The 288,358-nt window shown below is 37.0% G+C and overlaps 3 protein-coding genes across 5 annotated transcripts in view; 2 read left to right on the top strand and 1 right to left on the bottom strand.

Annotated features, from left to right (window-relative positions):
• The window catches only part of GTF2A1 (general transcription factor IIA subunit 1), a 31,208-nt gene extending 9,075 nt beyond the window's left edge, over nucleotides 1-22,133 (top strand). The window contains exons 4-9 of the mRNA XM_074910058.1: nucleotides 5,854-5,918; nucleotides 8,086-8,161; nucleotides 9,928-10,061; nucleotides 10,902-11,222; nucleotides 13,299-13,388; nucleotides 17,540-22,133. Of these exons, the coding sequence (XP_074766159.1) occupies nucleotides 5,854-5,918; nucleotides 8,086-8,161; nucleotides 9,928-10,061; nucleotides 10,902-11,222; nucleotides 13,299-13,388; nucleotides 17,540-17,647 (794 nt within the window). The 3' untranslated portion in view covers nucleotides 17,648-22,133. The remainder of the gene's footprint in view (nucleotides 1-5,853; nucleotides 5,919-8,085; nucleotides 8,162-9,927; nucleotides 10,062-10,901; nucleotides 11,223-13,298; nucleotides 13,389-17,539) is intronic.
• A 10,446-nt stretch (nucleotides 22,134-32,579) lies between these two features.
• TSHR (thyroid stimulating hormone receptor) lies at nucleotides 32,580-101,331 on the bottom strand. Of its 3 annotated transcripts, XM_074909236.1 has the most exons (10): nucleotides 101,162-101,331; nucleotides 76,962-77,033; nucleotides 69,234-69,308; nucleotides 62,191-62,265; nucleotides 60,902-60,976; nucleotides 56,536-56,613; nucleotides 55,483-55,551; nucleotides 46,086-46,163; nucleotides 35,540-35,728; nucleotides 32,580-33,990 (listed from the first exon to the last, which is right to left on the bottom strand). In XM_074909236.1, exons 1-10 carry the CDS (start codon nucleotides 101,329-101,331, stop codon nucleotides 32,580-32,582), a joined length of 2,292 nt encoding a protein of 763 aa, XP_074765337.1. The 3 variants fall into 3 exon arrangements, with proteins under 3 accessions (XP_074765337.1, XP_074765338.1, XP_074765339.1); XM_074909237.1 differs by lacking the exon at nucleotides 69,234-69,308; XM_074909238.1 differs by lacking the exons at nucleotides 69,234-69,308; nucleotides 76,962-77,033.
• A 16,463-nt stretch (nucleotides 101,332-117,794) lies between these two features.
• CEP128 (centrosomal protein 128) lies at nucleotides 117,795-243,872 on the top strand. Its single transcript, XM_074909235.1, has 23 exons — nucleotides 117,795-117,941; nucleotides 119,364-119,450; nucleotides 122,886-123,012; nucleotides 123,961-124,082; nucleotides 126,527-126,618; nucleotides 127,360-127,432; nucleotides 133,759-133,875; nucleotides 144,893-144,979; nucleotides 146,455-146,529; nucleotides 147,705-147,837; nucleotides 149,608-149,768; nucleotides 160,319-160,669; nucleotides 163,006-163,656; nucleotides 167,724-167,888; nucleotides 172,174-172,350; nucleotides 175,042-175,101; nucleotides 176,649-176,841; nucleotides 210,696-210,745; nucleotides 218,045-218,068; nucleotides 232,707-232,784; nucleotides 234,790-234,903; nucleotides 238,540-238,648; nucleotides 243,456-243,872. Exons 1-23 carry the CDS (start codon nucleotides 117,795-117,797, stop codon nucleotides 243,548-243,550), a joined length of 3,288 nt encoding a protein of 1,095 aa, XP_074765336.1. The 3' UTR covers nucleotides 243,551-243,872.
• Nucleotides 243,873-288,358: the final 44,486 nt, after the last annotated feature.

The raw sequence follows: 288,358 nt of genomic DNA, 5'->3' as shown, positions 1-288,358 counted from the left end.
TTGTGTATTCTTCATTAATAATTTAAGGAAAATATTTTCACCAGTTACAATTTAATTTGAAAACTAAGATAAATACTACTGGATTTTACTGCATATATGTTGTGTAAACAAATCTGCCACCTGTGAAAAGCTTGAGTTATGTTTTCAGAGTGCTGTTAAAATTGCAGTGTAAAATGATTGTGGTAGTCAGTTTCAGACTGCGGTCTTTTAATCAGATTTCATGGATCAGAACCTATGTTGTTATAGGCACAAAGATAGCTGTGAGTTGATTTCCTCCCCCTCCCAAGCCCCCCCACCCCAAACCCAATCACAACATATTCAAAACAGAAGAGAACTAGAGTGACAAAAACCTGAAGTTGGGGTTTTTCTTCTTGGTGGTTTGGGGTTTTTTTTGTTTGTTTCTTTTGGGGGTGGGGTGGGTGTTTGGTCTGGGTTTTTTAAATTATTTTTTTATTCTTATAGTACTTAGGTGGCTTCAAGCAATCCAGGTGTCTCAGTTTAAGTTACAGTCAGCAGAGCCTGGAAAGTCTACTCACCAAGACCTCTAGTGGCTCCTTAGCTGAATAGCTGTAACTACTGACCAGGTTTCCCTCCACTAATATGGAGGTCACTGTTCTCCTGATTGTGTCTTAGGGTAGAATAAGATTGAAACTGATTTATTGTTGCACAGTGTTGTGGCTTATGACAAAATGACAGTGTGGAGTCTAAATGAAATTAGGCTATCAAAGCACTTTAATCACAGACGTAGTTTTATGAACTACTTGACTTCCATGTTTCATGGGGGAGATGGTGTAGTAGTTCATTGCATGACCTTGCACAAGTTCACACAGGCAGGACAAGTGGACAGGGCGCAACTCATCTCCTGGGTCTAGAACTTACCTGAGCTAGTTTCATCTTATCGTCCTCCACGAGTAGACTGAGCTATAGTCTCCACTCGGGTCAAAACCACCGCCAGAAAGAACGTGAAGACCCAGATGGAGCTGCCACTTAAACATGCAGCGGTCCAGGTCCCAGGCTGCAGGGAGTGCCTGAGCCTGTCAGTCCTAGCAGTGACAGCACCTGTGTGCACTGCAATCAGCTGGATGACCTGCTCTGGTGGCTGAGCTCAAAGAAGAGGTTGAAAGATTAAGAAGCATTAGGGAATGTGAAAGGGAAATTGATTGGTGGAGTAACACTTTAGCACCTCTGAAGCAACAGGAGCAAATGGAGGCTCCAGAAGAGGCAGGCAATCCCTCACCTTCTCCCTACTAGGCAGAAGGCGGGGATCTAAGAGTTGGGGGAGGCTGGAAATGGGTCCTGCTCAGGGAGGCAGGAAGATCCTCTCCCGACATCCCTCACCTTTCATGGTGCCCCTTTACAACAGATACGGGGCCCTGGAACTTTTGAATGAAGTAGAGAAGGACAAAGAAAATGAGTGAAACAAGGAGAAATACCAAGGTGCACCAAGGCCGGGTTGCTCTAGACCAGGTATTTAAACCAGTACTACAAAGAACCCCAGAAGAGTCATTGCAGTGGGTGACTCCATTCTGAGGGGTCTCAAAGGCTCAATATGCAGTGCAGACTCACTTCATAGGGAAGTCTGCTGCCTCTCTGGGGCCTGGGTGAAGGACCTCATGGCAAAACTCCCCACTATAGTGAGACCCAAGAACTACTACCCTCTCTTGGTTTCTCAGGTGATTAGCAACAATATTATCAGGAGAAGTCCTAAGTCAATGAAGAGAGATTTCAGGGCCTTGGGGAAACTGATTGAGGAGTCGAGGACACAAATCGTGTTCTCCTCCATCCCTTCAGTTGGGATGGATGAAGAAGAATACAGAAGTCAACAGATGAACTTGTGGCTCCAAGACTGGTGTTGCCATCAGGGTTTTGACTTTTTCAATCATGGGTTAGCATACAGGACGCCAGACCTTTTGGCATCAGATGGGATGTCCCAGAGGGCAAAAAGGATCTTGAGTCAGGAGTTAGCTGGGCTCATTGAGAGAACTTTAAAGTAGGTTTGAATGGGAAAGGGGACAAAACATCAGCCCATCTGAAGTGCATGTGTACCAGTGCACAGAGCATGGGTAACAAACGGGAGGAGCTTGAAGCCATGATGAAACAGAAGAATTATGTAGTGGCTCTCACAGAAATAGGGTGGGATGTCTCCCATGACTGGAGTGCACCAATTGGTGGCTACAAGATCTTTAGGAGGGATAGACAAGGAAGGAGAGGTGGTGGGGTGGTTCTGTATGTTACGGAATGTTATGATTGCTTTGAGTACAAGTGTAGTGAAGACAGGGTGGAGTGTCTTTGTGTTAGAATCAGGGGGAAGGCCAGCAGGGTAGATGTTGTAGTAGGAGTCTACTATAGGCCACCCAACCAGGACAGAGAGGTGGATGAAATATTCTATAGGCACTTAGGAGTAATCTCACAAATGCTTGCCCTTGTTCTTGTGGGAGACTTTAACTTCCCAGACATCTGCTGGAAATACAACACAGCAGAGCGGGACCAGTCCTGGAGATTCCTGAAATGTGTGGGAGACAACTTCCTGACACAGCTGTTGAGTGAAATGACAAGAGAAGGTGCCCTGCTGGAGCTCCCCTTTGTGAACAGAGAAGGACTGGTGGATGATGTGGCTGTTGGAGGCCAACTAGGGAACAGCGATCATAAAATAATAGTTTTATCTTCTTAGAGAGCCCAGGAGAAGGGGCAGCAGAACTGCCATCCTGGACTTCTAAAGGGCTGACTTTGACTTGTTGAGGCAACTGCTCGACAGAATCCCTTGGGAGATGGTCCCGATGGGTATAGGGGTTGAGGAAGGCTGAACACTCTAAGGAGGAAGTTTTAATGGCACAGGAGCAGGCAGTCCCCAGGTGTTGTAAGAGAAGCCAGCAGCAGAGAAGGCCACCTTGGCTGAACAGGGAGCTTTGGCTGCAACTCAGGGAGAAAAGGAGAGTTTACGGCCTTTGGAAGAAGGGGCTAGCCACTCACAGTGATTACAAAGATGCTGTGAGGCTATGCAGGGTGGAAATCAGGAGGTCTAAAGCTCAGCTGGAAATTAATCTGGCTTCAGCAATCAAGGACAACAAGAAATGTTTCTATAAGTACATCAACATCAAAAGCAAAAGCAGGGAAAGCCTCCATCCCCTGCTAGACGGAGGAGGAAACATGGCAACAAGTGATGAGGAAAAGGCTGAGGTGCTTAATGCCTTCTTTGCCTCAGTCTTTAATAACAAGACTAGTTGTATTGAGGGAATCCATCCTCCTCAGCCAGAGACAGAGACTGGGAGAACGACCCCCCACAATCCAGGAGGAGACAGTCAGTGACCTACTGCATCACATAGACACACACAAGTCTATGGGACCAGATGGGATACACCTGAGGGTGCTGAAGGAGCTGGCTGGGGTGCTTGCCAAGCTGCTTTCCATCATTTACCAGCAGTCCTGGCTGACTGGGGAGGTCGCAACAGATTGGAAATTGGCCAATGTGACACCCGTCTATAAGAAGGGTCAGAAGGATGATCTGGGAAATCACAGGCCTGTCAGCTTGACTTTGGTGCCCGGGAAGCTGATGGAGCAGCTCATCCTGAGTGCCATCACACAACACGTGTGGGACAACCAGATGCTCAGGCCCAGTCAGCATGGGTTTATGAAAGGCAGGTCCTGCTTGACAAACCTGATCTCCTTCTACGACAGGGTGACCTGCTTACTGGATGAGGGAAAGGCTGTGGATGTTGTCTACTTCGACTTTAGCAAGGCCTTTTTCACTGTTTCCCACAGCATTCTCCTGGTGAAACTGGCTGCTCAAGGCTTGGATGGGCACACGCTTCGCTGGGTAAAAAACTGGCTGAATGGCCAGACCCAAAGAGTTGTGGTGAATGGAGTTAAATCTGGTTGGCGGCAGGTCACGGTCACAAGTGGTGTCCCCCAGGGCTCGGTTTTGGGGCAACTCCTGTTTAACATCTTTACTGATGATCTAGACGAGGGGATTGAGTGCACCCTCAGTCAGTTTGCAGATGACACCAAGTTGGGTGGGAGTGGGAGTGTTGATCTGCTCGAGGGCAGGGAGGCTCTGCAGAGAGACCTGGACAGGCTGGAGCCATGGGCTGAGGCCAACTGGAGGAGTTTCAATAAGGTCAAATGCCGGGGGCTGCTCTTGGGCCACAACAACCCCCAGCAGCACTACAGGCTTGGGGAGGAGTGGCTGGAGAGCTGCCAGTCAGAGAGGGACCTGGGGGTGTTGATTGACAGCCGGCTGAACAGGAGCCAGCAGTGTGCCCAGGTGGCCAAGAAGGCCAATGGCATCCTGGCTTGTGTCAGCAATAGCGTGGCCAGCAGGGACAGGGAAGGGATCTGACCCCTGTACTCGGCACTGGTGAGGCCGCCCCTCGATTCCTGTGTTCAGTTTTGGGCCCCTCACTACAAAAAGGACATTGAATGACTCGAGCGTGTCCAGAGAAGGGCAACGAAGCTGGTGCAGGGTCTGGAGCACAGGTCGTAGGAGGAGCGGCTGAGGGAACTGGGGGTGTTTAGTCTGGAGAAGAGGAGGCTGAGGGGAGACCTCATCGTCCTCTACAGCTCCCTGAAAGGAGGCTGCAGAGAGCTGGGGATGAATCTATTTAACCAAGTAACAAGTGATAGGACAAGAGGGAATGGCCTCAAGTTGCGCCAGGGAAAGTTTAGACTGGATGTTAGGAAGCATTTCTTTACAGAACGGGTTGTTGGGCGTTGGAATGGGCTGCCCAGGGAGGTGGTGGTGGTGTCCCCATCCCTGGAGGTGTTTAACAGTCGGGTTGACATAGCGCTGAGGTATATGGTGTAGTTGAGAATGGTCAATATTAAGTTAATGGTTGGACTAGGTGATCTTCAAGGTCTTTTCCAATCTAGATGATTCTGTGACCTGGTGTAGTCACAGAGATCAGAATGATCGGCATGGTGATTCCTGCTTTCCTGTGTGTGGTCCTGGCGCAGGGTCATGAGATTTCCTTGGGCTTTTCTGACCTCCGTGGGTTCCCTGAAAATTGAAGAGATGACCTTAGATCTTGGTGCAAGGTTGTGGGACTTCCCTTCCTGGAAACTCTTCCAGAAACTCTCGGTTATCCCGAGTATTTTTAAGTGTCCTTGGTGATGGGATTGGATGGAGAATATTTGTCGATGATTAGTTTGTTCAGATTGCTCTGTCATTTTTCAGTTTACTGTCACTGATACTAGCACTGTCAACCTTCTTGTTCCATAGGCTTCGACACTTTTGCACTTCTAGACAATGAACAGGTTGTTTGCAGACCTTAGCTATCTATTTCGTTTAGCACACGAAAACTATTTTATTATTTGGAAGAGGTGGTTGATCATATTTCATCTGCTTCTGCTACATTAGAAAGACAATGAAAATCATGAGCTTATGCTAACAGCTGTGCTAACTAGACCTAACTCAAGCTAACTGCTGCATCCTGTTAATATACTCTTCATCTTGCAGCGCCCCTTGTTTAAGTCTGTTTTAAGAGTTTTAAGAGTAATCATCACTGTCAATTGATGATTTTGGAGAACTTTGATACTGGACAACAGCACGTTTATCAACATTTCACTAATACCTTTAATTTCAGAACTGTGTTTTAAATCTTGCCTTACCTAGGGTCAGAATAGGTAACTGAGGTGCTTGAAATAAGATCTGTAAAGCCAGAATAGCCATATTGCCTCTCAGAGCTGCTGTTGTGTATTGTCCTGAGGGTAAAAATATTATCGGAGACTGCTCAGTAGGTGGTTTTGTTATGAAGCTCAGCTGATATTTGGGTGGTGTTCTTTCTAAGTTATTTTGGCTTGGATGTTATTTTGGGCAGACTGCTTAGCTTTCATGAAATGTTGTTTTTCTGTTTGTAGCACCTCAGCAGCAAGTTATTGTGCCAGATTCCAAGCTGATACCGCACATGAATGCATCAGGCATGGTAAGAAAAGCAGAAGTTTATACATGCGTACACTGTCATTATGTAAGTTGTTTTAGTAAACACAATATCTTAAATATAGTAAACAGTAAATACAAATCTGGATTAGTCATCAGATGCTTAAAAGTAGTTTAGAGCACACTGCCATCTTTCCGAGTTTTGCTGCTTTACTGACAGTCTAGGAACAGTAATGCAGGACATTGGTTTTGATAACAAATCTAGGGTTTATTTTGATCCTCTGCCTTAAATGTGTTTAACCAAAACTTTTTTTTAATCAGAAATTGAAGTACTGTTGGTATGAATCTGCTTGATGATATGCTCGTCATACACCGACGGAACACTTAGAACACATCTGGCATAGTGTATTTGCTAGATGCACGAAAAAACGTTAACCTCTTGGAAACTTAAGCTTATATCAAATGAAAGATTTTTTTAGCCATTCGCATCAATTTTTTTCTGGTCACATTTGATTCACTAATTTTGTAATAGCACATAAAACTGAGTCTGGTCATTTACACGTTTCTTGCAGCTTTTACCTCTAGAGGTTAATTTTGGTTATCTTACCTTGCTTTAAGCTCACGCCCTAGTTTATTTAAAAAAAAAAAAATGCTTGCAAAGCGATGAAAACCAACAGCTAATACAAGTTAAATATGTGTATTAAGACCAGAATTCATTACATTCTTACTACTTCTATGGTAAAAGCACATGAAGCAGTTTCATAAGTCAAAGCTGCAGCAGCTTGCTTAGCCTTCACTTCCCCGTTACTTGCTGACCTTACTGTAGAAGAGAACCTGAACTTCCTTACTCAGATAGCATGATTTACCAAGAGGCCGAGAGCACGTTAACATCTAGCTTTTCCTTATGTGTTTTACAACCATTTCAGTGTGATTTGTAACTTCACGTCTAACTGTTAAAAACTTTTTTTTTTCTGTCATTCAATTAGATCTTGTTGATGGATATTGCAAAAATGAGTATGCCATGCTTTTAAAACTCTGCTGCAGTCAAAATGGGGATGAATTGTATACTGCAGAAGACTACTGTTCAGTAAATAGTTACAGAATCCATTTGGAATTAGTGTGTGTGTATTAGAAACATTTAAGTTGGTATTAAAGAGTGGATCTGACAGACCTCGAGTATCTTGGGAGGCAGAGCATAACGAGAGTTTATTCATCTGCCTTTTTCTGGGACATGAGGATGCAGACAAACACTTTTCAGTTTTGCTTGGAGATCTTTAATTTTTACCGTTGTAACTACTATATTGACAGGTCAATACGGAGAGATCATATTTCATATAAACAGGAAGTATGCACTCTATGTAGTAATAAAGTTTAAATCATTTCAGTAGCAAAGAGTAATTAGACATTGTTCCTTTATAGTGGGGAAAGGGAGGCTTTTCCATAGGCAGCTGAAGTTAGACCCTTGAAATGAAGAGGCCTCTGGAGAAGTCCGTATCTGTGAGTTGAGGACTTAATGCAGATTTTTGTGTTTGGAGCTTCCATAATTGTGTTGGAATTCAATTCCTTGTAAGTTCAAATCATTACCCACTGAGTGTCTTCAGCTTTATTTTCTAACCAGCTGTCTTGGGAGAAAAAAATAGTCATTCTGTGAACAGTCAGTACACTGTGTGCGTATACTCACTCAAAAGAGCTGTGTTATGTGGGACTTGAAATGCAAATCATTTACAGCATGAAGAAAAGTGCAAACCTGATTACTACTCCTTGTGAAAACAAGACAGAAGAACATGATCGTTGCTTCAATACCTTATGTTTCTTCTGATTTGTAGGCCTGTATCTTTAGCTGCTTTGAAAAAGTGTAAGTAAAATTGCCACATGTGCAATGCAGTGTTGTGCTGTAATAGTAGATTACAGAGAAGGCAGAGGAGAAAAAAATTACCTGCTGAGCTTACAGCTAAACCAAGAAGCCACATGGAGCTGGGTTAAGGTGATGCTTAGTGATTGTTGCTTCAGTCTTCTTCCTATTAAGGAAGAAGGAAAATACTTTTTATATGTAGTATAATGTACAGTTGATTAATGCCTTCATTTCAATAGCTGTAGAAACTTGTGCGCAAACACTATCAACAGCAGTAACAGTACGTATTTTCAGGCAGTATGTTGTGAGATGAAACACTGGCCATACCGTCTGTGGTTAAAAAGCTTTTCTTGTATTTCAGAGTGCGGCAGCCACTGCAGCTACATTGGCTCTCCCTGCTGGTGTTACTCCTGTTCAGCAGATACTTACAAATTCAGGTAACTGTCTTAACATTGAGATCAAACAGTGGTTCTGAGGGTGCTTGGGAAGGAGAGATTCTGGGTTTTACTCCCAGCTATATATTGCTATATATTGTTAAAAAGCGGAACCTTTACAAAGTAGTGCAATCTCTTCACTGGACTCCTGGACTCTTGCTCACTGACTTGCTAGTTTTATGAACTTTGTGGTTCTGACTTAACAGTGGTGTGGGTTAGATCCTGTGCAAATTTTCCCGACTTTTTATAGAAACACATGAATCAAGAAGACAGGTGTTGCTGTTCCCCCACTTTGCATATTTCTGAAGTTTGTGATACATGGTCTGAGCACAGATAATAGACTGGTTATAAAAAGGCAGGGTCCCTTCATCTGTGACTTCCGATAAGGAATGTCTTAAGGTTTCTTGTACCTGCTGTACTCTCGCAGTGGAATTTCTAATTTTGCTGGAAATGCTAATTTTATTTTAGATTTATCATTTTAAAATGCTGTCATGTTGTACATTTAAAATATAATTAAATGTTACTTTTATGAACATCATATCTGATGCTTCATGTACTTTTCTATTATGCTGATTTTATAAACTTGGTTCTAGATCTATTCAGCATGAAGAGTAAAGGAAGACCTGAGAAAGCTCATTTTCTAGAATCAGTTGCTGCTTTTGCCAGAGTAATCCATCCAGTCTGCTCAGAATCACCCGGGACTTAACTTTCCTGCTTTAAACATTTGAATGTTTAATGGTTATATAGTTGAAATAAAATTTTAATGTGTAGCTGTTCTAGAAATTAAAATCTTCCCAATTTTTAAGGAAGCATTTCTTCTGTTTGTCATAGTATAGAATAACCCATGGCTCACATTTTTTTACAGTCACAATTTTTTTTCTTAAACAAGGGGCTAGGGCAGTCCCTTCTTTCAGTTATACTTAGTTATTTTAGTAAATAGGGCTTTGCATTTTGCTGTGGAGGGAGAACAGGAAATAAAATCAGTCTGAGGGAAATGTATGAAGTTCAGGATTATCTAATTTAATTTCTCTTCATCTTTCTGATGAGAAATGTGAAAAACTAATGTTGGAATATATCTTAGGTCTTGCTTTTCAGAGTTGGAGGCCACCTCTCAAGGTCCGTGAGTCTTAGATGTATTTTGTGAAGAAAGGTATAACATGTTAAAGCTATAGGGATAATAAAAGAAGACTGGGTACAGGCATTACGGGAACAGAAAGGAGAGGTGGATAATAAGCATAAGGATAATTTTTTTTTTCCAAAAGACAACTGCACATTAATATTCCAAAGAAAGTTACACAAGGAGGAATTTCCTGTACTGTGGTAATCAGGGAAAGGAAAGGACATCATCTGAGAAGACCCTGGAAATAACACAGTGTTAGCAGTTGATAGAATTTTTGTGGTATCGTATACCTGTATTCTATTTTGGTACATGTTCATTTGTCTTTTTATCTGTAAAATTTATCTTTTGAAACATAGGTTATGTTCATAAGTGGGAGCTAATATTTAAAATACTGTCTTGTGTTAAAGGATTAGACTTTGGCTTGCATATGTAAAATTATTTTTGGATTGCATACCTCATGATAGTATTTAGATTAAACAACCCTATTAGTTCTTTGTTTCTGACACAGCTGCAATAGCCTAGTATTTTTTCACTGGTGAAACATAAATGCTCTCCTTTAATTGTTCTTCCAGAAAACAAGCTTCTAAACTAAGAAAATTTTAAAAGTTCATTTCTACATTGGATTAATTTGATGTTTGTTTTATTACAGGCCAGATCCTCCAAGTAGTTAGAACTGCAAATGGAGCTCAGTATATCATTCAACCACAGCAGTCAGTTGTTCTACAGCAGCAGGTCATACCACAAATGCAGCCTGGTGGAGTACAAGCACCTGTTATACAGCAGGTAAAGAAAAATTGAGTCCTCTTGAAAGAAAAAACATGATAGTAATTACTAAAGAGGCTTGCATTTCTGTGAGCAAATTGGAATAGAACACAAAGTCAGAAATTAGATATATATATATATTTAAAAAAAAAAATCTGTGTTTTTTTAAAAATGAACAATTTTGAAATGTAATTTTCAGTGTCACTTTTATTCTTGTCAAACTCTGACTGGCTGCAATTTAAAATTTCTTTTGTGCATCTCCTAATGGCAGTTACAATGTGCATAATCCTAGTCTCCATCCTTTAAAAAATATGTATATCAGTTAAATTGATTCTGTGTCACCTAACACATAGAGGAAAATACCTAAACCAAACACACCTCACACCTTGGTTATTCTGATAGTGAACACAGTATGTTTTATGAGGTTTTTTTGTTCAGCTGCAAGGTCAACTGTGTGTCCAGACTCTGAGCATTGAATTTAGCATTGTGTCACAGTTCTGCAGTTTAAGCAGGAATAAAAATTTGTAGAGAGTTTGAAGTTAAATGTTTTACGGAAAAGGTTTAAAAATAATCTTTTACTTGAATTTAAACATTCTGCTGCTGTGCTTGGAACTTGGGTGTGGTGGAAATGCTAAAGACAGTAGGTTTTCTTAGATTTAGCAATGCAAAATGCAGAAAATGAACAAGTAGTGAGGGAAGGTATGTTACTGGTGATTTATCTATCTGATGTAGGTGGAATATTTGTAACTCTTGTTCCTCTAATTGGTGTAAGTCAGATTGATACACTTTAATTGTTTTATGTAAGTGATGTGGTAGTGTATTGTGAAAGCAGCCACAGTACTTATAATGATATTCCATCAGGTTTTGGCTCCTATCCCTGGAGGGATTTCCCAGCAGACAGGAGTGATTATTCAGCCTCAGCAGATCCTGTTTACAGGAAATAAAACACAAGTCATACCTACAACAGTGGCTGCCCCTACACCAGCTCAAGCACAGATTCCTGCAGCTGGTCAGCAGCAACCACAACAACAACAGGCACAACCACAAGCACCACTTGTCCTCCAAGTTGATGGAGCAGGGGACACATCATCTGAAGAAGAAGAAGATGAGGAAGAAGACTATGATGATGATGAAGAGGAAGACAAAGAAAAAGATGGGGGTGAAGATGGCCAAGTTGAAGAGGTAATTATTTCAGAAGACTGGAGCATGCTTGTGTTTCATTTTAATTTTTTTGCAATGTTTGAAAGAAAACTGTATGGTTCAAATAATATTATATTCCAGTAACATTGAGAATATAACTTTTATTCTTGTACTCAAAGTTCTTTATTTCCCATATTGAAATTGAGGAAACTGTATTAGCAGAGTACCTTGAAATGCAGGTGGGGAAGGCAGGTGTCACAGCAAAAACTGTTTAATTGTTGTGAATGTCCTTTTAAAAACTTCAGCAGTAATATTTCTGATGTTATGGAGAGATCAACCATGAAATTATGAAACCTTCATCAGCAAACAGAAATAGTCAGCTCCACTTGGGACTGAGTGCATACAAAAGCAAGGTGTTAGGAAGATTGGCAAAGGAGAGCCTATGTTTAGTTCACTGAGCCAACCAATAGGTGTGGTCTGACCTGTATCTGACTGATGATTCCATTGCTTTCTGTTACACTAGAACACGCCTGAGAATTCAAATTTGATTATAAAGCACTTTCTAGAAACATCTGACCTTGATTTAATGAAATCAGGAGATAGGAGCAAGAGTGAATATTCTTTTTGACTTGTTGCGTTTTTAATTTAGACTCTTGAGTTGGCTTGGGTTTGGACTCGAGCCAGGGGTTCTTACTAAGTTTTTGTGTATTGCACCAAAAAGCCCCGTTTAACAAGAAATTGAAAGAAAAGAGGGTTAAAAGTACTGTTATTTCAGTCTCTGACAGGGAACTTGGAACTCCCTAAAATGCATTTTGAGCTGTGAGATTACTTCCACAGTTCTCTGCAGCCTTTCCAATTATTTTAAGATGGCATTTAAAATGCCACTATGAGGAGCATATATAGCGTTTCACAGTCAGTATCACTTATGCAGTATATGCAGGTAAAACTTTTAACTTTTGTAAATGTGTTAAATCAGGTTTTTCTGTTGTATATCTACAGTGGTGTCTAACAGTATTTATTTAGTTACAACTCACAGGTTGGGTTCATGTCACCTTTCCATTATATTGATTGGCACTGATGTCAGTTTGAATGTTTTAATAGTTACCTTAAGTATAGGTCATCATGCTTAAATATTAATTGTTCTTTAATAGTGCCTTAATGCTAGTATTCCTGTGGAAATTTTTTTATAAGCCAAGACTTTCTTATCAGCATGCCAGAGATCTACTGTTAATTTTGCTACCTTTGTGCATTAGCAGCTACATAATTAGTGGACCAGTTCCTTAAAGCTTTTGAAGTCACTTAAATATAGCATTACTTTGGAAGGAACTAGGACTTCTAGGACACCTTTTTCTTCTCTCACTAGCATCTCCTCTGTTTAACTTACACATTTGGGAATAGGTGGGAAGATGAGGGTTATACAGAAGACTTCAGAAAAGTTGTTTTGTGTTTATTAAAGGTTGTTTTATCTTTTGAAATGTTTGTTATTTAAATGAGATAAAAAAAAATAAATTTCTGCTGGAACAGAGTGTGAGCAGCAAGAGGAAAAAACGTAAGTAATTTTTAAGGGACATGAAAATACATTCTAGAAGGTCAGGATAAGTTATTTTGTATGTATCCATGCAAGATCATCTTAAAGCATCTTTTTTTTTCCCCTCCTGTAAAAAATTTTGCATGTTCTCTTTGTGGTACATCAAATGTGAATAAGTCATGGAGTTTCTATTTTTAATGGCACACAGGGAATGATGTGACTAACATTGCCTTTCCACTGCTTAGATGCTTTAGAAAAATTAAGATCTGCATAATGATAAATTTTTTTTTAAAGGCAAGTTGCAAGCACTAGAAAATTTACAGTAAAGGGGCAAGAATGGTTGTGGTGACAAAAGGCTGCAGTGCCTGGAATCTAGCCTGGACACTGAAGTTGCAGACTAAAATTGCTAAGGACAGGATGGAGGGCAGGAAGGAAGTGTATGTGCATCAGCTGTCTGCTGGAAAGCCTGATAGTCTCCACCTTAAATGCATTTTATGTCCTGTAGTTCATATGCAAGCCTCATGTGAGTAATCAAAGTAACAGCTTTGATCTTACTAAACAGCATAACTTTTTGCACATGTTTCTTTCAGGAGCCTCTTAACAGTGAAGATGATGTGAGTGATGAAGAAGGACAAGAACTGTTCGATACGGAAAATGTTGTTGTGTGCCAGTATGATAAGGTAATCTCTACAGAACAGAATCCAAGAATTCTACTTTTCTCTGTTCTTCCTATCAAGTCATAATTAAGGAACATCTTTGTAACTATTAAGAACAGGTAGATCTGTAAAGGTTATAATATGAATGGTAATATAAGAATTAGCTATAGTTTGTTCTCAAAACAGGTTTGTGTGACTTTTTTCTAAACTTGGCAATGAGAAAAATTCAGAAAAAATATGGTTGAGTTTTCTTTTTCTTCATCATGTCGTCTTGTGACATTTAACAAAAGGTCAGTCCTCTGGGCTCAGGAGAAGTGAACTATTGTAAGTCAGTTTGTACATTTGCTGTGTCCATGAGTGGAAGTAGTCATTATGATTTAGACTTGTGGAAAACTTCCTTGGTCACTAAAAATATCTCCTTGATAATAGAATAGATATCAGAAGAGAAGGTTCTTTTCTGTTACGCATCACTGAAATGGTGATGTGGAATGCTTTTGCTTATTTTGCTGTAAATTCTGCTGAACTGTTTTGCCTCCTCTATAATGACTAATTTCTTCTTGCATATTTGCCTGTGGATATGCAAAGATTCATCTATGTCTGGAATTGTTTTACATGTGTCTAAAAGATATCAGGCACCTTTTTACTGAAGTATTATGTAGAAAGATTATTCAGTGTGGATTTTCTTTCTTTTCCTTTGCTGAATTAATTGGACTATGATGAATAAGGATTATTTTTAAAGCAGAAAAAAAGTTGTAATCTTGTTGAATAAAAACTCGTACATTGCAAAGAATGGCTTGGTTAGAAAATAGTCAGTTATGCCCAGACTGCTTAGACTTGTCATCAGATTCAGCAGAATTTAAGATAGAGGAAAATGGTATCAGTATCTACATCCCAGCCATCTGTCTCCTCCAGACTGTAATACAAAACTGTTAGTTTCAAGTTTGTGAGGCTAGTGAGGGACCTCAGAATAGCAGTCAGAAAAGCTTGTTGGGAGCTGCTAAAGCTGAGCAACGGGAACTACTTTGAAATCCTCCCCCTCTTAAAAGTTAAGAATGTGAACTGACTTGGGAACAGTGTCCATCGTTAAGCTCTAGTATCACCTGCTTTGAAAGGACTTCATCACTTACCCAGCAATCGTTCTTCAGTTTGTCTGTATACAGGATCAGGTCAGCTGTTCTGAGCAGAGTTCCCTCTTGCACAGTGTCCTGCATCAGCTCATGGTGCATGCCTCTGAACAATGAGACAAGGGGCAGACAGGTAGTGATGCTCATGTAGAGCATTTTACCATCCTTCTCTGAATTGTCTCTTGGGGGAGAGATAGTGACTTCATAGCAAATGGCCAGCAGAGGTTTTTTTCTTAATTTGTCAGAATTTAATTTGATTATTTTTTGAATTCTTGTAAACTTTGCCTTATGATAAGAAGTTTCATAAATAAATTATGTGAGTGTGGAGAATTGCATAATTTTTAACCCATTATTTTCATATGATACCTCCTAGTTCTTTATTTAGAGGAGTGTTTCCCCTGCTTTCTTAATGCCTTTTATAGTACTGCACACCATCGTAATCCTCCTCGGTCACCTCTGAAATCAGAGCTAAACTTCGCTTGACTGTTATTTGTACAGCTGTCCAAACACTTGATTATTCTTACTTTCACTCTCCAGATCTGTTTTATTCTTCTGTATCTTATTTGGTACAGGTAGATAAGCTTGAGGGAGGATCAGAGCTGTTCATAACACAGGTGAACCTTCAGTTTATTGTGGTGTAGGAATGTTCTGCAATAGCTCATGTGTGCTTTTTGACCCCACTGAGCACAGAGCTGATGTTCTCACAGAAAAGTCTTAGAACGTTGAGTTCGCATTCCTGACTAGTAATTGTCAACTCAAACCCACCATTTTTTCTATCCATGTGTTGTGGTTTAACCCCAGCTGGCAACTAAGCATCACACAGCCTCTCGTTGTAAGTTGGAATTGTTTTTTCCATGTTACTACCTTCATATACTTGAATGCCACCATTGTTTTATTACACAATGAATTAGGGTAGTAACATCGTTCTGCAGCTCTTCAGTAACTGTTCCTTTGTGTTATCAGTGATGTTTTGTCATTTTCCAGATGATTAGTAAATTCTTAAACCATGCGGACTTCAGCCAGCATAGATCTCTTCTGGAATGATCTCATTTCACTGTAAAAACAGTCATCTTACCCTTGTTTTACCATCTTAATTCAGTTAATTTATTCTTCTGGGGACCTTCCTTCTTACCTCATGGCAGCTCAGATTTCTTCTGATGAGGGATTTTTGTTGAATGCCATTTGGAAAGGCAAATAGAGCATGTAAGCCAGACCTTTCCTCGTTCATTTATTTGCTGTTGTCGCTGACTTTTTAGCTTGAAGTGAGCACAGACCAAACAGTAGTTTCTGCAGCCCTAATAGTAGATGATGAGACTTCCTGTCCTTGATGGAAATTGAAAAATTGGAATGGCTTTCCTTGTTGCGCCTTTTGTAAAATTTTCTTAAATTTTCTTTAGATACCCTAATTACATTTTTATGTTTTATCTGCAAAAGTTCTAAATTAAACATCAGAACATAAATTTAATTAAACAGTCTTCTAGTGGATTTATTGACTACTTATTACTCCTGAGAAAATGTTTATCTCACATAGTTGCTGTTAGTTCTAGTGATATTTTCTAACTTAAGCCCTGTACGCTGTCTTGAAGCAAGAAAAGGATTGTGTTTTGGGTTCCTGGCTTAGTGTCTTCATGACTGTTCAGTGCTGCACGTTGATGTTTACTCAGTAGGCATAAGATAATTGAAGTCTTCTGATACTACAACTATTTGTGGCCCTTGTATCTTTTCTGATCTCCTTCACCACATTGGTCAACCTGCTTTCTGTAGCCAGGTAGTATTTGGTAGTGGGCCGGAAGAGAGAAGAGTTAGTTCTGTATAGAATATTTTTTTAGTTAGCTCTGTATAGAATATTTTTTTAGTTAGCTCTGTATAGAATATTTTTTTAGTTAGCTCTGTATAGAATATTTTTTTAGTTAGCTCTGTATAGAATATTTTTTTAGTTAGCTCTGTATAGAATATTTTTTTAAAGAGAATTATGAATAGAACTGTTGTTTTATTCTTCTCCTGTGTCAACAGGAATATCCATTATAACCTGAAGATCATTATGTCACAAGCTTCTGGAATATTGATGCCTTGGGGACCAAAACTGGAATGAATGTCCTTTTTTTTTTTTTTTTTTTTTTTTTTAAATTTCCTCTCCTAGTACTTCTTGGGTTGTTGCAAATAGCTGAACTTATCTTCCAGCTTCATCTTAAAAATTTCTTTTAAACAAAGTCTTAAAAGGGCCAATATTTTAACTGGGAAGCCTATAGATTAAAGTGGAACCTTCATGCCATCATTCCCAATACTAGAGATGTTACTTCTGTCATTTGACACTTTATAATGAGAATTGGAATGTAAATCGTATCCAATGACCCACCATTGAGAAGAAATTACAGAATATAAGATTAGAACATGTATCAGCTTGTGGATTTTGTACTGTAGAGGTTTTCAGACTGAAAATCTTGTAAATAATCCACTTGGCTTTTAATCTGATATTAATTTATGGAAACCCAGAGTCAAACTCTAATATTAGAAGTAGAAAGTTGAATAAGCCTGCTAACTGTCTATACATAACATAATCCAACTAGTTTTCATGCAGAATGGAGTTTAGACAAGAGGCACAAATAAAACTTAGTGTTTGAATCTTTCAGGGCTGGTTTAAAACAGTCTTTTCATTACAGTGGTTGAAATGGGGATTTCTGGTTTTCAAGTGGAGTTTCACATATTAAAGATAATTTAATCAGTTAAAGCAGCACAGGAGGATATATCTTTCTTTTTCCTTTTCAAACACTTCTAAAAATGCTTTGGATTTTGGAATGCCTCTGTACTTGCATGGTTTTATGACAGTTGCTGTCCTGGTTTAAAAAATGAAAACAGACAATACTTCTATGTATAGAAATAGTTTTTATTTTTCATAGCTAAATACAGAATCGACTTTCAAGGTATTTGTTGTAATTTAGTAATGTATGTCTAATAGTTATTTTCATTTTTTTCTTGCCCTTATAATTTACTTACGTATTATTACCTATTTCTGATGCAGAGTAATAGTTCAATTTTTTTCCCTGTTTTTAGATTCATAGAAGTAAAAATAAATGGAAATTTCATCTCAAAGATGGCATCATGAATCTTAACGGAAGAGATTATGTATTTTCCAAAGCCATTGGGGATGCAGAATGGTGAAGTTTTAAAAGACAAAACAAAAAACTCCCTGTAAAAGGAAAAAAAAAATCAAAAGCAGGAAAGGTTGAGACTTGGATGTATACTCCAGTCGAAATGTGTTATCTGCACATCAGAAATAATCAATAAGCAAAAGTATTGGAACAAAGGTAAAATGTGGCAACAAAGACACTACTTCAGATGAGCAAGCCATGGACTGTAGCAGCTATATCATTGTCTGGGAGCTGGTTTTGTGTGTTAGGAATACCTTAATTATCAATTCTACATACAGGTACCTACAGCTGGTATTTAGCATGTAAGGCTTTGTTGTCCCCGCCCCCCAACCCCACCCTCCCACCCCCCATCCCTTGATTAAAGATTTTAAAATACTTCTTCCACTGTTTGAAGGAATTCTTCCCTTTGATAGATTATTAATCTGAAAATGCTTATTGTGTGTACAAATCTTTGCTTTGAACACTTCCTTTTGGTAGTGAGGATGGTCAGAATGTTACTTAAACTGCGTGCAAGCTTTGTACAGAAGGGTAAGAATTAAGGTGTTAAATTTTAAATAACTTGTATAAGGAAAATATTTTTAATTCTGATATGCTCATTAATTATTATATCTATTTGTTGTTTTCAATTCATTTCCCCATAAACAGGTTGTTGTTCCTAGCAGTTACAAAGTGGTAAAATGATCATTTATACTTCAAAATTATTTTAATTTCATGTAAGTGATACCTTTTATTTAGGGATGTATTTTTTAAATACTAAGCACCTGTAGCTCGCCCCGCCCTAAAAGTCAGATTGCTTAACTTGTTAATTATATTCTTGCTGTTTGGTGATGGTTCAGCATCACTGAACTGAAACAAATAATACAGTTTGCATTGATTTTTAAAAAAGGCTTTGGAGACCTTTTGAGTCAAATGTGTTAGGTAATGGCATAATAGATGCATTCCTTCACCTGCTTACTACATATGTAGTCCAGACATCCACAAATAATTCAACAGACCATAAGAATGACTAAATTTTTAATATAGAAAATCACATGAAATTTCTAACATCCTGGCTGCAACTCTGTTAATCAAGGATCTGCTTTACTAAAAAGTATAGCCATAAATTACCTGCAACAGTTAATCTCTCTAAAGTTTCCAGGTGGCATGTAATTTCATGAAGAGAGCTGCACAGCTTTGAGAACACAAATTCTGTTAGAGTATCTTTAGACTGTCTTGGTAACAGAAATCAAGCAGTCGGATGCACTAAACCTTGTGTAGTCACTTTTTCACTGCCTTTTCCAGAGGTGTGGTTTTGTGGTGGGCTTTGGGGGTTTTTTTGTGAAAAGCAACAAGGTTGCTCCCCCCTCCTTCTCTTCCTCTCCTGAGAAGTGAACACCTCTTCTTCATGCATATACCTTGCAAACCCTGCATTTGGAAATGCAGTTACTTTTGAATGAGGAGAGGGAATGGGCATTATACTTCAGAAGCTGTTGAGGAAGGAATGTTCATGTCGCTCACCATTTCAGAAAAATTCTGTGTTTCATTGGGTGCTTGGAAAGATGATGAAAAAAGGACACAGCGAAGATAATTTTAACTAAATTGGAGAAGAATTTCAGAAGCAGACGTTTGAACCATGATTTCTGACCTTTTTTTGCCTGAGAATGAAACTTTAAACATTATTTAACAAAGTCACAAGTGTATTTTAGTGGTACAGAACAACTGCTCTATAATTTTCATTCTCTCTGATTTACTTGCCTCCAAGTGCATTCAGTCTCAGTAGTACATAGAAAACTCAAAACACGTTGTAAAGAGAGGTTTTTTTGCTGTGATTCTGTACACCTGTGCTCTCACTGATTGATACAGACTTAAACTGCCTGTAGACTATCTAGAGCCATATGGTTAGCCATCTACATACATAAGCTTTATGAAAAGTTAATTGATGTTTCTTCTAATTCATTCTTAAGTAATGGAGTCATCATTTAGGGTGCATTTTTGGCTTGGGGCTTCAAGGTATTGCAAACTGATTGGTGTTTGCTTTCTTCTGAACAAAGCAGATATTTTATTTTTATTTTTTTACCATTGTTGACACTTCTGTGTACAACTGCAATGAAATGAATTATGTACCAACTGATTCCTTCCCTCACTTTTTCCATATCTGTTACCAGTAAGTCTTAAGTGTTGGACTTCAGAAAAATACCCATAGTGCTGCACAACCAAACTAAATAAAGGAAAAAAAAAATCCCTTTAGCTATAGATTCCTGTTTATACTACTGGAACCCAGAGTATTTGTACAAGGCTTTGTTTTCGTACATCTTAGTGATTTTTTCACCCACACACATATACTAGAAGCTGCATAGCCTTTTTATTTATTTTTAAGGGATAGCAAAACTTTAAAGGTAACAAGCTTAGCCTGTTCTGAAGGATGATAGAAGCTTTCTGAACTTGCACAGTCTCTTGCAAGCTAATTGTATGGTATGCTTTTCAGATAAGAAACTTTGTCTTCAAATACAAATACCTGTGAAGTTTTCAGAAAGCCAGTCAAACATACCAAACTGTGCTCTTATTGCTACATCAAGTGTTCCTTTTTTTTAAATCAAAAAGCATGTTTAAATTTCATTTTATTGTAGCAGCTTGCTGTAAGAATGTAGTTTGCTTAATTTTATTACTGTACTTGAATTTTTAATAATGGTTTTAACAATGTAACTGAACACAGACCATTTCATTAGGTTCCAAAGAAACCATTCCTTTCAGAGGGCAAGGGATTCCCATGTTAGTAGTTCATAAATGATTTCTCTGCCCCCCAGCCCACACCTTGGAAATAGCTGTTTGTTTTTGTTTTTGTTTTTTTTCCCCCCATTTAAATAGTTCAGTATTATGGAAGCAATTAATGATTTCAAGAGGGCTTATGTTAAAATTTGCACAGATAATGGAGCACCTTTTTATGATGGAAGAAAATGGGAAAAGATAACTTCATAATTATAACCATGATGGCTGATGGAAACTTGTAGAACAGCTGGGCAAAATTCTGAATCTTGTGCCTTTTCAGTTTGCAGAACATCTGTTTTGCCAGTATGACAATACTTCTTTTTGATACCTGAGAGAGTAAATTTCCTGTAGTGCTTCAATCAGAAAATCAACTTTTTTGCTCTAATTCTGTTGGGTTTTAGTGTGTGCAATCATTTTAAGACATCTAAGTTTAAAACAAATTTTAATATGTTTTCTGTTGCGATAATAGAGAATTTAGTCACATAAGGAATTTTATGTTGGACTATTTAAATAAAATATGTTTTTATTCCCCCTCAGTTGCTGGTTAGTGACAAGATTTCTTTGAGGCTTCATACTCCTTATTACTGCATTGTACTCACAAGTTGCATTTGAACATCATTCAGTTTCCTAAACATGATTTAAAGTAATAATTGTGGTCTGAGTTTATTTCCAATAATATGATATGTGATTCTGAAGCACAGTTTCTAGAAAAGAACAAATAACATGTTGTGTCATGTAACAGATTTTTTTTTTATAAATGTTTTTTCTATTTCTGCTGCACAATTAGGCGTGTTAAAGTAAACTTCATTGAGTTTGTGAAAATAATTTCACTGCTTAACAGCAGTAATTGTGTCACCATGTAACACTACCAGAGTAAAATTTCTTAATTTCATGAAGGAGTTAGAGACCTTGTTAACTAAAGTTCATTTTGATTCAGTCTATTCAATTTGTAAAAGCTCCTTTAACAATAAAGCCCCCCAAATTTTTTCCCAAAGCAAAAGCTTCCTAATAGAATGCAGTAAGATGTCCAGGAAGTGAACGGTGGTTTTAGGATAATGCACACTGGATTGATACTGGGCTGCCTTACACAGCATTGTGGAGTTTAATGTGTGCCAACCCACCCACACACCCCCAACTGATATTAGAGTTCTTTTCAGATTTTGAAATTAGTGACTATACAAGATGAAGAAACTTCCATATTGTTTTGTATTGGTGTCTGGCATCTTAAGTCTCATTTTTCCATTGCTGTGATTGGTTGGGAAATGTGTAAAAACCAGTCCATTGGTTTCCCTGTTGTCTACTTTTTTCAGGCAGTTCATGCAGTGTGTCTTTTAATTATTATCTGGTGGATTAGATTGTGGAACAAAAGGAGCTTTTCTTAACAGGAAGAACTACGTTGGGTTAGCTATATGTACAGTCATCCAATGAGACATGTTCCAGAGTGCATAGGGTACCAATAGATTATGGAGTGGGGGAATATCCTTTTTTGCTGTTCTGAGCTACTATTGTCAACTGCTGTTGTACATATACTGTTATGTGTAAGGGGGTAAATATATTTATTATGTTTGTAAAATCATTCTGTACAATTGCAGATCAAGGTTGCTCCTCTGTGATATACAGGATATTATGTTTCAAAGGCCATGCTTGGAATACAATTAGAGAACTTAGTATTTTGATGTACTAAGACCTATTTTAAGTTTAATATTTTGCCTTTGCAAAAACTTTAATTAAAGATGTTATTTAAAAATGTCTGCCACTTCATTTACTATCTTGCATGTGCATTTGTTTAATACATGAAGTTTAATGACGATTACATAATAACATTGAAGATTATGAATTTATTTCCATCACACGCAGGTAACTTCACTGTCACCTAGTTATTGAATTCGCCTTGCTGACTTTCCCTTTGACATCATCACAGTGTTATAAAGCGGTTCACATTTTAATCTTAAGGCCAGACTTCCATATTTATTTAAGAATTTACTCCCTATGGTAACTTGAGACTTAGGTGTTGAGGCAGGATTAAGAACTTGGTGTGCCATCTGGATGTTAGTCCTGTAAATGGAAATGCAGGATAATATTGAGAAATAAAATCCAGTTCTTGGATGATAGCTCGTTGATTATAAAGGTTTCATCTTCATCAGTGAAACTGATTTGACAGAACTGCTTTCTAGTGTAAGCAGGTGACATCTTTTTAGTTCCTGGCTAAAAGCAGTATCTTAAGACATGACATGCTTTATTTTTAAACCTAAATTTTGAACGTGAAATTCTATATATCATTAGAAAGAATGTAGGCGGTACTGCATGTATGGAGGGTTGTATTTTGGAATGCAATGATTTTGAAGTAATCTTTTAACTATAGTGTTATAAAGGTATAGGAAACAAAGAATCCTAAGGAGTGGTATTTTTTTCCTAATTCTGAAGAGGTTTTTTTCCCTAATAGTTTTGTAGCCCTCCAGCCCTTGACACTTTGGCAAGTCTTAAAAAAACAGTACTGCTTTTCCCATAAAATTTGCCATACTTGTTATCTTGAAAAGGATTTGGAGATGAATCTGGGTAAGTAACTATGAGAAATTATGATGTTTTACCGAAAAAGATCATTGCTGTCAGAGCTTGCATACTGTGTAAGAAAAAAGTGGCTTGGAAAAATGGTCTCTTGTTCTGGCCAAAATATTTTCAAAAAGACCCTAAAAAAAGGAGGGAAAGCAGAATGCTGTAAGGAAGGATGAGAACATTATAATTGTGAATGTTAATTGCTCATGCACAGCTGGGAGATTACAAAGTATTTCGAAGATATTTTTTGGCCAAAATCTAGTATATGTTAAAATACCTTATTTTTTTCCTACTAGTTTAATTTCTTTATGGCTTTATTTTAGTTGCAGAGGTATGGGAGAATAAGAATCTTGGGATACTGCATAGCTTTTATTATATCCCCATCTAGTTTCAACTACACATCATTCCTTACAACTTGTCTTAAACTGTGTCAGCTTTGGAGTCCTGCTTTCTTTTGTTTTTTCTATCCTGGACTTCTGTTTTTGTAAAATAGACAGTGAAGACTGAAGGTCTTGCCACTTGTTTTCAGAGCAGGCTTCTATCACTCTTTTTTCAGACTTATTTTTTCACCACTAATGGGATTATGCCAAAACCACTCTTAATTCTTTCAGATGTAATGACATCAAAATTAACTGCAGTTCAGATACTTTTGACCTTTAGTGTGGATACATAACATTCAAAAAATTGGTTTTATGACAATTTTTTTTGTTTAAAGACTTTCCCAATTACTTTTGTGTGAAATGCCTGTGAATTTCAGTCTTTTTACATAGTATAAATGTGCATGTCCTTGTGTGACCTGAAAGAGGGTTATCTGAAATAACGAGGTAATATGGAGACATAAATAACTGCAAATAGCACTTGCATTACAAATGACACTGAATTGCCTATTCATGTCCATAAGTCAAAAGCCTCTCTCTTGATGATGGTTATAGGTGAGCTGGTATTTTAAGATGCCTAAGACACATAGCTGGATGTATTTGGTTTACACTTTGTAGTTTTTGTTTTCATTTTTAGTTCAGTTTTGTAAACAAAAAGTTACTGAAATTGAAAACAGCATTTAATTTTCGTAACTATATTTCAGTAATAAGTCCTAAACAAAGATTATCATTAAATTATACAAGAAAAAAAAATCTTTTTGTAATGCAAAAAATAAGTTCTGTGTGGATGTGTGATTCTGTCAAGGTCGAAATGCTTTTCCTTTGCTAGAGGTACCAAATGAAGCAGAAATGCACTGCAGCCAAGCCCTCTAGATGTGTGGAACAGAAGCTACGTTTGAATCCCAAGAGAGCTGGGATGCTGCTTTACAAGTGCTAGAGTTGGCAGGATTTAATGCCAAGGTAAAGAAAAACCCTCCCTAGCTGGTGATTGAGAAAATGGTTTCTACTAGCAAAACAAGGAAGGCAGTCTTTTCTGCCAAACCACCCAGCTTCCTGATTTTTCCAAAAGCGTATTCCCATTTCTCCTAGGAATCTTGCCGCAAGGTCCCTGCAGATAGGGCTCCTCCTGTATCCTGCTATACCAACAGCTGAGGATTTTGTACAGACCTTTGCCCTTGGAGAAACAACTGACTGACTTCAGGTGCGCTGTCCGGATTCAACAGGTAATGTATTCTGGATAACAGTGTTCTGGGGAGTACAACATTCCTAAAAAGGATGTATCACAGAATTTACCCTGTGGAAAATCTGCTTGTAGGTTTTGTTCTGTCTTTCCTTTTTTTTCAGAAAACCTGAATTTTTGCAGGATGGAAGCTCTTTCCTACTAAGTTTACCTTGTTTGAGCTTTTAACAAAGACAAAGCATTGATGCTGGGAATAATATTTCTAACATGTTATTTTTTGTGGACTAAATATGTCTGTCTTGATTTTAATAAGTAGCTTTAACCTTAAAACATTAAAGCAGCATCTAGGAAAATTCTGTGTATATGTAGAGAGTTGATAAATGGCTTGGTAAGTGTGATGATAATACCGATGTTAAAAATTCATTAGCTAAAGAAGAAATGTATTCACAGCACAGTCACTTCTGCACCTATCACTTAAGTTTGTTTTGGGAGGGAGAAGAGGGGAAGTGAAGTAGTTCTTAATTTTAGCAGATCAAGTTGCTGTTAATGTTTATTCAGAATATCTTTTGGCTTTCATTTTCTGTTCTAAATCATTGTCATATCCTTAAATAGTTTTGTAATTTATCCCTGAGATTGCTGTATATATGCTGCCATGTAGCTTAAATAACTTTAGATAATGGGTGGAAAATGTAAAGTACTTCATCAAATAGAGCATGGGGTTTCTTCCATAGGAGAGAAGGGAGATGTCAAGAGAATCTGGAAGGAGGAAACTGAGAGAGCACAGAGAATAAAGATAAGGTATCCAGCATTTAAAAAAACAAAACAAAACCAACAAGATAGAGTGCAGACATACTTAGTTGTCAGAAAAGAGGTGTATGTAAGGAATAAAACCTTTTTTTTTTTCTCGACCTTTCATGGCTAGGTGTATCTGTCGGTGTGTTGGCCAGCCTACCTAATTGCCTTTTACCAAAATACATGTCTTGCTACTTCATACTGACATACCATTGCTGGGTTTAATTGCAAATCTGTAGCTGACTAAGAGTCGATCTGTTGTTTCCACATCTCCCTCTAGGCAGCAGCAGTAATCCACGTATGACTTAGGGAATTCTTTCACTCCAGTCAAACTGAAAGTAGCATTGTACATGCAGCCCAAATACAGCCTTTATGCTGCTTGGTATTTTGGTGCTATTGTGCATATGCCAGTCAGCAGCAAGCTGTGGAGCAGACAGACATTCAGACAGTGTCTCAGAATTTGCAGTGAGAAGTTTGTTACAACCCGTGTTACTGCTTGGATTTGATTTGTTGCAGCTTTTCCTTCACAGAAGACAGGGAGTGCTGTTATTTTTCTTCACTTCTCAAAGAAAAGCCGCTGTCATTTCAGCTGAAACTGTTCAGCTGTAAGACAGCCAGCATGGGTTTGGCAGTCTAGCCAGTTAACAGTCTCAGTGTTTGCAACAGAGAGTCTCTTCTTGCTAGCAAAGTAAGTCTTATAGAAAGTATCACAGTGTATATGTAAGTAACAATCCAACAATTTCAATCACTTCATAGTGACTGAGCTCTTGGCTATGTGTTGTGAATGAAGCTTATGTTCACCACAGATTTAATTCCTTAAAAGAAGAAAAATAGAGAACTTAGAGGAGACTCCTCATCACAGCTATGTAGTGAATAGCTGAGAACCAAAATGAGTGGCTTCTCCTCTTCTAAATAATTAACAAAGCTTCATGAGCTTCAACTGAACTGCACAGATGTGCAACAGTAAAGACACAACCTCAGATAACCATACATACAAGGCTTGGCATTGTATGTAATCAGAACAGCACAGAAAGCTCCTACCCAAAACGGTAGGGTAAGACTCAAGTTGATTCCTATTAATCCTGCAGAAGTTAAGCTCTTGGAAGGAGTAAGTCCAGGATGGCCCAATGATGAGACTTTCCCATGTTTTAGAATAGTTACCCAAGATTTTCAGGGTGGAAAATAAGGACAGACAGTTACAAAAATCACAGATTTCCACAGGATTGGTATCCTGTCTGAGAACCTGATAATTTGAGGTAGTGTGGTAATTCATACCAGAGTGTGTGCATGAGGGGGGCAGATGTGGGATGGGTTAGGAAGTTAGAACTGACAGGTTCTGTTGATATACTCTCTGTGTATTGACCTCTTATAGACCCTCCCATTTGTTCACTTTCACATCATGGTTTCTAGTCACACAAAAATAAGTCAGGTCAGATGGAAGTGACTATTTCGGCTTTATGCAGGTCTGTTATTGAACCAGTGTGAATTCTAAGTTGATGATGCTTTCAGAATCTCTCTGTGTGCGTCACTAAGACCTCTTAACCATCTTCTGTTCCGGGACGTGATGATGGCCCTTCAACACCTTGTGCCTTAGTCCACAAAGCCTACATCAAAGTGCAGTGTAATGTCATGTGTTTTCAGAATCCCTACCAAGGAGAAGGGGAGTGCATAACAGAAAGGCATGATATCTAACTAATTTTGTGCCTGAACCTGTTCGGTTTTAACTGCAACACAGAAACCATTTGATTACTGAGTGGTTTTAGAGTGAGGATGCCTGGCATGTCTTAGAAAAACAATACAGATTATGCTGCTGTTACTCATAAACCTGCCCAAACAGCCTGGAAGGAAGGGATTGGTTAATTTTAACACAAACATAGGAGGTCTGCTGAACTCAAACTTCATTTTTTAGGGATTTTTTTTTGGTACAGATTTTCCAAAGGTTATACTGTGAGCATTAATATTTAAATTATGTAGCAAGAAAGGAAACAAAAGTACATTTATGTTAATAAACTAACATACTATGGTAGTGATTGGAAATTGACTTTTTATTACTCATGCTATTTTTAGATTCCAGGATACCATAGCAGTGTGTGCTTTATTTTGACTATAGCTAACCTATTGGAGATGTTGTCATCTAGAAGAGATGCCTACTCAGTCAAAAAAACCACATGTTTCTGTAGGCAGAGAGAGAGAGGACTAGCAGAGGTCATCTATAGCCAGTTTAAATTAAATTGCTCAGAAAAAGTCCCCAGTCCTCATAACTAAGGCTCCAGCTTGACTTTACAGCTTTTTTCTACAGTGTGCAAGAATGAAACAATCCTTTATAGCATATATATTGTCATCAGATTATGCAATAGAATCACAGAAGTTTATGTAGAGAAAATAATGGCATTCTCTGCTACCCTGAAACAGGATTTTCTATTCTCCAATCTGAAATCTCAGAGCTACCTGAAGCCCTGAAGAGTGGTTAATTGGCTCTTCCCGTTTCTGTGCAGGGTTTTGAGAGAAGGCAGCTAGCCTCTGCCCTTTACTTGAGCCATGAGGTCAAATACATTGAGGTATTGCTGTGAACAGGGGATATGCTCTTCTTCGCTCAGCTGAATTTTTTTATCTACATGGGCTCTGTGGTCAGCCCTACGGAAGGAAGATGCAGTTGAAGCTGTCTTTGCAGTCTGAACCAGAGGAACTGCTTGAACACAAGAAGAGTGGCTGCCATGGAACAGAGCAGAAATTGATCTGTGCCAGAATACTGACTGCGAGAGCTGCTAACAGTGTGTGCTGAGTGAAGCATAAAAGAATAGGCAAGCATGTATGATACACTTCCCCAAGTACTCCCTCCCATCTGCCATGAATTCACAACTCAGAAGCATCCTGAGACAGAAAGGTTTTGTGGGTTTTGTATCTTTCTGCAGATTTCCCTTCCATGGATTCTCAGTCTTTCCAGAAACCCATGTTAAGCTTTATTACCCACAGCAGCCTTTGACAAGAAGTTCAGTAACTCAGCTACTCCAGCCTGCTCATAACTTTGTCAAGCTTTGACATCTTCCTTCTGGTCTGATGGGTTCTACTCAGTGATTCCTTAGCTGTAACTCTAATCCTTTAATTCTCCTTGCTACCTTACTCAGGAACTTTACTAATTCTATTATATTGTCTTTCTGTTGCAGAGATGAGAGCTATGTTATTCAAGGTGCAGATTTATACAGGGATCTAATAATTACTGGTTTTATATTCTGATCCTTTCCCAGTAATATAATTTGATCTGCTTTTTTGATGTCCAGGAAGCATAAGCTAGTATATTCATGGACTTATCTACTGTAATCCTAAAATCTTGTTTGTGAATTGGGGTTGTCAGCTCAGAGCACATCATTTAAGATGTCGGTTGGTCTTTTCTACCACATGTATCACTTTATCTACACTGAATTCCTTTTGACAGTCATTCAGTCTTAAGAAGTCTTCCTGCATTTTTTCATAGCCTTCGTATTCATATGCTCTGAATATCTTAATATTATGGCATACGTCATTATCTTACTGTTCACTCATTTTTCTAGGTCCCTTGTGCACGTACTGAACAGCATAGGCCTCCTAGAAAGAACTGTTTATTCCTTGTCACTTGTTGGCCTGTTGGATTTTCTTCTTGCCTTTAAGCTTAATTGTCCTAGCTGATGCCAGTTAGCATCTACAACTGAGAAGACCTTTCCTTGCACCCTAAAGCTTCATGTGTGAGGGAAGCATAATTACAGGCAGTGGCAAGGTGCAGAGGTACTGAAGTCAGTTGAGTTTTCTGGGACAGGGACACTATGTCAAGAGTTAACTGATATTTGAGCACTTTGATAGTTTTCAGCAGTCGGAGTGTCCCTCGTGTTTTTTTCCAGGTAATGCAAAGATCCATATAGCAAAGATAACATTTTTTTCCACCACTGCTGAGAATTACTGAGCATGTAATTTGGCAGAATACATTTTGGCAAGTGCGGGATGAGGCATTTGGTCTGAGGAAGACCTAGTACGAGGGAGGGAGGGGTATTCTGTAAGGTTGCGTATGGGCAGATTAATTCTGAGAATTCCTGCAGCAGAGTCTCTCCACCGCACAAACTTCTTACTGTGCAAGTGTTTTTTTGTATTCAATCCTTAGTCACTGTGGCTGTCACATATGCGTTAGGTTTAGAGAGGAGAATGGAAAGGATCACATTTCAGGTTCAGTCTTTTGAAGAGGACCTGGCGTCTCTTAGGTGATTCTTCATATTATCTTGGATGTAATTAATGATGGTTTTGGAACCCCAGAGCTCAGCAGTACTATTATTGTTCCTTTCTATCCTTGCTGCACTATCTGAGATGGCTATTTAGGACATCCCTTTCTGAGGTAGTGGTGGGGAAAAACCCAAAACTTCTGTCAGTGTGTGGTGTGGTCAGACCTTTTGGCTGTGGGCCAGCCAAGGAGAACAGTGAAGCTGAGTGCAAGAGAAATAATAACTTCTTTTATAGGAAAAATATTTTAAAACATTCAGAAAAAACTTGTGGTGAGCCTCTTACAATTTCAAACAAAACCTTTTATTCCAATGTTCTGCATTATTTCTGAAGTATTCTAGAGAAAATATGTACTGGATGCCAGAAATAATACATTTTGCTGAGACATATTTAAAATAGCAAGTATTATGTAAGGGTATACACAAAACTAAAAATGGCTGAAGGGATTGATCAGAGCAGAAATGGAAGAGAGTATCTATAGAATACAAACATTTACAAGAAAAAGACTGGCAAATAATTATTTGAAGTCTTTTGTCTGGATCGTTCCAATAGCTTTTAAAATATTTTTTACAAAGTTAAACACAAGAAGGAATATGCAAGACATAAACCAGAAATACCAAGCTTTGTTCATGAAGACAGTATCATAGAATTCTTTTAAGAGACAAAAAAACCTATGCAGTGATGGGAGATAAAATTTTACTAATGTATAAATACATCTGTCATCCATTAGTGACAGCAAGCTGCTGTATTCAAGAGCGTACTGCAGTCAGTCCAACACACAGCATCTTTTCTATGTCCTACTGGTTTCCATGGAACAAAATTCTGGTTTGTTTTAAGGTAAAAAGAGGTCTGAAGTAAGTGACCCATGTTACTTTGAAAAGCACTTTTAAAATAAATGTTGATTTAGTCTTTCCTCTCTTTCTGAAAAAGAATGAGTCAAGCTTGGATTTTCTTTTCCATGGGTACACTAGTATCTATGAAGTCTGTAGCATAAATGTACAGTTTGTTCATTCGAACTTGATTGTCTTAGCTGCTACTGAGATACTAAATAAAGGCACTCAGGAAACTTTTTCTCCCTTTAATGATTATTCCAGTATCAGAAAGGTGACAGAACCTAGGGGCAGAGGTTGCATCCCAACATAACACATTTTGTGTGGAACTCTCAGACATGGCCAGAGCATTCCAAATGCAGCCATTTCAAGAATAGGAAATTGTGCTGATCTGCACACTTAAGAAGCTACCTTTATGTTTCTGATTAACACTGGGTGAATCTAGATCACAGAAGAAGAAGTCATAAATATTTATATGCATGTTTTTCAGCAGTTTTGGTTTCAAAGTTTGCTGAGAATCAATCAAAAATGGATGTATGCCCTTCCTCAATATAACCAGCTAAATTAATCTATAATGCAATATTGTAGATTTTTAATGGCATTAACAATGACAGAATCTTTTTTTTTTTTTTTTTTGAGACCATCTCATAGAGTTGGTGAATCTAGGCGGCTGTTCTGCTCACTGAAGCAGCCTTCATTTCTAATCAGGAATACGGAATCAAATTGAGTTTGAATTGGAGTATGTACATGGCATTTGCAATTATGCAATTTCCATCTGTAGTAGCTAGCAGAAGGGCTCTACAATTATTTTTTTTCTGTTCAATTCTTTGTGGTGTATGGATGAACTGAGTACAGCCAAACTTGATCTTGTTCTGGCCCCATCTAGCAGCAGGTGTGGCAGAAGAATGCTTTAGTGGTTCACTGGAGCAAAAGACTGTGAGTTGTTCCTTGTATCTGAGCTTGGATTTCCTTAAGCACAGTGTGGAGAGTCTGTGTCTAAACTACAGACAGGCTATGGCCAACCAGAAGGTAACTGTGTGGTTTATGTAGTTGTACTGCAGACATTACAAAAGTCAGATAACATACCTTACTACAAGATGGAGAGATGTTCTTAAGACATGTTGGAGGAGCTAGTGGTTAGCCTTCAATTCAGTAAGGGAAGGACATGCTCTAAACTGAAGTTACAGTCCACTCCCTTTGTTTTACGTGTAGATTTGAGGCAGCTCAACATAGCAGGTGCTGAAAGGAAAGTCATTCTAGCCCTGTAAGAGAGGGGTAAGTAGGAATAGCAGTAGTAGTGACAGGGTGTTCAAAGTAACAAACATGCTCAGATTAAACAATACTGGAGTCAGGTAAAGAATGGTTAACTGGGAGAAAATGTAGTAAAATATTAAGTTTCAGCTGTGAAAATATAAACATCATTAACTTGACGGCGTGGAATTGTCTTCAAAACACATTCAAACTAAACCATCTTATAAGTAGGGTTATCAAAAACTGAGAGTGTGATAGGGAAATTCTGCAGCACACAAAGACAAATGCCCTAATGTTTCTTACCTGTTACTTTATGAACAGCCACAAGATCAATGACATTTGCCTCTTACCTCTATAAAGGCAGTATGAAGAGGCTTCTTTTCCCACCTCACCCAACTAAACAAAGAACTGCAAATAAAAGACTTGCTTTGTTTTAGGTCAGGATGGCAGAAACAGAAGGAATCTGTTGTATTTTAGGCCCTGATGGATGTTTTAGAAATTTGCTATTAGAAAACCAGTTGAACCTTTTGACACCTAGGCAGTTGGCATTTGAGAACTTCAGCCTTTGATTTTTTTTTTAAACTTCGTTTTAATTATAAAACTTTATGTCCTTTTTTAGTCACACAAGTACCCCCAAGTTTTATGCTTAGTCTCCTGCTTACTTAGATTTTTTAGAGGAGAGTACATTTCATATTTGCTGAGTTTGTATGTATTAATTTTCCTATTTAGATAGAGCATTCACATCTACTTCCAGCATTACCATCAGAACAGTTTCTTTTGTCCTGCATTGACTGTGAGTGTGAGACAAGAGGTTCAAATGAGTGACTGGGCTAGAAGATGACCACCAAAGATACTTTCACTCATCACAAAGCCTAAGGGAAGAAGGATATGAAGAATAAGTTATCTTCTCACTCAATTCACTGTATGCACAATTGCCTCTTGTCCAGATCGTGGCTGTGATGCTTTGAGATATTATAGCTCAGTTTGCTTGTATTCTTCCACAGGAATTTGGTTCTGCATTGTCACAGCAGGAAGGTAATCATTGCCTGGGTCTTGAATGCTTGTGAGGATCTGACCTATCCCTCGGCTGATTCTCTGCCCATAAGAGCCACTGCTGTTTTTGGCTGAGATTGTCTGACCTCTGTAGACTTGAGCCTGATGCTCACATATACCAAACTTGCTTAGCAGGATAAACACATCTCTTCGGAAAGCTTTGGTGAAAATAGCGTAAAGAAAGGGGTTGGCACAAGAATTGAGTGGGTAGAAGAGTACCAGCAAAATCTTGGAATTGGTGACAGTTATCAATGGTTTGTTCATAATGGCAGATAAAGCATGAAAAGCAATGGGAGCCATGCACAGAAAGTCAGTGAATATCAACACAGCCATCCGCTTGGCAATTTTGGTGTCTTTGTCCCCTGACTTGTACTGAGGGTTTCGCACAGTTACGTAGATTTTTATGTAGCAGGCACAAATGATGACAAAAGCAATAATGTTACATATTAAAATGAAGACAACATAGGCTTCAGCCACTGGTGTTTCAGTGTCCATAGGCAAGCAGATGCTGACTTTGCTATAGCTGCTGATGCCAACCAGTGGCAAAAGGGCAAGAAGAAAGCATGAGAGCCACCCTCCCAGCATGATAACCAGGGCATGCCGGAGGCGAATCTTTCGATCTGGGCGCATGGCAAAAGTGATGGCATACCAGCGCTCCAGGGTGATCACAGTCAGTGTGTACACAGAAAGTTCACTAGCAAAGACTGTGAAAAAGCCAGCTGTGTTGCAGCCAGGTCCAGTCTGCCACTCTATAGCGTGGTTATAGTACTCTGACCTGGTGTAGAGATCCACTGAAGCAATCAGGAGGAGGTATAACCCCATGCAAAAATCAGCAAAGGCCAAGTTACACATCAGAAAGCGTGGTACAGTCAGTTTATAATGGCTGGTGAGAAGGATGAAAAGGACAAAAATGTTACCTAGGATGGCCAGCAGGTTCACAAACCACACCACAATCCTCAGAAATTGATATCCCATTATATCCTCACAAGGATTAAACTCATCAGGCTCTGGAGTGCATATTACATCTTCATTACCTCCACAGACAGGATAGTCATAATGACTATCAAAGGTCTGGATGTCTTCCATTTGAGGGTTCTTGAGCTCTTGGCCAAACCCAAGATTTCCTCCTCCGTGCTCTTCAAAAAAAATGTAATAATGGGAATTTTCATGAGAATTCATGAACTTGGTGTTTTTATCATACACAGTGTCTGTGTAGTCTGTGTATTCTTCTGCATAATCTTTGTACAGGGGACCTCTGAGAGCTTTGACCGATCTTCTCTTACGAAAGCTGTGACTGCCACTCTGGTTACACGTCAGGTACTCCAGGATTCTGAAAGAGTAGAGGGTGAAATCACTGCTGGCATTTACAGTCCAACCAGAGTGTAGCAAGTAAAGAGAACACTTCAAAAGCAAATCACTGTGAATGAAAATGTAGCTATAAAAAGGTAGGATGTATTTCTGTTAACAGAACATATAGTGAACAATAAGCTTGAGTATTTCTCAGCTTTTTTTAAAACTATATTTTCCCTTTCTCTGTTGCTATTAGCTATCCCAAGTAATAATTTGGCTTTTTCAACATCCTTAATCCCTTTTCCTTCTTGGGATCTACATTCCTAGTAGGTAACAAGACTTTTATCTACTGTTTATAATTTCTTAGACAATTAACACAGTATTACTTTCCTTTTCATTTTTCCTCACAAAACAGTTTCTCCCAGAACTTCCATCATTTCAATTTCTGTTCTGTATTTTCTGTAGGTGCTTTACAGCTAACTAGCAGTGTAGTGATTGGGAATCCTATACCTCATGGTGTGATGTATCTGTGTTTTTAGTTGAAAATTGTTCATGCTTTTTACTAGGAAAAATTGCAAATTAGCATCAAATTTTTTGATCACTGTGATCCACTGTTACATAACCTTTAGCATTTCTCATTTTCAGGTGTGTAGAATTAGAGATTGCTTACACTTTGAGATTGCATACAATTCAGTCTGAGAAATTTTAATCTCTACTAATAGAAATGCAAATACTTGTTTCTTTCAGTCATTAGATTGTGGTGGGTTCTTTATGCACATTCTTTCTGACCAGGTTTTGAATCTGTCCGCTCCTGTTATATTTCTGTCTTCGCTTTCCCAGTCTATTGTAATTGTGAATGTTACTGCTTTGTGAGTTTATTATTGAATAATTCATGTACTTATCATAGCGTATTTTTAATATGCTATGCATTCCAACCACAAGTACTGCCATACTGAAGACTGGGGTTGCCTTCCTTAATCAGGGACTGGCCTGGATAAGAATTCTCTAAACCTTGGAGAAATTTACAGTGGATTTGCACTCTCCAGTAAAATTTTGCTGCTTATAAAAGTAAGTCATCCTCCCTCTTTACCTCTCCCCAGCAGATGAGTCTCTGTGTCTATAAATGTATTTTTTTCCTTTCCAAAAGCTATCCACATCTGTTCTGATGGGAGGCTGGAAATGCTGCTGAAATGGATTTTGAAATAAATGGTCTACAAGGTTATTACAGAATCATTTATTCTGAGCTTTTCAGTTAGAAAACATATGATACGTGCTGCTGTAACCCCTCCAAAACTTCTTTTTCCAGGCCTTGCTACAGCACATTCTGTCTTACAGCACATTACCCTTTTCCTTTTTTTGCCCTTAATTCTGGGCTCAGCAAAAGGAGGAGCTGTTGCAAAAGGTCCTATAAATTGTTACGACAAAAATTCTTTTTTGTCAGTTTGAAATTGTAATCTCTAATTCAAAGAATGTCCTCTCTACCTAGAAGGAATGTCACAAAAGTGTCATTAGATGGAATTTTAGATTAATAGTAAAACATTGTTTTCACTTACATACTTTAAAATTGAATATAAGTTAGTGAAACTCACCCGCTCGTTTTTTTCCAGCTCTTGAAAGCACAGCAGTGACTTGGATATGATAGGTCAGCTCGCATTAGCTGAAGAAATATCTTTACAGCTGGTAATTTTTTTAAAGTCCATGTATTTTTGGCCATTAGTTCTTTAAGGCTTTCCAGTCCTTTGGCTGGAAGGTTAGCAACGGCTGTTCTGGAGACATCCCTAGGTAAAGGAAGAAAAAGACCAATGTCAGAATACCCAGCAACTGGATCAGATTTTTTTCAGATTCTTGCAGTAATTTAGGAGTTTCATATAATTCTACAGCAAAAATCAAATCTAGAGGAGGTGGGGGTTTCATATCACTTTGCTAGGTTCTGATATTCAAATTCAAGTAGGATATGAATTCCTCCTGTGATTTTCTCTGTTTTAAAGCTTTTTAATGTCTCATAGTTCAGAATATGAATGATTAAGAAACATCAGGACTTTTAAAATTACACCTTTAAAGCCAACCAGATACAAATGCATATGCATACACAGAGTTTTTAAAATTCTTTAAAGAAATCACATCTTCCACTGAAAGAACTATTTTTCTTTAGACTTCTTTAGACTTGTCTTAATCTATCGGCATACTTCAAAAGAAAGCACTGTAATTACTAAAACAATGTTCTTCATAAACTGAAATTAAAATCTTCTATCTCAGTCCATCCTGAAACTCTCGGAAAAATTTTGTATATGATTGCTGCTTTCTATTTCCCTGATACTGAGTCCACCTCAGTAGATATGTTGCACAGTTTGTGGAATAGGTGTATTTCCTTTAGAACTGCCAGGTGAATGTCATCTGGTCCTGCTAGTGTCTTCCACTCTTTTTTTTTTTTCTTTTTGTTTTTTTTTTGGCTTTGTCCCCGAACCTCTTCTATTGACATTTGAAGTCAAGCTGTTTTCTCAGAGTTATACTCTGTAAAGAAGTAAGCCTGTAAAAAAGGCTGTGTAGGAACATTGTTTAAGCAGTTTCATCTTGAACACACTAATAATAAATGATAGATAATAGATAATTAAACTTTTTTCTATGCGTTGTTTCCCAAGAGTGCGGTTGTTATCCCTCTACAGGTCTCACCCACTGGCTGGTTTCTTGCACCTCAAATAAAATTTTTACTAATTTAATGCTTTAAACAAATTGCTTCTAAAACACTTGGTTTTGCTCTGCTATCGTACATATTTGAATATGTCACAATTAGTTGATTTCAACCATAGAAACCTTTCTGTTCTTCTGGAGTCGTTTTTGATAGGTAGTATATGTTTCTACCAAGCCTCTGAATTGGCTCTTGAAAGAGACGGAATGCTGCCTGCTGTCATTTTATCTTTTAAAGAATCACAGCATAGTTGAGCTTCAAGATCATCCAGTTTGACCTCACAGGGTCACCTGGAGCAGGTTGATCAGGACTATGTCCTGTTGACTTCTCAGTATCTCCAGTTTTGGAGACTCCACAGCCTCTCTAGGCAACAAACATGTTTCAGCATTTGACCACCCTCACAGTAAAGTTTTTTCTTATGTTGAAACAGACTTCTCTGTATTTCAGTTTGTGCCTGTTGCCTCTTATCCTGTCACTGGACACCACTGAGGAGGCCCTGGCACCATCTTCCTAGTTTCTGCCCCCCCCCAATCCTTCAAGTATTTATACACATTGAAGAGATTTCCTTGACTCTTCTCCGGACTAAACACTCCCAACTCTTTCAGCCTATTCTGCTATGACAGATGCTCTAATCCCTTAATCAATTTAGTGGCCTGCTCCTTTTTTTTTTTTTCACTAATTTCCTCATTTTACAGAACTCTCCTTCTGAAGCAAAACATCTTGGTAAACTAGATCTTGGACTAGATCTTACCAAGACAAGGCTCGCCTTTCAGCAACCCCCATGGGTCTCCATCAAGTCCTCATGGTGGTGGCAGCTACCTGCAGGAAGGGAACATGGTTAAATGCTGTGTGATGGGAGCTGCTAAGACTTTCTGGAAGGGAAGAGGCACCTTACAAAGTCTTGGGAGTTCTTTGAAGATATTCTGGCACATGGAGAAAGATGATCCTGGCTGTATAGTGAACTGGGATTTCTGAAAAGCCTTGACAAAATCAGATATCAAAGGCTGTTGAGGTAACTATAATCTGTTATGTGACGAGGGAATGGCTCTCCTGGATTAATTAAAAAAGAGTGGGGAGAAAAGCCTGGGAATGGATGTTAAGTTTTCATGCCAGAGGAAGAATGGGAAATGAACTGGTATCTGAATATACACTTCATTGCAGCGGAGTCCCATGGAGGCTAGACTAGCACTGATAGTACTGAAATATTCATAAACCATCTGGAAAGAGGATGAGAGTAGCTGCAACAAAGCTTGTTTCTGACACAAAATAATACAAGGTAGTGAAAGCTAAAACTTGATTGTTTAAAGAAGCAGAAGGATCCTGCAGTACTGAGTGACAGTGGTAAAATAACTGACATGATTCAATACTGATGAATGTAAAGGGCATTTAGGAAAAAGCAATCTTAATGTACATGGATGACAGTGGGGTTTAATTTACCTAGCACTCTGGAAAGATCTTGGAGTCCTCTCTGCAAATGTCAGGTCAGTGCTATTTAGTAATGTTGAAGGGAAATAGAATGCTAAGAATGTCTAGGAAAGAAATAGAACAGAAAAACTTCACTTTATAAATCTGACTGCATCTTAAATACTACATACAGTTTTACAACTACTGTATGCAGTTTGTAATAAGAGCACAGAAAGCTACAGCAAGGATAATAAGAATTATCAATTTTTTATATATGAAGTAATAAGGAGTAGGTAAGGACTTTTCTCTTGGGAAAATCTAGGACTGGAAGAAGTCGTAGACTGTAAACACTATGCATATTGTAAAGAAGGTGATTGGGAATGATTATTCAATCTTGTGAGATGAGTTTTGGGGCAGCTAAGAACGCAAGTCAAGAGACTTAAAAGTGAGAAAAGGTATAATCTTCACAAAATTGCATCATTAAATTGTGAAAGTCAGTGCCATGGTTCATTGTGAAGGACAAATAACAACGTAACAAGGACAATACCCCTTTGTGTTTTGGTTTTATTCACAGTTGTGTCCCGTTCCCATCAGAAATGACTGGGTCAGGAGGAACATCATGGTGGACAAGGGCTTGTGCCTTGGAAACAGCCACAGAGAGGAGCCTCTCTGGGGCCCTGGGTGTGCAGGGGAGGGATCCTGGAGAGCTTCAAGCAGAAGGGAGCAGCCAGCCCAGGCCTCAGGTGGTGGAAATAATTTCTCACACAGCAGAGGGGATGTGCAAAGTCAGTGGCAACTCAGAGTGTTATCAAGTGTTGTTAAAAAGTCTGAAGGAAAGATCTGTTCAGTGAGAATGGGCTTGGAAGAGTTAGTTAAAAGACCACGTCATTTCTGTTCTATCTTACCAAATCTTTTGAAGTCTTTTATACGTGTGTATATGGATGTGTATTTAAGCAGTTAGGTATTGCAGTTTTTATTTTCAGAAACTCTGTTTTAAACTGGCAGGTTGGGGAGAAGGTAGAGGCACAGATGCTTTAAAGTTTTAGTTGATTTAGGATTATTCCTGTTGCAGGGCTAACAATAGGTGCTTGGTCCCATCCATGGGCATATTAAGCACAGTGGCTCAGAAGTTTGGAAGTTTCCAAAATCCCCTATTTGGGAAGTCCCTAAACTGCTGGTATGGTGTCTTTCACCAAGAGATCTTGTGACCTCTCTGTACTGCTGCTATTGTAAATGGAAAAGCCCCCCGGGAGTCTGGTGAATTTGTCTCTCAGCAGAAGATAATTCCTTAGTTACCCTGCCAAGGCCCACACTTTGTTAGCCAGAGGAAAGTGGGATTGACAGGAATTCTTTTTTACCTTACAAATCCAGTCTTGATGATTATCTGTTCAGATTCACAATCTACTTCAAGCAGCATAGCAGCTGTCTTCAAACTAGAAAGAATAGGATTGCAAATCTTTAAATAATAATTAATAATCTTCAGAGCAATGTGAATCCAAGTAGTTGGAGTTTGTCAAACTGTAGTATCTGTATTCATACAGAAGATGCATTTTCCTAAATGATTTCTTTGTCATTGAACAATCAGTCTTGATTTTGGGCTGCTCAAAAAAATGGGAACTGACTGCAGTTATGTCAGTCTCATTAATATCCAATAAATTGATAACTAAGAAGTTGTTTAATCACAGCAGTGTTCACACTGCACGGAAGATGTCTTGCTACTACTGCTAAGCTATGTAAACACGAGAGAATGGGCAAGTGGTCTGGTACACTTGTTAAGAGGATCTGTCTCGAAGTGACTATAAAAGAGGATAGGCAGGAAACTGATAAAATGAATGATAAAGAATCATAAGGACTGGATGGTTTTCACCAAAGAGTTCTAAAGCAGTTCAAGGAGGAAGTAGTTGAATTGGTAAAAGAGGTGTGTAACCTTCCACTTAGCCCCATGCAGGAAGGCAGCAAATCAGGCACCGACTAATATGATATACCTGGGGGAAGTCAGCATGTTAAAGGCCTTTTGTAAAAAAAATAAGTCCTGCCTCATAAACCTCTCTGAGTGTTGTGATTAAGATTTGCTCAGAGTCTCCTGGGACTTCCACAAGGCCTTTGACAAACCCCCACAAAGGCTGATATGGAAACCAGGCAGCCACACTCCTTGTGGAGACATCAAATGTTTGGGATTATGGTAAAATTATAGTAAAATTCATTTTTAGCCTAGATCCAGACTGGACTTTAGCATTTAAGCAGCCATGGTCTAGAGCTCACTCATGGACTGGAAGTGCTCTGTCTGCGGTAGTGTAGAGCTCTGTGCTGTGGAGCGTAACAGCAACCAAAGTGCACTCAACCAATTTTAACATTGTGGCTTGTTAGCCATTTTGTTTTTTCCTCACATGCTTTCTTATAAATCTTGTGACATTTCTTGTGACCTGTCTAGAGACATTGGAGAAGTTCAAATGATTGTAGAAGTAAAACATAGCTTATGATTTAAGAGATGTTGTTTTCTGAACCATCTGTATATATGATACAAGTGTTAAATGGGTATTTAGCTGCTCTGATTTTTTTTTTGTTCTGGGTTATTTTTGGTCTAATTCTTTGCTGGTTTTATGAAGTTAGAAGTCCAGAACTAGATATAAGGGATAATAGCCTTTGTTAGTAATCGTTTTTCACAGCTGGAAACACACAATTGTATGAAATCAAGCAATAATGAGAATTTAAAAGATAGTTGAGAAAATGAGATTGAGTGCATCATAGTACCATTGGTAATTTTTTACCTACGTATGTACAGATTACTGAGTAATGCAATACTACAATAGTTAAAAAAGCATAAAATGTGTAATAGATGGGCTTAGTCTACAGATATTATTTATATCTACTGAAAGATTATTTTAAATCTGAAAATTTGCATTGTTTGATTAGCAGAATGCAGAGTGCTCCTGTTGCTCAAAGACTTGCTTGTGCCCAGTGGCAGGAACAGAGTGGAACCTCCTAAGGTAGGACCCATTCTTAGATTGGGAAATGATGCTTTAAAGAGCACTTATGCTTTCTAAAGATAATTAATTACTCATATGTATCTTGTGTGACAGTAATGTTTTTAATTTGGACTGTATGTTTTGCAAAAGCTAATTGAATAATGAACCTAATTGTATTTTTGTAGCACTCTGTTGAACTTGTCCTCTAGGCAGCAGCTCTTGTTGCTGCATTTAGTAAATCAAGCCCACTGAGTTGCTGAATCCTAGCCAAGATTTCATTTTCAGGTGAAGAGCAATGTACTGTCACTATATTAAAATAGTTTTCTAAAGGGAACAGTATATGTATAAACCCACATACATCTGAATACACAGCAGTGACAAAGGAGTCAGAATTATTGGCATCTCTTCTCCTCTATTCAGTGATCACAACTCCCTGCTTCCTCTGCTATTGTTAACTGCAAATTAAAAAAAAACCCGAACAAACTAATTTTTTAATACCTACTTACATATACCATCTAATGGGGTGATCTGAGAGCGTGGCCAAACTCACACAACATACATATAGCCAGGCACAATTCTTTGTAGTTAAATCTTTCTCATTGCTTTCCTTTAAAAACAAAATGGAAGAAAATTACCCCGTTAGGGTAGATTCAAAGGTGGTATTTCAACCTTTAAGTTGCTGTTGCTGCTGAAATCCTGATGGGAAGAAATGCTTCATAAATGTTCCTTTCTTCTTTTTTTCTCTTCATACTGCTCCTACCGTAAGCAATGCCATTCATTGCCCAAGAAAGAGGCATATTTCTCTTCTGGCAATCGTTTTCCTTAGAGTTAATTTTCAAGAGGAAACAGTATTGTAAGTAGAACTTTCCTTTTGAGGAAGATCCAATGTCCACGAATTCCTATGCCAGCTAATGACAGCTAGATGCCTGAACCAAAAACGACTTAACAAATTATTTAGTAAAATAAGCCAAGATGTTTACACTACCCAAGGGAGATATGGAAAGGCTGTGTTGCTCAGACTTCTCAGCCTATTATGCAAGTTGAAAAATCTCTGGTCTCTCTATAACTTTAGTCTTGATGATACAGCAGTGGGTGTCTAATGAAGCACCAATCGCAAGCACATTTCTCTCTCCTGTGGGAGATGTTAATGGTCATTGACGTAACATAACAATAAATCGTAGGGTTCCACTCAATTTTCATTCATTTTGACTTCAGCTTTCTTAAGGTAGTGCATAGATGGGAGTTTCAGAAACTATTTTGTTCTTGTTAAAATAGTTCTAGCTCCTGAAGGTCAACTGAGATCTGTTCAGGTGGAAGGTTTCTGCTATGAATTGTTGCTGGAAGATAACCTTGCTTTATACCAAACCTCTCCTACATCACAAATGCAGGATAATTCCTTGTTATCCATGGGTAACAGAAGTCCCTAAAGCTGCTATTAAAATTACATGAACATTAAATTCAAAATTAATAATATGTTGCACCCTTCTGTACTGGTTTTGACTGACATAGAGTTAAATTTCTTCATAGTAGGTTGTATGGGGCTATGTTTTGGATTTGTGAATTAAAACAGTGCTGATGACACAGGGACATTTTATTTCCTGTTGAGCAGTGTTTACACAGGCCTTTTCTGCTTCTCACACCACCCCGCTGGCAAGTAGGTTGGGGATGCACAAGGAGTCGGGAGGGGACACAACCAGGACAGCTGACCCCAAGCAGACCATATCACATCATGCTCAGCAATAATAACTGGGTGGAAGTTTGCCAGGGCTGCCACTGCTCAGGGACTGGCTGGGCATCAGTAGGTTTGTTCCATCACTTGTTTTTTTTAGGTTTGTTTTGTGTGTGTGTGTGTCCCGTTGTGTTTTTTTTTTCACATCCTTTTTTAAATTATTGAATTGTCTTTATCTTAACGTGTGAGTGTTCTCACTTCTACCCTTCCAATTGTCTCCCCCATCCCACTGGGTGTGGGGTTGAGCAAGCAGCTTGCATGGAGCTGAGCTGCAGGCTAGGGTTAAACCAAAACACCTTTCTAAGATCTTTAGCTCAGGACTAGCAAGTCAAAGGATCATGATGTGAAATACGATGACCTTTTTAATCACTGTTGATTTACTGTTGCTTACATGCCGTTTTACACTTTCTGCCTTTGAGAAGCAATACCTCTCTCTGTAATGTCACTATAGTACCACATTTTTCTTTAATTATAAATACTGCTAGGGCTATTGTTAGCCATGGGTGTATATCATTCCAGTGGGAGAGGGATAACTGGCTGTTTAGACTGCAAATGTAAAGCACATCCTGAGACTGAGAATCAGTGGCATCTGGGCTAGCACAATGATTATAGAAGATTAGAAAAATTTCAGGTCATTTGAGAAATCTAACTTGAAAACACAGAATGAGAAGGAAGTTCTCTACAGTATACATATGCATGGCCTAGGAAGTCATCTCTAGCCCCTAAAGCAAGAGGTTTCGTGTAGCTCACACACGTTAAAGCTAGTCCTTGCAGAGTAATCTTACCTGGCAGAATATTATAGCATATCATTACCCCACAACACTTTGCAGCATGTTGTTACTTGTTCACCTGTCCAGCATAACAGCAACACTAATGCTTTAAATACCCACAGTAACTCCCAAGAGTCAAAACCTCTGCTGCTGCAAGCTCTCACCACCCTTACACTTAAGATTGCAAGTGTTTTGTCTTCTGCCATCCCTAGAAAGGAGCTTTTCAACCCATCATGCCACCCGTAGCCTCAGAGGGAAGATGTGCAGTGAGCTGTACAAGACCCCAAACATAACAGTAAAGTGCAGGTTGCTTTGAGACTGTGCACTTACTGAGACGAAGTAGTATTGTAATGGAAATGTGGTGTCCAGGTGAAGTTAGGTCAACTGAAAAATGTCTTTATGGCCAGGAACAAAATACGAAAGGGCTTCACTGGTGCCATGTGTAATATTAAGAAAAAGGCCTTATTAGCCAAATACTAATAAAAAAGGGTTATTCAGCACCAACACAGCCTCTGTTGCAGTTCTCCAACAGTGACCATCTTAGTTCAGGGATGGGTGGCCTGAGCCCTCCTGAAAGCAGAAGTGGTGAAAATGAAGGCAATCCAACTAGCAGGGTGGAAGAGGAGGAACAGCCACCACAAAGGGTCCCTGAGCAGGAGGTTTAACAGCCCCTTTGAGAGCTTTTTCAGGTTTCCCTCCAGAACACCCTCTTTTTCTCTGCCTAGATGGCCAATTCTCTTGGTGGTGGATCAGGGCCTTGACTGTGCTTTTCTTATCCAGAATGTAAAACTTCTTTGAGATGTGGTCAGAAAACACTGCTGTCTCAGGATCTGGCCACACATGACAACTGAGGTTTATCCTTCAGGTGAGTCAGTGATAAGAAGAAAAAAAACCCCAAGCATGTTAGCCCATGACAGTATCTTGAGGGACACAGTGCAGTGTATTGCTACCTTTACCTATTCTTCTCATACACACCTTCATCCCAAGGACTTTGCAACTTCAAATGAAGAGGCCTGAACTAATATCCTCCCTTTGCAGACCCTCTGGAGAGAAGCACTGGGTGGGATGACCCACCAGCTGGAAGCCATTGTGGCCATACTTGAGGTGAGAAGGTTGTGACATAACATCCCTTTTGACTGATGTAGTCCTGCAGTGAAGGGAGGGGAAGAGCTGGCCTGCATGTCCTTAGGAGGATGACATTGGTGCTTCCCAACTCCTTCTTTCTGAGCTTCTCTGACATGGGGTAGCTGCTGCATCAGGTGCCAATGGGAAAGTGAGGATGACTTTAGGAAACAGACAAAAGGTTACCCCAGTGTGGCAGGAGCATTTTAGCATGATTTGCTGTTGAAATGGCTGAGTATTATGGGCTCCTCCAGTTTAAGGTATCTGCTTCAGAAGTATGACTCCGTGAATGGTCTGTGCCTCTCCCCTCAAGCTGGTGAAAGGAAAATCTGATACTCCCCAGAGCTGATCTTGGACCCTGTTCCAAAGACTCTGTTAATAACTTCAGTAGACCTTGTGGTAGTGATGTGGAGGAATCATGTGACCTTGAAAGGTGGGGTCTCAGCCAGATCTTCCTCTTCACCCCACAAAACTAATTTAGATGACTGAAGCCGAAGACAAGCTACCATTCACACGCAGGCCTTGCAGTGCATGTAACTTGAGATGGCACGGGACAGAGACAACCAGGGATTTGATGATGACCTTGCCACCGAAGGTCTGTTGCAGCTTTGCACAGCAGGGACACAAATCTTTGCATAAAGTGGTTATGACCAATACAACTTCTACGGTAGACTGCTGTGTTGCTGGTAGCCAGCCTAATTTTCTGGAGTTGGAAAGATTCTGGGAGAAAGATAATGTCTTCTGCACCTTATTGTAGCTAGATACTAGGATTCCGTCTGGGAACAATACACCATTATTCTGATACGCTGTTTTTCTGAAGATCAGAAAATAAAACTGATTCTTACATGGAGTGAGCACTGTTGGCAGCATCTGGTTTTGCAGTGGAGGAAGGAACCCCACTTTAAACACTTCAGTTCTCCCTGTGATCAGACCTATGCACTGTTACATGCTAGATGATTTGAGTCAGGGTGTATTATTCTTCTTAAAGTTTTTTTGTTTCATTCCATATTGCTGTTCCTAATTTTAGTGAAGGTTCTTTGGAGAACTATAAAATCAGACTGGAAGCCACATTACATGACAAAGAAGAAAGGACAGCACCAGAAGGAACTTTATTCTGTCTAAAATTACTTTTTCATCCCTGTTTCAATTTCCTTTACGTGTGTGCCCCTAGTGTCCTTAGTTTTATTACAATTACACTACAATTGTACAGTCATAGGACAGATTGTAATACAGTGTCTTTCAGAAGAAAAATTGGTAGGAACAGTATTTATTTCTAATGTAAGATGCAAGCATTTCTTAAATCAGTTCCCTAAAACACAGCTTTTGTGACTGATATTCTTTTTGTAAACATGCCATTCCCATCCCTGCTGCTCTGCTGCTAATAATGGTTGGAAAGAAAGTGCACCCTAAAATAGTATTACTTTTAAAGCTTTCTCTACTTCATTTTCTCCTACTCACAGTAGAGTTGGCCCACTGTGCACTCCCAGAAATGCATCATCATTGATAACTTCCAGGTATTTGTTCTTGTGCAGATAGCTGCAGAAACAAAACACAGTGATTTGGAAATAGTTATCCATGGGTTAAAGAAGACGATCTTAAGTTTACTTGCCTGAAGAGATTTACAAAAACAATATAGATAAGGACCATCCTGTCCCAACAACATATTAAAGCAGAATCAGTTACTTCATTTTCTGTGTCCCAAGGAACAAAATAAGGGTTTGCTGTTTTGAAAATAAATTAAATTTCTCAATAAATAATAAGTTAGCAAAATAAATTCTTTGCTCTGAATTTTTTTTCTCTCTGTCATACGCATAAAGACACATGTATACACACTGTATCTTCAGGTAAATATGTGTGAGGATAAGGTGAAACAGATTGTTCTGTTTTCATCTGAATGGCATATGGGGAATTACATGATACTTACAGGAACACGTCATGAACAAATGTAAAAAAAATTCCCTCCTTGTTTTGAGTTCAATAATAAAAGTTCTAAATGTTTAAAATCTTCATAGCCAAGTAGAGGCTCCCACATACAGGTCAACAGTTAAGAACGAAGTTTTGTTATAAGAAAAGCAAGTGAGGGAGTGAGGACGATAAATCTGAAGGAAAAAATAATATAGAACTTACGTAAACAAAAAAAATTTAAAATTCTAAAGCCTTGTGAAAACCTTGAACAACTTCCTGAGTAGCCAACACTTTCCTGAAATATAAATTGTTGCAATTTTCTCCTGTCATTACATGATTGATGTGATCAAGGACCAACATTAATTCCCATCACTCTGGAAACTGATATATAAGAAAGCGTGAGTTGAGGAAGTAGGGAGTTTACAGAGTTGAGTTAAAGATGCATTATTAAAGACAGGCAGTGCAAGGCTACTGAACACTTAACATGACCCAAGTAGAACTATCAATGTTAAATTCAGTTCTAATTTTTTTGGTTTTAATTTTAAAATAAATGATCTAGAATGAATCTTGATATTTTAAAAAATTTTTTTTTTTTTTTTTAAATTTTAAAGCTGTATTCCTGTTTACTGTGGTCTGCAACTGTTGTTTGAGAAACAAATGCATGGATTTTTATTGCAGGTTGTTCAGTCAGGTTGCTTTAGAGAGACTATGCATTTCTGACCAAGGCTTTTGTTCTCAATGACCTAATAGAATTTATGGTTTTTATGGAAAGACTTTGGAGAAATAATCAGCTGCAGTAGTTCCACAATTGCAGATGTACAAAGAGAAAGCTAAAATTAAAAAACCTGCAGGAGCAGAAGAAGCACAAGTATCCTGCTTTTCTGCCAGTGTCCCAGTGGATGTATGGCACTGAGCATTCTGACATTCTGTGAGGAGCAGATACACACAGAATGTGATGAAATGGAAAAATAACCATTATTTTTATGCATGCAGTGCCAGTTTGTGTGTATTAGTTGGGTATATTTGACACAGAATTAGTTTAAAAATGTGGTTTTGAAACAATTGTCCAGCTAAAAAGTACTTAAACATAACAGGTATGTTAACTTCCTTGACGAGGTGGTTCCTCCTGGCTAGCCAGTAGGGAGAAGGACGAGAACTGTGGTTATAAGCAGCTACATCTCCTAAACACACAGACAGGAGTATGCTGAATTAGCTGAGCAATGAAAAGAGACTGAAGATTTGGTTGTGATATATACATATGTGCATATATATGTGTATGTATATGTATACAAGGATACTACTGTGATAATTCTTTCCCTAAGCCTGCAATTAAACCCTAGGTAGTGTTTTTACTTAGTTCAATCAACTTTTGTCACAATGTTTACAAGAGAAACAGCTTGTAGGTATCAAACCTAGTCATGCTTTTTAACCTAATTTAGATGGAAATTGAAATCTTGTGGTGAGATTGAGACTCATTTACCAAATATAGTAGTCCGAGGAGGAAGGAGGACCATCTATCTCTCTTGGCTGAGTGGGCACTACATAAACAAGGAGACAAAACTGCCCAATCATTTTGTTTCTGTACTATGATGAGAAGGATCCTCTGAGAGAAGTTTGAACCAAGGCAACAAAGGGGATGGGACAGCTGCAGGAGGACTGTGCTTCAGGACAGAAATGCAATGCAACCCATTAAGGAGGAGAACACAGAAAATTGCCGCGGAAAGTTGTCATGGTATGTTCCCCTTGATGAAATGATGGCAAAATGATCAATGCTGTAAAGGCCCTGAAGGACCATGGTGCCTAGGCAGAAGAGACTTGCAGCACCTGTGACTATCCTATTTATAAATGTTATCAATTTCTTTGTAGTGGAAAAGGTAAAGTCTAATGGCCCCAGTAGCAAACCACATAGTAAAGCATGAGGCTGCAGTCTAGGAACAACAACAGGGTCCACACACTGGAAGATTATAGGTAGCTCAGGTCCAGCAGAAGCAGGAAGAGGAACTCGTAGTGACGTAAGTACGACAACAGTGGGTGACCCAGGCCCAACAACTACAAGCATCAGGATTGCTTGACGTTTCACCGGTAAGTGTGCAGGGCTGGTGGAGGCCTTGTGATGCAAGAGGGAAAACAAGATGACTGCAGATGATGAGTGTATATCATTTCTCAAGAGAAGATGATGTAGTCCTCAGTTGAACTAAAGGACTGAAACTTTTCAAGGATTGCAGACAGACTAGACTACCTTATGGAGGTTGTGTTTCACAGGGTAGACAAAAGCACAGAAAATTCCTAATGATGAGGTCATCATCAGAAGAAATGGAAGAAAACCAACAATATTGCCTAAATGAAGCCAGGTCACATTGCTCAGAATTTAAACATAATTATCTTAAAAAGAGGAATTTCATAAAATTTCAGAGTGCAGCTGGCACAGAAATGATAAGATGCCCAGGCCAGACCTATTAAGGAAATTAAATTAAATGAAAGGAGAAAGAATTTGATACTACTGATGCAGACAGTAATACCTTAAGCAGAGAGGGATGTTTGGTACTATAACTATTATAAACACTTTAAAGCTAGCTTGTCATGTAGCTAGGAAGGCAAAAAATACAATAGAAAGGTTGTCACAACAGATTTCAGAGGGTGTCCATGAAGTTGCTGTGAGCTGTGCCCATTGTACCAGTTAGTGGCAAAGATACAAAGGTCAAACCTTTTGTAATTGTAAGTTCTGTAACAAAACCACTATTTGAGATGGTGGCTGTGAAGGTAGTTCAATTGACTCAGAAAAGTGTAAAAGGCCACTATTTAATCTTTGTGCTGGAAGAGTCTTTCAAATTCAGATCACTAAAGTGGGTCTTAGATGTAAAATTGTTTCTTGGTGTAGACAAAAATCAAGTAAAGATTTTAATCCTGTCCTGATTGAAGTCATTGGCAAATTTTCTGTAACATTCACTGGATATAAGCTTGTATTGATTGCCATAGTGAGAAATGAGAAATAAATGCACCTCAGCTGAGTTACACAACACAAAATCTTAGGGAGCCAAGCCAGAGTAACACTTCTGGCATGTTATTCATTGGACATTACCCATGCCTAAAGCCTTGTTTTTACAGAGGAAAATAGCTTACTGCATCTTCTCAGCTATTGTTCTTTGGAATAAGCTTTCCTTCTTTAGAAATAGATGGCATTCTAGTATCACCTCTCCTTTGTGTTAGAATTCTGAGAACTGATTTTCGTATTCTGTAAATGATAATCTAGTCACTTTTGTTGTGAGCTCTTGTTTCAGTTTGCAAATTTCCTCCTGATTTTGCCTACAAATGTAATACAAAAATTAAAACCAGAGCAAGAGCTAAAAATTAGTCCAAGATTTCAACATCTAGGTTGTAGTTTTGAAGGACACAAAAACCTGCCTGACCTAATAAAACCTGTCTGCTTTAGTACCTAGGCATTATTATACAGCCAGATAAGTGCTTGTCCAATTTTGAAATATTTTCCCCTGATACTTGAACACCATAGTGAGTGATAAACCTGAAATATAATAGTTTATATATGCAATAAAAATCTTCAAACTTACAAATAGAACAGCCAGCTAGGGACCCTGGGGAAGTTCATGACATCTGCTGCCAAGGAGGGGTTGTAGTTTTAGCTGGCAGTTTTCACATAGATGAGTCAGGCCCATCAAAATGTAGTTTCCTGATGCTAATTGATTTCATTTCTTTAAGCCCTTTTAATTTGATAAGTACCTCTTTTAAATTAAAAGAATAAGACTTTGGTAAATATATAATTTGACAAGGAAATTTTATGTGTAGCCAGTATAGCTCCTTTTGAGAGTGCTTTTAATTCTGTTGTTACTGACAGCTAAATGGTATAGAATGTAATTTAAAAACACTGCAGAAAAGAAAACCACAACAGTGGTATCCATGTGTCTAAACAAATGTTAGAAGTCTTAGAAATCACATGGGTGAAGTGGAATATCTATCATCAGTTGGGACACTAGAATAATAGTCATTTTGGAAAGCTGGTGGAAGGCAATCAGATAGACATGAATACCACAGTGCAAAGTATGCAGGAAACTAGAGTAGTAAATGCTGAATCTGCAGCAGGATATGCTGATGGTTTCACAGTGCTGTAAGTAAAAGAAAGCTTTTTTTTTTTTTTTTTTTTAAATCAGATCAGTAAGCTAACTATGCTAGTAACTAATACAGAGTATCTGTGGACTGAAGATCAAGGGGTATGTGGGAAAAATAGTGCATTGTGCCGCACCCACCAAAAAATAATATGACTGCAGTATGCTGAGCAGGATCTTCTGAGGACGTGAAACAGTAATAAGGCATTTCAACTGCTAGGTAAAACAGGACAATGTCATATCAGGGCATGACAGAGATACTGAGTATTCAGGCATCATTGATGCATGCTTCATAGAGCAACAGGTTAGAGAGGAAGAGCTTCAAAATGTTATAAAGTCTGTTTTATAAGAGCAACTACCAGGTACTGATATTCAGTAGCTCTGTCGGACCGAAAAAGCTGAAAAGTACACCACAGCTGTAGTCTCCAAAAAGGAGACTATATACATATATATGAGAGAAATTCCTTAAAAATAGACAGAAGTGTGAAAGGTAAATTATTGAGGGCATTCTTGGAGCTCTTTAGGGACACCATTTTGGATATACAGAGCAAATGTGAAAAGCATGAGATGGCAAAAGCAAAACAAAATCCTGATTATTCAAAATCTTCAACTGAGATGAAAAACTGAAAAATGCTGAAAGGTCTGAAGACGTTTTTACAAAATATTTTATTTTTACCAAAAGTGTATTTTCTTCTAGGTGTGAAGGATATGAATGAAAAATGCTGACTAGCTACTTCAACTAACATATAGTTCCACATACCTTTCTTTTTTTCAGTGTGGAATATTTCTATTTGTCTTCTTCCATAGTCCAAACTCATTCATGCCATCCCCCATGTTGTATAGTTGGACACACCTTTCTCAGTACTTTTTTTAAACTGGATTATTTCACTGATAAGGTTTTAGTGCAGTCCCACAACCAATTTTATTAGCACAGGGAGTGATGGAATAAGAATGAACAGCCAGATTAGGGAAAAAGGGAGGTTTTGCAAAATTTTCTTTCAAAGGATCACTTAGTTAAAAACAAAGTTGCCAGAGTTCCTAGTTGGAATGCATTCCTTGCTTATGGAATTTTGTATTATTTGATAGCTTTCAGCTTCTGATTTTAAAATAAGGCAGCAGAGTTTTAACAAACAAGGAGAAAAATAATATGTTGGCCACACATGTAAGTATCACCACTACAGTATTAAATGAGCCCCGGACATGTAACATGTTAAAGTATCTATGTTGTATTATGAAATTAAGGTTAAAGAGAGAGAGAACAGGCAAAAGAGATGCATTGATAAATGGGCAGTATTAAGGATTCATCATATGTTTTTTCTACAGCATTGTTTATCTTGACTCTGAGCTAACCCAGGCATTGTAAGTGATCTCTCAGAGTGTATACCAAAGTAAATATATTCTTTTGGAGTTTATTTCTGTAATTAGATTTTGAGATTGTACACTTTCCATTTCAGTAATTTAGACAGCTCTGTAAAAGCTCATCACAAATATATTTTGCCATTCACTGGAAATATGTTTAAAAAAAATCTTTCCTCAACAGTTTCCTTACAGAAATAAACTTTGGTTCAGGAACACCACTTTGCAGAAGTCTTCAGGAATGATGCAGTTCATGGACCTTAATGATGTGTTAGAATGAGGGATTCAAGTTTCAGATGAACACTGTTCAGTAAAAGTGTCATCCGACCCTTCATTCCTGGTTCTTTACTTTCCTGCCTTTATAAAACATATACAGCAATATGGTTGTTTGCTATAAAACACAGATCCTAGTTGGATGAGAAGAATTATTAGGTAGTGCCATTATTCAGGATGATAACAGACAACATTTATGTATGGTTCAACACCTAGATCTGCATTGATTGTTTTGACCTCCTTGAACTACATAGGTCCTTTAATACTGCGAGAGTGGTAGAAGGGCACACTGCATGGTAGAAGGTAGCCTCTGAGATTCCCAAAGTGTCTTCTGATTTGTGGATGGAACATGGAGTCTTTGAATGATTTGTCAAAAATTAATTACTGTTTTTGATTGGTTTCCTTTTTAATTTGTTTTCCTCCTTGAGGTCATCATTGAAAACCCATTAAGATGTCTTTCCTTCACTCTTTTTATCTTAGTTTCTTTTTGCTCCTTCCTAGTTTCATCATGTCCAAAGGACCTTGGATCAAACCCAGAGGAAAACAGGTACTTTCTTTGCTGTACAGTGGTAGATAAACAGGAGTTCAAATTAGAAATGTCAGAATACAGAACATGAAATGCTTGTCTTTTGCATTAACTTAATGCTGCTGCTAGAAACAACAAATCCCCAAGCTTGCAATTAGGAAAATTATACCTTATCTTGACATATGGTAACCAAACTACTTCAGAAAATTAGTTCAGAAATTTCAGTGCAGATTATCAAATAGATAAAGGCTTTACCACTGATGTTCGGGTCCTTAGTTTGCCTTGTAATTCTGGAGTGGTGCTTTGCTCCAAGTAAATGTAATATGATTTAATTAGGAGAAAACTTGTTTGTTGGAATATCTCATTTTTACTGCTGGTAGATAAAGCCCTGGGTTTAGTTATTTTGGTGTGGTGTTTTTTTGGGTGTTTTTTTGGTTTTTTTTTTTTAAATTTGCTTAACTACTGCAGCATAGCCAGTCTCTAGAAAGATTCACTTAGAATCATAGAGTCATGGAATATCAGGTTGGAAGGGACCTGTAAGGATCATCAAGTCCAACTCCCAGCTCCTCACAGGACTACCTGAAACTAAACCATGTGACTAAGAGCATCGTCCATATGCTCCTTGAACTCCGACAGGCTTGGTGCCATGACCGCTTCCCTGGGAAGCCTGTTTCAGTGACCAAACACCCTCTCAGTGAAGAACCTCCTAATGTCCAATCTGAACTTCATCCGATGCAGCTTCATTCCATTTCTTCATGTCCTATCACTGGTCACCAGAGAGAGGAGATCAGCACCTCCCCCTCCATTGTCCCACTTGAGGAAGCTGTAGACTGTGATGAGCCTTCTCCAAGCTGAACAAACCAAGTGTTTTCAGCTGCTCCTTGTAAGTCTTGCCTTTGAGGCCTTTCTCCATCTTGGTCACCCTCCTCTGAACACACTAATAGTTTGATGTCCTTCTTAAGTTGCACCCAAAGCTGCACACAGTACTTGAGGTGGGGCTGCACCAGTGCATTGTGGAGTGGGACAGTCACCTCCCTCGATGGGCTAGCTATGATGTGCTTGATGCACCTCAGGACACGGTTGGCCCTTTTGGCTGCCAGAGCACACTGGTGACTTGTATTCAATTTGCCATCAAGCCAAACCACCAGATCTCTTTCTGTGGGGCTGCTCTTCAGCCTCTCATCCCCTAGTTTGTGTGTATAACCAGGATTACCGTGTCCCAGGTGGAGAACCCAGCACTTGCTCTTGTTAAAACTTCATACAGTTGGTGATTGTCCAGCTCTTGAGTCTATCCAGATCTCTCTGTAAGGCCCTCCATCTTTGAGGCCTTAAAGAATACTGAAATACCCTTAAAGAACACTAATTACAAACTTCTTCTGAAAGTAAGTAAGCAGCATCTGCAGACCCTAGAATGTCTTTTCTGTTTCTCTGCGTCCACCCAGCCCAATAAAGAAAATGTTTAGGACCCCAGATCTTCTAAAACTACATTTTCACTTTATTCTTTAATAATAAGGAAAACTCTGATGAGGCCAAAAATCAATCGCACTGGCACACGATCAGAGAAGCAAAAAGAAAAATTCCTACAAAATCATCTCCAGTCTGTTTCATCAGACAGTAAGAAATGGAAAAGCCATCACAGTTCATGTATTGGCTAAGGCTTAGAAAGGTTTTAAGTATTGCATATACAGCTTAGAGGAATTCAGTCAAGACACTGGATTTATTTTGCCATATTTTACATCTTGCAATTTCTGTGGACACTAGTACAAACTCTGTGGCATCATGAAAAACTTCCTATCTCATACGAAAATTCAAAGTAACTGAACTCCAACCTTTCAAAATTTAAGAATTCTATCTATCTGTTAAGGAAAAAAAGGCAGTTTGGGAAGATTAAGACCATGTGAAGGATGCTCTTACAGAATTCAAGCCCAATTTAAAATAACGTACTGAGAAGAATCATATCTATCCTCATGCCTCTCTGGTTAATTTTAAGAACTCACGAAAAAATATCTTTACTCATGAGACTGACAGGCAGATTCTTCAGTCAGGCCTCTGTAGGACCAGAGTAAGCTCTTGCCAAAGTGGATGGAGCCTCTGGAATTGAGATTTGTTCTGTGTTAATGATTGAGGCAGATAATTTTGGGTATGGTATAAAAAGGATTAGTTTTCCGGAAACTACAATAAGCAGATGAAGGGAAAGCTAAAATAGGTGCTTCATTCCTTTGAGATGCCCATCCCTCATTTCTAGTGCAAGTGACTTGTTCTTCTGAATTGCTTCCAACACCTTATGCCACTCCTTTTTTGTAGATGAGAGATTTCTGTGAAAGGGCTGTTACCATTAGCAGTACTACACTTCCTAAAATAAACTCTCTTGTAAGTAAAACAGCATTATTATCTTCCAAATCGTCTTAGAAATGTTACTGATCAAAAGAAATTTTATTGTAGCTTCAAACCAGAACAACATTCATACTGGAATTACCTGCCATGATTTTATTTCTGAACGATAAATATACACTGCAAAAGACATTAAGTGCTGATATTTTTATTGCTGGCTGAAATTAATACCTTCTCTTTGCTCCTTAAAAATAATTACAGTAAGATATGTAATTGAGAGCCTCCAACAAGCATAGAGTATTTATGTAATTTTTTTCCTGAAAGAAGAGAATGATCTGGTACTTACATAGCATCAAGATTCGTCCCATTAAAAGCATGGCCTTGAATGCTAGTAAAACCATTATTGTAGAGTTTGCTGCAAGAAAAAAAAAAAAAAAAAAAGTAATGTAAGTAGTGTATTTTGGGTTGTTTCAATACCTGAATACCTAACATCTTATGTATCATTTTCATGGCAAGAGCAATTTATGGATGGGTTAATCTCTTGAAGCAGCAGTTACAGTGCAAGGTCAAACAGATGCCCAGCAGCATTCTTTAGTGGAGCTGAATCAAGAATACCATGTGGCAGGTGTGCCATATTTTACTTCTTTTTACAGCAAAGATAGAACCAGACTAAAACATTTTGCTATTACTTTCTCACCTTCAAACTAAAATCAAAGAAATAAAATTCTGCTAGGACTGATTAAGGAAGGCTAAAGGAACTAATACCTACCAAAATAGGTATGATTTCACTATCAGGCCTGCCTGAATTTTTAGAATTCATTCTTTTGCCATTTAATCTGCCTTAGAGGATTTTTTAAAAAGTATTTCTTTAGAATTCATTCTTTTGCATTCTAGTGCTCTTCCTCCTACTTCAGGTCATAACTCATTAGAGTAATTTTCACTCCTCTCAGCCCTTTCTTGTGGCTCACACTGATTATAACTTGCATAACTGAACTTTAATATTTTCCCTTCAAATATGACTCTTCTGATGTTTTTCACCCATTAGTTTTCATGGCTGCAAAAAATTTAGACACAGTTCTAACCATGCTGTTATTTTACAGAAGGAGACCTCTGCAAACTTTTCCCTTTAATTTTCTCCAGTATAACCATTCACTGACATTAGGGTTATACAAAAGCAAAACCACTTTGGTCAAACCAGTTTAAAGAAAATGCAGCAGACCTTATTCAAATCACTGACGAAGTAAATTTATGCAAACTAGATTATGGATACTACCTGTCTATATTTTTCTCTCTTACAAACTGCTAGAGTGTAGGACAGAGATTTTTTTATTTATTGTTTAACATTTTACCATATGCTTGAGAGAGGTAATTGCCTGTGACATAAATTCAAAGAACTTACAGAGTTAGAGATTCATTACAAAGCCCATGGAAAGCATTTGCAGGCACTGAAGTCATGAAAGGATTGTCTGCAATTTCGCTGAAAAAGGAGACAAAACATCACAATCAAACATATGCCCAACAGAGCTTCTCCAGAACAGTTTTATTATTAATTGTTCTCTGCCTTGGTAATAAATAAAAGTGTAGAATAACTTGTTTAGTTATAGCTAAGGCCAGAAGATACATGTGGGATGATTAAGAATGGAACATGTTCTAGAATCCAGGAAGTGAGTTGTGAGGTAGATGGGTTTTATAGTCCTGGTGAAGTCTGTCAGCCTGTGTGTTTACTGTAGTTAACAGCACAGACAGGTCCCTTGTCTCATAAACCAGAGAATTAGCAAAGTAATTAATGCTGCAGTACCAACTGACTTTAAAGCTGAGATCCTGCTCTCTAGCTAGGCTCAGAAAAGACATCAGATAATATATTATTCAGGACAGAGGCATTTCACTTCACAGAACTGCATCTAGCACAAGTGAAATAACTTAGGTGATCTAACCTAATGATTCTTCTCAAGGCTTGTCCAAATGAATGTTTTGCTATCTGTCATTTCTTAAATACTTTTTCACCCACTCTGCAGTCTTAATCAATGCTATATATCTTCAGAACAAAACTCTGTTGTGACAAAAGGGTCAAACTAAAGAGATTTACTGTGACTAAACTGGAGAAAAGAGAGGAAAAAGCAGGTAGAAACAAGGGGCAAAGTGTCTGATCGTCCTTTTTCTACTTTTCCCTGAATCATATTAGAGTCTGGAAACCGAAATAGTCTGCAAACTTTTTTTTCTTCAGTTTGTGGATTAGATGTGGTCCAGTAAGGCCACACTGTAACGTCCATGGCCTGAGAAGTCCTAACAATTGACAGTGTGACAGAACAATTTAATTCCTTTTCTGTGTTAGATATGTGCATATATATGTGCTAACACTGAACTGTACTGCAATCATTTTCAATCCAAGTAGTTTTCACTGATAAGTGGTTTCCTATTTTGTTATTTTGGTTAGACATTTTTCAGATTAATTCACTTTTCTAAACAAATTAATTGTAATTAATTAATTGTAAGTTGTTTGACTTCAAAGGCTAATAGTGATATAATGATTTTTTTCCCAGGTATACCTTATTCATCATTTAGAAACCTATTATTCTTCAAGAGCAGGGGTTTTTTTCTTGATGAAAGAAACAAAAAGTCTATCTTTCATCGAATAACAATGTTTAGAAATACCTCCCTTGAAAGTGCAGGTCTCCTCTTTAAAAAGTCTTTAACATAAAAGACCCATGTTTATTTTTTGTTAGTGATCTTTATAAAAAATTTTCAAGGTAAAACTAAAATAATTTTTTGCTCTCTGACACTTTGAAAGTCACTGAGTTGGTTGGAAGCAAGGATACAGATGGTTGTATAAACTGCTTTTTCATCTAGCCTATTTAATTCTTGGTTCTCTCTACTTAGTAAGTGTAGTGTTTAATTTACAATCTTGTAGAGCTTAATCTAAGCTAAAGCCCTTTTGGTCTTTGAGGAACTCCCTAATAGCTCTTAAGATGTAGGTGTATCTTGCTATGAGCTCTGACTGACTCAGTTTTCAATCTCAGAGGCCTACAGCCAAGGCAAGTGTAGCAGCTCCAGGTTATGGAGCATGAGTTAGCACAAGGCTTACCTCTAGTCTCAGAAGATCCTTGGGAGGGAAGATCTTATTGCTCACTACAGGTCTAGACTCTTTAGCAAAACAACCAGTATATTTCTACATTGCTCTGAGGTTTGTCTTGCAGACCATGATTGCAGTGGGGACTGACCATTCTTGACTATGAACACACCTTAGCAGCACTGACATGATGTCTGGGGTAGACCATCAATCATGTCTTTGCAAGTCGTCTTCTGGCATAATAGTTCTAATTTTTAATAGCCTTTTACCTAGCCCATCCAGCAGTCAAGCCTCTTCCAGCTGAACACTGCTACAATATGAAACTGTCAGTGCTAGGTTAACAGTTGGACTAGATGATCTTCAAGGTCCTTTCTAACCTAGTTGATTCTGTGATTCTGTGGATATAAGATTATTAATTCCTCTCTAGGACTAAATAGGGACCAAGATACTTTTACCTTGTGTCAGCCTGCAAGTCTTCATCTGAGCTGTTCTTCCTCCTTGGCTTGATCACAACCCAGAATTTGAAATTAAATTGCAGATTAGGGCACGAAGATGGATGTCATCTGCTTTCTGGATACTAAGAAACATCTGATTTTTTTACAGCAGAACTCTTTGTTTCTGAAACACTTTTAAGTATAATAATGGGAAACCTCCCTGCCCCCATTTGTGTTCCTACTCTCTTCAAGAAATTGCTCTGCAATTTGCTTCAAGCCATATTAAAGAAAAGGGGTGGGGTGTGTCTTTGAGTCAGTTAAATAAATGGGTTTTAAGGTGTGAGAAAGGAAGAAGGTCTTAGTGTTATGTAAGAAAATTTTATGTGAACAAACCCAACTAAATTAGCAAAACTTGCTAGTAGGACAATTCTTTCCAGCTGAGGACTTTAGTTAATGGCAGATGATTCCACCTAGAAGGTCTAGCTTAAAAGCAGGCAAGTGTCAGTCTTGGTGCTTTGGTCCTTCAGTGGGACTATAGACTTGTACTTGAAATGTGACATTACAAGTCAGGTTCTGCAAGGGCATTTAGGCCGAGTGTGTGTTCATAGAAGTTTATGCTGACAGTCTAAAAGAGCATGCAACTCATTCAAGTACTATGAAAAAAGGGTGAGTGACAGAAGGGAGATGGGTAGTCTTCCTTCTTAAAGACATGCTGTGCCAGTCAGAGCTGACGTCACCACTAAGACTCATGAAATGAAGGCGCTTCTGGTCTAGTGACTTAAGAGGTCTAATTTATTTCTCAGCTTTGGTGATTTGCTTTATAAGCTCCTTTTCTGTTTTGGGGGTTTTTTTGGTTGTTTTTTTTTTTTTTAATTAAAACATTAATAAATGAAAAAACATATTTTGGAGAAAATAAGACTCCATCAAAATCTTCCTAAAAATGTCACCTCAGCCAATGCTGAGTTTTTTAAAGGTGTAATGATAAATAGTTGTTCTCAAGATCACTGAATCACAGAATCGTCTAGGTTGGAAAGGACCCTGGAGATCATCGAGTCCAACCATTCGCCTAGCACAGTTCCCACCTACAGCATATCCTTAAGCTCTAAGTCGACCCTACTCTTGAACACCGCCAGGGATGGGGACTCCACCACCTCCCTGGGCAGCCCATTCCAATGCCCAACAACCCGTTCTGTAAAGAAATGCTTCCTAATATCTAGTCTGAATTTTCCCTGGCGTAACTTGAGGCCATTCCCTCTTGACCTATCGCTTGTTACTTGGTTAAAGAGACTCATCCCCAGCTCTCTGCACCCTCCTTTCAGGGAGCTGTAGAGGGCGATGAGGTCTCCCCTCAGCCTCCTCTTCTCCAGACTAAACACCCCCAGTTCCCTCAGCCGCTCCCCGTACGACCTGTGCTCCAGACCCTGCACCAGCTTCGTTGCCCTTCTCTGGACACGCTCGAGTCATTCAATGTCCTTTTTGTAGTGAGGGGCCCAAAACTGAACACAGGAATCGAGGTGTGGCCTCACCAGTGCCGAGTACAGGGGTCAGATCCCTTCCCTGTCCCTGCTGGCCACGCTATTGCTGACACAAGCCAGGATGCCATTGGCCTTCTTGGCCACCTGGGCACACTGCTGGCTCCTGTTCAGCCAGCTGTCAATCAACACCCCGGGTCCCTCTCTGACTCGCAGCTCTCCAACCACTCTTCCCCAAGATTTGCTTTTGAGCCTTCTGTGCTCAGGGTGGAGGTCAGAAGAAAGAAGGCAGATAGCCAACGGAGGCTATGAGTCAACAATATAGGATCTCAGTGAAGAGTAGTATCAGAAAATGTGCAATATAAGCTCACCCTGCCAGCACAAATTTGTTAGAAGACTGCTGATGGGATGACTTCGGATTAGCAGGCTCTGTGTCAGATCAGGTCTTGTGTGTCACACTATTCGGACTTCAGACTAATTCAGGTATTGCACTGCCATTACAAAACCAAAACCAAAATAAAAGCAAAAGGCCTGTAGAAGTTTATGTATTATGTGCTTTGGTTAATTCAATAGAAATGTGCTGCGTGTCCATGTCTCTCATACAGGTCATATGTATAGTGCGAGGGGACCTGGCATTTTCTAGATTTGATACTAATGATCACTGAAATACAGCTTGAGGAAAAGTGCTTTGTCAAACTTATTTGATATTTTTCTCCAAGCCAGAAATCTTCACTATAGGTTTTTTGGGGGTCTGAGGATGGCAGTTTTCTAACCAGCTGTGAGGACACTTACAGTAAAAAGTTCACATCAGAGGAGTTGATTTTGGTGAGGTCTGGAAATGCTTTGAGTCCAGTATTAAAAATACCACTGAAAGAGAGAAGAAACAGAAGGAATTACATGTACTGGATCACTAAACAACAAACAATGTATTTATATAATTCAACAGCACAGGACAGTTATTTTATCCTCTTTGTTGTCAATCAATTCATTTATAACCAACTGTCAAAAATATAAGGATGTAAGAACAAATAAAATAATCAAAGTACCAGATTCAGGATAAATTACAGAATCTAAAAAATGGGAACACAGAACAATAAGACAGCTAAGCAGATTTACAGAGGGAAGTAGCCTGTGAAGTGGATAGGGAGAAAAAAAATTGTAACTCTGGATTCACTTGAGAGATTAAGGCTGCTTCAGGCAAGTCTGGGCCCCGAGCTGTTCAAATAGTTCTAAAAAGGAAAACTGGCCTTTAAATGTGAATGCAGTTAATGCTCCTTATTTCTGAAATCCTAGTGGAAATAACTTAAGAAAATATAGTTCTCAATTTTTGAAACTGTTGTCCTGAAGTACATTTGTTGGACTACTTTCTTTTTATTGCTTTCAGATCTATAGGAAAAATCTGGAAAAATCTTCCCTCCTCACCACTACACCTCCACGACACACACACGCCTTTCTAGAGTCTTCCACACATTACTCAAAATCACAGAAGTTATTCTCTTTCTCATCTCTCTTTCCTATGATATAATTCTAGAATTTCATTGTTTGGTTACTCTGTGCTGCTCTTTAGAAACTTCATGGGAATACAGAGAATTCTTCAGGATTCTCTTTTTCCATAGAGGTCATGTGAAATCACATTTCTGTAGATGGGCTTGTCACAGTTAGCTGACAAGTATGCTTTAAAACCCTGCATAAGTATCTAGTAAACATGAAAGATGTGTGTATTTCTGTTTTGTCTCTTCTTCTTGCTATTCCCTACAAAAATATAGTAAGACAGCACTTAGAAGAAGAAGAAAACTAACTGTGGCATTTTGCCAAGGAAGCATTAGTGTTTTCCAGGGATTTAATGGATAAGAGGAATGGCAAAATTACTGATGAATTTGTGAACATGTTTTCCTTTCTTGCAGAAGTAGTCAAAGTTTCAACCCCTACTCTGGCTGGCTTTCTGACATTAAAATAAAGCAACAGGGAAAAACTTTGCAATCAGTTCCAAAATGAAATGCAAAGAAACAAACCTGCTATAGTGTGTAAAGAGAAATCTGAGAGGCTTAAGTGCCAACTTGTTACAGGTGCTAAATACTTACAGGTATTTCAGAAGGGGGAGGTTCTTAAAGGCATCTGGATCTATGTAATCCAAGTTCCTAAGATTTCGAATTTCACTGTAAAAAAAGGAGGAACATCACCACATTAATAATTAATATTTAATTATTTATCATAACAGAAATCGGCAATGTTAAAATGAAATTTTGGGGATCCAATTCCTGCAATGAGATTTTGTATTTAGCTAGCACTAGCCCAAGACTACTATGCATTCTGAGCAATCTTAAAATGATGAGTTATAATCTGGATAGATGCAGTCCTGGAGACTGGCTCATTTAAGCAATGGGGGAAGAAGCACCTGAGATTTTATTATGGATCCTTTGTCTGCATCTCCTTTTTTTTGATTACTTCCTGCATGTCTCTAATTTGTATTTTTTTTCCTGTCAGTTATACAGAACTCATCAGTAAATCCAAAAGATAGCTCAGGTCACTTAAATTATCTCCCTTCTGAGACGTTAAACGGAGACACCGTTCACTGTATAGCCATGTCCAGCAGCATAGAGGATAGTGTATGTCTTTGCTTTATACTGATGCAAAATATAACAGACTTCATTCCTTACATCTTCTGTCCACAGCTGTCTTTAAATACTTCTACCTGCGTGACAGCTTGGTCTGCAGGTGGCTTTTTAGGCTGCACATGTTGAAGAACCAGCCTGACACTGATCATGACAATGGCCACGCTGTGTGCTTTCTGAAGTAGGTGTGTTGGTGAGGCTGCTGCCCCTCCAGCCATCACGATCATTGCCTGGCATCCTGACTCTGCCTCATTTTTCTTAAGTTTGTCTCTACCCTTAATGCAGTTTTCCTCAATCTTTCTCATTCCTCTTTTTTTTCAGCAGATTTCTTTCTTTTTTAACAATAGTCAGCAGTCTGGCTGCACCAATCAGACTGTGCCAGAATTCCCTGTCTAGACTCAGTAGACCTACCAAATTTTAATCTCCTATGAAAGAACCCAGCCATACCCACCCCCATCACATGCCCACTTTCCCTTGCCTGGCCTCTTTACTGTTGCCATAAGGGGATAGCCCTTTTTGCATGTTTGCTTCTGTTTCTTTACCCTAAACCAGCTCCAGACACTGGTCTTACTACTCTGTGAGAACATTTCTCAGCCTTTCTTAATATAGAAACCATATAGAAAGAAAAGTGTTGGTCTTCCTCCTGAGACTAGCTGTGGAGCAGTGGGCTGGGGGAAGCACTTCTTGCTACTTAATATAGAGAAATTTGATGAAGATGACAGGTATAGATGGCATGGTGGTGCAGGTTTTGTGGGTGATGTTCTGGTCTGAAGTCAGTCCAGAAAGGTGCTAATGGGCAGAGACTCGATGGGAAGAAACCAGTAGTATTTAATTTACCATGCCATAACAGTGCCAAGTAGCCTACACAGTATAGGTATCAGGAAGTTCAGTTTTAAGGATACCTCTGCCACTGGAATAATTTTTACAGGGTAAAATAAACCCAGCCAAGTTGTCTGAGAAATAGAAGTGGGAAAAGAGACATGAGACAATAGATAAATCAGTATGTAGATACAGGTACCAAGACTTCAGCCTCTCTATTTACTGTTGTACTGACAACACAGTTCTGTTCCTACCTTTCAAGTCTTTGTTTTTTACTCTGTTTACTCCAGCATTGCAGGGAGACAAGGATTCACCTTTTACTTGTGTGTTAAACTGATGTAATTAATAGCTATACTACTGCTATCACAGTGCTGTATTCAAATATTCTTCATGTCTGTTAGCTAATTTGAACAGTATGGTTTCTGTATTTAAAAGAAATATCAGTGTCAGTCTCTTGCTTCTCTCAAATTATTTTGTTATGTAGCTATCACACTCCCAACAGTGGAATTTTGTCCATAAACTTTAACTGACATGGTTTCTTTCCATCACTGACTACCTTTTAAATGCTGGACTCATGAGTTTCCTGGCCAGATATTCCTTTGTTGTGGACGAAACATATTCCAGGGAAAGACAGTGTTCACATCAACCTTCAGCGTGGAAAATGGGTAGTGCATTGGAGTACCATAGAGTCATCAGGTTTGGGCTATTTGCTATTCATAGTATTCTGCGTAAATGATTTGGATGAGGGTACTGAAAGTAAGAATTCAAAATCTGCAGATGGTACTAAAATTGAAAGCACAAAATAATGCAATGAGATTCAATCATATTTTGATTTATTAAGTAACTGGGCCATGAGAGGACATGTGCTGTTTAACAGAGGCAAAAGAAAAACTAATTAATCTGGGAATAAAAGATTTAAAACTGCCAGATGAGACAGTTGGCACAGTAATCAGAGAAAAACTTAAATAATGTGAATGAGGAAATCAATATGATTCAGCTGAACATTGGGGAAAGGTTTATGTCCCTGCTGTTTGATTTCCTTGAATTGGTAATGCTGTGATTAGGAAAGACTTATGTTTTAATATATACTGTATTTATATTTGCATTTCATCCTATACTTTGTATTACAGAGGTTTCTTAAGCCAAAAAGGAAGAAGAGGGCCCATTGTGACAGGTACTACAGAAATTAACAGCAGACAGCCAGTTGCTTAGAAGTGTCGAGTCAAAAGAGATGAGAAAGAAGGTAAGAGTGATATAAAAAGCTAAAAGGTAATTTGTCCAAAGTGAATGCTATGCTTAAGAAAAAAATCAGGAGAAAAATCTAATTTTCCTTACTTCTAGTCCAGTCAAATGTGTCTCTTGCACTTGACTGGCTGAATATGTGACCTCCCATTTCATATGCATGAAAAAAAGAAAGATCTTCAAATTCAGTTCCATTCATGAACTGTGCTGCTGTCCTTGTTTTGCACACTCAAACATCATTATCTCAGAGTACTGGAAGGAATAATCCCCCCCTAAAATCATAGATTTAAAGAATATCAATAGCTCCATCAATATTGGAGCCCATGAGCCCCTAAGGAGAAAAGATACTTGAGTAGTTCTGATCTCATCAGTTAACAGGATAGTGATAAACAAACTGGATTAATCAGTCATGAGTAATATACTCAGAGTTACCTAAATGTTATATGATAATAATTTCCAAATTGTAATCAAGAGAGTGCTGTGGTGCAAGATTTACTACCAAAGGATCAAAAAACCTAAGCAAGTTGGTAGATTCCTTAGACAGGGTTTGCCCTTTTATCAGCAAGCTTTTCTGAATTAGTGAATTGAAAAGATTGAAACCCACTGGTTTAGAAAGTTAGTTTCCTTTGAAAAGCAGCTCTAGGAAAACTATTAGTTTTAGCTGCCTAAAATGCAGATAAAGCCAAAGAATATACTTTAAAATGTCTAGTAGTCTAGTTCCCAGGTATCTAAATGTCTGTGAGAGCTGATTTTAAGTCGCTTTTGAAATGGAACTTTGACAGACTCTATAAAAACAACTTAATCTCAGCATACAGTGCTTAAATTCTGCACCCAACAGCAATGTAACAATTCAGAGATCTGGGAATGAAGTTGCAGATATGCAGAGAAAGTCACTTACTGATATAAAGTCCTGTGTCAAGACTTACAAGTAACTATGAACTTAGTTCTGTTACAAAGATATAAATATTTAGTTCCAAATCCAAATTAATCTAAAGATGAAACTATTAATAAGAACTATTTGAATATTAGTCTAATGAATTAATCAAGACATAAATTAATGAGATAACTTCTAGAAAGGTTAATAAGCTACTTAATATCCTATATGAATTTAGTAACATTAAAAAAAAAAAGCACAAACATTTACATATTTAAGTGGCTTCTAAATTTCATTTGAAACGTCTTTCATAACTGCCTTGCAATATTGACACGACCTTGAGTTTGTTCAAGACCAGAATCCATAAATTGCAAATCTGGCCATAGAGTCTCAATATAATCATGTTATGCTGAGACACCTACAAAGACTCCACTGGATATCCAGATCAGCAGTTCTGAAACGATTAAAATCAGCCCTTTTTTTTCCTTGTAATAACTTGAGACCCCTCTCTACCTTCTTAGACTTACTTTGCCTATAGCTTCCTTGGCTTCTCTCACTTGTATATATACTTCAATGTTTTATAGTCCACCTACAGCCAAACTATCCATGTTATTTCATCTGTGTGCACTTGTCAAGCCTTTGCACTGCTTGCTTGAGCTCCCAACAGTCCATTCCCAACCTCCAGACTACAGCTTTTAACAAGACTTTTTTCTGCACAGGACTCATCCCAGTGCCCTGAAATTCACTGCAGGTATACAGCAGTCCCCCCAGATCTCTTCAGTCTCCCTCTCCAGTTGCTTCTCCGATATTTCCATCAAACCACCTCTCCTTTCTGCAGTGCCATATCCCATGACCTGGCTCCATGAGCTGTCCAGGAAAAGTGCAGCCCTGGCCCAGTGCTGGTGGAGCTGCCCTGGCCCTTGGCTTGAGCTCACCACAGCTCACTGCAGAGATGGAGAGCAGTCTCCCACCAGCTATCCAAATGGTGTCACATATAAGAGAACAAGCTACTTGAACCATAACCTTTGGCACTGTTCCCAAATGCTGAGAGGTCTTTTCATGTGGTTGTATAAGAGGAAAGAACTTTTGGAGTGAGGAGGAGAGATCAGAGGAGAGTGAGCAGAGACAGAGAGAAGGGGAAAAAAAAAGAGTGAATTTTTCTGGGGTTCCTTCTACAGGAATGTTTTCCTGAGAAACTAATTACAAAAGCTTTTTATTCAGTGTAATGCTACCAAGCTACAGCTCTACTAGTAAGACAACTACACAGAAACACTGACTGCTAATTAGACATTTTCACAATTATATCTAGAAAAAATAAACACTTATGCCATTGTATGGGAGAAACAGTTCTGAATTTGTAAACATGTTAAGTTTGTCTCACAGACATACTTAAAAAAAAGTAAAGACAAAAAGAAGGAACAAGAAACCACTGTGAGACCAATTTAACACAATTGGGGGGGGGGGGGAAGCACAAAGTCTTGGCCCTGGTTTTCATCTTCATAGAGTGGGAATTTTGCCATCAATTACAATGAAAATGAGATCTGGCTTAGTAAAATACAGCAGGTGATCAGTGTTCTTAGTTTGCAGAAGTTGCTCGGCACTTGACAGGCACAGGTTCATAAAAATATGGTTAAAGAGAACTGGAGACTGGAAAGTCAGGACAGAGGTACATGAACTGAATAAAGACCAAGAAAACGGAGTGCTGAAGATCAAATCTGAAGCACAGTAACAGGCTTGGCAGACAGAGATGATGAAGAGCACAGGATGCCTATTCACATAACACTTGATTCAAGCCAAGGCAATTAGTTCTTCCCTTCCACAAACACTAAATTTTCCCCTAAGAAGTTCTTATGTTATAAAACAAATGTTTTAAAAATGAAACTGTGAGTATAAGTTTAAATTAGGGTAAAAAGATTATTTACATAAAACTGTACTTTATGAGAAGTCCATGAAAAACAACCTGTGAATATGAAACTCTGAGAAATGACCATTAGAGTAACTTTAACCTCCTTTAAAATACCCTATGATAATCTTTACCAGTATTATTTTAGCAATAATACTTTGAAAATACTATGCAAGTGGAGAACTTTAAACAAATACATAGCACAACATATACATTTGTCTCTGAATAATCTTGCTCTTTGGAAAGTGAATCAAACCCAACAACAGTAAGTGTTAACAAATCAGAGGAGTTCTGGAAGTAATTCAGAAAAAAAAAGGTCAGATTTATAAATTGCTTTCTTTTACATCTTATATTCAGCTATCTAATTTGCCAGATGTCTGGATATTCCCTGATTAAATAATACATGTGCGTTACTTCCAAACAGATTTTAAAAACTTGGTAAGCAGTTTTGAGTGGTAGAGGTAGCCCTTCTTAGTGGGATATCTGCAAAGGTTTGGGGTTTGCCTATAGCTTTTGTGAGTAGAGTTCTAGTGTCTTGTCCTGAGTAGTATTTTTGGCTCTTGCACAGAAAAAAAAAGTATATCTTGTATATCTTTGTACAGTTTCTTTTTTGGTAGTGCCTTATGAGAAATATAAGGTATCCCACATTCCCACAACCCTTGTATGGCAGATCAGGAAACCACCTCCCCGCCCTGCCTTCCCTGCAGCCTGCACCATAGGTGATCCGAGGGTAGGTACCCGTGAACTCTGCTGATTCCTGCCCAGGCCTGCAGCTTTCCAGTCATGGACAGCACATCCAGACCTGGGATCCGGCATGGGTGTGATAATGCAGCGATTTTGGACCTTACTGGTGTGCTCTGGCCTGCCTTCAGGGGAGCCATGACAGGGACATACTTACGGCAAGGGGCACAGGCTGTCCTCCCAGGTGGGAATAGAAATGTGCTTTGGGGGTGGTTAGAGACTGGAAGAGGACAAGAGAAAAGGGTTCTACTCATAGTCCTCACCAACCCTTTAGATAGTAGAAAGTAACGCAAATTAGGCAGTGCCACAGAGCCCATCATGAGTGCCTTTTGTAACTGCCCTAGTGCATCATTTGGTGAGGACTGATCAGAACAAAAAGGTATAAAAACACTTCCCACGATTCTTTGTCCATAACATTCTGATTCCATTTAATAACGAGATAAACACTCTTTATTTTACTAGTGCATGTCCAGAATGATTACTTATTATTCTTCATGTCTGCTGCTAGTGAAATTTTACTCTGCTTTGGCCCTTCTGACTTTATTCTTGGTGCTTATATTACTGTTTCACACTTACCTTCAGTAATTTGACAGAAGTAATTCTTAGTTGCCAGTTTATTTCAACTTGCCATAGTTGCCAGTTTATTTCAACTTGCCATCAAGCTCAAAATATAGTCCCACATATTTTTCACTACAGTTTCTTACACTTCTATTGAAGGATACAGAAGAGCAAGGGAACCAAAAAGATGTAGGAAAAGAAAGCACAAGCCAAAAAAAGAGACTGAATCACATTAGAGAGAAAGGAAATAAGGAAAAGAACATTTAGCTACAAAAGAGACAAGAATGACAACTCAGACATCAACATGTATGTTATTTCCACACACCCCCAAGTTTATTTTATCACCATATTTATTTATTTAATTACAGTACTTACATATGAGTGACTTTACTTAAACTGTTGAAGGAATGGGCCTCCAGACTCTGAAGTGTTTCATCTATGGAGATGTAGCTAAACACGAGCAAACAGAAAAAGAAACATGTCTCAGACCTTGGCAAGTCATGGCTACTGTCCATCATGCCACTTTATTTTTCCTCTCATTTTTTTTCTCGTCCAACTGCCATGACACTGCCAGACACACAGGCAGTGTCTGAGGGAGGAACTTTTAACAGGATTTTGATTTTGATTGGTGCCTTAGATGCAAACTATAGTGCAGAATACAGTTAAATCAAAAAAACCACAATAGTGCTAATTAAGCAATGAAAGCAAACATCCATATTTCACATTTCAGAATCATATTTCTTCCCTTTTCCTCACTTAAGATCACCTTGGAGTTCTCTAAGAGGATCTAGTCTGCAGGTAAATTAGCATATTTCTCTATATTGAAGAATTAAAAAGGAAGGAAAGAAACAAAGATGGTCCTTGGGCCATCACTGCAACAACTGTTGCAATTTAGAGAGAGACAGATCATCAGGGCAACTGATGCTTTGATATTTCTGAGGAAAAAAATTTGGTCTAACATGAATTTAGAGGGAAACTCTAACCATACAGTGAATGTTGTAAAGGATGTAAGGAGCAATGTGAGTCAGAATCAAAACCAGACAGCAAGCTTAAGAAATATATGCACATGGTTTAGACTGAGTAGCATTTGTACTGCTAGTGATCTACTGAGCGTGATGAGAAAATAGCTCTGTAGAGTCTCTCCACCATCATTAGAGGATGATAATACTGGAACTACTGTTAAAGTGTGCATAAAGTTGCAATACAACTAACTAATGCTGATTTTCAAAGTAACTAACTGACTTACTGCTATTTGGGTTAAGTTACCTGCTTCTGTCTTTCAAAATATCTCTTAGTTTTAATAGTTATTAATGCTGGAATAGCATTTAAAAGATGTACTCCTATATTTTATTTACTTTTCTAATCACATTTTATATTATATTTCTAACCTATAGATCTTTTAATATAATTGGAATGCCTTGTATATTCTTTATTATTAATATTACAATATTTAAGTACTATCTTTAGATACTCTTGATCAAAGTTACTGACTCACTTTTTAATATTCTGCATGGTTACACATACCCTGAGCAACTTGATCATTGTTTTAAATTCACAGAATTAAATGGACAAGAAGGGTCTTAGACATCCATTTTAGATGTTAAAATCAAATAAAATGTAATAATAAGGAGACTGTATCATATGCCTTTCTTCTTTTTTAATCAGTAGACCTGCAAAGACCTAGAATCATGCTTAAGAAATATCCAGTTGGTATTTTACAACAATTCTAATTGGGTTCTGTTCCTTGAGCAAAACAGAGAAGATTTTTTAACATTCTTTCATTTTTTCCTATGACAGTGTTAAAAGTAATAATAGTAAATAACAAATTAAAATATGATCATTTAACCCAGGAGGGCCTTTTAATACAATCAATTATGGATCAGATTTTTATTTTTTGTGGAAATTTTAAAGAAGATAAATCTTTATATCTTTCAATGGATATTAAAAAATATTTAAAATGTTTTAGAAAATTGGAAAGAATACATTGTGAGCAGCGCATGCTCTAACAATCAGCAGATGACTAATACCACTAACTGTTCCAAGCAAATTTATGTCCTCTCCAGACTGGAGCTAAAAGCATATTACCTGAACTAATTTTAACTCTTCCAAGAGTTTTATGAAATTTACTTTTATTGGTCACCTTGGAGACAAATTCAACAGTGTTTGAAAACATACCAGAAAAGTAACTAGTAGAAGTTGTATGACTGACAGATCTTCTTCTACAGTAATATTGCTTTTACAAATCTATTTGCCTCTTCCAAAAGGAAGGTAGTAAAGGAGGAATACAATAAAGAATTTCCAGTCCGTACCTCTGTGACTGAGTATTGCAGAGTTAGATGTTTATGTGAGATGCTTTAATTTTGTTTTCCTGTAAGCAATAAATGTCTATTGCCCAGGAAATTGGAGTTTCAGTATTAAAAGAAAATTAATTATTCAATTTTAAGAGACCCTACATTTTAAAATACCAAAACATAGGTTATATCAGTGGCACATTAAAAAAACTCACCCTTATTCTATGTGGGAAGCAGCTATATATAAATCAGCTTGACAGAAGATTAAATTTAAAATGAACAAACATTGCATCCTCATGCTGGGACTAGGAATTAGGGAGTACTTTTAGTGTGTTCCATGATCAAAATGGGTCACCTCATATCAGGCAGGCAAGTACTTTTCTCTCACATATGAGAACTGGCAGAAGAGCAGCAACAGGGATTCCTCCTCCCCTCCCTCACCCCTACAGCCACCATGCCCCTTCCCACCATGCTGCATGTCACATACACTATACTGCATGTCTTGGAGCTGATTGAGTTACAGTTTTATATCTTTCCACTGTGGGACAGAAGTGGGAAGGAAACAATTTCTTTGGATGTTGACCTACACTTTTCTGCTTCATAAGTAGCTGTATTTATCTACATTAATTAAACCAGAGGGAAATTAATAGCTCTATTTGCTTTAGCGTCACCTAGATAAGCACACAAAACCCACACAAACACATTCAAAATCTCCTCTGACAGGAATGTCAACAGAAACATATATTAATGACGCATAAACGTTTGCTTCCAAGTGTTGAGAGTGCCTCCAAAAACCTTTGGGCTCTGGCTAATGAACACATACTACATGTTAAATGCAAGAAATAAATATCATAGCTATCAGAACTGGGAGAAGTTGCATCAGGAGAGGGAAAGCTCTTTAAATTCCTGTTTTGAAGGTGTGTTAACAATTTAGCACCTCCTCTCCCTACCAGCTGTGTTTGATCTGCAGGATTTCAAAATGCCTTCAACACCCATCGCGGGTACAATCATAGCTTAAACAACAAATGCACAGCTTCAGAGAAAGTCTGTTTGCAGATAACGTTTTAATAACCATTGCACATTCAGAAAGAGCCTGAGAACACAGGATTTAAAACAGATTGTCTCGTGGCAGTAGCCACAAGGCCCTTGCCCTGCCCTTATTTTCTTCCTCCTCCCTCTCTCCACCTTTCCTCACTTCTTTCCAGTGTTCTTCTCAACATCCCCTGTGTTGCTGTGCTGCTGCCCACTGCCTGCCTTTGTTCTCTGCTGCTGATGGAGGGCAGCTCGGTGACGTGTGGGGTATTTCACGAGAGGAAAACCAGGAGCAGCTAAGGCAATGGAAGCCCTGAGTTGGGCTGGCACAGGCGAGAGGGGAGGTGTGGGAGCACTGCAGTGCAGATGCATGCTAGGTGCAGGGAGCCGTGTGGTGGCACTGGCTGTGGGACAGCAGAGTGCCCCAGGTGTGAAAAGGCTCTGTGTTGCACAGAGGAAAACAGTGCACAGAGAGGCTGCTGTGCAATGCGGGGATGCCGCTTTGCGTGGAGAAGCTGGGGAGAAAACTGCTCAGGGAGCTACAGGTCAGGTGTGAGGTATTCATGAATGTGACCCCAAAGCATCATTCTGAGCCTGGGAAAAAGGTTCTTTATCCTTGACCTTAAAAATACTGAATGTTTAACTGTCTTAAGTCAGTAGGAAATACCAGGCGAAGACCTTCTATCAAGATTTAATGTATTTTCAACTTGAAGGATGTAAACCAGAAATTTCTCTTGCATCTGCATACCTTATAAAAACTTTTTTTTTTTTTTTTTTTTTCAGTGCACTGATGCATTTCTGACAGGAATTAGCTTTGGACTTGAGCATTTCATTGAATTGCTTTTTGTTTCATTCCTGTGACAAAGCAGCACAGGGTAACAATCTCTACTTCTGGCTATCAAGAGTACATAGGTATGCATTCATTTAAGAGAAACAGTAGCTCTAAAATGTTTGTTTAAACAAGGTTCATAAAGAGGACAACTAAATGTTCTATTCAGTACAGAGGAAAAAAAAAGGTTTATTTGTGGAAATTATATAGTAGAAACCACATAGCTAAACAAAGTGGAACAGTAAACACAGTCTCTATCACCCTATTGAAACTTCAGAACATTTTCTAGATGAATTTACAAAGCAAGGAATGATCTGGTAATTTTCATTACTGTTGGAAATTCTGGGATGGGAGAGGCAAATGAGACGTGGTACATCGGAGGCCAAGACATACACTAGAGCAGTAGTTAAAATACAGATACTGGTTCCTTTACCCAAAATTTGTATCAAGAAGGTGGGAGTTCATGATTTGTAGTAGTAGTAGTAGTAATGTTATAAGAAAAATCCAGAAGGGCATTGACTCTACTGAAAGTTAAATTACTGTCTAGTCTTCACAGGCTTTTTAAAATTAACAAGAGAAATGTGGTAATCCAGAAGCACAGCACAGGAGAGTGTAACACTACCATATCAGATCATGATTTTAAAGTAGGTTACAGCTATATTCAACTGTATTTATGCTATTTTTCTACACATAAATGTGGAGTAGGAGGAAAGTAACACACATTCAGATACTTTCTTGAAAGAATAATTTGGGGGAGATGTTGACATTTGTTTTTCCAGGTAGCCTTGAAATCACAAACCAGATAAACTGACAGGGATGCCAACATATTATCTTGAGGTGTGTCAAAAGCACCTATTCATCTCATTCAAGGCCATAAGTTCATTGTAATGTTGACCTTCCTCTTCAATTGAAATACGATCAAAGCATGCAACAGAGTAGTTATCTGTTACCACCCAACAGCATAGGCAAAAGATTGTTATTGATTCAGTAATGCCTATGGAGAGCAACTAGGTGGCTACGTGCCCTTAACCTACAAGGTAGCCAGGTGATCTACAGACAGGCAGTGTGAATACCCCTTCCTGACCTCTGCTGACATGGCAGTTAGGAAGATTTGGTGTAACAGCCTTCTGGCCACTGGAAGTTTTTGGAGGCTAGGCTTCTTTAGAGAAGGGTTCACTGAATTCCTTCAGATGAATACCTGTGGTTTTACAAATTCATCAATATTACAATGTGATAATTTTAAAATCTGCAAAGCATCTAAGCAATGGACTATGTGTCACAAAGCCAAAGAATAGTTGACATCCTTCTAAATGTAATAAAATATTAATAAAAATGTAATAATATTTGATAAATTTTATCAGGTTTATATATGATGCTATACATCATATAAGTGACATCCCACCACCACCACCACCCAACAATACACCATCTATCTGATTAAACTGAGATGGTAAATGAGGCTGCATGCAGATATTCAAGAAGAATTACTTATAAGAATTTTAGAAAGTCATTACTTCAATATACCTGGATGAAATTATATAATTAGACAGACCTCCATGTCCTCTCAAAATCCTGTTTCATGAATTCTTCAACAGTAGTCCATCTCAGCCATTCAGCCAAAGCTTAGCTGGAGTTGAAGTAAGATCTCCCGTTGCTACATTAGTAAGAAAAGGCTGAACAAGAAAAATGTGGGCCTCTTGCTGAATGAGGTGGTTTATTTAGTTAACAGTGGCCGCAGACAAAGCTGAACACCAGGCTGGATAAAGCCCTGAGCAGTCTGGTTGGACCTTATATTTGGCCCAGCTCTGAGCAGGTGATGGATTAAGGCCTCCTGAGTTTCTAAATTACATGACTCCCTGTGGTGGTTTAGGCCCTGCCGGGACCGGAGACCACGTTGCCATTGTCCCTCCCCCACCCTCAGCCAGTCAGGGTTGGAAGTTAGGCACAAACCCTGGGGTTGAAATAAGAAAAGATTTAATACAACAGTGTAATAAACAATCTGAACAACAACAATAGCAATAATAACAACAATAAACAGTAATAACAGTAAAGAAGACAAAAGATATACAGAGAAATACCGCAATGAACACAGCCAGCCCACCGCGTGTGCTTCCCGTGACCAAAGCCACAAAGGAAAGCTTCCCGCCCTGCCGTGCCGGACCTGACCTCAGCGTGGTATGAATAACCCGCCTGGAGACCCTTCCCCCTCTCTGCTGGGGAGAAACTTAACCCTATCCTAGCTGAACCAGGACACTCCCTCATTCTAGGGAATGAATTGGGAGATGGAAGAGAAGTTCCCTGCATCAAATAGCCATGCACAGGATGATAGATTATTGGTGTCATGGTTTAAGCCCAGAGGGAAACTGAGCACCATGCAGTCTCTCACTCACTCCTCCTTCAGGGATGTGGAGGAGAAAATACAACAAAAGGCTGGGGATTAAGACAAGTACAGGCAGGGATGTTTCACCCATTATACTCACAAGCAAAAGACAGACTCCATTGTGGAAGAAAGAACATCAATTTAATTTGAACACCACCACCACCACTAATTTACCAATCAGAGCAGGACAGTGAGAAGTACAACCACACCTTAAAAACACCTTCTCCCCATGCCTCCCTTCTTCCTGGGCTCAGTTTTGAGTTTGCTCCTGATTTCTCTACCTCCTCCCCTCCAGCAGCACAGGGGGGGCAGGGCACGGGAGCTGTGGTCAGTTCATCACCTGTTGTCTCTGCCGTTCCTTCCTTCTCAGGGGAGGACTCCTCACACTCTTCCCCTGCTCCAGTGTGGGGTTCCTCTCACAGGAGACAGTCCTCCACAGTCTTTCTTCAATGTGAGTCCTTCCCATGGGCTGCAGCTCTTCACAAACTGCTCCAGAGTGGGTCCTTCCCATGTGCTGCAGTCCTCCCAATGCCAAACTGCTCCAGCGCAAGCTTCCCTCAGAGTTCTGGCCTTCAGGTACAGCCATCTGCTCCAGCTGCAGGTGGGCATCTGCTCCACCACTGACCTCCATGGGCTGCAGAAGCACAGCCTGCCCTTACACCACAGGCTGCAGGGGAGTCTCTGCTCCAGCACACCTCTCCCCTCCTCCTCCTTTTCTTCAACTGACCTCAGTGTTTGATAGGTATTTCCCTCACAACTACTCTTCCTCTCAGGTTCCCCTTCTCAAACATGTTATCACAGAGGTTTGACCACCCTCACTAATTGGCTCAGAAGTGGGTCTGACTCGAAGCAGGGGAGTTTCTAGAAGCTTCTCACAGGAGCCGCCTCTGTAGCTCCCCTTGCCACACACAAACCCAACACAGTGAGCCAGCCACCAAGAAGGAGGAAAGCTGGGACAACTTTGTCTCAAGACTGCTGACATCAATGGGCAGTGCAGTGCAAGGGTAGCCACTTTCAATGGAACAAATGTTGATGTGAGGCAAATAGGTAGAGGTGGCTGGTTGTGCATTTACAGATTGTACCCATGCATCTGTTTACACAATGGAAGTCCCTCTCACATTACACAAATACTAATGCTTTGGTGCAAGTCCAGCCCTAGCCTAGAAATGCCACGGGGTCTCCAGTGAAATGAGTTGACAAATCATGTTGGGAGCTGGCAACAAATTTTAAGCCAAGACCAGCAATAGGATATATTCATTTGTTATGAATGAAACCATTTCTCCTATTTTGTGAACTGCAAAAATCCAAAAAAGTTTTATAGCCTTATTTATCACATCTACTTCACTAAAGTTGTGCTTTTATCCAAAAATGCCTAGTATGCCTTCTTATAGCTAGCTGAGGTTATATATAAACAATGGGATAATTACCTGTAGTTCTAAAATGTAACTGGTAAGGTAGCAAAGGTACAAGAATATTTTAATTTTGGAAGATTTTACACACAAAGACAGAATTTTGGAGAAGGAAAGTGATTTTTGAATAGCTAAAAGAATAATATCAGAAACAGAACTTACATCCTAGAGATGTTGGGGAGATTGGAAAAAGCATCACTTGGAATTGTTCTTAGATGAGTCTCCATAAACCTCCTATAGAAATAAAAGTTTGGCAGTTAATATCCTTTTGTAAATACCAGTTAACATTAAAAAGTCCTACACAGCTCCATCTCTGCTTCAGTATTCTTATTCTTATCTTCCCTTTTCCCAACATTTCCATCTTTACCTTATTTCTATTCCTGTTTCATTATGTGGCTTGGTTTGCTTGGTGTGCTCCCTCAATCTAAAATACAGCCTTCTGCATTGGCTCTCCTAGGAACTCAGCATTCAGTGGTGATGATGGGCCTTCTAAAACTCCAGAACATAACCAGCAAACATATTTGCCCACTGAAGTAAAAAAAGTATTAAGAGTATAAGCATTCTTTCAATCATTTTCAGGCTCCACAGAAATATGCCATGTCTTATTCCAAGCAAGAAATTCAAGTATGCCAGCCAAAACTGAATTAAAACAATTGCATACTACCTCAATAGAATTCTCCATATACATTTTAATAAATACAACATTCTTCCTCCCTAAACCTCTGATGTGGGGATGGCATGTACGTTGTTATTTTTTAGCTTCAGCCCAATTAAAGCTGTACTTCAGGAGAGAATATGATTACGTATCTTACCCATCGGCAGGAGGTCTCAGAAAAACAGTCAATATCTAAGGGAGATACTTATCAACAGTCAAGTTATTAACACAATGAATCTCTAGCAGGCTGACTCCTCCAAAAAAGGAGGAAATGCTTTGGAAAATTAGTCTATAATGTCTGTTAAACTTGCAGTTACATCCTGTAATTGCTGGATGAACTAGTCTTTAGTTTTCCAGTACACCTGGAATATACTTACATAATTTATAGTCAATAAATAGTCTGAAGAATAATCAAGAACAAATTATAAACTTTTCCCATAGCTGCTGTTTAAGAACAGTTCAATAGAAAAGAAATAAATTTAAATAATTTACTAATTCTGTTTTCTGTTTCGTAATGTGAAGTATGTGATCACAATAATCATATTTGATTTACACAGACAAAAATCACCTTAAGATTTATCAAGCTTCTAGAACTTGCATACAAGAAATAAAAGTATCTGTAGAAATTCTTAAAACTTCCATCCTCAGTAAAAATGTTAAAATTTTTTACGCCCCCAACCCACTGGGGGTGTGTGTGAGAGTGACTGTGTGGTTGCTTAGCTGATGGCTGGGGTTAAACCACGACACAAGGTAAAAGTAATAATAATAGAAGTAAAAAACAATTTCACAAAAATATTTCACTAATAAATCAAAATTAGAAAAATTGGAGAAAAGCTTTGCTCTTATATATGAAACACTACTAACTCTTCATACGGAGTATAGTTCTTGACTATCCATTTAACAGCCCTCTATTTTAATGTTAAGCAAAGCCATAATTACACCTCAGAAGCTAGGAGTTCCTCAATTCCACTTGTGCATTTAAGTCAGAATTCCAGCATAGCTGATTTTTTCATTTGAATGTTAAATACCGTTAGAGAAAGACTAGTACCAAGGAGTTACATCAAAATTTAAATAAAACTGTTCATAATTATTGTTCTCTTTGCACTGCACTTATGCACAAGAATAGAATCAGGCCTATAACTTTTAAAAGTCAGTCTTCAGCGTATAAGGAGGTTAAACTGAAATCTTTGATAGGCATTTCATTTCTTATATGTGCTTATGTGTACATTTTCAAACATTTAAAATTAGTGAATATCAGAAGTACCTAGCAACCAGGACAAGAGAAACATCAAGGGATTTTCCATTTGAGAGCTACAGGCAATCTGTGTGTACATGTAACTGCCACAGTCTCTGCCTACTTGCGTTTGACTGTTTCATTTCTATTACTGCCTTGTGTTAGAGAAAAAAAAAAAAATCCAGGGGAAAATGTAGGAGAGGTATACATCCATTTCAATCACACCTATTCATCTGATAACTAGCACTAAGAGTGTGCACTATGTAGCCAAAATACTATTAGAGTGAGAACTTACAGACATAGTTGTGACAGAGTACATGGAAATCTAAGGATAAAACATTTCTAGTGCTCTCTGGCTTACTGGGTGAATAACTTGGAAGCTTTATTTCTCATTGCTGATGAATCCTGACTCAGTGCTGATGTTCTTACAATAGCCTGAAGGCATATGTAATATATTATCTAATACCTTACAGTAAACACATTTATAAAAAGCACTGGCCTTTTAAAACTACATTTAGCTACAAGCCTGTCAAGAGTTTGGGGTCTGCTATGAGCTTTTGGGGGGTTTGTTTGTTTCTCAAGAATGGGACTGTTCATCAAGACAGGGCAGCAGCAGAAAGGTGACCTTCCTATCTGTCACTTGTGAGAGATTGGTGAGAGGGAGCATTCTGTCTCTGAACAACACTGACCATGACTACTTCTCCCTGTCATTCTCTGGTACCCTATACTAAGCCCAGATCAGGCTAAACAGCCATGTCTATCGCCTGAGTTCTCCGAGCAGAAGAAAAAAAACAGAACAGAGTGCTAAATGAAGAAGCTAAACACTTAGCTGCAGAGTAAGAGATGGGCACAACTCCATGAGGACTTTGATGGTAGATTTAACTGGCATAGTCAAACCTTGTTTATTTGCTAGATGTTGGCAGAAGTGGCTGGACACTTTGGGTGTTCACTTCTTAGGTCTTCTTCATGTACAGCCCAGTAGATTAATATGAAATTAAATCAACAGTGACATATTGGTAAACTGGTCAGGGTGATAGGAAAATGAAACACATTCCTGTCAGCCTTTTCTGACAGAACAGTACCAGAAGAAATGGGAAAAATACTAGATTCTAAAGTGACTGGACAGATTAATGGAATAAAAACACATCTGGGCATATAAAATACAGATTCTCACATTCAGAAAGTGCATGAACCACAAACTATTAATGGGAGAGTATTCCAGGACAGTGTCACTGCATGTTTGTCTTATTCATATGCTCTTCATGGGGCATACTTTACTGGTCACAGCTGCAGGCAGGAGACTGAGAGAGATGGAGCTTTGGCATGTTCCTGCACAGCCACTCCTCTGTACTTAAATATGCAAGAAACTGGGCACAGAGATCTCTGTAAGCATTGTATGGTTCAGTGTTAAAGAACTCTTATCCCAGGTCATTCTTAATTAATCCTATGAAATGTGCAGGTGATGGGTGTTAAACATTTCTAAACAGACACACTGTAATGATTACTTGTGGGAGTTTTCCTTTTTTCCCCTTTCTGGTTTTCCTCCATCTTAACAGCAGAAGTTTTGCACAGCTTTGACATCGACTCCAGTGAAGTGAGCCTTTTATTTGCTGTCTTCCTTCCCCTCTTCTAATTTCATCTATGCTTTCTTTTCATTAAGGTTCATACCATATATAAATATGACCTTCATATTATATGTAAATGTTGTGTTTCAGCAAAATCTAATATAACGTCAACTGTGACTATGCATACTAAGTATGTTATGAGGATTTAGTAAGAAGGTAGTACAGACTGCAGCGATCAGGCACATGGCTAGTCAAACATACTGACCAGCCCCATTTCATATGTAAATAACCCCTTTTCACCTGTTTCTATTTATTCTTCCTTTGTTCTCCGTGATTCCCTTCCCCTGCATATTGCCTCATCAGTATGCGTAATTCCACCAATCCCCCAACCTGATATCGAGGCCCCCAGGTCTGCATCTTTATCAGTTGCAAAGTCCAGGTGGACGTCTCTTTGAAGCGATGCCTGCAGTTTCTTGATAGCCCATCAGTTAGTGTGACTGACCAGGTTGGTTTCTTGTTATTTTGCCATTCTTGTCATTCTTGTTTCTCTCTGAGCTCTGTATCTCTGTATGCTTTATTTATTACCTCCCTTTTCCTTAGTATTCCATTTGACAAAGTTCTTGATCGGATAGGGGAGCAGACACACTCCTTCCATAAACTCTTACAGGTAGCTTGTGTGATTGCTCTACATAATATAACAACACAGAATGATTTTTAAAATACTTTTAAACTTTGCATGTCTGAATCCCTCAAACAAAAAAGAACCCCTGCTTTTCAAGCTCCTTCATTTCACCACGCAATTACCTCCCCCCCCCCAATACATATTGTAAAGCAAATGGAAACATTTGCCTATCTATAATATTAAACTGTTCACTTAAGCTATTTATTTCAATGTCTATTAGATTATTTCAACATTCATGCTGCATTAGATTTCCTAAATCTGCTTTGGGAAGAAAGCTGTATAAACTATGTAGTGCTTAGTTTAAAGTACCAATTATTATATACACTAGATTTTATCCGAGTCTTACAATATTTCTTTACACATGATGATTTCAACAGCCTACCAAAGAACTCCACCTCACATACAAATTCGGAAAACAAGTCTCTTCTTTTGGATGAGTTCAAGGCTTGATGGTTCTTCCCCTTTACTATCTCTTGGACTTTGAATCTACTCCTTGGATGTTGATGGTCGCACCATCCCTTCTCACAGACCACTGCTGTGTCCAGGCTCGCAGAAATCGTCTGTAACATGGGACCTGACCTCATGCTCCAGTAAACGGCAGAGAAGGAAACCCTTCTCGCTCAACTGTGGCCTGTCTGCAGCAATCCCTGCAGCCACTGCAAAGCCCTAAATAGGGAAGCAAAAAGCATCTAGTTGACCATGCCAGCACTGAGAGGGCATTATCTTTTAGCAGGAGTTGAAGGCAAATAGTCAGTGAAAAACCCAAGTGAAACCAACATTCTCCTCAAATATGAACAGTTTCACATTTTTTATATTAATATATAAATATATGTCTAACCATCTATGCATGACTTTAAATACATCCTCAGCAGTATCTGTGATATTGCTTCAGGAAGATATATTAGGGAAGTAAATATATATTTTACATACTTAGTATCTTCATTTTAAGACATTATTTAAATGTCTCTCTACAAAGCATAATAAATGAGGACCATCCAAAGAATTTCAGATTAAAATTACATTATTTATAATTTGAATCATGGCAACAATATCTACAAGTATTTAAATGAACTATTCTCCACAAAGACAGGAAAAAGAAATTGACCATATGTGAAACAAAGTAAGAAATTTTACATACTAATATAATCTTTCTGAGAAAGTTATAACAATGACCTTTCAGCTTTTATATAGGAGAATAACTATGACAGCTAAGATAATGACCAGGTAAACAACTATTAACTTCTAGTTTTCTATATTCAGCTAAACCCAACACAAACTAAACAAACTTAAAAATATTACTTTAAAAAAAATATTCTGAAATAAATACACCGTAGTCTTTCAGTGGTGCAGAAATAGCTATAAAAAGGCATTTCACATAACGAAATACATGCTGAGCTTACCAGAAGACGGTTACCACCTAGTGTCTAATGCTAGTATTACCAACGTGGTAGGAGCGAGGGAAAGACAAGCACAGCAAGCTAACTCTAAAATTAGAAATCACTTCTGAATTTTCTGGAAGACTACATAGCGACTTTCCCACAATTAACCAGCAGTCCAAAATAATAACACAAAGCATATGTCAAAACTTGCCTAGCCCTAAGAAATTAAAGAAATACTAGAGCGTTTCAAAATGAAAGCATGCAGGTCAGCTTTTGGACAATGCTGTATTGAAACTAAGTTCTTGGTGCTAACATATCCTCTTCCTGCGTCCTGAGGTGCATATGGACACTGTCAGACTGACAGGCAAGAATTCAGAGTTGTTACTTGCTAACATATCACAAACAGAAAACACCAATCCGTAATGCTGGAGCTTACTCTTGCTTAATTTGTGATCACCCACTGCTTCTTGCTGAATTTGAGTAAAAAATGAAGACTTTACAGGAGACACTGGCTCTGTTGAATGTTGCCTTCCATTTACCAGTAAAACAGCTAATTACCAGCAAACCAGCTAGTGACATTTAATAGGTTTCAGAACTGTTAGTGCTGAAGAAAGTACGCAATTTAAATACCTACAAGGCAGAGGTATTTAACCCTAAACAGTTGAGATACTGAGAACTGAAAAAAAATGGTAAGGAAGGATCCTGTGAGGAACATCACTAATACAGAGAACTGCTGAAAGACACCGGCTGAACAGGTAGAAACATAATCAGTACCACTAATATCTAAAGAAAAAACATATACGAAAATAGGTAGTGGCTTAATGTTTTGCTTAGCATACATTTCGATGCTAAAGAAAGGTGGCTGTACAAAATTCAAATAGCAAGAAGTATTTCTAGGGTGTCAGAATAAGATGATCACAGTGAAGGTTACACTTAAATATGCATTTGTAAATTTCTGTGGAAGATTTATTTAAAATAATACCCTTACAATCATACAGTTGTATAGCCCAAGAAATGGCAAGAGATAACTCCTAATTTTAAAGTTGCATTTTAAATATGTGACTCAGTATAATCCTGAACTGGATAGATCACTAAATCACTTGCCCTCTGTTTTCCAATTTTTTCTTTTAAATACAAAGTATTCTCTCAGAAAAAGCAGCAAAGGCCAATATAGTTTAAAGAATCCAAAGGAAAATATTGGGATTTAAATGGTGTCAAGTCACACTTCAACTTACAACAAATTAAAACTGTTTTTTCTAAATGGCATACACAGCTGCCCTGCATAGTGGTAAGGTCTTCGTAAAGCCTTTGTGTTTAACATTTGAAGGATACAAATTATTTCCTCCATTGATGTTTGCCTTGATGTATAAATATTAAGACTATTATAGGTCAGCTGTTTTAAACATTTTCTCCTTATTCAAGGCAAAGTTGAACAGACAATGAAGTGAAAAGACACCAAATTACTAAGTGAAATATTGAACTAAAAAAGCCCCACCTTTAAGAATAAGTAACTTCTTTGTTTTGGGAAATATATTTCCAAGCCCTACAGACATACCCACAAAATGAGTTCTGAACAAAACTGGGAACTACCTTGAAATTTTCTTTTCATTTCAGATATTGCTCACATTCCTCAAAGAAAATTGTTAATACACTTTGCGGTACACAGGGTACCTGTAAACCCAATGTATAAACTGCTGTTTCTCATCAAATAGAGAGAGTAGATGTCAAATTCATGATGAGACATCACATGCAAATATCAAACACAGACATGCAGCCTATTCATTGGCCACATTTCTCACAGCTGGAAGGTTGTTCCTTGACCAAGTATTTAACTATTTCTGAAGCCAAAACCAGATTTGAGCTTTCTTAAAATAATTAATTACTTTTCTACCAAACACCATTATACTTTCCAAATCCATTAAAATATGTTATCAGTTGTCTTTCAGGTAATAATTTAAATAATTTTAGGCACATGCTGCAACATAAAATGTTTCCAAAATACTGCATTTTACAAAAACCTGTACTTTTAAAATTTCCTTTTGTATCTCATGCATGTTATTATATTTACCTACATATTTTGCTTTAAAAAGCATGGTATTACTTCTGTAATCCTGCTGTTGACATACAAAAACCTGCATCTTGATATACACTCGGTCCTAGAAATTAGTATGTGTTATCCTCTCAGTTAAAGTGAAATATTAAAGTGAAATGATTTGTTCATAACCACAATGCTGAGTCATAGAAAAAACTGTCCTGTTCTTGAAGTTACTTACAAAATATGTACTGCTTTACTGTACACACACAAAACAACCCACTGAAGTGACCAGATGAAAAACAGGCAAGAGTGACAGTATGGGACCAGAGAGACAACTGAAGATCAAAATATTATTTTTTGAACACTGAATACAATTTTTTTAATTGCTTACCAGTCATTGTATCAGTAGCATTTCTCGTAAATTTGTAACATCTAAAATTCTTGTGTCATGTCACTGAAACCCAGACAGTACTTGGAACTGTACAAGCACAACCCAGAAAGCCATTCCCAGTAGAAGCAAGCCTTACTTCACTGTGCTTTAACTACACACATAGCTTGCCCAACAGAAAAGCAGAGGGACTGTGAATAGTTCTTTTGTAGATGCTAAGAAGAGGTTCGCTTAAATGAGAAAATCACACATTGTCACAAAAGACACTGGTGATACGACAGTAGAAACTAATTTGTATCTTTGCCTTGTCTGTGGACATGACTACTTATGATCAACTTAATAAAAAAAAGTGTTTTACACCAGAACTACAAACCTCTATTTTATAAAAGTATTTTGACAGTTGTTTAAAAGACTGATTCTGTAAGTGTTACAGCCCACTGAATCTTGAATTGCTACTGCAGCCAGTTTTCATTACATTGTGGGTTTTTTGTCATCAAATTTCCAACCCATTACACTTCAGAAGCACAAAACAGCCTTCACCTGAATCGAGAGAGCTTATTGATATAACTGTAAAAGGAAAGAAAAAGCTTAAATATTACAAAATACTGTAACTACTAAGCAATTTTTTACAGTGTATTTGCAAAAAGTATATTTTCTGTTGGTATCAGTTAAGAATGCTTTTTATGTATTTGCAAAATCAATAAATGTTTAATATTTTTCATAACAAGGGTTTACAGAATCTCAAAACAGTCTAAAAAGGGTGATAATATTTGGAAAATTGGACCATTTCAAGAAGTGGTTTTAAAAAATCTACCTTCATCATCAGCTGTGATGGAATAATTTCACATGTAGATAGACTATTGCCAAATGCTGATCTGCCAAAACAGGGATGGGTTGTATGCAGTACAATCTCAGTTCCTCAAAAATTTCAAACATGCTTTTGTATTCTGCTGGGCTTGGCCCTTGAACATTCTCATGTTCACAGGAAACATACTAAAGAGCCTGGAAAAAACTAGCAGATTTAGTTGTGAAGCTGCTAATAGTATAGCAGCTTGTTAGCCACACTTAGGTGTCTTCCAAACAGCAGTCAAAATTTTAGAGAATAGAAAAAGTATCTTGTTTTACTCACAGAATCACAGAATCAACTAGGTTGGAAAGGACCTTGAAGATCATCTAGTCCAACTGTTAATCTAGCACTGACAGTTCCCAACTACACCATATCCCTCAGCGCTATGTCGACCCGACTCTTAAACACCTCCAGGGATGGGGACTCCACCACCTCCCTGGGCAGCCCATTCCAACACCCAACAACCCGTTCTGTAAAGAAATGCTTCCTAATATCCAGTCTAAACTTTCCCTGGCGCAACTTGAGGCCATTCCCTCTTGTCCTATCGCTTGTTACTTGGTTAAACAGATTCATCCCCAGCTCTCTGTAACATCCTTTCAGGGAGCTGTAGAGGGCGATGAGGTCTCCCCTCAGCCTCCTCTTCTCCAGACTAAACACCCCCAGTTCCCTCAGCCGCTCCCCGTACGACCTGTGCTCCAGACCCTGCACCAGCTCCGTTGCCCTTCTCTGGACACGCTCGAGTCACTCAATGTCCTTTTTGTAGTGAGGGGCCCAAAACTGAACACAGGAATCGAGGTGTGGCCTCACCAGTGCCGAGTACAGGGGTCAGATCCCTTCCCTGTCCCTGCTGGCCACGCTATTGCTGACACAAGCCAGGATGCCATTGGCCTTCTTGGCCACCTGGGCACACTGCTGGCTCCTGTTCAGCCGGCTGTCAAGCAACACCCCAGGTCCCTCTCTGACTGGCAAGATTTAAAATGGTCCCATTTGTAAACAGTCCATTTAATGGCAAACAACTTATATTCTGTTCAAGATTCTGCAATACAGACAGTGCCCTAATACCTTACCTAAGTCAATAGGAAACAGTGATACCCAGAATTTTGCAAAATCCAATGCTACTGACCTAGGTAGAAGCAATGATAACACCTACAGTAAATTCATTACAGTTTAAACCTCAACATAGATAATGAGCTGCTGACCCATGCTGAAATAATACAGTTGTCTTTTGATCTCAAGAAAGTGAGTGTGATCTGTCTGGATCCAAAGAAAGCATTATAGAGCAATTCTACAGAATTTTACAGAAATATTTTCAACTTGTTTTGAAATAAAAACAAAGGTACCAAAGTGTACATCTATTACCTCTAGTATATCCCCATTTGACAAAACCCAATGATTTAAATGGCAGTCTTTAAAGGAAGTGTTGTTACACAACACAGAAAGTTTGAGCTATTTTCTCTCACAGATAAGGAGATAGAGATAAATACAGATTGGAGAGCCAGTAAAGGTAACTGAAATGAAACCTATCAGTATAACCTAACATGTTAACTGTATAATTATGTATCATTCAGGAAAGAGTTGAACTACCTCTATGGCACAATATGAAAACTCTTTTCATGCTGTCTTTCAGACACAGCTAGTAAGATAGACCATAAAGACATTGTCTCTGCTCTGATCTCTTCTGCCTCTTACTTCTTTTTTTCCTATCTTCTATACCTTTCAGTGGATTGCTAGATTTCCCTGCTTAATGTCTTTAGCATTGCAATCTTCTATTTTTCTGTAGAAACAGTCCAGATTTCTCTTCTGGTTTTGTCCCTTAGCCCTAGTATCTAGGAGAAAGTCCCATGGGTGAAAGAGTATTTATTTCATGGCTAGATTTTTTTCTGACAACTACTATTAAAAATAATACTTTCCTAAAAACACTGGCATACTTTCAGTATGATTGATTCTAAAGTTCTTATCAGTCTCAGCTCACACCTAAATGTTCTTGAAAGATCATAATGATTTATTCTGGTTAACTAATTCTGGGCAGATCTACCTGGCAGTATGTGGTCCCTTTGCTAGCCACCCTTCCAAACAGCTCAGTACCTGGCTCCATCTGCACTAGAGGAGAATGTATTCTGCATATGATAGAGAAGAGCTGTGTTTCTGAAATATCAAGCTAAGAGTCTATAAATGACTGCAAAGAAAGTTCCAACAGGATTGTGAAATTTCAGAAAACAGCAGTCTGAAGAGGTGCACTTCCTACAGAGAAAGAGAGTAAGAACAGGCTGTAATTGCTGGCCACTATTGTTTCTAATCAGAGGACCACTAAGTGCCTATAATTGCTGCCAGCTGCTCAGCAGAGGTCAAAAAGGCAAACGGAATGTTAGGAATTATTGAGAAAGAAATATAGGACAGAATAAAGAAAAATATTTTGCCACTGGTCATGTATATAGCACCTGCAAAAGTACGTTCAAAGATACAGAATGACTTGCCTACAAAAATAACTAACTAGTAGTCATCAGCCTGCATTTCCACAGATCCTCCTTTTTGCCTTAACGGAAGATGTGTGTGATGTTTGCCTTTTTCAGACATCAACCTCCCTTGGTCACCATGACCTTTCAAAGGTGATAGAGTGGCCTCACAGTGACATCGACCAGCTTCCTCACCACCCTTAGGTGCATCCCATCTGGTCCCATAGATTTCTGTAAGTCCAGTACACTTCAGTGTTTCTCAGGCTGTGCTACAAGGCAATGCTACCTGGGAGGCCTGGGAGCAGATGAAAAAAAAACAACCAGTGCACAGAAGGCACTGAGGCCTTTTTTATATCCTTTGTCACTAGGTCCCTTGCCTCCCTAGGCCCTCAGTTTCCTTGGTTTTCCTTTTGCTGATCATGAACTTTCAGAAGTCCCTTTTGTAACACTTCACATCCCTTGCTAGTTTCAGCTCCAGCCAGACTTTGGCTCTCCTAATTTGATACCCGTGTTTAAGACTATTCATACCCTGTGCCTGGGTATCTGCTTTTGGTCAATGTTCAGGACAGGATCTTGGGTGAGATGGAGCTTTCTTTATGACCCAGTACAATAATTATTAAGTTTTTATGCTCCAGGACATTCTAAAGAGTTAGCACACACACTTGTCCCCCAGGAACTAATGAAGTAAGCTGCTTTCAACTCAGACCCATTAGTCAGAAAGGAAATGCCCACCAAAATAGTTTAAAAGACTTCATGTTTAAAAATGCAGTCTTCTCTTTACTCACTTGAGAGTTTCCACAAATGGTAATATAAACTAGGACTATATGAAATATAATTTTCATGCAGAACCTCTCCAAGTGGTGAAATTCTTCTCCCTTCCTCCAAAAGGACTGATGCAAGTTGGGCAAAGGGGAAGCTTCTGTCACATCAAGAGAGTGAACAGAGGTTTAAAAAATGAAATTTTAACATAGCTATTTGAAATATAATTCTATTTCTTGGTAAGTAAATTCAGTTTAAAAAAAAAATATTCAAGGACTTCTTCAGAAGCTATCTGCATTACAGTGTCATACCTGAGCATGACTGCATGTATTCAACCGAGGCTGTGGCAGTCCTGATGGCAATTTTGAAATTCATGTAGCCCAGAAGAAAAGGTTTTCTTCTGATATAATTCTGAACACATATATCTATACTGATTGCAAAATCACAACTCTGAGCAACATTACATTTTTTCTGGTGGTCAGGAAGAAAATTTGTACCATAGATTCATAAGAGGAGAATCTTCACCCTTTCCAACAAAATTATGTCGTCGTTTTCTACCTAGCCTTTCTTTTTTGCCATATGCATATGATTACAGCATTTTTTCAGCTTTTTTTTGTTCATTTTCTTGATTTCTGAATGAGTCAGGCAAATGGATTAAAAAGTTGTTGCAGCACAGAGGCCATTCTCCCAGACTGTGAAAATCTTTCAATAGGTCCTATTTGCACAACAGACCACTTGAACCATGTCCCTTTAAATAAATCTTTGTATGTTTATTTGGAGTAAAGAGGGAATTTGATTGGAATCTGACTAGCTGAGCAGTGACTGTAGAACGCTTTAGTTAATAATTTTCTTTATATTTTGAATATAAATGAAGACATTTTCTGCTATTCCATTTGAGCAAAAAAGTGACATCTGGTTTTATTAGACAAAGAAAGTCTGAGATCATATGTGACAGAAAGGAAACAGGCTTTAAAAATCTCAGAGGTCTTATAAACAGCCAGAGATACTTCAAAACGATCTTTGAAACCTAGGTTTTTTGTACATATGACAAACATTAAAGAAACATTCATCATAATACATTAAGATTCACCAGAGGTCTTTAAGGAATAAAATTACACAGGACGTTACTTCAAAACTGCTTGGATTTCTACTGAAAACACACCGAAACAGTAATTTTGGTTTCAAATTTGATTAGCTTAAAAGTCTTTCATTTATAAATTATGATAATGGCAGAGCTCTACCTTAGGAAAAAAACACAACCTTGTTCCAGAAATGTGCATATATTATATATATTATATGCAGAGCTTTCTACTGTCCTACAGATACCCATGTTTGTCTATATCTATTTGCAGTCCTACATTACTTGTAGAGGCAAGAACAATCTATGTCCTGTCCTTGTACAATGACCACAGTTATAGGGGTTTGGTCCACAAATGACAGTAATACAGACAATGAATGAAATAATGAATGCAATTTGGTTGATTTTTCCTATTCGAGGAATGTAAGGAATGAGCTGGTGTTGACTTGTGATGATGACAATGAAGGTTAAACACAGGTAAGTATGAGAAGTGCAACTGGTATGCAAATGGATGTTCAAAACATAACCTCTTACAGAGGATCCAGAATAGTACTAAAAATCCAGTGGCAGCTTTTCAAAGACTTTTTTTCTGCCTGTTAGATTGTCTAAAATCATCAGTGAAGGATGAGAGAAACTAACAAAAGCTGGTATAGAAACCTGTTCAGTATCCATGATATTTTTATTAACAGTAACAAAAGCAATGGTGTACCAGCTGGTATTTCAGACTGTACAATACTTCAGGTCTAGAATCTTAGATAAACTGCCAAAGACAGTGAACATGGTACTGCAATACTGTGATAAAATTGATAATATACAAGTAAATAGATTTAAGTCTTTAGAACACATTCAGAAGTTTTTAAGGTAATATGTTTATTTGTATCTTTCCTTGGATCTTCCTTAAGAAATAGTTTACACTGTTACTTTCCAGCATGTATAAATGTTTATGTAAGGATTTTACATATTAAAATAAGTTTATGCAATTATCTCCTCCCAAGGGAGACATTTCAATTTAGTTCTTCCTTAGAGGGGGGGTAAAAAAAAAAAAAAAAGTCTAGTTCATTTCCAAGATTGTGACAGTTTGTATAAATACACCTCAAATAAATTATTGGTTAAAAATAGGAAACAAAAGAGAAGAGTAAATGAGGTTCCCCAGGGATCCGGGTAAGAACTTAGGCTGTTTAATATATATTCATAAATGACCTGGAAATAGGGGTGAACAGTAAGATAACAATGCTTACTCATGCTAGGAAGTTATTAAGGTAGTAAAGCTAAGAGCTGAATTTCAGAAGGTTCTTATAGGACTGGGTGGCTAGAAAATAAAATGGTAAATGGAATTTGGTGCCAATAGATGTAAATGATACACAGAGGGAAAACCTTACATAGATACATATATTAAAAATGACAGTTTCTGAGCTCTTCATTTTCACTCAGGAGTAGATTTTGGTGCTGTGTTAGATCTTGGCATTAGTTCCAGGAAAATATGGAGTGCTTGGGAACAGTCAAAAAAACCACCAAAGCCAAACAAATCAAATATTAGAAAATACTGGTAAAGGAATGCATTTTTGACACTGTATCAAATTTAGGGTTTGTCTGTACCTTGAATACTTTGTAGAGCACTGGTATTGTTACTTGGAGTAGAATATTTACTTAGAAATGTAAGAAATACAAAGAAAGCAATAAGGATGATCAAATGTATGGAATGGTTTCCACAGAAGATACTCGGTAGCCCAGAACCCTTCACTCTGAGAAATGGCTGAACTGAGACATAATAGAGATCTACACATCAGGAAAGGCAGAAGATGGGATTGACTGTTTAGTCCTTCTTCAAAAACAAGAACAAAATGACATATATAGGAAACTAGAGGGAGACAAGTTCAGAAAGTTAAAAAAAAAAACCACACAAAAAACAACACACAAACCCACCAAACCCAGAAGAGAAGTGCTTCTTCATGCAAGAGGAAGCGGACCTGTGAAATTCCTTGTCAAAAGACATTGTGGGTATAATCTCAAGGCAAAACTAGATGTGCAACTGAAAGAGAGATCCACTGAGAATTAAAAAATGGGCAAAAAAATATATTCATGAACAGTCCCAGGAAATTCCTTCAGCTGAAAATGGTGAGAAACTGGAAAAATATTAAGGGAGTATCACATGTCCTTGGCCTGTTCTTACCCTTCCAGTCTGTCTGTGGTCCCTCTCAGATATAAAGTACTTAGCAAAATGGGTTCTTCATGTCAGTCGGCACAACTATGTTCTTAATGTTACTGCACTGCTGTAGCCTAATAAAAGAATTGCTTTTTATTTAGATGAAGACTCACTTCACTTCTCTACCTCAATGAAATCTATTGAATTAAGTGGTGGAATTTTTGCTAATTCCATTCTTCAGCAGCTAGAAATAATTCAATGTTTTTTCAGGAAAAAAACTCCATCTCTTCCTGACCTCCCCACATGCATCATTTTACATCTAGGAACACCAATTCTATGTGTAGTACCTAGTCAGCACTGATAGTGATGCAATTTGGAACAGCACATGTCAGGAAAATTGTGGATTAGTTGGAAAGAATCCAAAGAAAAGCATCATGAAGAGAGTGAAGCAGTGGAAAAGACTGCTGAGGGGAACTTGTGAAGACTTCATCTCTGAAAGCTTTAAAAGACAAAGTATCTTTCAGAAACAACATGAAAATAGTTGATTCTGCATAGGGACAAGAAGAACATCTAGCTCATTAATTCCCTTATTGTTAAAGGTTAGGAGAATATTAGGTGAACGTATAATATTCACTTCTCTTACACTTTTCTCTCAGCAGCTGCTCATGGACTCTACCAGAAACAGGATAGTGGACTAGGTGGACCTTTGGTCTGACCAAGTACAATCATTCCTCTTCTCTTAACAGTATTCCCTTCTGTGGTACTTTTTGATAATATTTTTCCATAGGTTAATGATGTCATAGACTACTTCTAAAATAATACAGTTACAAGAGGAAGGTGAACCAGGAAATGAGAAAATCTAGGGAGAAAAAGGAAAAATGCAATCAACTCTTACATGAAAATGCCTTTCAGTGACAATGTCATTATAATGATCTCCTGTTTTTGCAGTGATGGGAACGGTTACTTTTGCAAGATGACAAAAGTACTCCAAAGTTGAAAGTTTCAGCAAACTTCATCCTGCATTGATTATTAGATCTTTATGTGAAAGGCTCTGTTTTAAAAGAAATATGAAATATTTTAAATTATAGATAATATAAGTAAATGACTGATGCTCAAGTTTAGAAATATTTCTTAAATAATGGCACCATCTTGTTTTTATTAAGGTGATAAGAGAAATCTTTCATCTGAAGAGCTGTTTGCACTACAACAGTCCAAGAGAGAAAGAAGGCAAGGGGAATAAATTGCTTATGATCCTTATATGAACAACAAACACTGCCAGATTCAACAAAAAAGGAAAGCAGACTTTCTGATGAGACTGATGAAGGTGCTGAATTACAAAATTCAAACAGAGAACAAATTCTGTGAGAACTGTAAATAATGAAGATGACGAGTCACAGATAAACAGAGAGCTGGAACATTTGGTAAATTGAGTAAAGCAGACAATGTGCATTGAAATAGATGGGCAGAAAAAAAATGTTTGTAAGAACAGTAAAATACAAATTTTTCTTACAGGTTGGGCAGGTTGGAATGACTTGAAGAGTTATGCTCAATGGATAGCTGATTTGAGCTCTATGACCAAAAATGTTTAATAAAGCATATGGGTAGTTCAATTCTAATGTTTATAGTTTAGGAAGGAGGTAGAAATGCTGGAGACAGTTCAGAAAGCAATTACAGGTTTAAATAAAGTATTGAAAAATATACCTTACAGTGAAAGACACCAGGATCATAACTTGATCAATTTATCAAAATAAAAAGAAGCAATTTGATCATGTTAACTGTGAGAATGTGGGGCTCTTCCATCTGACATGTAAGGACCCCACAAAATCTAGTGGAATAATGCTACAAGTCACCCTGATTTCACCTTGGGAGTGAAAGGATTATCCCAACCATTTACTCCAGGATAGTTATGGCACTTTTCTTAAGTGCAGTTCAGAGGATCAAAATTAGAGGCCTGAATTTGTTGAAGTCAATGCAGAGAGTGGCAATTCACTACAGAGTGGGAATTCAAAGTGCATTAATTCAATGCCTAAATGCACTTCCCTACTTTGTACTGCACAGCAGTAATCACAAACACAGACAAAAAAATAAGGATGATTGAGACTTGAACAAATTTTTAACAGTTGTGTGGGATTCTTTTTAATATTATTTTTAAAAATATTATTTTTAAACCAACAATATATGATTTGCTTATCCCCAAAAAATAAAAAAGGAGAAGGATCTCTACTTAACCGTTCCTATTGGGAAGTTTTATGCTTTTTATCATCCAGAATGTCAAACTAGATGTTCCCATCAGCCCTCTTGGCCTTAAAGTCTGTGCTTCTACAAGTTACTAAGAAGGGAAAACAAATGAAGTTCACAAAGAAGCACCTAGCATTTTGTTATAATGTATTTTACCATGTGACTGTTCAGATGGTGAGTTTTACTTAAGCACTTGTTAGAAAGCAAACACACTCTTTTTGCTACAGTTAAATGGCAGATCATAAGCCACTCACAATCCAGATGGTTTTTTTGCAATGTAATTAAGATTACATCTTACTGAAATCTTATGAGGCTGGTTTCTAAAAAATGTGGGAAAGGAGCTGTGTTATCAACCTTTATGAAGCTAAAACAGTGAACTCTAGATTTTAGTCTCCCTGCAATGGATCTGTGTGATTCCTGCTCACTCTAAGGGCAATTAGGCTCACTGAAAGGGAACAATAAGATTTTTGTCTTTTCAGCTACCAATAATAACTGGTGGCAGGCTATTGAGGAGAAATAGCAAGATATAAAAATGGCATATACTGGTGGCAGCTCACTCATCATGATCACAGCATATTTATGTGCAGTTTACTACAACACCCAAATTAAAAGAAACGGGGAACAGCCTAAACAAAGAGCAGCCTACACCCAAACTGTTTGATATCATGGTTCCAAGTAAAGGTCCTTTGATAAATTCCCTGTTCTGAAAATTAAGTTTATTACCACCTTTTTTTCTCCTTGCTTAAACCTGCTATCAATCCATGAACCAGCTTTCTTTCCTATCTCCAACAGCTAATTTGTCTCAAGCCTTTCCTAAGGTCCTTGCTGATTTTCTTTGAAAGTGCGAGTTCGAAAATCAATGCATTCACATGTTTCTGATTCCTTCACAGAATTAGCATATATGTGAGCTGAGCTTTCCCTTTATGAAAACCAGATTGATTCCTTCCTATTTTTCACAGTCTTCCAAAGAAGACAGACCTGCCAGCATTTAGTTCCCAAGGTATTCCCTAAAGTACATTTTTTAAAATTATGTTACACTTGTGACCTTCCATTCCTCTGTCACCATGGCTGATTTAAATGGTAAATTACATATAACAGCAGGTAATGCAACAATTAGTATTTTAATGTCTTTGGAACTCTTACACAAGTATTATCTGGCTCAGGGAATTTAATTCTATTTGATTTTTCAATTTGCTTCAAACAAGGTTCATACTGACACTTCAGTTTGATGTAAGTTGTTCAGACCTACCCTCTTTTGTGTTTAAAGACTCTACTGAGTTTTTATGATATTACAAGTTTCTCTTCAAACTATCTTTGTACTGTGTTACTTCAAGTTTCCAAAGATTTCCTCATTTAGACATGACTTCCATTTTCTGAAGGATGCCCTGATAGCTTCCTTCAGTTATCTGTTTAACGATGTCAGTGTTTTTCCTGTTCTTTTATACTCTGGGTACTTCATCATTAAAATAGGGATAATAATTATGTGCTTATGTTGCAAGGTTATTTATGAAGATGTATTTATGAGGCTCCATACTTAATTCTGAAGTAATGAAGTCTATAAAAAGATCCTGAAAGAATTACCTGAAGTCAGAATATCTCTCAATTTCAGATAATTCCTAAGATTAAGATTTGGAGGGAAATATTTTAAATCAGTTTAATTTATTTTCAATATAAAGTAGAGATATCCTCTTCAGTTTTACTTGTAGCTTCTGTGAACAAAAAATGCTCTAAAATACTTATTAAGCATATAAAAAATATAGTTACCAGTGATGTGGTTATTACAGGTAAAACTGTAAAGTCCTTATGTATTTTGTTCTCCAGTTCAAAAATATAATTTTATTAGTAAGTATTTATGAATATTCAACAGGACATTGCTAGTTCTAAATATCACATTGTAAATGCGTAAAATCTGTTACACTGTTTCCACATCTCTTTTATCAAAAGCTGACAACAGCATGGGGAACTAAACAGACCAACTGATTGATTACACCTTGTTATCCTGGTATCCATGTGCTCACCCTTACCAACATAGTAAACTTGACGTATGTCAGGGGTCCTTGCCCCTGAAGGGTGAGCTACCTTGCATTTATCAAAAAGCAATATCCAACCTACAGCTAATATCCTGGAGCAGATGCAGAATTGTAGCTTCATACCTCATATAAAGAGCATATTTGTGAAGACTGTACTGGTTTTGTGTCTATTTATCTGTCAGTTCTACTGTCTCCCCCCTTAATTCCCTCTTGTCCAATTTCAACCGAATTTGATTATGGTGATGTGAAAATAGCACCTGCGTATGGAATAGAAACATTATTAGGAAAAGAAAGAGGAGGAGAGGAGGAGAGGAGGAGAGGAGGAGAGGAGGAGAGGAGGAGAGGAGGAGAGGAGGAGAGGAGGAGAGGAGGAGAGGAGGAGAGGAGGAGAGGAGGAGAGGAGGAGAGGAGGAGAGGAGGAGAGGAGGGAGGGCTCAGCCCTTATCCCTTCTGTGAGGAACAACCACTCAGCACTCACACAGCTCTGAACTCAGGAGATGCTGCCTTTTGTCCAGTCATATATATATATATATATATATATATATATATATATATACACGGGTTTTAGCCAGCCAATGAGACTGCTTTGAGTAATATTTATGGGAGGGAACACAGGACACTACTGTGGGCTTGCTATAGAACGTATAGGAAGGAGAAGAGAATATTGTCAGCAGGCTTAAGGGGCATAGCATGGACCTGAAAATGTGTATGTAGCTGCTGATGGGAGGACAAGGTGGCATTTTCAGCAACAAGAAGCTCTTGCAATTTCTATTAAACTTCTGGAACTCATTACCAAAGGATATTATGTATGTTAAAATGGGCTCAAGAGACAACTGAATGAGGCACAAACACAAAACTAAGAGATAATAGAAGAGCAATAATTTGAGAGTTACTATGATGACAAAGCCACACTGAGTTTAGGAAATTCCTTCAGGTAAAAATAGTTGAAAGCTAAGACACTATTCATGGAGAGTAGCACATACGATTTCTATATGCAAGTACCTGAGGAAAATGAAGAGAAAGGAAATCCTGGAGGTGGAATACTGCATTAGATGACAGCCATTGGACTGATTTGATAGGGATGTTCTTAAGTGGTGGAAAACTTGAGAGGTCATTGAGGATATTGGGAATGGGAAGGGGAGCTGAAGTTATTTTAGTAAGCAAATATAAGTGATGTAGAACACAAATGAGTAAGAAGCCAAACATTGTTAGTTTTATTGCCAAAGGAAAAATAATTAAAAGCAACTAATAATAGATTCATAAAATGAAAAGCATTGGGTACTGTGCTGAGATGATGCTGGGATAGTGAGTATTTCTGAATATTTCATCATAATGATGCCAAGAAAGGTATTACAATAATTAGAACATTATGATGCAATTATATATTTGCGCAAAGGTTGGTTCAGTGAGGTTTTGGTGATCTGCAAGTGGAAGTAATTCTTTGTAGTCATTAACCCCCACTTTCTAGTTGATCTGCTTGCACTGAAAGGCCAGGATCTCCCCTGGCATATTCCACCAAACACAGAGGAGGTTATAGCACTAACCACTGCTCTGCTCCAGCACTCTGCTGGTGAAAAACAAAAGCACTGCCAGCCAAGTGGTTGCGAGAGGGATCTGCTCAGTACTGTACATGTACTGCCACTGTCAGAGCATGAAGGAGGAGTGGAGTCAAGGACAGGCAGAGACAGAAGCAAAGGAGGGCCAGGCAGGGGTAAAGTGGTGGCAGACCAGGACAGAGTGTCAACTGTGCAGAGAGCAGCATGAAAAATATTATAGATGCGGCAAAATTATTGATACCTAATAACATATTTTTAGTACTGTATTTCAATACCACTTAGAGCTGCTTTACTACCATAATAGAAAATGTATACTCACGGTATGTGTATATAAACCCTAACTTCAGGCAACAAGCTAAGATTTGCCTGTAATACACGCAACCTTATTCTTTCTACTTATTTTGTTTACTCCACAGAAGAAAAAAAAATTAAAATCTTGTACTGAAAAAAAATATCTCCAAGAACAACATCTGTACACTCAGTCATTCTGGATAAGCACCTGCATTAACTATATTTAGACAAATACATTAAAAATGATTTCAAACAAACACACTTTACTGACTGAAGGTCATGACACTTTTCCACTAAAAGGGTTTGGAAAGAAATATTTTTTGCAACTGCTTATAAGCATGGCTTGTTAAAAAAAAAAGGATTACACCACTCTCTTAAAGTAGGGTAGAGAAATGAGAACAGTCCCGACTGAATAATCAGAATGAAACTTTAATTGGAGTTTCAAGATCCTGTGCACTGAAAAGAGCTCATCATCTCCAAAAGTTGGCAAAGTGTTCCTAGACTTACCAGTCTCTTAGTTTTACAAAACCTACAAAACTGAATAGCCACATCAAAAAGTTTTAAAATCAGCAATCTCAAGGTTCACACATAACCACCAAGAAGCAAAGTTACTTCATCTAAAGTAACAAAGTTGCTGGATTTGGGAAAAATTGTAAAGGGTTTCAACATATAATGTGCAGATATGCACAGCTGCATCCTTCAAAGTAGTGTTCATTTGTTCTTACAGTTAACAGAACCTTCAACTATTTCAAAATTTTGGAATTGTCTTTAATTCAGATCTGTTGCCAGTTGTAAGGCAGAAGGATGCAAAACATGACAGAAGCAGGGGCACACACATTACAATCTCTCAGGAAAACCCTTTGTATTATTTTATCCTCCGTGTGCAACCAAGTCAGTCTGTCTGAAGCATCTGAAAGCACTCTGAATGAAAAACAGAATCAAGTTAACTCTTTAACATATGGAGGAAAAGATTAAGTAAGTCATTTGCTGAGAGCAAGGGACTACAGAATTAGATACAGTCCACCAGACTTCAGCAATTCATACAATAACACAGAAAGAAAACATATACACCTTATCCAGAGAGAAAACTGCAAACTGAAGTAAAAAATGCTGGGTTTGTTTGGGTTGGGGGTGTGTGTGTTGTGTTGTGTGTTTTGTTTTGGTTTTTTTTGGGGGGGGGGGGGGGGTGGCTTGGGGGTTTTTTTGGTTGGTTGGTTTTTTGTGGGTTTTTTTTTTTGTTTTGTTTTGTTTTTTTTTTTTTGTGAAGAGCTCTGTTTTCCTTACTTCCTTAGAGAATTTTCCCATTTATTTTCAATTCAAACAGACTATACAGCACATGTTCTACCTTTTCTACCACACACTATAAAATCACAATTGTCATTACTTGGAATTTTTTGGTATGGTATACTTCTTAAGAAGTTTGCAACGGTCACCCCAGTTGGTACAGATGATTAAAATACACTCAAAATAAACAGAAAAATATTTCTCAGTTGGTTGTGTTACTTACTTTTTCCATGGAAATAAGATTTTTGCTGGGTGTTTTTGTGTCTTAAAAACAGTGGCTTATGATCTTAGAGCCTCCATTACAACAGGTGTTTAGAACTCCAGCAGCCGATGTGCTTTATTTGTGAAACTGTATGTAGAGAGGTACTTCTCAGCCATCATACTAGCATTTTTCAAGGCAAGTATCCAATTCCATTATGTGATCTCATTGTTTCTATTAATTACATTAAATGCCTGTATGAAGGCGTATTTCTCCTATAAACTGAAACTGCTGTATTTTCTAGCTTGTCATGGTAGATTTCAAAGACTATGCTACATGTTACATACAGTAACATTACTGCAATTTCAAACTACATAAGCAGCATATACAAAAGTATAATAACCAAACCAAAACCTGTATAAATTAAAATCTTATAAATTAAAATACTTCAGTCTAATAATAAAAAAAGCCCTGCTTACATAATGGAAATAATTTTTTTCTCTGTTTTTTCAGGTAAGTGATCAATCTGCTGAAACTTTACTTTCAGGTGTTAAAAAATCTTGACAAGTCCATTCAAGTAAGTTCAAAAAACTTCATGGCTCATATTTTCAAATAAAATCCTGAGAATTATTGTCAAGACATAAACAAATCCACCTGTTATTTTTTCATCTTGCAGTTAAATCAGCTGAGTTTGAGTATGTTTATCAGAAAGTAATTACTTACAAATGAACCTCCCCTTAGACACTAGAAACATTTTTGTGCCTTATGAGACAAAGTAAAAGCCAGGAGTGATTCACCTGCTTAGTTACAGCTGACTGGTGTAACTTCAGTTTCCCTAGGGTATTTATCTGATATATCTCCATGGGGCTGACAGATACTACACAGGACTAGCAGCAGAAACCCAGACAAGATATCTGTGGTGCCTGTAATAGTACTAAACACTTAGGTTTAGGTACCTGAATTGCTCTAACGTTTTGTCAAGCTCCAAATTTGCTGCTGTATCCCATATTGTTTATCCAAAGTAATTTGTCTCCTGGATGGTATATTTGAATTCTCAGCTCCCATGGATTCTTTTTGTCGGGTTTTGGCAAAGAAGCTGAAAGTGCACAGAAACTTTTGTTGAACTGTTTGCAAGGTGGCACATCTAATTCCTATTCTTTTTAGTTACAAAACCGGGTTTGATCTATCCTTCTTTCCCCTCACCCCTAGACATGCCACACAGAATCCAGCCTTCTGCTCAGTTTTCCCACAAACAGCCCTGTGACTAATTTTCCCCTATCCTATCCAGAACTTTTAAGGCCCAACGGACAATCGTCTCTTCACATCTCTGTGAGGTTTGCGGGTCTCTTATGTCTCCCTAAGACGCACCAAGTCCGCCCGCTGCCGTTCCCGCTACGCTGTACTGCCCGGGTACATTGCAGCACTCTCCCCGGCACCAGTTCCTTCCCTCATCTCAGAGGGGACTAGCTCCGAGCATCTCCTGCTTGCAGAATACGAACGCTCGCAACCGGCTAGAGTGTGCCCTAAAACGTCCCGATGTACTCACAGCGTCTGGGTGTCCTCCGGCAGGCTGGGAATGAAGTGGATGTCCCTGCAGGTGATTTTGTAGTCATCCCAGTCGGAGCACTCGCAGAAGGCTGAAGGGCACCTCTCTGTGCCCTGGCTGCACAGCACCAGCACCAGCACCAACTGGAAGGCTGCCGGGAGGCACAGCATCTTCCGCCGCCCGCTGCCGCTCTGCCGCTCGCTTCGGCGGCGAAGGGAGGAGCTGCAGGGACGGCCGCCGCCGCCGCCGCGCCCGGAGAAGCCGCTCGGGAAAGGCGGCACTTGGCCGGACAACGCCGCCTCCTCCCTAAGCGGGGACAGGAGAGGGCTCAGCAAACCCTGCGCGCCCTCTCCTTCGGGCAGGCTCCGTCTCCTCGCCCCGGTCCCGCGCGGACCTGGCCCCCCGCTCCTCGGCACCCCTCCCGCGGCGTCCCCCGGGACTGTCCCCCTGCAGCGCCCGTGCCCCGGCGCTCACCGGGGCAGCGCCGCGCCCGGGACCCCGCCACCGCCGCTCCCCGCGCTTCCCTCCGCAGCCGGCGCGTCCCAGCGCAGCCGCGGGGCGCCGGGGCCACCTGCCGAGGGCGGCCGGGACAGCGCGGGGCCAGCGGGAGCGGAGCCCGGCCCGGCCCAGCCGCGGCGGGCGGCCCGGCGAGAGCTGCCGGGCGCGGAGCTGGGCTCCGGCTCCGTGCCAGCAGCGGGACGAGCCGCTGAGCCGCCTTCAAACGCGACGGCGCGACGTCCTCTCGCCAACATTTCTTCCTTTGCAGGAGAGGAGGGTGGGGGTTGCGTAAGCGCGGTACTAACTCACCTGTAAAGGCAGTGAAGGTACAACAGATATGTACACCGAGTAAAAACTCACTGACTGCAAAGCAGATGCGCGCTAAATGTAAAGGAATTTGAAAAAAGCGCAGAGAAATCAAGAGAGTGATTTTGACAATCCCATGATAAATGAGAGCAAAATGAAGAGGAACGAATAACATTTTCCATGTTATCAGAAAAGTTAAATCCTTTCGCCAAAGATAAAATGGAGAAAAATAATCTAACCTTGAGAGTAATAAGGTGGAATTATTGTCACTTGAAGTAGCAATCCACTCCGGTCACTGTTAGGAACATACGTTTACAATGGACATGGGTTCTCACACTGAAGCAGTCATATCTGTGTCTGACAGACATACTAAAAGCTGAAAAAATCTGGTTAGTGTTCATTTAATTCTAGGTTTCTTCATAAATAAGAGAGACTAATGCTAAAAACAAACATTTAAAAGGAGTGAAAGAAAAAAGGGATATATTAGTGTTTAATTCAATGAGGCAGTAAAGAATGTTCTTTAACACTTTGTCTCAATTCCTTTAGTTCTTCCCCCTGCCCCCCCCCCCCCCCCCCCCCATGTTTTCTCCTTCATGTAGATTTTGTGCAGGTGTAGTAGGTACGCAACAACAAAAAAAATGTCAACAAAATGTCAACAAAAATGTTTGTCACCTTGGGAGGAGGCAACTTGAAAAAGTAATCTCACAGTAAAAAACTGGACTAACACAGTAAAAAATCAGATACAGTTTTTCTCCAGCTAGATCAAAGTTATCCAAAAGTTATGAGTGCAACACATCAGATATTATTTTGATATAACTCTTTAAAAGTAACTTAAGTCCATTCATTAGTATGTGTTTCCTAAATATAATTAATGCCCTCAACATATCTTTTTAAGGTGAGCAAATAATTCTGTGCCTATAATTACAATACAAATCCTGATCTTGTAGACATTTGTTAGTGGTTAGGTCTTGTGTAAGTAAGTGAGGAATCCCATCAGATACATTTATCCTGTTTAGGATAGGGGTATCCTTAGGAGTGTCCCAATGAGGGGGCAAGCTGCAGCACCTACCACAGAATGCCCTAGGCAATGTCATACTGCATTGCATGGAATTCCCTTGGGAAGGGAATCCCATGGAATTCCCTTGGCTCTCCTGTGCCCCACTTAGTCATGTCCTTCTGGCACACCGCTCATATCTGTAAGCATCTGTGACAGCCCTAAGAGCCACCACCCACCACCACCTTCTGGTGTTCATACCAATCTGACTAAATAAAAATGAAGCTCTAGGCAGATCACTGAATTTCAAGGCCAATGTGCTCTACTTGTATTCCAACTTCAGCATTACTTTTTATGTATCACTGTGTGTGGACTAAGCAAAGGAATAATTGTTTTATTGATGGGCTGATAAGTAGTCCCAAGATTTGAGTCATTTCAGTGGGTTTTCATAAATCAAATCATATGTATTCTTGTGGTGTACTAAAGGTATCCTTACACTACTTTCCTAATAGTCTACCCTGCATTAGCTACTCCACAGTAATTGTGTTTCAGGCTCTTAAACTAGAGGAAGGGTAATCTGCTTCATTGTTTTTTTACTGAGGGCAAAGCATTTTGAATTACCTTCTTTTTGGTAGGAAAAAGAACATGCACGTAGATATTTGCATTAGCTTTGGCATGTCAACTGCTTTGTGGCAGCAGTGGTAGTCTAGAAAGTGTTGATGGACTGAATAAATATCTTCCCAGCTATTTCTAATGGATCAAAAATGGCAACTATAAAAGATTGAAGACTGAAGAAATGGCAAGGCTGATACTGAATTTGCAGATGTTCTGAGCTGTATTAAAAATAAATAAGAACAGGTTTCCGGGCTTGAACTCTGAATGAGAGAAGCAAGGGACTCCTCTCATTCAAGGTCTGATAGCTTTGCAGTAAACAGGACAGAATGTGTGACTTCAGCCTGGGAAGAGCTCCAGGCCTGGATACACTGCCTCCTGGGCTTCGAGACTTGGCCTACACATTCTGAGCAAGGAACATCAATGGTAAGAGTCTGGGGAGAAGGACTGTTGCTAACCCATGGGGGCACTAGCTTCACTCTGAAAAGTTATGCTTTAAGCAAGATGATGCTGTTTACATTGTAGTTTCTAGCACGATTAAGGATTTTGCTGGCTAGAAGTCTGCAATCACAGTTTAGTTGTTTCACTCTGTCCTGGCCGATCTGCCTACCCCAGCACCATGCATCCTCTGCCACAGCTCTGTTGCTCTGGGTCAGCTCAGGCCTGAGCACCCAAACCCATCCTGAGCTATTTAAAAGTTGAATCCATTCCCAGCCTGATTCCTGCAGCCCTGTCTTGCCAACTGGTTTTCCTGGGTAGACTCTGGACCTACATGGAAGATAGCAAGTCTCTGGTCTTTCCAGTCCTGCCTTCTTGATAGACCTTGGACCTACAGTGTAGTCTTGTCTCCATGTGTCTCTTGCTCTTCCTGTCTGGACCCTGGACCTGATTTGATACCTTGCCTTGTTGGGACTGTCAGTATCACCAACCCAACCCTGCTGCTATGCTACAGGCCTGTGCTGTTGGCAAGGTCACTGTCTGTGCTGTGGCCATGCTTGGCTCCCAGCTTGGTGTTGCTCCTAGAGCAGCCTGTCAGGGCTGAGGGCACTGCCTGGCCTCCTCTAGGACCTCTTCCACCCTGCCCACAGCCCAGGAGCCCAGGCCAGCCCCCAGGGCCATCAGTCCATGCCCCAGTGCTGCCACACTGGGGCTGGTCTCCAGCTCTCCACAGCCCTGCCCTGACTGGACATGGGCCCTGCTAAGCCAGGCCTGACATCCAGGCCAACATCCTGGCCCAGTCTTGGCTGGTCACAATCCCCTGGGAGGTGCTCTGGGGGTAGGATTGCCCCAGAGCCCCCTGCCTGCCTGGCTCCTGGCTGGGCTGACAGGATGGAATGGGCTGCCAGGCCCTGCCTGCTGCTCCAGAAAGATCCCCTGTGGCTCCATGTGCCTGGCTCTGAGGGAGCTTAGCCCTTGGTGCCACGCTCTGGCCTCTCCTAGACATCTTCTGGTCCTTCTGTTCAACATTTTCCTGAACAGGCAGGCGGATGGTGGAACAAAAAGTACGTTTGTAAAGCTGCAGATAACCCCAGGCTAGGGAGGTCTGTGAACTCTATATCAAAATTTAAATTCAGAAGAGAAAAATACAAGTACCTACATGCAAAAAGACACACCCTGCACAGCAGAAAAATGGGAATATTGTGCAATTATTCCACTTTACTTTGCATTTCTAGAGTTGTCTGGAATACTTTATCTGTCAAGAAAGTAGACAAACTGAGGATTAATTACAGAATAGTAAGGAAAACACTAGTTTTAGAAATATGACCCATATTGAAGGAACAATGGAACACAGTTGCTTAGCTTAGTCAAGACCACAAGTATTTTAGGCCGTAAAAAAAGAATAATCAGTAGTTCTGACTACATCAGTTCTGAAAAGTGATGGCATCTAGCAGCTTAGATGACTGGCAACTTTTTATCCCATGTAGAATATTAATAAATGTTCCTTTTTTATATACTAAAAAATGTTAATGCATTAAAAGTATCACCAACATGTACAACCACAATTATAAACATAATCCTAAGAACAGACATTCAAAATCCTGTATAACAAGGATAGAGAAATGAAGCAGTTTTAATCAATTAATATGGCTTATGCTCTGATTGTAATAAACAAATAGGAAAGAAAAATCACTCATAAATCTGCAGTATATTGCAGATTTTTTTTCCCTTGATGTTTTTTCAAAGACCCCTGCAGGTTCCTATTAATTTAAACACTGCAAAAATTGGCAAGCATATTTTTCCACTGTTATACAGACACTCCCTCTAGTGACAGACATGGTCACTCATTTAGTACCTATCATCTCAAGCACTGCAAGGCTCAGAATTTCATTGTTTTGGGGAGGATTTTTAAAAAGTAGCATTATTCTCATCTGCCAGATTTGATATGGTATCTCGGGTACCTTAGCACCGCTTGTATGGTTTATACACAAATCAGATAAACCACAACAGGTTCTAACAAAGAAGCAATTAGCTCTAATTGATGTTCCACATAAACTCCTCAAGGGATTACTAGATATCAACAGTTAAATCTTGTAATAGCTGTATGAGGAGGTGTTCAAACTGGGAAAACAATTCACTGAAGAGTAGAATAAATACTTGGGTTTTTTTCTGATTAATCAACATGTTTAGCCATCCTAGACACTGGTAAGATATGCCAGTCCCTATCTGTTTCTATTTCTGTATATGAAATAATCTCTGGTCTGTCAGAAAAAAAAATACATAAGACATGCTGTTTTGACACTCATCAGACCAAATGTTTTGAATAGTTACATGAAAGAACGTTATTCTCAGTTATTGAAGATTCATGTCTATATAACCAATATATCTTTGACTTCTAGAATAGGGAGTTGTGGAGTTTTATGGTTATGGGATCTTAAGGAACTCTTGTGCTTCTCCTTTTGCTTTATTTCATGAAAAAGCCATGATAAAGCTGTGAAAATTGAAATACTCAGTTGGCTGAAGACTAAGTAAATGGTACTGCTGTGTAAAGCCTTGTAAAGCCCGAGGCTGTCAGTTCTAGGAGTGCTCAGGGAGAACAGAAGATGAAAATATGCCTTGGACTTAAGCAATTAGTTAAGAACTATGAAAGCTGTTTTCAGGCAGGTATGTTTGTATCCAGAAAGGATTACAGAATCACAGAGTCACAGAATTGTTGAGAATGGAAGGGACCCCTGGAAGTCATCTGGCTCAAGATCTTTATCAAGCAGGGTCACCTAAAGCCAGTTGCCCAGGACTGTGTCCAGATGTCTTTTGATTGTTTCCAAGGATGGAGATTCCACAATACTTTTGTGCAACCTGTGCCAGTGCTTGGTCACCTTCACAACTAAAAAGTTATTCCTTATGTTCAGATCAAAGTCCCTGTTCAGCTTGTGCTTGCTGTCTCTTGTCCTGTCACTGGACACCATCTTCTTCATACCCTCCCTTCATGTTGATGAGATGCTCCAAGCCTTTTCTTCTCCAGGCTAGACAGCTCCAGCTGTCTCAGCTTTTCCTCATGGGAGAGATGCACCCGTCCCTTAATCATCTTAGAGGTCCTCAACATGTTAGTAGCTCCCTCAGCATGCACAGGTACATCCCACCAGGGCCCCCAGACTTATGCATGTTCAGTTTATTTAAGTATTCTCTAAACCAATCCTCTTTCACTAAGGGTGTCTTCCTTTCTTCAGACTTCCTCTGGGGTTTTCTTGCTCCAGACTCTCCCCTGGTCTGTGAGGCTTTGGGTTCCTAAAGGCCACTCTTGCAAGAAAAGACTGAGACACAGAAGGCATTCAGTACTTCAGACTTTTGCATGACCTCTGTCACCAGAGCCCCTGCTCCCATTTAAGCAGTGGGTCCACAGCTACGCCAGTCTTCCTTTTGCTATTTATGTATAAGTCCTTATACTTACATATAAGTCCCTATAGAAGTTCTTCTTATTGCCATTGACATCCCTTGCCAGATTGGAGCACGGAATAGAAGATAGCTCCTTTATTTGTAATTACAAGACCTTTTCTTCCTGTCTACATTTATCCTAAAAAAGCTCTCAGGTTTGGTTTGGTTGTTTTTTTGTTGTGTTTTGGGGTTTTTTTTCCCCTCAGGCCTGTGTCTCTTCATCTAAAGTCAGCTTTCTAGTTATCTTTGTATGATTACATTCTGCTCTGCCTGTACCTCTTGTGTAGGCATCTATGCTCAGCAATGACATCCAGCAAAAACTTATCTGCCCTCCTAATTCAGATTTCAGACAGATCTTGCACTTTTCTTTGACTTGAGTCATGGCACATACCTGCTTTATATGAAGACCAGTATGTTTAGTAGAGGAGCTTGACTGTTTATTACAACAATCATAAATCAAAAGTGGCTTTTAAGCTCACTGACTTAGGTAACAATTCATCTAGCCCACAGTGCTTCTCCTTCTTGTGCGTTTATGATATCTGTTCATAAAAGAACTCATTTTGATGAATCTTTAAGCCAGTTATTTATTTAGGGTTATCTTATCTTTTCTTTTTGATAGCCTTCTGAAAGAAATACCTAACAGATCTCCTGAAAGCCACAAGAATGATGACTTGCCATGGATGGCATGAAAAGATATCACTAGTGACAAATCCAAGAATTAAAAAAATTCAATTTAAACCTAAAGAAAAAGGAAATATTTAAAAAAAATGTTATAGTCTTTCTGGATTTTCCACCCTTAAGGTCTGTGTCCTCAGGCTCCCTGTACAATTATTTATATATATAGTAATGTAATGGCTCATAACAATATTTCCTATTTAAAAAAACCAATGATCTTCCTTAAGTGTATGAGTCAAGGGGTACAACAGCATTAATCAAGCCGCATTAGCCTTAAGTAGAAAGACCATGTTGGCCTCTCTAAATGCAAGAACTGTCAAGTGATTGTCTCAACACAGCACTTTAGATAACAGAATGCTGGGGTATATATTTTTGATTTCATATAATAACATGAAAGTGTTCTGTGCTTGTAAAGTTAAACTTCTTTAGAAGTATGTCTAGTATAGCAGTTTATCATGTATAGTTAAATCATTGATTTCTCATGCATACTCATTCCAAACTGAAGAGATGTTCTGTAGCAATCCTATGCACTTACATTTAATAACCTTATGACAAAAATAAACAAAAAGAATTCATCACAGTACTGTTCAGCTTCAAAAAAGAGAATTATAGAAATATGAAGATACTTGTTAAAAATGCTAAAAGAGGCAGACAAGGGAGTTACTTTGCATGCCTCATGGTGACTATGTAAGGACACCAAACTGCAAGTGCATACCTAGTAAACAAGGCTTCAGGAAGGGCATAAGAAAGAAAGACAGCATTCTTATGGTATGTAAGGTCAGTTATTAAAAGCAAGAAATCATCCTTCAAAAAGTTAATATCATGTTTTAGAGTGGAACACAAAGTTTTATTTCAAATGTTAGCAGGCTAAATGTAAAATACAGTAAAATGAGCTTAAAAGCAGTTGAGGGACAACTTGTGGAAAACAAAACCTAATAATCCCTTTTCAAATCAACAAAATAAGGAATGCTGATAGAGTCTGTAAAACTGGTAGATAAATTAACATATAAAAGGAGTATGAAGAGGAGATAAATCCATAACCCAAACTGGAACGATATTTTGTTTCTATACTGCAGAAGAGCTCAGAGAAATTCTCAGTCTGATATTTCTTTGTGGACTGTTAAATTCAGCTTCAGAAAAATAACCAGTCAAAATCTTATTTACTTGGATGTTGAAATAGCAGAACTAGTGACTGTGGTGTACTTCTCAACCAACACCCTTTTTGTACCAGAAGACTAATTAATATTATGATAATCTTTAACAGAGGTTCTAAGAAAAATAAAGCAATTTCAGATTCAGAGAATACAGATTACAGAATCCAGAACACAGAATGACAGAATACAGAATCAAAGAATACCATTTCAGCTCTGATAGCTGTAGTGGGTACATTAGTAGAAACTATAATAAAGAATAAAATTAATGGATGCATGTATAAATAAGATCTTTGGAGGAAGAGTCAAACCAGCTTTTTAGAAAGACAGATGTTCCTCATATATTTTGGAAGTCTTCTGAAGCCATCAACAGAACTTTAGATAGTTTACTTAGATTTTCAATCAGTGTTTAGCACAGCCTTCAGCAAAGGCCCCTACATTATGCAGCCATAGAGTAGAAAACAAGCAATTTTTCACACATCCAGAGTAAACTTCCAGAAATTATTGCCAGGAGGTTTGGGAGGCAGACTGAATTATACAAATTTAGGGCCTACAGGCCTGTAAACAGATATCAAAGGGAATAGTCCTCACACAAATGTCCTCTGACATGACAAATGTGGATGCTGGAGGAAACTACAGAGAGGGTTAGATCACAGAAAGTAGCCAGGTTCACGTGCTCTCTCTAAATATCATCTCCTGCTGTCACTGTTGAATAGAGTATGCCGTGCCAAATGGGCCAGCAGCACATTTTTTATGTTCCTCTCTAAACATAGTGACAAATATATGCATGCAAATCAGCCCTCTTCCTGCTCAAAATGAAAGGTGCAGCTAAAAAACCCAAATGCATCCATCTAGTCTGAAAATCAACATGCACAAGTACCAGGAACAGACTTTACTGAGGTGACAGTTTGTCACACTGGTAAATTAGCAACACACATCAACAACCCTATCACACTTACATGTTCCCTCTCTCATTCCTTGAATTTTGAAGGGAACAGAGGACCCCAGAAGTTTACACTAAGAATGTTGTGCAAAACCCAGTGAGCTTCAAGTAATCTGTTACCTTACATGAGTGTTCACTGAATCAACGGAGTTTGAAAACATCACTGGCCTGCTGCTTTGTTCTCTGTTGGAAGTGGTGGGATCTTGATGGTTTGGATCTTTTTCAACAAAGATACACACAGTCCAGGAGTCTTGGCATACATGCCTGTTTACATGTTTTCTGTAACAGTCTTCGGTATTTCACTTTTTATACCGAGCAAGCCTCAGCTTGATGAGGATGGGAAAACTATGTATCAGTCTGTGGCATAACCCTTATTTCATACGCATATGTGAACGTTACAATGTCTGTGGCAATGCTGCAGCTGATAATGCAGCTTTGTGCAAAAATTGCTGTATGAAGCTCTGGAAGCATCTGGTTCCTTCTGTTACAACATTAAGCCAATATATACTGTTTGCTGACTTTCACAATAGATATATGCATGGTTAGCATGGTCTTTAGGACCAGTGGTTGTGCCTGGTTTGGCAATTGCAGGCTTTGGTACCAGCTTCTACTGGAACACTGTGATGATATCAAGCCAGATGTGCTCACGATCAGCACAGATGCAAATACACTTCTCATATATGCACCAGCCACATCCAGGACACACTCGTTACTTTTCATTCCCTCTGTGATGGTTTGAGAGAAGCTGCTAGGGGAGGAAAAGAAATCTGCTCATGGATGAATTCTGGGAGTCTATGGAGGAGAGGAAATCCCGCAGAGAGTTCAGGAAGATTCAGGGCTTGTCTCCCAGAGATCACCATAAGCAGCCTTACGAGACTGCGCAGAAGCCCTGACTGTCACCCTGAATGCAGACCTGCCAGCACAACCTACCCGTGCTGCAGTTTGGAGGAAAGGCTGGGGCAATGGTCGTGCGTTGGAAGACAAGGAAGAATTATTTATTCGCTAATTATTCACTAATGCTTCAGCTCACAGTGAGGTAAATTATATCATTACATTCCTGCTCTGTGTCTCACCTGCCTTCAGCTCTGATGGGGACAACGCCTCTTGAGCATGACCACAAATCAAAGACAGCAGCAGGGGCTAGTAGCCATTGCCTGGGCTATTGCTGGATGCTGCCAGTAGGGGGGCCTGGCTCGCTCCTGAAGTGCGGAGCGGTCATATGCTGCGCTAGTGTGGGTGAGTACGTGAAACAGGCCTGCGGGTGCGGAACGAAGTAGGCAGTATGGATTGTCAGCCATGCTTTATTACTGCTTTATCACTCCCTGGAGGGGATCCCAGAGGGATCTGTATTAAAAAACCCAACCTGCTGTGTTAACCTTGGGCTCGAGTGCTCACGGACAGGTGATTGTCAAATACTCCAGTGATTTTAGGACTACTGCAGGTTCTGCCCAAGTTTCAGAGGCGCAGGTGACATTTCCTGCGCTTGCTCACGGGACTCTTCATCCCTTCCTCTCTTCAAGGCCAGTCAGTGTAGCAGGCTGGAATATTTGGACGTTTTTACTGCGCACAAGGGCAACAGAAACATTTGTGAACAGGGAGATGCCTGCCTTAAAGCAACAAGTCAAGAAACAGGAACGGAGATGTCTCCCTTGTAAGAAACAACTGTTTGAGGCGCCTCACACGCTCCTTTTCCCAGCGGATCCGCCAGGTGCCCCGCCTCCTCAGAACACACGCTTTGCCAGGCAACCGCTTTTGTTTGTGCTCCTCACGTTTACTTAGCTGGAGCGTTTATTAACCCCAACGTGTATTTCGTGAGGGTTTACCTTTCATAAGCTTTTCTAAAGAGCACCGTAAGGAGGCAGCTCGCCGCAGCGCCACGGCCGCGCCCCCCGCCAGACCAACGGCTGCGGGGCGGGGCGGCCGTTCCCGTTCCCGCTCCTGCGGGCGCGCGCGCGCGCGGGGCTCGGCTCGGCCTCGCTGCCGCAAGGTCTCTTGGGAGTTGGAGTCCTCCCGCGTGCCCTCCCGCCTTCGCCCGCCGCCGGCGGACTCCCCGTCCCGCGGGGCCTTGCGGGCGAGGGGGGAGCCTGGCGCCCGGAAGGCGCCGGCGCGGCTGGTGGCAGGGCGGCTAGTTCAAGTTGCCATAGCGGCGGGGCGAGGAGGTGTGTGGGGCTGCGGGGCGTGCCCGGGGAGGGGGTCGGCTTCGCCCCGGGGAGGTGGGGCGTCCTCCCGCGGCTGCTCTGCGGGGAGGGCTGGCGGCTGCGGCCGGAGCGGCGTGCGGAAGGGGGCTGCGCTGCCGGTCGGAGCTGGCTGGGTGCGGAGCGCCGCGGGAGGGCGGGCGCTGGGGTAAGCGGCGCCGTGCGGCGCGGGCTGCGGCGGCCGCGGGGCTCCTCACGAACCGCGGCGGCGGCCGGGGCGGCCCGCGGGCCTGGCGGAGGCCCGGCCCACTTCGGGGGTTGTCCCGCTGCCCCCGGGGCTTTCAGGGTCCCGTCCCGGGCAAAAGATCCTGGAGGCCCTGAGAGGTGAGGCCGGGTGTTAGTAAGCGTCGATACGTGCGCGGCGGGAGGAGGATTCGCAGAGGGCGTGAGTTGAGCTAACTTGTTGTGAGCAGTATGAAGGATCGTTTTCTGTGTCGTGGTGCTGAAGAGAGCTGGGAACACGGTGTCACAAGTCGACAATAAAATGTAGTACTGGCGCCTGAAAGCGTGATGGTTAAACGTCACCGTGTTGCACCACCTGCCTCGCTTTTTGAAAATTAGAAGCACTGAAGGAAAGGGCCTTTCAGGTGTCATGTTGTTCCTTTCTGGAATGACTATAGAATTTTTTTATCATGCTCAGCTTTAACTAAAAGGCTCCAAACATACCTTTAGCACTGTTATTTAGTGATATTAGTCTGCATGGAGCTAAACAAATAAAAATACTTGCGAAGTAACTAGCTTGTGTATACTGAATTCATCTATTGCTTTCTTGAGTTGGAGAACTTGCTGTTGACACTGTCAGCTGTGCTTTACGTTTGCTTTACTCTGATCTCTTAACGGGATAGTCATCAGCGAAACTGGAATGCCCTATTTTCTGCAGGGAAGGAAAATACTGAGCATTAATGTCTTTCCTCAGCGCAAGAAAGGCTATAAACTGTTTAGGTAGACTAAAAAGCAGTAAAAGACAAATGATTATCACTTTCAATAGGTTCTGTGATCATGTGCAGAAATCAGACTTAAGTTTTTTGAAAAAGTGATAATGGGTTTTATTTTTGTTTAAATTAATAGGCAACTGCGCATACAGAATATTTGTACAAATTTGTCCTTTGTGTTTGGTTTTTTTTTAAATCTAAAGTGAAACTTCTGTAATTCCTTTAAAGATGAGGATGTTGCTTTATATGAAACAAAGCTTCAACAAAAGTGCTTATGGTTTCTCTTAGGCGGCTCATGAGAACAAAGAGGAACTACTTAGCCATAAATAGAAGGGTTTCTTCAGTCAAAATGCCCTCCTTTTGTCTAGTATTTTCTTTTATGCTTACCTTGTTATGAGCTTTTCTTCAGTGCTTTGGCCAATATGTATCTTAACGAGCCTGGTTTGGGACAGCTAAAAACAAACCCATTAATCTTTTCTGCTGAAGATCTTAATTTCCCTTTTGTTTTCTCCAGTGTCATAGCTTTTCAGTAGTTTGGACTGACACTTCTCAAGATGTTTTCAGCAGATAAGTCAAGTGCTGGTTTTCATTAATTTCTATCAGTGCCTATCTCTTTTCTGACATTACAAGTTGCCGTACTTGTCTAACTAGAGGTATGTGTAGGGCCGTCTTCAGGGGCCCACTCTCAAAAGGATTTGAGAATTTTAAGAATTTAGTTCCCAGCAGCTTAGATGCAATAACTAACCGTTGGAATTCTGCTGGTTTATGCCATTTCGTCTGGAAATGAGTTAAAATCCTTTCTGTTTGAATGTTCTTATATATCTCATTGTTCTTAATTTCTCTGTCTACTCATGTGTCCTCAGAAAGCCCTCTTTCATTAATGTGAAACTGATAATGTCGTGATATTATTTTTAGACTTTCAACTTCTTTCTAGAAGTATGTTAAGAATTAAGAGCTAATACTAATCTTTTACTTGGAGCTGTTTGACTCTCAGACAAGCTGTGTGAATTGCATAATGTAAGATTAGTTTTCTAGCTCTCATTTGGTATAGAGTAAATCTAATGTATATTTTTCTGCCCAGTTTGGGAGAACGAGATAATTAGCTTCCTGTGAAACTGTGAATGGCGTTCTGAAGAATCTGAAGTTGTCAAAACAACATTTACTATGAGTTGTGACTGTACTGTGCATTGTGACTGTAAGAATGACAACAAACAAAATATGCTTGTCCATGATTAAATGAGGACTAGATTCATGTGGATTATCATCTCAGGGCTGAGTTTCTGATCCCTAATAAGGCTGTTCTTGTGCTTAATTCTTAGTATGGTCATTAATAGGGTGTCCTCTTTACTTGGTGTCTTAAAGGTATTTTCACAAAATGCTTTGAAACTGAAAATGAAAACCCTTGTTAAGCTTGGAGGAAATTGATCACAGAATCAGTTTTGTATTGGGTTTTGAGTGATTGTGCTTCTTGTCCTGCTTGGTAAGATCAGAAATGTCTTAGCTCAGAGAACTGACACTGCAGTTATAGAAGGAATTCAAAATTACTCTAGAACAGGTGGTGCCAAAATTGTTTGAGGTGTCTCATTTCATGCTTATCAGTGATACTTGTAATCTGTGTGCTGGAATATTGATCTTGCTGATGTCCATATGAGGTTAGTAAAGATCAAGGGGAAAAGACAACTTGATGTAGTGTCCTGGGTTGCAGCGTATTCTATTACCATCCTCATGAGCTGTTGAAATCAGGTGGGGCAGTGTTTCCTTGCCTCCCCACCTGCAGACTATCTTTCTGCTAATGGCCCATCAATGCCATGCAGCATGACTCATTATCCCATTGTGAGATGCTCCACCCAGAGGGAGAAAACCAGCATTTCATCCTGGATATAACCTGAGATTTTGAATACCAGAGACGCTCTCTTTTCCACTGGATTTCCAGAGGACAAGAGCTACTTAGCCACCACTGGACTTTTCTGAGGAAGAGCAGATCTTTTTTCTACAGGATCACTGCTTCGGGGGGACTGCAGCCACCATTCTACCAGACTGCTACCACCACCCTGATTAACAGGGTGTCAGGTTGTATCCTGACTCTGTTAGTTTAACCCAGTGTTATCTGCCTTTATAATTTTAAAAAAATTATTTTATTTTCTTTTTTATTTATTTCCCTATTAAATTGTTATTCTGACTTGGTGTCTCCCACTAGTTTGTTTTCAAACTAGCACATGTAGTAATGTGCAGGACAGAGTAAGTTGGTTGTTTTTGTGGTTTTTTTTTAATGAATTACGGTAAAAATGAATATTATTCCATGTTGCTGTTTCTACCAGTGTTTTATTTATTTTATTTTTCTATATCTTTGAAAATGTCCTGTATTTCCTGTTTCCCAGTGCTCAGTGTTTATGCTTTCTCAATCTCATTTAGACTTCATTTCAGCTGACTAGAGTGAGGGGCACAAGAATTGTGAATTCTGGTCCTGGCAGTAAAAATGTGTGTTAGTGAGATAAGGGGAGGGAAGATGAGAAATTCATCACTTCAGAAAATGTAAGGAATATTGGTGCACTTGAGCACAAATTGGGTATGTTGATTTGTTCTTCTTTCATGTTTGAAAGGTTTCTATCCAAGTCTGAGGGATGCAAATTTACAACCTTTTAAAAATTAAATGTAAGGTTCTGGAAAAACATCAAGTTTCCTCTTTATAAAATACAATATAAGAATTGAACCTCATCCATGGTTTCTTTGGGAAGCTTCAGCTCTAATGGCTAGAAGAATGACAGCTTTGCTGTGGCTTTTTTTGTGTTGACTACAGGACCAAAGGGAGTTCAAGAGTTTGCCAACCTATTTCCTCTTCCCCACAGCAGGCTCAGACTGTCTCTCCCAACAAGTGCTGTTAACACAGATCTTAATGTGGTGATTCTGTGACTGTTACGCAAACTGCCTCAGTGTGTAATAGTTTAAGAAAAAGTTTCTATCTAAGCTAACTTTAGAGGGTTGTAATTTTAATCAGTTACTATGTGACTTTACTATACTGGTCATAGCTGTCTGTAGCTTTTAATAATTTCTTTTCCCATGCCTGATAATTGTTATCCTATTTTTCCCTCATCTACCTTGCCATTCTTGAGACTCAGCAATCCCTGTTTTTTTTCCTTGCAAGCCCTATTTCTTCTGCCTCAAGTAACTTTTGAAATCTAGTCAAGTGAATTGCCCCAGCATTGACATAGTCATCTGGATTATGTTGAATTAACATTGGATAAAATAAATAATATTTCACAATTTACAATATTACCCTTATTTTTACACCTTGTATGGTATTATTTTTTTCTTTCTAGAACATGACATTGCTGATGCATATTCAACTTGAAATACTAAATCTTTAAAATAACCTTTTTTTTCCTCTTTCTCCAAACAAGTTCTATTTTCCCTTCTTTATTTGTCCAGTTGTCAGTGCCAACAGTGTCAGCTGCGAGCTTAAAAAACATATTGTATTACATTATCAGGTCATTTAATGAGAATACACAGTGGATTCACTCTAGGTTCTCACTTGATACCTCTCTCCAATTTGACACAGTTTCTGTTAACTGCTCTGTGAGTTCTGATACTCACCCAGTTTTGCTTCCATTTTAGGAAAGTTTAATTTAGTTAATGTTCCTTTAGATTACTTTTGTGGATGTTGTGTGTGCAAGGTTTAAAGAAAAAGTGATATTTACTGCTTCTGTGGACAAATTTAACTGTCTAAAAAGTTTAGTTGCTCATTACCAGGTCAATTGATTTGATATCAATGAATACATTGCTTGCTTTTTTTTTTGAGAACAGATCTTTTGTTGGAAACCTGGAATAGTCTATTTCATTTTTTTTCCCCCGTATTTAAATTGATTAGTCTATAATGTCTTGGCCACAGCTTGCTTTCGTTTCTCTTCTTTTAAAGATACCGTATTTACCATCTTCCATAATATCTTCAATTCTTCTTGAATCATTAAGATACTGGTTCTTAGACTTGCTTCAGACAGTTATTTATTTTGGGTTATTTGTCATAGTTGGCCCTGGCCAATCTGAATACAGTTTAGCAACTGGTGTGAGGCAAAGGGAAATAGTTTGCAGACCAGAACACTTGATAAAGCTCTGATGTCCCTGCTGTTTTGGGGGGGAGACTTTGCTCTGGGCTATGGTCTTATCCTGGGTGCTGAACACTTAGAAGTAGTGAGAGTGCATCTTTTGATTAGTTTTCTCATAATAGGCTCTGTCTCTTGTGTCTTGGCACTGCTTCATGTGAACATAGTAACTGAGGAGCACCTGGAAAATCTGCTTCAAAAGTAGATCCTGCTGACCTGAACCCGGAAGGCTAATGTAAACCTAGTCTGAGTCCATGAAGTTGCTTTGGGAATGTGGTGGAAGTCAGAGACTGTTCAGTGCAATCAGGATTTAACATTCATTACTTTTTCTGGTCTTCCTGCCTAGGTTTCAAGATACTAATGGCAGATACATCCAGTGATTCAGACAACTTTCCTAGGGGTCAAACAGGAAGGCGGCCACCTTTGAGAGCATCTCACAACAGAGCTTGGAACTATGGTGCTGAAGAAGTTACAGAGAAGATCCATACTTTAGCAAGCACTTTACAGGTTGTTTACAAAATGCGGTTTTAAAGTATTTATAGAGTCTGCATTTCTGTAACGTGGGGTCAAATTTTCATTTCTGAAGTTGTGGAAAATACTATACTGATGGGAAACATTGCTTTCTGAGCAAACCAAAAAGATTTTGTGAAATTGGTCATATTGTATTTGTTCTGAAAGTATGTGGCTTGTTACACTTTTATACAGCCATTACTTCAGACAGTAATATAATGTTGTTATAAACAGTATTACCAAACAAATAACTGTTACTAAAGTTAGCAAACTGAATAATGACAAATAAACATTGTCAAATTCTCACAAGAGGTATTACATTTTGTAGCACAAAGTTCCAGCCCCATCTTTGTTGTTTTGTACAGTGTAAAATTTCCTAATTCCTGATAAAGTAAATATGTAGGCAGTCAGTTCCCTCATGATAGAATTTACAATTCAGATATTTTCTAGGTGTGAAACAGCACCGTGAGAAGCATTATTTGTAAACTTGTAAGAGATCCATACCCAAGCAGGAAGAAGCGTTCATCTAATTCCTACTGCCTCAGTGGAGGCAGCGGAGGAAATCTCTGAATCTGTTTTGCAAGTGGGAGGAGACATTTAGTTGTCTTGACACCATTTATTCCTTGAGATGTCATTCCCATTCTTCTCTATCTGACAGTTCTGAATACCTAGAGTGGGTAGGTTTACGCATTATCATTTGTGTTGGAGTATTGTTTGGCCAGCAGTATTATTTTTTTCTTTTTAATATGTGAGAAGAGAAAAATCTATATAGAAAGCTGAATTTAAACTTCAGATCTTCTCAGCTGGAAAATAGTCATCAAGTTAGAAAAGAGGTGAACTAAGTATGTAATCTGATTATTTTTTAAAAGGGATTCCTTGGTATTGTCCTGTTTCTGTCTAACCTTTTTCTATTCTTCTGAAATTCTGATTTTAAACTAATTGCATCTTGCGGACTGCTTTTGAGCAGCTCTACCATCTGATCCAGCTCTTCATCTGGTCAGAGTGCTTGTGCAGAGAACTTACCTGATGTATTGATCTTCAAAAATTTGTTGTTCCTGAGTTAACTTAATTCTGTTTAACAGGAAGGTAATGATAAGATTTTTAGATTAAAAACATTTTTCTACAGATTGGCAGAAACTTCTAAAACGTTTTATTTGAAGCTGAGGCCTTACTGTTGTACTGTAAATGATAGCATGTGTTTTTGTGTTTGCCTTTTTTTTGTTTTTTTTTCTTCCCGTTAGTTGTGCTATACCTCTTCAGATTCTGGCTACTTGAATATGATTTTGAATACTTAGACCCTTTAAAAGCACTTGTGTTATCAATTTGCTCTTACAAACCAAGGATAATGAAGAAAAGAGTAACATTTGATTACGGGAGGTTTCTGGTTTGATTTTTCTTCTTCTCAAAATTTTTTTTAAGGATACCAACAGAAATCTAAGGCATGTTGACCACTTGCTAGGACAATACAGAGAGTACAACAAGGAACAAACCGAAGCGATAGCAACTGTGAGCAACTTTCAGTTTATCTTAACTTCTTAAATCTTTTCTGCTAATAGCATTCATACCTGAAAACTTGGTAGTAATGGACTGAATATATCAAGAGTTAACTAGATGTAAACGGAAACTTTTCATATTTATTTGAGCAATCTAAGTCAAACTATAGTAGTATGTCATATAATGAAACTCAAGTTTTGTAACTTCATTACCTTTCTGGTTTATAAGCATCAAATAGATTGTTGTGTTATGATACTATGCCAAGTACAAGGTGCATAGCTGAAACAGAGTATTGGGGAACATGTTCCTTTTGCATGAATAAGTGATAAGACAAAAGCTGGATTACAGCAGGGAATGAGACTGATCATACTGGTGTAGGGTTTTTTCCTGTCATTCTACAACAGTTTCTGAATCTGTTGACCAGCTTTCTCTAAATTGCAGAAAGGGTGAAATTCTCATAAATATCAAGCTTCTACAAGTTTGAAAACAGGTCTCTAGACAGAGAAAGTAAACCAAATTTGTGCTGATAGGACAAGAGAGGTTTATAACTTGGTAACAAAAAAACTGTAGTCGGTGCTGCGTTGAAACAGATGCATTTGAGATGTAGGAATATTGCATGTGAGGCTAGAGAGAAAGAGGTCAAACAAATAGGTAGAAGGTTTGTTTTCTTCAGGCAGCTTGCTTTCTAAAACAGTAAGCACAGGATCTCCATGGAAGTAATTGGGAATGTTATATGCCGTTTTTTCATGTTTGAATGCTGTTTCTGTCTTTATAAGCTCTACTTAGGTATTGAATTAGTGGAACCATTTAAGGTTGTCTGTTTTTAACAAATGCTGATAGTTCAACATCGTTGTTCTGGAAAGTTTCTATTAGGAAACATCAAGGTGAGCGAGACATTACTCAAATTTAGTTTTGACTTAATGTCTGTTTTTTAGTCATGCCAGGGGGCTTTTGATTATGGTTCAAGTGGAGGAGAAATCTAGAGACTAACCATCCCCTGCTTGAGCTTTAATTAGTAAAGTCCATCTTATTAGTAAAAATAGCATGTTTTTCTGAGTTCCTGTTCCCTTTCTGAAGCAGAAGTTTATACTTGCATAGAATACATGTTGTATGTATTTGGTATGTGGGAAGAAGCAGCTGGGATCAGGAAGCAGTGAATCTGTTTTTCTTCTATAACATTTAAGAAAAACTTGAATAAATTTCTCACTCGGAAGGTGATGTGTTGGTTTTTTTTCACAATGATAGTCAATTGTTTCTACCATACTAAATAAGACTATTTATCTAAAAATATTTTGCTCCAAATGGGGTATGTGTTTAGGTTCTGTCAGTTATGCTGAATATTGTAACATCCAACCTGAATTCTTTGTGATCTTTTCCTTCAGACCATTGTATAGCATATTTGCATTTATAAGTTGGTGACTGCTGGGCTGCTGAGGAGCTGTTTTCCACTCTAATTTATAAATTAGTCTCACTACCCCACTTTGAGGTGCCGGGTGTCTGCTTGAGAATTAGTGCAAAACTTGCTACATAGCTTACAGGGTGAGGAAGTTTTTCTACTCAGAACTTTTTCACTGTTGCGAGTGTTGGGAACGTTGTACTCTTTGTGTTCCAGACCAAGGTTATTCTGTTCTCCTGCTGGCCTGCTGACTTCATGATTGTGCTGTGGGTTTTTTTATTTTTTATTTTTTCTCCTGGAGGACAAGAATAGTAGAGAAAAAGTTCCATTCTGCATTTTGGGGTGGGGAGAAGGGAGAGAGAGGGAGGCGAGGATGTTTTGGTGTGGGTTTTTTTTGCTCATGTGAGCCTTTGGAGAGGTTTAAAAGTAATTAGCCCTTGAGAGAGGGTTTTTTAATTTACTTTTTTCTGATGACACTGATATTTGTCTTTAAATAAATTAAATAATAAAAAACAAAAGAAAGAAGAAATGGAAAAGCACCAAAACACTGCTCAATTGTTCTGATGGGATTTTAACAGTTTATAGATGAGATATTGAGGAGTGGAATTCACATTGGTGAATATTAAGGATATTCTAATCAAAATTGTGTTTTTAATATCTCTGTCCTACTGTTACTAGCCTTTCTTCATTCTTCTAATAATTATATTTTTAAGAGAACACAAATACCTTAAAAATATAAAAATGTTGATAATGTACATTATAACTCAAAATTTTTAAAAAACATTTTGGCCATTGTTCTGGTCTAAAGAAACAGACTGTAGAGTAGGGTTGTTAATTCTGGACACTGTCATGGTTCTTTGTTTAAAAAAAACCCAAACCCCACCTGTCTGATTTTATATAGAAAATATGAAAATGTGTGCTGTGAAGCTAAAGCATGCAAACTGAGCAACTGTAGCTTGGTTTGGCTTTTATTGCCCTGTTAAAGATGTAAGATAAGTCTTTGACAGAGCCAAGTTAAATTTGAAAATTGAGTTATTGCTCTTCTTTCTTTGATCCTCTGGCATTTTCATTATTTTTTTTAAGTCTTACCTTTATTAATACAAAAGTGATATTTTGTTACGTATGTGCATTATTGTATCTTTTTCCTTCAAGTAGCCTCTGTTTTTTTGAGAAAGCATTAAGAAATCCTTAAGGTTTGATTTGAGAGTTTCTTAGTGATAATGAAGTTGTTTTAATAATACCACATAATGGAAACATAATACTTTAAAAAGAAACTAAACAAGCATTGAAAGATTCGTAAAAGATTTGAAGTAGTATTTTCTGCTTTGAGAAGAAAATGTGGCCCAAAGATCCAATACAGTGTGTATAGTTCTGCAAGAATAAAGCAGCAATTTAATCATTGTGTACAAACTTCTGTTAAGGAGAAGAAAGGTGAACCTTTAGAAACTGATGTTTTGTGCATTGTCAAATAAAGATTTGAGAAAAGCAAGTGACTAAGAACCAAAGTTAGCAAATGCAATCTTAGAAAATAAGGTGCAAGTTTGAGAAATTAGATATTTCTGTAGGAATATAGTTAGTTCTGAACTCTTAGGTTCTGGAAGTATAGCTACTAAACACAGGGCTTGATGTAAAGCTGCTTAGTGAAATTTGATAGCTGTATGTCAAATTGAGTCCAGGTAGGGCTGGTAGAGAAATTCCAATAAAAAAATTATTTCAAGTTGTTTTCTGGATTTTGCAGAGCTGTTATTGACCATTGCTGGCAAATAGGACTTATTTTGGTTGTGGGAGATACTTTTCTTTTGAGTTTTCCTGCTTTGTTGCATCACAGTTTCAAGAGACTTGGTATTTGAAGCTGCCAATGTTGGAAACATGTTTTACCATAGTTAAGGGAATATGACATACAAGTTATTGAGTAAAAACTGTTATTAATTCATAGCTATACTTGGCTTAAAAATAGTTTTGATTTTCTTAATGAATTAAAAAATTTTACGTGCATGTATTTTTTTAATCAGTCTGTGTTCATATTTCAGTAAACTGTAATTTTTCTGCAGTTAAAAGAAACACTGGAACAATCTATAAGTCAATTAAGGAGCCAACGGTTAACCCGAAACTCTGGAATAAGAAGTGCTTCTCTCTCCAGCTTATACCCTAGTGATCTGGATGGTGAAGGAGTGTCAGGTAAAATACTTAAGGTACCTGAGTATACTTAAATTATGTGATAGAGCTGTTGTACAGAAAAAGGAAATTAAGAAGAAAAATGTATAAAGAGAGTGGTGTGAAAAGTAGTCATTGATTATTTCAAATAAGTTGTTTAGAAATTTGGGAGACCCGCATTAAGTTATGCAGTTGTTTATTTGGTAAATTCTTATAGCCTTCTGTTATGTAGTCTTTTCTGCTGATATACTGAAACATCTAAAGAAACATTGATTCTTTCAGTGAAGTCCTTGTCCACTACATGAGTTGTAGGTACATACAAGTTAAAGCTAAATCCAAAAGATATTGTAGCTTCTGTAACTTGCTTTACAGCAAAAAGCAAAGTTAAATTTTAAATGCATAAGATTATGGGTGTGTGGATGAAATTATGTAAGTCTTAGTGGAAAAGGAAAAACTGAACCAATGTATAACCTACAGAAATGTAGGGGTTTTTGTACATCTCTGAAAATTCATTATATTTTAGGAAAAGGTGTATTTGGGAGGAGTATTCCTCCTACAAGTACAAGTTAATGTATTTTAGTAGAAAACTCCAAAAATTTAATTTCTAATGTAAAAGCTGTGAAGTATTGTAGTTGGAAGCTATAATAGATCCAGGTGGAGGAAAAACTGTTGTTTGGGCAAATAAAATTTGAGGAACAAACTACCTATTCCTTGGAGGAACAAAAGAAACTTCTTTCTTACCCATCACATATATGTATTCCAGAAATATTTAAATTGAAGGAATATCCTGGGAAGAGCTAAACAAGAAGTATACCTGTGCATTTTATGTAACTTTAGTAGTTGTTCTGTCAGTAATGTGGCCTATAAGGATATTGGCAAGATGAAACACATGCTTTTCATGAAGCAAAATGAAAAATTTCCCTTACAAAGTTTTGTCTTCTTACTTACTTTTTTATCTCTTATCTCATAAAGGGAACCACCACTTCCTGCCTACTTCTCCTCTCAGGGATTATGGAGACTCACAGGGCAATAAACATCGAAGGTCTAGATCTGCAAGTGTTCGATTTGTCAATGAGGCAGATAATTTGGACCAGGTACAGAGCACTAATGGGAGTTGCTTCCCCAAATAGGCAATATGTGGTCACCAGGCTCTTCGCTTTAACATCAGATGAGGTTATTCTGATGATGCAGCTAAGAATGTTTCAGCTATGAAGTGTGCGTTCAGTATTACGTGCCATTCTTCATTAGGCAGTCACCTCAGTGTCATGAAATTTTGTGCAAATCTGTCATTATAGAGAAAACAATGCAGATGCTAGTGATATCAAAAGGAATGTATGAAAATAATCTCAGTACTTTTTAGGCTGTGCGTGAGAAAAATAGTCTCTGAATTGGTGATTAACGTTCACCTAAGTGCTGGAATCCATTGTGGCTATAAAGGGGATTGTTCTGCTTTAGTTAATGGCACAGGGTCTTAGTGGTTTTGCTGTTTATTTCAGTGTAGCCTGGATTGATTTTGAGCCAGCTAGTTCTCCATCTTAATTCTAGGTCTGACCTGTGAGTGGGATAATTTGACCCCATACCTCAGGCAGATGATGTGAGGAGGAGAGGATGTGTATGGCACTGCTAATTTTCATACCCTTCAACTTGTGTCTGCTTGCAGACTCTTCAGAAAAAATAAATTACTTCAATGGACAAGATTATAGGCTTTCTATATGCTACAGATAGAGGAGATTTCATTACCTGTTTTTGCTCTTTCAGAGTAGCTAGACCTGCTTGAGTGAATCCTTCCTTGTGGACTAGTTTGTCCAGTACAATAACTAATATTAAAGCAGATGATTGTAAGGTGTTCATGTTGTCTTTATTAAATCAGTCCCAATTTCCAAATAATTAATTTTAAACTTAACCACAATACATTCTCTCAGCTGACTTTTTGGGAAGTCTGAGTACTACAGAAATTCCTGTTTAACCCTGTTTCGTTGTCCTTTTGGTTTACTTCTCCCCCCCATTCCTTCGTTCCGCAAGGTTAGTGTGGAACATAATCCTTGGAAGGAAATAGTGTTATAGGGAAATTTTTCCTCCTAAGCTTTCAAAAAGTTTGGAACTTTTTAGACTGCTTCTAAATACTCTGTAAATATGTTAAAAATTTTATTCAAGTTTCTGCAATACATACAAAATTCCTAGTTTATGCTAAGTAACTATGTAAGCAAATAGCTTTTTTCCCCTATTTTGATTATAATTGCTGGTTTTTTCCTTATTCTTGCTTTTCAGTGAATGAAATATGGCTTCACACAATCATTAACTATTTTGTAAGAAGAGTGTAGTGCTTTGAGGAATGATGAACTAGAAGTAGTCATTGATCATGACCATAGGTAGAAATTGGGGCACAGATAAAGCAGTACTGCTTAGCTAAAGCTGTGGCTTTTTCTTCTTTCTGTAACCACATTCCCTTTATTACTATTCTGGCTGCTTATAGCTAAAGGTAATTTTCCAGCTGAATGGGCTTTTAACACATTTGAGTCTCTCTCCTTAGACTGATACATTCTGAAAATACGCTGTGTTTTTCAAAGTCTCTTGGGCCAGTTTGAAAATTCTGGTTAGTCACACAGGGAAGATGGTGGTGTCTGTGTCTGAATGTTGAGGGCAGTCAGCTGGCCTGTGGAAGATCCAGGTTTAAGTCTTGGGCATAGAGCAAAGGGATATTATAAACCAGAGTTTTTCATAATGATGGTCCTGGCCACTTTGCTGCTGACAGCAGTAGGTTGTATTAGGACGGATTAATAGTCAGTTTTTATCCCATGAAGAATAGAAAGAATCTATTACTTTTTTTGTTTGCTCCCTTAAAAACTTTGACTATAAATTAGGGGCCTGATGAATGAGGAAAATGGGAGGTTTTACAGAAGAAAATAGATGTGTTTTGTTTTTGATTGTTCAGGTGATGTTTGGTTTTTTTTTCCCAAGCTCTGAAAAAAGCATTCTAGTAGAGTATGTTAAGTCTTGGGCAAGGTAAAATAGCTTTCCTCAGTGCTTTGGTAGTTCTTCAATATGTCATAGTGTTCTGGTTGGTCACTTCCAATTTCACATGCTATCTTTTCATAGTAATATATATAGCTGGGCAGAACTTTGTTTCATTTATACTAGCATGTATTAGCAGGAAATGTGTCTCTCCTGACTTCATCTGTGCAGGTCTTTCAACTTGCTTTGCATTAGACTAAAAAGATGGTGCAGTGTCAGGTAACTGAAATGACCAAGCTATGAATCATGGGAAAAAACCCCATAGTTGGGAAACTTGGTTTAGTAAATAATATACTGAAAATTAAACTTCAGTGAGCAAGTGTTGTGAAGGGTTGATTGAAATAGAAGCATGCAAGCCTTGTCCACTCATCCAGGCTCATCTGCAATTAATGGAATTTTTTGTAGGTTATTTTTATCTGCCTTATTTTAAAAAGTGAGTGTATATATATGTATGTACATATTTTTGGAATATCACAGAAAAAAGCTTTCTTAAGACTTGGCTTAATTTGTATACTTTAATTTACAGCTGCATTCTTTCCATCAGTCTCTTCGAGATCTCAGTAGTGAACAAGTTCGCCTAGGAGATGACATCAGTCGGGAGCTTTCAAGACGAAATCGGTACAAACAGAATATAACTCCATATGAAGAATAGTGTGGAAAATAATTGTTATGCTTCTAAATAATTCTTAAACTCCTTTATTCTTTTGTATTTAAAAAAGATTTTGGGGAGAGTGGGAGATTGCACAACATGTAGATGAAAGTAGTATTATGAACTTCTTGTTCCATGTCATCTTGTGCAGTATTTATAAATGTAAATAACACCCATCAATTCTGATCTGTATAGTATCTGTGTCTTTTCCTCACTTTTTTAAGATATGGAAAAAATGACAAGGACTTGTGAATTTCTTTTATTACAACTTTGCTCCTTATTTGTTTTTGGTACTGGAGTCTTCTGAGGGCAAGCTCTCATGCAGGCCATAATGTTTTTTTAAAGTACATACTATCTCAATGTATGGTGCTTTGTCTAATAGCAATAGCAGAAATTAATCTGCTAATTCCTAGTAGGAACAAATACTGTTCAGAAGGACTGTGTAGATATGTTCATGGTTTTGTACTTGTTGACCTGATACCTAGCCTTTCCAACTAGATGCTCTGTTATCTTCACTTGAGGAATGGAAATGCTTTTTATCATGAATTTTCCACTTGAGGCTGGTCTCTAATTATGCTAGGAATTTAGAGGCCGTAGAGCAAACTGAAGTAGGATAACAATCCAGGAGAATGTTTCTGGTTAAAATTATCACAGCTGATATTTAGTTTTTGCACTGTAGAATATTGTCTTACCTATATTTTTCTATGTAGGACTGATGCTGAATTAAGAAAGACTCTAGAAGAATTGTCTGAAAAGCTCACCGAGTCCCAAAAACAAGAAACGGTGAGTGTGACTAACATGAAAAGATGATTTATATTTGGTAATCTAAGCAGCATGTAGGTTTTTAGTTTAATGTGTGTGTTGGTAATCAGCACTACATACTAGTATGTATATCTGAACATGACCTTATCTAGGCTACTGTATGTTGTTACATTACCCTTCCACAATGAAATCAGCAAGACAAGTTTTTTTATTTCAGGTACTTGTTTCAGCTAAAAATGAGTGTTTTACAAGTGTGTATGTAGTGAATTTTTCGGTTTCAAAATTCACAGTCTTGGAGAAAACTGCTTTTCAACTTAAAACATAGGTTTGAATGCTATCATGCTTTAATACTTTTTGAAAGGTTTTCCCATGTTATGATGATGAATAATACTGTTTCCTTTTCCTTCTACCTCCCTGTGCTTTTCAGTCCTTACCATCTGTGCAGCGTAAAGGGAGGAGTCTCTCTGGGCTGCACTCTTCTCTGAAGGTTTTGTGACAAATGTAACAAAGGAGGCGGGAGAGCTATGTAGTTTCTTTTTTTGCCTCCTGTATCTGCTGCAAGCAGACCAACTACAGTCTATGACACTTAAATATGAAAGAGATCTGCTGTTGAGATGGAAGTCAGTGTTGAGAATCTCTCCATTAGTTAGGAGGTGAAAATCCTGTAGGTAGTTCTTGATGCTTAAGACTTGAGTGTATGCTTCATGTAAGTATTAATGTGGTATCAGTAGCAATCCTGACTTTTCAGAGCGGGTGTTATGTGTTCTTATTTTCCCATAGGTGATTCATCTTGCTCTAAAATTGCATGAATTGGTACTAAATGCTTTGTCAAGATCTTTAGTGATGTGTTTGTCACCAGTAAATAACAATGTTGTTGGCACAGACAACTCATTGTCACCAGCAGACAGTGTAAATTCCTGACTCTAGATGAAGTTAGACAGCAATTCAAGAGACTATAATCTATCAGTACCAGTTATATGGTTGATATGATAGTCCATCAGTGGAGGAAGACTTGCCTTGTCAGCCTTTCTACAAAAATATAACAGGCTGTCTTTGTTAGAAAGTTAGGTCTGCTTTCTCCTAATAGCCTGGTAGGAAGTTTATCTGATAAGAAGTTCTTGATACTTATAAAACTTGTTGGGTGTGTTTGTGTTTTTTCTTGCTGTGGCCTGCTTCTCAGTATACTTATTTCTTTTCCTTTTTCATGTACCAGAAAATTGCAAATTAATTTCAAAATTACAAATTTTGCTTACCAGCAAACTCACTGTTTTAACCAATATGGTTCTCAAAAAAAAAAAAAAAAAAGCTGCTACAGCTGACTATACTACAACTGTTCAGTGCCTTTGAATGAGAGAAACAAACCTTCCTCCTCAGTCCTCCAAAATGCTGGCATCCACTGTCTTCATTAATGAAATAAAAAACTAGCTCTTTGTGACCTCCTATAGTAGGATTTCAAAATTTGGAATTAAATGTTACAACTTTTGACCTAAGAGAAGCAAAAAATGGGAGATGTGAAATGTAACAAGGAAGCCTTCTGTAGTCTGTTAATGGTAAGGGGAATACCACAAGAATAATTCTCTTAGCTGGGAGACAACATTATCATCCAATAAAGCTATGAAAGCTGAAGTATTTAATGACATTCTTTCAGTGTAAGACACAAATGCTGCAGGAAGCTGCAATGAGATGGTTTTCCTGTGTAGGACTAGTAAGACTCAGGTGGAATATTCTGCTTATTGCTGATTATTATCTTTAGGAAGAATATTAGCCAAATGAAGAGAAGACTGGGAAGAAGAGAGCTAAAAAAGAAAAGGGGGGAAAATAAAGGCCACTCATTCAGAGTCTTCCTTGAAAGGTTAAAACAATTGCTGATGTTCAATTTGCAGAATAAATATGTAGTTAGGAAAGATCTATCCATTTATGATGAACAGTCAAAAAGTGAATGTTTAGTGAATGATATTAGAATAGAAAGGCGTCTAATGATAATTCTGCACAATACTAGGCTAATCACTTGTGGCTTGGGAGCTTCTTGGTCTGGATATGATTACTATGTACAGAAAGTACAGAGATCCCTCTGTGGATTTCTTTTCTGAAACTTGTCCAGTCTTTGTTATAATTTGCATATCATTATCATCTTGTCCTACACCAAGAAATTCTCCAGACTACATATTGTGAGAGGAGCTGCCACTTTTGTGGTGGTTTGTTATTTTCAGTTGTGTGTGTATGTGTTTGATATGTTTTGGTTGGTGTACTTGATTGCTTTTTTGTTGTTGGCTTCTTTTACTGTTGCTTTTTCATCCCTAATTTTCATTAGAGGAGGTTGTTCTGTTTCTTCAGAGGCTTTTCAGAGGATTCCCTTTTTCTTCAGGCTGAAGAATTCTGACATGCTTAATCACTCATTGTATCCAGGCAATTCTGCACCACTGAAAAAGCTTAGCAGTAGCAACATTCTGTACTGCTTCTTCACCTGTGCTTTCTGATACTAGGTGTGGATTCTTTGCCCTTGTTCAAAGCCTAATGAACTACTGTTACGCTGATGAGGCTGGCAGAATGGGTGAGATGAGGTAAATTCAAAAGAGGGGATTTTAGTATGGGTGTTAAGAATAAAAATAACTAATGGTGAGCATAGCAAGGCATGGGATTAGAGTGCGTGTAGAAACTATGGTCTGTTATTGTAAATTTTTGAGATCCTTTAGTACCTGTGTTTATGAGTTCTTCTAATGAGATTATTTAAATTGAAATTGAGTTCTCATTGGTGAAAGTAAGTTAGGTAGGAGGAAATACTTTTTTTCCCTCACAACTTTCTTATGCATAATTGTTCAGGAACTGTTGTTCTTAGTGCCTTTACCACTTTATTTTGGAGTGTTTGTCACCTCCAACATTGCCATTGTTGTATTTGTACTCTACTGTATGATTCTTGATGATAAACTGTCAGCTGGACATTTTAGTAATTTGAGAAGATGAGTTCATGGTAGAAACATTCTCTTCAGTTCAGTGTCCTTAAGCCTTCATTTCTGTAGGGACATATATCTAAATTCTTACAACTGTACTGTTCAGTATATTCAGTGCTGTTTGAAAATTGCTTCTATATAGATGTGTGGTGGTAAAGGTCTAGTCACTAAGTTGTTCTGAGACACTAGTTCAGAATTTATTTTTATTAGAGGTTATGATTCTTAGAGCCTTTTTGATGCTGAATCAGAATACTTTTAAGAGCCACACAACACAATCAATGCACATTAATTTTACCTTTAAAGGAAGCCTTGTCCACCTCAGTATGAAAACGGGAGGACGTGTGAGGTCCTGGCACAGTTGGATGCCTGTTTTGAATTAAGCATACTTCATGGTCTCATGCTTGAGAGTCTGTGTGGTTTTGGTATGAAGACTGCAGGCTCTACAACTCTCTCTATCAAAATCTCTTATTTTATCTAGATGTTTTGTGAGATTTCTTTTATCTTGTAAAGAGTTTGGTAGTTTGCTAGAGGAATGTCCATACAGACCTATAAAGAATTGAAAGAATGTTTACTTACATTATGGTTATGTAAGATAGCCCTCTTTGATAGTGATCTCCTGGTACAGAAGCATGTTCCAAATAGCACATGGAGCTGATATTTATGCATAAAAAGCAACTACACTTAAGCACAGATTTGTTCAAATTAAGTCGATGCTTAACTGAGATGGTGCCATTAGAAGGTTAGTGTAGGCTGTCTGTGGAAACAACCAGCAATATCAAGTGAAATGGGTCTCACATGGAGTTAGCGTGGTTACAATGTATGAGAGCTAAGGTTATTGTCTGATAAGGAACTGTCCTTCAGAAGATCTGATATAGGGATTTTTAGCACTGCACAGCTGACTTGTAATATATATATCGCAGATTATCGTTTTTCATGAGGGAAAAGCAATATTTAAAGTCACATCTGCAAAATAAGTTTGCTGGTTTTGTGATTTTAATATTCCTGTTTCAAGTCTGCATTGATAAAATAGGTCATAATGAGAAAGGCAAAAAAATCTGTTGCAGTAGACTTCAGTCAGTAGGATTTGTGTGCTAGAAATAACAGTGAAAAGCTGAAACACAGGAGAGAAATTCAAGAAGTAGGATGTTGCTTTTTGTAGATTAAGCATCCAGCATCTTCCATAAGATTATATTTAGCTGCATCACTTAAGCCTCACCCTGGTTTTAAACAAGACATTCTATTCTTTGTGTTTAACTGGTGATGGGGGAGTTTTTTGATATCCTAATCCATTACTAGATTTTCCTGCTACCTGAAAGCCATATGCAGAGACACAGCTCTTTGTCATGATTATCATTCAGATAGTCTGTATTGCTCAAAATGCATCCTTGAAATCACATTCTAATATGTTGTGAATGCAATAATTTAGTGCTAGCATTTCATGTAATTATGTAGAACCTCCATATTCTTTGCACTGTTCTTCAGTGAATCTCTTGATTACACTAAGGCTTTTGATAAGATCCAGAGGACAAGATACATATTCTTGTGGTAGAAATGTTGTCCTGAGTCAGGATCACTTGAGATGAAGGAAGAGAAGCGAGTTTCAGAGTTTCTTCTGCATGTAGTAATTAATGAGTTAACACTTAACTATTTATATTTTTTCTTTCTTTTCTTAATTCCCTGTTGTGTGTCACAGGCTCTGTGACAAACTGAGGAAGGTCAGAGAGGCTATAAAAACAGGGAACATAATTCTTGTGGGAAATAACGTTTACACCAGCGTAGACTGGGTAAATGTTATGTTGGGGGAACTACGTTTTTAGGTGGTGCATTAACTACTTTAACTTTTTTTTTTTCCTCTGGAACACTTCTGGTTATTTGTGCATGAATTTTCATCTGTGAAATATTCACCTTGTAACAATGACCAGAACAAACTTGTGTACTTTAGATGTATCTGGAGAAAGGGATGACATATATTTCCCAGTTTTCAGCAAAGATATAACAAGATTAATGACAAAGTGTTATTTTCTCTTCCTCCTACATAATATTGTTTCTGTTAGCTGGAGTATTTTGTGCATTATTAGAAGTAATACTAAGTAGTAGATGTCAAACCAAATACAAGCATTGTGATATGGTCCTTATATTTTTATATGTTAGTTTTTAGTAAGTAATTATTCTGGATTATGACTGCAGAGTTTTCATAACTTAAATGAAAGGGCAAGTTTTGAAGTATGTTTTTGGAACATCTCCTGATGGTTTTAAGAGAAAATACAGAATTCCAAATTGTTAGCTGACTATTCATCTGGTTGCTCAAACAAGAAGTGTTTTCAAACTGATGTATTCTGTTCTTAAAGAAAAAGACTGTTTCATTCTTTAAACTTGGTGTACTTGTGAAGCCTGAATATAAATGTAACCTTAATTGTGTTTCTCTTGTTACACAACTGTGTTGCTCACGTTAAAATTTTCTATCTGTACATATGCCTAGTGTTAGAAGTGTGCTGAACAGTGAAAATACAGATTGAAACTTGTTTCCCTCCACATACATCAGAAACTAGTAGTTGAATGGTGTTTTGAGGCTTTCTCTTTTTATCTACATACCATTCAGTAATAGATATATTGCTTTCTAGTGACAGCTTAAAACAGTTTAAAGATGGGGAGGAGATGATACATAATGATTTTCCTTGACAATCTCCAACTGTAACGTAAATTTAATTTGCTGACCACAAGAGGGTGCTGTCTGCTAGCAGCTTGAAATGCAAAAATATTCTGATACTGTTGCGTAAGGTTGAATTATTGTGTTTATAATCCAAATTGCTCTAACAAATAACGAGTGCTGTTTTTATTAGTTCGTACATGGATTTACAAAATATTAGGGAAGAGTCTTAAAGTGATGTGATTATTTTGTGCTATTAAGGTCATTCTCATGTATTTAGCTCTTGTTTACTACTTTTCACCTGCAGATTTCTGAGTATGGAAGAGGCAAACATTGGTCTGTTTTACAAACTGGAGATGTGAAAGAAATTACTCTCCAGTGGTTAATCAGGCCTGTGGCAGAGAAGTCAAGATTTTTATATTGCAAAATTGTGGTTTCAGGTTAGACTGCACCGAGCTTGATGTTGAGATATTTAGCAGTTGAATAGAACCACCACTGTAGAGAAAAATATGCATATACCTAAGGGAAGATATTACTAGCAAGATAGTCAGTTCCCTGCTCGAGTACTTCTGGAATACTTGCTGCTATAACTCTAGTTATTTTCTATACCATTCTACATCTTATTTAATAAAATAAAGGTTGTGTTCTCTCTTTCTGCCCTGTACTCTATTTACCTTTTTTGCCATTGTTATAACAATATGTGTTAAAAGATGTATTAATTCCCTGTAGGGTGGTTTTTTTTCCTTTTGAAGGTATCAGAACGGGTAGAGAGAAGACTTCAGGAGATAGAACAAGAAATGCGTGCTGAAAGACAGCTTGTAGAAAGGCGCCAGGACCAACTGGGACGTATGTCTTTTCAATTACAAGAGGTATGCAAATTAAAACTTCCTGTGTGTTCAGGATTAAGTTAGGAATCTGCTGTATTTGTGAGCCTGTACCTGTCAACTGGCAAAAGTGCTTGTATCTTTGGCACATTGTTTTAACTGTATGAGTCCACCCCTGCTTGTTTTGGTGACCAGATGATAACAAATACAGTCTCTGTTCTTCATGATACTGTCTTGTCTAGATTTAGACCTTTTTGGTAACTGACACAAATATTCTTCAAAAAACCCCACCCCCTATGCCCTCCCCCTCAAACAAACAAAAGCACGTCATTAGCTGTTTTGCCTCAACTAAAACATTTTGTTGCCTCAAATGTAAACTTCGCTTGCAGTGAGCAGTTTATTTTTAAGTTATTTCAACAAGCAATCAAATGCACTGTAATGGCCAGAGAGCTTTTCATTCCTTTTCAGAGAGTTTCATTCAACAGTATCTGATGAAGTATAAAATATTGTTTAGGAGACAAATACAAATGTTTATATTATGAGTTAAAATTGGAGACAGCTAGCATCTTTTTTTCTGCTTGTTTAAAGAAATGTATGGAAAATACATCTCTGTTTCTGATTTTACTGCTATTTGGGAAATCTGTGTCTTAACATAGTGTAACATTTTATTTCACTCCTTTTAAGATGTGATTTGCAGTGTTATTTCTAACTATGCAATAGAGTACTATAGTTGAGAAGAAATGTGCAATTCCTTGTTCTTCACTTTTAATATTAGTGACAGTATACATGCTTTTTGGAAGGCAGTTGTTTTATACTGTGCAGTGATATTGGGGAACCTTAATTTCGATTGACACTTTGTATTTCATGTAAGGCTAGAGACTCTTCAAAGAGGTCATATTTAAGAAGATGCTCATTTGATACAGTTAAAAAATAACGTTTATCAAAATGCTTGTAGTGCTTCTGTAGTGGTGTCTCTAGGAAATTTTTTACTCTGCTCGTTCTAAACTTGTAAATGAAATGACAGGGTAAGTCACTGATTTGTGTGTTGTGATCAAAAGAAAGAACCAGGAGATAAGGGAGCCAGTTACTCCAACTTTGTATAAACAATGTATGTATTGTTAATGCTAAAAAGATTGATAGGAGGGGAACACTACCCTAGGAGGTGCCACAAGATATTTGATTAAGAAGAAAATCGTCAGTAAATGGGGAAAAGATAAAGGCAGCGAGGTGGTGGTGGGAAGGCTGTGACCACTGACTCATTTTAAGGTGAAGATGATGTGCCCTCCCTACCCTCCCCCCCCCCCCCCCCCTTGAGTTTGTGCAGAAGAATTAAAAGACACTAACTTCTAAATCGAGACATGTTAATCAACGAAGGGCAAAGTGTTAAGAAACTAACCAATGGTCATTACAGTAAATTGTATTTGTGTAGCCTGTAGTGTATAAATACACTGGAGTTCTTTTGTGCAGTGGGCCAGCTTTATGAAATTACCATCTAGCACCCCACTCTGTGCAGACATCGAATAAATAAGTACCTCTGCTTTGTGTGTATATTGGTGTATTGCACAACGGGTAAATGACCCCACTTGTGGGACAACACTAGTATTTCAGAAAGAGTTAGTGTTTTGCTTTTTCCCCCTACTGATGTTCTAGTGGGTGAAAAGAACTAGCGTGCTTTATTACAGTTTTTATTGCTCTTTAATATGCTTATGTCCATTCCTAGATTCTTCAGTTGTCCCATTAGTCCAGTAAAGGGATGCTTAATGAAATGAGTCGGTGTCATTTGATAGTCTTATCTGCAGATTGGAACGTCTTTTTTTTTTTTTTTTATCCTTTTAAAGGGGTAATGACTTGTATCTGTAAAGATACATTGACACTGCCATGGTTTTCTTAGAAGGATAACTTGAATTAAACTGAATGAATTAAAATGTATTTCAGAGAGTTTCGTATGATTAGCTATGTGATCATGAGCCCTCAAGCTGGATACCTTTTTTTTCTAGTAGCTCATCTCTTGAATTTCTTGCAAAATGAATATGAAACACTAAGTACATCCCTGACCTTTCATTTCCCTAAGCTGTCCAGCTGTAGATGAAGACATTTTATTCCTTTCTCTTGCAAATTCTATTTCATTCCATGCATATTTTGGTATATGATTTTCTTGATATATTTTGGTATATGATTTTCTTGATATATTTTGGTATATGATTTTCTTGATATATTTTGGTATATGATTTTCTTGATATATTTTGGTATATGATTTTCTTGATATATTTTGGTATATGATTTTCTTGATATATTTTGGTATATGATTTTCTTGATATATTTTGGTATATGATTTTCTTGATATATTTTGGTATATGATTTTCTTGATATATTTTGGTATATGATTTTCTTGATATATTTTGGTATATGATTTTCTTGATATATTTTGGTATATGATTTTCTTGATATATTTTGGTATATGATTTTCTTGATATATTTTGGTATATGATTTTCTTGATATATTTTGGTATATGATTTTCTTGATATATTTTGGTATATGATTTTCTTGATATATTTTGGTATATGATTTTCTTGATATATTTTGGTATATGATTTTCTTGATATATTTTGGTATATGATTTTCTTGATATATTTTGGTATATGATTTTCTTGATATATTTTGGTATATGATTTTCTTGATATATTTTGGTATATGATTTTCTTGATATATTTTGGTATATTGAGGAGCCCCTTTCTATTTAAAAGACTTTTAGACACCACTGTTCAAAACTTCAAAACTCCTCATTCTTAGTTTGCAGGAAAGCTGAACACGTGTTAAACTATTACTCTTAGGAATTTGCCCAAGCCAAGACTCAGAACCAGTCCTGACTGGAACAGTCTTATTCTACATGCCATACGTTCAAAGCTGCTGCTACTTGGAGGAGAATCACATTCTTGGTGATTATCTTGACTCTCTCAAGCAGTGGCTCATATCTCCAAATCGTCCTTCTGGGTGGCTGATCTCAGTTATGACTGGATTTCTTGGACTTCACTCTTGTCACTGTATTTAGAAATTCTAATAAAACATAGGTTACCCCTATCGCAACCAATTATGGATTTTTTCAGCAGCTTCTAACCTTTAACATGAAAAATAGAACCTTATTGTGTCTGATGACAAATGTAGAAGGGAGCTTCTTTCAATAGGTGTTAGGCAATCTTTCTTTGACCAATTACAGAGGAATAGGAAGACAGTATCACCCTTGAAACACCCTTATACTCCCAGTAGCAACAAACAGTATGTCCTCTTCCTTCTGCTTTTTCTCATAGCTGTCTTTAACAGCTTGGATAACATCTTTTGACAGAGTTGCAACTTTCTACATGCCAGATGCCTTTTTAGACTCTAATATTGCTAAGGTCCTTAGATCTCAGACTCTTTATTACAAGCTTCTATCCAGCTGTCCCATCTTCCTTCCCCATTGAATATTCATGTTAATTTTTTTCTTCTCTATGTAGAAAATGGTCTTGCTTCTGCATGGTGTTTGTATTTATCAGGAATGGATCAACATCTCTTGAACAGTTGGCTGGGCTCATTAGCTCTCTCACAGGCAAAGTGTGTCACCTTGTGTGCTACCTTTTGAAAAACACTTGTTTTTGAGAACAAAATAGTCTGGATTCTGTACACTGCCTCTTTGTGCACTATCATCCTGAGAGGTTGCAGTGTGGGAAGGCTTTGTGAGGAAAACTACATTGTTATGGAATATAAATTATAGAATAAATAGGAATATGAGACTATCTAAGAAGGCAAAAAGTTTAGAATGGATATAATATCAAATTGATAACAAACAGGAAAAAAATTACAACACCAAAACAGTCTGAGAACTTGGTGTAGCAGATCTGAGTTTTTGAGCTCCTGATTTTTGATTTTTCACACTTTCTTCTTTGTATGTGGTGTTACAGATGAATGGATTTAGTATGGCAAACCAAATAGAATGAATAATGTAACTTATGGCTATGAAGTATTTAAAATTTATGAATAGTTTAAAAAGGTTGTAATTTCAACAATGTGTTTTCAAGCTGAGTAGTAGTTGGTTTCTTGTTGATTTGTTCATTACTTGTATTCATGTAACTGATGTATTTTGGCAAGATGTTTTTTCTTTACTATAGACAAAATTTAAATCTGGCTTTAAAGGTCTTTGAGCAAAGTTGTTAGAAAAACTTAATAGTTTACACCATTTTTTATGATTATTTTTTATATTCTATATTTTAACGAAGGCAATTTCAGCAAAACCTACAAGGTAATTATTTAAAAAAAGGAAAGAAATAAAGTTACTGATAAGAATAATTGGATTTTGTGTAAAATATCTGATGTAATTTAACTTTTTTCTTACTGATCACCCATCGCTTGATGGTAGCATTTGTCACAAAGATTGCTTGATAAATAAGAGAATTTTCAAGAACAGAGATTCTCAGACACCACTGTGGAAGCTTACTTATTTCTTGTCTGTTTTACAGTTAAAGGGTTTGTATTGTTATATTGTATACAATGTTCTTAGTATACAATATATATTGTTATATATATTGTATACTAAGAACAGCAATTTAACACAATATATGACATTGCTGGTTTTCTTCCTTATTGTGAAATATGTTCTTTCATGCTGCATGATAATCAGCTATTGCAGATGCTATTGTCAAGTCTGCAAGAGTCTCATTAGCGCCCTCCTTGGATCTGTCATGGGATATACAGAATGATGCTGGACTGGCTATTGAAAAAGGTGGATCTCTTTATTCAGTACATCCATACAAGTGTTTAGTCACTCAAAGATTCTTAGGGAACATTGTAGATGAAAATACTCTTAATGAACACAACGAACATAGGGAGAGGTTAGCTGCCTTTTTCTGCAGCTTGGGTTTTTAATCAGCTGTTCCTCATGTGGTAGATTGATTACATTTGGCCTGAAGTATCAGGATTATCAGAAGAAGCAGACAAGCTGCTTTCCAATAAATGAGATGTCCTCCACTGGTGAAGCAGAAACACATTTAGGGGTAAACTCAAGCCAGTAAACTCTAATAAATATCTGTGCTGATTTTCTGCAAGAAGCTTTGGAGGTGATGATAGCAATTGAGGTTTGATTTTTCTAATTGTCATTAGTGGCATTTGTCTGCAATAATACTACTAACCTGGACAGTGATGGTCTTGTAATTCTTGTGGTCTCCACTCCATTTAGAGTGCTTGGGTTCACCTATGTAAATATGCATATAGGCAGTCCCTTAAGAATGCATATTATTAACTTGAATTTCTTTGAGGAGTGAGAGCCATTTGCCCAGTTGCCCCTTGTCTTCCATTGCCCATCATCTGTTGTTGTCCCTTTCTTTTAATAATTCTTGTATTTGAGGACTGAGGACATGGTCCTCCATTTATACAAATGCAACATGTTGAACAAGAGGAAAGGGTAGATATGCCTTCTGCAGATACTGATTCAGACAGAAAGCTTTTTATCTGAGAGCTTGAAGTACGTGTGGACAGTATGTACTGAAAAACGTATGGAGAAATAGTCTTTTAATGTATAAATGTTCCTAGGGCATGGTGTGTATCTCTGTAGCTTAAGTTGTTGTATGTTAGAAAGAATGTACTTGAATTGTTTTGTGTACTTTTGCATACCCTAGTGAGAATAAAGTAAATAATTATTTTTCTGGAATTGTTATTTGGATGAATCATATTTCTACCTAATTTTTAAGAGCAGCTTTTTATTTTGTGTTTCTTGTCCTTTGTAATTTGAATTATAATTTAGATGGACTCTTAGCTCTGTCAATAGCCTCAGTCTTGTGGTGATCATTGTGTGTATGTATTCTGCTCAAGTCTTTGTCCTCTTATATTTCTCCAAGATGCTCTCAAGTAATGTTACTGGAACGGAGGGTAAGGTTTCAACTGGGTTATGAAATCCTGTCACTTAATGTCTTGACTGATTTACAAAGAAGTGTTATTTAAGGCATTTGAGGCTATTTAATGAGACACTTTTTTTATTAGTTTGCCTGTAATACATTTCAAACCAAACAAAATCAAATTTGACTTTTGGATTTAATCAGTAGTTGCTTTATTTAAGAAATCTTGTGAAGCTTAAATGTTACTAGATAATTTTAAGGAAAGTGCAATGCCCATAACTGACCACTACTTGTCAGTGTTTTACCATTTTAAGAGAATCATCTTCCTAAATCGCAATTATTAAGTTACATATTTTCAGAGTCTAACTGAACATGACAATACATTTGTTTCAGTCTCTCTTGCCTGTCCTGTATTTCTGTCTCTTTTGTATGATGTGTAAACTTTCTATTGCACTATTATTTTATTCATAGACTGATTATTAACCAAGATGATATGTAGTTGTATACTGACCATGAAGAAAGTTCGACATACAGACTTTTGCGTCTTTAACATCTAAGTTTGGATTATTATTTTGAGTCTATAGTCTGTATGTGCTGTATGTATGTGGGTAAAAATTATTTTCTTTATATTTTTATGTATCTTAACAGTGTGTATTGGTGTGTTAAAACAGCAGTTACTGCAAATTAGAAAATTGCAATTAGCAAACAGAAGTTAATGTAAGTCCTACATCTTCACTTCCTTGTATATTCCCGATACAAGCATGTTTCTGATTAGAAAGGAGAACAAATGTGCTCATCTTTCCAGTGCTACTGACATGTATATATGGGTTGCTTTAAGAAAATACACTTGTTATGTAAACTAAAACTATCTCACTGCTTCATTTTGAGCATGAAGACACCATCACATTGTACTGTTTGCATTTATGCATCCATTTTCTAAAACAAGATCAAGTAGCATTCTTAAATGGGCTTTAAACAACTTTTATATATTGGATGTCCTGGATGGCTTTACTAATTCCTGTGCTTGGCTTCCTGGTATTTGGTGAAATGAGTCCATGTGATCATGCTTTGCACACTTTAGGTGAACAGAATCATCTTTATAGAACATTTTGAACCCACTGACTGTGATAAGGCAATGACTATTATTTCTGTCTTAAGCTAATAACTTGAATAGGCCAGGAAGCATTTTTTTCTTTTGTGCAACTGGATACTTAGAATATTTGCATTCCACTGCACATGCTGTGAAGTGCAAGAGGCTGATGGACTTTCACCAGAGTGGGGTAGACTGACGGTCAAAAGCATTATTGAAAATTCTCTTTTTGAGTGCCTTTATCTCAGATCTTTTTAGACAAATATAAACTTGATCTGTGCTCTGAGCCATCTGGATGTTTAATGCATCGTTGATACTTGCTCCTTGGCTCTGTGCTATGCCACCTGTGACTAATGGTTTCTGTTTTGATTGTAGTTTGACTCTGTGTTGGAACATGATCAAGTCTCATACATATCTGTCACTGAAATAGCTAGGCAGTTTGTCTTTAATGCCTGGCTGACGTGTCTACATAGCATACTTGGGTCCATGCTAGCTGCTAATGTAGCAAGTTAGGGAAAGAATTTTCATTCAGATTAGGATGTGGTACACTTTTGCTTTATTTTAAAATACAGCATGAGGCTGTTTTGCTTGTGTATTTCTGCTAGTATGAATATAATTCACTGATCAGTCTAACTTTGAAAGAGCAAATTTCAGTTTGTGGTCTGTGCTTTACTTTCAAATAATCTGGTTTTATTTAAAAAACCAAAACCAAACAAACACCAGAACCCAAACCCTAACAAAAGTTAGTAGGCTTAAATTGCAGTAAAAGTTATGATTTGCTATTGGAAGATTTTTGTAAGTTGGAAAGATTGAGAAATGTTGTTACAGAGGCCTCCACATAGTTTTCCGCATATATAAGAAAAAATATCTGTCTAGCAGGGAGTAAATTATTTTATCTGTTTGAAGTTCTGAGGTTCAATACACTGTATATGGATGAGGTATGTTGAGCTGGGGTATACCAGGTATGTTAGTATTCTGTCTTATGCTAGTGAACTCTCAAAAGGCCTGTAAGAATTGCTCTACTGGGTTAAATCAAAAGTTTGACCTGTCAGAGACAAGACCCTGTTTCTGACCACCTATGCAGGTAGTGTAACATCTAGCTGGTCCACCCCAAAACTTTGCTGTGAACACCTCTTTACATGGAAGTTTTCATGTGGCCTCCTCCATGCCTGTCCCCTCCAAGGCCTCATCAGCCTCCTTGTCAGCTTCCTCCTGGCCAACTTGGGCATTAATACTTTCAAGGGGAGGATCTTGGTGGGGGAATCCTAATGACTGTAGGTCTTTTCCTGTTCCTTAGTGCTTCAGCATTGCCAGGTAGAGCTCTCCTGGGCAGTGTCTGCCTGCTGCTTGGGAGACATGAGGGAGGAACTGTTGTCCTCAGCATCCCCTTCCTAGTTCCCATTTTTGACATTTGACTCCCCCAACCCCTTCTTTGGAGACAACAAATGTAATCAAAGAATCAGTTAGATCTTTACATAGTGGTTTTTAAAAATTTTTCTTTAACACTTCCTTTACCTAGAGAAGTCTTTAGTGGAGGAAAAAAAAACAAGAGTGGCATAAACTAGTGAGGATTATTTTAAAAGGAGTACAAGAAGGAGGGAGAATGTAGAATTAACATCCTAACTGATGTTTGTCTGTGGATGACCAGATGTTTCTGTTTCTTAATGGCATTTTGAATGGTTAACTGATTGCCTGCCTAGCACCTGCTGGAAAAAAAATGCATGTTTCTCAGTTGAAGCAGTGCTCATGAACTATGATTAATTCATTATAACATTACATTCTTTTTGCAGTATTCTAACTCGGGGAGATATATATATAAACTTTTTTTTCTTAGAAAATAAATGGTTATAAGCTATGTTCACAATATGTGGAAAATAAATCTGAACATCTTATCTGTAGTATTAGTGATAGTAAGGGCTGCCTTTTTCTATGAAGTTACTGGTATTTAATAGCTCAAATATAATTCAGTGATCCTGATAAGTTGAAATGGCATATTAATTTCTGTGGTTTCTTCTGAGAATTAGGGATGAGGTACTGAGGCAGAGACATACTATTTGCTTTCAATAAGGGGAATCTTTGAAAATTTTCCTAGTATTCCTAATTCTACTGTAGCTTTAACATTTTCCTTATGATGCTGACATCTCTAGCAAAACCTGCCCATGAAAACTTGCATTTTTGGTCCTCTATTAATTATTAATTTAGTACCAAATATAAGCTTGGCATAGAGGTGACTGTATATAACAGAGCTTCTAAGTTTGCTAGTAAAAACGCCGCTCAGTTGCAGTTAGTACACCTTATATAGCCTTCGTAGGCTGTTCTGAACTGGTACTTCTCGTCATTAAAGAAAACCCAGCTTGTGCAGCAATGGCATTAGCTGAAGTGATGATCTTTGATTTTTGTTCACACAGCTTTATGGGAGTTCTCCATAGAGTATTTTTGAGTAAAATGGGAGTGCGTCAGGTCTGTGTGCAGTGAGTTTTATAGTTGTCTGGAGTCATGGATTTGAATCTGTGCTGAATACGTAGAGAAATATTTTAAGTATGTTAGTCTTACAGTATCTGAATATGAATCAGTAAGATTCAAAGTGTAATTCATTATGTAGCATAATATTTTCAGTGGCATAGTTATGATAAGTATCTTCTACAATCTCAGTTTTTAGTGTAAACTGTTCAAGCAGGAGAGTAGTCCAAGCTATACTGAAATGATTGTTTCCTGCATTGAGAACATAAGACTGAGATAAGTATATAAATCCATTTATTTTCTTCACAAAGCTACCTTTAGAAGTTAAACTTGTAAAGCTGAATGCCTGGCTTCACTGAGCTTGATTAATATCTTGCTTCTGTTTTGATACAGTGAAATCATTCCCCAGTATACAGTAAATGAAGAATTTTAAAAAATGGAACGAAATTGCACTATTTATAGGGGCAAATTTCAGGGATATTTGTTTAAGGAAATATTCCTTTAAAATGCAGAATAAAAATGCTGCTCAGGAAGAAAAGACTGGAAAAATGATATTTCTTTCTGGACAGGCTATGTCTTTTCTGTTTTAGTTTTAGCAAGTAATGGTGGAAGGAATAGATGTACTTAAGTTTCATGATACTGGGTGAAAGGTATGTGCTAAGGTCTCTGGTTTGCTAGTATGAAAACTGCTTCGTTGTGTTGTGCAGCAAAGAAACAAGATTTATTAGCACAGTTACTCAAAATAAAAATCAAAAATTCTATCAGTATGGCTAGTCATCTCTCTCAGCTGGTGTTTCTAAGTGATATTTAAGATGAACCAATGTCATTGTTATGGTTTGAGATATACACAACCCAAGTTTGGTTGTTGCAAATTGTATGTGTCTTTAATGTCTGTGATGTCTAATGCATTCCTTTGCCTGTGATTGGCTATATTCTGCAGATAGTGTTGGTTTGCAGAGTGAAAAGATTTTGGAATTAATATTCAAGGCAATTTTATTTTTGTTTAGAAATGTTTAGAAAATGTCTGTGGTTTTAGATACTTCAGTGTCTAAATCCATATGGATTTTTTTTTTTTTTCAAAGTAAGGCACAACAGTGTCAGTAACTTTTGATCTTGAAAGTTTAAATTGATTCTGTCTTAATACTGTGATTCTAAGCATCTGTCCAGATTCAAATAAAAATAACTTCTTCCCTTTTATGGCTTCCAACACAACCTTATGGTAATGTTTTCCTTACTTCAGTGCACTATATTTCATATCATGCATATTTTATATTGAAGAATATATTCTTTTCATCTGATATGTCACAGTTTATCTGTAGGGAATTTCTTGAGCTTCTTAGACCTTCATCTCAAAGTGTTTGGAGTCAGCCTTGAGTGTTGGGAGCTCTATACATCGGAAGGATGTTAGTGCTAGTTTTGACTGTATTTGGCCCTGTTCTGTGCATGGGTGTGTTTATGTATGCGCAGACTTATATTTATTTTTTCATAACAATATACATTGGTTCCACATGGGAATATTAGACGTAGACAGAAAGCATTTGTCTAGATCATCTTAAATATATCAGCAGATTCTTTCATTTTAACAGACTTACAAAGAAGACTTCTGTAACTTTTATAATTAAGCTCACAATATGTCTTTCCCCTCTAAAGGCTTTAAGGAAGCAAGATGCTAAAGCAGATGAAACAGAAGAACTCATGAAAAATAAACTCGTGAAATATCAAAGTGAAAAGAACCAAGTAAGATGTAATTTTCTTCTTTCTCGTTGGGTTTGAAATAAGTGTGTGGTGTCGTGTATTACAGTATATGCTTCCTTTTCAGAGAAACCAGCAGGATGAAGCTTTCTTTTGTTATCAGAAGTGGTTTTTCTGCATCAGAGACAGTGTGAATATAGCTGTGTTGTACTTCTATCTTTCCTTAAAAGTTCTTTAGTTATAGTGTTCTTCTTAATGACTCTTCCATCCTGCCAGGCAGACAAATTTATAATTTTGGGGATTATCCTTGATTTCTTTCTCTGATATCTCTCTGAATCTCTATGTAGTCTGCTGTTGCATATTTGCAGCAGCTCAAAGATGCAGCTTTTCTTCATTCCTGTAACTGACACATGCTAGTTCTTTTGCACCGTTATTCATTGCTTTTACTGAAATAGCTGTTGTGATACGGCTCTCTTCCTTCTCACAAAAACCAAGGTTTCTTATATTTCTGGTCTGACAGGATGCTAGGGCCATTTTACACTTTTTCTAGCTTTTATTCCCTTTTATATTGAGTTTAGCCTTTGTGGCAATACTTTCAAAGTTATACACCTTTATGCTAAACCATCTATGCAGTGTTTTATGTTATGTTACTCTCTCTATTCCATTAATGCTGGTCTTGTTTACTTTGCCCATTTGCCAGCTTCTCAACATCCTCTTTGAGATTATCTCTGCAATAACAATTTCCGCTGTCAAAAGCTATATTTATTTCCATGTGGATCCTTGTGATCTTTGAACTATTTATGGCAGAGGTCAGAAAATATTTTGTAGCTTTTGTGTCGTTTTTTTCTAAATGGTCATCTGTTTGCTATTTCCGATTAAACATTTTAAAATTCCCTTAATTTTATATTTTTAGGAAAAAATCCCAGTTGTATGAAATTCTGGGCACTTAAATTTCTCAGTCATCTTGTTTCCAGAGAAATTCAAATACATCTTCTGACACAAACAACATAGAAAAAAATGTAGAATTTACAAATTACCAGTTCTACCAATGCATGTCATCTTTAATACTTTTATGAATGAAGTATGGAACAAAGGTGACTTCAGATATTAAGTCATTGTTAATTTTAATTTGAGTTTAAAAGTGTGTTTCAAATCCAGTGACAATGTATTTGAAACTTATAAAAAAAGTCTTTTCTTCCTTTTAACCTAGAAAAAACTTGATTTTGTGCTTTTTTGTTTTGGATTATGTATACCACTTTGGATCTTCATGTGATATTGAATATTGTACAAAATTTGTAGACTGTAAATTAAATTTTCTTTATGTAATTTAAACAAATATAGCAGGGTTTTAGGGCAAATGAAAGTTTCCTCTAAAATTTTGGACAGATGTGTATATTACACCTTGTTTTAAGTAGATGCTTATGTTGATTAATTTGTGCCAGAACTGAATAGTTAAAATACACTTTTGTACTATGATGCATACTTTGCTTTTCTTCCTTCATCATCTTCTGTAATGAAAGCTTGAGCAGGAATTGGAGCAGTCCCGGAAAAAGTTGAATGAATCAGAAGGCAGTAGAGAAGCTCTTTTGCATCAGGTAACTGGTGTGGTGTAAATCCTGAAGTCTTCATATTAGGCTATGTCTGAATCTTTTTGCTTAATCTTCCTCAGATTACACTGTTTTGGGAAGGGAAGGAGGAGATATGGAAACACCAGTTTAAGAGTCTAAAATATGTAACAGAGCCTTGATATACTTCTACTGCTTTCCAAACTTTTATGTATATATGTTCATATATAATAATTATACTAGTGGTAGAAGTTATGGTACTTTTTAAGAACATAAACATATTATTTTTAACTGTCTTTCATAGTAAGCTTTAGAACAACTTCTATATTAGTAATTATTGTTATACAGAGTATTTGCAGTATTGTATATTAACATAAAATAAAATATAAAAACCACCTGAAAATCTGTGAAATGTGCTCTAAACAATACCTATTGATGCACATATGATTAGATCTAGAAATTGCGGGAACAAGGATTATAGCTTTAGAAATGTGTCCTTTCTCCTAAACATTTCTAATCCTTCCTTCTTTTGGAGGAGCTGGGGAAAAAGATTGAAATAAAAAGGGACGAGGCAATTGGCATACTTACCTGTTAGCATTAGTTATTTGACTTCTGTATCTACTAAAAGTTCAAGTTGTCTGTATTACTGTTCCAAATTTAACTCACTGTGCATAAAATATAGTGCTATATCACCTAGTGATAATAGAAGTTAGAGCTGTTTTCCTGCAATTCAATTTTAGCATGTCATATTCATTTTCCTGTACATAATGTCATCTTTGAAAGTGTTAGACTGTGTATGATAGGAAAAACATAAAAAGCTCCTATGTTTCTTAAGAATAAGTACATTGTATTTTTGATGACTAGAATTTAAGTAGAATATATTGCTTATTAAATTTGTTTAGATGTTTTCACTAGCAATGTAAAAAGACAATTGCAACATATGAAATGGTGGCATTTTGTTTCATCTAGAGAAATTAATGCTTGTCTGTGGTCAACATAACAAATGTTTCCTTTAATTTTGAGTAATCATTTTGTGGCCTGTAGTTGGGAAGTAATTTGTCTTTGTTTACCATCTGCAGTAGTCTTGAGATTTATTTATAAATATTACTTGTGTATAGTCTTTTTAGTTTTTTTGGTAGGATTGAATAAAAGTATGCTATTTACTGTCTCATTCTCTTTCATTAAACATTTGACATGCATTTTAGGTTGAGGATCTTCGCTCTCAACTTTTGAGAGCAGAAGAAGACCGTGTGGAGTTGCAACATCAAATTTCACATGTTGCTATGCACCGCCAGAGCTACCAGGATGTACAAGATGATGACAGGAGAATTAGAACAGGTACAACTCATATTTTGTACTAGAGGGCTGCAAATTAGTTAGACTGGACATTAATTCTGTCTTTGAGTTTCAGTCTAAGTATTCTACTCTTTCAACAAAAACAGCCATTTAACTCCTCAGCTTTAAGTTAAGTACTGGCACCTGAATATTAAAAGATAAATAACAGTGAGAGTTAAAAGTATACCATGATTTGCATGGTTAAAACAACTAAAGATTATTAGAGACAACTTCAGCAAAGTGGATAGTGTTTCTACAGAAGAAAAACATTTGAAATATTTTTAAATATTAACTTTTCTGAATTACTACATTTCGGTCCATTTGAAGTTTAAATTCTGCCATGTTGAAAATCATAGCAAAAGTCATTTATGTAGCTGGTTAATAAGACTGATGAATTTCTGGTAGAATTTCTAAGGAGTAACAATAAGTTCCAGAGGATTTAAGAAAATTTTCCAGTTTGGTGCAGTCAGGGCTTCTTTTTGCAGCATGTTAGAATTTTAGAGGTGTAACAATGATATTTAGAAGAAAAATACTTTAAAATTTAAAGATGTAATTGCATATTAAATTACCTTAGCAAGGTCTTTGCTACATTGTTAGTTATCTATCTGTATTTAAACTTTTCAAACATAATCAAAAAGGCATTAGAGAAAGTCTATCTTTCTCCTTATTAACACAGAAATGTATTACTCAAGATAATAGAGGAATAGTGGCTCCAAGTCCAGTGTCTCCATGAATGTCTAATTGGTTTGGTTAATAACGTACTTTTGTATTTTCATACTTCAGCTACTGAATTATCTTGGTTATTAAAATTGGACTCTGACTCCCTGTTTTACAAATCTCATACAGAGCAATGGAAAATGGCTAGATTTTGTATGTGTCTTAGCTTCAGAAATGTAACACAAAAGAGTAATTTTAATAGTTTTTTCTCCAGTCATGCTGATGTATCTTCTTCAAAGTGAATTTATTTGAAACAATGTCTTTCATGTTAATGAAAGCATATTTTATTTTTTCCATTTGTTTTATAATTATAAATCAAAATTACTGTAAAAATATTAAGAAAAAATGTACTGGAGCTATTATAGATAATATTTAATTATAATATATCTCACATTTATGGTATCTAATATGGTATCTAATATGTAATAAAAAGTATATATAATATTAGATATCATATATAATTTATGCAGTTGTGTTTCTCCTTATTGTGTTATTTCTGTTTCTTCAAAGATGCATGGGAAGAATACAGATGGAGATTTTCTTTGCCTTTAGTAGTTGTTTATGACTAAAGACCATTGAGTTTCTGGCTGAGGAAATTTACCGTTTACTCTCGTCAAGAACTTCTATTGTAGTTGTAGGATTCAGACAAAACTCACAGATAGTGTGACTTCCGAATCAGGAGGTATTACTCTAGTGGGATAAAATCTTGGCCTTGAAGTTTGTGGCCAAGTTTCATTTACATCAGAATCTCCTCATTGTCTATTCCATCCTTCTTTTTAGTGGGTTTTGGATTGGTTTTTTTTTTGGAAAAAAACCCCCAACCAAAAAAGCGGGGAAAATATCTGTAAAAAGACTAGATAAACAGAAATACTGTCTCATTCCGTGAAAGATTGAAATAGCTATAGCCATTTTTCCCAGATACTTTGATCAAAATTGATAGTTGTAGAATAGTCTCAAGTAGAGAAGAAAATTTCTAAAAGAGGAATAAGAATAAAATAATTTACCACAAGTTGGTGTTTCTACTGGGCCTATTGTTCTGTTCTTACTGTTTCATAGTAACTGAAAGATATGAGAGAGAGAAGCAAGAACTGGAGAAACATATTTTGGACCTTAAAGCAAAGCTGAGTCATAATGCTGTAATGTCAGAGGTAGAAGAACTGAAGAGATGCATAGAGACTAAGGACAAGGAGAAAGCACAGCTTGTAATGCATATACAGGTAAATTGGGTTTTTTGGTTTGTTTGTATTGTGTTGTTTTTAATGATTTCACATATGTTTAAAGTAGGTGATATGCCAGATTAAGGAGTAACCTTTAAAACTAAGATTAACTGTCATGCTATTACTTTATAGCAGTAGAGTAACAAAAATAGATCATAACTGCCCTTTTTTTTAGCAATTCGATGCAATATAATAATTAAGTATTAGTATTCTTATTTGTAGTAAACACATACTATTTAAAGTGATTCTCTGAGAAGAATAACAGTAATCTCTGACACTGGAATTTTAATTAGAAGACTTTTACCTTGAACATGAAATGAGATCTAAGGAGGCAGTAGTCTTTATTTGAGACAGGAGACTTCTGTATTTTTGGATCTTGTCTAGATTTGTCATTGATAGTAAGATCCTTGAACAGTAACTGGTGTTTACTGTCTTTCATGAATTTCAGGAGAAATCAGGATGTTTTCAAAACCCTGTGTGGGATTTCAGTAGTCAAGTACTTAACCTTTTACTTGTATTGGTGTTTTCAGTAAGCCAGGGGTTTTGCATTTCATGTGAATTTTTCTAATGAATGTACTTGTCTTTGAAATGGTCTTGTATCACTTTGGAAATTCAAAAGTAGGAATTGCTTTTGTTCTTTTCATATATTTACATATACTGTTCAGTTTACTTCTGCTGCTTATTTTCCTTAACTTCTGTGCTGATTTAAATCAAACAAATATATCAATTTACATTTGGGAAAAAAAAAGTCTCAAAATAAGTTCCTATATGCTTTATGAAAATTGGTCATTTGAACAGGTTTGAAAAGACCTAGCGTGCTTCTACAGAGAGTAAGGCAAGCAGAACTCATTTCCTGATGCCCATCAGCATTTGTGTTCTAGCTGGCCAATACAACTCCAGACTAATGTGAAACATGCTGGTTTTTTTTTGGGGGGGGGCCTGATAGATTCCGGTTACATCAGTGGCAGGAGTTAATGGGATAAAAACCCATAGAAAACCATTTTTTTAAACTTCTGCTTGTAGAACATGCTTTCTTGAGGGTCAGAATGATGGATGATTCTCCTACTAATTTCCTGTTCTGTGAAAATACTGATGGAAGAGTGCTCAGCTGGGGTCATTGTCATTGCTCTGTATTAGAAATCTTTGACTTCCCCGATTATCTGAACAAAAAATACTTTGTACTTCTTATCTGCTTCCCACTGCCATTCTCCTACAGAGGCAGTAACAGGAAAATAGCTACTGTGTTTTTCTTTTAACGAGACATCAAGGAATGCAAGGATGTGAATTTCTAAACTTATGTATTAACAAAGCATTTTGTCAAACCTGTTCTGACAGCTGCTCCTACCAGATAGTCTGATTCTCAGTTGGAAATGTCCAGTCATGTTTGACTTGAGTGTAATTTATATCTGGTTAGGGGGGAGGATGTAACTGCACATGCCTCTGGTGTACATGTGATATTAGAAATTCCTTTTGATTTATTTAAATGTCATTGTTTTCAACAATTTGAGTTGTATGTGGTGAACATGTAGTCCCTGACAGTTGCCATAAACTCATAAAATGATGTAAGTTGGAGAGGATAAAAAAGACTATGATCACATTCTTAAACTCATGTTTAGATTTGAGTTCAATCTTAAATTAATTTTTAAATTTAAAAGAAAATTTGTACTTAATTTGTTGTAGTTTATCTTGGGATGCTTCTGTAAGATCTTGAAATGTATGCAACTATCTTAAATATCTTTTTCTTCATGGAACTATATAGATATGGGGCTCTAATGGCTGACTATTATGACCTGACAATTCTGGCTAAGAAATAAACAAAGTACACAAATTATAAATATCCAGTACCCTAGTTTCTCCATAAGCATTTTTAGACTCATGCTTGTGAAATTGTTTGATTTACTAATTACTTCTCATTCTAATTACATCAAAGTAGTCTTACAGTGCTGTCCAATAGCATGTACCAGCAGACAATCAGTTTGCTAGAATATTTCAAATTTTCTGAGGGAAAGTTACTGATTTGTTTATTTTAAGATTAGAATTCTTCAGTAATATAAGCTTTTCAGTCTTATTCTCATTAAAATTCATTTTATGGGTTTTTCATCCTCTAGAGATGAAACTGTTAGCCAATTACTTTCATTATATGAGCCAATTAAGGTAGCTAGAAATCAATAAGTAACACTTTTCTAAGTTTAAAGAGATCCTCTTACAAAATAAGAGAAATCAATACCTTTGCAGACCAGCCTTTATCATCATGTCAATGGAGTTCAAATGCTGGAATAGTGGTTCAGATAAATTTAAAATGTACATATGCTATTCACTTTGATAAAGTTTCTATCTAAAATCACATATCAACCTGAGAAGAAAAAGGTGTTTTTGCTGTATCTTATATTTACATAAAACATTACTTGTCAGAACAAGTAGCAGTTCAAGCTTTGGAAAAATATGGAGAAGGCATCACTTTAAAAAATCGATTTTGTGCAATGTACCTTATACTGAATGAATACACTTCTTGACTGATTGAATGCATCTTCGATTATTCAATTCATAGAATTTATGCTTGCATGAAAAATCTAGACATTCCAGATTTTTGATGGTTAGCTACAATGATTGACAAGAGATGCAGATCAGATTGTGATGAATAAATTTGAGGTTTGCATTCAGGAAAAATTAAGAAGAGAAATAATAAGGTGCATAATTTGGATAGCATTGTTGAAAACAGTATCAATGACAAGCAGTATTAGAATCTGGTGACTGTGCTGCTGAGATACAGTGCGGAAGAAAGAGGAAGGAGAAAAATACTGACACACTTTAGGTGACTAATTAGTGTGGTGAGGTGAAATGTGGCTTTCTATTCTTATCAGTATAGAATGTTTGCACATAACTGATATAAGACCCTAGTTCTGTAAATTGTAATACATGAGTGATCCTCACTTGCATTTTAAATGTTCAGAAAAGTTTTAGAGAATGTTTCACTGAATACACTGTGTTTTCTATACCTAGAACAAATTTGCTTCCAGTTTGTGGAGATTTTATTTTTAAATTAGGTGTTGAAAATGCAGGTCAAAAGTACGGTATGTGTAGTCAATCTAGGGACTAGAAGTCCAAACCAGGTGAGTTACTAGAATGGTGGTAGTCATGTGTTTAGTGCTTGTGGTGATTAGTTTACACTTCAGATAAATAACTAGGCTCTAACTGGAAACTGCTGGCTGCCTTCTCTGCCTCCAGTATCTTATGAAAGTTGAAAGCTAGATTACATATTGGGATGTTGAATATGTAGAAAACTAGTGGTGTTGCAGTCTGAGTGCTGATACAAACTTCAATCAGTTTTAAAAATAATACTTGCTTTCAGGTCTCTAGAGCATTAATATGCTGTACCTCAGGATTTAGTAACTAAATGACATTTTTAAAGTGTTCTGCAAACATAATTATCTTTTATAAAAATCATCAGATATTAAAGCCAGGAGGAGATTATTTGATGTTATGTTGGTAGTGAATCAGTCAACATGAGTATTCTAATACCTTCCCCTTGGTTCTGTTAGCAGTGGAAAATGCTGCAATAAAATCAGAAAAATTGAGATTTAGAATTGTCTTGTGTAAAGACTGAGAAGAGATAATGTGCCACAATCAAGATTTTCTGTAGTAACAGCAGTGCAAAACATCCTAACAATTGCTGTACATATATATATACACAATATAGTTTTAACAGTGAACTGTTCTGAATAACCTGGGTTGCTTCTGTAAGGAGAACCTCCAATACTGTTGTTATCATGGAATACTGTCATACTTCTGTTGCATCCAGAGCAGCTAACTGAGTTCTCTGGGTGACTGAACCTTCAGCCACCAAAGACACTAGATGCTCCTTGGAATCTAGAGTCTTAATCTATGACGGCAGCATTTTGTTTTGTGTAGAAATGTTTTTATAATCACAAGTACATAGTAATTTGCTATTTGGAAGAAAGACTCAGATGTCTTATGTATGTGATTTTATTTTTCTCCCCTAAGTGCAGCTTCCTGGCATTGCTTGTCCTTTCTCTTTATCTCAGTCTTGTTTACTAGTCACAGCTGAGAAGGAGAAAATTGGATGAATATTTAGAAAAAAGCACCTACAAACAAAACAACAAAAAAGCCTCACGTCTCCAAAAATCCCTACATCTCTATACTCCTGTCTCATAGAAATCCTTAGAATATTTACATTCTAAATTATCTAGAAGGATAAACTCAAGATAGGAATGTGAAAATTAAGGTATATTCTGCAAGGTCTAAAATAAGCATCACTCTGAATTCTGCCATAGTAAAAGGGCAACCTGCAAGGCTCAAGAGACAAGGAGACAAGCCGTATCTGGTGGAACCACAGTCAATATGTGCACTGACATGGTTGTGACATCGAGCTCATTGTTCAGGCTTCAGTATTACAGAACTGAAGAGGATATCTTCAGACACATTCCACTGGACTTGGGCCTGCTGGCAAATTTAAGCACTAAGTTTAAACATGTTCCCAAAACAAAGATGGAGACTGAGATCTGTGATAATTCCAACTTCTCTAGTGCAAGCAGGGCTCGGGGCACTGTAAATCTAAACAGACCCAGGAGCTGGATTAAGGTGTAGTCTGTGGTAAGGACTGATGTTTCTCTTTGAGAAGTTCTTTCAAATCCAACAATTCTGGAGACTGAGAGCAACCTTACATTGGTTGTGTTAGGTTTTTAATTTATTTTTCTTTTAGTGACATTTTCTTCTGTATGCTATGACATTCTAATGAAGGGCAACTTCATTCTCACAGGTAGCACAGTATTTCACCCTCAATGCTAATGAAAAACAACCAACCTCCCAAACAAACCAACCAAAAAAAAATTTATGAAATCGTGTGATACAACACTTGATTGAATTGATTATAATACCAGAATAGGTCCTCTCAGTGTCTGACCCAGCTCTTACTTGAGCTTCAGCCTGTGCTGAACTCTTATTCAGTACTGCTCTGGTTATGGCTGCAGTGCACACAAACAGCTCTGCGAAGGAAAACAGTCAAGCTGTGTGCCTTACATTAATGATAACATCTGCATTTGTATTTAGTGCCCTTTACAACTGAGATGAAAATGAGGACTAAAAGGCTGAAGGAAACTTGACGGTTGAGACTCCTACAAATGTCTGTATACAAATGATATAAAGTGTGATGGGCAAACAGGGGAACCTACTTCAGGTGTCATTTTTTTTAATATTCAAGACTGACCATATGTGCATTCATAGTAGGATGCAGGTATAAACATTCTATGCAAGATACTTTGTTATTTTAAGAGAAAATAATTGGCTTTCATGACTGGAGGTTTTGTCAAACTTATGAACAGTAGGCACATGGTATTTATTAAAATTTTATATATTAAATCTAATGTTTTCTGAAAATATGCTCAAACTGAAAAATGTGGCATTGTGAATCTAGCTTAATTATCAGTTATTTTTAGTTGTAAAGATTGTTTAGAAGGAAAAATCAAAGCTCAAGTTTTGTAAGATCACCATTATGAAATGAAACCACAGGGTCATACTTTCACAGACCACCACTGCCAAATAAAATGTTCTTCCAATGACATCAGTATATTTGTATAATTATTTCTTACTATCAAAACAGTCTTAATTCTCAAAAGATCAAAATTAAGTGTTAAAAATATATAGTACTGTAACTTGCTTAATGGAGATTTATGTGTTGTATTAACTGTTTACTATCTGCTAACAGAACAGTTCCACAAAAACTAGTAATCAGCTGTTTTCTGAGCCATGTTTGTCTGAAGACAGTATCATATTTAGCAAAGTATGGTCTGATGACCCTGTTGATTGTTGTTTCCAATCATTACATGAAAACCGTTCTTTCAGATGGTTCTGATGACCTCTAGATGTTCATTGTTATAAAGGGTCGCTTCAAATCAACCACAGGGGAGTTGGCATGTGTGCAGGCAAGTAATGGCAAATGGCAAAGAGATTACTTGCTTGTAACTGTTCTATTAGAAATGTTATTTTTAAAATTGTAAACAGTCAGACAGTGTCCTTTTTTCACTGAATGCCTAGAAATTAGGATTGTATGTTGGGATTTCCCAAGGAACCAAAAGGCAAGACCATAATCTTTGCCTTTTATAGATACTTAAGCTTTGTACACGAACAAGGAGATTTGAGGTGTGATCTTAATGATACTGAAGCAAAAGAAAGTCTAGCAAATAGTGCTTGTGTATGTCTGTTCCCCCCCCCCCCCCCCCCCCCCCCCGTGAATATGTATGACATACATAAAGAGACTTTCTTCTTTCGGGGAAATCTATGTCTAGATGATGTGTAGATGATAAATATGATTTCATACCAGATTTTTTTATTTTATTGTTTTTATGACAACCCATGTCTGAAGTTGCTTATTTAACGTTATAAATACCTGTAGACAAAGCCCTTATAGAGCAGACAGAATTTTGACAACTGCATACATGTTAACATACAGATACACATATGTTTTTTCCTATGTCAAATAGGAATTCAAAAGTATAGGTCAGTACACTTGGGCCCCCTCTTATGATGATATAAAAACAGAGAGTGTGGAGATCCACTGTTTCTCTATTCCCTTGCTTTACAGGGAAAGCTGCATGAAATGTTGATATGCTATGGTGCTGTTTTCTAGCTGACTTCAAGTGGTTTCGGTCTGTGCTTGCTTAACTTTTCTAAGCAAAGTGCAAGCTATTTGCAAAGATCTCTGATTTTCACAAATTGTAAAAATAAAACAAAAATTCACATTTATATTGGTACATCCACGTCAAAGTTCATTTTTCCTTCTCATGCTAATAGCTTGTGTTGATAAATTAGTTATGCTTCAAGATGAATGTCTAAAATATTTTTTCTTTGTACTGTAAGCCAGTAAATTGGAGATTAAGATTTGCTTTTATAAAGTGAAATTACTGTTTACAATTAATTGAACATTGTTTTCTATGTTTAAGCTTAGACTCCTTTTTCATTAAAGCATCTGTGGGAATTGTATTAATGAAATGTGTTCTCTGGGGGAATGATACATAAATAAAGTTTTTTAAATGATGGAGAGTTAATTAGTACATCAGTTTAGACTGACATCCTCTATGGTGTCTCCATAAAGACATGAAATGAGAAGAGAAAATAGCATGTATAATTGTATGACTCTGAAGAAATGATGACCCACTTTAGAAAATCTGTGGAAGGGTAAATGTAATATCTCACTGTATTTTATCAGGCTATTTTTGACTTCTAGTACATTCAGAATTTAAATCTTTACCTTTAAAGAAGTAATATAATATGCTTTCATTTGAATTTATGCTAATTTTGATAAAATTTTCCTAGTTGCAGCTTGTGAGGTTTTAGTTGGTTTTGTCTTATGAATCAAGATTTTTTACAAGGTTAGTCCTGGTTGTTTTGCCTGATGAGCTTAAAAATGCATGTTTAAATAATAGTAAAGCAGAATATATGTGTTTTTTTTCTAGTGTATAGAACTGTAAATCTAGAGTTTCCTGTGTTCTTTTTGCCACCTGTGTAAGATTTACTCTGAACTATTCCATAATGTGTTTACCTATTGTTTTATTATCTATATCTCAGTTGTACCTAGAGCAGGAATATCCATCCTACAGGTGGACAACTGATTGTCCAGTGGATAATCCTTCTGTTTTGCATCATGGGCGCATGTAGCGATCTGGACTGATTGTTCTTGTCTGTAGCATCAGTCTGTTCCTGTCTGTACTTTCTGTCAGTACCATGGTCAGTCACACGTGTTACAACCTGGACTTGGGAGCCCACAGTCATAAAGTTTCTGTGATCGCCTCGGGTTAAATTAAGGTGAAACTATTGTCCCTCAAGTGCAGTAATTTACCCGTTGTGCAATACAACAATATACACACAAACCAGATGTACTTATTTATTCCATGTCTGCACAGAGTGGGGTGCTAGGTGGTAATTCCAGAAATCTGGCACACTGCACAAAAGAACTTCAGTGTGTTTATACACTTCAGACTACAAGAATACACATTTACTGTAATGACCATTGCTTAGTTTCTTAACAATTTGCCCTTATTGGTTAACAACATGCCTTGTCTCAATTTAAAGTTGCAGTCTTCTAATTATTCTGCGCAGACTCAAGGAGGAGGGACACATCTTCTTGATCTTAAATTGAGTTGGTGGTCATGGTCTCCCCACCCCTTGCTGTCTTTATCTTTTCCCCAGATACTGTCAATTTTCTTCTCAGACAGCCATCCATCTTGTGGTGCCTCCTGGAGCAGAATGACTCCTATCAGTCTTTTTAAGGTTCACCAGACGTGCATTATTTATACAAAGTTGGAGTAACTGGCTCCCTTATCTCCTGGTTCTTTCTTTCAATCACAACCCTTTTAAATCAGTGACCTACCCTGTCATTGTTCTAATTACAAGTTTAGAATGAACAGAGTAGAAATTTTCCCAGAGACATCAAAACAACACCAAGCAACTGGTTAAAATGTTTTACTTGAGGTAGAAACAGCTTAAACCTGGAAAAGGAAGGAAAGGAAAGAAAAGGAGAAGAAAGGAGAAAAAGAGAGTCAAAGAAATCTGATCACCAGCCCTGAATCCAGTGTTGTCTCAGGTCTGGTAATCTTGAGTGGTGGGTGCACACACAGCAAAGTCACCTTTTACGTTCATCTCATCAGCTGATAAGCATACTAGGCAAAGAGAGGTAGATGTTCCATGAGCACGTTTCCATGAGAGACGAGGAAAAAGGTGGTGTATGGGTTCTGCAGATGCATTGAAGGGGAATGGGGTGCACCAACCTCCTTGTCCAATTGAGTTGGTAGTTATGCTCACCCTGCTGCCTGTCACTTCTACCCCGGTTCCCACAGATTTCTGTTGACTTCCTGCTTCTTGAGCAATCATCTCAGAAATGCTCACCTCTTATCAGGCCTTATCACCTCTTCAGTGTCAAAGTCCTGAAGCCATTAGCAAGGCCTTCATGGTGTCAGGCTTCACAATGGAGCCAGAGATTAGTGGTCCTTGTGCTTGATGAGAGACACTTGGTTTCACTCAGTCCAAGTTTTCTCCCCTTTGAGGCTTATCTAAGGAGTTTGACAATACAACAGTAAGGGAGTGGGGATGGGCATCATTCGGTATCAGGGCTTCCTTGGGTGGTGGTCTTTAGACTAATCACAAAGGCCACAGCTTGTCCTTGAGATTTTCTGTGTCAGTGAATGTTGGAGACATTATTTTCTTCAGTTCCTTACTGTGTGACTGACTGCACATGCAGTTGTCTTTCCAAGACAACAATTGCTTTCCTGAAAAGTCTGGTACAATTTATTGACTCCCGGGAGGTAATGGTCAGGTTTGGAGGGGGAAAAAAAAAACAACCAACAAACCCACAAAGAAAAGCGGGAACAACACACCCAAGCTACACCCCCCACTCCCACCCCCCTGCAACCTTGTGGAAGGACCTTTGTCTAAAGAGTCATTTTATGTGCATCTGTAAAGTCACTTATTCTTTTCTAGGCAAAGTATTTTTCTCTTGTCCCTTCTGAATTGCACTGCATTTATTTCAGACTACACCTCCAATTTGTTTCAGTTGTTCTGAAATCTAATCCTCTCCTTGAAAGTATTTCCATTCCTTGAAGCCTGATAATATCTTTGACTATAGAGGAAGCCTATTAAAGTAGTTATTAGTAAAAATACTGAGTGGTATGAAATAAGTCTTAAATAGGCCTGAAATACAGAATACTAATGTAAAATTCTACATGGTGATCTTAATAAAAATCAGTTTTGCTAGTGAAGGTTCAATACCTGATTTCCAGATATGCCCTTGCAGAAGATAGAGAGAGAACATTTTTCCTGACTTGCTTGAGACTGTCCTGCCTGAGAAGTATTAGGTTTGGGATGGGCAGTGCTTGCTATTTTAAAAGTATGTAGTTTCAGTTTCATTCAGTATTGAAATGCTAACTAATGTTGGCTCTAATATTTTCAAACATCTTTGCACTTTGTTTTAGAAACCTCTACCAAGCTGCTGTATTCTTTATATTCATCAGTGCTTTTCAGAATACCTTTATCCAGCATGTTGCTTCCATGAAAGCAACCAGCATATAAAACTGGGCAACAACTAGCTCATATACTATATATTACTTTTGCTATGGTGAATGCTATTCTTTCCTTGCCAATTTTCTTCTTCCTCTCACCTGTTTATATTTACCTCCCTACATCTTCCTATTTGCTTTATTCCATATTTGTCTAGTGGATAACATATGTGGCTCCTGGTCAATGATTCCTCCTCACACTTAAAATATAAAAAATAAGAACAACCAGAAGAGGAATAAATGTAGAAGATAAAATACATGATAGAGTAATCATGTATTTTATATCTTGTGGTGAAATTCTTTACCACTGCAGAGGGGGAGATTCTCTGGGGCTAACAGGGCTTTCCCTGATAGCCAAGGAGATCTTTTATGCTGTTAATATTTTAGACAGAAATGTGATTTAACATTGCTGTATGTTTTTTTATAAGGCTTCATATTGTATATCTTTAGAATTGGAATTTTCTTATTTTTCTGTGATGATTCCAGGTGTTAACATCTGACCTGGAAAACAGGGAGAAGCAGCAGGAAAAAATGCTGAACCAACTAAAGGAGATACAGAATTGCTACAAGGTTTGTGAGAATGGACGTAGACAAACTGAACTCCAGTCTGCTGAGTTAGCTCAACAGGTTGAAGAGAGTACTAAGGAAGCAGAACGGTACCTCACTGAATTCAAACATTCAGAGGCACTCAGGCTGGAGGTTGAGAAAAAAAGAGAAGATCTGAAGGTGAGAGCACAGGAAGCCATCCGCCAGTGGAAGCTGAAGTGTAAGAAACTAGATCGTGAGGTGGAAAAACAAAAGGAAATGATCAATCAACTGATGGACAAGAACAGTCAGGTAAGATTGACTGTGGGGGGGTTTTTTTGTACTCTTTCCATTTGTTTTGGAAATTAAGGGAGCTTGTTTATGTGAATTGTGACTTAAGTCTGAACCAAATTATCTGGTGAACTGTAATACAGCTAATAGATGGCAATATTTCTTAGCTATTAGAATTCTGTGTTCTCCTCTTCATCTATCATTTATTCCAGTCTCTTCACTTAATCAAAGCTTTCTTCTTATAAGGAAGAAAGTTTCTCTATGAACGTTGCTTTTACTTATCTTTTCAGTTAACAGTTAACACAACTCAGTTTATTTGTCATTAATTTTTAAGGGAATAATATGATGTAAAAAACATTTGGTAAAATATTTTAGACACATTAAGTAATAAGCTATGTTCATCTTATGCATTCTCTCATGCAGTGGACAGTGGTTACATGTTATTCCTGATACAGTAACCTCTTCTGAGACTGGCACGTGGATGTATGAGCATGGTCAGAGCACAGAAGCCACAATGGGTCTAATACCGAGTTGAAATTAATAAACTCTAGCACATATAAGCTGTGATTTCTGGGACTGCTGTTTCTCTCCTGACCTACCTAGCATATTCCTTATTTTTTATTATTATTTGCTCTATCCATGCTCCAACAGTTCATTCCATAGTAATAATCTTGTATTAGTTAGTCCTAGCAGTTGTCTGAGGAAATAAGTTTTGCAAACATTTAAGATGTTGGTCATCTTTTGCCTAGGTAAATGGAGGCGTTAAGGAAAGGAAGAAAACCTGAATAATTTAGAAATCGTGTGTGTCTCATAATAGACAAATGAGAAGCAAAAAGTAGAAGAGAGTGAGTTGTGAATAACAAGCAGGAGGAGCCTCAGAAGGCTCTAAAATCACTGTTCATGTAAATGCTGGACAGGTCTTTGTAATGGCAATTGATAGTGCTGTCCACATTGACGTTTTCTTTGTTACATAAGAGTACTTGATATGGATTTTACCTCTTTTTATGTAACAAATGTATAAAAATGCTAAATTTAGTCACTTTAAGTTCCATTTAAGAAAGGGTGCCAGTATTAGTTCTTATTTTTAAAATCATCAGCATCTTGCCAACAAATTCGAGGTAAGTGTCACTCCTGAAGAAAATCTATTTGATATCCCATATCCTCCAATAACTTGTCTGTTGTTGTGGAGGAGAAAATAATGCAAACAATATTTCACATTCTCAGTATAAAGTTGTAGACAGTTTCCATATGAGGATATAATCAATCTAGATACAGCATTTGTGATAAGTTTAAGGGAACTAGATGAACATAATTTAACCGTCTTTGAAATATACGCATAATTAATATCTGAGACAAAACTCTATAAAAATAAATAATAAAGAAAAAGGAGAAATGGCAGTCTGTTGTCTTTGTTTTCTGTTATAGGACTTAAAAGAGTTGATGGCAAATTTTCAAAATTTAATTATAATCATAGCTTGCGATTTTGAGATGTTCCAAATATTTGCAGACATTGGGTGAGCTATAGAAAGACTGTTTAGGTTCCGTTCTTTTGGGGTTATTGGGATATTAGACTTGGTGAAAGTCTTGCCTATGTGGTTATCCTTGATATTGGTTGGCAGTTGGAATCTCTAACATCTTCTGTCTCTTGGAACTTATGTTCTTCTATGTATGGGATGTAGAAAATATGCTTATACTCAAAGCAAGTTACTTATGGTGTGTTTTAAAATGTTACCTTTTTTTTTTCCAAATCATGCAACTAGAATGGCAAGACAGTTTGAGAGGTTGAAATACTGATATATTTGGATACCCCATATCCTTGATTTATTATTTTTGTGTTTTGTTTTGCACTGCTTTTTCTTGATGTAATTATGATTTTTTTAAATTGCTTTTAACCTGCACAGTGGCAACCTTAATTGCCTTTTTGTTTTTGATTATTTCAAGTAATTTTGTATATATCTATAAGAGATGTGTACAGGCTGTGGAATTAGTGGAAACAGTAAAATTCAGTGTAAAATTTATTTAAGCCAGTTTAAAGAACCCAATATTTTGTGATACATCAGGAAAATATCATATTGTCCCTTTATCATTGTTTTTTTCCTGTATTAAAAGTTGTCTGTGACTTATAGGTGTACTGTAAGGGCCTTTTTGTTTTAAACAATGTTAAAAAATTTAAACGATAACTTGAGATAAGTAAGAATCAGGAATGGTGTGTGTAACATGAGTTTAATGAAATGTAGTATTCACAGGCCAAAGTGTGCTAATTGTTCCTGAGACACTAGGAATGTCTAAGGACATCCTTCCAACAATTTTCTTGAATTACTTTAGGTCTCACTGGATTTCTTTTTGTTCTTTCCTAGGCTCTCAAAGAAAAGGATGACCTCAGGAGTCAACTTCTCTCTGCTATACACCAAATAGAAAACCTTCGGAAAGAGCTGAATGATGTGCTTACAATGAGAGCCCAGCAGGAAGAACTCCTCCACTGCAAGGAGGTAAAGCTGAATGAAATGAAGTCTCACCAGGTATCTCTTGAAGAAGAAATCAGAGAAGTTCAAGGTACTGTAAATAAATTGGAGAATGAGTTGAAAAAGCAAGTCTTTCTACAAAATCAAATGCAAGCTGAAAAAGAACACTTGGAAACAGAACTTGCAACTATTAACTTGATCCATAAAAAAGACCAAGAAAGGCTCTTAGAAATGCAAGCAGATGTAAAAAACTTAAGCTCTGTACGTGTGGAACTAACAAACAGAATAGCAGAAGAGGAGAAAGTTAAAAAGGAATTACATAAGAGCCTCTCAGATCTCGAGAAACAGCAGGAATCTGAGCGTGAAGAGATGACTTCAGCTAACAGGCAGCTGAAGATTGAAAGAGAAGTTCACCAACAGGAGCTGGCAGATCTTAGATCAGAGTTACAAAATGTTAAAATCAAACATGAACGAAATGTTCAAGAGCTGATGAAACTACTTAAACAAGAAAAGGATGATGCAGAGGCTCAGATTAGAATGCTAAAGGTACATACTCTGAAGAATTCCGATATCAGACTTCCCTTACACCTCCCCCCCCCCCTTGTGTGATGAAGGTAATAATGTATGGGCAGTTTTAATTTGGGGTAAGAAAGCCTTTTTAGTTCAAAAGTAGCGAAATAGGGTACGTCTGTGATCAGAACAGAAGGAGATCTATCAGGCTGTAGTGTTTTAATATGATTTGATTCCTTCTTCAGCTGTTATTTTTACAATTATTGTCACAGCCCTATTAAAGAACTTGCAGTATTTCAGGGATGATGCATTTTTGTAAATGTTTAAATTGCGTGATGTTAAATTGCATGACAGAAATACTGCATTGTATCTGGAAATGTTTTTAGAATGTGAAAAGTGGTAATGTATAACACTTGTTAAGGTTCATTTTGATCTTTCTATTCAAGGAGTTTTTAGAATTTCTAATTTCTGTACAATTTCTCAGAAAAGTGACTGTGTTCATATAGTAAATGATGAAATAGCATTGTATTCATGAAGAAACAAGTTAATGTCTTTGTTTACATAATTTACTCCTGATTCAAGGCTATTGCATTGGAAAGAAAATGAGCATTTTAGTGGCTTTAAGTGGCCTGAATAAAACTGAAAAGTTAAGTTGAAGTGGTCTAAATTGTACAATTAACTGTCAGTAGTTGTATAAGATATACATTGCACTAACATTGAAGTGATTTTGATTACATGGTTAAATATATATGTAAGATAGTATTTTGTATGTTCTAATAATAGTAATATTTTTATTAATGGAGGCAGTAGTTTTCCAGATAGGCTGTAAATTACGAACATGTTTTGAGTGCACTGTAGCACTGAAGCACTATAAATATGCTTTCTACTTCAGTCCCATCAAATTAAAAATTTGTTCATGTCAAAATTCTACCAATTTAACCATAAAAAGCTGTAAAATCCATAATCAAAGCTCAAGTAATTCATGATGTACTTCATCAGAAGTAGTGTAAGCATCTTTATTTCTTCTTTTCTCACAAATATGCAACTAGTTAAAAATGCATATTTTCTACACTTGCAGTCATGAATTGATGTTACTTTAGAAAAGAATGGTTAGTTATTTAATCTATCATTCATGACATAATAATTGAGGATATTTCTTAAGCACTGGAAAACACAGAAAGCATTTAATGAAAATAGCAATAAAAAAAGTCTAGATGGTTGTTAGTGGAAGGATCATTAAAACTATTTTGGCAGCAGTGCTTAACAATGGGGGCTTAATTTGTAATGTGTCTAACATTATTTAAATGATCTGTCCAAATAGGTGTTTTCTCTTTGACAATGACATTGAAATTAAGACTGTACACTTAATATCAAGAGATGAGGAGGAAAGTGTATTCTGGATGGTAGTAAACGAAAAATGAGTTGATTGTGACTGTGTTCTTCTCCTATAGAAAGGTCCATTTTACAGTAAGGGCCTCAATATTGGTACTGATTGTTGTACCTAAACAGAATATTTATAAAATTCACTTCCTTCTTTTATTTACAGTGCCATGACTATTCCAGAATCCTTAATCTAGATAGGCTTTTTTACAGCTTTGTGCCTCTGTTTCAGAGAAGAGCAAAGGGCTTGAGGGAGATGAATTTTGTAAGTTATTAGGTTAGGAAACTTTTTTTAGAAGTACACAAAATGCTAATACACAACATTCTCTTGATTCAAAGACTGCAAGTGCAACAAAATAGATAATCATATCCATCTGTAGGAAGACCTGATGAGAACATGTCATTGTGCAGGTGATTTGGTTACTTTATATCTGAACTCATCATTACATTGCAATTGGGTTTCACTTTTATCAACATATTTTTCTTCCAAAGTAAACTTCACATGCATTTTATCAAATTGTATTTAAATATTGTGGCTTTAGGATAGAGTTTATGGAAATCCAACAAAAAGGGGTTTTATACCTACTGTCTTTTTTTTTTCAGTCTGGTAAGTTTTTGTGCCCAGTAACTAATTGTCTTTTACAGTAATAATCTTGACTTTATGCCTCGGCCTTGTCCAACCTTTGTAACTGCTTTTGAGAAAGAATATACATAACCCTGTCCAAAGGTTGTTGATGTTAAAGTCTTAAAAATGTCAGTTGGGAGAGACTCGGAGTCAACGGAAATTTAACACATTCCCTTAAGACCCAGAGCCTTAAACTTAACTAGAAGAGGAATTCTGATGAATTATGTTTGGGAAATTAAGGGAGTGGAGCCCTGTGTTTGCAGAACCAACTGCTTTATAGATTGTAAAAAGTTACTTTTGATCCTTATTTTTTTCCTTCTCTTGCCTATGTATGATACTTTCTGCTTCACTCTTGTCTGGCTTTCTGTAGTGCTGCACTGGGTTGGAAAATTATAAGATAAGGATTTTTTGAGGTAGTAGGGGAGGTACCATAGGAATATTGTAGAACTACAGTAGAACTCCTCCACTAGTATTGAAGAACATAGAGTTTTGTACAAGTCAGTGTTGCAAAGGATCTTACTGTCTCAGTACTGAGATTCTGGTGCTTAAGCTTTTAATTTTGTTTCTGCTAGAACATCCTAAAGGATTCCCAACCAGTGTCTCTAGTGTCTCTGTCTTTTGTCTTTTTTTTTTTTTTCTTTCTTTTTCTTACTTAAAATGATAGATAAACTAGGCATAGGAAATTGATTCACTTAGTGGTTCCTAATCGGCTATGTGTTCAGAAGCTCTGAATATGTCCCCTAATTTTACTACATGCTCTCATTTGCTTTAAAAACATCCTTGTTCTCTTAGAATAATTAAGTACAAAATGTCCTCGTGCCTGACAGAACTTTAATGAAAGATTATATAGTTATTTATCTATACATATAAAATTGTGTATATATGTGTATTTCTTCTTGAGTTATTTGCTATACATATACCAAGTGGGAGTTCTTGTTTTCCTGAAGATTATCAGATGTGGAAAATGGGTTCAATCCAGATCAGTTAAATTATGGTCACATCTGCCTTGTCCATACTGGAAATTAATAAAAACTAACTTTCTCCATTGTGTCTTAAAGGTAATATAAGTGAGCAATTTGGTTTTTGGACTATCTCTATCTTCAAAGACATTATATTACAGTTAACTTTAGCAGGAACTGAAAAGCTGATTTTATAGAATATAGACCTGAATAGTTGATTTTATTAATAGAAAATGTTTTGGGTATTGCAAGCTTGTCCTTGTGTCCATAAGTATCTGTGGGCTTAGACCAAAGTTGTTTCTTGGAATTGTTCTTTGGAAGTGTGTTTGTTAGCTCTAGTGTCTAAACTGACTTGTAAAACTTCGCTCCTTACCGTTCTTTCCCATAAAAATTATATTTATAATGTAATTTGGATAATAGAATTTTTGTTTTTACTCAGGAAGGAATTTACTCTGCAGGTTTATTTTCTGTGTAACTGCATCCCAGAATTTATCTAATATGAAGTTGGTTTTGAGTAATAAGTGTGAAATTGCGTCCTTTCTGTATTTTTTTTCATTTTCTATATTTTCTAGAGAATTTCTCAAATCTGTCAGTTTCAGTCAGTTATCTTTTCCACTGGAAACTGGTGTACTTTATTCACTCACCTATTCAGGGCTTTCAAGGCCCTTAAATTATTAATTTTTTTTTTCTCTGCAATGTTTCTATGAATATATTTAAAACCACACAGTTCTAGAAATTAAAAATACCAAATCTTTGCAGTTACTTCCTTGCAGATATAAATTTAATATTAGATCCTGAAGTGAAATGATAGTTTTAGACTTTCTGATTCCAAATTATTTCAGTCATGGAAAAGTTGCATAAATACTTCTTAAGATGATGTAAGCTGATGAGTGTAGCAGAGTTGAAATGCAGAATCTGAGACTTATATTTGCTGCTTTTAAAATACTGTATGGTTCTATGACTGCGATACATGTTTTCCATGTTCAGATAAGTGATTGCACTTAGTATAACTCAAATGTAAAAGATTAAATATAGTTATCTTTCTTTAATACTGTTCCACAGATTTGAAACTCTACAGTCTGGGAATGTTTTAAAATAACTCATATAGTGACTGTAATCTATTTTCCCATTACCATCAGATGGAACTTTTAGAAGAGAAAAACATAGTCAAGACTCAGTGTCGACAACTGGAGAAGATAAAAATTGAGTGTGATAAATTGACAGAAGAATTAACCCAAAATGAAGAAGAAAATATAAAACTCAGGCGGAAATGTGAGCTTGTAAAACAAGAACTGGAGAAAAAGGTAAACTTAAATGGTCTTAATCATGATTCATCAGTGTCTCCCGCTGATAAATACCTAAAATAAACAATGAATTATAGAAATAGATGGTAAACTTAAAATACAAAAATACATGCGCATATTAAGGAATGTACATAGTCATACTGAGTACACAGTTTCTATATAAATCAAAGAAGGCAGTAGTGCTTTGGCTGAGTCATTAGTTGTATCCCTCCAAAGATTTGCCTGCCCTATTTCTAATATAGGTAACCAACAAATGTTTAACCAAACATTTCTAGTTTTCATCACATTTTCTTAAAGTTGCAGAGCAGTTATGAATAATTTGGAGCTAATTTGAAGTAGATAAGCAATGTAAGCACAGTAAAATTCTAAATAACTTCATGAAAACTATTTTCTGCTTGAATACTTAAAGTGTGGCAAGTTTTTAAAGACATTCACATTTTCTAGAGATGGACACTGTCTGCCAGACATTCTCATTGCCTGGTGTTCTGTTATTAATATTTACTATCAAATATTAATTTGCGGTCTCACAACCTGAAGTTGTCAGCATTTCTTTTCAAAAATGTAGTGATAAATACAGAATTGTTGAAGAATTTTATTTTGTAACTTCTCTTTATGCTTTCTTGAGTTCTACTTTTCCCATGATTGGTTCCTACAGCATTGCTTTTTAATATGTTTTTCTTAACATGAATGTATTTTACATTGTGGTGGTTTGGTATCTTAAATTTATCTTCCTGCAACATTGTGATTTCAGATAAGTATTTTTGTATGTTGGTGAAGTTTTGTCTTCTCCAGTGTAAAGCACATATCTGTTAGTAATTAATTCATATTAACATTGAAAATGTTGTTTCTAATCTTCGACAAACTTGATTTCCTACATTAAAATTCAAGAAAACAAACAAACAAAATTTATGCATCCTGAGGGAAATGGCTTATAAATTTTTCATGATATCCTCATTTTAAAATATCGGATATTGTAGCTTCTAGCTGGAAGGTTCTTGCTCTTCTGTGTCAACTTAGTAATTTCTTATCCTTGTGAAAAGAAAATTTTTGATATAGGTATTTATATTAACATGATACAAGAGGCTTATTCATTCATTTCACATGTACTGCTGAATACTCAGCAGATAATTTTTCATTAGCTCAATAGTTTCAAGCTATTTAAATCTGATAAGAGGCCCATAGATATTGTAGATCCTTTGTGGCTTTTCAGGTTTTTCAATTTAATTTTCAGCTCGTATTTTGTTGTTATAAATGAAGTTCATGTCACTTAGGTGTGGGGCTTAAAATGGCCTCATTTTGAATGTAGGAAAGTAAAGTGATTGTTTAGAAATGCTGTTAGCTGCTTTTGTTATACAGCATATATTGTCAGTATGTTTGACTCCTAGCCCCGAGAGAAGAATGTTTTGCTGGGTTTTTTGCGTGTTTTTTTTCAAAGTGTGGAATGAGAAAAATCTTAAACATGGTATTTATCTTAGCTTGTTAAACTAACAGGAAGTGCTTTAAAAGCTCAACTTGTCAGACTAAGAAAAAGTACCTGAAATGAAAATTCAAAATGTGTTTTTCCTAGGTTGGGATTTTAGTGCTATAATATCTATTATTAAGGAAATGTGGGAGTGTACATAGTCTTCTGCGGTCACTTGTAACTAGCTCCAATCTTACCTAATACTGGGAAGATATAGTTTTTAGACCAAGGTGATCTTTTATCACTAAGCTGAGACAGAATGGAGAAGCTTTTAAGCACATGATCCTGTGTTCTCAACCTTTGAAGGTAAATGCAGATGGAGAGTTCCACTTGATTGTGTTAATCAGTTAATTTAAGAGAATATTTACTATTGTGGTTTTCTTGTAGATTGTCAGAAGGGGTGTTAGGATGGAGGAAATAATAATATTACATCTTGAGAACATCATACTAGCTGTCATATTGTGATACTGAAGAAGCCTATTGTGTTACAAAAGAATTATCTGTTTCTCTTCCACATTTTTTATACTTTTAATGTTAATCTGCCCTTATTGCAAATACTAATTCAAAGAAATATAATTATTATAGATCGCTTGGATTTTTTTTTTTCATGAAAGGTGAAGGTGCAGAGAATAATGGTAAAATTTTTTGATTCTTGTCTTTGTTATATGTACTTCTGAGTATTAGTGACTTAATTTCTCCTGTAGGCTCTGAAAGTAGAATGTTGAGTGTAGCAGGGAACCCTTTCTGCAGGACAAGATTGTGAGACAAGACACACACCAATATGGTTAACAGTCAAGCTCCGAAGTTTATTAGAAAAACAAGTCCTTATATATTCTTGTACATTCTAAAAATAACAGCAAATCCATGTGCTGCTCTAGTGCATGCTCATTTCAAAAACTAGTTCCTCTCAGCACTTTCGATAAGGACTACTAACCGCACGCAGCCGGTAGTTAAGTTTCTGCTTTGTTATTTTAAGGAATCCCTTCTTATCTGTTTCTTCCCTAACAAGCACAAATTCTTTTGCTTTTAGCCATCGTTAATCTAGACGCCGTTAGTCTTCTAACACAAGTGCATCATTAATTTAGACGTTGTTAATCTTCTAACCCAAATGCTGATGATACTTTTACATTGTCAGTGACTCAGAAGGTTCGCAACCTGGCATACGCACCCACAGCTGAGGAATAGTGGCACATAGAAAATCAAGCAGATGAAAAGACTGAGTTATATACTCTTTTAGTCATGGTCTTTGGGAGTGAACTTCAGCATGTGATGGATTACATTCAGTGAATAATGAGACAGCATAGAATACTGGCACTGGAAGCATATATGTTGCGATCTTATTACCTTCAGAATACTGCTCTAGATCAGAGCTGATATTTCAACTCCTATATGAGTAGTGCAGAAATATTGGAACCTGTGCATATTAAAAATTCTTGTGATTCCTTCAGTTTGAAATAGCTACTGTCTAACTCAAGTATTTTTCTATGAATTAAATGAAAAAAGCAAGCTGCTTATCAGGTATGGCTATTTCACATTTGAAGGTCACCTATATTAAAAAACACCTATAGTGCTAATAGATATAACACCTATACATATATATGTATACAACCTCCTGAAAACTTTTTTGTTGGTTTTTCTCTCAAATAGCAAGTGATAAGACTTGCTTATCACTAAGTGATAAGAGGAAATGGCCTCAAATTGCACCAGGGAGTTTAGATTGGATATTAGGAAAAAATTCTTCACCAAAAGTGTTCTCAAGCATTGGAACAGGCTGCCCAGGGAAGTGGTTGAATCACCATCCCTGGAGGTATTTAAAAGATGTGTAAACATGGCACTTAGGGACATGGTTTAGTGGTGGACTTGGCAGTGTTAGGTTTATGGTTGGACTTGATGATCACATGGGTCTTTTCCAACCTAAATGATTCTATGATTCCATATGTATCCCATTCACAGAACTTGTATATTAGAAATTACCTAGCTCCAAAGTGGTGTCTCATGAGAGCAGTGTATGAAGATTATCAATAAATACAATTAATAAAACAGTTGTACCATGTCATTGCAGAGGTCCATAATTAATAAATTTTCAAAATTATTATTCTTTTCTCACCATTTTCAGTGCGTTTGCACATACTAAAATGTGCCTGTTGCAATGCAGCAAAGGTAAACATTTTATCCTCCTGATCTCAGCAGCAAAGTGTGAACCAATTTCACTTCTAAGAAGATAGTTTTGTTATATTAATTACAATGCATAATTCAATATATTGTATAACAAAACTGCTGCCAGGTTCAGTTATATCTGCCATAGATGTAAAGGAAGAGAATCTGAATTTTAAAAAGATGTGACATATTTAACAATCTTTCTGACATTGGATGACATAAAATGCTTTCCTCATGCTAGTCACTGTCCTATGAAGTATTCTTTGAACACTTCTCCTTGTGAACACACTGACTGCCAATACATGTTTCCTTCAGGGATCTCTTTGTGATGAAAGAGTAGATGCCTGTAAGTGGGTCACGGAAAAGATAATAATTTGTTGTGGGTTCTCTCTCTACTCTGGAAAAAGGTTCATAATGTCTGGTTTTGACTGTTGGGTTTGGATTTGGTAGCAGTTTCTTCATAACTGATTTACGGGAGAATAAGGAGAAGCAAGAGAGAAATTTAGGAGTACTGTTGGAAGGTATAATTTTCCATGTCAAGGAACTGAATTCAGTGCATGAGTGAGTATAGTGTGATTATAAAATTGAAAGAGATATTACTAATGATGTATGTTATATCATTAATGCAAAACTTCTCTTTGTTTTGGTTTTCATCTTTCACTCCAGGATAAACAGATAAGCAATGAAGAAGATAATTTGAGAAGGATGGATGAGGCCAGATTACAGTTTAAAGATCAACTGCATCACTTAGAAATGGAACAGGAATCCATTCTCACTGTGATAGGAAGTGAAATTGATGCTGCTTGTGAAATTTTTTCTCGGGACTCCGTGGAGAAATTCAAAGTAATTCTAATTTTTAAGTATGCTGCAGATATTGTTATTTTCTTAATGGATGTTTGTAGCAGAATTTGTATACATTATTGTCACCTATCATTTAACTAGTGTAGATAAATTATGGGCAGTAAGATTATGGATATTTAGCTGGTATAGATGTATATTATTAGGTGTTAGAATGGAATACTGTGAAGATCTGCTCATGTGTTAATTGTTACTGCTTTCTTTTGTCAATTTTTATTGTGACAAATAGTTCCCCTGTTGTTTGCCTGTGTGAAAGGACCTTACATCAGCTGGAATTTTGAGGCAGGATTTCCTGTGCCATCTCCTTAGATGTAGGAAGTCCTCAAGAAAGACCTAGAAGGCTTTTAAACTTGGGGAAAAATGAAAGAAAGGTTTTAATAATTTTTTAAGTAGAGAGGTAAATGCTGGAAGTGGAAAGAGTTTATAAACTCTTCTTTTCTGGAGCAGATCCTTGTATCCTGAAAGTTCAAACGCAGAGTTTCAGGAAACTTGTAGCTTGCTGTAACTTTTTTTCTACTCTTTTACTGCTATTCCTGCAACTCTTGTCTCCCATTAGCTTTTTCTCCTGAGCATTCTCATTTGCTTCCCAGGGACAGCACCCTCTCTTCCTTGCTCCAGATGATTCTGCATGACTAATCCTCTTAAATAGACATTGTACACAGCTGAGAAGAAAACAGACAGTCCAACTCAGTTTGTCTCGATACTCACTGGAATTATGGTCAGTTAAATCACGAGTGCTTGACCTGGTGGCTTTTTAGCCTTAGCTGTAACTATAGAGTACGCTTAGATTATGCATTTTTTGTCTTGCTGTTTAAATAGAGCGTGCTTTCTACTCTACAGTTCCTGGTCACTTAACTGGGCTGGGCTGCTCTTGAAATAGAAATTTTTCAGCATTGACACTGAAAATCCATTAATATTTTTTTTCTTTGTTTTATTTTCTATTTTAAGTTTATCTCCTCACCTGTTTTGTTTGAAGGTGTGGAGAGAAGTCACTGTGTTTCAGCCTTATAGTATAGTTATGCCTTTTTCTCCACTTACCTATGGAGTTGGGATGTTGCAGCACACAAACATGAAAATTCTAAGAAAATCTATTTGACAAACAAGCTTCCTCCTCTGTATCCTTACAGATAAGTCTTTTTTTTTTTTTATTAAGACTTTGATCTACTATAGTTGCCAGATTCTTGATCATCGAACCACGCCTTCTTAGACTTACTTTCCGTATCCTGAAGACTCTCTTCTGGATAAATTTTTGCTGATCTGCTTTCACAATTGTCTTTATTTATCCCCTTTAACTGTCTATCACTGGAAAACTTAAAACGGATTTGATTCTGAATTTTTGACTAGACAGCTAATGTGAAAACAAATGTTACACAGTTTTGTGGTGCCTGGTCTGATTTTTTTTTTTAAAGGTAAGAAGTTTTCTTTGTTGTATTGTTCCTCTGCCCAGTACTTTAGGGATTTCCAAAGTTTCTAAAAGGTTTCAGCCAAGTTCTTTACTTCAATAAGTTGTTGCTGCTGCAGTTGAGGTGAGCAATGAGGAATTTATAATTACAGTCTTTTGTTATAAGAAGTCTTATGCTTGCAATAAGTGCACCAGTTATGCTTAAAATATAAACTGAATGCTGCCACCCTTGAATGTGGTTGCACAAAATGATGTTTGCTGCCATTGGAAGTCACAACTCTCAGGTATGCTTTGTTTTGTGAAGTCATGGTCAACATGCCTATTAAAGCATTTCTTTTCAGCTGAGTCCTTATGTGGTCATATTTTTCATGTAAAACATATGTATGTACATGATTAGATGGTGCTGTTTAGGCACCTTTGGTCTCAGTGTAGTTAATAAAGCCCATATAATTACCTCTTAAAGCAATATGCTAGCTACAGAAATTATTGGACCAGGACTAAAAGTACATAACGACATGCTGAATTGCAAAATGTGGTAAATTAAAACCAAACAAGCTAACCCACCCCGCCCCCCACCCCAACCCCTTTAAATTAGAGAAAGGCACAATGTAGTAATTACGAGATAGGACCGTATGAGATAGAGGATGAGGTGGACATGAGGTTAATAGTTCACTTGATTTTAAATATATTTCTGTTGAGAGAGCTGTGTGTGAGACTTGTAGATACACTGATAACAACAGTTCAGTGACTAACGGTTCTGCTAATTCTGGTTTATGTTCATCCACTGTTGTTCTGCAGAACAGAGGAAAAAACAGTTGAATGACTTTGAAATTGGGCTTTTCTTAAGAAATAGTAATTTTAAAGTAGAGTCTGGTTGTATTTGGAAATATTATGATTTTTTCAAAAGGGCATAGAGTTTCAAACAATATGCACCTCGATGCAGATGTATGTTCTGAGGATGTTTGAAACACATAATTTTAGTGATTCTTAGGAGAAAACTACACAGATTCAGAATCCAATTTACTGTAGTTGCAACTTAATTAAGTTGCACCTTTAAACAAAATTTATATCAGTGAGTTTGCACAATTTTGGTTTTAGATGTGACTAATTTATGGTTAAATAATTCAGTTAAACCATTTACAGATATGATTTCAAAGCTGGATTTTTAGCAAAGAATATTTATTTTATGAATTTCCAGTAAGTGAGAAAGACTTTCCTTTCTGTGTCTAATTCCCGGTTTTATGCCTATTTCTTTCTCCCCTACTATTCCTTAGGCAATATCACTTACACCAATGGTGCTGAATGATCCTCATCGCTGGTTAGCAGAAACAAAGGTAATAGTCAAACCTTCTGAACTTTTACTGAATAAGCTAATATGCAACATTTATAATCATTCAGCTGAAAGTCTGTTGGAAAAGACACTTAAAGGGGAAAAGGAAAAATACAAAAGCATTCCTTTGGCAATAATTCTGATATTCCCAGAATGTTATTTCAACTGATGGAATAATTTTCCAAATTTTGCTATCAACAAGAAATAGCTGTCTCCATAGCAAAATAAATAACAATGCTGTTTTTACAAAAAATGAATTGAAGTAACTGCAGTGATAGCCTTCAGATCTGGTTCCCTTATTTTCAGACAAGAAAAACAGGAGAACTTATTCAGTGGACTAAGTTTCTCTTACAAGGTTATGACAGGGCAAGAAATCATTTAAAATAGTGATATTGGATTGGATTCTTGGAAAATTAACTATTTTCGTTCCCCCTTTGTCTGAAGTTTTTGAATCCTACAATGTAGGTGCAGACATCCTTGAAAACATCTTCAAAGTGATGACTGGTAACTTTTAACCCCTGTCTTTCATTTTGCACCTTTCCTCTGGCTCCTCTGACTCATGCACATAAACACGTTTCTCATCCAATATCCTTTAAAAGGAGTTTCTCACAATTAAAGTAAATCATGAGAAACTGGAAGACATGCATTTTTTCCCTGCTCCATGTAAAAAGGTCAAAGCCACAGCAGCATTGACTTAAGGAAAAGATACAGTTGATTGTATGTAAGATAATTTAAGGTTATTGATGATTTACAGTCTATGTAAGACTTGTAGACCAAGAAAGATGGACAGTACAGATACCTGACACAAGATTGGAATCAAAGGAGAAATGTTACACAGGAAGTACTGTCTTCATTTAAAAAAGTGATACTGGCATGTTATTAAAAAGACCATTCAAAGAGCATCTAATAAGCATTTGCATACGTTCTCACCTAAGTTTCTTTAGCTGCTATAGGGAAGTGTAGAATGAATGACTACTTAAAATCCTCTGCTGTTTTTTCTTTTGTTTTAAACAGGCAATGTAAAAGTATTCCTTTTCAGCACTTCTAGATTTACTATATTGACCATGACTAATCTTATCTATGAACTTTTGTTTTTCCTCTACATGAACCTTAAATATAAACTTTTGCTGATCAGAAAGGATTGATGTCACTTTTTTAGAATGATTAAATGCTTTCAAATCTGTTAACGTAGAATAGAGAGAGAAAGATACGCTGAAAGGAAGGAGTATCTCTTGGTGTCTGTGTATGCACTAATTCAGTTTGAATTTCCATACCTACCCCAGAAAACTCATGCTCCTGAATTAAAAATAAATAAAAAATCTGTGTATTGCTACTTCACACACAATTATCAGCTAAAATATTTCTGTCTTTTGAAACTCTTTGAAGGTCAGTGTATGTCCTCTTAATATATCTGAATGTCCGCTTTAATATTTACTGATAGGTACAAATGAGTAATATGTGACTTCAAAGATAATTTGATCAGTTATCATTTATGTCCTCTTATTTTCATTAGAATTCCTTATTTTTTGTTGTCCCATTTTTTTAACATAGACTAAGCTACAGTGGCTGTGCGAGGAAGTAAAGGAGAGAGAAAGTAAGGAAAAAAAGCTGCGATGCTACTTACTGCAGAGCCGAGAACAGCTCAAGCACTTTACACAGATGAAGGAGGCTGAACATCAGTCTCTCTTTAAACAGATAAAAAAGCAAGAAAAACTTCTGGAAGAAGTTCACAGAGAAAAAAGAGGTATGTTGCTGGTTGCATTTTTGTTCATCAAAGGGAGGAAGATTTTTTAAAATTCTACTAATTATAATTCCTATGTCACATTCAGATGTATTTTGTCAGCTAGTCATTACAAGCTCTAATTAAGTAACGTGCTAGTGATAACCAAGAAAAGTATTTTTGTTTTCCTTGCTGTCAAAAAAGACAAATGTAATAGACTGTGTTTCAACCCAGTACAATGGCTGAATAACACATGAGTTTGCAACACAGGCAGTACATATAGAAGTTATTTTTCAACTGTATCATCTGAGACATTCCATGACCTGGGCAAAGAGGAATTATACAAGAGTCTGAGACAGCACTGGTATGGTTGCTTTTATCTGTCAAAATGAAAGTTCCTAAAGCATTCCCAAGTCCTGTGCAGTTATTCCCTTTTGCTTAAATTGTATGTACAAAGAACTTTGAGTTTTCTTCTCAACCCTTTTTCTGCATTACAAAATGGAGTAAGAAAAGCTTTGGTTCTGATTAAAATTAATGACATTATATATGGAATACCACATAAACATTGTTTTCTACCTCTCTTGACATGTAATTCTTACTCTGGCATGTTGTGTAGCCATACCATCCATGTTTGTCAGGAAGGGGAAATACTAATCAGATTTTACTGAGTGGTGTTGAGTATTCTGGTAGGAATGGCCCTCATTGTCCCCAGCCAAGAGCTGTTTTTTAGTCTCAGCTCAGGTACTCGTGGTTTAGTATTTTATAGTTTCTTGAAGACTGACTTTGAGCAGAATGCTTTTAGGAATAGAGAAACATGCTTTTATCATGAGTTTATTCTAGAGTCTTTGGAAGACAGGAAGATCTCAGTCTTCTGTCATTCTGCTTTTCATCTGTGTGCAGGCTCATTTATACTGTGTTACTAGTAATTTAATTAAAAACATTACTTCAGTGAATAATAGTAAAACCAGAGCATTATAGCAACCTTGGAACAAAACCAATTTATAGTGCATATTTATTTTCATCCTTAAACCAGAGTTTTTTCTGCTGTCAGAAAAAAAATTACTTTAGTTGTTTTAAACAATGTGAGAGTGGATCCTTGTTAAATCCAAACTTAGGTGAAGTGTAAAATTTTGAAGTGTAGGCTTGGTCTTGATCAGGACTCCATGCATGTTGTTGGTTTGAATCGAGTCACTAGCTTTTACAGTCAGTTCATAATTTATTTGTGAAGTTTTATTTTCAGAGGTGTATCTTATTTACTGTCATTACTTTTTTTAAGAGATAACTTTGCATCTTTTCTGATGTTTACAAGCTTCCTTTAATTTCTAAGAATTTTTTTAAGTGTAATTGTGCACTGTATACTGACCCATACATGATGTATCTGAGCAAACCCAGAATTGTCATCAATGCATGCCTTTGACATGGTCCCCCACAACATCTTTATCTCAAAATTAAGAGATATGGACTATTTGATGGATAAGGAATTGGCTGGATGGTCACATCCATAGAGTAGTGGTCAATGGCTCAATGTCCAGATGAGTGCTGTCATTCAGGGGTCTATATTGGGACCAGTACTGTTTAATATCTTCATCAGTGACATAGGCAGTAGGATTGAGTGCACCCTCAGCAAATTTACAGACGACACCAAGCTGAGTGGTGCAGTTGACAACTCCTGAGGGACAGGATGCCATCCAGAGGGACTGGACAAGCTGAAGAACTGGGCCGATGTGAACCTCATGAGGTTCAACAAGGCCAAGCATATTGTCCTGCACCTGAGTTGGGGCATCCCCCAGTATCAATACAGGCTGAGGGATGAAGGGATTGAGAGCAACCCTGCAGAGAAGGATTGAGGGTACTGATGGATGGAAAACTGAATATGATTCAGCAATGTGCACTTGCACCCCAGAAAGCCAACCGTATCCTGGGCTGCATCAAAAGAAGTGTGGGCAGGATATCGAGGGAGCTGGTTCTGCCCCTCTGATCTGCTCTGGTGTGACCCCACCTGGAGTACTGCATCCATCTCTGAAGCCCCCAGCACAAGAAAGACATGGACCTGTTGGAGCAGGTCCAGAGGAGGCCATGAAAATGATCAGAGATCTGGAGCATCTCTCCTGTGAAGGCAGGCTGAGAGAGTTGGGATTGTTCATCCTGGGGAAGGTTTCAGGCAGACCTTATTGAGGCGTTTCAATGCTTAAAGGGGGCTTATTAGAAAGACAGGGACAACCTTTTAGTAGGGCCTGTAAGAATGGGATGAGGGATAATGGTTTTAAACTAAAAGAGGGTAGATTCAGGCTAGATAAATGGAAGAAATTTTTTATGAAGAGGGTGGTAAAGCACTGTAACATGTTGCCTGGAGAGCTGGTAGATGCATCATCCCTGGAAACATTCAAGGTCAGGCTGGACAGTGCTCTGAGCAACCTGATCTAACTGAAGATATCCCTGCTCACTGCAGAAGGGCTGAACTAGATGACCTTTAAAGGTCTCTTCCAACTCAAACCATTCTATGATACTCCTGTAATAACTGGTGATAACTTTCTGTACCTAGGTATCATTGTCTAAAAGCATAATGGGAGAATAAAAAGCATAATGTAGCTAATGTTGAGAATTCTGTAACCAAAGGAACCAGAGCTGGAAGTTTTTGAGAGGAGGGTGGAAATACTGTATGAGCTTAATTAACTCTTGACATTAACGCCTAACATTATCTCAAGACCTGCACTGAATGTTTTGAGAATGTTACTTCTCCAGTGCATGCACACATGTGTATGCTTGCTTGAACTCTCCATCTAAGGTACTGTTCCAGCAGAAGAGCAAGTTTCTGAACACATCAGGAAAATGTGGATAGCTGGGAATCACAGAGGTAGAGCTAGAAGGTCTGTGATCAAATGGAAAAGAGATAAAGCCAGTGCATGAAAATGATCACTGATAAAACAGACTGATGGACACAGGGTCCAGGAATCAGAATTTCCACATTGAAAAAGATTCTTTGTTTCCACCTCTTTCATGTAAAATTTTGTTGGAGTATCTAACTAAGCCTGAAAAAATGGAAGGCTCTGTGGTGAGGAGATTGTATTTTGACATCTATAAATGACTGATGCTAACCTGGCCTACGGAGGAGAATAAAGTGCTTCTACTGAAAGTTTGAATGTAGGTAAACCTTGAGAATTATTAACATACCTTACAGGTTGATGTAGTCCATACATAAGGCTGACTTGGCACCTGGTTTGCATCTTTTTACATAATATGTTAGACTACTATTTGCATACCTCACTGTGTATTGGTATGATCTTTTGTTTTATTCTATTACCTCAGTTTCCAAAGGAAGGTGTCGCATTGCCTGTTTTCTTTTCATGTGTTTTCTTTAAAAACTTTGTTCTGGCCTTCATTCAGGACTCAATACGGATAATGAGGGACTAAAAAAACTAAGTTTTTTGTCAGACAGAATAAGTACTCTCTTTAATTATTTTGTTAGCAGTCATTTTGTATTTAGATTGATGTAGGCTCTGATTAGATGAGAGCAAACTTTTAAGTAAGTGTAGTTATAGATTCTGGTAAATGAGTTCATTATTTTTGAAAATGGTTTGTGAAATATTGTAACAAAAATAATAGCAAAACAACAATAACAAACAAAAATGTTCTTGTATATATTTTATAGAACAATGCAGGTTATTTGCTTTACAAGAATAGTAAGATCCTGTCAAGATTTTCTTCCTCCACGTAACTTTGAATGAGAATATGCTTTGATCTTTCAAGCTTGAATGTTTCTTTTGTTAGCCTTCATTTGTTTAAAATGATAGTGCCAAGACCCTGATATAATATTGAGTGGTTTAGTCTTCTTATATTTGAATAATTATCTGTTAAGATGATCTCCTTGAGGCCTTATTTGCCTTTTTCAATTTAAGTGCATAGGAAATAAAGCAAACCTTATTTAGTTTTTAGTTCTATTGTACCTAATTTGGTTTAGGCTTTGTGGAAAAATTCACAGCCTGCATTTTAAATTTCAAGCTATAGGTGAAGTTATCATGGGAGATTATTAAACTGTAAAGAGTGGTAAAAAGTAGTGCTATTCACTGAGCACAAAAAGTAGTATTTTGTTCCCTATAAATATGCTCAGTTCCAACTATGACTTGACATACTACAATTTTTTTAAGTCTAAGTAAATTGTATTCTCTTCTGTCTGTTTCTAGAGGCACATGCTTGTTAAAAGTAGTCAAGAAAAAGGAAATGACAGTTAAATAGTTATTGAAATTTTGTATCATAACACAAAACGGAAAACATGCTTTAAAAGTCCACCAAATACAGGATGAGAAATAGGGCTTACAAAAAGATGACAGATGCCGACAGTGCAGGCCAGTGTTAAATTTAAGGCCTGGGGTCAGGATACATGCACATGCTGATTATCCAGAGCCACTTAAGTGTGAATATAGCAGCAGATGAAGATAAGTAACTTGACTGCTGTTGGTGGATTTTCCCAAAATATCCTCCTTGCTGTCTTCACTTACAAGTATTCATAAAAGATGAAATTATTTTTCTTTTCCTGATGTAAACAGTTAATGGCAATGGACTTTACTGTTTTATAGAGAAGTAGGGAGTCAGAGTGTTCATAGGTAAATATCAAGCACCTTATTGGCTATTTACACTCCACCTTTTTTTTTTAATGAGATATAATTTGAAACCCAGTTTTGTGAGGTGGTGCGGTTTGGTTGGGGTTTTTTTGTTGTTTTGGGGTTTTTTATGTTTTTGTTTTGTTGGGGTGGTTCTTAGATTTTTGGACACTGCCACTAAAACAGCTTTGGAGGAGAGAAGCAGGTACTTCCATTTACAAAGCCAATTAATTATGTACATAATTAAGCATAGTCTTCATGTGTGCAAATTTATGATTCACTTTATCACATTCCAGTTTAATTAGATCTGATAGTCAACAGATTTTGTGGATACAGATTGAATTTATGATTTCGCCTAGTACCAGTATGTGTATTTAGCTTTAGCTGCTGTGGTATCAGAGGCCTTCCAGCAGGAGGTCCTCTACTCTTAATAGTATTCAAGACTTTAGAACAAGCATTTACTGAATGAATAATTAGAGAGAGGGAAATAAAATACAACTGAGATTTACCACAGGTGATCTGAGCCCAACTTCCTTTGGTACTTCATTTGGTAAGATAGCTGGTAGTTACCAAATAACTGAAGGATGTAACAGAAGACATCATATGGCTGTCATCTGTATAGGAACCAACATGGGATTATGTAGGAAATGACTAATGTAAGCATGACGATTAAATATAAGAACTATAAATTAGAGTAAGTAATGTGCTACTCTGAGCGACAAAGGTGTAGATATTGAAAGGGATAGTTAGTACTGTTTCATAGATGTCGGTCTGTAGACTCACTTTTCTTCATGAGTGAGCTTAGTATGAAGAGTATGAATATGATAAGAACTTGTAACCTTAGAAAATTTGGTGGCTGCTTTGATGCACAGAGGAAGTGAAATAGCCTTGTGATCATTTAGTTTGATTTACTTGATGCCAAGGAAGGGAATTTTATGTATTACTTATTTTTAGCACTTTTTAAACCAATTTATAATTTCAAGATGGAATAGAAATTCATAATAATGTTCACAAACAGTGAACAAAATGTTGAGATATTTTTATTAATGCACTAAGTAGTAGTCAGGTTGATATGGAACTCAATACCATTCTCTTGTGCCACTGATAAATGACAGTGTATGTGACAGTATATGCCAAGAATACTGGATTTACAGTCTACCTGTGAATTTAATTGATTTGTTTCACAGTCGTGTCAACGTAGATTGTTTTTTAGTTTGAAAAGTATGACATTCATTACACTAAATCAGTTATTTTTTGTAAGCTCGTAGAAGGTAGAGGAGTAATAGACTACATGTCTGTTAATATGAGTTCTGAGCATTATTATTCATGAAATGATATATTTAAATATTTATAGAGGGTTTTTTACTTAAAATATTACAAATTATGGATATTTACATTTCTTGGATAAATACTCTTACATACTGAATGAAAACCCCAGATTTAATTATGATGCAACTAGTAGAATGTAAAAATGTAAATACTTTAATGTATAAATGACTTGGATATGAAAACTGGAAAAGCTACTTTCCCAAAGGGAAAAAGAAAACATGGCTAATAGCATAAAAGAGGTGTTAAGCCAAAAGAAGAAAGCAATGTATCAAAGTGATAGAAAATTTAAAGAGATAGAATGGTGATTGGCTTTTGTTACTTAAAATGCAAAAAATGGAAGTACCTACAGACTACTGTGACACTCAGTAATGAAATTATGGGCAAAACCCGGGAATAAAACAAATGAAGGCAGAATGGATTTACTGTAATTGGTAAAAAGATCCTTCACTCTTTTATTTTTTTAACACCGAAGTATAATTGACGATATTGCTTAATAAAATGGATTTTCAGTCAAATTTCTGCCAATGGATGAAAATATTTTCTGTTGCATTTGCAATGATGCAGAGTTTAGACAGAACATTTTATCAGAAAGACTGATTCTGTGAATATTCATGGATGTGGTTGACTGTCCCCACCAACACAAACCACTTGTCTGAGTATTTAATATAGTCTAAAAATACTCTGTTAATTTAAGTTTGCATAAATCAGAAATTATAAAAACAAAACAGAAATTGTATTCTTAATAAATTAATTTGTTGATTTCCCTTCAATGGATCTGATATTATAGTTTATTCATGGGGGTTTTTTGGGAATGAATAAAAATAGAGACTTGTGGTAGATATGCTGAAAGTAGATAGAGTAAATATTTAAACTGCTTTATTGATGAATGTGTTTCAGGAAGCTTTATAAGCTTATATAGGTCTACTAAAACTCTTAACTATGTAGGTTTTTTGTTTTTTCTTCACTGAAGCTTTTGTAAATATCTAGGATATTGTAGGCTTTTGGATCCTCCTTATGAATTACTGTAGATGTGTTAACATTATCACAGTCCTACCTGTGGTGGTAAACTGGCTGCCTATGTGGTATAATCCTGACAAATATAAGTAATCTAACATAAAGATTCATGGATGAGAGAATGGTGAAAGGAGGAAAGTATGGTAGTGTAGTATAGAGTTTCAGGATTGTTTACAGAGTAGCAGAAGTTTCCTAGCTCTCTGGTGATGCATAAAATTTGGCTGTGGTTGTCTTCCCTTCTTGATAAGTTGAGAAATACAGAAGTCTAGTAATATTTATAAATACTTAAGAAGAACTGAAGAGGATGTGGGTTCTGATTTCAGGTTTTCAGATTTGTACTTTAGATACAGTTCATTACATAACAAGTAATTTACTTGTCATGCCACCAAATGGGATATTTCAGTAAGTAAAAACTTAGATAAAAATTTCTTAGATTTCTCCTCTTGAAGGGATTTTGATCTCATAATCTAATTGATTTTTAACAGCATTGCAGTAAGTATTCAATATCTTAACACAGTGGACAAAGACCTGAGGAAATAAAAAGTATATATTCCATCTGGAATCTGCATTCTGGAATCACTGAGCATGCCGAGGTGTTCTTACAGATCTGTTTCCAAATTAGTTTGCATCACAAGGATTATATTATTATTATTATTAGTAGTAGTAGTATTAGTATTAGTATTATTTTACAGATAAATGTTTGAAGGTAGGAAAAATACATCTTCCTGAACTGCACCCAAGACCTGGCCTAAATTTCTTTCATTTCTTCAATTTTGTATGGTCTAGCTAGATTGGGTAGCCTGAAAAGCTTATTATGCAAACCAGTGAAAGCCTATATTTGATCCTGGGAGCACCCATTGGCCTACAGACCTAGGTTTGCTTTAGTTGCTGGTTGGTTAAGTCAAAGTATCAGCTCTGTCTCTTAAGAGTAGAACATCAGCAGTTTTGGAAAACACAGTCAAGATGCTTGCTACAATTTTGCTTTTATTCTTCACGAGGAAAAAATTTCCATTCATATCCAAATCCCTTAAATCTCTTACCATGTTGACTCCCTCAATTTCATAATCAGTGTCTCATGCATAAGTATTAGTAATTTGTTTTCTCTGTTATATGTCTGAATTCTCAATTTCTAATCACGAATGTTTTCAGCATTTTCTTTTGCCAGCCTTAACTCAGGAGGATAGATTCAGGTACTTGGGAGCTATTATCTTGAGACACAGCATGTTTATTTCAAAAATACACATAACTAGGTGAATAGCACTGACTGTTGAGCTCAGGCCCTAGCCTTACTTATCTGTGTGTGTTCCTTTCTTGATCTTTCCATCTTTGTATTTGTGAGACTTCACTAGCTTTGGTGGTATTTGTCAGCATGCCAGGGTATTTATAATCTTGAATTTAGTTGTGAAGACAGCTAATTCTGTGTATATATAGTGCAGTTAGAGTAGCAGGTTAAAAGAAAAGCAACATTTGTAACAATCTTGTTTATTTGGTTGGTTTTGGTTAAATCCCTTTTAAAATATTACAGGTGTACTGTCATTTTGTTAACTTTTTAGTTGAAGGTGTCAAGAGTGAGGTTTTTAAGTAACAGATACTCAATGCTTTAATATTTATCTTCTTTACAAAAGTATGTTTTTTCTTTTATGTTAAGGCTCACTTATACTCTGGAAATGAGTAGAAAGAAGAAACTTTGTATAAATAGACTCTGGAACATAGCTCTTCTAAGGAAACCTTTCCTGGAATATATTGAAATGTATAGAAGTTAGACATGGTATGGTTTAGCAGTGAGACATGGAATCTACACTGTTCTTTTGTTTCAGGATAATATACTGCTGCTTCAGAGAAGAGTCAACAAAGAAATGTTGTTTAGCAAAATAAGACCTGATATATTTGTCAAGGCCACATCTGTTCTTTTTTTATAAAGCTATGTTAGTAAGGCTATAGTGATGTAAGAAGAACAGGTGCATAGCTCTGATATACAGACCTTACACTGATTTTATTTATCTCAAAGATATAATATTCTGCAAACACTGTTTTATATCAAGTCCTGGGTGATGCAAGTCATTCTGTACCACTTCTCAGCATCTACGTGCTATAATCACACTTAAATTATTAAATTGTTATAATTGCTCTGATGTAAGGCTTTAGAAGGTAATGTCCAGTCCTGAGCTATGATAGACTTAGATGCTTTTGTCACAATCACAAAGCTGTGCTGGGCAAGTCTGTGGTGTTATGCTTTATGCATTAAATTTGTCATGCATTCTGTTTTCATTCTAATTACATTCATTGTAATTAGGAGTCAGAAGAGAAAAATATTTTTTGTGCATTATTTTAGATTTGAGGAAAGAAAATTGAATTTTAGAAGACTTGGATTTTTAGTTGGTTTTAGTGATGTTGTCATCTATGTTAATCATACAGTTTCATCACACGTGAAGGTAGATCAAGGATATTTTTGCAAAGATTTCACTAAGTGATCTCTGGAACAAGACCTCCACTTTAATTTTGGGGGATATTTTTGTGTTAGGTTCAGTCAGGGTTATTTGTTTAACTGCTGTGGAAAATGTAGATTCAAAGAGCCTGTTATATTAAAGTAGATTTGAAATGTAGATAGAATTTGCTTTGCCAAAATCATATCTTCCAAATTATATTCCTTTTTTTTTTAAGCCAGTAAGTCTAATTTTTGTTTGAACTAGGAGCACTAAAGCAGGGAAGTGTAAAAGTTCAAAATACAGAGACAGTGCAGTATGTTGAGTGCAAATACACTGACACTGAGCAATCTCTGTTGCTTAAACTGAGGAAAAAAGGAAGTAGAAAATTGGGAACCAGTGAAAAAAATATTGCAAAAATCTTTCTATTATGAGCTATTATGTTTAAATGAAGTATATGTACTGTTTTGAATATAACTAAGTTCTGTTTTGCCCTTTCAGCTTTATGTTCTTCCCCATTTGTTTTCTTTTTTTCATATATTACCTCATATTGTCTTTGCATGACAACAGTCATTTCTGTGGCAGCAAGGAACATCCCAAGGTATTTTAAGGTCATCTCTTATTGAACAGTGAATGGGAGCATCAAGTAGAGTAAATTCTTTTTAAGCATACATAAAGCAAGGAATCTGAAGGTTTTGAAAGAAACTCTCCATAATACTTGTTTTTGATGGTGAATTCCAAAATGCATAAAGCTGAAATATTATTACTATTCATATAATTAATTTCTTCTTAAGAGTGTTCTTGCCCTTTAAATAGTGTTTGGTTTTTTTAATGTGATGGGGGAAGGAGGAGGGAGGACTTCTATGTTATTTTAAACTTTGCCAAAATGAACCTGCATTCAGAGTCTTAGAGGAATGGAAATAAGCCTAAATCATTTGGAAATCTTTCCCTGTGGGGTGGGTTTTTTTTGTGTTGGAAAACTGGAAATATCAGTCTGGACATGCATTGCTCTAATTATCTAGTATTTTATGAAACTGTTTTTGTTTGCCATTATCTTTTTATGCACTCATAAAAATATGGCTTCCATTGTGAAAAAGTGAAGGTAAGAGATGGGAACAAAATTTAGCTAAGATGTTTTTAAGACTTCCTTTGATTTTCATTTTTTCTTTCTTTCTGAATCACACACTTTAAATGCTTATCTGAAACTTATGGACAGAATTATAGTTTAGAAAGCATGGTATGTCCTTTAAACATTAAATTGCTGACTTTATAGTGCACACTAACAGTAAGAGACTAAATTTATTAGTTTTACCTCTTGTTTACCTACACATACTAGAAACTAAATCAAAATTAATAAAAGTAACTTGGGGGATGGGGATTTAAAGTATGTTAAATACTTAGAATCTATTATTTAATCTTTTCTTCCTGTTGTGAATTATGACTTTTTTCTTATACCAGCTCTTTAGCTTGGTTTATCTAAAAACTATTGGGTTCTGGTTTTTTTACAGCTGTTGAAATGATGGCATGGGAGTGTATATAATCACAGTTAACCTTAACAGTGTTCTAACACTGCATAATAAAGAGAATCTTGTAAGCATCTGTACAACTTCATCAGAACTCCTTGACTTATTATGGAAGGCATTGTCGTCTTTCAGGTTATGTAGTGTTACATAGTGTTTCCATACCAAATTAGTATCACTGATTTACAGCTATTAAAGAACTCCAAGCAAAAAAACCCAGACCAATACACGCACTTTAAAGCTTGTGTCTTGAATTTAATACTTTCCCTAGAAGTACATAAAAGACACATGCTATCTGTCACTCAGTCTTCATTAGGTAGAAATAACATTCCCAGGAAACTTTTAATGTTTTAATTTAAGATGCCTGTGTAATTAAATAATATGCTGTCTTAGAAGTAATGAAATTGAACCAAGGGGTCTGTGGTTCTCCCACCTATTGCCATAGTCAAACTCAGTCTAAAATACAGAGGAATCGTATTGGAAATTTAAGCAGAATTGAAAAGAAACCTACTATCTAAGATTTTTAATATAATAAAGCTCTTGAAATTTAAGTATTTGAAATCTTACATATTGCTATATTATATATTCAGTATTTTTTTTAAATTAGAGCTAATGTTATGTTTTTGACTAAGATTTGTCAGGCTGTATGAAAATATGTATTTCAGTGTAGTTCATTGATATGTTAACAACTTTTGTATCCTTTTGGCTTACAAGCTATTTAAACACTTTTTTTTTTTCCTAAAAGGAGTGCTACTGATTCTGTGTTTGGAGAATTGAAAATTCTATTCTATTTCACTATCAAAAAATTTCTCATTTCGAGAAGACCTTCAGTCACCTGTAAAACCAACTCCTAATGTTGACTGTATACAACAAAATAGTTTAAACTATATCATAGCCATTAGAAGTGAATCCTTGAGAAAAGGAAAACAAGCTGTTGTTTTTTTCTATATAAAGATTAAATTAACTAAATGGTTAATCTATTTGCATTGTTTTCCTTTTAGTGAATTAAATATAACAAATGGCAAGATTCTAACAAATTTAATAAGCATACTATTCTGATTAGCATATTCAGGGTAACAACTGGCTGTATCTGAAATTCAGCTTTTGTTTCCTTTACTACTTTGAGTCTCCTTGGGTTTACTTTTACAAAACAGCAACTGTGATGGGTACTTTCAAATGCTCTAGAGGTTTTGTAATTTAAAACATTTTTAAGGATTTTGCCTTTTGAGTAAGCAAGCCAAGCAAATTAACTATACAGTTCATACAGTATCTCTGATTTAGAACAATAACCTATAAATTGTTTTATCCAAATGATAGATCTGTCTCTAATTTATTAAAAATCCACTTATAATAATGGACACTTATATTTGAATCTCCTTTATTGTGGGCAAGGAGTCACAGTATCTTTCTTGTCTGGGTCTATAATGTCTTTAAGATAAGGCCATAACATAGTATCCAAATCATGCCCAGGAGTTTTGCCTATTTTATAAAGGACTCCAGTTGCCAGTTGTTAAGTACTGTTATTAAACACTGTTGCTGTAAAATACTGTGTTCTTGCTGGACAGACACAATATGTGAGTCATAATGGGCTTGCTCCTGGTTATGTAAAAACAACAGAAAAAAGACCTAAGGATAAAGGTGGGTCTCCTATTTCCCAGTCTACTTTCTTAATTCTAGACCACCTCTCTATTCTGAGATTATTTTTTTTATGCATTCATACTGCACTACTTATTTTCCAGTATTTGACCTGAACCTTTGTGCAACAGTATATACAGCTAGTATGTAAATCTGTTTAACAAAAAATATTTAAATGAAAAATTTATTCATTGTATTAATTTTTGTTTCACAATTCTAACACTTTTAAGTATGATTTTGTTATGGGGTTTTTTGTTTGGTTTTATTATATCTGGTAAACAGAGATACCTACCACTAGAGGAAGAAACAAAGTACAAAACCAAGAAAATGCATTCATGGAAATATATATTATTGCATACATACATACTGCATCAATGTATGTTGCACACAGCTGCCTGGACAAAACGTTTGTCTTTCTGATTTTAATTACAGTTGATAACTTGGCCATAAAACATGTAGTTTCTTGATTAATTTGTAGCTCTAGCAACAGCATTTTGTGAAAAGAATGTTTCAATGTTGTATGTATGGAAAAACATTTCCATTTGCAAAGTCAAATGATCAGACAGTATGACATTTCTTGCAATATACTTAATCAACTGGAAAATCTCAAAGCATTTTATTCTAATGCAATGTGCTTAGAATCCATGGAGTGCATTTTTATTACGGAAGAGTTCAAAGGACAGAATTAGCTTAGCCCAATCTTGAGTATAACGCAAAGATTGTAAAGTTGTCAAAATATTGTTTCAGAATCAGAAACTGAAGGAGTTAATATTTTTAAAAGATATAATGGAAACTTTTTGTTCCTCTGTAATAATGTATACTATGAACAACAGTAGCACTTCTTGTACGGTTGTAAATATGCTTTTGAAATGTTCTTCAGCATGGTATTTTGTCTTCCATTCCTCATTAAGAAATGCTGTGACTTTCAAGAAGGTTGAATTTAGAATGTTTCTCTTATATCCATCTTGAGGTGGGACAATGCTGAGTAGGCAGTATCATGGACAGTCAACCATATAGTCTGCAAATAAAAGCTTAATTTTGATTCACTTCTTGGGGAAGGTACTGTGGCAGCTTTTAGCTCAACAATGATGGTTTCCAGAGATCTTGAGTGGAAGCACCGTTCTGTAAAGAACTCCACGGCGAGGATGCTGTCAGTAAAATTATGCTTTATACTTTTTAGCTATTGCTTAGTACTGAGATGTCTGAAGTAGTATCAAATAAATGTGAAACTAAGATCCAGACTGTACTGCTTAGTCTGATCAGTAGAATAGAATAATTATTCTGAATTTTGCCCATCTTTCTCCTTCTCTTAGGTTGATTTTTCCTTTTCTTTTGAGACGTTATAAAGATTTATTCCATGTTGAGAAGTGAAATTATCAATTTAATGTTTGTGCCCAAGTTCATTACCACTTTACAATATCATTCCATATTAATTTCTTCTGTTGAGAGATTGTTAAGAAGTGGAAATAACCTAAAAGAGTAATTCTAAAATTCAAACAATTTAAAAGGAAAAAAAAAAAATCTACTTTTACTTTTTTTTTGTTTACAGAAGGGGAAGCTTAATGCTCAGTTTACAAGAAAAAATGTAGGTAATACTTTAGAATATGTAGACTTTATTGTTGAATTTGTGTATCAGTCTGCTGTGAATCAATACAAGCGTTTAATTTCATGAATAACTGTTAAACTGAATAGTTTCATTTAGGTCTCTGTCCTTCTATTTTGAGTTTTTGAACATTACTAAGGGTATGTTATCAAATACATCCACAGAATTCAAGAAAAAGGCATAGTGGTAATAGTATTAGTTAATTAAGAGAAGAGATTGGGGATATTTTGACATAAGTAGGAGAAAATAATATTTTCTTCAAAAAATAATCTCGTTGTCCAAAGAAACTTTTTCATAATTATCACTGGTTTACAATTTATCAAGAAGAGAAATAGTAAAAAGTCTGTATAACTCACCGTCAGAGGCTATGAAAATCTTTTGCCTTTCAAGTCCTTGAATACATACCCAGATCAAGCTTAAGGAAGGAAGTAGGTTGTGTCATGATCTTACAGCTTTTTGGTGATCCACAATTTCCGTATCAAGTTCTTAATGAATACTAGAAATTGCTGGTTTTACCAGGAGCGTATTTATTTAAATTGACAGAGAACTTATTTTCTTAAATGCCTTGCTTCTGTCAAGGCATGAGATGTGTGATGGAATTTGAAGGAAGTTTGCATTGCATAGCTTCATGTCATCCTTGGTTTTGAGGAAGAAGGAACTTCCTTTTCCAAGGCTGTTGAGCTGATGCTTTTCAAGTATATTAAAGGGATTATAAGTATGTTGGGCTATGTTTCCTTACTAAAGTGGCTTCTTAAGTAAGAGTGGAATGTAAATATTCTACTATATGCATGCTCATTCTTCTTAAAACTTGGAGAAATATTAATACTTCATTCTTGGACAGTAAGACTTTTGTACACAAACTAGTTTAATGACGTTGTACCATGGACTTTTCATGTATTGCAGTGAAACACATACTGCTAGGAAACAAGCAACAGAGTAAGATTAACATCTGACCTTTAAGGTTGGAATGTTTCTACTTTATTGCAAAAATATTTCAAATTTGAAAGGATCAAAATACTATATCCCTCCTGACATATGTATTTTATATACAGTATGTATATAGGATAACATCTTCTGGCTGACTTATGACCTTGTGGAAGATTTCATTATGAGAGGAATAAAAACTGGAAGCCTCCAAAGATTTATTTTTGGGCTGTTTTAAAATCTAGTATGTATTTTAAAATCTAGTATGTTTACCATACATTGCAACTGGAACTCTTCTTTTGGTCTGGTCTTTAAATATCTCAGATTCTGATTTCTAAAATAGCTTGATTAAATAAAAATAATTCCTTTGCGGAAGTTTTGATTTCCAAAGAATCGTTTACAATTAAACCAGTCTTATTAGTATTAAATGATGAAAATGTTCATCCTTACTGTAATTAAGAATCAATCAACAGGACATTCAGCTATACAATTATGCATTTTTCACGTGCTAACCTGTTTTTATTATTATAAGAATGGGAGTTACTGTAGAATATTTTTAGTTCACAAAGTTAGAATTTCTTATTTCCTTAAATGATACAGAAATAGGATTTAATTTGAACATTTTATTTGTTGTTACTCATCTTATATAGTTTTTAAAATTAATTTCTCTTTGTTGATTAGGAATTAAATACTGTAAGTAGATAATTATTTTCTAGCTTGTAATAATAAAACTTACATGAGTAATACCATTACAGTAATGGACTGATCCAGGAGCCACTCATGCTACATCTGGGTTTGGAAGAAATGTCATTAATCGTAGTGTTAGTTCACTGATACCTGCTATAATAAGAGCATCTTTAGAGAGCTGTAGAAGAAGTGTGTGGTCATCAGAAGCTGTGTAGCTTTTTCATCCATCTAAATCACCAATGACTGCACAATTTTGTCTCCAGGTCATGACAAAGCAGTGTCAGGTCTCATGTATCTTAAACTTTGTTGTGTGTGTTCTGTTCTTTTCTGATATAGTGCTTCTGATATAGTGCATGTGTAGACTGGCTGCAAGTTGCACGTCTGACACTATTCTTTTTCCTGAACCTTGCTCATAATCTGGGGCCTGTAAGAGATAACTCTGTTTTCTTGAATTAAATAAATTGTTTTATAGACTTCGTTTGCACTGTTTCAGCAGAGGAAACAAGACCCAACTGAAACAGTTTATTTCAGAAGAAGTTCTAATACTGTTGTCCTTCAGCCTATCAGTTTGCTATTATATAAAATACACATCAAGACAGCAGCAGGAGAGATATTTACAAGATACAATAGAAGTTCTTTTTCATTGGGGAAAAAAATCTCAATAATTGATAGTCCCTTGGGAGAAACGAACTTTGGGGTTCAAATGTGTATAGGAGAAGCATAGTTGTGTGTTGCACTGTGACATTATACTATGTGTAAAGAGTAGGGTTGGAAGAGATTCTGTTAGAAAGCTTGGTATAGTCAACAGAAATTTAACATGATTAATTTCAGAGATTAATTTGAAACTGAAAGTTGTCTATGATTTATATTTAATTTTCACTGTTAATTCTGTAGATTGTCATACAGAATATTTGGTCTTATGTTGACTAAAAGACCTTTTGAAATAAATATGCCAGCAGCAGAAATATAATGTTGCAGCAAAGTAAAATTATACCAAAGGGGAAAAAATTACAGAATCCACAGGAAAAGATACAAACTTTTGAGTAAGAGGCATCAAACAGTTCCTGAAAAGCAAAACCAAGTTTTTGGTTATTTCTTTGTTTTCTGAAAAAAACTTGAGAACTATATTTTCATGGTGCAAAACGTTATTTTAGCACTAGGGCTTAAACCTTTACTTGTAGGCTCAGGACCTTTAGTTTGCTGTCATTGTATTTTGTCTTATGCAATATAAACACAAGGGAAGAGAAATTTAGCCATTTATTAAGATTGCTAAAGTGTATAAATCTTATGTAAATAGTATGAATTTTCAACACTGAGCATACATTCTAAATTTCTGTAGACAGTTCTTAAGAGACATGAGTAGATCAATGCACATTTTTAACCTATGTCTCATAAAAGTTATACCCTTCAGGGGCATATTTGGTGAAGCACATCTGTTTGCTTGGTACCTCTCTGACACTGTCGAGAATTCATTTCTAACCTAGGAAATGATGCCCCAGCCATTGAAAGTACTTTCTGGGTTTCTGTTTGTCAATATACTTGATAAGTGTGCTATAAGAGGCATTTATCATAAAAATCACATCAAACATTTTATCACCTTTGCAAACTTCAGTTCATTCCTAACATTTCGTTGACTAGACAGACATGCAGCTATGATGTAGATAGGTACAAGAATTAGGTGTGTAGGATATACAATGTATTCTCCCATTCACAGTGGCATTTCTGTGTAATTGACAGAGTCATTTTGCCATTTCTTTGCTAAATGTTAATTGAATGTCTCTACCTGTAGAAATTATATAGTGTTGGGGGAATGGGATAAGCAATTCTATAATAAACATAACTCATTTGCTGCTCTTGTGAATCTTATTAGGATGTTGACAAGGTCTGTGTGTAACAAAAAATATTTTATAATACATTTATTATACTGCTCATACTGGATATTAATTTCTTCATGTAATCTCCATTTTGAGACTAATATGCTCTTACCTTTTTACTCAGTGAAGACAACAGTGTAAATTTGGTTTTGTTGTGATCAGTCTCTAGGAATTAGATTGATCAGAAATAAAAAGTCGTGTCAGTTGAAAATGGCATATACACCACACATACACAAGAGAGCTCTAGTGTTGCTATCCAGTTAGTTAAACTGGAGAGAAAATAAAGAAATGTTTGTATCCCATGTGCATTAGAAGCAATGCCTAACTTGAATTTTTAATATCAATCTTCTCTTAATATTCTTTTGTATTTTAAAGTATAGGAGATATTTTTCCTCAAATCTATGTATTAAATGTTTTTCTCTGAAAAAATTACGAGGATCATTATACTGTAGATTTTTGCACATGGCTACAGAGAATTAATAATGAGTTATTGCATTTAGATATTAGAATTTTCAAAATAGAGTTTTTGATGTTAAGTGAAATGTTGCCAGCCACAGGAAGTTAGTGTTTTACCAGCTCCAGTTGGTAGGTCTCATTTGTATATCATCAGTTACCATGGGACAGTACGACAGCAGGACTGTCCCAACAAAAAATAAACTCAAATCCAAACTACAGCTGAGAAAATTAGAAATAAGTGTTACTATTATAGCTTTTTTCATAATTGTCACCTTACAGCTTCTGTATGTTCCTCTAAAGCATGCGTGGGGAGATGAGGTGTTATATAACTGCTAGTTGCATTATATAGTGGTTTCTAATACTTGTCTAATTACAAAGAAGGAACTTGCGTAAATTTGGGGAAGTTCTCTGTTTTGCAATGAGACATACTGACTTCTGTGTGCGTCTATGCTTGGTTGAAGTATTTTTTTTTTTTATAAACTGTTTGGGTCTTGGTGATCCACAGGGCTGCCAAGTAGAATTAAAAGCTCTCTTACAGCATTTATCAAGGACTGAATTCCACAGAGCTATAACTTTTTTTGTGTGATTTACTCTTCTGACAGTTTATTAAAATGCCCAAGCTGCTAAAAGATCCCTTTTTTCTGAGATTGGTAGGGAAACTTAATTTCAGGACCAGTATCTTTCAGCTTCCTATGTTATCTGCTGTCCTTTGCTGCAAACGTTGCAAATGGATTGTTTAGCTCTGATCTTCAAACTGCCCAATTAAGAAATACAGTTCTAAGCTTCAAAGAATTAATTATCTTAAGTAACAAGTGTCCTTGGCTAGAAAAGCTTTCTCTTTTGCAGCTGATGGCCCCCTTCTGTTTGCCCAGTTACTTCAATTCAAAATGAGTTGTACTAGCTGCTTCAAAAAACTTGGTACCCTTAATCTTTGGCCCTTCCTTAGCTGTTAGGTCCAAGATCAGTTCTGTGTATTTTTGTATTAAGATATGCAGCTGCCTTTCAGATGTAGCCAAAAGGAAATTTACTGATATGCATAAGTATGGTTGGGATGATAAACATCAAAAAAAAAGAAAATCCTAGGATATTAAGATAGAGAACTCACTGAAGAAAGTGGCATTCAATTTCCTGTTTTGTCATTTATATATGCCGTACCATAATTTTTACATAGCTGCTATGCCCATAAACATATCAACATAATTTTCTAAAACAAGAAATGACAAATTATCTTTTCAAGCTTGCACTTGGTGAGTGAAAACAAATTAAGTTTCAATTTCTTTCTGTGTACTTCTGGAAGACTGTATTCATCATCAGAAAGGAAATGTTTCTCCATTCAGGAGAGAATTGTAACAATTATATATTGTATGCAGTGACATAACAATGTTCAACTGTATTTTTTTGTTTAAAATGTCAACTATTCTGAAGACCTCACTTGGAACATTTCTTACGATATTTTGTTTTATATAATGCTTCCCCCCCCCCCCCCCCCCTTTCCAGGTTATTTCATGGGGCCTCTAATCAAAACTGGGAGAAAGCCATTGGTCAGTTAGCTTGGGTAGTGCTATAGAGGTGTGATTATAGCTCACACACACAAATCTAAAATAATTAGTGGGTCAGATTGCAGTTTCCCATTCAGTGGAGCCATTTAAGGTCACTGCAGACAAAAGGCTAAATTCTTAGTTTTCTTGGTTCTATTTCTCTCCTCTATGTGCTACTTGCTCCTTCCCTTGTTTCATGTCTGCTCCTCATTGCACCCCTCTATAACCAAATTTTACTCAGTATTAGCCACACAGGATTATCTGTGTTTTTTGCCGGGTTCTCATCGTAATGAACTAAACTGTCCCTTGTGGAGGTCCAGAGCCAACATTTTTGCCAGGACAAATGCACAATTGGAAGCAGGGAGCGGAGATACCTCCATGCCTTTTAACAAATGCAGTCTGCAAATTGTCTATGTGATCTGACACCTGGTGGAACTGGAACACTTAGTGCTAGCACCTTTTCGGCTGGGGTTGCACTAGCTTCTGCATGTGCATGAAGTACATGAAGTAGGAGTAGTTGCAGTCATTAGTACGCAAACTAGCTTATTTAAAACTAACTCCTTTAAGAACTTCAGTTTAGTATAGATGTACTGTTGGACTGCTAGGGTAAAAGTTTGCTGGCTTCTCAGCCTCTTGTAAAATTTGGAGTGTTTTTTCACTAGCATTGTAGGTTAGACTTTTCTAAAAGGAAAAAAAAAATTCTGTTCTCAAGATTTGTAATAAGAATATTTTTGCATGCATTCCAGCACTAGTTGGCAATGTTACTGATGCTTGCGTAGTCAATACATGATAACAGTTGCATCTGTTAGTACAATCAAGTCATTATTGAAACACCATCATTTAAGGGTTTAGAAGCATGCTTAGTGGCAGTAATTCTGCAAGGATATGGTATCTGCACCTACTTACAACTGAGTGATTCACAAGTCAACAACAGGTTGCTGAATGGCAAGGCAAAAGCTTAAAATATGTTTATTCACATCCCCTGGTCTGGACCTTTATGTGGTGTATAGAAGATCATATTTACTCTGTCACAGATTATAGAATTCTGTACAAACTGTGATTAAATCTATTTAAATAAGAGTGGCTACACCTACCCAAAGAGAAGTGTGAAATCATTATGATTGATGATCTTCAAGATAGTACCAAACCCAAGTATAATATATGGACTTTCTTTGGAATGCTGTTGTTTATCTTGACTGATACTTTTCATCTAGGGGAGATTCTGCTTCTCACATGCTGTCTCACATTCATGCAAACTTGTAGAATAAAACCAGTTACCTATCAAACTATTTTAGAGATTATGTCAATATGGTTTATAGTAATTATTTACTCACTGAATTTACAGCATTCTCGGCTATCACACTTTTGAAACAATGAACATAGTCTTTTTAAACCTTTTCAGAAACAGAAATCATGAATGGGGTCTGACTTTCATGAAGCAACTGTGTGCTGACCCAAAAAATGTTGCTTAAAAGAAATTGAAAAAGCCACAGAACCCAAAATGACTAGTAACTGCTGTTTACTGTTGCAAGTTACTATTCTTGTCTTCTATGCAGTAAACCTGGTAGACCAGTGTCAAAGGGCTCTCTTTTAGCACAATGTGTTCTATTTGGCCTTTTGATCAATTATTGCAGCCAATGACCTCTTTGTATATTTCAGTTGCCAATGAAGCAGGTTGTTTCCCATTCACACCACCATTTTCATTTTGACTTGTGTTTTCTTTGAGTTTCTTGAGTGTCAAAATAACTTCTAAATTCAGTGAATCTTGATCTCCTCAATTATCTTTATTTTTAGGGGGTTTAATCTTATTTTTTTCCTTGTAAGAAACTGCATAGTTATAACTGAAAAGATTTCTGTGTTTGTAGTCAAGCTGTGCCAGTTTAAGGATAGTGTAAAAGAGTTGGAGTCCTTATCTTTTGATAGATATTTCAGCAAATAGTAGCCAAAAGAAAAGCATGGCAAGGTGCTCCAAATCAAGTATTGCTTTTCAAATACCAAGTGTATGTGTGTTAATGAGTTATCTTTGGAATATGCATCTTTGATAATAAGCAAGATGAAGTTTGAAACTTCTTTCTCTGGTACTGAAATTCAAGTAATATTTTAATTACTTCATTTAGTGGTACTAAGAATTTTTTTTGCTTTGAAGAAAGTTCATTTTGCACTTAAGGAAATTTCTGTCTTAAAAGTTCTGTGGTCCAGAAGCAACAATGACTAGAAGAATTTTACAGTTATTGTTTGACATTTGGATTTTCTGTTGACTGGAACTGTTGAATTGCAGTTACAGGACAATAATCCTTAGTTTACATAGGAGGAGGATGTAAGCAGTAACAATGCTGGGTTTTCCCACTATATTCTGTCAGATTTTAATCTTTAATTTGACATAATGAAGATTACAAGATGCAAGTGTCTCACAATTTTTAGAGGGGTTTTTTGTGTTGTTTAAATCATTGATTTGAGGATAGATTCAACCAATGACTGTATGACTTGTTTTTAATCTTCACAGCAACCTTCTGGTTACTGTGGATTTATGGATGTAGTTTTTACAAGTAGATGTTTAATTTGTAATCAGGAAATGACAGCATTCTGAAAATCAAACCTGTTTTTAAAACAGCCAACCAAGACATTAATTAAAAATAATTTAAAAAAAATTAAATTTTGGCAGTTGCATTCTTGATATCTGGTGTGTTACAGTTTTCATGGCAGAAGCCATGCCTTTCAGATAAACTTTTGCTTTACTGGATCATTTTTTCATGTTTTTATTAAGGTTTTGTTTGGTTGTTGTTGTGGTGTGGTTTTTTTATTATGCCATTCTTGACATCCATAGTTCTTGTTTTCAGATAAGAAAGTTCTTCTTTCTGATTAAATTATTAATTTATTGTGAAATCCACCTTAGCCCATAGTGGTTTTCTTTGTCAGTAGAATCATGGTTTAGTAAAGGCTTCAAATAAGAAAAGCTGCGGTGGTGTCATCCTACAGATGAAGCAGATCGAAGTCCATACTGCAAGGACACTCTCTCACATAGGAGATTTAATGCTTCCTGATGAGGAAAAGTGGCTGCTCAGGATCAAGACAAGTTGACTGATTAATGAGGATGCCAAAACCAGAAATACAGGTGGTCTGAGTTTATACACTTTTACTCTTCAGGGAAGAGTTGAGCAAATAATGTTCGGCAAACAGGTTTCCTGTAGCTCTGCAGTTGTGCCTCACCAATTTCTTAGTGCTTCTGTGATTTAATAGCTACATGCTGCTGTCCCTTCTGTGTTGATTTTGATGTACAGTCTCATTAGATTCTAGAGGAGACCCTTGATTCTATTGTGGCTGGAATTCATCTTACTTATTTGGGCACTGCTTCAGAGAACAACAATATCTGGGATACCATCTCTAAATTTATGGCAGTGGCAGCTGTGTAGAGAAGACATTCATAGCTCTAGATGACAAGTCTCCATAAAGGTTTGCTTTGCCGTACAGACAGTTCCTCTTCCAGATACAAAGATGTGTTTGGCAGTCTTCATAAAGATTAGCTGGTACATATCACTAATGCCTGAAGAGGCACAGTAAGGTCTCTGGATATGATCCACTGCTCCTAGGAGAGCCTCTCTTCAAATAATATGCCACACATACTTATGTCCCTCTACTGTAAATTGATCTGGCCCTTTCTCCTCTTCCTCATAATTTTCACCCTGTTTCTCTTCTTATAAATATTCTTCTCATTTGACCTTGCTTTTACTTGAACTTTGTGGGTTTTTTCTTTCAATTTATATGCCATGAAGTGTGCAGTTTGACATAAAAGGAGAAAGAATTTTGGAGTAACAGAGGACAATAAAACATTTCAGATTTAAGGAAATTGAATGCCTGTATTGAAAAAATTCAAATTCTGAATGCTGTCAGCCATAGTCTGCTCATTCCAGAAGTGAGATTCTTCTGTGGCTCTCAGTATAGAGCACTAGTCTCCAAACTTTTGATCACATACCCCTATCAGTAAATTTTTTTGGGCATGCAGCCCTAATTTGCATATTTATTGGCTGATAATACACACACATATATATTGATAATAAATAAACACCATTGGGTGTGCAACCCTACTGAGCTAGAAGACCATTATTCTGTGCCTTGTCACATATTCATAGTGGAACCATCTTTGATTCAGAATAAGACAATGTTTTTATATCACTTAAATGTTAGCCTTCTGATATGTCCATGTCACTTTCTTACTGAAACTTACAGGAACTTACTAAAGCTTTTAGGAAGTTGTTCTTCAGTCATTATTTAACTAGAAACCCTCAGCTGTTTGGAATCCTCTACAGTGTATCTGCTGGTACTCAAGACATGTTCAAAGAAAAGCAATGGCTTGATTACTTATAGCTGTTCTTAAAGATATGTTAAATATGTATATATTCACAATCCTCCCTCCTACTCCTCCTACAGTAGCTTTCAACTGAGAATCTATTTGGTCAAAAATAAATATGTCAGACATAGATTAATATCTCTCCCAGCTCATAAGTTAGGCAACTGCTAAAACATCATGAAATTTTGTGCTGCTATCACCTTTTGCATTCATAATAATATCTTCTGCATGGATTTCAGTGCACTTTAAGCCTCACATCAGCTCTGTGAAGACGTGGAAATATTTTCTTTAGCCATTTTTAAATGAAGCACTGAAAGTTACGCGGGAGGTTATTAATGTGAGTGGCAGAGCCAGAAATAGAACAAAAAAGTCTTATGTAAGCATTAGAAGAAAAAAAATCTCATTCTTTTGATAAAGGTCTCTTTTTAAAATGTGTAAGCAGCACATTGGAACCTAATAATTTTTTGTTTGATAATCTTGTGTTTAATCTCCTGTTCAGACAAACTATTCCTCAAGCATATTTGGACTGTAGAAGGAGTTATAGCAGCTCTGCATAATATCTTGTATTCTTAAACTGTGTATGTGAAATATACATGTATCCAGTCTTGCACTTTTGAATTCAGTGTAAAGTAGATACTGTAATAGTTTTACAGAAGGGGTTGTTGGGCGTTGGAATGGGCTGCCCAGTGCGGTGGTGGAGAGTCCCCATCCCTGGATGTGTTCAAGAGTTGGGTTGACATAGCGCTGAGGGATATGGTGTAGTTGAGAACGGTCAGTGTTAGGTTAATGGTTGGACTGGATGATCTTCAAGGTCTTTTCCAACCTAGACAATTCTGTGAGTTCAGGTAATGGTAGGTACAGAGGGGTTATAGAACTGATGAGAATTTAGGACATCTTCTTGGGAAAAATGAAAAGTTAAACAGGTTTTCTAAATGAAGTGTGGGAGATAGTTCACTTCTGTGTATCTGCATATATATCTCTCTATATATAATTGAAGCATATATATGCAGTATATGCTTCAATTATAGAAACTCATTGTAAAATGTTCTGGCATCCGAAACAACAAGTAGGTTTAATGAAGTAATAATTAAATTCATGGAAGTCTGACTGATCATGGATAGTTCAGATGCAGTTGTCCTTTTTTTTTTTTTTTTTAGGAATTCTCTCAGCTGCTCATTGCTGTAAACTACCTTTACAGTAAATAACACTACCTTTTTTCTATCCTCGTGTCTTAATATTTGCTCGTGCTTACTGTCTGAAGCAGGATGAAGGCTGTGTGATTTTAGACCTCACCCAGTAAGATGCCACTAATTTCTAAAAGTCATGAGAATGAGTGTGACTTGAATAGAAAATTATCTGAGAATCTTAAATTGCACTTATCTGTCATCCCTCACATCCCCAAAGAAGTATCTTTCCCTTCTATGTATTATCCTTTTCCCAGAAGTGATTAACTTCTTTGCAAATAAGGAAATACAGATCAGACCAGCACTGGAAATGTGAACATGTAAAAACTGTGCTACAAAATATCAAACCTACCTAAACCTCAGGGAATAGAAAGAAAACACAGTATGTTCTGTTTCCTGCATAGCAATAAGTCTCTTAGGGAATCAGAGCAGTGATCTCTTTCCTTTTCTCTTAGCTTCAGATGCCTTTTTTCTATTCTGTTATGATTGTGGGTGCTCTTCAGGTTAATGCAAATAACTGCACCACCCTGGGTTTAAGAATCTGCTTTGAAGTATCAAGAGTATGAATTCATTCAAAATTTTATGTAAAGTATATTCTTTTGAAATATTGACTGTGTTACTAACTAATAAATTGCCTGAATTTATAAAGGCAAAGAATATGGCAAAAGGCATTCCTTTGAGTTTGCATGTCTTTTTATACGTGGATGAGAAAACTATTGATTTAGATAAAGATAGACAGCTGTTTCAGTCTTGGTGGATGAGCAATGCATTGATTGCAGTGGTGGAAGCTTTAAAGATAGTGGAATGTGCTCAATGTTAAGATAGTAATTTGCTAATGGAGTAGAAAGCTCCAATCAGTATTAAAAATCACTTGAGACTTTTAATGTTTAGCAGAAGCTTCAAATAAAAAAAAAATAGAAGTAGTGGCTATTGAGTTTGGTCATGAAAACTATTAAACATCTGAATACAATTAAAAAAAAAGCTTTTGAGATTTCTTCTGGCTTTATCTTCATTCACTAAACCTATGAATAGGGTGGGGATGAAACTAGCAGGATAGAAATATTATGTATATTAGAGATACTGTATGTTGTATTCAAGTCAAATAGTATCATCTTTGTCTTCAGAGATTTATTGATCTATTTTTTTTGCTTGGTATTACATAAACACATTCTGATATGCTCATAATTTATGGGTCTTGTTCTGCACTAGCAAAAATTAAGGTTATAAGGAATACCTGTTTCTCTGGAGCTCCTTTAAGATAACAACATGTTTATGTAGAAATTCCCTTAATAGTCTACATGTGTGGAAAGTACTTTTTCAATTAGAGTAGTTTGAATCCAGTCCTGGTACGGTTTTGCATCTCAATTGTTTTAGTGCCAGGGTGATTTGTGGTGTCTGGCTTGACTGTACAAAGATCCAGCCTCATTGAAACATCTTTTAGTATTGACTGTTTCTGGACTGTGTCTGCTGTCAGTACTATGAGGCCATTCACTAAAATCATGCTAATACAGGTACAGGCTGAAATTGCAGTTGTTCTGTCTTTACCAGCCAGGAATATATCTATTCTGAAACATTTTGCTTAAACTGGTTCAGTTAGAAACAGTTTAATTCACTCCCCGAAATAGGGCTTTCATGTCAGATTCATTGCATGAAGTGAAAAATTTCTAAGTGGTATAACATGATTAAACTTTGCTTTGCAGGCGTGTGCAAGATAAGTAATTTCTAGTTGAAACTAGTTTATTCAGCTGCTTGAAAATTCCTTCAGACTTGATGGAAACTGGCTTGGCTGCCCTGTGCATTTACAGGAATGCTGCAGTATCTGTTCAGCGGCTTTGTGGGAAACATCCAAATGGTGATTGAAAGCCGTGGGATGTGTATTTGAAGTGAGAATGATAGGAAAGACTTGAAATAAATATACTGCAAGTTTTGATCAAAGCAAACTTAAAGATGATCAGGATGTCCAAATAAGTGACTTTGCAAGAGTTTGCCATACACTTGTGTAATGTAAAAACTAAATTTCTAGGGTTGTAAACTTTGGGAAATCAAAAATAGTTTTACTAATGTAGAACTGAAAGACCTGACTTGGGTTTTGGAGAAGAACCGTTCTTAGCTTGATGATGCAAAAAATATCTTGACAGTTTCCTCCAAACCATCATTCTTTTCACCTGGATTTTAGTAACTTGGATTTTTTGTTTTAATGCCACATAGTAGCAGTATTTTGTGTGCTACACGAGTTGCTAGAGTTTCCTGTGTGATCTGCAGCTGCTTTGGAGGGGGGAGAGTCTGGAGTCAAATCTGCTGGCAGTTTACAGTATCTTGGATAGTTTACAGCATATTAGCTATATATGCAGAACTGAACTGAAGTGCAAAAGTCAACTTCAGAGTAATCTGAATCACATTTTTGGGGGTTTGACTACATGACTAGGTATCTGTGACTATAACTGAGTTCTGTATTTGTGCATTCCCCTTTGCTAGAAGTTGTGAATTAGCAGGTACCAAATTTAAAATCTTAGTGGTGAACATATAAATCTGGTATTGATCCAGTTTGCCTTTTCTCTGGCACTTCAGTCTTCCCAGAGAATGTGAAGCAGATTGTGGTCTCGCTATCTTCAGTGTCTTAAAATAGGAGGTCATGCAGTGTTTAAAATCCAGTTTCTACTTAATAATGAATAAAGGTTGTTTAGTGTTCTTTATGAAATAAATCTGTGCTTTTTAATTCAAATTCTGGGGAACTTCCTTGTTCCAGGTAGTATAAAGTCAATGTCCTGTTTCCCGGCTTTGTTATTCCCAGCACAGAGGTAAAGGATTTGGACTGCTTTTTAACATTCTAGTTGTTGTTACATTAATAGAACAACTAGGATAAATAAGGTAGTACAGTTGAATTTTACTCATTCCAATCAATAAATATCTGCTTCTAAATCTATTTTCTGATACTTTTCACCAGCAGTGAAAATTACAACTGGTGTTTGTACATGTAAAAAGTCTGTGTGAATAACTGCATGATTTTTTCCTGATTTATCTGTGAGTTTAATGGAATACAAAATCTTAATCTCCAGGTTAATATTTGCACTATTTTTCAACATACTCTGTAGTTTCAGTTTCAGGCAAACTGCAAAAGATAATTATTCTTATGGAATATTTTAAATCATAACCTGTATAGATCCTGGAAATTTGATCAGATAAGTCTAAGCCACTGTGGTATAACTTTGAGGACACTCAGTTGGTGTTTGCTGATGCATAGCTAAATAAGATATAAACCTCAGATGATTTGGAGTTTAACCACTGTAAATAAATGATTTTTTTTAAACTACACAAAAGTATGATCCCTAGTTTTGCAAACTTTGACCATGCTGTTTATTTTGAGTGGTATTAAACAACTCAAACATATTTGATTTTTTGAGTAGTTTTAGTTTATAGCTCGTTATAGGATTGCAGGCTTCATATGGAGCTAAAAATAAAAAAAAAAAAGGGAAATGTATTGATGAATATATTTCTAAAAGTAATTTCTCTTGTTGTCTTTTTCTGTGTATTATTCATCTTTTGGGAAGAGCCATCAATGCCTGAAGGTGCCTTTGTGATGTTTTTTCATTAATGCTGATTCTTCTAGACAATGTATAAATTGATGTGTTCTGTACCTCCTGAGAATAATGATATATTACTTTGAAAAAACTCAAGAACCCTGTGGTTACATTAGGCCTGAAAGGTGATCATAGCAGGATTGTTCACAAATGTTAAATTGAGATTATTTTGAAGACCTTGGCAAAAACATCCAAATTTCAAAGCAGCAGCCAAAGGAGGAATTCTTTGAGTTATTAAATCAGCATTGCTACAATCATATACCTTTTCACATTTCCACCACGACACTATATTTTCTTTTTCTCTTAGCGAGCTTCCTTTGTCATTTACTGAGAGTAAAACTACAAAAACTCTCCCATCCCAAGAGAAACACCAAGGAGTTCTAGCCATGTATTGAAACTGAGAGAATATGGACATAGACCATATAGAGTCCCACTGTTCTTCCTTTAGTGTAAGTTGATCTGTTTTGTTACACTTCCAGTCCATGATGCTTCTGCTCGCATTGTTTTCAACCTGTTCATCATACGAACACCATCCAACAGTTTGATATCTTTCTATCTTTGTGAAATCATAGTTTAATAGTTTTTCACAATCTGCTCTACTGCCTGGCAACTTCCACTGTTTCCTGATAATCTTGTTTATATCATTCAACAACAGGCTTTTGCTCACAATGAGTAGTCTCATTTCTGTGTCTTAAATTGGTCAGATTCATGGTTAATATTCCCCATGGAACAGATTCACCTACTGCTCTTGGTATTGGCAAACAAGCAGTAATCTGTGTTACATTTTGTAAATCAGCAAATCCCTTAATCAACCCTAACATCAAATTTTCCTCTGGCATTTTCTTTGGGAGGTATATTAACTGTTCTGTTTCTACCTGCCTTCTATTCCTTGATTCTGATATTTCCTCACAATGTTCAGTTGCATTTTGTCTTTTGGTTGTTACCTCAGACCAGGATCCCGCCAACATCAGTTTCCAAATGTCCATTTTCCAGGAAGTGTATCCATGCATCTGATTCTGCAATTTTGATAGTTGTAAAGGTAGTCAGCAGTATTTGAAATGGTCCTTTCTAGCTTTCTTGTAAGGGTTTAGAAGTCCACATCTTCATGTAAATGTAGTCTTCAAGTTGAAAGTCATGTATGGGATTTTCCAAGGATAGAGGTCAGTTCTACAGTACTGCATTTTGGATTGCAGTCAGGGTTTTTCCTAAGGAGAGTAAATAATTATATGCATCTTGTTTCTTTTTACATGCACATTTGGATTCAGTTCCAGAGATTCATATGAGTGGTTTGGGGGTTTTTTATATAGTAATTCATAAGGACTGATGTGCTATCTTAAATTAATTTTGCTAATTTGCTGGTTTAGGGTCTGATTTTTTTTTTTCTTTTACTTTTCCACTGGATTATGGCTTCCATGGTGTAAGTAAATCCCAAGTAATTCCCAAAATTCCCAAAATTTTACAAACACTTTGTACTACTTCAGCAACAAAGTGTGGGCCTCTATCTGAAGAGATCTTCATAGGGGCTCCAAATCTCAGGATTATTTCTCATAGTAACCATTTTAGTACTTCTTTTGCCTGAGTGGTATAACAAGGAAAGGCTTCTGGCCATCCTGTAGAAGTATCAACTCCCACCAGAATGTACCGATACCCATTTTGCAGTTATTTTAGCTAATCCTAGCATTTTGACTAATACTACTTGTCTCTTTTTTTTTTCTTTTTTTTTTTACAGGGTTACCAAAGCCTCTATGCCTCAATTGCATTCCTGATGTTTTATTTGAATTGTTTCTTAGTTAAAGAGGTGGTACTATTATTTGTCTATTAGACGTCACCCACCATCCAGCTACATTTCTAATATTTCTTCTGAATATTTAGGTTTCTCCCTTGGGAGAATTACTGTCTTGGTTGGAATCAATGCTATTTGTAATGTTATTTCTTTTGCTGTTTTTCTGGTAGCCCTATCTGTAAAATTATTACCTCCAATTTTTTTTGTATTCCTAACCTGAAGTGGTTTACAGTGCATGATTGCTACCTGAGTTAGTTTCTGAACTGCTTGCAATAATTGCAAAATTTCATCTTGATGTTTAATATTTGATCCCTGGGAGGACAATATCCTTTCCACAAAACTCCATGGACATGTACTACCTCAAAAGCATACATTGAGTCAGTCTATATATACATTTTTTTTTCCCACTTAATTCAAGAGCTTGGGTTAAAGCAATGAGTTCTGCTTTTTGAGCTGAAGTGATTCTAGACAATGCATTTGCCTTTATGATTTAGTTGTCTGTTGTTACCGCATATCCAGAGTATCAAACTCCATGTTCCACAACACTGCTGCTGTCTGTACATAACTCCTAGTTGGGATCTTCCAACAGTGCATCCTTCAAATCCTCTTGACTGGAGTACACATGTTCAGTGGTAGTCAGGTAGTCATGCTCCAGCTGCCCTTCTTCCTGTGTCGAGGAATAAACTGCAGAGTTTATTAGGCTAGTTGTTTTTAAAACCGCATAATCTTGTTCAGGCAAGACCACCTGGTGTTTCATCATTCTGCTCCGAATGAACTCTTTCTCTGAGTTTTATAAAACTAGTATTATAAAATTCTATTTGATTATTTAATCATGATTATTTCTCATCATAAGGTCCAAAATCATCCACTTAAATCAGTAACAAATCAATGGCCATCTGTAACACTTGGATGCTGTTTACAGGATGAAAGGAGCCTCCACTAGCACTAGTGATCATCTTTTCCGTGTTACAGACACAATGCATTCTCTATCTTAAATTTATTGTAGCATTATTTTCTGGCACTGAATATATAAAACATACTTGCACAAGAACTTAAATATGGGAAGTGTTTTACAAATTATAAAACAAATCAACAGAGCTTTTCAGACCAAGTAAGCAAAGTTATTCTGGCATTATAGATAGCAATATGTAAAAGAATAATGCATTATGCTGTATCTTTATGGGACTTCTTGTATAGCTGTTTAGTATGTATTACTTTAATATTCTTTTTGGTTTTGTTTTATCTCTGGAGAAAACATGCTATTATTTATCGATGGAGTACTAAATAGAATCATCAGTTTAAATGCAGAACTTTCTTAACTATATGATCATAGAGAGTGTCTCTGTAAAGTAGATATATATTGTCAGGTAAACAACAGCAATACCTACCGGCCCTTCTGGGGACAGAGTTTTATGAAGCATCCTGCAGGGCAGCCAATTTAGGTATTGGAACAATAAAGTAAATGGATTCTAGATATTGCTAATTTCAGATGCAGAACTTTCAAATCTGGAGACTGTTAGCAGAAATTAGCTCAATTTACCTTACATTTATAAAAGGCTTTTGAATAGAACATTGTAACAACTTCCTTTTCACTTAGATTCAGTTGTAGACATGATTGATCTCAAATTATTTTCATTCTAATGCAATGAGTGAAGTATAAGAATCACTTTTTGGTCAGATGGAACATGGGGAAGAATCTTTCATTTCCCATCCCTTTCTCATAGATTTATTCCTCTGTCCTCGTGGGTTTTTTTTGTTTTTTTTTTTTTTTTTAAGATAGGATTACAATACAAATTTTTACCAACTTAGTTACAGTAGTGGAATATACCCAAAGAAAACATACAGGGCAGCCACTTTCCAAACCTAAATTCTTACACTAACTAATTTTGATGACAGTATATTTAGCTACCATAATTTTTATGGCAGTTGAGTCAATGTACTGGAAAGCATATGAAAGAATAGTCTTGAAAAACATGAATGTGCTGAAAGAAAGTGAAGAAACAGTCATTTTATTAATTTTAAGAAAGGATTTGAAAAACTGCATAGAAGATAGGAAGAAATAACAGCAAGTCAATCTCTTTAATTTATGGATTAAATAAGTAAAATTTTGTACATGTTACCTACATCAATTTTAAAGGACTAGTTCCTGAAAATGTCTCAAATAGTCTCCATGCAGTCAGAAATGGATAATGAACTATGGGAAAAGAACAGGTTAGGCTGCTCACAAGGAAGCTTCATAACTAGAGAAAGAAAAGTAAAGGATTAGAGAAATAAAGGAAGGGAAATGCATGTCAGTAGAATATTTTAAGTAGTTTCTATTGGAAATCATCGAAGCTAATCTTTAATCACTGAACTATGCATTTATCAATAATCTTTATTTCTTAAGGTACTTTTAGTTAGCTGTGCTGTACTTGGATGTTGAGAGAATTTAACAGTCAGAATTCAGTCCTGTGAGGTTGTCAAGGCAACTTCATAATCTCATAACTCTCCTAATTGCTGGCAATCTGGAGCGTATCTGGATTCAAAGTTGGTCTCTGGCTTAGTTAAAGCAGTGCTCTTCTCATGCAAAACTCATGAGTGAACTCCTGATAGTAATAAGACTGCAACATGTGTTCTGTTTTTCCTGCTCTCTGTGAAGTTATAACTTTAAGGTTTTACAGAATTCTAAATATGATGCAATTGATTAAAAACAAAATTTTAATCATTAAAATATGTGAATGAAATAAAATATAAAAACAATTCATGTGACATAGACCAGAGAACTCAAATAGAAATTAATTTTTAACATGAAATGTTACATATGTGCATGTATGTGAATACAATATATTGGGATTTTATAGTGTAAAGACTATAAAAGTCTTTCTTAATATATTTGTTACAGTAAACTGGCTATTTCTGTAACCAAAATGGTTCAATTATAGCGACAGAAGGCAGTTATTGTGATAATAGTCAAAATTCTCTGCATTCATTTATCTAGGTTACTTGGTTGTTAAAAAAAGAACCTACAGTAACTTTTCATATATAATTTCGTAGCTTTGATTATCTGCTTCTGAGATTTTCAGAGTGAACCTCTGATTTTTTTTCATTCAATTCTAAAAATGCACAAAAAGATTGATTTAAGCATGGGGAAGTTTTCCTGTAAATTTGAATGCTTGTTTTCCCTCCATTCAGACTGTCTCCTTGTGGCTGTTCTTCAGTCACCTCAACAGCCCATGCTTGGAAACAATCATATCACTGACAAATTTCATCAATTACTTTAATCAGCTGAAAAGAGATGTTGTGAAAGCCCTAAACCAAAAAACTAACTTGACTGTTTTACACAATACTTCTTTCATCAGACCACGAGACAGGAAGTTGAATTTACAAGTTCCATTTTTCATTTTACAGAGCTACTAGAGAAGACCCTCAGAAGAGAGGAAGAAATGGGAGCTCTCCAGGTATACTTTCTATTTAACTAGATACACTTTCTGTCACCCTTAAAATTACTAAATTGTATTACAACATTACAGTTTTCTGAATTCCCTGGTATCTTAAATTCAGCTTTGGAAATACATGCAGCCAAATACAGACCTGCTAGCTAGTAATATTCACTGTTGAGTTTCTGCCCACCAATTAAGTTGCACATTAGAGAAGATTAAAGTAGTCAGTTTTCTCATATGAGGCCATCAGTGAAAAGAATGCTGCTTTTAACAGAACAACTTCAGTATATAGTGTGACTTATGTTATACTGCTGGCTTCACTGCAACAGTATGTGAATAGGGGCAGGGCAAATCTGCACTCAGAACTGCAAAAATGTTTTATATTCTACTTCATTGGTTGGGCTGTGTTGCTTTCTTCTGCATGTCCAAATAAAACTAAAAGTGAAATCTTTTAAGTATGTATTTTAAATCTCTGAAACATTAAATGTCCCTAACTGCCTTCCTGAGGAAGAAGGGACCAGTTGATGTGTGCTAGGACTCGATACAATACAGTAAATCCTCATTGTATGTCATCTAGCAGTAAAGCTGTTTGTGCTAAGCACTTTAAATTTGCACTTAGAAAGTAAGATTTACCTTAGGCTCAATTTTGGAATAGTATTTAAGCATTACAGTCAAAGAAAACATATTCCTTTGAAATGAAAATGGATAGGAAAGCAAAACCAAGCTGGAATGTCTAAATTGTAAGGCTTGGCAGTTTATCAGGGTGGGTAGTGTATGTATTCTTTAGAGTACAAAAGGAAAAAAAGAAAATTTTATCTACAAATTACATCTAACAATACCTAACATGAATATTAAAAAGTTTATACAATATGAAGTGTTTATCAATGAAGCAACATTATATAAGTGTCCTGGAATCAGAACATTTCTGAGGGAATTCCTTCTGGAAACTATGGTAAGGTAAATGGAAAATAAGGAGGTGATTAGTGACAGCCAACATGGCTTCACTAAGGACAAATTGTGCCTGACATTTGGTGGCCTTCTACAATGGGGTTATAATGCTGGTAAATAAGGGAGGAGCAACTGACATCATCTACCTGGACTTGTACAAAGTTTTTGACACTGTCCTGGATGACATGCTTGTCTCTAAATTGAAGAGACAAGGATTTGACACATTGACCACTCGGTGGATAAAGAATTGCCTGGATGGTCGCACTCAAAGAGTTGCGGTCAATGGCTCGTTGTCCAAGTGGAGAATAGTGATGAGTGGCGTTCCTCGGGGGTTGGTGTTGGGACCGGCACTGTTTAACATCTTTGTTGGCGACGAGCAGTGGGATTGAGTGCACCTTCGGCAAGTTTGCTGATGACACCAAAGTGTGTGGTGCAGTCGACACACTGGAAGGAAAGGATGTGCCATCCAGAGGGACCTTGACAGGCTGGAGAGGTGGGCCCAGGCAAACCTCATGAAGTTCAACAAGCACAAGTGCAAGGTCCTGCACATGGGTCAAAGCAATCCCATATACAAATTCAGGCTGGGTGAAGAGTGGACTGAGAGCAGCCCTGCAGAGAAGGATTTGGGATTAGTAGTGGATGGAAAACTGAATATAGCTGGCAATGTGTGCCAGTTTATATTCAAGCCAACTGTATCCTGTGCTGCACCAAGAGAAGTGTGGCCAGCAGGTCAAGGGAGGTGATTCTCCCCCTCTGCTCTTGTGAGACCCCAACTGTGGTACTGTGTTCAGCTCTGGGGCCCCCAACATAAGAAGGACATGGACCTGTTGAAGCAGGTCCAGAGGAGGCCACAAAGATGATCAGGGTTCTGGAGCACCTCCCTTATGGGGACAGGCTGGGAGAGTTGGGGCTGTGCAGCCTGGGGAAGAGAAGGCTCTGGGGAGACCTTATAGGGCCCTTGCAGTACTTCAAGGGGGCTACAGGAAAGATGGGGAGGGACTCTTTATCAGGGAGTGTAGTGATGGGATGAGGGGTAATGGCTTTAAACTGAAGGAGGATAGAGTTAAATTAGCTGTAAGGAAGAAAATCTTCAGTATGAGGATGGTGAGGCCCTGGCACAGGTTGCCCAGAGAGGTTGTGGCTGCCCCCTCCCTGGCAGTGTTCAAGGCCAGGCTGGACGGGGCTTTGAGCAACCTGGTCTAGTGGAAGGTGTCCCTGCCCATAGCAGGGAGATTGAAACTAGATGATCTTTAGGGTCCTTTCCAACCCAAACTATTCTCTGAATTAATGAAGATAAGGCTGTTAAGGAAAATGAGATTATGTATTGACCTGATTTTGACCATACGAGTTTGAAGATAAGCCTTCTCTTTTCATATAATAAATAGAAGGCATTTTGTGGGCTAGAGGTATCAAAGAGTTAGTGTAGAAACAGCTTGATCCAGTAAGGATAGACAAAATTGCAAGACCCAAAAGTTACACAACACGCCAATCCAGCTGTTTCCTGTTCAAACAAAAATCTTGGCCTAGCTTTCTGGCAGCTCAAGTTCAACAAGGCTGAGAGCTTGTCTGCGCAAGCAGTTTACACAGGTGCGTATCTAGTTACATCAATGTAAAAAGATCTCCTTTCATGTGAAGCAATTCTGCATCTGCTTTCATGTGAAGCTCTGTAGTTGACAAATTGTTGTAATGATGTTACTTCTGATTGAATGAGGAGTAATTTTATACTGCAGAAAGTTGCATCATAATGGTGTCTTGTGTACATATATGTGCTTGCCTGTGTGTCTAATGGTCTGTCAAGTTTCTGACTGAAATGCTTTATGCCCTTCCCTAAGTGATGGTTCTGATCAAGTTTGTGACTTGTAATGCTGTGTCTTATTTTTGTATTCAAATGCTTGATAGCAGTTTTTTGCTCTTTTAGATGCCTATGGCTTCAGTCGAAGTACTTAGCAAAAACATCTATTATTTTTCTAGGTACTTTTATGTCCAGCTTAGTCAATATGTTTCAAAATGTTCCCAGTCTAGGCTCCTTTGTTCTTGTAACATTGTATTCCAAACTTGCAGTGGCTGAATATGTACAACTTTGCTAGCAAATAGTTGTAAAAACAAACTCCTGTCATCATGACTAAATCTCTCTAAGCTGTTGCATCTCAACATATAATGCATAGGAAGTAAGAGGAAAGTGAGTTTCTTTAAATATGATGTTTCCCAGAGCTGAAACTGGCACTCCTCTCCTTTTGTTAACCAGGTGACATGGAATATTTGTTTCTTCTCAGCCCCAGTTCAGCAAAGCATGTGTATAGTTGGTTAAAGTATGAATACTTTTATTGAAGTAGATTCCTAGAAGGTAATTGTTTGTCAAATTAAGGATCACTAGCAAATAAAATAGTACTCTTTGCCCCAAGGACTACAGTCCTTGGATAGTATTCCTCTGATATTAAGTCCTACTCAGTTAGTCCTTTGTTCAGTAGACAATAGGTCATGTTGATTGTTGTTAACTTTTGTCTACAGTACCTGGGGTCCTGTTTTGGTAAGTATCTTTATATATACAGAAAATTATGTGTAGTAAGTCAACCCTTGATGCATTTTGTTTGCAGTCTAAACACACCGTATGTGTAAAGCACATTCAGCAAACAAGCAGATAGAAATATTGTATGTTTTAGACTATGGACAGACAATTGAAAGCAATCAAGTTGTTACGGCTGAAGGAGTTATTTCTTGTTACTTGAGCCGTGAACACTGATCATAGTCTTAGAAAAGCTGGAGATGTGAAGAAACCTTCTGTGAGAAAACAGTGTACTGCTGTGGGCAAATGATGACTGGAGATACCATGAGGTTCTTTGCTATATCTCTGCATCAAGTAACAAGAATATTCCCCAGAGCTAAGGATGTATGTTTTATTATGCTTTTAGTTTGCTAATTTTTTGAGGGGAGACAAAGAGCACCTTTTGTTAAAAATAATTTGAATGAAAAACAATTAGTGCTTCTACAATGCTGTCAACTGAAAACCACAAAGGACAGAAAGAAAAAAGCAGTTTTATGAGGATTGTTCTGGAAATATTAGTAGTTTTCATGTGTTCCTCTGGTCAGGGAATGTGTTGGACTGCAACTAGCATGACAGAGACAAAATCATACTTTAAGTACACAGTGGGCATCTTTATAGCTACATCGTTCTATGTGAATTTGACTCTTATATGTCAGGATGGAAATTGTATGTACTATATGTAGTTCTTTGATACAGGGTGTTTTGGGAGCTAGGAGGCTGATGCTTTGGGTGACATCACCGTGTTCTTGGTTTCTCATTTTGAATTTGTTGCATACTTACTAGAGTTTCTGTGTTATACATAAATTTGTACATGAAAGTTTTATATAAGTTCTAGATAATATCTGTGTTCTCATTACATGTATACTTGCTTTCGGTTGTTACATGTGTGCTCATACTCATCGTAAGACAATTTTTAGCTTGTGCAGAGTCTAGATCACTTTCTACGTTCTCTCTGATAGCCACATATATAACCTCACTTCTTAATCCATTGGAAGAAAAAAGGCTCTGATTATAAGGTTTTCACCTTGCCTTTTGTGAAAACTGTTCTATGGTACAAAAGATTGCATTAATGAAAATAATACACTATGCATGATAATTGCAATATTCAACTGTATGGGTGCTTTCTGGGAAAACATTTGCAAGCCATTTTCCTTTGCTTTGAAATTAGTGACATGCTAATATAAATTTAAAAATTAAGTATAAATACAGAATCTTAATTTGAAAGTATAAATATATTGATAATATATAACTTATCCATGGTAAATTTCCTAATACATTACATTCTAGTCTTCAGAAATTATGTGCTGAGATTGTAAAAGCTTATTCAGAGTTTAGAATTTGACAACTAAATCATGTGTTGTCTTTAATACATGAGTTATTTTTAATAAATTTATATCTGAATTGCTGTTCACTATCACCACAAATTTGAGATGTGTAAATCCCATCTTTTTTGATAGTAATGAGTTTGGGGTTTGTTGCAGAATCTCTACATAAATATGAGTGTTTGTAACAGCCACTGCAATTTTGTGGAGGAACAAGCATCTCACATATTTTTGAGTTTTTCGTTTTTTGTCATGTTTGTTCCGATGTACTGAAATACTTATTTTGTATCTCATACCTGCTTCCAAGAAAGAATACTTCAGTATTTAATGCACTACCTTTTCTGAGAAAAAAATTTTAGTGAAATTCAGTGAAGTCTTGTTTTTGCAATGTTGTAGTTGGAATCCCCAACTATCATGCATTGTGTTGGGTACTAAGCAAACACATCTTCATAAACAAGTCAAAGTTAAGTTTTCTAGAACCTCATCTTCTAGATTTACTGATAAGAAACGAAAACAGGCGAAATACATGTCTCAGATTTCCTGTAGATTTATCTGAGTTTCTTCATTCCCCACTCTTAGGTATAAAATAATCCTCCATTTAAAAAAAAAAAGTTTACATTTTTGTCTATTTTTTAAAAAATCCTGCTACTTTGAAAGAGTCCTGTAAATGAAAGCAATGAATGGTCTTTTTTTTTCTATATATACATTTATTATTTTTCATTGGTTTATACACAGGAAGCTTTGAACACTGTGTGTGCAGTTCCAACATCAGCCAGTTTAGTGGCATCCACTACTGGCAGTATATTAGCATTTTTTTAAACAGTTGTATTTTGATAGTGTACTAGATTTACATCAGACTTGTTTATGTGTGCATTCCTGATTTCACTTTTAATATTTCTTTGTACATACTTTCCTGAACAATCTTGCTTGGTTTCTCTGGACATCCTCAAAACCAACTAGTCTGTTCCAGATGCGTTTTTTTTTTTTTTAGCTTCCATTGATGTAGTTATTTTTCCTACAGTATATTGTCTCACTTTCTGCCAGTGGATTAGAATTGTAATCAGAGATGCATCTATTGTAAGCAACTGATGAAAGCCAACATTTGCAACCCAGGCATCACTCAGTGAATGAGCTTTAAACACTTCACTAGGTGAACTGTAGTTTCTTCAAAAGGTTATATGAGTAAAAGCTAGCCCTTTAGTAATCCAAGGGACACTGGTTTTACACAAATATGTAAATACACACACTGTGTAAATACTGGTTTTACACAAATACATGCACCTGTTCAGTCACTAAACATAACCATTATTTTAACGTTTTCTTGAGACTGTAATAAGTCTAGAAGAGTCTTTGTAACTCATTTCTCTTTGGTCTTAAGAAAAAAACAACAACTTTTGCATTCTTGCAAATGGCAAGAACTGTTTCTGGCTTCCAAATTCTTCCATTGGTCTAAGAAATTTTTGTTGTACCTTTTGCTTCAAAAATAGTGAAGTCTGTTCAGACTTGTCTAACTGTCTTTGGATGCTACAGGAATAAATTCAGATTATTGCAATAGTTTTTACCTGTTGGAGGGGATAGAACTGGAAAAGTATAAGGATTCCTAGGGAAAAAAAACACCACCGAAAACATACTACCTCTCTCCCGTACTTTCAAAAACAGCATTTGAGCAAGGTAAAAGTTCCTGTAATGTCTTAATGGTCAGGAACTCTAAATGTGGGCTCACCTAAACACTTAAATGTGTGTTTTCTCAGATTACTTAAAATTATCATACCTAGTCAGGACATAGTGTCAGAGGTACATGATCTTTATTTTACTAGCTTCATATTTTTCTTATAGATACTTTTAAATGGAAATGACATGTTAAAATATATACAGTAAGTTTATAAATGCTTGGTTCTCTATTTTGTACTGGATTAAAACTGATACAGGCTAATTTTATTTGCATTTTATTTTTGTCTGATATTAGAATTTGATATAGTTATTAATAAAACGTTCTTCAGAGCTATTTCTGGATAACAGAAGAATGCTATGGAATTTACTTTTTAGTTGTCTAAGGAAATACCTAAAAGAAAACTAATCCAGGTGCTAATGTGACATGAATTCCAAAACATGCTAAATTTACAGGCATAGATGATAAAAAAAATAAAACAAAACAAAACACCACCAAAAAACATGGGATACATTGAGGTAAAATCAACAATATTGAAACCTAATGGTATTATTTGGAAAAAAAATATCATGGAGTAGATTTTTTTTTTTTTTTCAAATCCTTTCTCACCTTGTTGCTGGGAAGTTTCTTTTCTTTGGAACAAATTTCTAAGTGAGACAGTATGATAAATGGGTCAGAGGTCCAGTTAAGTACAGCAGTTCTTATTCAGTGAGATTTTTACAAAATACCGTATGTATGACCGACAAAAAACCAAAATTAATCCTTTTCATCATTGTTCAACTTACGTTGCATTTATATTCTTTACTTTCTAATGGCATCTTATATCTTATTTTTAGGAACGTATTATGGCCTTAGAAGTGGTAAGTTTCTTAAATTATTTTCCAAACCAATCACAGTGACACTGCTGATAATTTTTCTAAACTAAGAAAAATATTATTTTTATGTGTTTCTTTTTAAAAAAGGTTGTAGTTCTGGATTTTTAACTGTCATTTTACTTTTAAGAGATGTGATAATTTTACACCGCACTTTTCTGCGTAGGTTTTTGCCAAGTATTTGATCACCAGTTATATGAAATACAGTGTGATTTTTGGAGCTTTTCTGGACAGTTCAATCCTCATCCCATCCCTGGAAGCGAAATGTTGTAAATCTGAGCCATACAAAGGATGTTATTTTTCTACTGCTAATTCTTCTAATGGTCGAATTTCACATTCTAGATCTAATAATTTCAGTGACTGTTACATGTACTTTTTACATGCTTACGCAGGAAGGTGCAGACAGGGTCAGTTCATCTGCCTACATCAACACTGCAACTAAAAGCATGAAGGAATACCATTTTAATGATTAATTATACATCATTTAATAAGATACAAAGTTGGAAGGATGAAAGCCTTCGTGCATGTACATGCCATGAATGCATCTGGATTATCCAGATGTCCCAAGCTAGTAAATCTATCAGGTGGAATGGCTGAGATGGGTCTCAACTTGCCCTAGCATTTCTGAACCATGCTTCTTCCCTTTTATGTAAGAATGTCCAGTAGCACATCATACAGTAATATGGCTCAGGCACATGGTTTCTATTCACTGAAAATCCAGAAAATTTCATCTAATGAAATGAATACTGAGACAATATCAAGGCCTCAAATAAAAACTTTTTAAATTTGTTTGTGCGAATTACTATTTTATCCTTCCTGATTGTCTGTGCATCTCTGAAAACAGCTTCCGCTTTCAAAAAATATATTTAAAATATATTCAATATGTTTTTAAAAGCTTGCATTCACTTATAAAAGGCCCTTTGTAAATCAGAGTGCAGTGCTGGAACTCCTGCCTTGTGGGAGTAGGGAGCTAATGCTCAAATTCAGTGTCCTGGCACTTCATATAGTGCTGTGTGAGTGTAAAATGTTGCCAGAACATTAGTTCTGTTCAGGAGCATCTCTTATTCATGGTTTGCTTGCATGACAACCGGTCAGGCATGCATCCACTGCCATCCGTTTCTCACGAACCATGAGTTAAACTGCCTGCAAATGCCTTGTCCTTTCTGCTTCCAAAGCCGTTTGACACAGGCAGAGAGTAATTGCTTGCAAATAGCACGTCATGCAAATTCAATCCATGTTTTGGGACGTTTGATTCTAGTTTTTCTAGAGTCTTTATATTTTTAATCTTTTCTACTTTAAGGAGGATTCATGTAGAGGAAGATGATTATTATCATCAATATAATATAATTTTCTTTCTTAGTGCAAGTTGGGAGGTAACACCTGAAAGCAAATTTGTGATGCCAAATCCTAGAGCTTGAAATCAATCACTGCTTTTGTTATTGCTGACATTGGAATATGTGTAATGTTAAGCCCTGAGGTTGCAGGCGAGAAAAGTATAGTCATCACTAAGGCTGTCAAATGCTCCCAAGGTAATCATTTAACTTTTGCCATAAAGTTCCTCTACAATGTCAGGCAAATCACTTAAACTAATTTTTTCACAGACTGTTAGTAACTTTGTTTCCTCACTTTCTGGGTATCTGACTTTGTGACTTTTGAGGCCTGATTTTCAGAAATGTAAAGTTTTAGTAATAGCTAAGTTCAATGGGAGTTCCAGCTGTATATATTGCTAAGTGTAGTCAAAAGTTGGATGTTAGGTACCTGATAGCGAATACTTTAATAAGTGGTTTTGACCTTTATATCTCTGCTTCAGTTCTGAGGGCGATAGTGTTCTTTCTCTCTCCTCCCCCTCTTAAAAAGAAAATACACACAGAGTAATACACGGTGTGAATATGTCAGGATGATAGAAAGGCCCTTGAGGAAAAGAATGAATAAGGCTTGCTGTTTAAGGGATCCTTAAGAATCCTTACATTTATCGAGTGTATGTCTAGATAGCTGTATATCTATGCAGCTTTTGTAACAATGAGGAGATAATAGTTATGGTACTCATATATTTGTACATTCATCATCTTACTTGTATGTTTGTGCATTCATCATCTGTTATTTGAGTGCTTGGAGTGCAACATCAGAAAAGTACAACCAGTCACATATTTTGTGATTTGTGTCAGGTTATAGAGAATGGAAATGGAATAGAGATGTAAGGTATTAAATTCAAATTCAAACAGAATCCTTAGAGAAAAAAAATGTTTTAAGTCGTGTAGAAAAATCATTTGCTTAGGAGAATTTTGGCAGAAAGGTGTCATTTCATGAGATTCGGAAAGGGCAAGGTACAGAAAGGGGCGAGAGAGGGAAAAGCCAGAACACAAACATATACAAGCTATACGAAATACATAGGAAAGCATCAAGTCTCCAGAACTGTTTTTAAACTGCAAGACCATGGGATCGCTGGGTTAGGAATCTCATCTGCATTTTCTTCCACAGCATTCTTATTGTGCTTGATACTAGGAAGAAATTCCTCTGCACAGGAGTAGATGAAGTTTAGTGCAGAACTGTCTGAGATTTAAACAGGTGTGAAGCCTCTTGCAGCCACTTTTTAAATTATTTCTTCCCTGCACATACCTTTTTAAACAACAGAAAAGACATGTACATCTAACAGTAAATGCATTTTTTAAATCTTTAGATTAAGCTTTTGACCTAAACAAACCATTTTATGCAATGATCTGAAAAATGTGTACATGTATATATTTTGGTAGCTCACTCTCCTCCCTTTCTCTATTATTTACTAACTTCTGCCTCCTGCACTTTCTAGTAGAATTGTAGTAGCCATATGATGAACTTGGGAACATAGGGGGGAAAAAAAAAATGGGAAAGAAATGTTACAGGAACCTAGCATATTCTTTTCAGAGCTCTGAGTAAATAAACTTTCCAGGCCTAGCTTAATCTAGCTTGATGATTTGTGAGTTCCAGCAAAGGGGGGTCTCTTGCATCATCTTGAGCCCTGTTAGCTCCTTCTCCTTAAAAGGAGCTGAAGAACCAAGGTGTATTCTGGAATAATCCTTCAACTCATGAGAAGTACCAGGGTAGTAACAAGTACAGGCAAAACTGAGGTTTTGAGTGCCTAGAGATTATGTGTTTTGTTTGGCTCTGGTTTTGGTTTAATACTGTTTAATAAAGTTAATTTAATTATTACATAGCTATTAACAAGTAGTTTTCCTGATTACTTTATTAATCAATTATGTAGTCTGATGTTTTGCCAGAATGAATACAATTTATCTTTAAATGAGGTGATTTAGTTTATACTTGAGCGTAGCTTAGTTCTTACATACGGGATTTGACTATATTATTTAGAGAAAGGTGTATGATTTTCTTGGGAAAAAATCTTATCATATTCTCAGATGTAGCTACAGTGGGAAGTGTATCCAATTCTCATTAAGAGATCAGGGTGCATTTTGAATGTGTACACTGCTACGATGCTGTGCTTGTGACTTTAACAGGCTTTTAAACTACATCACGTTCTTTGTGAACATAAACTGGAAGTCAGATTCCTCTGCTTTAGTAGTACTAGATTGACATAAAAGGCTGGGAAGTTTAATTTGAAATCGGCCATGTCCTGAAGCTCTTCCAATGAACATATGCATTCTCTATCCTTTGATCAATGAGACAGCTTGCTGCTTTCAGTAGAGAACCCAGAATTGAGGTTAGCACTTGTTTAGAATACTTGGATCAGACTTTTCTGGACATGATTCAATTTTTTGTTACAATGTCATAAATCTAGGTTAACTCCAGTAATGCTGTAAGTATTCTACAAAATTGTTATTTAATATGAATTTCCTTTCCACTATGAACACTTATGTATTTTATTGTAACTCATGTTTTATGTTAATGAAAGTAAGGTTCTGAATACCAGTAAAACAAATATCTGTCTGCACACAGTCAGCAATGTAAAAGCTATTAGATTCTTCTACTTTAGTAGCAGGCTCACATTTGCATAAATTTTATGATTTGTCACCCATTTTAAAGGAAGATTTGGAAGGGTGACAATGCCCAATGCATTTCACAGAGAGATTATGTGCATCCATTTTAGTGTGTGCTCGCTGTCTGTGTCTCTCCAATGTGCTTTCTATCAATAAGTAAATCTTGCTGTTAGCTCTTGAGATTATTTAATGATTGTCATACTCTGTATGTTTGAATGTTTAGGAAATCCCGAATCTAAGGGTTAATACTTTCTTCTACCCTTGGTTTGCATCTGTAGTGTCTTGCCAAAACTACCACTACATCAAAGGCCTTCTGGTCCTCCCAGAACACAGCTATTCTTTGATCTTATAAAAATGACCGGGAGAGGAGCAGCAGTCTGAGATCCTCTGTCCTGCCTGCCTCGCCCTTTCCTTTCCTTTCATCGGTGAGCCAGTGTGTCACTTCCCTTCACTGGGGGTGGAGAACTTTCCAAAGGTTCCCCAAGTCCTTTCTCTGTTCAATCCCACTAAGTAACTTCTGCCGCCCCACAGTGCTTGCAGCCAGCTGTTTCTTTTCTCATGGTGCTCACCTCCTTTTCACTTCATCCTTGATGTTGTCTTCTCCCCCTACATGTATATTGCTCTTGTAGAATACTCTGCTACTTATACATCCTCTGACTCTACTATTTGGTGCTTTACTACTTCTTTTAGTTTTTTGCTACTACAGCCACCTCTAGTTTTCTTCCACCAATATTTTGATGTTTCTGTTAAGAGTATGACTTTTTTTTAAACAATTGCCTTTCTCTCCCATTCATACTTATTTCTCGCTTCCTGGCTAATTGTGGGATTTAGAGTGGGAACCAAAAATGCTGAAATAAACAGATTTATAAGATTCTGCACAACTTTTCTAATTTATGGATTTCATTTAAGGCTGTGTACTTGCACAAAGTCCACAAACTAAACATGCATGTATATTTCTAATGTCACCTCTTTAATCTCTCTTCCCACAAAAACTGATATATAGCATTATTTTTAAATTATTCTCTATTAAAAATGTTCTTCACTATTTTGTAAAAATGAGTTACTAAATGAATGTAAGAAATAACATATTGTTACAAAAAATATATATTTGTGTTGAGACTTTTAATACTAAATTTGCAGATAAGCACGATCAAGAATATCTTATTGTATATTTGTCAAAAGCATATTAAAAATATTGGCCTGAGAATTTATTGCTGAATTGCCTGTAAGTGGCAGGTTACGAAGTGTAGGTAACTCTGTAAACTTTATTAACCTGCTCTTTGGAGGTCAGGATGGCAGTTTATTTTTTGACAAAGAATCATGATGCATGTCTAATGACTTGGTCTAATAACCTCATAGTTTCTCCAACAGTGATATCAGTAATATGATACATTACAGAATGACAAAATGGTTGAGGTTGGAAGGGACCTCTACAGGTCATCTGGTCCAACTCTGCTGGCTCAAGCATGGTCACTTAGAGCCAGTTGCCCAGGACTGTGTCCAGAGGGATTTTGAATATTTCAAAGGATGAAAATTCCCTGACCTCCCTGGGCAACCTGTGCCAGTGCTTAGTCACCCTCACAGTGAAGAAGTGTTTCCTATGTTCAGACGGAATCTTCAGTGTTTCAGTCTGTGCATTGCCACTTGTCCTGGCACTGAACACCACCGAAGAGCCTGTCTCTCTCTTCTTTACACCTTTTAGGTATTTTTACACATTGATGAGATCTCCTTGAGCCTTCTCTCCTCCAGGCTAAACAATCACAGCTCTCTCAACCTTTCCTCATGGGACAGATGCTTCAGTCCGTTAAAGAATGTTAGTTGCCCTTTGCTGGACTGTGTCCCGTATGTGTCTCATGTGCTGGTGAACCCAGAACTGGACCCAGGACTCCAGATGTGTCTCACCAGGGCTGACTAGGGGAGAAGGATCACCTCCCTTGACCTCCTGGCAACACTCCTTCTAATGCAGCCCTTACATTAGCTAAGTAGAAAGCGCCTTTCAATATTGTGAAGATGTGTTCCACATGTTGCAAATATTGAACATTTTTGCCAGATTTTAATAAACCAAAATCCTCTCAGTTTTCCATTACAGAAAGTAAAAATCTCAGGATAAATCTTTATTACAAAACACTGTAACTCTTTAGATATCTTAAGTTATTGCTCTTAGTTTAACTAGAAGTAGTAATATACAGTGGTCTTCACTTTCATTTTTTTGAACATAGTATGTGTATGTATGTAAATATGATTTTAAACAGAGATCCTATGTGTTCCAGCCACAGGATTCTCTTTAGAAATGTTGGCCTTTCATCCGTGGAATGTGTATTTATGAGTTCTTCCACAGAACAGATGATGCTTATAACTTGATAAGACGTAGATACATGTGGTATAGCGTGCTTTTTTTTGTTTGCTTTGTATATCACAAAACAAGTTAAAATTTTTTTTGATGGCAGACTATTGACTAAAATGTTTCTACTGTGCTGCTTGGACCTTCATTTTATATTAAAATATTTTATATTAGATCAAATTATAACCTTAGGAACACAGACATCACTTATACCTGTTGATGCTACCATAGATTACTTCCTTTCCTCTCATTGTTGTTCATCTTTTGATTAAAATGGGGAAACCTGTAGGCCAAGTTCCTAATTTTTTTTTCCTACTCTGACACTGATTTGCTGTGAATCCTTGGTTAAATCACTTCTCTTTGTATTTAAATTTTTCTCAGCTGTAAAACTGAATAATATTTTTTCTTTCCCATGAAGGCTGGGTTAATTGAATTTTCGTAATGCTTTCCAGAAGGCTTGATGAAATACTGTTAGCATACAAAACGTTAACATAAATTATATGTCAAGATTTTTAGCCAACAAAGCTCCAGAAAGTTGTAGATAGCATTCATGAATGAATGACAAGGAAGTCTATACCTTTGAGGAAAGTGTGCGCACTGACATTGCTTTACTTTACACACTCTGCCTCTTATTTTTTTTAATTTTCAGTAATTATGTCTGGATGTTTTTGATCAAAATCTTAGTGAGCAATAAAGAATAGACTCTTAAAAACTAGTCCTGTGGACCCCCAATAATACTCAGAGCACTAGCTTATGATTCACGGAGAACTGGCTTGCCAAAAGACCTTACTGTCTCCTCCACATTTCCAGCTGCTAGTATGCAACAAACAACTAAACATTGATTAAATACTTTCCTACTATTTTTCCATGTCAATTACCGTAGTTACCCCAGGGATGTTACTTCTTCATGAATGAGAGAAGAGATGGTCCATGTCATTGCAAACAGGAAAGGAAGCATCAATGAAACTCTCAATTAAAATGTGGTCCACCCCATGCAATAATGTCTGGAGTCTAAATTAAAAGTTCAGTCATTTTGATATTTGCAATGTTTTATTAACAAAGGGCTTTTGTTCTTCATTAGTATAAGTGTAGTTTGTGCTCAAAAAACTGTCTTACTAGTTAAAACTTGGTTGAAACAATGTAGCATAGAAAAAAAGGCAATTGAGCTTCCATGTTGTGTAACTTGATAAATTTCTATGTGTTGCCTAACTTTGTAAAGTTAAATTGATTTTTGATGTGCAGAAATCAAACAATGGTATAATTGGAGTAATGGTATACATGGAATACAAAGATACAAAATACATTCTTTGTATTCTCTGAAAAGTTCCCTCTATACATACAATGTACTAGGTCACAGAATGTCCTGACTATCGTGGAGTTTGCCTGGCAGATGAAAGTCAACAAAGAACCTCAGGCCTCTTAAGTAGAACCACACCCTGTGTAAAAGAACAGCATATGATGTGTTAATCTAGTGCTGGTGATAGAAGTGGACAATGCATAGCTTTACAGGATACCTTTATATATGCTGGGTGCATCCTATTCTTGCTATTTAAGTATTCAACATTCTAAGGCCGTTTAAAAATAAGTCATCATAGGTCACCTTTATCATTACATCTTTCATCTGAATTGTGAGTAACTGCCTGCTGACATGCATTGCAGTCTGTTAAAACTACAGTCGCATTTAATGTTTTTATGGGTATTCTTTGGGGATTAGCTAAATGTTACTTAAGTCAGCCCTAATTTTCAAAAATATCTGTGCAATATAGGTAGCCATTTGTTTTTAGCTACCTCAGAAAAGAAAGGAGCACTGTACTTGAAAGTCAGTTAAGTTTGATTTCTGGTTTATGTTTATGTGTTTTCAGTATATCAACTATAAAGGCAAACATTAGGGGGACTATATACAAACCTGCTTTGATTTATTTGCATTTAGCATTGCAGCTTTGAGAGTACAAATAAAATGTGTATCTGATTTTGATTTGGATCTGTCCCTTGAGATAAGTGTGAAACTGCCTATCACCAAGAATAGATCAATATAGGAGGATTAACTGTTCACATGCAGTTTAAACATCAAAGTGTTTGTATGAAGTCATGGAAAATGAGTAATTTGTTTTATCATTCTCTGTGAAAACATAGAACACCCCTTTTCAAAGTAAATCATCTTTATTTTAAAAACAGAAAGATTAATAGCACTCACTCTATGGAAGAGACTGCTGTTAAGTAAAATACCAATTGTACTGACTGAAGCAGTGTTAATGGTGCTGCTTCTTATCAGTACCATCAGTGCACTGTATCAGTACCTTCTGTTCCCTGTTAAACAATGAGCAGACAGATGTGATTGCTCTCTTTAGGATTATTTGTATGCATTATGCCATACAGCTTTCTGATTTCTGGGAAAAAAGTTAACAGTACTTAATTGCCCTCTATGTCAGGTGCTTCTAACTCCTTTTCCACATTTTATCTGTATGGCTAAATCCATCTCTTCTAATAGAATAGAGTGTAGTCATTAATGATACAACATTTGATCAACACTGAGAAGGTTGCTGTACATTTCATTAAATTACCAGACCAATTCTGTGGGTCAGCTAAAAGCTCTTTCATCACCTTTCCCTCCCATTCTTCAACCTATTCTTTTGTTGCTGCCTTCTTTATGGAATTTCCCCTGACAAACTTGGCTTTTTTCTTTTCCTGTTTTTATTTGCACATCACTACCATTCTTTTCATTGGTTTTATGAAAAAGACATACATTTCTGTCCCTGAAAATATTAGCATGTGAGTTATCCTATTCAAATGATCTCACAGACTGCTCAGAAGGCTGTGAGAATTTTAGAATATAAAAGGAACTGTTCTGGTTAAGACCAAAGGTCAATCTAGCCTGGCTAGAGACATCACAACAATGGCCAAAATAAAATGCTTAGGGAAGAGTCCTGTATGAACAGGACTGACGTATATTTTGTTTCCCACTCATTCATTCTGATTCCAGCTATTCAAATCTCAGAGACTTCCAGACTTAGATGTAGTTTCTACAAATTTGGAACCCTTCCATGGTCTTTCTCATTCATAAACTTGCAGTTTCCTGCTTGCACCCATATAAAATTCTCTGTCTTTGTGACTTCTGATTTTGTGCAAATTGGTCATTTCTTCCCTCGGGCATCTTTCTTCCTAGCTGAAGAGTCCTGGTTTTTTGAGTCACTGTATTTAATAATTTTTCACGTGGAAACAGTGCTTCATGACTTTAATCATTCTTCTTGCTCTTCTCTGACCTTTCCCTGTTTCTGTTCTGAAAGAGGTCCACAGCTGCACTCAGTAGTCAAGATGCAAGCATGCTGTGAATTAATACTTGGGAATAATTATGTTCTCTGGCTTTTTTTTTTTCTTTACTGATTATATCCAGCCTTGATTTTGCTTTCCTGATTGATATTGAGCACTGAGTTAGCAAGTTCCTTACTCCATGGTCTACTTCCTGAGCAGTAATGGTTAGCTTAGAGCCCATCATTTTGTGTGTGAAGTTAGGTTTAAATTTCAGAAATCCAAGTAGCCTATATCATCCTTTATCCACATGCCTCTCAGTGAAACAAAAAAATCAAAGAATGAGTATGCATATAACCTGACACTTGGGGTGAACAGATGATGAGCATCTTCCTTAACGCCATTTACAGACAGTGATGACATAAGGTCTTGGCATTGAAATTTAGAGAAAGAATTGAAAAATGGGATGGCTTAAAGCATGGGATTACACTTAGGGCCTGAGTTCCTTTTATGCTGAGAACAGATCATAGGTAGTCTTTATTAAAATGAGGAAAAGAAAAGCAGAAATCTTTGTAATTGGAAAAAAAAATGCTATTAAATATACTTTACAGCATGCTGAAGAGCCACTACATTAAATGTATCCTGTAACGCAGGCAACTTTATTCCAACTCTGTGTGACATCTCAAATGTGCATTTTTCTGCAGTTCATTAGTAGAATACCTTAGCAAAATATGTTAGGTAATATATAAGTTTAAAATATTTATGGTTTAATTTGTTGGTGGACCAAGAAGAGAGATTGAGGGGCATTACAATTTTTGGGTTATTTCCAGTGAGGAAGGATTTTATTTCTGAAGGAGTAGGGAAGTTTTTGGTGTTCAAAGTAAAAAAATTTCATGGACCCATCCATCAGATCCATGTGATATTAGGATGACTGCTCGGCATTCGGACTGAGTATTTTATTTCACATATAGTCAAATATGGATTGCTTAGGGTCTCTTGTCTCATTTCCCAGCCTTAGAATATATTTCCCAGCCTTAGAAACGCACATGCAGACTAGTACCGAGGGCTACTCTGGGAAGAAGCAGGAAACACTGCTTCTCATCATAAATTAATGGAGTGGAAAATCAATGCTTTGATGAACATAAGGCCATTGTAAATGAAGCCTGAAATATGAATGAATACTGCTTTATTGTGGTAAAAGTGAAACGGTTGATTCTTACAAGAGGAAAATATTAGAGATTGATAGATATCTCTAGGCAATTTTACTTTCCAGTGGAGATGTATAGGACCATTTGAAAAAGAAAAAGAAGGTATTTCATGCTATAAAAACATTTCTATATTATGATCTGTGAAAAAAGCTTTAAACGCAATATGTAGGTTTCCTGCTTGATTGAATCCTGAAAATATGAAGAATAATCCATTTTACACATTCATTATTAATATATAACTCCAGGTTCTATAATTCTTTTCTGGTAAAGAACCAAATACGTTAGGAAGAATAATTTTTTTTTGTCTTATAAAATCTTTTTTTAGGTGAATTTTGAAAGTAAAAAAAACCTGTTTGCAATTAAGTTACACATTAAAATACAAGACTTCTTATGAAGATAATACAATAAGTTTTAGTTTTTGTCCAAACACAGCTAGCTAAGTGTGAAGCCTATTTAAATTCCTTTCTCATGTAACAGGTGAGAAATAAGGAAGTACTATATTCTTTTAGAAGAAATAACCTTTGCTAATTCTTATTTTGAGTTTTGTAAAACTGATTTGCCCTACTTTATTCACTGGAAGACAGCACAAGTATGCACCTTTATGCCCTTCCAGGCTTTTTCCAGCATTTGCTGTGATCAGTTGTTAACATTGCAGTTAGGGACTTTTTTGTACTGGATGTCCTCAGTGCTGCCCATTTCAGGAAGTGATTTACCTATCTTTCAGACATAACTTCATATATTTAGTCTTGTATAATTCCTGTATATTTTAAGAAATCCAACAAAATTAGTGTGTTAGTATAAAAGGGTTCATACCTAAGTTATTTCTACCTTATTTTCCCAGTCTCATTTCTGTTTTATTGTACTTGCTGAATGACTAAAGATTCTTTGTTTTACTCTATTTTGCTTTTGACAGTTCTTCCTGTACTTCTTGAAATCTAAAATATCCTTCCTTGCTGGTCAATCCTTTTACCCCATTTTATAGTCTTCTTACTCTTTTTATTGTTCTTGAAGCAACAATTCATCCAACCCTCTCATAAAATTCTTTCCCCTACCTGTGATAATGGAGTTGTTACTGTTCTAGCACGTTTGACTGCGATGTTATCTTGTGAGGTGCTGTGTGAAGGGGAGAAATTATCCTGGAAAAAAGGGCCAGATTAGGAATTCCCGAATATTTTTCTCCTACTGCGTCTTGCATTCCTAATACGGAACGTAACAGTGGGATGAGCGTGCTCTTTTTTAGCTCAGCATGTAGTCTAAGGGTAAAAGTTTATTCCTAGAAGGGGGGAGATATTGTCTGAATCTCATTAGTCTCAGAAGGAAGAAGAATCCAAATACCTGGAAAACTGATTTGACCAGGTGTTTGTTTTATAGAAATAGGTCCTGATATCATCAACATATTAACTGTCAGTACAAATTTTTTCTAATTAGAGAAATTTTACATACATAATATTTTTGTATACATATAGTTACAGAAACAGAAAAAAGTTTCATATCCACCACCTAATTTATTTAATTAGGACTGAATATTGTTTACAAGTTCAGTCCTGTGAGATGCAAATGAATCCCACTATTTATGAAACTTGACCTTCATTTGTTAGGGAAAGCATATTTGTTACAGTCTTAAAAACTATATTTGGAACCGCTAGGAAGGAAGCGGACAAGTCAGACATCATTACTTCTAAATTGGTGATGTGTTTGCACTTCAGCTACTCTGTTCAGTTCTGATTCTCCACTCCTCACTCTTCCTCTCCATCTTAAGAAACACAGAACTAGAGAGGCTACACAAGACATGAGAATGATCAAAAGCATGAAACTTCTTCCATGTGAGGAACAGCTAAATACACTGGGACTATTAATCCTAAAAAATATCTGAATGGGAAAGATTGCAAGAGGTCTGTAAAATGAGAAGTTGCGGAGAAAGGTGAATAGAGATTGGTTATACGCTCTCTCTTATAGTAAAACAATGAGAGAGCATGTGATTAAGTTAGGAAGTGGTTCATTCACAGTTTTTCATATGTTATCATATGTTATTGTAATTTGCAATATTGCTTATAAATTATAAAAGCAATGGTTTGTTTAGTTCATTGGGCAGGTAACTGCTTGTCTATATAATAGCAGCATGTAGGAATAAAGACGTGTGGTCACTAGATAGCTGTAGTAGCAGTATAAACAGTAATTTTAATAATACTTCTGTTAATGTATGATAATATATAAATATGTAATCTTTGTATATTGCTTTATGTACAATATATATTTCCTATAATGCTGTTTTATATATTTCTAAATTAATGTACCTATTACATTGATATACAATATGATATCCATTCTATTTTTAATGTGATCAATATTGTTAACAAAATATTAATATAACAGTATTGATATTATCGAAGCTGCCTGCTCGCATGAGTGTTTATCCCATTGCTATTTCTCCCATTTAATTTTTTAATAAATTTTTATGTGATTGATTTTTAACTAAAGAAGTATACTTATGAGCTACACTGTTAAAGAATCACATTTTTCTCTAAAGGATTAGCTTACATGGATATGCACTTTTTTTTATAACAATGAAGCCTGTAGATGGTTCCTTGAGGGCTAATCATTGGTAAAGTATTTTTGTGGTTTGTGAATACTAACGTTGTTTCATGGTTTATACACACCACCATTACAGTCTTGACTCATTGGGTTGCTTCTGAAGATTGTCAGGGAGTTTTATGTGATACAAAACACAGCTTTCTGGAGTAGACTGCACTTGTGCTGAGAGGTTCCCACTGATTTTTCTTATCCTGGAGTGAATTTCGGTCTCCTCGGGTCTTAAGTCTGGGATCTAAATGTTTTTCGTGTTGGTCAGATTGAGACTTTCCAAGACTAGCAACAGAGCTTTTCTAGTTATGGGCAAGTTAATTCAGTTTGCACAGACTTTACAGCATAACAGTATTTGACTTCAGGATTGAATAACTTTATTGTTGTATAGATTTTTTTCTTTAAAGTGCCAGGGCAGTAATATGGTTAACTAAGCCCATCATTGGTAGATTGCGTAACTAGACTAACAGCACCTTATCCAAAGAAGTGTGATTTATAGAATGGTGGAAGGAATACCAACTGTTCAGAAAGTAGAAACAGTTTCTGCTTGCTCTTCAGCAAATAATAGAAGGGCAGCATTTGAGAAGCTACAGAGGCATCTGGTTTATGGGGCGTACTACTCTTTATGCATAAAAACCAACCAACTTCACCTGTGCACAAATCTCCAGTCATGATACCTATTTTCTTCTGTTCTTTGCATCTTGCTACAGACTACATTTTTTGTGTCATGGGTGTGGATCTGAAATCTTGTTGTTGAGTCCAACCCTAACTCTCCCTAGAGTGGTAATTCATTTTTCAGCAGTACATACCATATGTCTAAGTCAAAAATATGAAATTTGATTGCTCTATATTTAGCTGAGTACTAACTGCAATATATTTGTATTTGAAAAAAAAAAAAAAAGACGTTTCTGCTATGTGTTTAACTACAAAGATATAAACATTGAGTACAGATTTATGTTTTTGTTAAATGCACTTTTCTCTCTGAAGTGCAATAAAAGAAAATTTCATTCTGAAGGCTACATAAACTCTAAAATTTTAAATAAGTACTGTTCTGCTCAATAAATTGGTAACTGTTCATGGAGATTCAAATTAAGGAAACTGTGCTGTGTGTTTTTTATCCTTCTTTTTCCTTAACAGCCTGTTTACTGTTGACCTGTTTAATTTACAAACACATACATACCTCTTAAACTTTTTCCATACATGTAATAGGTTTTTAATGTTTGAGGGGGCTGAAAGAATTGATTATTTTTTAATGTTTTATCTTGTGTTCTATTCTTTAGAGTACCAGAGTAGCTTTAGACCATCTGGAGTCTGTTCCTGAGAAACTGGGCCTTTTAGAAGATTTCAAAGATACTGGAGTGAGAAATATTTCATTTGACTCTTTCAGTAGTTCTAAAATCTTTTGGTTAACTACTGTCCTCTCCATATGTATAGATAAATTGGTTAATGAGATATTTAAAATTAAATGCGTACATATTATACAGACAAAAACATACAGAAGTTTGTTTTCATGTTTATACAGATTTTTTTTTGTTATAAATTTAGTCCTAATTAGTAGCACTGCTGAGGAGCTCCATAATGTAAGCAAACATTGATAACTGGGCATAGTAGGTCAAGTCCTAATTACTAGTTCAGTATATTTGTATTGAGTGGTGTTATCTGATATTACTTGTTAAAAAATGAAATTTTTGTAACAAAATAAATTATGCCAGTTATCTTAATATTTAAAGTAATGAGTGAAAATAGGTGTGCTTTACAGCTCCTTGTTGTTGTTTTGACAGAATGCCAATAATTGTCACTTATTTTCCCAGTATCACTATGAAATCAAGGTGTGTTTGTTTGGACATGGTGACATATTGACAGTAGTGGTGGATTACTGTCAAGAGTGATAAACCTCAAATTATTTTATCAAAATCTTCAGTGGCTAAGTGGTTAAACCACTATATTACTATTACTTTCCATGCATGAAGTTGGTAATTTGCTAAAAAATAATTTGAAACCTCATTGCACAATACAAATTTTAAATCAGTATTAAATCACAGATCAACATATGCTTAATGATTTGCATTTTTGTTCCTATATAGAATTTCTCATCCTGAGGTAATCATAAATTTCAAAACATACTTGTTTGGAACATTGTTTATTCTAAGTGTTCTTGTGTGAGGTCATGTGTTAATAATTGTCTGCTATTTTATTGCTGTCAATAACAGAGTTAGGTACACAAATGCTGATTGAAATGTTTGGGTTTTTTAAAGAAAAATGTTGTTGAGATGTAGAGTTTTAATTTCACATTCGAAGTATCCCCAGAATAGCTTTTTGCTCTGACAATAGTTGACATTTGCCTTCTGTTTCTGATGGCTCTGCACTGCTAAAGGAAAAATTCTGCTCTCAGCTAGCGAAAGCAGAAGCTTGAATGTGGGGTTTCTATAATCACCTTCATGCTTGCAGTCTCTTACATAATATTGATATGAAATGACGTTGCCTTTTTCTGCTTTGCTGTAGTTATCACTTAACCACCATTTGTGAGACTGGAACCCAAATTCTTTGGTTTAATTTGAGTTCTGTTCTTCTCCCTGTTGCTTTGTTTTTTAAAGACTGTTTTCTTATGATGAGTCCCTACCAACAACTGTGTGTTGTTCAGCAAATAATTTATTATTCAAGACAGCTAAGCTTTATACCTTAGTTGTGAGAATGATGTCAGTTTGGAGTTTCATTAATTCTTCTATTTGAAAATAATACTTTGGATTTTTTTTGTACTACAGCATAATTTACTCTCAAGTGGTATGCATGAATGAAATATTTCAAAGCCAGTCATTGCTTTCCACTGCTAGCAAGTTCTATCCTCAATGTTTTCATAGGAAGGGAGAAGGAAAGAGAAAGTAAATCTTCGATAATGCCTCACAAGTTGTCTCATAGTTGTATTCATTCATTCATAGTGAATCATTAGCTACTTCAGTGAGAAGTGTTATATTTTCTTACTTAAAAATATTGTTTAGTCCGTATCCTTAGAACACTTTTTTTTTCAAGTGCTTATACCGTATTGTAATTAATGTTTCATCATTACAGAATTTCTGTGTTAGAAGGTATGATATCACTGAATTTTGGAGAGTTACAAGAAATTGTTCATCAGTTAAGGATGAGGCCATTCATGTTTCAACCTATTTTCATTTTAACATTACTTTTCTGTACAGAATATTCTACTTTCATATGGCACTTGTATTTCAGCCTCTGCGAGTTAGTGATTATTCCTTCTTGCTGTACTGAAAGTCTTTGGTGTGATAGCTGTGTTTATAATAGCCAGCCAACATTTATTAATTGCTTCTCACATAACAAAATCGTTTACATCTTTCAATGCATTTCTAGGAGTCCCATTGCCGAAAGGAGATGATTGAGGAAAGGTATACAAAGTATAAAGAAATAGTGAGTTCTCTACAGCAACAGCTGGAAGATTCAAAACAAAGAGTCCAACAATTCAAGGTATGTGTGTGTACTGCACTTTTGTTTCCTGATTACTTTCAGTCAGCAACATGAGCTCGTTTGATGTATATTAACTCTTAGTACAACCAGAGACAAAAATCACACACAAATGGTTCTGGTTTATGTAGCTGCCATGGGTGTTGTAAAATTTGATGACGGAAGTATTGTCTTCATTATAAACTGCCATGGATACTTTCCAAAAATCTTTAAAATTTCACAAAAAAGTGTCTAACCATGTCTTAGTACTCTGAAGTGTTTACCAGTTTTGTCAAATTGCTGTCTACAACATTTTTTTGATTGCTTTGTTCAATTTTCCCTTGTCCTTTCATGTAAAAGATAAATATAGTAAACTGTTTCCTCTATTAAAAGGATGATTAATTTGTAGATGGTATATATTGATTTTTCAGTAGTTGATCTTTGCATTCTTTACAAAAGATACTGTATGATATCTATTTCATGCATAAATGAAATCCAAGCAAACAGAGGGGAAGTGTTTTGCTAAAGGTCACTCAGCAGACTGATAGCACTGCTAAGCATAATTTCCTAACTCCCTGCAATACAAATACAGTGCTCTTGTTTAGAAACATTGCCTGTAATGAGTTCGCTTTTCCAATTGTTAACACACTTTCTTTCTCTTCATATTAACTTGTTCATTGTCGTATCACTTCTCACTGCATGTCATTGTGATAGCAGTTTATTTTGGCAGAGCTATGATTTCTTATGGATGTGGTTGAAATAAGTAAAATAAATGATCAGAACTGAAAAATTCTGCTACTTATAACAATAAAATCAAGATTCTTCGTCACTGAATCTTGCCAGGGTCTCTATAAGAAGTTGAGCTCAAAATCTAGGATCATATACCATGTATCAAAATACTTTAAGCTGTTTGTGTTCCCCACCTCCTCCACAGCAGTATTCCTTCTGTAAAATGAGGACATGCTTACCAGTAGGTCTTTTAAAAAGTGGAAAAAGTAAAATAAATACAGAGTATTTTAGTTTAGTAAGTTGCTGTTGTAAGAAGATGGCCTTAAGCTACTTGAAAAGCTATCTTGCTCTTCTGTAAGAAAGAATTGAAAGGAAGGAACAGGACAGGTTCACTTTCAGTCTGTTGCTAATGATAATCTTCAGTTTTTTTAATTTCTCTGGCCTTCATACAAGAGTTATTAATTCAGTAGCCATAGAAATTTGGAAAACATTGAAAAGCTAAGTGGAATGCAATCAGCTGACAGTAGAATATAATATTGCACTAAGCTGACTGAACTTACAGAGCTCGCATGATTTGAACTCTATATTCAGAATCCAGTATAAAGCTGATTCCAAAACAATATTTCCTCTTTCTTTAGACAACAGAGAGCATTTAATGGCTTCCATTTAGTCAGGCCTAATTGGGTTTTTGCATGACATACAGTACTTTTTGCTGTCACAGCTGTTACAAATAGAACAGAATGTTCGAAAACAAGTAACAGACGGGTGCTAATCTGATTTCAGTGATCAGGCTAGCTTAGTCTAAGAAAACCCTTTCTAATGCTTGCCTTTCTTACCCTCCCTTGGAACTAACTGAAATGCATTATTGTTTAATTTTCTTTATTTTACTGTTTGTCAATTGGGAATCTCTAAATCGATGACTGGAGGAGTGTAGGCTTGAGGATATCAAAGTCTATTCTTTATGACAGTTTTGATTCTTGCTCTGTACCACAACATAGTGCTTCTGCTATTCAAAGTAGACAGATATTTGGTGATAAGAAAATGCATGTTTTAAAAAGGGAGTTCTTGTAAAATTTTTACAAAGATCATTTTAGATAAAATTACTTTTGGAATTAGTCTTTCTCCTCTGTTATGCTCTTCTTTCTAGCCTTTCTTGTAATAGAGTTCTTTCCAGTTTGCTTGCCAACATTAATCTCAGACAGGCATTATCTAATCCTGTGTCCTAGCCTCTTTTCATTTTAAGGAGCAAAACTGAAATCGCAGTTGAATGTTCCCCTAGAAACAGTTAATTTTCTTTCTTGATTTCATTTGTCCCCACTCAATCTTCCTACTCCTCTGTAGTCTTGTAAGATGACTGCAAAATACCTGTTGCTTAGAAGTCCTGGAATATCATAATTGCTATTTGTATGTGCTAAGATGTAAGATTTCCAGTAATGAAGGAGGCCAGAAGCTGGCAGAATACCATCAAGTACAACAATTCTGATTTTTCAACTAAGAAAGGGGTGAGGCATAGTAGATAAACAAGAAATTGGGGAAAAGAAGGTAACTATAATGTATAAAAATAAAATAAATAACAGATAAATACCAACCAAAGCAAAATCAAAAGAGAAGGCTAGAGGAAAACTAAAAAGAAATATTATATTTTAGGACAGTTTCCCTGCCACAAACAACTGACCATCTAATCAAACACAGCATACAGATGTAATTTTAAATGATGCACATAAGAAAAGTTTAAATTCCTGTAAACAGAAAATAATTTTGTATTGCAGATGCTTGTAGAAGCACCTTGCTTGTTTAAAAGCTCTATTCTAAGGTAGCAATTCTGAAAGCAGACTGAAAAGGCTAAAACTTTTTTTTATTCTTTAAAAGTTGTTATTGTGCTATGTGCACTTTCTATATTAAGTCTCTCATCAGCACATAAAGGGATTGATATGTATAGTTCTCATTAGTCTTAACAGGAGTAAATCCCTCTTCAGTGATGGGACAAAAGCTCATCGTATCTCTAAATTAATGCTGAATTTTTGTTTTCTGTTTAGTTTCCAAATCTAAGTATCAGCATGAATGATAAATTGCACAATATTTTAACAAAATTCACTGGGGATGTTTATGATAAGAATTCAGTAGCAAAATTTAGTGTTTTATGAACTGATGCATTTGTGCATTATTATGTCTTATCATTTCAAGAAACCGTAATTTGGATACCAAGCCAAGCTTTTAATCTTATTTTGGAAGGTATTGCACCTGGGGACTACTTGCTGCAGTGCTAATAAAAATTTACTGAGATTTTTCTTTAAATGGCCTTTTTAAAATTATCATCCCTTTTTTAGCTTATAGACCAAATGACTTTACTCACCCAAAAGCTACACTGTATGGGTCTAACCATAAATAGTAACAGTGTACTTTAGACTTTATCTAATGGTTTAACAAAAAAAATGGAAAAGTAACTTCAGATATTTTGATATGCAAATCAGTGAAGTTTGAGTTTCCTCAGTGGCAGGGAGCGGATTTTTTTTTTTATTACTACTTGTGGAAATTCAGTGAATTAATGTGGACCATTCATTGATAAGGAATTCATCATTCACTGATGTCTGCCCTGCCACTATGCTTTATCCTGAACTGTGGATGTGATGGAAACAAGAAAGGGAGCATTTTTACAACTTATTGTAGGGACAAAACTTGCAAATCTCCAATGCTTTTCTAAAGGAAAAGCAGATTTTGCAGAGATTTTTGTAATGATGAAGTGAGCCTGAAATTCATAAGTAAATTAATATGAATCTAACTGCAACATTGAGAATTCTGAGAACTCAAATCAGTATTTTGCAGCATGTGTGAAATCACAGCATATACCTGTATGTATGCTACTGTATGTTTTTTGTTAAAGTTTACAGCTGCTTGATATTAACAGATATAAATTATTTTTGTCTGCCATAGGATGTGAAAATGGATACTGAAATTTCTGATATAGAATTGACTGTTCCCTCTTCTAGTTGGCGAACTCAGAACAGCTTTCTGTCCAGCTCACTGCTCTCAGATTCAGGTTGTAAGTATTGTTTCACAGAAAAAATCTACAAGTAATGTATTTCCCTCTTTCAAAACTGTTTTACTTGGGAGAGCAAGGCACTACATTTTTGAGAAAAGCAATGCTAGAACCATCTTAAGAGTCCTCCTGTGCTTTAGTTTTAGATACTGGGTGAATGCCTTTGTCTAGGAAGTACTTCATTACATCCCACTGATAGTTGTTTGGGGTTTTTTAACTGGGACATAAAATATATTCTGTTTGTCATCCAAACCTATGCCAAAAAGAAAGTGCTGCTCTTGGATTCTGAATCTCTGCATGAAGAATCTGAGCTGTGTAAAAGCTGTGTATCTTTCCAGGGACCAGAGAGACATCCTTGGTCAAGGATTCTTTCCCAGATCTTTTGTTTGTACCAATTAGTCTCATGCTTGTGTAGCGGTTTAACAGTGGAAGTTGAATTCACTAATTCTGCTTCTACTTCAATAGTTGTTTTTAATAATTATTCTTTCTATCCCTTAGTGCATATACAACTTGTCATGCAAAGTCACAGGATTTCTGATACAGCTAGGAACTGCTCAGTAAAGGATATGGCATATTAGATCCGTATCTGGTACAGGCATACCTTTGCATGAGTGTCAAAACTAACCAAGTTTTTTTAAGGCCTTTTTTTTTGTATATCAGCACATGGGTATCAGAATACTTTTCTTCAGAAGGATATCACCTTCCATTTCTTTTCAAGAGCCAGTTTGTGTACTGGAACCTATTCAGTAAGTTGCATTCTATGTAATGGAAGGTCCTATTTCAGGCTTCATTGCACTTTCAAACCTTTTCATCTTAGAATGAGTGCTGCAGTACATACTGCTCACCAGTAAGTCCTGAGCTGATCTGATGAGGTTAAAGATAATTGGTTTCTTTTTCTTTCAGAATCTGTGGGTTGTGATTAACAGCTCTTTTTCAGAGCATACTGAATAACAATAGTGGGGAAAAAGCATAAGAGCAAATGCCTCCATCTCATCTGTACTTCAGGAACAGTTTCCCCTGACTCAGAGTTGTTTTTCCATTTTCCTTAAACTCATCCCTGTCAGTGTCTTTCATGTCAAAGCACAGCTCAGCCTGGTTGGGGTATAGAAAAGAAATAGCCTATACCTTGGAGGCATGTTGGACTAGATGACCTCCAGTGGTCCCTTCTAACTTCAACAACTCTGTGATTCCACTGTAAAAACTTGCTGAAATTTAAAGATGCAGCATAAATGTTTCTAAAATATTACAATATGTTTATATTGCTTAACCTGAATGGAACTTGATAAGACTTTGTTACTTTAGTACTTTTTAATCAGTTTTAGGCAGTTGTCAAAGAAATAGGATCCATGTAATCTGAATACCAGTCTGGTGAACTAGTTCTGGGTATTTATTCTCTGATTCGACCGTTTTCTACTGGCACTAAGATTTCTGGAGGTAAAAAAAATAAGTGATGAATGAAAGACGTTGATTCAGTGTTGATAATTATGAAATATTTGCAAAGTTTTCAGCATTTGAGGAAGGCTCCTTTTGAAATCATGTTCAGGCATGGCTGACGGGCTTCTTTTGTTTTTCTTGCTTAAAACTTTTAGAAAAGTATTTTCCACATCGTAAATTAAGCTGATCTTCATATCTTCCAAATCACAGAATGGTGCTGAGGGCTTTTTTTAGTTTTGTTCTTTTGCCCAGATGGTAAAGAGTTACTTCTAAATTTATTTTTATAAAAAAGGCAACAAATAAGAAAATGGTGATTTTTTTTTTTTTTTCACTTTTTCCTATTTGTTTTTAAGGGAAAGGAACTGGATACAAAAGTCTTTAGAGTTCTAGTTTCTTACTTATATTCTGTGAAAATCCATTAGTTAAATTTTCTGAGGCTAAAACAGAGAAATAGGCATAGAATATTTTTCCAATACTTGATTTGACTTGACTCTGATAAAATGAAGGTGGTGTTCTTAATTTCTCACTTGGCTGTTTCTTTTCCCCCAAGAGTTAGTGCTATTATATGTTCTTTATGCTTAGTAAGCAAGTATGAGATCAAGTCTGGTGCCTGTTGAAGATGTCTGATGTCATTTTAGATGTCCTAGAATATGCTTCTAGCTGTCATTCCAGGAAGGCATAGTTTTCCCATCAGTCCTATCACATCTTACACAGCCCTTTGCAGATGTCTGTGGTAGCTTATGGCACTAAGCTGTGTGAATTACTGCATAGACTTTGGTTAGTGACTGAATGTTTTACTCTTATGTTGAACTTAATCTCCACTAGTCAAATGTGTATTTTGAAGTTGTTGCTATAGTTCTCGAGGACAGTAAAAATTCTGCGGCAGTATTAACATTAAGGAGCTTTTCTTGTAATTGCCAGTGAGTGACAGATTGGTGACTTCAGTCATATTAGTCACATAAATGCCATGAACTTTTAATTTCGGTAGTGATATCAATTAGTTATAATTTGAGACTTTGACAGCGAGGTATGATTTGAGGTCTTTTGCTTCCAAATCTCCTGTAGCTTTTAATAAATCTACCTATAAATGTCATCACCTATTTTGTGTGATTAATTTATCTCATTACTTCTTCAAAACCAGAAGAATGAACTTTCATTTACCTTTTGAGCAATTTGCAAGCCTTTGTGTTTTAATGTTTCCCCCTTCCATCACTCTTAAATTCTGAAAACTTATAGATTGTAGAGTCAATAAGTAGTACTAGAAGGTGTCCTCCCAATATGGGGGTCTTATGAATTGTAGGGAGCACCAGGGTGGAGAGCAGACACGTTATTATATCACAAATTCTATCAAATAATTTATCTGCAAGGGGGATCCTGGAATTTAAGTTTAAAATTAATTGAAGAAAGAGTAGAAAAAATTATGAAAAAAATAAATAAGGGAACAACAGTCTGCTTCCATATATATATTTAGTAAAAAGTTGCCAATTGCAGTGGTCACTTAAAAGGGAAGGTAATTAACTTTAACGTTCTTCTTTTATGTCTGGTCTTCATGTTTCTGGTATAATTTCTACAATTAGCTTTTCCATAGCAAACTATTTTAAAGATGCTGTGGGAATTACCTTTTATTTCTGTACCCATTTTCTTAGAAAGGAAGAAGTTTAAGTGAGAAAATTTATATGAGGAAGCATTCATTAGACATGGTTTCCAGTCTGTATTATTATCAGACCAAAACAGTCTAAAAAGTCACTACTGGTTGTTATCTAAAGAATAATCCTCAGATACTGTTTTTCATGGTGACTGTATTTTTCTTTATTTCTGTATTACAAAGGTCCCTAGAGTTACACATGCTTTGCGTTAGCTTTGTGAATTGGGTCTTGCCTTTCTCTTTGTACAGTTCATCACTTCAAGGTTTTAACGTGGATGGTGTCCCCAGAAGCCATATGGCTTTCAGCTTTCTATTGTTGTTGGGAATTTATGTTCCAGGGCTTCATAAGCTGTGACTTTACGGAGAAAATAGCCACCATTTTTTGCAACTTTTGTAGCTAGGATCAGAGTCTTCCCCGGCCCTTTGTCTCTGGTGATACACAACACTCTTGTGTCAACATGGTATACAGTAGGAGTGATATAACAGTTAAATAAAAACAAGTTGTCCTGAATGTGGATTTTATTGTCATAACAATTAATTCCTGCAGTGTATGCTGATGTCTGTCTTTATCCCTCTATGTATGGTTTTTCATAATTTCTAAGACTGTTTGTATTGACATTTATAAATAATTAAAAGTAAAAACATCATGGTGATGCGGGACACCATTCTAGAACAAAATCTTCTAAGGCCGCTCAGGGACAAGAACATGGAATGATTGGGAACTTGACATCATCACTTTGAAAAATGCAAATTGATTTAGTTTAGCAATGAATTTTCTTTATGATTTTTCACTTTACTTTGAATACTGACCACAGGAGGTACCACTGAAATAGCATACAGTGGCATAGTTTTGGACCAAAATTTATGCCGAAAAAATGATAACTCACTGTTTTACTAATGTCACAGACACAGTGATTTCACTCTCCTGAAAGTGAAAACATCTCACTTCTCCTAATCAAACTTGCTTCCTAGTAATAACTTTCAATTGTATATTGCTACAATTTCAGTAGACCATTAAAAAATGGCACTCTGGGTATTTATTACAATCAGGAAGGACCACTTTTCTTACACACTTAGGATATAAGGAAGGCCATTAGAAGAAGGGTATGTTGTATAAGCTGATATCCACTTTCTTCCCCTTAATTTCTTCCTTTTGTTAAATAATTGCTAGATGTTTAGGTATTTGGATTTTTTTCCTCCAACACTTTATCATAAGATGTTCTGTCAATTCGTATTGTCTAGATTTTGATGCAATATAATGTATGTATAAATTGAGTATTATGTATGCACCCTGCTGTGAAGATATATACACATTATGGCATCCTATGAACAGCTATTCAGTGTCACTTTCTGACTTTAGTCCATGCTATTGGTAAAGATATTTCTTGGGAAATTTTCTGACTGGTTTGTTTTGTCTTATTTAAACAAAAATACTGGGAAAGTATGGAAAAAAATGAAAAATAAATGTTAGTGGAATTATAATTTTTTTAAATGCAGTTTGCATTTTTCCTGTTTAAGAAAGGTCTTGACTATGCATGTATTATATAGTATCAAAATATATTTAGAAAAATAAGTCAGTTTTTCAATTCATAGCATTATGAATATTGAATATTTGTGTGTAAATTATGTTTCATTGATAAACATTGTTCATAAACATTGATGGTCAGTCAGCAAAATGTATGTGTTTCTCTGAAGGTGTTCAATAACTTTTTTTGTCTGACTTATTTCTAGCACTTACGAAAAGAATGGTTCCTTTTGATACAAGTGCCACCAAGGAAGATTCCATTAGTGAAATGAAGTTGCAAGCAGAAAGCGAGAAGCAGTAGAACATTTTATAAAAACACACCAGTTTTCTGTGGTAAATTCCATTCCCCTCCTTTTTGGGTTTGAACAGTAGTAATTCCATCTACTGTAGGAGTGATGCAACCTTAGTGATTCAGCTATTGCCAAATGCTTAAATGAAAGAGTACCAAGAGTGAGTCTAATGCACTCTTGTGATAATTTCTGTAATTTGTACACCAAAGGTTTTCTGGCATTATGCTGTTCTCTTGTATTTGTTTCTGCAGTCCTCCTAAACTAATTTTATGGTATTCCTGAAATACTATGAAATGAAAAACCGATGACGTTAATCTTTGCTATGAGTATATTAACCTGTGTACAGGAATTTTTCTAACATTTGGGTTTTTATAACACTTAGTAACATTATTAATAATGAAAACATATTCAGAAATTACCTTTGTTTTAATATTTATTCTGAGAGTCATTATGCAGTGTTGTGCAGGCACATTTGTGATTTTAGGTTCTTCAGTTTGCAACAATGTTTTAAGAAAAAAGTGATAAATATTAAACAAAATCAAATTTCCTCAAAATTAGTGGAAATTCATATCATGATTTCAGGTTCAGTGTATATCTGTTATAAGATGTTCAAAATTATTCTTCTGACCAGAACAGTTTTATCAGATGACCTCTGGTAAGGCCCTTAACGGCATCTGAATCTCACCCATCTCTATTAAGCATGTTGAAGGGCAGTGCTATGTGGCTGTGAAAAGTTTAATAACAGGGTTTCATGATCATTTATTTATTCTGTTTTGTTCTATATTAGAAGAGATGTGTCATATTGATTTTAAAATGTTATGGAAATACAATATTGCACAGGTGTATTTTTTCGGATATCTGTATTCCAAAAAAATTGGATACAATTCTGTGTTACTGTGTCTCAAACAGCACATCACAGCAGAATTTTCTGCTGTCAAAAGAAATACAAGTGTTTCTGGTTCTTGTTTTGTTCTCCTTTCTAGTGCTTCTGGTTGAACCACGACTAACGTGCCTTTAAAAAGCCTGCCAAATCTATCAGATTGTAGCAACACGAACAGCATTGGAACCATTTTGTTTTGTAGGCTCCTTTCATATTTAGGAAGCCTACTTCTCTGACACAGTCTTTTTTTATCACTGTAGATGTCTCAGGCATAATTTGCAGGTCACTGTGTGCCACGTGAAAATGGGACCTTTTATTTTTTTTTTCTTTATTTTTTAAATTTTCTGGAGTGTACTGCAGTCCCAGTAGGTTCTCTGGACAGTGAACCTACTTGACAATGCCCTTGTATTCATCCTGTTTCAAACAGTACTTCTTTCTGAGAACATCAAAATCAGATGAGGAAATGAGAAAAATATTTAATTCATTTTTCTTTCATTTTATATGCACTTATATTACTTAAAATTGTAAAAATTTCTAATTTGGTTTAAAAAGTTTTCTTTACCTTTTGTATATGTATAATGCTATGCATTGTAGTGCTGGCATTGGCTTTTTGCAGACTTCTGGCACATCTACTCATTCAGAAGGTCAAGAAAGCAAAACAGGCACATCCATCTCGTGATCTCAACAGCAGTGACAGGGCCAAGACAGAAACATAAACAAATTAATTTCTACTCTGGAGAAGGCGGGACAAATAGAAACCTGTTTGTTTCATGGTCTACAAAGAGTGTGGATGTCATGAAGCAGTATTTAGCTCAAGCCACAGTTACCATAAACTAAACCTACTTTAAGTGTATTCAACATTTGTAATTTATTTTTTTAATTAGATCAGATCACAGCTGGAAATATGGTGTTTAAAATATTTTAGCTGGTTTGCCTGGTGAAACATTAAAAAATTGGAAAATAAAATGTCACCAGCTTGCAGACTTTATGGTACCTACAAATTATGGCTAAAAGTATGGAAAGGTCATTTTAAAATACATTACAAATTGTTAATCATGCTCCCAAAACACCTCAGGTTGTAATGAGGTCTGATGCATGGATTGCTGATGGATAAATATATGCCCAACCCACTTTACTGAAGTTGAAGCCATTTTTGAGATAAAGTGCCTGTTGGTAGATGAATGGAGCTTGAAGAGTCTCAGCTGAGAAGTAATACACAGAAAAATAATATCTTCTCTTTTTCCTAAGGAATTTGTAAAAGTCAGAAATCTGGTATGTTTCCTTAAAACGGCATCACTACTGCTTTATAGTGTTAGAATGCTAAGGATAAGCAGTCTAAATGCCCTCACTATTACATCGTATTAAATTGATTTTTGTACATGCAGGACAGAAACGTCTACTAGATGAATAATTTTGGCTTTAAGACTTTAAATATGCTCAGTGCTTAGTATAGTTGCCTTTGGCCATGTGACTAAGGTTTCAGCAGAGTTTTAGATCCTTTTTAAAAATTTTCTAAAAAGGCTGGAAGAACAGAAGGGAAGAAGTCAAACCACAAAAAAAGAGAGGAATTTTTAATGAGTAGGCTTACAGACTCCAAAGCCAGGAAATTCTTTCTTAAATTTACCCTCTTGGCATGGCAATGCAGATAGCATGTAATATTCGTCTGTCTTCCACCTTTGATAGAGGTTCATATTACAAAGTGAATTTTATTTCCTTTTTACTGAGGGCTAAAGTTCCGTTCATGACATTATGTGAAACTGTCCCTTTGTGGTTAAAGAAATAATATTTTTTCCATATTGGCCTGAAATAATATTCCTCTGACCAGTTTCAGTTTTTAAAGTAGAAAACCAGATAGTTTTTTAATAAAACATTTTGTATATTTCAGATCTTAAAAATTGCTGTCCCTTCTGGCAATCAGATTTTTTTAAATACTTTAACTCTTTAATGACCTGTTTTTAAATTCTTGCCCCAAACAGTAGTTTTCAATAATCAAAAAATGTGGTATCACACCTGAAAATGGTGGTTGGTTTGTTTGTTCTGTTCAGCATTTGGTAAATCAGGCAACTTTTGTATGTATGTACTAAGTGCATACACATTTAACAAGCTAATATCAGACATCTATGTTTTTTTAATGCTGTCCTGAAATAGTCATTCAATATTGTGTTTTCAGAAATGCACTGGCCCTTTATTTCAGCATCAAATAATTGTCACTTGAATAACCTTTAAATTATATTGCCCTTCAGTTCCTTAATGTTTTGCAGCAGACTTAAGAGTACTTATTTTTAATTCCTTTTGAGATGACATTTACTAAATATTCAAAATAATATATTTTTATTATGTAATTATGTCAACCTAAGAAGAAACATCAAAATAAAACTTAGTTCTGGATTTAAAAAAAAAAAAAAATTTTCAGTGTAAAACAAAGCAATTTTCTTTTCTCACATTTTTGATGGAAGCCAGTTTTCAGTGATGGTGAAAGTATTTCTTGGATATTCAAACGTCAGCCACATTTTTACTAGCTATCCCACCAAAATAAATAAAGAAAATATACTAAAATTCATTAGAACAAATAAAATACTATTTAAAAATCCACTTTTGAGCTGAGGAATCTGCGTATCAGTTCATCTCTGGCTTACAAGGCATATTCTGTGCACTGAATGGATTTTTCATGAATGAAAGTGCCAATATTAGCCTGAAAGTAAACAAGTAGGTATTTTTGTAACACTGATACCATTTTTATGGCTAAAAATTAGTAGTATGAAATCTGAGTACATTCTCATATCTATAACACACAGAAAAACTTATTCATGAATTTATTTGGGACCGCTTGTTACAGTCAAATATTACCATGGCTTTGTTAAACTCTTCTTGTTCAAAGTGTTAGTAATATATTTATCACTCTCTAAACCCTGTCTTCACCTCACAGAAGTAATTGATACTGAAGTTAATGTGAGCTGCACACCAATATCTGGGGATTCAGTCTTGTCAAAAATGGATGTGCAGGAGAACATCACACAAATTCTTGTATTTTTGAGCTAGTTGTAGGGTTTAGAAGCAGATGTCGAGAAAAGCTAGTAGTAGAAGGAATGGAAATCTGCTCATGCTTAAATTAAAATTTCAAACCACTTTTATTTTTGGTGTCTTAATTTAAAAACTGCTTTAGAGCTAGTATTTACATGTAAATATAGGTGATCCCTAAATAAAATTCCATCTTGGATAATTTTTTTTTTTAACATGTTAACATACTTTCTACTCTAGCACAACTCATCTCAACTCTTTGCTGTAATCATGCCTAGGCTGTTGTGAGTATGAGCAGATTTGTTTTTCTGTATAAAGAATGAAATGAGATTTTAGATCTGAAGAACATTTTAGTGCTGTATACAGAAGTACAGCAGAGCAGAATCTGATAATTTCAGTCTTTCAGAAATCTGTAAACCAATGCCTCTGTAGACAACAAACTTGACAACAAAAGTGAGATTGCTGTGGTTAAAATACAGCAGCATCCAGCATTTATCATTTGTGCTAACAACAATAGCTCTCATGTTTCTAAAGCTAAAGTTGCACATCTGCCATTTCTGTATAAGGATGAGATTTTGTTTCCTCTTGCCTTAATAGTGGCAAAATCTGCAATATCATGAGCATTAAGAAAATATGCAGTGATGATATTTTAAAAATTTCTAGTAATTTTAATTAGGTACCTACTTGGTGCTATTTGAAACTAAGTATTTTTGGAACCTGGTTTTTAACATGTTTTCATTAAAGTATTACATTTAAATACAAGAACTACATAAAGATCTCTTTTAGGATAAATCTGCTGTCATTATTTAGGGACATGGCTTCTTAATAGGTGTTTTGCTTGAATCAGTACTGCAATTGTTCCTGAGTTGTCTGTTATTTTCATCTGTCTTCAGACCAGCGTTGTTTTGCTCTTAGACTGCTTTTCTAGTATGTCAGAAGACATACCATAATTTCTTCACTTACCAATGTTAATAATTTTGCTAGTTGATATGCCTAGGGAATGACATTAATTTTGAAGGCAGTTGTTTCTTATAAGCTCTTTTCAAATAAATTCTGTCACTCATATTTGCTTACTAAAATAAAACCTACTTGGTAAACTGACTAACATCAGAACACATGCTGCCTAATTTTAAAGGATATTCCACATGCAAAAGTAAATGTGTCTTACTACATTTGTCTAGATTTTCTAAATGCTACCATTCATTCTACTATCAGTTTGTAGAGGAAAAGGGTAAAGGATAGACTTTGCTGTAATAACCCGGAAATACTATTGATTCCAGACAGAAAGAGAGACTACAACTAATTTAGGAGATATAAGTAAGTGCTTAGTTGAAAACCTAAAATACTTCATATTGCAAAGTATATTTCTTCTGTATGTCAATATCCAGTTGCCCTCAGTAGAAACAGTTGCTGACATCTAAAATATTTCTGAGAAGCAATATTGAAATTTGCTGAAGAAAATAATGGAATCATAGAATCATTTAGTTTGGAAAAGAAGTTTAAGGTCATCAAGTCCAACTGATCACACAGTATCATTCTGCAAATATGTATTTCTGTGTCATTCATTATTAAAGAAGGATTGAACTGGGAAGCCAGCCCAATTTACGTTCTGGCATTAGGCTCTTCACAGAAACCACTAGTGACCCAGTTTTGTACTTAGTGTGGAAAACGATGAAGATGAGCTGTGTTGTACTGCTGGCTAAGAGAACAGTTTGCATCTGTGGCATAAGCTATTTTGTGTATGGAGCTCAATGAGTGCACCATTCTAATGAGGCTTTCTCTGCTGGGTTCACCACTGACAACACAATCCCATCCAAACAGCCGCAGCCATGAAGACATCATGTAGCTGGCAGAATTTTTGTACATAGAATGTCAGTAAGTCCATCAGAAACCATGGAGTTGTTTGTTTTGTTTGCACTAGAGATGTCCCCAGCGCAGTCATAAAGCTAGAAAATGCAGAAACCTTAGTCAGCGAGCTACATCAGCAGTGAGGCTCACTAGCCACACAATGTGAATCTGTTAGCCTGTTGTCCATTGATTGATTACAGGTCTGTAAGTTAACAAAAGACTAATCAACAAAGTTTTTAAAAACTGGGACAAATTAATCTTATTTGGTAGATAAAAAATATCTGTGAAAATGGAAAAATTAAGTATCAGAGGCATGAAAAACTTAATTTTTCCAGAATGCAAGTAATTTCTTAAACTTTACTAGAGTGACAGCCTCTTATAGACTGTTTTTGAAGGCCCTGAATATATTAATCATCAGACATCAATCCCACTTCATGTCATCTCTTATTGTGAGAGACTTGCTTGCTTTGATTTGACTTAACTGTGTCCCATACTTTGGGAAATTCCATTATGTGCACTGTGCACTGGATCTCAGACTCGGAATACTTCCACTGGTGATAGCTGATGTGCTACGTATGGAGTGCTGGCTGGTACAATGTATTTTAACAAATAGATCAGATGGTCAAATTTCAGCCTTGCTATTACATTATCAGAAGAAAGTGACAAATAGATAAATATTTAGACTGTAGGTAAGAGTGTCTAGTGTATTACTGTGATTTTGCAGGTGAATCACTTTTGAAGCTGAAATTTCTATATGTAATTATCAGCAAATGCTGATTTTCTAATGGTTTTTCTTTCCTTAGAGAGTGTGAGAAAAAAATATGTTAGTCACTTGAATTCTGGCACATGTTTTGTCATTTATGCTGCCAGTTTCTATTTAATTTGGAGATAACTAAAAAAGCAGCTAATTCTGATAACTCATTACAAGCACTCCTAATTAAGTTAGTTGATGAGTGAGTCATTTGCCTCCAGAACTTTTGTTTTCATGTAATTTGAATAAAATACAGTGGTTTTTACATTTAGTATTCTAAAACTGGAACAAAGTCAGTCTTGAGATCTAGCATTTAGGTTGGGAAATTCTAAAACTAAGATTGCCCTGGTGTCTCATCTGTATGACACTGAACATACTAGATAACATTTCCTGGTCAACTATTGCCACTGCAGTACACTGTAAAGTGACCTTAAAGAATCTGCAGAATTTCAATGAATTACACAGATGCAGGATGTCTCTGCACTGGTGTGAGTGAAGTCAGAAATGTCAGTTTAATACCTCTAAACCTTGTTGTACCTGTTAATGTAATGGAGATAGCTATACCGAAATGAAATTCCTCAGCGTGCAATTATTTCCTAACATAAAGTACTTGAAAGACCTTTACCAGTAGTTAAGGAGTCCAGCTCCTGATTTAATATAAAAGGCTTGCCTGACCACATTCCCATGCAAGCTCAACTCTCAGCAGGGTTTTAGGGACATCTATGTGAAAAAAAGTGTGTCTTCTCTGTTACATTTTCATCTTATTTATCCTTTCTCACGAGTTTGATTCGTGTGTACGCATAGACATGCTGTTACTTTTCATTCCTATAAAATGTACCAGGGGAGGCAGCTTGTTGAAGCTGACATTGTTGTAGTAACCAGAACTACTGAAATTTCCTTCAAACTCCATCTCTGAAATGTAAAGGTGTGTTCAGACTTTTAATAGATACGTAGATGTCATGTATAGTCCTGTTCACATGATTACGTATCTTTCTTGTAGACATAGACATGCATAAACATGTTCATCCACTGTAAAACTTTACTGGTCAAAAAGAAAATTAATCCTTTGTGCTTGGAAATCCTGACTATATGAAAGCTAACAGAAGCCTTGTCTCTAATCTTGGTGGAGTTATAATTTCATGCTGAATCTGAGAAAAGGGGGGAGAAGTATTTTCTCAACCTACTTATTTATTACATTTTGGAGGTCTGCAAGTCTACAATATGTGCTGGTCTGGTAAGCAAGTAATACTGAAAAATACGAGATCTTATAAAAATAATTTCATAGCAAACTGTAAACATTTGGAATAATTTTGGACTATCGCATTTTTCTATTTTTCTATTTTAGGATTTTGAGTTCATTTGGACTCTTGTATAAGTACTTTTTCAACGTTTTTCAAAAAGACTAAAATAAATTTAGTTATATAATGAAAACCACTGTACTTCTAAATACCATCAATACAAGCTTATGAAATTTGCAATATTTGGAAATATTACAGCTCTTTGTTCCACTGTAATGGGGGCTATTATGACTTTTTAAAAATAATTAAACTTTCTCAAAGGAGAGATACTTCATCTGTTAAAGTGTATCAATTGTGTTTCATACTCACCACTAAATGTTTTGTTTCACATCAGTTTTTCAGCAAAATCTAGTAAGTCATTGAGTACCTAAAATGGGAATTTTTGTATGTCTAGGCAGAAGCTAATTATACCTTACATCTAAATACCAGCATTATTAATAGACTTTTTTTTAAAAAAAAACCAACCAAAACCAAAAGACTCACAAAATAAAAACAGTTTTGACTGTATGATAGCCATTCTCTGACAAATCTTTATTTTGTCCTATGATATTTTTGTTCCAAGATAGCTTCCCAAGGTGTTTGCTTTCCAGTTTTTCTGTTATCTGTGAGGGGGGAAAAAACCAACTTAGCCATCTTGAGAATTACATAATGAATTAAAAAAATACAGAATCATAAAATTATTTAGGTTGGAAAAGACCCTTAAGATCATCAAGTTCAACAAAACTACTGCTTGACTTATTACTTACTGTGAATTGCATGGATGCACATAATACTAAGTCTACACTTTGCATTTTCAGAACACCTCATGCAGGTTTAGGAACAAAGCATTGTAGAAGTATAACAGAGCAAGCTCGTTACCATGTTATTCCGAAGCACAGGTCCTCGTCAACCTGTGAAGTTTGTGGTACTCGCTTACACGCATGAGGTCTGACTCATGCGTCACGCCAGTTTTATTGTTGTACGGCTGCATTGACTTCAGAATACCTATGCCTGATTTATACCAGTATGAAGCAGGAATCAAAATCTCATGTATTAAGCATAAGTACCAATCAGAATATGAAGTACTGAGATAGTGCCAAGTTGTTACAGTACAAAGTGTATGAAAGCCGTCTGTTGTGCTATGGGTATGTTGCTGCAAACTGATAGCTTCACACAGAATCAGCAGGTATGTTTAAGTCTGGTTAAGGGTCTACCTAGAAAATTTGTATATTAATTTAATGTCAACATTTGTACTTTCTGCAAACAGAATATAAAATGTTAGCCAATGAGACAGTAACAAAAATATCAAACTTAATTATTTTTTGCTGGCTTGGGACTTACTCCAAGCTATTCCTGAAAACAAGGACTCAAGTTTTTATCACATCTCAGGAGACAGTACCTTTGCAGGATCAAAGTTGCTAGCTGTACTCATAATTTAAAGTGTAACTTGAAACGTTGTCATTTTTGTAAGCTAACAAAATAAATTATTTTTCCAAGCAGTGAATAGCATCTGTATTCATTTGTCTAACACTGCCAAACTTTTGTAAAGACCTGTTTTACCTAATTGATCTTTTTTGTTTTGTGTGAAATACAGATGTGTGATGTGGATTTATGTTGTCCAGTTTTGCTTTTTAACTTGCCTCTAAGAACAACAATATGCTCTCAGATTTTTTTCTTTGTTTTCTTCTACTGTGAAGTTCCTTTAAAAATTAAGATGATAGTTTTGTGGTGAGAATCAGTAATTTTCTTTGAAAGTGTGTATTTAGAACACTTATTTAGGTAAAAGATTTGTTTACCACTGTAGACCAAAAAATAAATCTGGCAACATACTGTAGTGTTACAATATAGGGGTGGGTCTTTACATTGGCCATACATCACTGAGTGTTTCCAGAGGTGTCCTTCAATGGGATAAGGCTGTTGTGCCTGTAGCCTTTTATAGGGTGTGAACGAGATTCATTTGACTGAGCTTGGGTTTGGACAGAACACATACCTCCATCTAAATGAACCTGCCTCTGTAGTCAGCAGAGTACCTGAGATCTGTGGCATCATTCATCTCACCCCAAAGCAAACACCCAGGGTTTCATCAGATGAATGCAAACCACTCTATTGACTAGATCTCCACTGTCTACAATGGGAAACCAGACAGCTACCTTAGATGCATATGCCAGCATTATAGGCACAACTCAGGTGGAGTTCACCATGTCCACCCACAGGATGGGGTCTGTCCATGTCTGCATCATCTGGATTCCAGGGTAAGTTCTTTATGACCTTAAATAAAAGACACTACTGGAGTCGGTGGAACAGGATGCAGTTAAACATGCAAAGAGATTGAGCCATCACAGTATTTAATGGAACAAAAAATGCCATTAAATACTGTTCGAGTGCCTTAAAAGTCATATAATGGACAACCAGATGCTCAGGCCCAGTCAGCATGGGTTTATGAAAGGCAGGTCCTGCTTGACAAACCTGATCTCCTCCTACGACAGGGTGACCTGCTTATTGGATGAGAGAAAGGCTGTGGATGTTGTTTACCTTGACTTTAGCAAGGCCTTTGCACTGTTTCTCACAGCATTCTCCTGGTGAAACTGGCTGCTTGTGGCTTGGATGGGCACACGCTTCGCTGGGTAAAAAACTGTCTGGATGGCCAGGCCCAAAGAGTTGTGGTGAACGGAGTTAAATCTGGTTGGCGGCAGGTCACGAGTGGTGTCCCCCAGGGCTCGGTTTTGGGGCCACTCCTGTTTAACATCTTTGTTGATGATCTAGACGAGGGGATCGAGTGCACCCTCAGTCAGTTTGCAGATGACCCCAAGTTGGGTGGGAGTGTTGATCTGCTCGAGGGTAGGGAGGCTCTGCAGAGAGACCTGGACAGGCTGGAGCCATGGGCTGAGGCCAACTGGAGGAGTTTCAATAAGGCCAAATGCCGGGGGCTGCCCTTGGGCCACAACAACCCCCAGCAGCACTACAGGCTTGGGGAGGAGTGGCTGGAGAGCTGCCAGTCAGAGAGGGACCTGGGGGTGTTGATTGACAGCCGGCTGAACAGGAGCCAGCAGTGCGCCCAGGTGGCCAAGAAGGCCAATGGCATCCTGGCTTGTGTCAGCAATAGCGTGGCCAGCAGGGACAGGGAAGGGATCTGACCCCTGTACTCGGCACTGGTGAGGCCGCCCCTCGATTCCTGTGTTCAGTTTTGGGCACATCACTACAAAAAGGACATTGAATGACTCGAGCGTGTCCAGAGAAGGGCAACGGAGCTGGTGCAGGGTCTGGAGCACAGGTCGTACAGGGAGCGGCTGAGGGAACTGAGGGTGTTTAGTCTGGAGAAGAGGAGGCTGAGGGGAGACCTCATCGCCCTTTACAGCTACCTGAAAGGAGGGTGCAGAGAGCTGGGGATGAGCCTCTTTAACCAAGTAACAAGCAGTAGGACAAGAGGGAACGGCCTCAAGTTGCGCCAGGGAAAGTTTAGACTGAATATTAGGAAGCATTTCTTTACAGAACGGGTTGTTGGGTGTTGGGCTGCCCAGGGAGGTGGTGGAGTCCCCATCCCTGAAGGTGTTTGAGTCAGATTGACGTAGTGTTGAGGGATCTGGTGTAGTTGGGAACTGTCAGTGTTAGGTCAGTGGTTGGACTGGATGATCTTCAAGGTCTTTTTCAACCTAGACAATTCTGTGATTCTGTAAAAAATCATTGTTGCTGGAAAGTTCCACAGAGCTAAACTTCTGTGGAAGCATTTTATGGAAAAGCAAAGCGTTGCACTATTTTTTAAAATAAAAAGTGATTTAAAAAAAGCATTGCATTGCTCCATATAAACAAGTTTCTTCTGCTTTGTCACAACGAAATGGCCAAACGAGTTTGTTTCTATCCTGAGAAATAATAATGTAATACTTTTACTAATTCAGTTCTCCTCAATTACATATTCCTTTGCCTTTTGGTGTTAAGAGTTTTTGCACATCTCTTACATAGTTTTGTGATTTGCAGTTGTTTTATGGCAAGCCTCTTTTTCCCTTATCAGACCACTTTTCCCCTGACTTTAGTGTCTACAGTGTTGTTTCTCCCACATATTCTTACTCCTCACTTCCAGCTGCAGTTGTTCAGCAGTTTTTTCCCTTTCTTAAATATGTTAGCCCAGAGACACTACCACTATCACTGATGGGCTCAGCCTTGGCCAGTGGTGGGTCCATCTTGGAGCCAGCTCGCATTGGGTCTATTGGATGTGGGGGAAACTTCTAGCAGTTTCTCATCAAAGCCACCCCTGTGGCACCCCTGCTACCAAAACCTTGCCATGCAAACCTAGCGCACATCAGTATGTTTCTAATTTTAACTGTAAAACTAAGGTCAGTAAGGTTGAAAAAACAACTGATACCTGAGAGTGTCCTGTAGCTATGTCAACAGAAATCATGAACTTAGAAATTTTCATACACACGAGCAGTAGGTAAATATGAGTAGTCACTGATGCCACAGAAACATCATCAAGGACAAATTTTACTGTGAATGTTTTATATTTTATTGGAGCAGATATTTTACAGAAATATATTTTGAATATGTTTTTGCATTAAAGACATTTGAAAGGAACATTTAGTAACTGACATTAACTAATTATATCTTTTCATTTGATATAAAAAAGTGATCTTTTCTCCAGCTACTGCTAGCCCACTGGTATTCCTATTTTCTGGGGTTGTAAGGGTGGGTTGGTCTAAAATATATTAAGTTTTAGTAAGTAATAGCTCTCAGCTAGGATTATTTATTAAAAAAAAAAAAGCATAAGGCTTTTGGCTATCACTTTTCTTGATAGACTTCTCAAAAGTTTTTGCCAGCTTCCATGATTTACCCTGGAAGTTCTGGCCAAATTACGATTTAATTTGTTACATACACTTTTTCTACTCTCTGTCATTTCACTGAAATATGGAATTCTTTCTTCATATCAGTGTTGCATTTTTTGTACAACTGTTCTCTGTGGAAGGAAGGATAAATTAGTCCAAAAGTGATCAGGGCAGGGAAATGCAGCAGAGAACAGGAGTGATATGAACTTATAGCTGTCCTACACTCTATACACATGACATAGGTATGTAACTTTCCTGTGTCTCACAGAATTGATTTCTGAAGCGTAGGGCTCTTGATGTGCTTATAAATCTATAATTTTAATATAACTATATAATATGCACAATCTCAAAATCTGTAATTGTATTGGTCCACATTTTTAAATAACATTGCTTATATATAAATTATATGGTCTTAACAGTAGTAACAATGTAGAGAAGGAGCTTGAGGGTATTCACAAAATCATAAGAGTTTGGATTGGAAGGGACCTAGTTCAGCCCTTCTGCAGTGAGCAGGGACATCTTCAGTTAGATCAGGTTGCTCAGAGCCCTGTCCAGCCTGACCTTGAATGTTTCCGGGGATGGGGCATCTACCATCCTTCTGGGCAACATGTGTTACAGTGTTTTACTGCCCTTATTGTAAGAAGTTTCTTCCTTCTAGTCTGAATCTACCTTCTTTCACTTTAAAACCATTATCCCTCATCCTGTTGTTACAGGCCCTACTAAAAAGTCTCTCCCCATCTTTCCTGTAGCTCCCTTTAAGTACTGGAAGTCCGCTATAAGGTCTCCTCAGAGTCTTCTCCAGGCTCAACAACCCCAACCCTCTCAGCCTGTCCTCACAGGAGAGATGCTCCAGACCTCTGATCATTTTCATGGCCTCCTCTGGACCTGCTCCAAGAGGTCCATGTCCTTCCTGTGCAGAGAGCTTCAGAGCTGGTACTCTGGGTACAGAGCTAGTACCTGGAGCAGTATTCCAGGTGAGGTCTCACCAGAGCAGAGTAGAGGAGTAGAATTAGCTCCCTCAGTCTGCTGGCCATGCTTCTTTTGATGCAGCCCAGGTTGCAATTGGCTTTCTGGGGTGCAAGCGTACATTGCTGACTCACATTCAGTTTTCTATCCACTAATATCAAGTCCTTCTCTGCAGGGCTGCTCTCAATCCACTCATCATCCAGCCTCTATTTGTACATGGGATTGCCTTGACCCATGTGCAGGACCTTGTACCTGGCCTTGCTAAGCATCATGATGTTCACATGGGGCCACTTCTGGAGCTTGTCCAGGTCCCTCTGGACGGCATCCTGTCCCTCAGGTGTGTCAACTGCACCACTCAGCTTGGTGTTGTCCACAAATTTGCTGAGTGTGCACTCAATCCCACTGTCCATGTCATTCATGAAGATATTAAACAGTACTGGTCCCAATATGGACCCCTGAGGGGTGCCACTTGTCACAGATCTCCTTCTGGACATTGAGCCATTGACCACCACCCTCTGGATGTGATCATCCAACCAATTCCTCATCCACTGAATAGTCCATCCATCAAATCCATATTTCTTCAATTTTGAGGGAAGTATGTTGTGGGGGACCATGTCAAAGGCTTTACAGAAGTCCAGATAGATGACAATCCATAGCTGGTCCACCTTGTCCACTGATGTTGTTTCTCCATTGTAGAAGGCCACTTGGTTGGTCAGGCGAGACTTTCCCTTGGTGAAGCCATGCTGGATGTCTCAAATTAAGTCCCTGTCCTCCATGTGCCTTAGCATAGCTTCTAGGAGGATCTGCTCCATGATCTTCCCAGGCACCCAGAGGTAAAGCTGACAGGTTGATAGTTCCCAGGGTCCTCCTTTCTACCCTCATTAAAAATAGGTGCAATTTTTTTCCTTCTTCCAGTCATCGGGGACTTCACTTGACTGTCATGACTTTTCAAATATCATGAAGAGTGGCTTGGCATCTACACCAGCCAATTCCTTCAGGACTCTGGGATGCATCTTGTCCCTCAGACTTACATATGTCTATGTTCCTCAGGTGGTCACAAACCTGATCTTCTCTTATAGTGGCAGGGAATTTTCTCCCCCAGTCCCTGTCTTGCTGTCCATCTACTTGAGAGGTGGGGAAGAGAGGCTGTCAGTGAAGACTGAGGCAAAAAAGTTGTTGAGTACCTAGCCTTCTCCTTGTCTGTTGTTACCGGTTTTCCAGTTGTGTTCATCAGGGGGGTACGCTTTCTTTGACCTTCCTTTTCTAGCTAACATACTTGTAGAAGCCCTTCTTATTTTATTTTGCATCCCTTGCCAAGTTCAGTTCAAGCTGCACCTTGCTCTTCCTGACCCCATCCCTACACAACTGGGCAACATCCCTGTACTCTTCCCAGGATACCTGTCCCTGCTTCCACTGTCTGTCCATTTTCTTCTTGCTCTTTAGTTTGACCAGCAGGTCTTGACCCATCCATGCCAGTCTCTTGCCTTCCCTTCCTGATTTCTTACACATGGGGATTGAGAGCTCTTTCACTCTATGGAAAGTGTCCTTAGAGATCTGCCAGCTCTGTTCTGCTCTCTTGTCCCTAATGGCAGTTTCCCAGAGAGTCCTTTTGACAAACTCCTTGAACAGCTGGAATTTTGCTTTCCTAAAATTCAGGGTCCTGACTTTACTCTTTGCTTGACCATATCCCTCAGGACTGTGAACTCCACCAGTGCATGATCACTGCAGCGCAGGCTGCCTCCTATCTTGATGTCTTTGATTAGCTCATTTGCATTGGTGGCCAACAGGTCAAGTAATCATTCCCTCTATTAGGACTGTCTATTACCCAGCTTAAGAAGTTATCCTCAATTAATTCCAAGAGTCTCCTGGATTTTTCCAGCAGATGTTGGGGTGGTTGAAGTCCCCCAGCAAGATGAGAGCCTGTAAGCACAATGGCTCCTGTAGCTGGAGTAAGAAGGCTTCATCATCAGTAAGAAGTCTGTAGTGGATACCAACCACTAGGTTCCCTTTGTTGTCTTAGTCTCTAATTCTTACCCATAAGCTTTCAACCTGCTCGCAGCTATTCTTCAGAGACAGCTCTTTACATTCTATCTATTTCTTGATTTTTAGAGAAAACCTGTCACCTTAATTCCTTTCAAATATTTCACTGGTGTTTCCTTGTCGCTTCCTATTACCTCAGGAGACCCTCAGGAGACCCTGGCTCATCTCTGCAAGATTTCAGGAGTGTTCTAGTGTACTCATCATGTCTCAGAGCAACAGGCTGAGAGCCCTTGCTAGCACCATGTCCCTCAAAACTTGGTGTGTCATCCCATGGCTTGTCACAGGTGATATTATCCCCTTCCCCCTTCAAGTCTAGTTCTGTCAATCATCCCTGCTAGCTCACAAGCAAAGAGCCTCTTCCCCCTTTGAGAAAGATGAATCCCATCCAATACCATACCATGTAGACCACCCCATTATCAAAAATCCCCAAATTCTGGCAGTGACACCAGCCACAGAATATTGCATTTCCATAGTAAGGCACAGAGCCATACGAAACCTGGCTTCATTAATTCCTGAACTGCTTGGATTTTACACCATTTTCCCTAAGATGGATTTGTAGTTGGTAACGTGTGAGTATGAACATGTTTTCAAGTGGTTCTAAAGGGTCAGAAAAAAACACTACCCAATTTATTATTTTCAAAATCTTCCCACTGCTTCTGGGAGTCAAATTTCCATTTTGCTTTGGTTTGGGTTTTTTGTTTGTTTGATGTAATGTATGTTGGCTGGTATTTTTACCTTGCAGTGGAACAAAGAGCAGCTTCAACTCTAAGATACTGGGTTTTTCCAGATTTTTTTTAAAGAAGTAAAAATAATTTTAAGGAAATTGTTATATGTGTTCCCTATATACACTGTAACTTCTAAAATATTGTAATTTACTTTGCTTTTATAATTTTCTTAGAGACTTTTGCTTCCAACATTTTTTTTTCTATCTGCAGCTTCCACTCAACATGGTGAAAGCAAAGCAGTTACATTAAATTTTAAAATGTTTTTTAAGGTCAATGCTTAGTTGAAGTCACAGGTACTCCAGAAAGAACATGATGGAATTTTGCTGGCACTTCATAATAAAGAGTTACAGGAAGATAATAAATAGTCTTAGGAATTGACAGTTTAAAAAAATGCCAGGAACATCCTATTATATGGGGTTTACATTACTAAACTACTTAGGAGTTGGGATGCCATTGTACTAAATATCACAAAAAGAAGAAAACTTACTGCAGGTGCCTTTTAAAAGCTTTAAAAAGTAGAAATGTGTATGCAAATTTTGTATGAGTTTGTTCCAACTCATCTTTCCTAAAGAAGGGTTACAGAATTCTCCCTTGAGTCAATAGGTATGGAAGAAAGGTATTTCAGAGCTACTGGAAATTTTGGATGGGGATCAGCGTTAATTGGGGCAGTCTTGTATTGGTGTCCTGTAGCATGGTGTTATGGCCTAGTTCACTGCCCCAAAGTAATGAGGCATCTCTTCATTGCTTTTGAAGGAGGTACCAGTCTACAGCTGCTAATGGAGACTTCAGCTTGATCTGCATCCCCTGACAACAGAGCTCTCGTGATAGAAGACAAATACACTACAGGCTCCTTCACAAGCAAAACCAATAAGTTTATTCTAGTCTCCTTTTGGATACCTTAAGAATATGTGATCCTTAGGTAGAATTGAAAAAGAGGTATGGAAAAGGCTGCCTGAAAATCACGGCTGGAAGCACCAATGGATCTCCAGGATGACTGTAAGGACAAGTCAATCAACATCTCTGATGCACTTGGCTATGCACCGTGTTACAGCTCAAGCAAGACTTTTCAATGCGTGAGGAAGGTAGGTTGTGTGTGGGGAGGCAATTTGGTTTCACGGGAATTTTAGTGGTAGTCTCAGGAAAATGCATTTGTTGTGTCCTCAGACAGAAGTTCCAGCTGGCCCTAGGTCAGTAGTGTGGACCTCACCTTATGCTTGTTTTATAAATCAGGATCCCACTGAACTGTAAAGTGGTGTGTCTTCCTGGCCTGGCCCTGTGTACCTCCCACTGCCTTCAATTCAAATAGGTACTAAACCAGAGTACAAGATTGGGTCTACGAAAGAGTCCCAAGAACTGTGGAATAACAAGTCAATGCTGAAAATTAAAATTAGGATTTTATCTTAGGAGCTGAGAATTCTGAAACAGTCTGTCTACAGCAATGCACAAGCCAGTTAATACTCAGTTTTATAACTTCCAAACAGGCAGTGATATGTATATAGCACTGAATATGGCATAGACTGCTGCAACCAACAACAGTGATAGAGTTGAGTGCTGCTTATGATTTCCTTACAGTCCCTTGGAACAAACTATACTATGACTTTGCTGAGATGGTTCCAAAAATTCTCCCCATATCTACCCTGTCTAGAAAAGCAGTGTTATTTCTTTCCATTTATTGTAAACTCCATTTTTGTGGTAGAAATAGAATAAACATCCTTTAGGACATCTACTGGATACAGACATAACAAAATTTACCAGGATAAATCAAGTCAGGAGAATAGGTTTTCAGATTTTATGGCCAGGTTTTTGGCAATTTTTTCAGAGTTCCTGAGAGTTGCTCTCTTGGCATCTCATCTGTTGATCTTACCCTCAGGGCACATGCAACTTTCCACTTCCTAAATCCTTTTGCCTTGTAAACCCCATGCAATGGGTCACATTTGCTTTATTTGTTTGAGTTTATACGTCATGTTTCTTTAAAAAGAGATTGATGGGGTCAGGAACCTTTGGAGAAAGGCAGGAAGATGACTTCTCCCGAAGGAGTAGCTGAATGTGCTTAGGCAGAGAAGTTTTCAGTATGTGAAGTGGGGTGCATGGAGAGGGAGAGCTCAGCAAGAGGTGAAAATAGGACATTGCAAAGAGAAGGAGGGAACAGACACACAGCCAAGCCTGAGAGATGATGGAAATAAACATTCCAGGAGACTTAGGAGGGACTGTGTATCATTTGCTGCATTTTATGGTCTGAGACCAATCCTAGAAGAAAGTACTCAATTGTAGGCAGGAGAATATTTTAGACATTATTTTAATTTTACTGTGTTTTACCTAAATATTTTAATATTTCTCTTTTTTTGGAAAGGATAATTTTAACCTGTGTTCTGATAGTGCCTCTTTTTTTTCTGCTTAAAAGCTTTGTAGTCTTGGAGGGGGAATTTACTCTAGGTTGATCGTTTATTATGATCCACCTTCCATCTCTTGTTGACTCAAGGCCCCATCATGCTGTGTCTTCACACTCTTTCTTTTTCAGAATTCCATCTCTTTTCAGAGCAGGCCAAATGCTAGAGCTGTACTGCTTGTTACTGTTTACCTCAGGATCTCAGTCCACAAGTCTCCTGCTCAGCAGGATTGTTTACATGAACCTGTCCATCTTCATTCATTTGCTCATTCCCGTTGCTCTCTGCCAGCCATTCTAATCTGTCCTCTAATTCTTCCTGCCTCCTGTTCTCAGCTCCAGCCTCTGTCCTTGGAGGAGCCAGATACTCCTCTTCCACCATAAGGCAATTAGCTAATCACAAGCTGATTAGAGAGTGTTTTTCTTCTTGATAACAATCACATCATTACCTAACATGCACATAATCCCTCCAGCGAGGAACCTTCTTGATAATCCGGAAAAGTTATATATTCCAGCTCCTCTGGGATCTTTCTGGTTAGATTCATGAAGGAAAACTTTCTTGCTCAGTTCAGGCTATTCCACATGTTCCATCATGAAGTATCTTGATACTATGGCTACAGCTGGCACTGGCTAGCAGTCAAGCCTGAGTAAACCCTGATTTAGCCAATTTTCATCATATATTTATTGGCAAGAACTGAGTTCAGAGCAAACTGCCCAAGGTTCAAATGCTCTGTTATAAAGTATCTGAATGCAAAGTAAGGCAATACTCTTTTGGGAATGGAAACCCCAAGAACAGTGCTATCATTTCAAACAACAGTTTCATCTAATCTAGAATCCTGTCTCCAGATATCAAGGAAGAATATTGAGAAGTTAGTAAATATATTGTGGTTTTTAAAGGATATTTTCCTAGCATCTAGCACTTTTTGTTTTGTAGAGTTCCTGAACCTGTGGTGATAGTCTTGTATTTAATAATAGCCTTGAGATTTCTTTTTTGTTTCCATGAATCTGTGCTGAAACTTTTTGAACCTGTATGAGCTTCCAGCATTTACAAGATCCTTCAGCAATGAGTTCTGCTACTTAACCATGCAGTGTGGGTGTAGTCACCCATTTGAATATGCCTCCTGCAAGTTTCTAATTCAAGTGACTTAATTCTTACTATAGTAAAAGAGAATTTGTCTCCTGAAGGCCTGCCTTTTACCATAAATTGTGCTCTTCTAAAATGAGTGTAGAAAATAAAAGATTCAAATCGTTTCCTTCCTGGTCAGTATCTGCTGTGGCTGCCTGATATGTTGCAAGTGCTTCAGCAGTAAGGATCCCATCTGGATGGGAATTTTTTAACAAGGAAGAAAGAATTATTGGAGCTGTTAGTTACTGGAGAGAGGCTGGACACTTCTGACTTTATTCTGTGGCACTTGGAAGACAACATGTGAAGCAGAGATCCCATGACCTCTGATGGAGGATCTGTCCCTTAGACACATCCTAGTCTCAAGAGAACACCTTTTTTTCTGAGGAACCAGGGCTATTCTGCTGAACAGATAAGATCAGCTAATAAAATAGATGAGACTGGCTCCTTTAGATGCTTGAAGGGAATGAATAGACAGAAGACACCCCTGGCCTAGCAAAACTGCTTTCTTCAAAATGGAGTTTCTGAATGAAGTTGGGGAGGAGCGGGGATGTTCCCTGTTCCCTCAATAGCCTAGACGAATCAGATATGTAACTGCAACCACATCTTTTTGTCAAATAGTAGAAGATTGCTGTTTCATATTGGATTGTCATTTTATACTGGAATTCAAAACCCATGTAATCTTTGTTGGATCTCAACAAACTGTTCCAACATGGAAGGAATTACCCTTTGTGAGATACTACAGTGTGCAGGCAAACCTATAATGCATCCACAGTTTTTTTCAAGCATGCACACAATTTAATCTGCAGAATACCAGCCACTGCTGCACACAACTGGGCTCTTAAATTAAATCTCATCTCTGCCTCTGTCGGGAAGTGTTTTCATCCTTGTCTGATCCTAAAGAATCCAAGTTTTTTCAAACTTAGCAGTTCTGGGGGAAGTCCATTGTTTTGTGAAATATAGGAGTGTTTTTCCTTAACAATTGCTATGACCACCGGAGTCTTGGCCTACTGCTAGCAGTGTCTATGCTACAGGCAGTAGAGAGGCTATTGCAGGGAGAGGCCGTTCTTCACTAAGTCAGTGCTGACAGCGGTATCCTCCATGGTGCCAGAAGGACTGATGTGGGTGACTCAAGAGGGGTTGCTCTTCCATCTGTTTCAGTACCAAAACAATGTCCCAGCAGGGTGCTGGAAGCTAGAGAGGGGATGAGATGTAAAAGCCTACTTTTCAATGCTCCATTACTCTGTTTAGTGTTTGCTTGTCTTCTCTATTATATATTTGATGAAGTTTTAATTATTATTTATTGTATTTTTAATACTACATGCCAAATACTGTGGATGCAATGAAGATAGTTGATAAACAGAATAATCAGTCTTATGCACAAGAATAATTTTGCAAATATTGGACCCTTGCATAGTGAGTAACCTCACTGAGCTGGGACTTCTGCAAAACATTTACTGCTCACACTGTTTCTGTAGCCTGTCCTCCTACCTCTAATTAAATCTGCCCTCTTGTTTCTCATGGTAGGTAAGGAGTGATATCTACTTTTAACTTTCATCTTAATTTCTAGGTATGTAAAATGCCTTGGCCAAAGTAAAGCCTCAAGCTTGTAGCTAAACGGGGAAGAGTCCTGGTCCCAAGTCTCCTTGCTTTAATGTGAGACTGCAGTAATCCACTTAAGGTATTTATCAGTAAGTTCTCTATCTGCACTAAAAATGACATTAAACAGTCTAACAAGTTGCCTTTGTTGGTAGGCTAAGTAGAAAGAAAGAGTGCAGTGACACCTTTTTCATCAGAAAATATAAGATATCTTTCTACTGTCCAATTTTGAATATTTAAAGAGAACTGTCAAGAAGCTTGAATTACCTCTGTAGATTTTGCATTGCTAATTTTAAGTCTGTGTAAGTGAGCAATTGCGGAGCACAGCCATGCCAAGCACAAAGGAGAATTAGATATCAGATAGGGGAACTAGGAGTAGATCAACACAGGAAGTCCTTGAAAGAAAATGCACAAGTCACAGAAGGAAAAAAATACTTCAAAAGGCAGGAGTCTGACTAGTTACAGCTGTCAGGAAACATCAGTCCTGCTCCCAATCTTCTTCGCTATTTAAGGAAAGGAAAGAAATCTAAAGAATTTAATTTTAATTATATAAAATAACATGCTGGGGAAGTTGATCATGCCAGTGCCTACCCTATATCTAATATTTCACATAATTTGCCTGCTGCCCTGTCTGGGAGCTCCTATACGTGCCTGCCATGTGAACTGCAGTTTCCCAAGGCTTTGGGATTATTCTGATTTTGTGCCATAACACTCTGTTCCTGTTGCTTTAAACTCGAGTAATGAATCTGAAGTTGGGTTAATTTAGTATTTCAGGTACCAGCACAAAATTAGTTATTGCAATAACTTTCTCAGATCCTATTGCCTTATTCTCCCTGTTATCTTTGAAGAAAGGTGGAGAAGAAGAACAAGTTAAATTGCAATATAACTTTGTTTCATTAAGCTCTGGAAACTCAGATACATACGAGGGAGATGGAAATTGGGTGAAAGTTATCCCTCACAATAAAGTCTCCAGGCACTGTTAGAGTAGGTACATTAGTTGCAAAGACATGCAAAATAGTTTCTAAACTTTGTTCACCTTCCAGTTAGGAAAATGTTCTCTACACCCTTAACAACAACAACAAAACAACCAACCCCCCCAAAAAATCAAGGGAATGACCAAGGTCTGCCCAAGTAAGAGCAAATACCTTTCTTAACCTCCTTGGTGCTGCCTGGCATGACGGCAGTTAGATGTCCCGCTACTCTGGCAGGAGTTCAGAGCATAATCCACAGTACAGCCTGGGAACAGGAAGGGGACCTGGGGAGGCAGCACACCCCTGCTGCTATGCCAAAGCACCACAGAGCCCTACTGTGTTTGCTGTGCCCCCAGCTCAAAGAGAAAGTTTCGTTTCATCTGTTCTGGCAACTTCACAATTCCCCTTCTAAGCCTCTGAACTGAGCTGTGGTTCTGTCACATGAGATGCACAGTGCAAGAAAAAATGGTTTGGAATCAACAGCACAAAAATCCCAAAACACAAGTGAAGTTAAGCACTACCAAGAGTTTAAATGCTGCCCTTTGCATAGGAGCAGCAGATAAAATCAACAATTGGGGAAGAAAAGCTCCTCCAAGAGCACCAGAAGTGTGCCATTGGGACAGATTACCAAGAAGCTCATCTGTCTGCTCTTGGGAGAGCTGTCCATGCCTAGATTTACCCTACAATGATGGATGCAAAGACAAGAAAGTTGGTTCTTCCTCTGGAAATCAAACATGCTTTTCTAATCCTTTCCACTCCTGACACTCCTTGCTGATAAAAGGAAAAGGCAACAAAGTGTAAAGTTCATTGTGGTGCAAACTGATAAACTGGTGCTATATATATTAACGGATCAGACTGATTTTGAATTTTCAGGAAGAGTACTATGGATTTTAAAGTCTCAGGTTCCTGACAGCACAGTATTAATATGTTCTAAATCCTAGGTTTGTCATGCAGATTTAGTACATCTACTGAATGGAAATCACGCTAACTAAACAAACTCAAATAAGCCCAGGGATCAGCTTCAGATGTTTCAAACTTCGGGTGCTCGTTTCCTTTAATGCTAGTCTCCAAAGGTCTGCAGTTCAAAGGGGAAAAAAAGCTGAACGTTTGTGCTTAAATAACACTGTGTACTGTTTATTCTATTAGTGACGATGATCTAGGCACTCATATCATTCTTTGTATCAGACTTTGACACTTGGATGTCTATCATTGCATTGGCTGTTAGTTACAAAAGGCTGTTGCTTCAGTCATTTCTTGAAACACTGGAACAAAGCCTGGGTCTCTTGGACATTTTAAGTAGCTGGTTTATTTGTCTTTCCAAAGCAATTTATCTAAATAGGCCAACACAATCAAATTACATGGGATTCTAAATACATTCCACTACCCAGTCTGACATCTTAATTAGAACTTTTAAAAACTAATGATTACCTTTCGACTCCCAAAATTTCAGAAGCGTTTCTTAAAAATTGGCCAGTGAATATCACTAACAGCCACACAAAGCTATTTGTTTTTTAAAGTTGATCAGACTTTCCATTGGCACATATCCTGGCCAAAAAAAAAAAAAAAAAAGAAGCTGCAAGAAGGAATACAATTTATGCTAGTTCAAAAACACAAAAGCAGAGAATCACTGATAGTTCCAGTTATAATTTTTATTTTGCATATAACCTTTCTTATCCATCTTTGTCTAAAATAGTGCCTTATAAAAACATTTATTTTCCAATAGAGTGTAATCTAATTGAGTTACACAATACTGTGAGTAATTTAAAATACCATGATGATTGTATTGCCTTTTCCACACTGCTTCCAACTGAGCTTTGTTTCCACAGGGACTGTGAAAATGGAGTTATTGCTGTTAAATGTAATTTTAACCTTTTTTGTATTCATATATAAATTGCCTCATGTGCCTCAAAGTGAACTATCATCTATGAATGAATTAGGATATTCCATGCTACTCAGAAACAGAAGACTTTGGGGTGTGTCAAAGACAAACAGCATCAAAATTAAGGGATGAGGATTTAACAAGATGATAACTAGCATTACTAATTACCTTGGTTTTCTGTGGGTCATTAAAGTAAAGTAAGTTTTATACACCTTAAAATCCTCTCAGATGTTTAGCCAGATAATTTGCACCAATCTTTAAAAATAAAACCCCCAGAAATTCAGTATAGTTGTCAGAATTGCAAATGGTTCTTTTAGTATTTTGTTTCAAATGTGCTTGTTTGAGGGTCTAGATATTGAGTTTGAAAGATGGACATTTTCTTTCAAAATAGTTGTATCTGACCACAACTTACATCAAAGCTCCATTGCTCAAGATACAGTGAGTACAATTTGCTAGAGATTAAGTTTTGTTAAATATTAGTTCATCTTGCAGTTTTCGTGTAGAAGAACAAGTCTCCATCCAGTGGAAATTAAATTAGAAGTTTCACTCCAGCATGACAAATGCACAGCAGACCCTAAGAGACACCAGCACCGAGAACTGGGCCTTCAGACAACTTCAAATTCATTAATCCTTCCATTCTTGGGGACCAAACTGAACCTAGTCTGGCATCATATCCCTTGAAAATGGACAGCTGAGATGGAGGAGTCTCAGAACCTACTGCTTTGATCTACAGATCCCCTTGTATTTCTTGCCAATGTAGATGTGACCGTTGTGACTTTGGGAAGTTTCCACTGCTCTGTCTGTGCGAGCAGTTCTTCATTTAAAGTAGTTGGCAATGTTTACCTTTTTCTTGAATACCACTTTCATCTTCACAGATATGTGGTACTATTTGATTACACACTATCTCAATGAAAATAATGAGCATCAGAAGTTTGATTCTGTGTGTGTAGAGACCTAATACAAGTTCCTATATTCCTGGCTTGTTTCAGTTCTGCGGTCATGCTTCTTTTATTGCACCAAAGATTCATATTCAGTTTCTATTATTACAGCTAGAATTATGCCCAGTATTTTCCATTAAAGTTTCAGATTATTTTACAGCATAAACCAGTATCATTTGGATCTTATGACAAATTAAAAAATATACAGAAGAAAAAAGGTGAATACTATATATTTCTGGCATTTCTGCCTTGTAGTTTAGTTGACCCTAAAAAAAGGATAAGCATAGTTGTCACTGGTTTTGACTGGAATGTATTCTCATCCTGCCTTATCCAACACAGTTTTATCTGCTTGTCTCTCTCTGTATGGAGAGAGTAGAGGGCTTCTGTCAAAACCAAGGGAATCTGCCATCCTCAAGCCATTGCTGGTAAAGTGAGAGCAAAAATTGACGATGGGATGGATGGATGGATGGATGGATGGATGGATGGATGGATGTCCAGCAAACAGGATAAAACTATCAAACACTGAGGAATGCATACAGGAACCCGTATGAAACAGAACAGAAGGAATGAGTAGAGTCAGAGACTTGTGAGCAGCAGACAGAACCGTTGGAGAGAGGAGACTATGAAATCACAATTCATTAAATGCAGAGTGAGAAGATGATGCCAAATCAGAGAATACAGAGAATGTGGCGGGATAGTTGCCACTGCAGAAATTCAGCTTGGTCATCTAAGAATGATGTCTGTTCTGCATACATACATCATCTTGTATTTGTGTAGTAGATCTAGTAGCTATGCTGCTTGCTAAGGATATAATAGCTCTAGGAGAGAAATTTAGAGATGGTAAAGATATCAAAGTAAGAAGTCCTTGCTAATGCCAATAATATGTGAGACAACAGGTAGGAAAATTTTCACATTATCAGTGATGGAAGAAGGGAATAAGAGTATCAGAGCTCAGAAAAATACCAGTGAAAATTGAAGTTGAATAAGATACAGAGAAAAAAGATGGAAGAGCTTAAGATATAATACAATATATGATCCAAGACAACATTATCTCAAAGACCTAACAGAACATGCTGAAAACTCTGAGATGATTTAAGGAAGAAATACTGATTTTATTAGGAAGAGGAAAAAGAACAATTAGATTCTTATTTGCCTTCCTAAAAAAGTGAAAGGACAAATAGGTGGAGATATAAAAAAAACCTCACTGTAAACATAATTTTGTTTACTGGAAAACAGGTAAGTGATAATACAATTTTATGACTAATAGGTCAAAACAGTTTGCAGGCTGTTCATGGAAATCTTTGTGAGAAACAATGTTGTCCCTTCCCTTTAGGAAGGATGGGCAGGGGAAATGAGGTGGGTATGTTGCTCTCTCACCCTCTATGTCAATAACCAGCTGGAGTGCAGGGAGCTCTGCCTGGGGATGGATGAGGAGCTGACAGATCTTATGTGTCAGGATTAAAGAGAAGGTGGGGACAGATGTTATAGTGGGGGTCTGCTACAGGTCATCCAGACAGGAAGACTGAGTGGATGAGGGCCTCTATAGACAGACAGGAGCAGCCCCATCCATGTTCATAGTCCCTGGTCCTCATGGGGGACTTCAAGCACCCGGATTGATATCTGCTGGAGGGACAACACAGCAGGGTATAAGCAATTCAGGAAATTCCTGGAATGCACTGATGACAACTTCCTTCTCCAAGTGATAGAGGAGCCCCTGAGGAGAGGTGCTATGATGGACTTTGCTCACATCAACAATGAGGCTGGTGGGGAATGTGAAGCTCAAGAGCAGCCTTGGCTGCAGTGACCATGAAAGGGTGGAGTTCAAGATCCTTAGGGCAGTCCAGAGGGACCACAGCAAACTCACTACCCTGGACTTCAGGAGAGCAGACTTTGGCCTCTTCAGGGATCTGTTTGGCAAAGTAGCATGGGATAAAGCCCCGGAGGGAATAGGGGCCCAAGAAAGCTGGGTAGTATTCAGGGATCATCTCTTCCATGCTCAGGAGAGATGCATCATGACAAAAAGGAAGTCAGGTAGAACACCAAGAGACCTGCATGGATGAACAAGGAGCTTCTGGACAAGCTCAAACACAAAAAGGAAGTCTACAGAGGGTAGAAGCAAAGACAGACAGTCTGGGAGGAATAGACAGAAACTATCTGAGCAGCCAGGGATCAGGTTAGGAAGGCCAAAGCCCTAAAAGAATTCAGTCTGGCCAAGGATGTCAAGAGCAACAAAAAAAAGCTTCTATAGGTACATCAGTGATAAAAGGAAGACTAGGGAAAATGTGGGCCCTCTCCAGAAAGAAAAGGGAGACTTGGTTACCCAGGATAAGGAGGAGGCTGAGGTACTCAACAACGTTTTTGCCTCAGTCTCCACTGGCAAGTGCTCCAGCCACACTGCCCAAGACACAGACAACAAAGGCAGGAACTGGGAGAATGAGCAGTTCTTCACTGTAGGAGACGATCAGGTTTGAGAACATCTAAGGAACGTGAAGGTCCAACAAGTCCACTGGACCTGATGAGATGCATCCACGGGTCCTGAGGGAACTGGCAGATGAGCCACTGTCCATCATATTTGAGAAGTCATGGCAGTCCCGCAAAGTTCACATTGACTGGAAAAGGGAAACATCCCCACTTTTAAAAAGGGAGAAAAAAGAGGACCCAGGGAACTACAGGCCAGTCAGTCTCACCTCTGTGCCTGGTAAGATCATAGAGCAGATCCTCCTGGAAACTGTGCTAGGACTCATGTAAAATCAGGAGATGACTGGTGACAGCCAACATGGCTTCACTAAGGGCAGATCATGCCTGACAAATTTGGTGGCCTTCCATGATGGGGTTACAGTGCTTGTGGATAAGGGGAGAGAAACTGACATTTGTGCAAAGTTTTTGACACTGCCCCACATGACATCCTTGTCTCTAAATTGGAGAGACATGGATTTGACAGATGAACCAGTCAGTGAATAAGGAATTGGCTGTATGGTCACACTCAAAGAGTTGCGGTCAATGGCTCGTTGTCCAAGTGGAAAGCAGTGATGAGTGGCGTTCCTCAGGGGTTGGTGTTGGGACTGGCACTGTTTAACATCTTTGTCAGTGACATGGACAGTGGGATTGAGTGCACCCTCAGTAAGTTTGTCAATGCAAAGCCACCAAGCTGTGTGGTGTGGTCGACACACTGGAGGGAAGGGATGTGCCATCCAGAGGGACCTTGACAGTCTGGAGAGGTGGGCCTGTTCAAACCCCATGAAGTTCAACAAGGACAAGTTCAAGGTCCTGCACATGGGTCAAAGCAATCCCATATACAAATAGAGGCTGGGTGAGGAGTGGATTAAGAGCAGCCCTGCAGAGAAGGATTTTGGATTAATAGTGGATGGAAAACTGATTATGAGCCAGCAACGTGTGCTCACAGCTCAGAAAGCCAACTGCATCCTGAGCTGCATCAAGAGAAGTGTGGCCAGCAGGTCAAGGGGAAGTGATTCTCCCCCTCTACTCCACTCTTGTGAGAGCCCACCTGGAGTGCTGTGTTCAGCTCTGGGGCCCCCAACATAAGAAGTACATGGACCTGCTGGAGAGAATCCAGAGGAGGCCACAAACCTGATCAGGGGGCTGGAGCACCTCCCTTATGAGGACAGGCTGAGAGAGTTGGGGTCGTGCAGCCTGGGGAAGAGAAGGCTCTGGGGAGACCTTATAGCGGCCTGCCAGTACTTAAAGAGGGCTACACAAAAGATGGGGAGGGACTCTTTATCAGGGAGTGTAGTGATGGGATGAGGGGTAATGGCTTTAAACTGAAGGAGGATAGAGTTAAATTAGCTGTAAGGAAGAAAATCTTCAGTATGAGGATGGTGAGGCCCTGGCACAGGTTGCCCAGGGAGGTTGTGGCTGCCCCATCCCTGGAACTGTTCAAGGCCAGGCTGGACGGGGCTTTGAGCAACCTGGTCTAGTGGAAGGTGTCCCTGCCCATGGTAGTGGGGGTGGAACTAGATGATCTTTAAGGTCCCTTCCAAACCAAATTGTTCTATGATTCTAGGAAATTAAAACTTCACTGTTGTTCATATTAAAATACCTTCTCTCCTTAAACATAAATAAATAAAAGACAGTGCTTTGCTAGCCTACATGACATGACTTTCAATCTATCCAGGATATATAGCCTGTCAAGACCTGTACTTCCACAGCAGGATTGCCTCCTGAGCAGATTAACTTAAAGCTTGTCTGAGTTTCCTTTTGAGTTGGATAGCCTTGTCCATAACTATTGAGTTGCTGGTAAAAGAAGTGCAACTTTTATTCATTGAATTGTTCATCTTAAATGGCACACATTAAAGAAAAAATGAGACTTGTCCAAAGCCTGTGACAATAGATGAATAACAGTTTCAACAGGTGAGAATCTGAAACTGAAGAAAACAGGATCCTTCCAAGCATTAAAGATTTTATTTTTTCAAAACATTTTCTTTGGGAATGCCAAACACCCTTGGAAATTTGTCAGCTTAGTCTAACCCAGCAGTGGGTGCTTGCACAGGTACTGAACAAACACTGCTGTAGACATATGTACATTACGTTCAGACACCAGTAAACAGAAAGAGTTGCCAAGCTGAGCAAATGTTAGTTTTCCAGTTGAATGAACAAAATCTGATGTGCTTAATTCAAACTGATTAGGCAGTGTTTGAGCTTGTACTTTTATGTAACTTCTTTATTAAGGTGTTTCTGTTGGCATACATTTTAAATACCCACTAGTTTGTTTCTGAGCTGCTGGAAGATAATTGACATTTGAAAAGAAGGGAGAGAAGTCTAACCAATCTAGGTAAGAAGCAGAACTTCCACTCCAGCAAAATTAGTTAGAAATGAGACTTCACCTAACTTAAGCTTCTGCAATCCAAAGGAAGTCAAGACATCAAGGCATCAAAGTTCAGTTTCTGGATACCATTTATAGACCATGGGTGAAATCATGTCCCAGTCAAGTACACTGTGAAATTACCATCAATTTCAGGAAGGACAATCAACTAGGATTCTCTTTCTTTATCTTGACTATATCCCATTTTCTTGTGCCTTTGAGAAGTCTTTCAGTCTCCAGTCTTTTGATTTTTGTAAGTCAATAAGAATGGAAGCGTGACAGTGCTCATGTGCAGGATCTAGTGCACAGGATCCTGTGTTTGGTTATGCAGGCAGGATTTTGGAAGTCCCACAACAATAATATGAAATTCAATATTTCATGCTACAACTTAGAATGTACAGTCAAATTTTGAGACTTCCAGCTCTTTTCAAATTTTGGCCATCTTAAAAACTTCAGAATGCTTGAACTTTAAATCTTTAATTCAGACATCTCACGGTTCCAATTCTTACAAGTTGCTCTATAATATAAATACATATATTAGTTTTATGTTTTTATATAATAAAGCTCTATTAAAAAAATCACAGCTCTAAGGAGCTAATATCTACAGTGGAGTGGATAATTCATTAGGATGAGTGACTCAGTTTGCAGAATTGGTATAGCTTACTTTAGATGCCTTTAGATAAAATTAGCAAAAATTTAATTTGTTATTTACAGCTTGAGGTATTCTGAATGTTGTTATCAGTTCTGGTTTACATTTGTTCCATAGTATAAATGGTAGGGTTTTTTGCATTATGAAGTAATTAGTTTTGAGGAGGAACCTGAAGGTGTTTGAAAAAATGGTTACATATGGTTTAAATCAGAAACAGCCATCTGAATGGAGCAGTAATAAGCAAATCAGCCAGCCAGCTAAACAACAGAATACAATTCCTGCTAAGTCTTTGGCACAGAAGTGCCCTTGCAGTGCCCCAAAGCATCTGGGAAATGAGTATGACATTCAAAGCCTGACAGATGGTGAGAGCATCCTGCCTGTACTCAGACCAAGCCAACAGAGGATACCTGGTCTTTAATGGTCCGAACCAGCCTTGAATGCAAAATCTTTTCAATCATCTTAAAATTGATACCATCTAGATGAATACAATGTCTGGTAAATCTAGTTTTGCTGGTTTTGATGAGAAACAGAACAATGGTTTTGGTATTAGAGCCTTCAGAGTGAAAATTGAAAGCCTCTCTCTATGTGAGGCTGGATTGTTTTCAGATCCATACTCTTCCTTAAATGATCTTAGGTTAGAAACTGTGCGTTAGTGAGTTATTAACTCTTTCCCAGACAGATTTTTAATGGAGGATTCTGCCTGTTCTATTCCTTGTAGAGAATAAACCAGAGCTCCCTTAAGGCAGGCAACATTTAAGTAGCGTTCCAAGAAGTTTGGCTCCACAGAACACAGTCGACTAGGGTAAACAATACATGTCTGTTCTGATCAGCCAAACATCCTTTCAGATGGCTGGCTTTTGCACAAGGTGGGCAGTTTAAGGGGCATGTATTAGCCCTAGAGCTTGATCTGTAAAAGGCAGGATATCCAAGCAGTGTCAGTCCAGCTTAATTCCACTGTTTGTTAGAAGCTGGAGGAAAAATTGAGTTAATACGTTTATAAAATATGTTTGTCAAAGTGAGTTTTTATTTTGTAGGCATGTTTTCTGAATTATGTGGAGAACTCATATGGCTATCCACTTATTCCTATGAATAAAATAGATTGCATCTACAAATGCTTGCTAAGAGGGGAAAGGATTAGAAAGTTGAGGAATTGAGGTGGATGAGGTTATGACTACCAGCTGGAGGATGGGCAAAGTAAAAAGATTTTGGAATACTGGAAGCAATGTAAGAGGACATGCACGTGTGACCTCTCTTTCGCAAGTAGGAGGAGCTGGGAAGTCTTGCCTCTTTGATATGCTCTTTTGTCACTCCGTGTGTCACCTGAGAGGTATGAATCCTGGGACTTCTGAATGTATCTTCCCCTTAGCATGTGATTCAGGAATAGGAGATCTGCATTTATTGCCATAGAAATATCTGAGATATTCTGTCTTTGTGAGCCAAAATTTGGTGAAGGGAATGGAACCTAACCCCAAACAATGTCTATGTGTCGTAAAATATAGGGTTAAAATAGGGCAACTGAGAAACAGTCTCGAGGAATTCCTACTGATAGAGGCTGTCTAGATGGCTCAGGGAAAGCAGCAACAGGAGCAGGAGGACATAGCCATATAGTCCAGGATGAGTGTGTCAAACAAAGCTCACCTGCTACATACTGATGATTCAGGGCTTGGCCCGGTGTAGAGCCTCAGTGGAGAAATACCACATATATTCTTGCTGTCTCTGTTCGTATCTATGTGCACCTAGAATTTCAATGAACAATCAGTCTCTACAACCTGTCTTTAATACTAGTGATCTGACGAATCGCTCATGCCCTCCTTCCTCCACCATCCCAATTGTCATTTTCCAAAGTGCAGAGTCAAGAAGGCCCTACTTGTATGAATGGTCTGTGGATCAGTACTGCTCTCCTTCCCTGAAAACATTGCTAGTATATATCCTTTCTGAGATGGGGAAACCAGAACTACATCACCAATTCATATAATAGTGTAAAGGCACTTTCTGTTTTGTTCTTTGTTCCTTTTCTAATAATTATTCATATATCAACTGCTCTTTAGACGCTACTGAATTTTAAGAAGACATTCTCTCGGAAGTATTGGCAGATTACAAGATCTTTCCTGGATGGCAATAGCTAGTTCAGGTCATATTATTTTATATATGACGTTGGAATTAATCTTTTTTTCCACCCATGACACTTCACATTTCCACAGATTGTGTATCATCTTCTGTTTCTCTAATACATGCAAATGATGAAGTCCTTCTGCAAGTCCTTGAGTAATTTGATGAACAAACTTTGTAAATTAATTACTTTACTTTTCTGGGTAATTTATGTATATGTTGACCAGCATACATCATTGTGTAGCTTGGCACGTGATGTTCATTTTTAATGAAAACTTTGTATTTACTCATACCTCTGTTTCCTATCTTCCAAACATTTTATCTCTCTCAAAAAATTATCTTCCTCTGTCATGGCTACTTATTTTCTTTAAGAGTCTTTGGTGTGGGACCTTGCTGAAAGTCTCTTGGAAATACAAATAGACTCCAAACAGATCTCTTCCATCAACATGTTTATTGATTTCCTCAAAGATCTTCAGCCTGGTTGAGCCATGATTTCCTTTAAAAAAGTAATTCTAGTGATCCTCCATGATATCAGATTTATCCATGTGTTTATCCAGCTCTATTCTCTGTTATAGACCTTATCAACTTGTCCTTTGCTGATCCTTAGTTCTCCAGTTCTCCACTGGAATACTAGCTAAGAATTGGCATCAAACATGTCATCTTCCCATTCTCAGTTATCAAGATCATATTAAACAAGAGGCTACACAACATGTGTAGCTATACACATGTTGTAGCTACACAGTGTGTAGCTATTTTACTCCGTGTTTTTAGCTTTTTGAAAGTTGTTTCCAAAGTTTATGTCTGCAGCATGATGGCTTTGCATACTATTTTTAAAGTTAACTCATACAAATTAATGACATTTTGTTTGTTTTGTTTTGGATAACATTTTCATTTTCTGAATATACTAATTATGTATGTCATGTTCCTACTTAGCCATGCTGGTATAGTTTTGCTTCTTCATACGACTTCCTAATAGGTAGTATGCACTCACCATGTGAGAACCTTTAGATAGACACTATTCTGCTTGAAAGGATTTAACTCTCTTAGATGTTCCTCTTAGCTGTTTTTAAAATAAACATTCTTGGGTTTATCTATTTCTCATTTTTGAAGGTGAATGCAACTGTGTAGGTTTATTGAACTTTTTGTTTTATTTTGTTTTATGGATACTGAATGTTAGCATGTTAAGGCTTATACTACAATTCTTTAATTGAAAGATTTTAAACCTGGTCCTAAACACTACTCAACAAGAGCTCAAGGGCTACTTCTGCCATGGGGTTGCTAATCACTCACCCCATTAACCATTTGTTGATAGTAGGACCAGTGTCAGAACCCAATGTGATTATCCATTCTATATACATGGGGTGTGTTGAAGTGTTGAGATTGCTCAGCCTAGAGAAGAGAAGGCTCTGGGGAGACCTTATAGCAGCCTTCCAGTACTTAAAGGGGGCTACAGGAAAGATGGGGAGGGACACTTTATCGGGGAGTGCAGTGATAGGATAAGTGATCTTTAAACTGAAGGTGAATAGACTTAAATTAGCTGTAAGGAAGAAGTTCTTCACTGTGACGGTGGTGAGGCACTGGCACAGGTTGCCCAGAGAGGTTGTGGCTGCCCCTCCCTGGCAGTGTTCCAGGCCAGGTTGGACGGGGCTTTGAGCAACCTGGTCTAGTGGAAGGTGTCCCTGCCCATGGCAGAGGGGTTGGAACTAGATGGTCTTTAAGGTCCCTTCCAACCAAAACCATTCTGTGATTCTGTGATTCTATGAAGTCTACAGTTGGTCCTTGCAAGTACAAACAGTTGTTACTGTTGAGGCAGCAGCTGACACCTTTACTTCTTTCAAAAAGCTAAACTGTCATTTACAGCTCGCAAGAATGATGCCACTTCATGTTTATAGAAAACATGAAAAGCTTTACTTTGTAGCTATAGGTACAGAAAATAAAGACTTCCTATATTTCTTTAATCTTGAACAATTTCTTCAACATGAATTCAAAATCCATTCTAACTTCAGTGCTGATGTATAATATCAAACATGATTTATTTTGTAATGTGTACTTTGCCCAATATGTAGTTAACAAAAACTGGAAAAAGGATACTTTTTTTTGTTTAGATCTTCAATGACTTAGCTTTTTTTGCCAGGAAAAGAGAGAACTTGACAGAGCTGTCATGAGTTGGAGATTTTTAACTGGAATTCAGGAAAGCTGTTCAACAACTTGTAGCTGAGAAAAAATATTAAAACCCTGTAATTTTTGGTGAGCAGTTATATTTTCTATTCCCAACCCACCTTTGGAAGTTTGAGCACTCTATCAGCTTTGCTATTAAAGTAGTTGTATGGTTTGCTGTTGAAATCAGGTCACCTTCTAAAGATTTTGTAGACAATGCTGAATATGAAAACATTACAAGTTAAGAAACAAGCATTCCTTTCCATGATCATAATTTTTTATTGGTTAAAATATGCAGATTAGGTACATTTCTCTTTTAGTACGTGTACATTTTTTCCTAATTGCATTTTCTTTCTTTATGAGACATACACCAAAAATTTATGGAACTGTTACAGCTTCTAACTAGCTCTGGCTAAAGGCATGTTTTCTCTGTTCCTATTTTCGGCACAAATGAGGGAACTAGAGCTGTTGTCATGGCCAATGACCATGGCTAAGCTACTCAAAGACCCCAAGTTTCATCAGTAGAGCTACTAACAAATTTGAAATGCTGTTGACTGTCTCACAATCAAGTCTGTAGGCTGAATAGGAAGATGAAATAAAACATTTGTCACAGAATGAAAAATCATAGCTAGTATCTCTAAATTAAGATAGAGAGTTATTGGTAGGGTGCAAAGCTATTTGTTGGTTTATATCCCATGTAGGATTTATCTTAAGCACTTTAGGTTGTATTACAACAGTACAATCAACTTTAAGATAGGAAAAAAATCATTTCAATAACTTTGTAACAGAAAATCTGAAAAATCAGAGATTTAAGGAGGCCAATATCAGTGTGTCAGAATCTGGATACATTGGTTTGCATTCTTCAGAAGAAACTGGTATTACAACTTTTGGTGTCCAGCTATATTATTTTTAAGCTGCAAGTGTCTGGAGATCAGTCTTTCCTCTTCATTGTCTTTGTGTGAAGAAACTTTAAATTACAGTTTGGTTTCTGTAACTTGTAGACCAACCTCCATTACCTTATATACTACCTAAACTCACAGCTGAAACAATAGTTGAAATGAAATTCTGAAGCTGAAAATAGCTTTTACTGTGTAGCTGGTAGAACACATCCTGCTTACAAGCACTGTGTTTAATTTGCATTGTTCTACACCCTGTAATGGAAAGGAGTCTGTAAGATCCTGGAATCTGGACCACAGTGTCTGCTTCCATTGTTGCAGAATTCAGTCCTGCAGAGGCAAATGCAGTTGTCATCTTTGCTTTAGTATTAGCCAGTGCTCCATAATGACATTTCAGAGCTGCAGGCACAGTTTTGAGCTGTGACTGCAAATTGTTACTTGGCTGGTAAAAATCACTAGGGACGTGTTAGAGCCATTGTCTGAAGTTTATTTTTGAATGTCCTCCATCTAAAAGGCAAGATGCCAATTTCCTTTGTGTTCTTTTTTCTGGTTTCTAATGGAGAACTGTCTTCTGATGATGACAAAAATCTTCAGCATGTCCCTGTTTTGAAGTTTTCACTCTCATTTAAGTTATGGTGTAGGCACTCCAGTGACATGTGAGTTTCACATGTACAGTTATGTATTCTGTGGGAAGGGATCTGCTTGTGCTCACTGATGAACTCCTGTTGAGGGAAGAAGAACCTACACTGAATATCTCAGGTTTAGCACATGCCTTTAGTATCACTTACCTAAGATGTTACTGATGTTTATCCTGACCTTGACAGGACAGCTCAGAGTCTATTCTTGAATATCACTATTCATTTCCTCCTGAATATTCACAGAGAGAAATAGAGCACAGCTGCCCCAGTGGGAGTAATTACTGTTTAAATATGAAGTTCACAAAAATATTTTGTCTGGCTGCTTCTCTGTCTTTTCATCTTCTGTATACTACATACCTTCCTAGGCTGTAACCTTTGTAGTGCAGTACTGTCCTTGCAACGGTCTGTGTAATATTGTGAATACAGTGAGTCCTGGTACTGGCAGAGACAACAGGAAGGTATTATAACCCATATGCTAAATACTAATATAATAATATTTTAATAGGTTTTAATTATTTTTCCTAATATTTAGACAAATAAAAAAAAAAAAAAAAAGGTTAGTGTGGTTTTTAACATTAGGAGAAAAAGTACAGATGTGTCCATATCTGGAACTTTTAGGTATTTTAACTAGGAAACAGGTTTACTTACTAATGTGGTCAAATTGGTTGATAAAGTAATCTTAGCTTCCTTACTTTCACCTTCACCATGCAGATATTATTATGTTCAGTATGGATCTGTCAGTTTAACTTCTTTGTGTGCTAGGAGTGCCCAGTCTAATAAAACATTAATGACTGACATTTATAATGTCATCCAAGAATTTAAAACTGTGATCTACCAAAGGTTACTTTACTAGCCAATCCGTCCTCCACCTCCTTTCCCCACTGACAATGAGTTAATCAATCAATTACAGAAATGCTTGTGTAAGAACATGTGAACAACCATTTTTTGTCTGACCAGTGATCCATGTACCTTAGCAGCCTGACTGTGATACTGTCCAGCAGAAGAGTAGTAAAGAGGAATGTATTGAATGAACTCTGTATTGAGTTTCCCTTAAGCGGTGGTTTAGAAACTGCATTCAGAGCACTTTTAGCCATGATAGAGCACTTTTAGCCATGATAACAGGCCTACTTTCTATTACTCTATTTCCTGAACTCTTTTTACTTACTTAGTGCTCACATCACGTAGCAATTAATTCCCCATTTTAATAATGTGTTGAGTGAAAAATTCTTCCTTGTTTTTGCCTTAGACCTGCTGCCAGATCACTCATTTTACTTCCCCAGCCTGGAATACTATGAAGAACAGAACAGGATCTGAAGTATCCTACCCAGATCCAATTAGTAGAAGGACAGAAGGTCAAGGCTGAGAATGACCATGACTACCAGACTTCATATTTAATGCAACAACACTTGCAATTGTCAAGGCTCCTTTGTGCTAGCAGTAATGCAGACTTCTGAGAGTGTGATGCGAAGAATTGGTAGTGTAAACAGAAGAAGCAAAGTGGAATAATGAAAAAGCAGGATTCTGATCCTTTCTAACTCCTTGGAAAGATGTAGAAAGTCACAATTACTGCTACTGCTGCCCAGACAGCAAGCTGGGAATTGTCCTTGTGCACTGTGTCCTCCCACTTCTACTCACAAACTTCTTCAGATACTTTTAGCCATTCCTGCTTGCAGAGGCATTGGCAATTAGCATGGCAAGCACAGCAGCAACTGTAGGAGGCAGTGAGAAGTAGAGTGTAGGGGAAGAAGTTGAGCAGGAGACTGGAGTTAGGGAAGCAGATAGTGATGAATGTCAAAAAAGTCATGCCAAGTCAGACCAAAGGTCCATCTAACCCAGTGTCCTAACACAGCAGGACTCGTATCAGGGAAAGAAACAGAAGTTATGCACTGGAGTCATAAGGTGAATGGTCAGTGAGGCAGTGGTTCCCTCACATGGCCGGAGCCTTATTGCACCAGGATCTTTGAGGCAGAAATGTTCATGAAACCAGAAGCTGTTGATCACGTAGGACCACAATAGTGAAGAACATACGACACCAAGGTGACAAGTATTAGCTACTACCCATGGAAGCAAGCAGATGTAATGGGCAGGAGAAGGTAGAAAAGATGTCCTAGATCAAGTATTCTATTCAGATTTATAACTACAACTACCTGATGCCAACAGTTATTGATATTCCTTTGTACAAAACTGCTGTCAATAAGGGTGTATTCAGGCATTGAGTACCAATATGCAAAAGTATGAAGCTGAGGTAAAATTTGAGGAAAGATTAAGGACTGTAAGAATAAGCAATTCTTCCAGAATCTGCAGTTCTAAATTTGTAGCATGGCTGCATCAATGAATGCCTCAAAACAAAAGCAGAAATTGTGGCCTGTAGAAGGTGGCAAGAGAAGATGTTAAGTACAGGCAAGCGCATACTGATATTTACCCAGAATACTCTCCCAGCAGCCAGAAATCTATACATCCCTTTAACACTTTTGATGGATTTTCCTCCTGTGGATTTGTTCATTCCCTTTTTGAATCTGCATGAACTTTAGCATCCACAAGTTTCTATGGCGAGGAGTTTCATAGCTGAAACAGCACAGTGGTCAAGTATTTCCCTCTAATACCTTTGAATCTAGCCCTGATCATCTTGCTTGCTGTTCTCTAGTTATTATATCGAAAGAGACACTGAACAGTCTTCTACATTCCACTCTTTATCTTTTAAATCGCTAGTATATTTCAGATCAAACTGTCTCTGTTCCAAATTGAAGAATTTTAGTTAGTTTTTCTGGTTTGAGTTCCTTACCTCCAGTAATACTACTTATCCTTTTTTGATATCTTTTCCAATTTTACCTTATTCCTGTAAGGATCAGACCCCCTTGCAATTTTCATGATACCAACGTGTCAGGGAGTTATACAGTGGAATAATATTGTCCCCATGATTCCTAATATTTTACAGTCTTTTTTTGACTGTCACAAAGTGTTGAAAATATGTTTTCATCATACTATTTATTAAAACCTGAAGATTTTCATCCTGCTTGATAATAGTCAGCCCAGAACAACAGTTTATATGTAAAGTTCAGGTTGTTTTCTCCCATATGCATTTATCTAAGCTGAATTTCGTCTGCCATTTCTTTGTCAAGTCACTCATTATCATGAGGCTTTTCTGAATCTGTCTCTCTTCTTTATTGCCTTGAATAGTTAGTGTCATCACCATTCTTTGCCACCTCAGTGTTCTCTCCCCTTTAATTCATTTATGAATACACTGAAGACCTCAGGTCCTAGCACAGAACCCTATGCGAGTCCACTGGCTTTTTATTCTCAGGCTCTGTTTCTTGTCTTCTAAACAGTTCTTTATCCATCCAAGGATGTTCCCATGTTGTTTAGTTTATTTAAGAGTCTTTGGGTGAGGAACAATGCTGAATGCCTTTTGGAAATACAAGTAGACCATATCAAAGGGATGTTCCTTGTCCACATTCTTAATTGCTTCTTCAGAGAATTAAATGAATTTTTCTTTAAAAAAACCCAAGAAACAAATCATGTTGACTCTTCCCTATTCATATTTATCCATATGTCCATTAATTTTATTATGTAGGATAACTTTCACTAACTTGCCCAGAGGGTTCTGTGGCTCATTGGTTGGGTCTTCCTTGGGTTTCTCTAGAACTTCTGAAAAAAAAATTGGCATCATGTTGGCCATCTTCTAGTACCAAAGCAATTTTAGGCAAGAAGGAGTGTACCACAATTAGTGCTTCCCTATTTCATCTTGAGTTCCCTTAGAACTTCAGGGTGAACAGAAGTTGCTGATGGCTTATTAATAGTTTTTTATGTCTTTTGCAAGTTTCTTCCCATGATTTTGTGTTTTTGGTTTGGTTGTTTTTTGTTTTTGTTTTTGTTTTTTTTCCCCTTGTTGGCTTGCCTTACTGTGCTTTTTTCACTTAACGTGCCAGCACTTGAATTTTCTGAAGGGTGTTTTCTTGTTTAAAAGTTGACTTTATCCTGCTTTTTAGTCATGCTTGCTTTCTTCCGGTCCTTCTTAAGTCTTTCTATGTATGGTACTAGTTTCTCCTGAGAATCCAATAAATGGTGACCATTCCAAGCTGTGGGAGAAGGCTCCTGATAGGGAGCATGGCTGTAGAACAGAACAAAGTAAAAAGAAAGAATGGGTTCAGAGAAAGGAAGTGTACTTCTAGTGACCAAGTCACTTGATGTGTGTCTATAGGAGAGCAAGGAAGTGTTACCTATACTTCACCATAGTCTGGATGGACTAAGGGGTCATGATATTTTGCTAAAAGGAATACAGGATGTTTACTGTAGAGCAGAAAATTGAACTCAGATCTTTAGAGTTCAGGACTGTCACACAGCCAAGGCGCCAGATGGATCTCTCTAAGTGCCATTACTAGGATGATCTTAGTCCCATTAGCAAGTCAGCATTTTCACTAGCACAGTGGTTTAAATAATATTACAAATGAACTATAAAGAAAGGAAAATGAAGAAAGAGAGATCAGTGCCAATGGCTTTCAAGAAGTGTTCTTCCTTCTCTAACAGTTGACTAGTTGCTTCAAGAGGCAGTTGTGGGAAAAGAGGATTAAATATGGGAAATACAAGAAATGCAACTGGGATATGTATTTTAAAGAAGAAAGACCCCTGTCAAAGTTTTTCTTTATTCTGAGGATTTAATTTTGCTAGATGCAAATAGTAGAATGAGATAGAGAATGAAGAGAAGACAATATCAACATGCCCTTCCTAACAAAAGGCTTTTTTTTTTTTTTTTTAATGGAACTGAAGAACACTACTTTTATATGTTAAATTATGGTGCATTCTAAAAAGTCAGCCAATTAGAATTATTTATTGGGAAATGTATTCGTACAGGCCTGGTTCTTAAATATGGTTATGATATCTACTGATTAAAAAGAGGGACGCAGAATTTAATACTGTGTTCTCCTCTTAGCTCAGGCACTGATTTGTTTGTAACCTCTGGCATGTCACTTTGCATGTCCCAGATGTAGAAATAATTGGAAATTCTAACAACAAAAAATAATTTTACAGTAAGTGCTTATAACAAGCTGACCTTTAGATTATTGGTGTCATAAATCCTCAGCATATTCAGCTTTCAATATATGTTGTATCTTTTTATTTTTAGTTTCCTCCTTTTCAGTAGTAATTTTTTATACAGTAAAAAGCTATCTGGACCCACTTTGACATTCATGGTCTATTTCTTCAAGAAGTGGAAACAACCAATTACTTTTTGGATTCATGGCGGTTTCTTATGTACATTTCTGTTCATTCTGGCATAAATACTATGGGATGTATGTCTACTTTTAAAAATATTTCCTTAAAAATAAATAAAGAGATTTAGAGGTGTGCGTTATTATAAATGTGAAGTTAAATACATTAAACTTTTAGTTTTAATATAGAACATTTGAAAATGTCTTGGATCCATTGTTCAGTTTTGGGTCTACAGGTCTTTGCCTTGAGTCTCGCTGAAGATTAGGGAGCACAGAATACAGTGCAGGAATGAATAGAAAGCATTGATACAGCTCTCTGACATACAAAACTATCTTTAAACCATTTCTGCTGTGCTATCTGTGCCTCTGCATAGGACTCTATAGTGGAGAAAAGAAGATGGAAGAGGAAAAAAATAAGGTACTTAGGTAGAATGGAGGATATTGAAGATTTATTTCTTATTTCCAATTTTAGAACTAAAATATATGATGCTTTTGAGCTACACTTTTGAATATCGATTTGTAATTGATACAGTAACTTTAAAATGATCGGTCAGTCGTGAAACACCATTTATTTTGTAATGAAGTCAGCTGAGCTAGTTCTAGTTTTTTGTTTGCAACTTTGAGTACAGGTCTCAGAAGCTTTTTCTTTTTGTAGACTTATTACACCATATTATGTGCTATCAACTTTAGTGTTACGAATTCATAGTTGTAATACCCCTTAAAAGATGTCCATCTTCAAGCCATCAGAAGCACAGAAAATAATTTTACAACACCCCGTAACGTAACATAACATTACATAGTTTATTTTCCATAATTTCCTTGTCATGAACCTTACAAGTATTTTTCTCTACTCCTTGCTCTATGATGTTTTCATACTCGGTCCCATGTTTGTTAAATACGGCCATGGCCTCATGAAAGTGATAAGCGAGTACGGTGAAACGTTAGGACGTTCCAGCTTTTCCCAGATAAAATATAAGACCTTCACCTCTTTCAGTGTTCTGAATATGAGTCTCTTGAATCTATTCCAGTAATGTAAAAATAAATAAAAAATCAAAACTTCCTGGAATCTAGTACAAAGTTTGGGAGAGCAGTGGAGATAAGATAAGCTTCCCTTGTGTGAAATCCTTTCACCTTTGTAAAGCTTTCCTGTGTCATGAATTTCCAGTGAAAAGATTAGCAGGAACTGATATAATGTTCTGGGTTAAATGGAGTAGATCCTTTTCCCTATCCTCATTTCACATGCTACAATAATGGACTGTGCTATTCTGCATACTGAAGACCACTGATAATATGGGAGTTGGAGGCAGAGAAAGGACAGTTGTGCGGCCTTAAAACTCTGGGAGAATATCTACTGCAAAATACACTAGAGTGTTATTTTTTCTCCAAACCTTCTGACACAAGTTTCATGGATTAGATAGACAGTGGACCTATTATAATATAGAAACTCTTAAATGGAAGGAAAGGGATGCCATTGAAACAAGTGAAGACACAGAATAAAATATCTGCCATAATGACCATGAGTTGAAAGGGAATTTGCTGCTTGCTTTTTGGATGAGCTCCCAACAGAACAAACTAATATTTAGTCTTGTCTATGGCTATCTGTCAGGAAAATGTGTTGCATCATTGGTGTGCTGCTTCCAGGTGCTTAAAAAAGCTCAGTGGTTGCTCCCACTGAAACTTGAGTGCTGTCCAAATGTTAAAATAAGTTTCTAAAAAGCTCGGTTCATTCTAGAAGGCCATGCCCTATGGGACAAGAACCAAAGCACCCACTGCCCTACTTTGTCGCTATCATTGACACTTCCCTCTCAGTTTTGCTGGCACAAGTCTGTGGGACCATATAGTAAACTGGATCAAGGGCTGAAAACACCCTTCTTTTCTGCTGTGTTATTTTGAAGCAGGATCGTTTCCCTAATTCTGTTTAAAATGTGATACCACAAATAGTTGTGCCAACAGCAGTGAAGGGATACTACACCACTGTCTAGAAACGAGTAGTGGAGATGGGAATATCTCAAGCTGTGTTATTTCTGAATGGAAAAATTTATCTGATCTAGTCCACCTGATTGCTGGTTAAATAAAGTTGTTGTACTACCAAAAGACCCCAGAGGGCATATAGGCACCAATATCCCCCATGTATTGAAGTTCATAGCCTATAAAATTTCCACAGGGAAAGTATGTCTTTAGAAAAGCTGTGAATATTTTTGAACAGTTTGTGTTTCAATTTATTCCATTCCTTTCAGTTCTTATTCTTTTCCCACATAAGAGGAGTCTTGTTATGTCCTTGCTAATTTCACTTAATCAGTAAATTTTTAAAATTTATTATACAAATAAGATGATTAAATGGTGGAAAAATAAAATTATAAAAATATGTCTTCTAAATATGACAAACCGCAAATACTCTACAAACATGTAAATAGTAGTCCCTTCTCTAAAGACTTTACAGTACAATTTGGAAGAAGGCAGAATGAATGCAATAATTAGAAAGAAGAGCACAAAGAAAAGATAGCGTTGTGATCAGATTCTGGTAAATGTATCAGGTTGTTATATGCATAATCCATCAAAGAAGTAATTCCAAATGAAATAGTATCTTGCAGCTACATACTATGTAAGTGGCTGTTAACTTGTTAACAAGTCATTCTCTTCTGTGTGTTGGCTGTGAGTGGGCACAAATTCAACTATCACCTGACATTGTTGGGAAATGAACTGGTGGCTGTAGTGGATTCCTGGTCAGTAGCAATCCATCTTTCAAGATCACAGTACAGTTACTGCTGGGTCAGCAGAACAAATGCAGAAGAATCAGCCCCCTGATTCATCTAATGCAGTATTTTGCCTTAAAGAGAGGAAACAATATCAGTACTCTGAAGAGAAGGTGCAAACACCAATCCAGGCCATACGTTGATGATTCTTGCTCAGTTTTGAGAGTTGGTGGTGAAGATGGATGCTGAAAGTCTATATATGCCTTATATTTCTAATTGTGGTTGGCTTTATTCCACAAAATATCGAGTATCCTCCTAGGGTAGGGAGCAGAGCCACTGGCAAGAGGCTGCTGAGGAAACTTTCAGTTCAGCTTCCTGCACTGTACATTTTCTATGAATAAATAAGACTTCATTCCTTTAGGCTGACAGCTTTCACTGAGTG

Source organism: Athene noctua, chromosome 6 (assembly GCF_965140245.1).
Source record: "Athene noctua chromosome 6, bAthNoc1.hap1.1, whole genome shotgun sequence".
Taxonomy (NCBI): domain Eukaryota; kingdom Metazoa; phylum Chordata; class Aves; order Strigiformes; family Strigidae; genus Athene; species Athene noctua.
The sequence above is the reverse complement of the archived record's forward strand: the minus strand, read 5'-3'. Positions and strand labels throughout refer to the sequence as shown.

Coding starts and splice junctions, on each gene's coding strand:
- TSHR (XM_074909236.1), bottom strand. CDS start 101,331: ATGCTGTGCCTCCCGGCAGCCTTCCAGTTGGTGCTGGTGCTGGTGCTG. Junction 77,034..101,161: donor CCGGAGGACACCCAGACGCT/GTGAGTACATCG, acceptor TTATTTCTATAG/GAGGTTTATGGAGACTCATC. Junction 56,614..60,901: donor TCTGATGTGAACTTTTTACT/GTAAGTGTCCTC, acceptor CTCCTTTTTCAG/CGAAATTGCAGACAATCCTT.
- CEP128 (XM_074909235.1), top strand. CDS start 117,795: ATGGCAGATACATCCAGTGATTCAGACAACTTTCCTAGGGGTCAAACA. Junction 133,876..144,892: donor TGTCTTTTCAATTACAAGAG/GTATGCAAATTA, acceptor TCCCCTCTAAAG/GCTTTAAGGAAGCAAGATGC. Junction 160,670..163,005: donor TGATGGACAAGAACAGTCAG/GTAAGATTGACT, acceptor GTTCTTTCCTAG/GCTCTCAAAGAAAAGGATGA.